The sequence below is a fragment of the Schistosoma haematobium genome, chromosome ZW (assembly GCF_000699445.3).
Source record: "Schistosoma haematobium chromosome ZW, whole genome shotgun sequence".
Taxonomy (NCBI): Eukaryota; Metazoa; Platyhelminthes; class Trematoda; order Strigeidida; family Schistosomatidae; genus Schistosoma; species Schistosoma haematobium.
Genome location: NC_067195.1, coordinates 34,358,920 through 34,566,000, shown reverse-complemented (window position 1 = coordinate 34,566,000; position 207,081 = coordinate 34,358,920). Strand labels below are relative to the sequence as shown.

At 33.8% G+C, this 207,081-nt stretch overlaps 3 protein-coding genes across 6 annotated transcripts; 2 read left to right on the top strand and 1 right to left on the bottom strand.

Annotated features, from left to right (window-relative positions):
- The first annotated feature begins 14,126 nt into the window (after positions 1-14,126).
- TSP66E_3 (Tetraspanin) lies at positions 14,127-40,880 on the top strand. The gene is made up of 10 exons (XM_051211148.1): positions 14,127-17,713; positions 17,757-18,445; positions 22,912-23,068; positions 23,601-23,704; positions 29,640-29,714; positions 32,037-32,153; positions 33,492-33,558; positions 35,212-35,297; positions 37,858-37,941; positions 40,040-40,880. The coding sequence occupies exons 2-10, from the start codon at positions 18,392-18,394 to the stop codon at positions 40,106-40,108; spliced, it is 813 nt and encodes a 270-aa protein (XP_051071185.1). The 5' UTR covers positions 14,127-17,713; positions 17,757-18,391; the 3' UTR covers positions 40,109-40,880.
- Positions 40,881-41,111: 231 nt separating this feature from the next.
- MS3_00003376 (uncharacterized protein) lies at positions 41,112-128,310 on the bottom strand. 3 transcript variants are annotated; one of them, XM_051211145.1, is made up of 29 exons: positions 128,021-128,310; positions 119,706-119,836; positions 116,399-116,528; positions 108,742-108,822; positions 103,283-103,632; positions 97,576-97,662; positions 96,188-96,361; positions 93,254-93,548; positions 85,284-85,564; positions 81,868-83,883; positions 79,619-80,073; positions 77,344-77,521; positions 76,515-76,826; positions 75,234-75,405; positions 74,430-74,578; positions 72,753-72,971; positions 70,675-70,773; positions 69,907-70,087; positions 68,239-68,519; positions 66,266-66,637; positions 64,949-65,237; positions 62,957-63,207; positions 57,759-58,986; positions 55,429-55,707; positions 54,704-55,019; positions 53,058-53,272; positions 52,462-52,735; positions 51,046-51,216; positions 41,112-47,342 (listed from the first exon to the last, which is right to left on the bottom strand). In XM_051211145.1, the coding sequence occupies exons 10-23, from the start codon at positions 81,997-81,999 to the stop codon at positions 58,759-58,761; spliced, it is 3,318 nt and encodes a 1,105-aa protein (XP_051071182.1). In that variant the 5' UTR covers positions 82,000-83,883; positions 85,284-85,564; positions 93,254-93,548; positions 96,188-96,361; positions 97,576-97,662; positions 103,283-103,632; positions 108,742-108,822; positions 116,399-116,528; positions 119,706-119,836; positions 128,021-128,310; the 3' UTR covers positions 41,112-47,342; positions 51,046-51,216; positions 52,462-52,735; positions 53,058-53,272; positions 54,704-55,019; positions 55,429-55,707; positions 57,759-58,758. The 3 variants fall into 3 exon arrangements, with proteins under 3 accessions (XP_051071182.1, XP_051071184.1, XP_051071183.1); XM_051211147.1 differs by lacking the exons at positions 41,112-47,342; positions 51,046-51,216; positions 52,462-52,735; ... (21 more) ...; positions 119,706-119,836; positions 128,021-128,310 and having other exon boundaries at positions 61,872-63,641; positions 64,949-66,977; XM_051211146.1 differs by lacking the exons at positions 41,112-47,342; positions 51,046-51,216; positions 52,462-52,735; ... (21 more) ...; positions 119,706-119,836; positions 128,021-128,310 and having other exon boundaries at positions 79,119-82,045; positions 83,720-90,090.
- Positions 128,311-166,494: 38,184 nt separating this feature from the next.
- Positions 166,495-196,361, top strand: ME1_4 (NADP-dependent malic enzyme). Of its 2 annotated transcripts, XM_035733467.2 has the most exons (14): positions 166,495-166,577; positions 168,891-169,053; positions 169,142-169,327; positions 170,119-170,216; positions 171,352-171,427; positions 173,947-174,120; positions 176,897-176,988; positions 177,116-177,225; positions 178,336-178,433; positions 180,309-180,422; positions 181,850-181,964; positions 191,144-191,286; positions 193,940-194,122; positions 195,689-196,361. In XM_035733467.2, the coding sequence occupies exons 2-14, from the start codon at positions 168,898-168,900 to the stop codon at positions 195,944-195,946; spliced, it is 1,803 nt and encodes a 600-aa protein (XP_035587000.2). In that variant the 5' UTR covers positions 166,495-166,577; positions 168,891-168,897; the 3' UTR covers positions 195,947-196,361. The 2 variants fall into 2 exon arrangements, with proteins under 2 accessions (XP_035587000.2, XP_051071181.1); XM_051211144.1 differs by lacking the exons at positions 191,144-191,286; positions 193,940-194,122; positions 195,689-196,361 and having other exon boundaries at positions 170,119-171,427; positions 173,947-176,988; positions 181,850-186,077.
- The last annotated feature ends 10,720 nt before the right edge of the window (positions 196,362-207,081 follow it).

Below are 207,081 nucleotides of genomic sequence, written 5' to 3'. Positions count from 1 at the left end.
ATATCGGATGTCTATTTTGTACCGGCATTGATATCTCTAATTAAAGTATTTGCTGAAAATTAGTACCATGAAGGGACACAAATAATCAAGTAATCTAACGTTTGGTGGTTGCGGTATGTTAAACAACCTATTGTCTTTCATGTATCTAGCGTAACTATACGAACACAAAGAAAAATTCACCAATCTTATTGTGGGTTTCTTGTCTGATTCTATAGTAGGTCAGATAGCAAGTTTAATGGCTCACTTCTTTTATGTTCACGTGTATAGACAACTCAAAATAACTGTGTTCTATAAATGACGATCTTAAATATCGTGCAAATGTCGACTTTACAATAATCAAGCTATTAATAGACTTTTCAGTGTTAGTTGGGTATTGTTTTAAGCAGATAGTTTCTCAGAATCCTAAAGTAAATCTGTCCAACACAGAAGACCTTGGTCTGAGTTTCACTAGGTCGAAAACCAAAAAACGATTTTCAAAAGAACTAATGTAGCGAATTCAGCGCTTTGTCATTCGTACGAAATTTTTCGCAACAGCCTTTGGCTGATAGATAAAAGGGAGATTATAGCAACTATCTTACAACCAATTTCGATTATGGTTAATTTTGGTTAAGCGTTTTTATTAACTTTCTTAACAATGCTATTTGAATAGTAACAATTCCCACATTCCTCTGTACCGTTATGATCACCAAATTATATGACAGACTCTAGCCAAAATGTCGATTGCTTAAACACCACCCGGTGACTCATCCTCATCCCCATGTATGTGCTCAAATCCTATTATCAGTCCTAGCTTTGTCTTGCTGTGCCTTTATGCGGTTTGGCTATAAATTTGCCTGTGTAGTTGCTCGCATATATTTATTCGCCTCTCCGCTTCAAATTCGCTCAACGTGCTTATAGCTTTGTGATCTATCCGCCACTTCTCACTGCCTTCTGATTTTAGGCACCATTGAGATTTATATTATAACTGTTATCGAGGTGATTGATTAATGAAGCAAAACCACTACAAGGTGTTGTAAATAAAACTGACGTATCAATTCTAGCGATTTATTTGGATGGGTCACTTAATTATGTTCGTTTATCGATCACGGACGGTGATGTTTGAGTTGGCCTAATTAGTCGTCTCCTGCCGTCCAATGGATGGGTTCATGTGGTGAAGATATAATTGGTAGAGTTAAATCGTTCTTATCACTTTGGGTTTCTTCAAAAATGAAATAATACACAAGTTCCAATAATGTTAGCATGCTGATCACTGGATCCATAGCTGGAATTCGTGTGATTTCACTTTTACATGAACCGATGTCTGTCCTCCACACCACCCCAGTAGTACGAGGGTTGTGGCCCATTATAGGCTTGAGTTTCGTCAAGAAAATTTTGTACCATATATTAATACGGAATGAGTACTTAGTGTGAAACAACTACTGAGATCTATTGGTTTTCATGTCAGCTCATTCGCTGGGACAGTTTCAAAATCTTTATGTCTTTGTGGTATTTCAGATAGTGAGTTAAGAATCGACTTGCACGTATAGCAAGACCATAGTTAGAATAACCAGCATAGAATAGGTGCCTAAGCATTGTTTTGCTATCACCCTCTCCTGTAGCAACAGAGATAAAACAAATGATTTGAAAGAGTTCATTTACAGTGGACACACGTAAATGTGCTGCTGACAGTTATACTCCAAACCCTGTGAAACACAGCGAAAAATGCCTAATCAGTGAACAGAACTGAAAACAACAAAACGCCTAGGGTTATTAACAGTATCGATATGAAACGAAAACTGGCAGCATTCAGTCGTTATTTAATTCAATATTCATTTGAATTTACTCTTTGCGTTGCACCTTCAACATTAGTATTATATGTCGTACTAGAACTAAGTAACGACGAGTCTATAATTTATGAAGGAACTAACCAGATATAAGATATTCGGTTTCGAGTTTTGGAGCGGAATTCATTCATTCATTTGGCCAAATAGCGTTTTGGCATTTTAGCTGATATCATTTCATGATGAAAACTTTTAATATTATTCCTAACGCTAACCATTAAGTGTAAGTCATAACCCTTATTTAGTCTTAATCAGTAGGTGGACATGCTCAAGGCCACACCCAGAGGTCGTCCATAAATTGTGGCACCACCAAGTAACTATATAATTCATAACAATTTTACTTTTAACTATATAAGAAGAGTCATAAAATGCTGAAGTGGTTCCATTGTACTTGTGTGGTTGGACAGACTGGCACATCTCTAAATATGATGGTCCAGCCAGTGTGTCTCCTATACAGAAACCGTTTGCCCAAACTACATTTTTCCGTTTAGGTATCCGTACAAGTTCTCAGCGGCAGAATAACTAACAGTACATTTGTCGTGTTCAGAACTCTGAGAAAAACAATATATTTTTATACCATCTATAGAGAGTACGTACTAATTTCTCCAAGCCAAAAAATTTAAGGGCTCGATAACGTCAAACGATTAGTAACTCTATGGTCACCAGTGATTTACAAACGGGAGACAGTTACATGTCTACCGAATCTATTTTTGGCTGCAAACTAAACATATACTAAATGTCGTGCCGTAATACTGACTCACTTAACCTTTTACACTCTTCATTAACTCATCTTTGGAGTTTACGTTTATCCAGATAAATTAACTTAAGTTTTATCTAGCGATTTGCATTAGCCTCATTACGCCTCTAATCTGTTGTGCGTTGTTTAGTACATATCGGTGGATAAATCATTATTACCATTAGTTACAGTTCGGAATCAATATCAGCTTCCTAGTTTCAAACGTACGGGCATACGATGTCCCAGTATTATTGTAGTCTTACTTTGTAGTCTGTTTCCCCAGTTGTCATCACTTAACAAACAACAGTTAAGTAAACAATTGCTTTTAGTCATTTATTACTGTGAAAATGAAAATGAAATAGAAAGAAACGAGGACTTGCATGACACAGTAAAGAAGACATAAACTGATACTGGTAGATGATTATGTAACAATCGTCAAAATCAGGCATTATTGCTGAACTTACGAACGGCTTAGATAATATGATATGCTAATCCGTCATAACTATCCCTTATTAGGGATAAGCTTCCATCTAACCAGGGTATTTACTATAATTTCTAAAGCGGGGTTTTCGATGTAAAAGGCAGTATGCACAGAACGTTACTCGGTTTCGCCATATTCGTAGTGAATGCTCGCTACGTCAGAGATCAAACTCTCACAACCCTAACACCTAGACATCTTTCAAGACACACGCAGCTTCTTAACAAACATTTTAATGTCAATGATCTCAATAGCTAGCATTCATCGTCCTCCATCATCGCTACTGCACTTAAGATCCTTGGTCCTCTTAGGGTTTGAATCATATGGCTGTTTCATTGAATCTACATCTCCCTTTATTCCTTTTCCTTTGTGAATACTGATATAATCTCTTATAATCTTTCATTTAGTGAACTTGTCTGAAAACGATTATCTTTACAATAAACAGGTTTTATGAAATACTTGATTCTTCTGAGACAAATGTCTATTACGTCACCGCGGTGCAATACCATTGATGTTCTAACTGTTGTTGTATCTCGTCATTTGGGTTCAATCCGGATCGACGATACTTGAGGACCTAAGGACAACGATTTAGCTACTCTGATGAGGTCAATTATTTTCCAACTCCGAAGCTTTAATTGACGCACAATACGTTACCACCTGAAAGCTAACACATGGAGAAGACGAGTTGTAGGGAGCTTGATTTTTAAGTTAGGATGGGGAGTACGGAATGAACTGGTACATCCTTGTATGCGTATCAACAGAAAATGACCTTTTAGAATGCAGAAATGTAGCGGGCTAAATCTATAGGAATCAGTCGAAAAATGGTGAAGGTCATGAGAGAAAATGGGTCAGAAGAAATGAGATAGCAGTTGTCATTTCCGGAAGGTTTTCGGTGTTGTTCATAAAATTTGAAAATCATTGTGGTCACCATCTTCCCCTTTACAAGGCCCATTCACGTCTTCTAAATTTGTCGGTCTTCGATGGCTGTTTTTTGATTCTTTGCGGTGGTAATTTTTTTGAGATTTCTTGCGCCACTGTTTCTGTTTCACTCCGTATCTTTCTAGGTATTTCTTCCGAAATTATGCGAACGTTAAGATTTTTTTGAACTACCGTCGTTTCTTACGGCTAGTCTCCTTTTGGTGTTTTGAGTGTCTGGTTTCTGTTTTTCCTCATACAGTCACTTCAAAAATAGCTCCTCCACCTTGACTTATTTATTTGTCATTCGCTCAAGCTTCTTTGCTAGGTCTGTAGTTATGAGAATACGCTAATGACTCGGTCTTGTCTACTCGTTGTCCTTCCTTCTTGGTTTGTTTAATAGCGTCATTTACTGTCCATAGCGTCCGTTTCAGTGGTGCTTCCACCAGGGGCTTTTCTTGAGGGGCTCCGTTGTTAGATATACCATTTCTATTTCGACTTCAAGACAGCTCGCCTAAAAAACACAAATCGTTTAGCCTATCTTCTAAAACTTACATGACGTGGTAGGAGATGGTACTTCAATAAAAAAATCAATGAGTGTGCTAAACGCCAGTTGAGATCCATTATCAGTGATGATAGTCTCTGAAAGTTCATGATATATGAATAAATTCGTTATCACTCCTAACGTTTTCCACGTCGTCTGCAGTACTACTGCATGGATTTCAGGTCGTAGTGAATATGCGTTTACTAATACTAAGTAATAGATTCCCCTCCATGTAACCTGAAAAATCAGGATCTAATGTTGAATACGGATGTTTCGGTCTCGGTCAATTAGCTGATCCAACTGTTGTTGGATTTTGTAACGTACTCTGACGATGTCCACACTTATTTAATATGTCTACTATTTGTGTGCACATCTTGGGTCTATAAGCCTAGCTGCGTGCAAACGACTTCATTCGGGCAATTCCTTGATGTCGAGAATGAAATTGTTTAGGCGTTCTTGTAATTCTTGTGTTGTTACCACACGTTTTGAAAGCACAATTTTTCCTCTATTAATGGTTGAAGATGGCATTTTAATTTTATATCCAAAGAGGATGACTATCTATGTTGAAGACAATGAGTCGTTCGTCGAAGTTTCGAGTCCCTTCTTGTGACAAACCATAATGATAACGGTTCTCGCCGGACCCATGGAATAGTCTTTCGTGTAACTCGTAGTCAGAATCGCAAAAAACGGGTCCTTCGTTAGATGGAGAGTAATCACTAATTAGACAAGACAAAGCGTCTGACTGATTAATATTTTGTTTTGGCCTGCATCGGATGCCATGGTGTTACAGTTCGCCCCTGAAGACGACTTGACGAATGTGCTAATACTCCAGACTTTGAGCTGAAAACTATTGATGTAAGGCTTGTGATAGGTCGGCAATGTGAAGCGTCTGGTGATATTTCATCTTGTGACGTCGGCGTACTGCAAAAACAACAATCGACGGCTCTTTTTAGATCTGACCATAGTCCTGCCAATTATTCGAAAGGTGCTTGGCACTGCTTAGTCTTTTCCAATATATAGTATTCATTTCAAGTAAGTAAATAAGTGGTATTATTCTTTCATCTGTAGGTGGTAAGAATGAGGGGTAATAACTTATAATTCGGAGAAATGAAAGTAGAGTCAGTATATGTTGTGGGGTGATCATTTCTTTGATACGATGGATATTTCTGAAACCTGATCAGTTTTGAGATAAAAACACCTGTAATGACCGAAATGTTAATATTCGGTTTGAACGCAAAACTAGCGAACTAAAATTTACTTGTTTGGAACAGACTACGTTCTTCTATATAGCGTACGAAGCGTACTTGAGTCGCTTGTACTAAAGTATATCAAAACACAAACTCTGTGCTCAATTCAAAGGGTTCTAACTCAAGAAATAGAACAAATTATATCAAAAATACAGAATACTTCAAACGGTACAGCCTTTACTATATAGTCAAGGGTTTCTCTAGCACAAACCAACGTGCTGAACAACAAAAGGAATATTTAATAAACAATTGCTGGATGCTAAACAACAAAATAAACAGTTTATACAAAAGAGCTCAATACCTGAGAATCAATAAAAATATTCCCAACAATATGGGATCAGATATATATTTCTTGGGATTCTAACAACTTTTACAAGCAGATAGTCACATACTGAACCACGCCATAACCTTGAGCTTAGTCAAACACAACCTTATTGCTAATAATCCGGCAACATGCAACTGAAAATTAGGTAACAAAAGGTAGATCTTTTGATCAAAGTCACATAATAAAAGCTCAGATGAGGAAGGCTGAAGAACACAAATTGTGGTTAAAAGAGATCTGAATAAAGGTTAAAATACATGACAGAGAGAAGAAACAAATTAATAACTGTACTGTCCAACAAAATGCTGTGAAATGATTTCCAGCGTTTTCTATCTGTTACAACACTGTAGTGGACCAGACAGATATGAACGCGAAAAGTATCAACCAAGTTACTAAAGACCAATAGTAATAATAATATATACCACTTAACTGTTACAAATACAACAAAAATTTGGGACGTTACTTAGATTAACCAAATGTTGCGTGTTCTGATTGGGTCCGGTATTGTAAATCCGCGATTATAAATGCTTCGTAATTCTGATCGGGTTTACGAACTCTCCAGTGATATTGTGGCGTGGCGTCGAGTTGAGATTAACTATGAACACCGCTACCAAGAAACACGTGCCAAATGACTCCATAAAATCCCCGGAAGCCAAATATCAGAAGGCAGTTAATGGATCAAGTCGAGATACATTTGCTGGCGATCTCGTGGTATCGAAAGGATACCGAGATCGTACCAGGATACAAGCTTGCTTACAGAACGTAACCGAATTCGCGCGAAGTCACAATCAAAGTGCGTGAATAATGGATGCTTTTTAGCACGGTTAAACAAAAGCACATTAAAACAGTCACTGGTACAATTGGTTACAATAATAATTGTTTTCAATAAACCAATCGTGTTCTCGTGATAAAGATGAGTCACTACAATATAATCCAACGTAGGATGTGATATATTCCTATTACAGTCTATAAATGTAGATAGTATTTGATTTAGACTTCAGTTAACTCAATCACAAACGAAGATAGAACGAGGAATGTGTGAGTAGTAGTGTATTTGTTAACCAGCAAGAGTATGTCACGCTATGTCAGTATCACAACGGAAAGTGTGTTCAAGGTCATTTACCAAAACAACTTGTACAGTCATTTTATGATAAATGTACATACAGTGAGAAATTGACAAAGTAAATACAAGTAATATTAAATATTATTTACAAAATAAGCTTGTCAGTCATATCTCCACAATACCCTCAGTTAGGGTGTCTAAGAAAACTAAAATATGCAACACCAATGTTGAATGTGTACAACCTATTGATTTTTGGGGATTGTTTACTACCACAGAGGTAAATGGTATAATTATTGCTATCAATGTAGGAATGAAAACACTCGATACAGCCACAATATTTAAAAACAGTTAATATGTACTCATCGAGGTCGTCTTCTAATTAAGTCTACTTAACTCAAAAGAATCATGGAAGTACACATGTCATTGTGAACCCAATGTACGGGAAATTTTGAGCCAGCGAGTAAATATCTTCGGTAGACACAAGAAGGTGTTGAGCAAATAACATGTGGGTAGTTCGGCATGTCCTCTCGGTTATACATTAAGATTTATGGAAATTACAGTCGCAAGAAATAACCCAGTGATTACAAGTGATGTGTTGTGACTAGCTAAATCCCTTACCGAGGTCTATGAATATATGCATACTTTATGATGTGGTTGGTTTTAAGCATGGGTGACCCCGTCAGAATATCAAAACCTGAAAGAGTTATTGATATCTTTCGATAGTAGTAGAGACAGGGAGAATGTTAAGTGTTTCAGTTTTTTCTCTTGATGTGTTGTAGGGCCAGTGAAATGTCACTGAGCCCTAGCCAAATCATCCGGCAGTTGGATCACTGAATGTCGAACAGATCATCGCTCCCTGCCAAGGTCATGTACAACCAACGCGCATTAGTTAATCATATGCCATGGACTGGCCCATGCGGCAGTGGTCTTACTTTCGCCTGTATCTACCTTAACTAATATATTTCTGTAATAACGTCCTCTGTGTTGTACAGTCTTCAAAGTATCTATGGTACCTTGATACGTCAATGGGGTAGTCCACGTAAGGTGCTGACCACGAGGTGTGACTTCGACGTTAGCTACTTTATCACACCATTCACGTCTAACTCGAGTAGGCCTCCAATCATTTCGACATAGATCATCTACGTTGGTGATCTACACTGGTGAGCAAGACTTCGAATAACGCAGTCTATCACTATGATCTTTATTTTTGCATTCTATACTTATTCTTTTTCATTTTTATCATCGCCTATGTTAATCTGTTACTGTGAACTTTCGTTGCTTCATGTCAATGTTGATTAGTATTTAAACTTAGATACTTAGTTCAATCGACAGAACTAACCAATCAACTACGATTACAATCGGCTATCATGGTTCTTTAACAAGCATTAGCAGCATGTAAATGCTCCTGTGTAATATGTCTTTTAAAATATCAACCACTCGTGAGTATAGCCACAAGACAACACGAACGCATATCTCTTTGTACCTTATCCTCCGGTATAAATAAGACAAGATTAACTATCGACTATAAATTCATCTTTCTGCTTAACCACTATCCACTAGAATGTTCTGCTTTTTTTTACCACTGCCTGCCTAATTTCCAATTGCTGAGTTCCATGGCCAAACAGAGGATACGAATGCTATAAATTTACGGTGAGTTTGAACTATAAATTTCCTGCGATCTTAGATCTCGTTTAGACTGTTCGTCAGTCTACAATGCTGTGTTAATCGAAAAATTTAATCAACAGTACCTCGTACATAATCCAGATTCAAACTACTGCCTACTTCATATCTTCATTACTGAGAGGCAAGAGTAACCCAGGCGAGTTCCATAATTTCATTAGATTATTTCGTACTATATTTATGATGCGTGATAACATTTCGTAGTTGCTTTCACGTAAACTAGTCATATATTCTGTCACTGCCGTCAAGTTTTAGTCGAAATCATGTACATTTATGACTCGTTAGTCGACATACTGTGGTAAAACATATTGCATGTACACGAGCACGCTTAGTCCATATCCCAAGTACACATGTCGTACTTAATATGTCACTTAATGCTAGGTAATAAGCTCTTTGTATCATCCTTTTACGAAATGGCCACGTTACCTGGACCCTCTAAACCTTAGTTACATTGGTGGTTACCATTTTAATTCATGTTTATTATACCCCTTGTATTTGCTAATAATTCACACGGTAAATCATGGCTCGATTTCCTTATTACACAGCAGTCATTTTAATTCTATTTTCGGTTTATTTACATGCGATACGGGTTTGGAAAATATCTAAACGTCCTCGAAAATTCTCCACGAACCCAACCATAGTTTTCGTATATGTTTTTATTCACACATCCAACTGTTACGCTAATCATACCTAAGCGAACGTTCAGTGCAACTGTCAGTATACGTAAGAACGATGTTATTTAGACTTGACATTGTAACACATCTGAACTATTGTAGTTCTACTTCGATGTCGTACTTCATTTTATGAAGTATTGTTTCCTCGTGGCTGTTGTTTAACAGATGATTCCGGTACATCAATCGGCTGTTCAACTACTCGACGATTTACAACCTGTCCAGTTCAATTGGTGGTCTGACGACAATATCATTCGCGCGAATCATCAGTTTATGCAGTCGAGCGAATCTCCTGCAAACTGAAAACGATATTGTCGCCTCTATCCCAACACTGACAGCGTTTTTCACGGGTATCATTGACATGAGTCCAGAGTGACACTCTTGGTTTCTTATGTTCTTTTCGATATTTTTCTGTTCACTAACCGAACAAACACGCAGCATTCACCGTTTATCATCTTTTAGAGACTTCATCGTGCCACCTTTTGCTGTCGATTTGTAGCCTTCAACCCTTACTGACTGTAACAGCAGTCATCGACTTTTCAAACTGTGACTACAAGTTGGTCAATAGCTTCGCACAACGAAATCACGACCACTCTTCACTGTTATACTTCTGTACTTACGGTTAGTCTGTTAGATATAGATATAACTAGAATTTGACACTAATTAATAGCTGTCAACGACACTGTCCGACTTACAACTTTAAACTAATGACAGTACAAATATGGATATCGATTGATAATACACTTATCCTACTATCGCTATAGCATCATTACTCTTGCGGCAGACTTAACGTTTGTCATCGGAGGAACTGAATTACTTTTCAAGGCTATATATTTCAGCGCGACTTGATAGAACAATAAAACGTTTTGTTCTTTTCATTATTTCTATGGTTAATCGCTTTACGTCTAACCAACGTCCTAATAACATATTATGACTCGCTGTTTCGCGACCAGTTTCTGCCGCCTCCTTTCCATTTCTTTTACAGATAAGCAATACCTGGAGGATTTATAATATTCGTCTGGCACTCTCCGGCGCGCGACTGCTCCCAACATGTTTGGTACCGATTCAAACGGCCGCTGAATCTGGTGGGGAGTATTGTAGGGCCAGTGAAATGTCACTGAGCCCTAGCCAAATCATCCGGCAGTTGGATCACTGAATGTCGAACAGATCATCGCTCCCTGCCAAGGTCATGTACAACCAACGCGCATTAGTTAATCATATGCCATGGACTGGCCCATGCGGCAGTGGTCTTACTTTCGCCTGTATCTACCTTAACTAATATATTTCTGTAATAACGTCCTCTGTGTTGTACAGTCTTCAAAGTATCTATGGTACCTTGATACGTCAATGGGGTAGTCCACGTAAGGTGCTGACCACGAGGTGTGACTTCGACGTTAGCTACTTTATCACACCATTCACGTCTAACTCGAGTAGGCCTCCAATCATTTCGACATAGATCATCTACGCTGGTGATTTACAGTGTCATGACGAAGTTTATATGATTATAAATAGCTCTACAGTTGATGAAAATGATTTAGTCCTCGATGAGAAGTAGATTCGGGACGATATGAGTTTCAGATAGACGAAACTAAACTCATTCGAGACAAAGTGCAGCAACAAACGGAATGTATGTTCCCAAATTACACAAATAAAGTTTGGAAATAACACGGCTAGGTGATTAAAGTTTGTGACTGTCTTCCTCTGGACTCTGAACAATAACCGCATTAGTCACCACGAAATGGTAGCTGTCTCGCAGACGAATCGGATATAACCAACACATCTAGGGTTATCAATAGTGCCAGTATCGGATAAATCTGGACAGTGTATTTTGATATGTTGTTCTTAATGTAATTAAAACAGACCACTTCAATACTGGGAGAGTTATTCACTTAGCTACAAGTTTATGGCAGCCACCTTCCGTTCAATTAGCATGATTTGTAGTTAGCACTACTAAACTTTCAGTTGAAATTTACATAATTAAACTGATATCTTGGAATATGGGTTTCTTGAACGTATACTTTGATACTAGAATACATCGTAATTTGAGTGTAGAAAGGATCAGAAATGATCACTATTGATAATCTGACTGAAAATCACTTTTTTGTCAGTCCTTCACACATACCACTTTAGGTGTGCCCTAGTCTGTCTTAAGTTGTTGAGATTGACATTTAAAACTTGTTTTCTCTCGAAATAAGAAAATACCTAGCTCAACGACAAGGAGATCAGCTACGAAACGAAACTAAAATGTAAATCTCTAAAATATCAGAATACCATCATATACTCAAATTCTCTTAGTCTGATACCAATAGGTTAGGGCATTCCCAGGTTACAAAATCGTCTGCATATGACTGAGTTTTGGAGCCGTGATTATTTGGTAAACCATTAGTAAACAAAAAGTCAAAGTTTCACACTCAGTAAACCTTATGGCATTACATGACATCAATAATCTTTTTCGTAACGCTCTCCTTTATTTTTATTCTCTTATTTTCTTCCTTTCCTTCTCTAAACTCAAGTCAATATTCTTCTCAATTACACAGAACCTGATTTATTATTATTCTATTCTCATTACTCTCTTTTTTCAAATATGGCAAATATAATGCTAACATTATTGAAACTTGTGTATTATTGCATTTTTTAAGAAACCCGGAACGGTTTCTTCACAACACTTATGTACCCATAAGATGTTTGTGAATAATGATAATCGATGAGAGGCAGTCAATAATAACAAGCGGTTTTGGTCTTAAGCCTTCAGGAGAACTCCAAGACCCTCAAGTTGCAGGAAAACATGTCGATCCACCTATTAACAGGTATATAATTTGTTTGGGAGCCGTTAGACAGGAATTACTTAGCTACTAAATTAGTAGCCTCACCACAGGATCTATGGGCAATAAAATAGGTTGTGGTTCTGCATTTTCAGTCCATGGTGTCCCTTTTAGTTCATCAATCCATATAAAAGCTTATTATCGTTTCCTAATTATTAAATCAAAAAGTCAGATAGCTTACTATGCTCCAGACGTGAAGAAAGAAATGGTTCGCACACATATGGAGTTGCACTAATGCTGTCCAAAGAAGCATGGAAAGCACTTGATGATGTCACAGGTATTCAGTGTTTGACGACGCTTTTACCAGTAACACCTTCTAATATATTTCGTTCCCACCCAGAGAAATCAAAAGACAGAGTCGAGGAGATCGGAAGAGTGTATTTGGCGATAACCAATATATCGGAATTCTCTGATCTAATCTGGCTAGCGGTTGATGTTGAGCACGGCGTTACCACACGTGATCTGGTGCGGATGCCTGACCGAGCGCCTTCAGCTAGGTGAGTCCACTAAAACATATGGTCAGCATCCAATGTCGATTTATTTACCGCTACACACTTATAGGCTAGGAACCCCATAGATCAAGAATCATCAAAATATTTTTCAAAACAAAGAAGGATAGCATTGCAATGTATGTCATCCAGTGTTATGACCCCTCCCCCGAATGATATCGGTGGAGACGATAAAAACTACTCTCATAAGCGACTGCAGTTGATCGTAGGGAAATGCTCAGGTAAAGATCTTTCAAACATATTAAGAGACCTGAACGTTAAGTTCGGAATGAACAGCATTGGTTACGAAGATATCATGATTCGACATGAACTGGAAAAGACGGATGAGAATGGTTAAAGGCTTGCAAATTTCCTTGCTCTCAACAAAATCATCATATTTGTTATCGTATTCCCCTCACAAACTTATGTGGGTTTCACCGGACCGCACTCCAGAGAACAACATCGATCATATTTGCATCAATGAAAAATTCAGACAATCTGTGGAAGACCAGAGGACAAGGAGAGGAGCTGATCTAGGTTCAGGCTACTGCCCGTTGGTGGCTAATTTGAGGATGAAGTTAAAGAAACACTAGACACCACCAGAGTCAGAATTTTTAGTACAAACTGAAACCTGGAGAATTAATACAACCATTATCAAAAAGGTAAAGGTATTTATAAACAAAGTCTACTCAAGATACTTCGAATCCGTTGACCACAAACAATCAGCAACGACTTCTGTGTCAGAGAAGAAATCGGCTTCCAGTTGTGGAAGAAACTGGGAAAAAACATTGGAGGTTAATAAGACACACATTTTGGAAATCATCAAACTGCATCATAAAGTATGCCATGACTTGGAATCCTTAAGGCAAAAGGGAAAGAGGCCAGGAAACACATTGCATAGGGAATTGGAGGCAGACATCAAAAGGATGAATAACAAATGGCGATATATGGAAGAGTGAGCCCAAGACACAGTAGGTTAGGGCTTAGATGGTGGTTGGAGGTAGTCAACAGGAAACCCTGGACCACCCAGTGATCAATCACTTGTGGTTAGGTTAGGGCTTCCTTATCGGGGACCTATGCTTCACAAGGAATAACAGGCGTAAGTAAAGAAATAGCTATTAGTAATAAATGATTTGTGTAACAACAGTACCTAATAGTAATGCTCATGGCATTCATGATGTTGATGTGATATATATATATATATATATATATATATATATATATATATATATATATATATATATATATATATATATATATATATATATAACGCGAAAACATATTCCCCAATAAACTAAAATAAATGGATTGAAAAATTGCACAATGTTATCGAAAAGAGAGAGTTACTGATGGGAACGAACAGTTGATTTAATATACTGTGTTTCGACGTATGTATGTTATTCGCACACTTTTCATAAATGTTTGTGACAACAAATTCATCTAAATTAAATTTGGTTGAAAATATTTTAAGAAAGTCATCTATCCTGTCACATTTTATCGAATCAAATTTAATAAAGTGTTGTTAATCATTAATCTGTCTTTATAAATGACACTTCAATCCTCGTTGATTATGGAGATGGGCTGGATCTGTCAACTAAACTGAATTTGAAATATTGTCTGAGAAAAATTGGTTTTGCTGTTTTTAACAAACCCATAACAAGTTGATAGAACTTTTATAGAATATAATTTAATTACTAGCGAGAAATCTCAACAATTGACTACGGTAGTCATCTAGAAGTATAAAACAGGCTTCATAGAAAGCCTTATTTATCGAATGAATGATACTAATAGGTAGTGAATACGATATAATGGGACGGGTAGTGCGGATGCATAACTGTTGAGACTATTATGAGCATGTTTACTATTTATGTTATTATATAACTGGTAAATAATTGTCTTGTTGCATTTCTATATCCTCTGATTTCTAAACTTTCATTTTATCCATAAATCATTATCCCAGGTTTATCATTAGTTGACTATTTCCATATCAATCTTGTGTTGTATCACTTATGTCTAAGCTAAGAGATACATTATGATTCCTTAATTGTGTTACTGTGTAGTCAAACATATCCAGTATATTGTTGTGTGAGTTGTCAGTCATGATTTAATTGAGCATAATAAAGAGGTGATTTACTCTTTACATTTATCTTTTGGTTGACCACTGGTTTATGAGTTGGAGGACCAATAAGCAATAAAGTCTTAGTTGTTGCTCATTGGTCTGTATGTCAGTTGGCAAATAGGTCACCTGTTTTACTGGTAATGTATGTGAACGGTTCGATGATCAAACAAGCGAGAGATTAGATAACAGCTTTCTCATTACTAAGACCCGACCACACAAGACCCAATAAAACCCAAAAAAGCAATCTGTTTGTCCCCTACATGACAATATTTTTTAGTTAGTCAGAATGATTTATACGGTGAACGCGTGGATAGGTGGCCTTAGCTGAGTAAATAACTCAGCTGTTTATTATAGACTGGCTAGGCTAACATTCGGTTTACTAAACTATCTTGGAACATCGTGTAACTTGGGAATTCATCCTTCACCTGTTTAGTGTATCAAAGGGATCGGAAAGAATTTAAGTTTAGTATAAGCAACGCTTATGAAACTACGCCTTCCTCATTTTGATAATAAATTTGCTAGATCACAAGGAGTACTATTGGAAAATACTGTCCAATCAAGTGTCTACTTTAAAAGGAATATGAAAGATTTTTCATAGGTGAGTCTACAAGCATTATAAACCTAAAAGACGAAGTTCTGAAAGACGTCGGTTTGAACAACAAACATTACATTAAAATAAAATATGTAAACGACAGGCTGAATACTTTCAGACAGTTTCCTAAAATTAATTATAATCAGTACTGCTACAGGTCATAGAAAATAAAGTTCTTTTATTAATAGATGAAACAAGATAGCAGGAACTGGTCTAAAAATGAGGAAAACAAAAAACCATATTATCAAAAGCTGGAAAGCAATTCATGTTTTGCATGCTGCATGATTAGAATCACAATTGTAATCGTTATTGAATAAAGAAAAACTCAGAAAAATAAATAAGCAGACAAGCTGTAATTATTTAAAAACATAATTTCTATAAGTTTCATAAAAACTGAAATGAGTAAAGTCGTTATTTCAAGTAAGGAAGAGCTACAAAATACAGGCTATGTACCACAGTTAGCGGGTATAACCCTAAATTAGTGACCGTTTCTTCTATGTTGATAAGGCATACTTACCATTCATTCGCAAACATCCTTAAGGAAACTGCTTTAATTCAACAGAAACTTAACATTCAGTCAGTCAGTCAGCTACAACGTAGGACCAGGCACATATATGCATCGGTCCAAGTTGCCATACCTTATTAGCACAGCAAGATGAACATGGAATTCATAGAAGTAGTTAATTCTGAAACTTAACATATATGTGTCTTTTCCCTGGTACAGATACATTTCACTGGACACCAGATTCCCAACGAGTTGTACAAGGTCGTTTGAGACAATTCACGTAACGTATACAACAACCAGTTGTGGGAAAGAACAAACCAGATCCCAACGGAGGAAGAAATTAGGAAGAAGCGCTGGAAGTGGATAGGACACACATTGAGGAGAGCACCCAACTGCGTCACAAGACAAGCCCTCACATGGAATCTTCAAGGCCAAAGGGAAAGAGGACGACCAAAGAACACATTACGCCGAGAAATGGAGATAGACATGAGAAAAATGAACAAGAATTGGATGGAACTAGAAAAGAAGGCCCAGGACAGAGTGGGTTAGGGAATGCTGGTCGGCGGCCTATGCTCCATTAAGAGTAACAGGCGTAATTAAGTAAGTAATGTAAAAAGCAAGTAAATGAAGAGCCTATATGCATAACAGGCACCACTGTCAGTCAATAAACAAAAGCACTCGGCTAAAACTGAGTGGAAAACCTTTCCGCCATCACGTTTTAAAAAAGTTATACAGAAAGCTTAATGAATGATTTGTTAAGATTATTCCAATCTCAGCATACAATCGTAAAACTGAAAGCGTAGTTGTCATTATGAATAAAAGTGCTTCTTTCAGTTATTATTTATACGAAGTTACTACACAAATTGATTATAAATAGCATCTGACGATGATATATTTTGTTAAACTGCACTTGATAGTTTTTGAAGATATTCGCATATAGAATGTGTGACTTAGTTGAATATCACTTAGCTGATTGCCCATAACTACTCAAAATTAGATACAGCCAATCGTATATTCGAATTACTTATCTTAGTAACTATATTCTAAACCCATTTGACAGAATCCAATCAATGGTAGCACTTCATGCATAGAGGCACATTAATCAGATAGGACTCTAAAAGCAAATGATTATTTCGTATTTATTACCGAACCAAAGTCACTGTTAAGCAAACTGTCATTAAAAGCTTGAAATCAGACGTCGAAATATAAAGGTTTGTGAGATACTTTTTCCCAAGTACACTTTAGAAATTAACAAAAATAAACAACAGTTTGGTGTCCAAAGGGTAAAAGGACTGTCTGCAATGTTCTCACAACCAACACACTCGAAGACAAGAAAAACATAAATTGCACAATCCCTAAGAGCTTAACTAAACGTCCAAAGTTACACAAATTAACGCTATTGATTAATATGACAATAGGACCAACCTTGTACACAAGTATGGAATTATGAAAGGATATTTAATTGTATTCTAAAACACCATCAGTGCATTACTAATTTACCCCTTAAAACTAAGTGTAGAATTGGATATCACCGTTAAACTAAGCGCAAAATCAATGGGAAGATGGTGATTGTGGCTGAAAGAAAACCTAGGCCAATATCGTTTCTTTACAAGCTGTCGCCCTAAATTCAAATGACTGAGGGATAGGAACAGATTTCAAGACAAATATAAGCTGCGTATAATTCCCTTTCATCAGAAGACAAATACATAAGGTATGTTTGTCTAGCCAAACTTCGCATATAACCCCCGTGCCAGGAAATCGCCCTTCATACAAAGCGACAAGGATATTTTATTGTAGAAGCATAACGTATGATCTTATTCTCCGGCTGAATGTAGGCCTTCACCCTGAATGGGGCTCCGATTTAGTACATAAACTTCTAAGTGTCCCATTATCTAACTAATCCTACAAAAGGACTAGCGATTTCGAAAGTTACTGTAACTTAATTTCTGGTCTTTTTGTTAATATCATATCTACTATCATGTGCTTATTATCATGTACTAACTTTCGTTCCTAATCTGTTATAAAAGTAATGACAGTAATAATCATTACAGTCACTCATTCCCACTTAATTGTATCATCCGTAAAACAACAGAATGATAAATCCATCACACGAAAGTCTATCACATGCAAATTACGAATCAATATGAATGTAGTTGTCCAATTGGTCAATCATATTTGGCCAATCTGTAAACTGCCCATCTAGATTTTGTGTAGCAAATCATAAGTCTTGTCACCCTTCTTTTTCTGATTGGCTCGAGAAACTGGATTCACGGATGTTGTGTTCATGACGAGAACATAACGGAAATCACTTTTCAAAACACCATTATTTCGTCAGGCTATACAGAAAGTAGCGGTCGGATTTGTTTGAAGTACTTTGTAGTTTGTCAGGATGTGTAAAGTAATCTCGAGTACAATTTTAGTACTGTTCAACATCCCACTTGTGGTATGCTTCCTTTTTTGAACTGTTGATTTACATGTGTTGTTTAATTAATATCTCATTTTATTCTGTCAACGTAAAATTACTGAATAACGTTCATAAGTAACTATAGTTAGTTGAGTTTTCTAATCATCACAATCTGATGAAAAGTTGGTTTAATAGGTCTTAATTGAAACCATTTAATTAATGTTTAAAAGTATAGAGTGGTAACTAACTAGGACTAACTTTTCAACCTGAATTGAAATTACCAGACAAACTGGCTTATCAAATGTTGAGGACTTTGTCCCTATGCTTTAAATTAGAGTTTAATCGTCCAGTCTTCATGAGGTGGACAACGGCTTTCTGTGCTAAGATTATTCCAATATCAGCATACAATCATAAAACGCAAAGCATAGTTGTCAGTATGATCATGATTTTCAAATATTTGCCCCTGTATATGATTAACCTAATGAAGCAAAATTCTAGTTAAGCCTTCAAACACGGCCATCTATTTGATGCTGATAGTATATTTTAACTCTGTATGATTATTGGTAAATCGTGCAAACTGGATTTCAGCATTGTACAATTCCACTATTAAGAACAGTTCAGTACATCATGAACACGATAATTATAAGTAAAATAATTAGCTAGGCCAGAAAATTGCATTCAAGAGAACATTTTTGAAGTAACTATATTTTTCTTGTGATGGATAAACTGATTTAATACACTACTTGTAATCCAGGAGAACATATTCATTTTGTTTTATCGTTAAGCATTACTGAATTCGTCCATTTTCACTTGTTCTTTTCGATTTCTTGATTAATCATATGAATTCAGCCCCTTTATTTATTTATCTGATTGAATTTGTTTTAGTGTGAAGTTCAATAAGACTAGCTGATACATATTTGTACCCGGTCCCACATTCATCATTAGATGACTAAAGCTGATAAGTAGAGCTTCCCTTCTATTTTAATTAATGACTAGAAATGTGCAGCAAGCCGATATTTTTTCTTACCTGTAAGTTCGGCCAAAAGCACCTTAAGTTGTCCAATCATGTAAATGAAAAGGTTTTTCTAAGTTTACAAAGGATGTTACAATGACATTTCTGATTGGATAACAAGAAAAACACCTTTGTACAAATTCAAAACTAACACAAATATCACTACTGATAGTGGACTCCGGTTTTAATACTAAGGCTTTTTGATATCTGATTTGAACTACCAGCAGCTGTGATGTAGCCACATTTGTATTTGGGTTCATTCGAAGCTACGCAACTATACTGTCCGATTATATTTGCATTATTGATTTGTCTGACATTGTAAATCTTAGAATATTTGAGAATTTATTTTCGTTCATCGTAAGTTGTCGTTCTTCCAAGGTATAAAAGCCGAAAGATTCGTTAGCGCATATGTTTTAAACAAACCTAAATACACTTGAATGATATGAGTATTAGGATACTATTAAACTTTAAACAATGTAATATAAAGGCTATTTGGTTCTGTATCATAGTGATTGGTATGAAAGGGTGTCACAATATGTAGGAATTGTGGCTTTCAGTGTAATTTAAGACGACTAATAAAACTGATAAAGTACTTGGGTATTCTCTGAGTTTAAACGAATGACTTGCAGGCTAACAATTAACTCTCTGAGTAATCGAACGATTAAGGCCTATTTTTACTTCATTAAGAGTGGTAAGAAGAGTGAATTGAATGTTTGTTTTTTATTTATCTAGCTTAATACTGAAGGTAAAATTCAGCAATAAAAACTTGTTTTTGATTAGTAATCGAAACTATTTCATTTATTTTTTATTGGAGATCTCTCTAAATACAGAGATAGATTAGGTTGAGAAGTTTTCATCATACTGTTACAAGTACTTAGATTTTTTGCTCATGTGTACATCTTGATTTCAACATAAGCAAAAACAATAATTCTCCAAATATACTACTAACTATAAGTGGAGTGAAAAAGAATTAAATGAGAAGTAGCTAAAAACTTTGACTGTGAGGTTTAACATAGTAGGGTAACTAAGATGCTAAAAAAACTACGAAAACTACCCGTATAACACTTATGTCACCGTTGATTTAGTAATTATATTTTGAAGTCCTTATTAATTTGAGTAGTAGCGAAAGTAATAATTCTTTAACATTTGAGGTAGGCGAGTTCTTATACCTCAAAATCGTCGAAGGGTAAATACACTTGACTTTTTTAAGACTGATGATCCTGAATGGATCTGTCCAGTTTGTATTCATTCGATGAAGTGAACTACATTATCCACTAGTCATGTGGTGTTTATTTGTAACCACTAATCCACAACGATATGTATGATGTACTTGACCATATTACTGTATGAATTATATAATTATTAATTGATCAATCAAATATATCGTTGAAATTAAATTATGAATACAATTTCTTGAGTTCGAGATTCATTTAAGCAACAATTTCCGATATCCGATTGACTCCATCACACTAGTTATAAAATAAGTCAGTAACTAAATATCATGAATCGTAAAAGTTTATACTTCCCCATTATTGATATTCATGGATGAGTTAATTGATCTGTTGTAGCATATAGGGTCCTTGTACAATTTTTTCGTTTGTCGAAATCATATCGATATTATTTTATCCACGGCATGTGATTAATATTCACTAAACAAGTGATCTTTCACTACTCACTGGCATGATAGATAACCGCTTGACGTTTGAAGCAATTTGTTTTAAATTGGAATCTCACTAATAAGACATAACTAACGAGTAGTCAAAAGTGTGACTTATACTCCTGAGATTTAATTGATCTTAGTACTAAGTGGAAGTATCTTAAAAGCAAAGAAGATTTACTTAGGTAACTTCTTCAATTTATGGATAACTTTTATCCAGAACGTATATTCAGTAGGTAGTGATTGGAAACCAGAGGGAACCAGATATATATTTCACGATATTTTGAAAATCTTTATCAGTGCTAATCTACAGTCAAACAAAAAAGATTGTTTTCGAAGTAAGAGATTTGCATTTATTTAAAAATACTTCACTCCTATACCAGACTTTTGTCTTAATATCTGAAGTTCCTCTATACCCACGGTCACTAATAAAGCTTAGAAGTTGAATTGGTTTTATTTTTTTTTAAAAAGATATCCACCTGAAGAAAAAAAACATTTTTGGGATATTTTAAGAGATACCCAGTTCAGTTCCTAATGAAATTCCCATACTTAGTTGAAGCGTAATTATTTAGGAAAATAACTGTGGTATTCTTGCCAAAACATTATTCTATTCCTCTGTACATGAGATAAACAGATCACTAAATATTTTTTTAAAAAAAACAGCAATTTGTTTTCCAATGTGTTACTGTTTACTGGTATATTTTGTTCTGTTTTTTGCTGACATAAAAACAACAAAACATTCCTATCTATTAAACATTTACATAGTTTCCCAGGTGTTTTTCTTTTAGAAAAATGATCATGATTACCTGATTTGAAAAGCAAGTTATACAATTACTGATTGTTGTTTATTAACATAAATAAATATCTAATCTTTTAATTGCAAAACTAAGTCCATCAACTATTGTTTTTACACCACAGTAAGGTAAAGCAAAAACTTGCTAATTATATGTTATTTTAAGGTTCAAGTTAGACAGTCTGCATATTAATATAATTCATAAGATGGCTATCGGAATAAGTTTAGAATAATTAAATTTGAAATGGATTGGATTATCTTGTTGTTAATATTTCTGACTGGCCAAAAACTGATTAACTTTCAGTTAAAAATATCAACAATGAAATAATCCAATCCATTTCAAATTTAATTAATACTCATATTTGTTGCATTAGTGAGTGGTTATGTGAACTCAGTAGCTAAGTGGGCAACGCGATAATGTTTAAAGTGAACGGTCCTGGGTTTGATTCTTGTAGTGAACACTAACCCTAGGATCCAGGCACACTGGCTGACGAGTCCTAAATGAAAGGAAACACGCATCCCGGATTCTACATCTAGCCACATTCCATCTGCTCTATGCCAAAATTTAAAATAGTTTGTATGTTACAAACGGTAGGCTGTTATGTAGTAGAAAACTGCGCTCATGTATTTTATTTATGTACATAAGTGTTGGTGCTTCTCTAAGAATAGTCTTCTTATCGTTTTGTTGAGCTGAACTAAAATGATTTTTTTAGTTAAAAATAAACTTTGACTATGTGATAATGGTATCTTGTTAATGAACTGGAGATTTTGGTTAGAGCTACACTTCTGCTTAAACTACATCGTACTTGAGAGAGACATTACTCATAGGAAATGTATAGATACATACAGTAAAATATTATTAAGGTAAAAATCTATTTATAAGTTTCTAATCTTTACTGCGATGGAGTTATTTTTGTTAATTAGCGTAACGATCAATCTTCCTATAACCAATATTGTCATTCAGTATTCTCTGTTACGTTTTCGAGTTCTAAGTTTAAATTTTACTTCAACTGTTGAGACACTTTCTTATGGATTTTTAATAGATTATTGGTTTAGGACTTGTGGTTTTTGGTGCTTTAATACGATGGAATGAAAAACTTTTGGTTGAACGAATTACTCCTACGATTATCGAAGAGATAGATGATGAGAATGCACGTGAAGCTGCTCAAAAATTAGTAGAAGAAAGAATAACGTTATTTGGTAAGTATTTTCTATTCCAGAAGTTTTATTTTAAAACAGCACGGGTCGAAGTAATACTTCAAATAGCAAATCAGTTACATTTTATTCGAAAAATAATTAATAGTATACATTTCAGACCTCCATTGATATGTGGGTGTGTACAATTTCACAGATATTGAGCTTTAGACCCAGTTAGTAATATCCCCAACCTCTCTCTCTGATCGTATTCAGTGAATACAAAATGATGATTTCTTTATATAAATAAGCGACTTTGGAGCAATTGACTTTTATCACTTCCAAAGCTTTCCAAGGTATGACTGAAGAAAGGATTTACTACAAATCGATATTGATTTCTAAAACATAAGTTTACTGATACTGTAATTCCCACATAGAGTTGGGTTGTTAAACAGATTCTTGCTAATTGTCGGTGATGAATATGACACTTTTTGGTATGTTATATAAGATGAAATGTCAGACATTTTATTGATGCTTAAATATTTAAACACGTTAACGGCTTCTTTTCCTATGTTATTTCCTTAATTATTATAACCAGCTTCTTATGGTTTGGCAATTTTCTTGTTCGGTCTCTTCATTTGCGTATTGTCGCTCTGTGGAATATGTGGAGTATGCTGCAAGAGTAAAATCTTACTTGGATTAGTAAGTTATTAGTAGCAACTACTTTCAAATTGTTCTAAAAGTGGAATACTTTTTGTTTTAAGTTGTATTTGATTAACTATATGGCAATGAACCATGGAAGTTATTTAAATTACAAAGTATTTTCATGAAGTAAACTAAAACACGACATGAGAGTGAAGATGGTGTTCCCGATTAAAATAAATTAAATGACATAACAGTCATCTTATTCCGTTGGTTTGTTTAATATGACTGAGCTAACATGTTTTTAAACTCAACTCACCAAATCAGCTCAATAATCTTGAGGAAGTAAAGTTAATGGGCACATGTAAGTAAATTCGAGCTCATCATAAACGGGATGTAATGTACATACAAACTCTTCCATTAGCCACTATCAAAATGCTTTCTATTATGTTAGAAAAATCTGAAATTGATTCATTTCTGAAACTTAATTTTAGGCCAACATTTATGAATCTGAATACAAGTAATCAGAATGGAGGTTTTGTGGAGATTGTAATAATTTAATATTTGAATTCATGAGTCGATTAAAACTAGACCACCATGGGAAACCTGGAAGCACCACACTGCTTTTTGAATCTAGAATGGGACTACTCAATAGTGCGCATCCACAACCCCTAATATGGGACTCGAACCCAGGATCTTCGGTCTCGCGCACGAATGCGATAATAATCATCATGTGCACACTAGTGACTGGCTTCAAGAGGTATTTCCCGGAGTTCTAGTGAGAAGCCGTGACCAGTGGAGCTCGACCGTGTCTGTTATGAGGCAGTTACTGAAGACAATGATGAACGGTCGTGCAATATAGTGGATTGGTTGAAGTTAGACATTAAGATGGTTGGATGCCGACTCAGTGGTGCAGGTGTTAAGCGTTGGCATGTGAGATAGAAGGTGATGGGTTCGACTGCCACGTGTGCGATCGTGGATGTTCACTGCTGAGGAGTCCCATACTAGAACGGAACGGTCACCCAAAGCTTCCAGCTTTTCAATCTTGGTCTAGCTTAAATCGACTCATTAAGTCAACTATTACCAATTCAAGCGTTTCATAAGAACATTGAATAAACAACTGTTTCATAAAAGATTATGTTGTAACTGTAATTGTAAGCTTTCTTCTAATTCTTTATATCTTATACAAATCCAATGTAGCAGTTGGTTAGGTCCATGTCTATCATTCAGCTCTCTTGATTAACTGTCTTAGTTATGCATTTGTAATTGATTCTCTATTACTGTCGGATAATCATAATGTCCAAACGGCCTTGTCATAAACAGGTGGGTTTTCAAAAATCAAACTGGTTGGAATTCTCTTTCTTGAATAACATTAGTTGGACGTTTGTAAACAGAAACTCGTGATTTATCAACCGTAATTTCGACTAAAATGAAAAAGTGTGTGATAATCACACAACTGATGGTTACATAATAAGAATAATACGTTAGTCAGACGCTCATATCCTCAATTAAGAATCAGATAAACTCGAGCAACTTTACTTCTGTGTAACTTTAGTTTTGATTCAATGTAAGTCTGTCAGCTAAATCACAGTTCAGATCACTTTTTTAACTCATTGGGTGATATTCAGTTACTAATTAAAAAACATCTAGCTTTCACTTACCCACCTTAGCTGATTTGTTCACCCTCCTCTTTCCTTCTTTAAATTATAGTGTATTATTATTTCTTCCTTGTTATTTCATCTGACTTGTTCTATTTTCTGTTTCCTCCCTTTCATGTACCACTTACTTTTCCTTCTAACGTTTTTATTCTACCACAAATTGCGAAGAAATGTAGCAAAAAGAAATCCAGATGTAAAAAGAGCTGAATAAGATACACTGTCTGCAAATATTTAAACACTTTACTATCAAACATTTAATAAATTTGCCATCAAGATTATCACGTAAATCATAAAGCATGAAGAAAATAGATAACCTTTGCAGATTAGAAATAACAATCATGCATCCATCTGTTTCACTTCCTTTTTCTCCTGGTCCACACTGCTAAACTTTATTCTACTTTCTAGACAGTGTTCCGTTTCACTAATGGTTATATGTATAGTATAAATTGATCTTAAATTTTGCTGTGCATCCCATCACAGTTTTTCAAGATATCGAAAATTTCAACATTGATATTCGTTGAGTGTAGTTTAGTTTCGAAAGTGTTGCGTAAACTAAGACCGTTTAGGAATTATCTCCATCAGTAACCCAGGAATATAAGTTGATGATCACCTGTAAACTTATGGCGTGTATTTCTTTGTTACTAACTATTTAATTGAATAAAATAAATGTGACTAAATTCATCAATTTAAAAATTACACATGAAATAAGATGCTGTCCACTTCAACCCATGAAATATAACTATATGAAACTCATAACTGAATAAAATAGCGTTGCTGTGCCAACAGATTATTTATTCTTAAAATTGTCATTAGTTAAAGTTTATTATAATGTTGACTCTAACAGTTTGGTTAAGAATAGAATTACAAGATTTAGACGTCACTCAAAAAGCAGTAATGTAGGGAATTTTTGGCTGATATAAATTTTTCATTTCACTCATAATTGAGTATCGTTATGGTTCGATTGATTTCACTTAATTATTACAAACTACTGATATTGAATTAGTTTGTACACAATATTCTTTATTTTAATAACCTTTATTTTATTTTTTCAGGGTAGATTAATTTTAAAGATAACTTGTTGATTATTAGAACAGAAATACAGACCTATGAAATGATAACCTTTTATCATTACAACATAGAATTGCAGAATAGTTTAATTCAACTAAGATGAACTGACCTTAACCTATAGAGGTGTTAATTAATCAAAAGTAAACATGTTGATAAACAAGCAAAAGTATATTACAATAACAAAATTCAAAGGGCAATTGAACTACATCAACGTAATCAATGACTAACTGATTTCAGTCCGCTTGAACAAATAAATTTAGTAAGAAGTAGCATTACCAAGGTTTGAATTGATAATTTAAAATAAACTGAACATTGGGTAGATTGTTGGCTATAAATTAATGATATATCTGTGATATCACAACGAGTGAAAATTAGGGTTTCTGACTACGAGTTCTATTTTGACTTAAGTAAATATTCCGCCTTATTCCTTTGTACTATTTAAACTTATGTTAATCCAAACTAAGTCGTGAAAAGTCAAAAATTTCATTTTTTTGTTTTTACTCATTGAGGAGTAGCAAATGAATTAATAAATAGTAAAATGAAACTTTCGTCATTAGTATAGCGTTTTTTTAGATCTTTTTAGGCCTTTTGCCTCTATCAGGCCATACACAGTCGACCAAGAATCTCCAACCGACCCTATCTTGTTCTCTTATATCCAATTGCTCTATTCATGATCTTAATATCCACATCCACTTCGCGGTGTTATATGTTTCTTGGCCTACCTCTCCCTTTTGTCTCGAAGATTCCAAATTTGAGTTTACCCCATGGTGCGATTTGATGGTTTTTATAAATTATTTCTTATCCAACTCTTGTCTTTTTAATTTTCTCCTCGACCGGCAGCTGGTCTGCCACAGTAGATTATTGTTGATGGTCTCCGACTGATGAATATAAGCTTTCTTTGGTAGATAGTTGTTTATGAAAACCTGTATTGTTTTGGTCATGTTAGTGGTAGTTCTCTAACTTTCAGCGCCATATATCTGAACTGTTCTAACGTTATTTTTGAAAGGTTTGATTTGGAGTTTAGGGTATTCTTTAATTGCATTAACATTGCTCTTGCTGTGCCAATTCTTGCCTTTACATCTGAATCGGATCCTTAAGTGATACTGTCCAGGTACGTAAAGGCTTTCAGAGCTTGATGTTCGCTAAGTTGTATTTCAGGATCTTTCTTTTTCTTTGTGAATGTTGAGACCTATTACTGCAGAAGCTGCTGCTATACTGGGTGTCTTTGCCTGCATTTGTTACTATGTATGTGATAGAAAGGTTAACTCATCTGCGAAGTTCATGTTGTTCAGCTGTATTCAAGCTGTCAAATCTATTCTGTTTTCCTTGAAATATGGAGGTCTTCAAGACCCAACCATAAGATTAAAGGGCGAAAGTATGCAACTTTGCATGATACCGGTCTTCATGCATGACTTTACAGTGTAGTCCTCAGGTATTCCATAGTGTCGAAAAAGGTCCCATAAGGTTCCCATAATCACGCTGTCAAATGCTTTCTCATAGTCAAGGAAGTTGATGTTAAGTGACGAGATGTATTCAGCCGTTTGTTCAATAATGATTGGCAGTATTACGGATTGCTTGGAAAATATTCTATCTTTTCAAAGTTTTTGGTCTTCAAGTTGAAAGTCTACTTATTCTTTCAATCGGTTCAACGACAATTGAGTACTTTACTGGTACTGACAATGATATATAATTTCTATGGTTCTCGCGCTTACCTCATCGCTTTATATTTTCTATATTTACTTTCAAGTGGTCTGAAACTTATGTAAACTCTTTACATCTATAATTGTCGTACGATCCATTTTATCTGTTTCCGGACTCCATATAATAACTACGTCAACCTCCTATGTCTCCTTAATTCCGTTTCCAAATAACCTCACACCTGTTTATTCACAGACATAGTTATGATTGCTAACTTTTATCATTCTAATTTCCTCCGTCATCAATGTCGATAATGTTGAGGTGATCTAGAAAACTTCTCTCACAAGACAAGAAAGGCTCAGGAAACACTAAGAAGCATTTTGTCCAATCAGCGTTCACTTGAAGTTTAGCCAGAAACATCAAGAAAGCGAAAAGTAACATGTAGAGTTTCTGATTAGCTGATTACTATATTTCTCCTATGTTCAGTAACATTCCAGAATTTTCGGGAAACCCAGGGACGTCTAAAATATATTATAAAAACCCTATATTTTATGTATTAGAACGAACCTTTGGAGTAAAGTGCTTCTCGCATATTTTGCGCCTTTTCTCTCGTGTTCAGGTCACTGTGTAGTTCTAGCTTGGAGGCTACGAGAATAGCTTAGGGACCGAATATAGCGTTCAATTAGCAAGACTTATCAGATAACTTCTTATCATTGCATTTCTCAATGTCACCTTTTGATAGAAATAAAGTTATAAGCAGATAATGAGAAACCACGTAATGTAATGACTTCATATTATTCTACCTAAATTGTCATTCTGGCTTTATCCAAACACATGTGTTGCTATTATCTTACATAGAATATATCAAATATACTAGTTATTCGTCTATCCCTCAACAATAACAGTAGTATAAATCAATTCACTACTCATATACTTTAAATTTTTCTAAATATATTTATTATTATTCCATACAATATAACCTTTTATTTCTTATTACCATATTCGTTATTCTTTCTAGTTCTCTAATAATATTGGTATCGGTAATGTCATTCCCTCAATCTCTGTGTTATTCTAATTTAAAATGAGGCAGCATAACTATACTAAGTCGATCATTCCTTTTTGGTATGTTGTGCAATGTACACACGTTTGGAAATGTTTAATCGGTAGAGATTGAAACCTGTAGCATACTGGGTTTTCTTTTAAATGACTCATTTAGTTCAACAGTTTACAGAAAATAATTAACATTGACGAAAAAGAAAGATGGACCATTTTAAAATTGATAGATAAACTGCTGCTTACAGCTCATGTAATATCTGTTCAAACTGGATGGTTTTTTAATTCTTAATTTTATTTTACATGTTTTTATACTAAATCAGATATCTTCGTCAGTGAATTTTTGAATAGGAGTAACTCTGAAATGATGGTGCTATCCAGCTTGATGCTGGAATGTCTACTGTACAAAGCCTAAAATGAACAAATAACTCAATTTGAACACATATTGATTTATATTGACTTCCTATTCTCATCGCTTAACTAAACCATTTCTGAACCATCAGAAATATTATGGAGATAAACTAACTTGTTTTATATTTCTTTGATACTTCTGTTGTTTCATATAACATTTATTTCAGTATGCAGCATTTCTTCTAGTCATATTTTTGGCGCTGCTTGTGTTCACTATTGTATTTGGAACACGTAAACACTGGGTGGGTTGATTCTTTTTATAATGAATTATACTAAATAAAATAGTAAACTCCTATGATTGCATGCTTTAGTATTATTTGGTTTTGTTAAACTAGTTATTTTTTTTCGAAGACAGGAAAGTCTAATATTTTAATTATGACAATAGACGTATTTGGAAAGAAACACTGAAAAAGCCTAATTCTTAATATGTAATAGTACTTTACTCACCCAATAACCAGCTTCGAGCAATTGCAAGTACCGCGTATTTGTTTAACCTAATATACGGTTACATAAAAATCGTTAAAACTAAAAATCGTTTATATGTATCATTACCAAGGTTTGATTTGATAATTTCGAATAAATTGAGCATTGGGTAGATTGTTTAAATAGTTTAAATAGTACTGTTTAAACTTGGATTTATTCTCGGAAGAAGTGACTTGCACTAAGTCACGAAACGTCAGAAAATCTCATTTTTCTACTCACTGGGATATTACAAATATATTATTTATTTATAACAATCGTTTAGGTTGATTATGTTTTAGTATTCTTTATTTTTAACTTCCAAGCAAATATTACGAAGGAGGAAATTAATCAATAAAGATTATGACTGTATACCATTTATGTCTATTAGATTTCTATGAGTAATTACTCACAACACATTTCATGCATCTACACTGTAAAGATCATTATGAAACAAATTGTCAAGTTTCTTAAATTATTCACTAAGCACATGTAATTGATTAAGTGGTTGTATTAACAGGCATCTTTTTGAAATACAAGAGAAAAACAGTCATTCAGATTTACTCCAGTTGTACCAGTGTACCAGAATTGCCATTAAGAAATTTCGAAGAAAGGAGCTACCACCAAAGGATGCAAGAATGCGAAACACTCAGTCCGTTGTCGTTCATAAGGAATATCTAGACGATAATGATCTATGGTACATGCAATGTTTGCTCATTTTTCAAATGTGATTTTTTGTGAGCTTCTGTCATTGGTCAATGTAAAAAATGAGAACCTCACTGGTACTATAGCTTTTAAATTATTAGACCTGGTAATTTATCAGTTTCAGGCTCAATTTATCCCTATCCCTATAATGCATTTCATTAGTAATACACAAACTGTACCATTGATCACTTCGTCAGAGTTTTCTTGTCGTTTGTTGACAAAGTTAGCGAGTTCATTGTCAAGTCAACAACTTTCTTACTCACTATTGCAAATACTTCGGTTATTTGCCATTTAAAGCTTTCCTTTGTTTCCGTTCTTATGGATTTTAATGGTGTGATCAAAGATGGTCACAATGCTGGAAATAAATCATGGTTTCAAACCTATAAGGTCTATAGACAAACTTAAGAAAGCCACATTGATTTATCTATTCCTTCACACTTAGTTTAATTCCTAATGCATCTAGCATTTCGGTGAAAAAGTTACGTAACTGGTACACAATAAATATCATGGTTTCTGATAATTTAAAGGGCAAATTTCTCTGTATAGAGCAATGTATATAAGATTTGTTATTAATAACGTGTAATAAATCTCATCAACTTAGTAAGTGCAGTTAAACAAAAAGAAGAGGAGTGTTTTTATTTAGAAATTCTGAATTTAATTGTATAATATTATATAAGTAGTACTACACAGAAGTAACTAATTTGGCTTTTAAAACCACAGACAGTACTGAACAATCAGGACTACTTTACAAGAAAATGTGTTTATTGGTTGAAATCACCCCATAATCATATTGAATGACAATACCCGGAATTACATTACTTATTCCTATGTATCCCATCTTCAAGTAAGTAATTGGGAGCATTTGGATCATTGGGAGGTGTGTTCATTCAAGAACCAGCATTATTTGAATAACAATTTCTCAATACTAACTAGCTTTAGGATGAATGTCATTCAGATCTAACAAAATTATGATACTTGAAGTCAGCCTGATCGGAACTGAAACGAAATGGCTCTGACAACATAGGATGATGACAGTTTACCAAAAAACAAAATGAGGACCATTGAGTTTCAACTCAGTAGATGAATAATATGTTCCGAATAACATTTAAAGGTCCTTGGTATGATCTTGTACAGATCGCGAATATGCCCTTATATTAAATCTCACTTTATTGACTATTATTAGTCCTCCAAATATTCCTAAATGTAAAACTCTCAAATTTCGTTTTCATTACGTTAGCCAATCCAAACATCTCATTTACTCATGTTAGACATATTGTTTAAACGTCCATAATAAAATAACCTATGAATAATTCCCATTTATTTCGGTTGTTGTAGTTTATCTCTTGTTTATACATGTCATATTTCATTGAGTTTATTTATATTATGTATTTAAATTCCAGTTCCGTGATGAGCTGGGTATAAGTTATAGAAGATCAATTACTAGTGATTATCATATGGACAATAATTTTCCACCAAACACCGGTTTTACTGTATTTGTTAATGAAATTCAACGAAAGGTAAGATCCATGGCTTTGATTTTAGACATTTATATGCGTTATTTCCACTGCTTATGTGTATGGAAATAAAAAATAAGTATCCTATTTAGATTTACTGTTGACTAAGTTCATTAAACTAACAGCCTTATAAATGTATGTTTGCTTACTGAACAAGAAATAGGAAAATCGCATTTAGAGTTTTCGATCAACTTTCTATGTTATGTTCTACATGCTGAGAAAGCTGGACGATAGATAAAATGTCTCAAAACTTGCACAAATACACTTTTCACTAATTCTTTTGTTCCGATGAATACAAGTCATCTATTAACAGCTAATTTTAATACTAAGACTTAACGTAACGCCACACTAAAATCAAGTTCACCTCATAAAATACAAAATCATGAATACAGAACAATTCACTTTTGACTTAATTATGTCTTATTAATTGAAATAAAGGCTATTGTTTCTAACATAAAGATACGATAAAAATTTAAATGATCGAAAATTACATATTGAATAGTCCATGGAGAATCACTGATGAAAATAAAGGTTATGTATCAATAAGTAAGCTGTTATAACTTAGATTAAAGAAAGGGTACTTGAACATTGAAGTAATTAAAGTTATAAGAAATTATAAGTAAGCGGTATTTGTTTTTACATTTTTTTAAAGGAAAAAGAGATTATAGACTCGGCAATTTATCACCATTTTCTAAAAGTAGGGTGACAGATACATGTAAATAATTATTAAGTGGTAAAACGGTTGACTTATGGTCCTAGTTATATCGATTAAGTAATCAGTAACATTATATATATAATTCATATATAGTGATGCAAATATCAAACCATAAATAGCTGAGTAAAAAGCTTATTACTTTTTACATTTCCTAAATAAGTGATTTTTTATCGAGTAATGTGTGCAAGCTTAACTATAACAGTTGTTTGATGAAATAAATCCTTATTTATGGGATTTTTCTGTATTCACGTACTTTTTCAAGTGTTCACTGAACACTGTCAACTAGGCATACTTGAATCACAGGTGGGAGTAGGTCACATACACTGTTATTTGTTCAGTTGTTCAGCAAAACCACTAATTTTGACAATTTTAAAGAAAACGAGTGTACTTAGTTAAATTGAAATAAAACTTAAGTTTCTAGAAACTCACATAAGTGTTTGTTGGTTACTAAAGCAATGTCAGCTATGAAATTATGACTAGTATGATTGAAGTGTAAGCTTCCACAAGGATATTTTAAAAATCAGCAGATATCCCATAGATGATATTTAGTTAAATTTCAGAAAATATTTTTATCATCATTATTTAGCTGATTAATTAAACACTTATCTATTTTTATTCAAATCAAGCATAAATGCTGTGGTTCTTTTGACTATCGTGACTTCCAAGATAATGAATCATTCAAACGACAAAATTGTAAGTGCGATTCCTTGTTCTAATCATTCAAAGATTTACTGGAAAGTAACGTTTTTATATGTTCATATTTATAGATTATTTGAAATATGACTTATTATTTCCCTTCTTTAATTAAATCATACGAAGACTGTTTTATATTACCGAGAACAGTGTCAGATTGATTTATCTATAAATATTTATATTTCGTTGGATTTTGCTGCGTCATTAATATCCCTTGTAGGACCACATGATACATTCAGTATAAAGTGGAACTAAACAATTGATCCATATTGTCTTCAATCCTGTTCAGAACTGAAAGTATTTTAATGAGTCTTCTCTTGTTATATCTAGATGGTTGTTTCCTTGATATACCGCGTATAACTTGAGGACTAGAACGCCAGAACCCTTCCAAGTCTCAATGAGAAGACAGAAGACTAGTAAAAGAAATATTGTTCCAGACAGTGTCAATTATAGTACAAAATTGTCAGGTATTTATAGTTTTTAGTAAGAACGAAATCATCGTTACAGTCCTCCAATCCATATACAGGAAGTTATTAGCATTGTCCAATCGGGAAGCTACACATAGGGATTCTAGAACATTCTTCCGAAAGGTGATTGGATGGATATCTTCGGCTCCTTCTGAGCCTCTTACAGCTTTCTCGAGTTCACCCGTGGTCCGTCCTCACATCTCTGCAATCTGATACATTTTTGGATCAGAAATTACGTTCATGCTCTTATAATCGTCAATATAAGGTCCTCATCGATAATGTATGTAGGTGGTTTTAAATATAGATCTAACAACTAATTCAAAGAATACTGTTAAAAATGCTCTATCTAATATTAATCTGATTGTAAACCCAAACTGTAGCAAAGCGTAATATGAGTCGGTAGTCTTTCGTCATCTAACGACATTGAATTTTATCTATTTGAATAATTTTAGGGTGTTATACGTGAAGTTTATCACGAAATGTAACTTTAATTAAGGCTGTCTTCACCAAGTGGAGTAATTTGGAATTAATCTCAAGGGTAACTTTAAGAAAGTGATACCACAGAGTTGCCCAGAAAACTGTAATTTATATTTTATGTCATTTTGAAGGTTTTATGTTCTTTGAGTTAAATAGTTGTGAAGCTTTCGTTGTCTTTCTAAACAAAATCATCAACACATATCCTTAAAATAATTGAAATACCTCTAATAACTGAATCAACCTTATACATGGTAAGTTATTAAATATGATGAGGAAACAATCATGTGGTCTGTTTCTTTTTTATGTATTTTCTAACATAGAATCAGTATTCTAAAATACTGTTAAGTTATAAAGAAATAAACTACTTTACAACTAGAAATAGATAAGTTGAAATTAATCTTAACTTAATGAACTTTGAACAGATTCATTCGGATAACTGATGGATTATCAAAATGTACATTTAAGACTATTCGGAATTCGAAGAGTGCTCTGAGTAGTCTAATACTTTACGAATGAATGTATGCTTGAGGAATACAAATGATTGAGTAGCATTAATAAACAGAGATTCAAAAAATTGTTAACACACATATTACTGAGGAGTTTACTAGTCGGTAGTAAAATCAAGTATTAATATCGAACTTTATCAATCAATCAATCAATTAATTAATTAATTAATTAATTTAATTACTTAAACTCTATTTTTTTTTAGATAAGATTCCAGCCTCTTGTTGTAAAGATATAAAAGACAAAGAATGCTGGGAACGTCCAACAACACAGAATAGTTATAAAGACACTGTGAGTTTTAATCTTTACCTTTTCACATAAAAGAAAATTAATAAGCACTAATATTTTTCAAAAAGGCCACTTTTTATCCTAGAACTTCATTGTGTATATAACATGACCACCATAGATACACATATCTTGGCACCAACCCTTAACGTAGCAAGATAAAATAAAAAATAAAAAGTGTTTATTAGATGTTAAGCTAATCGACTTAATATAACAGAAAATTAGCTCCACAGCTGTTGTTGTATATCGGAGATACTGAAAAGAACATTCGAAGGAATCATGTGTTTTCACTAATGAACTGTTTTTTTTACAATGAATATCGTGAAAACCAATATCTATCTAATAATGATATGTTAGTTCATACTTCACGACTATTGGTCTATGAATGTGATAATAAAGAATGATATCTGATAATAAATGAGGGATAAAAATAACTTTGAGACATTTAGTAACTTCCAGAATAACTGCTAAGAACACTAATTGGTTTTGAAAGTGCTAAACGTCAACAATAATACCATATTTACAGCGAGATATAAACATGTTTTCTCTACTTAATTGAACTATCAAACGAAAAAGATCTCATGGGTATAACAGTTGGTAAACTCAAGTATTTGGTTTATATAGATAATGCCTGTTGGTGAATCCTTAACTGATGAAACGAATTTTGTCAACAGCACAGGTCGTTAGATCAAATATTGACCTGAAAAATGCTATTAATGATAAAATGTAAATTTGTTTAGAATACAATTCTTTATATTCATTCAAGCCTATTCCTCATATTATTATCAATGATTATGCTTTATTTTTCAACTAAAGTTAAGGAGTTCGATTATCTATATTCCAGTATGTAACTACCCTGCCATTATTTATTGTCTGAAAAATGTTAGACAAATATCTCGCAGTTCTATTCGATAAAATCAGAACACTGGTTATAGTATCTATTTAAACATTGTTCACTAAGATAGCATCTTAGTTTTCAATAACTAAATATGAGAATTTATAGGCTTTAAATTATATAACGGTTAAGCAGAATACTCCAATAAACATCCGAGAATACGCTTGTTGTAAACTTTTTTACGGATGGTACTTGGCATGTCATGTTCTGTTTCATCCTTCAGTATTACCATTATCCTTGGCTTTAAAACATACCGGATAACTGAAGTGAAGTTTTATTGCCACGCTTAAGTTACGGACTTTACATAAGAAAAGACTACATTCGTTACTTGTAAGTAGAAGAATAGTTTGAAAACCACCGCAAGAGAATGAAATCAATGATTCTACCTATATGGAGGTCCAAAAGTTATGCTAAGTAAGATATGTTAATTTTATCTGTATGGCTATGGTAAATAACAACTATTTTTTACCACTAATTACTGGCCTTCTTTGAGATTTATGTTCCAAGTTGAAACTCGGTGGTAATGAATTCAATCCCAAGGAGGATAAATAAAATGGATCATAGAGAAGTACTAAATCAGGTCAAACTCGACTTTCAGTTCTGTCTGATTTTAAAAGATATTATACTCATCATGAGTCAGCGTTTAAACTTAGCTTCAAGATTACTAGATGCTTTTAAACAAATCACAAACTTTCTACAAAGCCCTGTAGTGTCCTACTAATTTTTGTTATTTTCAAGAGTGGAATTATCCAGGTATACAGAGTAAAGTAATATCAGGAACGGTTTGGATTACACCTGTTTGGTCTAACACTATCAAAATTATGAACAATTGGACTATTTGTATAAGACTTAACTTTTGATAGATCTATAGAACAGTGCTGCAGTTAACGCAACGAATTTAAGTAAAATAGATCCGATTTAATACGAGTTAGGAGCTAAACATTGTAGGAGATATACCTCACCATTGATTAATAGAATCCAAAAGTATCAACGTTTTACGAGAGAAAATCAGAAGTAGTTTGTAAAGTCCAACCCAAATGCCATTAGTCCGGAAGTATAGATTGTTATACTTTACCCTTCTGATTACAAAAAAAACAGAAAGTACAGCTGAAATTACATTTGATTCATACCAATCATTGGTTTAAATTTGAAATGTGGACTGAACATTCGGTCACTAATTTGCTCTTTAAAGATATTGTGTTTGTCACGAAGCCTGGAACCCACGTCCTCTACCCCATGCAGGAGCGCTGGACAGGCTTGACACATGTATCCAGTGTTGTCAAGTCTGTACTGGTTTTTCGGGTTATATCACTTCGTGACAAAAACTATATACAGTCACTGAACATAAGACAGAAGTCGGCAAAGTTGTTATTGTAATGTTTAAGTATATTTTATTCTTAGTCGTCAAAAGGTGCTTATTTCGCCTCATGTCACTCTTCAGTGTCATGTGGTCTAATTATTTTAAGCATTTTATTTTCAGTCACTTGTTTATACATTCAAAAGTTCTTTCATCTATATTGATTTATACACTCAGTTATGATTCACATTTGTTATAAACGGAAATATAGTTCAAGCGAGTGGGCAAAAGAACTTATATTTGGATCATTTTACAATTTAATATAATTTTCTCATTCACTCCTTTCATTTTCTATTTTTGTTCACCCTTTTCAGGGTTGTTTCGAGTTTCTATGGTCAGCGGCACAACCAAGCTATCGAATTATTCTTTATATCTTGATTGGTCTGTTATTACTTACGGTTAGTTAATTAACTTATTTTTTAATTCAGCATCTAATTCATAGGAACTATATACAACATGGTGCCTTCATTAATTTAACCAAGGCCAAAACACTACGAATAATGAAACGAATCCATTCTATTTCAAGGCTTCTAATCAGTTGCAAACAGCTTGAAGTTACAAAGAACAATGTAATTAGAAACAACGGTATGATCCATTTTAGTTGGTCAACTTCATACTGATATCTGAAACGAATCTGCAAGTCACAAAGATCAACATTGAATACAAGATTCAGTACTGCAGTAAATTAAAAGTATCACATAATATACGTCAAAAATAAAATAAACAACTGGGAATGTAAATTGGAGTTAACTACCGATAATTATGATAAAATATTATCAAAGACTAGACAATAATTATAGGTAATTAACTCCAATTTACATTGCCAGTTGTTTATCTTATTTTTGACGTATATTATGTGATACTTTTAATTTACTGCAGTACTGAATCTTGTATTCAATGTTGATCTTTGTGACTTGCAGATTCGATGAAGTTGACCAACTAAAATGGATCATACCGTTGTTTCTAATTACATTGTTCTTTGTAACTTCAAGCTGTTTGCAACTGATTAGAAGCCTTGAAATAGAATGGATTCGTTTCATTATTCGTAGTAATTAGTTGAATAAAAAGTTTAGTATATTGCTTGTTTAACATTATCAAAGTATTCCATAACTGACAGTATCACCGAGTACGTTTTCTGTAATTATGCCAAACAATAAGTCCCACACTCGAATCCAAAATAACCGGAGAAATAAATGTAACTGGACTACTCAAAAGTGAGGAGTGATTAAAATCATGAATCGACCAATGTTAGACCACTATTAAAAACCTGGAAGGCCGTTTCGTCCTAGTATGAGACTCTTCGGTATTGTATATCCACGATCCAACACTCAGAATGGTCACTCAGTACTGTGGATTAATTGACGTTAGACATTGACACCGTTGGATGCGGGATCAGTGGTCTAGAGGTTAAACGTTCGCGCGCGAGGAATCCCATGCTGTGACGAAACGGCCATCCAGTGCTTCCAGGTTTTAAATGGTTGTCTAAAATTGATTGATTCATGAACTCGATAAAAACTCAACAATCTCTACATCCTTATACTGATAAGAAGTGACTGTTAAATTAATTATTCACGTGTTAACTCGTATTTTGAGTCCTTTCAGTTCTAGATGTTATAACGGGGAAAAATAATACGTGACTAACCGTTTGATCTGGTTGTAGCCAGGTGACTTACTGATGCAATGAGCTACTGAAAAGATATTAAGAAACAGAACAGAAAATAAGTTGGTTCATGTGATAAAACTGCGTGCCTGTGTACAAACATTTTTTTACCAAATCAATATGATTAAGATTGATTTAAAAAGTAAATAGCTGCATGATTCCTACTTCATAGGTCATTAATTTATGAAATTAAGCACTGATTAACAGGTTTGCTTAATTGCCACCACAGCATTGTTATGATGAATCAACAGGGAGAATAAGTTGCTACATCCCCGAAGAAATAGTTGAGATTTAAGTCAAGGCAGTAGAGTACAGTCCTGATTACTTTTGGAGCTGTTAATGGAAGTAAAAATGGTCTACAGTAAGATTAAAGGTATTAGTCAATGTTTCCTAGAAATTAATGGTTTGACTAGAAAAAATCATTTTCTAAAATGATGTTGTTCAAGATCTCCAGGATTTTGCTCCAAAGTAGAATGATGACTTCATTTTTTTCACTAGTTTAAAAGACAAGATCAATTTATAGCTACCAAAGCTGTACGTTTATTATTTATTTGTGATGATCTGTTATAAAATATGGTGAACAAATGTCTCTTGACAGAAGTCAGTCAAACTATAATAGGATCATTAGATTTAAGCTTATAGATAGCTATTTTAACTGATAAATTAATGGATGAATTAATTAAAATCGAAACCTATCGAGCAGTCTAACCTACAAAAAGCAACATATGACGAACATAAAACACCACCACACAAATAACTATAAATTCATTTTTCATTTATCAACCGTCTTACTTGATGATTGCTATATTTTCTTTTTGTTTCCTTTCATTCCATAGTTTACATTCGCGGTTATCTCTATCTACCTGCTGACACGATATTCAAGGGAGAAAATGCAATTGTTGTAGAGAAAACAAACAATTTCACCATTTTATTCGCTTTATATCTCTGTCTCACCTAATATCCCAGTTGAATTTATCTTTAGCACATATACCCTATTTATTTAACGTATTATATACAAATACCTAGGATCATCATATAAATTATAAAATGCGAAACTGTCAATTTATAAATATTTGATTGTGGTTACACATTTTTGTCATCAGTGTACTTCGCACTGATCGGTTAAACACACATCCAGAGTTAAATTAGCGCCAAGGAAAAGTTTCGATTTAGGAAAAACAAAAACAAAACAAAAGAAAACTGTAAAAACTGAACAGTTTAGAAAAGGTATCCTGTAAAATTCAATTTCGCTCGTCTTTTCTTCTTATTTAAGACGCTTAACCCATCTTGAAAGTGTTACAAATAAACATTTTAAAAGCGAATAACGTTTAATTTAGAAAAAGTCACTAGAAAAAACCTCTTATCTAACTTCATTTTATTGTTATGCAGACATTTATTATTAGTCACCTGACATGTGTTATTCTACTTGCTTTCTCATTATATACATATCAATATAAACATTAATTCTATATTATTCAAATTATATTAGCGCCTAACCAATAAATACTGCACATGGCTTAATAATATGCAAGTACTATCGTGCATATTTTTTCATATGCTCTATGTACATGTAGTATATATATATATATATATATATATATGCTTATCATTCTGCTAACATATTCACCCATTAAATATACCTCATGTTTATACCCCATCCATGTTCTTATTGATTATTAACCATATTTTTTTAGAATTTTTATTGTTAATATTTATATGCAAATTAGTTAGAAATGAAAGTGAACAACATTTCATATTAAAGTTAATTAATAGTCATTTAAAGTTTATCTAAATTTCTGAAAATTGAACAGATGATTTTCATATTCATATCAGAAGGGTTTTGTTGATATGATAGTAAGTCCAATGGTTGAGATCATGAGTCAATTGAAGCTAGATCACCGTGGAAAACCTGGAAGCACTGGACGGCCATTTCGTCCTATTATGAGACTCCTCAGTAATTAGACATTAACACCGTTGGATGCTAGCTCAGTGGTCTAGTGGTTAAGCGCTCGTGCGCGAGACTGGTAGATTCTGGGTTCGAATCTCGCGGGGGCGGGGTCGTGGATGCGCACTGCTGAGGAGTCCCACAATAGAAAAACGGCCATCCAGTGCTTCCAGGTATTCCATGGTGGTTCAGCTTCAATTGAATCATGATCTCACCCATTGAGATTTTCTTATTCAATCAATTATGATACCTTATCTTTATATTTTGGTTTAAGCTGTTGTTTAATATCGAAAATCTTCATCCGACTGCAAATAATTCATTGTGTAGCTTATCATGAGCGAAATTATACGTGAGCTAATTGAATAGGAAGAAAATCCTTGTGAAGCATTAGAATTCATGACTAGTCTACCAAATAAGGAAACGGATTTCCTTTCATTTTCTTATCTAATCTACAAGTGTCCATAATATGTATTTGTTGACAATTTGATTGACATGTACGTTGTCATAGAACAGTACAAATGATCTAAAATGACGAATCTAAAATTATGGTACTCAGTTTTTAGAATCATACACAGCCTACTAAATCCCTACGTCTTCAAAGTTTACGAGCATACTATTTTAAATTTTTACTTCGAATTTTGTATATTCCTTGTCAAAGACTGTTAAAACATTCCATCTTCTGAAACTATGGACGGTAGTTGCTGATTTATATATTTTTACTACAGTTAGCGTTGATTACTTTCATTGATGTTTCTCTCCTACTTTTCAAACAAACATACACAAAATAGTTCAACTCACAAATAATATTATAAGAACAAACCAGTTTTCCTGTTTTACGACAGTATGAACACTAAATAATTAAGTTCCTTATTTCCATAAAAAAAAATTTCGATCTAATAATTCTTTGGATAGAAGATAGATTCTCCCAGAAAATTTCAAACAGTAGGATTATCCTAAGAAATGAATGTTTTTTGAAAGTTTATGTACTACCAGTTTAAACTGTTGCGCTTTTTGCATTCCAAATGACAAGTCATAGAATTTGATTTTACATTGAACATTGGTGACACTAATCATACCTATACTAAGAAATAAAAACATAAAAGGCGTTCAAACTATGATTCAAGGCTGTATACAGCATCAACTGGTTTAATAGTAAGATAAGTGTGGATATGTTATGACAAATGTCACTACATATATATACTTTTTGGTTGTGCATACGCGTATTTCATTTTGCTTCAAATAAATAAGCATGGTTTTTTTTCAACAAAGAACTCGGTTAATAGTCTATTGTCAGACTGAATATTTTAAGTAGTCGCAAACTTTTGGACTAAAAATAATGCGAATTAAGACGACACGTTATTTAGGGCCATGGGTCATCTAATCACAATTTACCAAAATTTAAAATATAAGACAGGATGCAGAATTTGGTGTTACGGAATGTTATATAGGAATATATCTGAGGAAAGTTGTAACAAGCTGATGACCAGACGAGGTTAGAATTTTCTCAGTCTAATGACTGTTTGTGTAATTTTCATAAGAATTTCACTTCATGTTTAGTAAGGGATAACTAACAATTCAGCTAAATATACCGGGTATGAAAATTGAAGTTAGTAAGATATTGACGAATTACAAGCAAAGATGGTGGCTAGTAGTGGGATCCATCTCATTTGGGACTCGTTAGCTAGGTGTACCCGCGTCCTAGAGTTGATGTCCACTCCGGAACTCGAACCCAGTACTGTCCGCTTCAAGCACCATCATGTTATCCGCTTAGCCACTGAGTTCCGATAGCCACTAGTTTGTGCAGTGGGTTGAAGTTTAAATTGACTTGTCATTGTTTATTTGTATCTCCCCATTGTTGATGCCCATATGCCAATAAGCGACTGATCAGTCTCAGTCCTGAACAACAATGGAAAATACAAGTAAATAATACTAAGTAAATTTAATGACGAATCACGTTTAGATATAAACTTCATTGGCAAAAATGGGGATTGAGACAATGATTTCAGATCTCTAAGAGGTATTAAAATGAACTTTGATTTTATAAAATAGATTTCTGAGAAGTTTTGCATTGAAATACAAGGAAAAGTTGTTTAATGGGTAAGTTAAAAATAGAGCAGCCATACCGACCTAGTAATAAAGACTAATTGAAACAGTATTAGTTTGGTGAGTAGAATCACTAGTCGAAACGAGTTATATGTTAAAATTTTATGTTGACATTAAAGTGTTAGCAAGAGACAATATTTCAAACTCATGGAATCACAAGTTTTTATACAAGACGAATGGATCAGCAAATATATGGGCCCTATAATTACGAAGGTACTGTCAATAAGATTAGCATAAGACATCTAATAAAATCAAAACTCAGATTTCACGAAAAGGATGTTCGGTTTTGTATGTTTATTTTAGAATTGTTAAGTTCTTTGTAACTAGCAAAGCATATTGTTATTTTGACAGGAGTCAGAGTATATATAAACTCCAACCTTTATCACAGATGAAAATTTAGTAGTGAGAAAGTTCTATCCTCTGTCGTTCAAAGGATTAGTGGGTTTAACCGAGGCTAAGCAAAATGGTACATCGAGTTTACTCCTATAAATGCTTACTGCGTCGGTAGGAATACTTTTAATTATGTTTATTGTCCATTAAAGTCTAAATTCTCGGATGGGACGACAGCGTAGACAAAATGTGTGATTAAGTAACAAATGAAGTGTTTGAATCACGGTTTTTTAAGTTTGATGAATGAATGAATTTGAGAAATCATTTTCCTTTATATTAATGTAATACATCAGTGTCACTATGATCTCTAAAAACAGTTCAAGACCGATACTATGATATCGGATGTTTCTGATCAACTGTAACCGTCATCTATTAAATCAAATTGGTGATAGCAGAGGACTAAATACCGTTTCTCAAAAAATTCTCAGCATAAATAGTGTTTATAAGTTTTCGAGATTTATTTATGTTAGTGCGACAGAGAAATGTATTGACCGTTCAATTCTCAATAACAAAGACACACTTTAGTGAAATTCAATGGGAAAAGACACTTCATAAACGGTCGACTCGAACAAAGATGCTTCTGGTTCTTTTATCCAACTGCTTGACAGTCGTAGGATTTATGCTATTTTCTAAAAAGTAGCAAAGATTCATTGTCTATAGTTTTTAGATTATTTCAGATGAATTTGGAAATCCTCCTGTGCTTTGTACTAACCTGGATATTTTTTAAATATAAGTATAAGGAAGAACCAAACATGTATGTTTACGAAGATATCAACAGAATAACATTGTAAACTCATAAGAAAATAACTTTATAGGCATTGCTGGGTGCACAAAGTTAAACCAATCTGTTCAACGTAAAACTTTTGAGGAATAAACTTCACTATAGTATTGTAATTTTAGATTATAGTAGTATTAAATAGTCATTTCGAATTACTTTAATTTCTCCATTTATTAAAGGAATATATTTTTAAAATAGAACTATTTAATTGGTTGGATATATTATGATAAGCTTACATGGTTCCTCAGACAGCACACAGTACTTTGATATCATTAGTAGTTTCTTACTCTCTGATACTGATTTCTTAAGTGATATTTTCAGTACAAAACCTAGTTATTGGTTGACAACTAATGTCATGTTTATATTTTTATTACTGACAGAAATTAACTTCAGTACTCTAGTTTTTAATTTGAGTGGTTGTATTCGATGATTCATGGTTGATTGACAGAATTCAGTTGACAGAGGTTTATAAATAAACAATATCCCACATCTAAATGTGATGCTTTCACGCAATCATTTACCTTAACAGTACTAAGAATCATCGGATCGCACGTTATTATTGAAAATAAGGTTTTCATTTGAATTTGAAAAGAATATATTTCTCGTCATTTTAGGGGTGTTGCAATCGTATGCAACAATAAAGAGAGTATCGAGTGACTGGCCTTTAATTACCATGTATTTATCAAACCATTAAAAACAAAAATGATAAATAATACAAGGAGTTCGACGCAGGCTGTCATTAGGTTACTGATTGTGACACTGAATATTGCGGATCCAAGTCTGATGAAATGTAAGATTTGCTAACTTTACAGATATATTTTGCTGCGAAATTCCATGATGTGAATAGCCTAGACTTAAAAATTATTGTCGATTGGTTGGGAAGATGAAATACTAAACCTCCTCCAACATGATACGGAACCATTTAAATTTGATGATTGAAGATAATCGTCAGGAAATCCTGGACTTTTGTGCTAGTTAGCACGTCAAAGGGGTACTTTCGATGCTCAAGGAAGTGGTGTGCCTCATAGAATTCGCCGGGTCTAGTAATATAAGACGTCACTTTTGAGCTGTAACTGGTCTGTAGGACTAAGATAATTCTCCTCAAGACTACAGATGCATCTTGTTAGTCGGTGCCAACTAATAGAAAACCCTGGTCTAGGGTTTCCTAGTGAGAACCTCGAATCATCTAGCACAACCTAGACTGTTGGTTGTATTGAAACTTAATCTGTAAAATTTGATCAACTCGAAGGAATAAGCAAACAGGACATTACTATTGAAAAGTACTCAGCCAATGTAACCATTTAGCTTGATGACCACATTACAAACGCAGTTGGTAGGATCCATTCTACTCTTCAGTGATCAATAATTATACGGATGCATATCTCAATCAGTCACTCGTCTTCATTTAATCAATGTGCACTGGAACGGATGATAGGACATAGTTGTAGAGCCGGTCTGATTAACAGAATATATATATTTTAACTACCACTAATTCACAGATGGTTGTTTCGTTTATCTAGCTCTAGCCTAAACATTTTTACATCCTCACTTCTATGCCCATATCAGTATCAACCAACCTAATGGATTATTTTGAGAAAAAGCCAAAATGTGAAACAAAATACCTTCAATGTATTTCTTTATTACTGGCGTTAAAAATAATTATTTTTGTAGAATACTTTTTCACTCTACTATGTGTAACATTTATCAAACAGACCAATAAGGAAAAACTTGAGAGACAGAGAAAAAAGAAAGATAGGCAACTTGCCTGGGTGAAGTTAACAGAAACGATAAATGAGATAAACATGTGTGCAATTCAAAGTACACACAAAATACGATATATTTACTGCAAGGATGCTGATAATGATAACAGTAATAATAACAACAAAAATAAAGGCAATCTTATTTATATACCGTAAATGGGATGATATATATATAAATTAATCAACAGAAGTAAATTTCCCAACATTCCTCTTCCCTACCACTAGTAACATGTGTTCACTTTATCTGCTTCATTGAATGACAATAAACATCTTACAATCTCAATGAAAAGGTGTTAGTTTTTCGTTCATTTCATTTTTACTGACTGGTTGTCTTACTCCAGAACCAAAAATTGGAAGAATAACGGAAGATAAGAAGTAACAAAGCATATAGACAATCACACGCATTAAACAGAAGAAAGACTAAACAGAATTCAGCATTGAATATAACTATATCGAGAAATAAAATGATGTACTAGACAGATTATATATTTTATGATGGAATGCTGAGAATGAATGTCACAGGAGACGAGACCTCTGTATTTCACTTACTGAAGAAATTCTGATGATCGAATAAAAAAGTGAAGAAAATTTCAAAAAGGATATTCTAGATTATCTATCTATGTATATAGATGTACGTCATCATACTTCAACAGAGTCATGTGAAACTCTCCTCAAAAGGATAACTGTTACAGAAATATAAAGTAAACCGAATATAACACATTTGTTGATTCTCTCTCAATTAGCGTTTCCCATAAAGTAGAACAACTTCTAAATTTTATGGATATTTTTCACAATAACAAAATGTTTAACATAAGATGAAATTAAACGAGTTTACTAAAAGCAACTTCGTATCATGAAATTAATTCAGAGAATAGGTTTGAAATCAGCAAACGTAAGGATGAAGATAACGATTATTCTAGGCGTCCTTTCTGAGCACTAGTCAGATCCGTTGCAGTAAATTAAAGTTAATGTGTGTATGTGTAAAGAAGCGCGCAAGCAAGAGCATCTAAATAGTCTGTAAATTTATCTTAAATTCGCAGTTTTTATTATTCCACCAGGGCCTGGAAGTTGTGTTTTACCCATTAAATCAAGATCCACTTGACGTGCTGCAAGCCTGCCCTCGTTAATTGCATGTACCACGAGAGATTGCCCACGTCGACAATCTGAAATTTCATAGAAACAATGGGAATGGAAAATTTATTAAAACAGTACATTTGATATTTCTTTTAACGATATAAATTATACAATGAATAATTCCTTATGACAAAATAAAGTGGATATATTCAGTTCATTATGGTGAAAGTGTTTCTCAAAAACTCGGAGGTCAGTTAAAATTCTGAATCGGAACAAAAGTCCAGAGAACTGTCATAAATTTTTACGCTTTACTGGTAAAACAATCCGTCTGAAAGTCAAAGAAACGTCGTATATAGCGCACATGTCTGAGGAGGTTGAAAGTTAGCACAGAATTATTGAGCCATTCAAATGTAAAAGTCTTAAGCATCCCCTTCAGTAATGGTCATTTCCATAAGAATTCATATAAGCTTTGAGGAAAAATACTCGTTAATAACACAATACTTCATTCTTGGAGTTTAGAGCATTACTTGTTCTACTTGTCTTAATTGCATTTTCAGAATGGGGTTTTGTGAAGATTTTAGTAATTTAATAGTTTAATTCATGAGTCATTTAAAGCTAGACCACCATGGAAAACCTGAAAGCACTGAACAGCCGTTTCGTTCTAGTACGGGACGAAGCCCGCGTTCGCTACCGTGGATGCGCACTGCTGATGAGTTCCATGCTGGGGTGAAACGGCTATCCAGTGCTTTCAGGTTTTCCATGGTGGTCTAGTTTTAATCGACTCATGAATTCAACTGTTAAATTATTTGTATTTTATGGAAAATAGTACACTGATGAAATAAATTCCTTAACTATTTTAGTAGTTCAGTCAAGATTGATGGGTCATAAACATCTAGATCAACTATATCACGTACTAGTGAATCAGATTTAATTAAGCTTACTTGAAATTTTGAACCAGTGTCATTCAGCATCCTGAATTATTATCAATTCCAAAATGAATTACATAGCTAATGATTGAACGTATAACTCATTTTATTCAGATTGCAACACCAAAGTAAAAATGACGATAATTTTTCGCTCAAATTCTATTTATTTTGATTTAGATTTAGTAGTTAAGTATTTCGATTTTGTTGTACCTTATCACTTTGTCTCATTTTCTAAACAGAAATTAATTTATTCAGACAAAATTTAGGAGAAAATAATTGAATTCACTAGTCATGTTTTTGTTTTCAATTTAGGTTTATGCTACGCAATGTATGTAAATGAGTGCAAGTATTTGTTTTGTTGATAAAGTTAGTTTTTTTTTATAATAATGTTTTGATTATCATGAACAATATAAACTAGAATATGCTCCGTTATGTTTGTGACAAGTAAACTAAATATAACTGTGTGGTGTGGGTTACTTATATCCACGCAAGTAGTATATAACGGTGGTCAGGCATAGAATGTATGTCAGTAGAGGGTCTATGAGGAAAGAACGGGAACGGAATGCAATTGGTATGAAAATGCATGAACAATGAAATCTGAGACAATAGATTGATGTTTGCAACAGGAACAGTCAAGTTTGAGACGATGGATTGAAATTTTGCAGATTAACGATTTACTATGGTTCTCAGATTTTAGTGAGATGCTCTGTAATTTTGTCTCCACTCGTGTTCTTGTTGATTACAATTGTATTTGTTGACTTTTCGTAAATTTCTAACCACCCGGTAACTGATTCAAAAGTCACTTTACCATAGCACCGTTATCATCAATAGTTTTTATTTATTTTCATAGGCATCTTTAAATCTTAGGCTATAACAATTAAAAAAACTCAATGTGATATTAACTGTTTAACATAATTAGGTTAACGACATCGCAATCGGTAGCGTTTAATGATTTTGGAAGAAACCTAAGTTCGTAAATCGATTTAATTAACTAATAGTAATCTGATTCCCAAAACTGCACGATTAAAAGATAATAAAGCAAATGTAAACCGCAACAATTTCTGACATTTTCATCACCAGTTGCAAAAATCCACTGATATCAGTAGCCAATTTACTTCACGATTATATGCAGTACACTCGAACCAGCTCTAAAGAGTTATTTGGTCGTTTATGCAGATGCACTTATACTACTTATCTAATAAATTGGTTTTTCACTTGCAAAATAATAGGTCTCAAAGTATTTCAAGGAAATCATACTTCCATTTCCTACATCTTCACTGAAACCATGCAATAGCAATGATACCTTCATTTAATAATCCAAGACTGAATACCTTAATCCTCTCCTTTCTGAGTTCATAGGTATCAATGTCAACGTTGGACTTGATAGTTTCACGAAACGCCAGAAATACAACTTTTCTACTCATTGGGATATAACAAAAGATGTATTTATTATCTCTCCTTTCTGTTTGCTATCAAGGTATATGCTAATATGTCATGTGGATACAATAGAACTTAACTAAACTAATCGCTGAATATTCGGATACTGCTTAAATAGAATGATGTTTTGTTTTATTTATTTACTTCGTTCTTTTTGAGTAGTATTTGCAACTTTTCTGTATAATAACAGTATGACAATGGCAGAAATTATCACTCGTTTTTATCTCAAAAAGGGAAACTGCCAAAATAAGAGCAGTTGAGTGTAAAGGGAATGGGTCAATGCAGAAGTAAGTGTTTTTGACTTATTAGTGAATAAACATATATGGGGATTTAGAGGAGTCATATGTTGCTTACCAAAATGATTAATTAGTCGATAAAAGTTCGCGCCCTCAGCTTTTTTTGTACACAACTTAAATCAAGTTCCTTAGACTGTATAACAATAATCTGTTTCATGTTTTATACAAATTCATTGAAATATTCTTCAAATTGCATCATATATCAAACGTTGCTTGGGTTGTGTAACATAACCAACAGTTTGCTTGACTCTCTTGTATTTAAACTCACTTCTCAACCTAGCAGTGCCTTCTGAGCAATCTACGCACCTGGAAGTTATCGTAATGACGCCCAATTTGTAAAGTATCACTTATTTTTTAGTGCAAATCCTTCTTAACCATGCAGGTAAATAAACAGGTGACATCTAAACGAGAATCAAATATTTCCGAAGCCCTTTGAAAAGGTGAATGGTACGAAATATCAGAAGATTTCGTCAAAATGCTTAAATAACTCATTATTTTATCATAACCAGTACAAGTTTCTAAGTAGTAACAGTAGTGGACTGAATGAACTGTCATACTTCATTAATTTAAACCAAGCAATTGAAAACTAGCTACTGAGTATCACTTAATAGTATAAGGGTGAACATAAATAGTTCTTAAACTGAATGTTTATCACCAATGTGTTCATTTTATATTACTGTATTTTTCCTATAAGTTATATTAGTGTAACTTTACTTCGAAAGTGTGTCTAACTGTAAAATTCTAAGGTTGGCACTTCTTTAAACTGTATTGGTACGTGAATACAAGTTCGTAGTTTGTCAATCAGTTCACAAATAAACTTTGAAATGATGAAATGTCTGTTGAAGCTGAAGAATTAAATTAAGTACAAAGTTGAATATTCTGGCTTATCAGGTATGATTTGGATTCTAGAAAAGTGAAGATAATAGATCACGTAAAGGTTATTTTTCTATAGCACAAAATAACTAGAATAGGCTTAGAAATACTGGAACTCTTAAGAAAACGTATTATTTTTAAACTATAAGGATCTTTTGTGATTATAAATGATGTTACTAATAATATATGACTATTAAATTTTAGTTTGAATACAAGTAAAACGTTGGACGTCTGAATGTAATTAAGGAGATCTCACTTACCTCCAGCAGCATAAACCTTAGGAATGCGTGTGGTGTATGGTTTATCGGGTAGAACTTGAATTACTGACTGACTAGTTAAACCTAGTTCAAATTCCTTGATTAATGTAGTTTCAGGTCCCATAAAGCCCATAGCCAGTAAGACCAAATCACATTCGAATGTTTCTTCAGAATCTTATGGAAAAAAAGATTAAAAGAGAGAAGTTACATTTTTCAAAGTCTAGTTCATTGGTTGAGCTGGAATATTTCCATGATAATACTATAACTTGATAGATAAACATACTATTTAAGAACACTATTCATATCAATAAATCAACAACTTGCCATAAATTAGTCTTCGGAATTAAAGATAATATATTGACAAAAATCAAAGTGACCACTGATATTACTGGAGGTATAAACGCATCAGGATTGCCCAGGACAGGGTTGGATGGAGAATGCTGGTGAGCGGCCTATGCTCCTTCACGAGGAGTAACAGGCGTAAGTAAGTAAGTAATAAACGCATCACTGTTCCTCTTTAAAAAAAATACTTCAATGCCTTTTGAAATTTTTAATACATAAATCATGCACTTGACTTTGGTGTTTCAGATCGGTTATTTGTAAAGTGCACTAAGTTCCAAATCTAATTCATCAAACAAGTGTTATCTAACAATTAAAAAAATCTGAACCAGTGAAAATGTCTTTTGGTTAATTCAAAGCTAACATAACAAGTTATTCAACATAGTAATGGATCATTCAAGCAAAGAATGTGTTCTTTGACAAATCTTTATCTTTCATAGTTAAGATCATGAGTCAATTGAAGCTAGACCACCATGGAAAAGCTGAAAGCACTGGACGGCTGTTTCGTCCCACTGTGAGACTTCTCAGCAGTGAGCATCCACGATCCTGCCTCGCGAAATTCGAAACCCAGGACCTGTCAGTCTCGTGCGCGAGACTATATTATTGAAAATTCACATTTTTAAGTGAATTCACTACTTACACTATTATATTTAAGTTCTGAATTATATGAAAAGTTAACTGCTTAATTAAAATATATCATGTTGTACGTAGTGTACTTCATTCAGTTTTACTTAATACGTTCAAGTTCAAATTATTACGTTTTAATCTAGTTTTAGTTGATGCACAATCATGTAGTAATGTAGACGAATTTCGACGAATAGTAAATTTTGAACTGTGAAATTGTTTCTAAAGATGCAAAAATCAATGTGAATTTTCTAAAACATAGTGCAAAATAATCAATTAACCATGAAGATGTATACTAAGATCTAATTTCTCTGTTAGGAAACGTTTCACTGATACCTGAGTATGTACCATTTCTGGGAGATAAAGTACGTATGTTCTTCGAATTAAACAAAATAGATAGTTATGACTTCAATAATTATCTGACAGTGATATTGTAAAACAAACTATGAAATTTACTTGGTACTTCATTCATTAACCACTTCCCGGTACTTGATTTGGTCCATGCAACTTTAGTAGTACGTATCCCGCCTACTGATCCTTTCCCGTTGTCTAGAAATTCTTTAGTTATTGTATTAAATTGTCTTGGGTCCCCGTTTATACGAACAGCAACTTCTGAGTGCCCATAATCTACTCTCCATATGCGAGGCCATTCAGGCCATGGATTTTCATTAATATCACGATTAATTGGTGGTGGTGGGAGAATCTCAAACACACGAATATTTTCAGCTCCCTGGGGAATAAATATTTAACATAAGACTTATAAGAAAATAAGAAATGCATTATTTGGTTAACAAGTTATCGTTCGAGCTAAGAGTGCTTAATACACTTATAATTTCGACTTTAAAACAAATCAATACGGTTATATTCTAAGGATTATCAAAACAGTACATCAGCATCCCATGATGTAAATAATTTGCATTTCGCTGAATTTAAAAAAAAATTAATTTCCAAGTGAAAGTTCATATCATCCAGTACTTTTGTGGATATCTATGCTTATTTTAAAGTTACTGAGTACTAAAATATAACTCTCTTAATATAAAAATTTGACTTACTTGGCGTACAGATGTAGCAATACAATCAACACCTGTGTCACCCCCACCGAGTATAACTACACGTTTACCTTTGGCTAATGCAGCCACAGAATCACAATCAAAATTATTATCATTTTGAAGATCAAAATATGTATGCTTTATCTTATTCTTGTGTTGATAACGTTGCCAGCGTTCAAGGAAACTCATAGCAAAATGAATACCTTGAAGTTGACGACCTTCAAAATAGAAATTGTTTGAAAAATAAAAAAATATTATTGTAAGATCATGATAGTAACATATTCTCAGAAAAAACTTCAGTTTATAACAATATCGGTGAATATCTAATTGTAAAGATCATATGCAATTTGAAAAAAGTTAGTGATTACTCTGAATTCTGATTTTTTCAAACATATTATAACCCCAGTGTCCAAATAAGAGTTCATATCACTAGATTTCCAACCATACTGTTTTAAAAAGTAGACTACTACCTGATTTCCCTCTTCAAAATGGTAATAGGTGTTCGGAACCTGTGACTAAAGTAAATGAATATGTTTAAACAACCAAATTATAACTCTTCGAATAATATTTTGTTAAATGCTCGAAAATCACTTCATTACTTGAAGCAGGTATATTCCACCTTAAACCTACTCTGGTAATATTGGCTTATTATTCAGAGTGATTAGGTTTCAAATTGTGTTCACATTATTATTATCCTTGTCTCCTCTCACCTTCCGTTTCCAGTCTAGTTGACCTTTTATGTTTTATATATAAATGTTCTTAACAAGTATATGTGTGATCAGATTGTTCGAAATGTATTGTGCTAATATATCACATAGCTCTGATAATCTTCGTCTTCTTATTACATTATCGATATTTCTAGTCATTAAATAACTTCTTTATTCTTGAAAATCAGTATTTATACCATTCATGTCAGTAATTTTAATGTTAATACAAACAGCTTATTTAATCGACTGAACTCATTCTTATTAAAGTAATTTCAGAAATAAAATCCGATTTTGATTTATTATAGACTTGATCAAATGTTCCATCGTTTTCACGTTAGATATCCAAGACAGCTATTAAGTTTATGATGGTCGAGGATAAAAAAATATTAGATTCTATCAACTAAATAAACACTTTGTCACCTTTAATAAAGCAGAAATTATAAATCATGTAAAAATAATTCTCCATTGTAACTTAATGGAGATTTGAACAATCACTATAATGTATTTCATCAATGTGATTAGTGATTCAACTCGCATATTCAGATCTCGTAGTGGCCAATTGTTCGACACTGTTCAACTCTACTAAACTGTTGATACTGAGTAACTGTCATTATATTAAATTGATGAAAAAAATTTTTCTACAGATTTTGCTTGATTGATAATGCAATCCAAGACTCGTCATTAAAATAGTTTCCTCTTATTCTTTCAAACTTACCCATATGTCATAGTTGAGTAAGATGGATTTTTCGGAAATAGTTCAAAATTGAAGTTAGATATCGATTATCCTAACTCGTCAGGGAAATATTATTACTGTCGACATTCAATCAAGGATTCTAAAGGTGACTTATGTACCTTTAACAACCTGATTAATTTGTTGTCAGCTTTAAAGAAACTGAATGGTAAAATTATAATCTTATTCACAGTAATTTACAAAATGATTACCTGGAATATTCAAATCCCGAGGCCAAGTGGCACCCAAACATAAAACTATTGCATCAAATTCATCCAGTAGTTTTCTAGCTGACCAAATATTTTCACTATCTGCTGGATCGCGACAAACGGAATTTAAATCTCTGGGTTCTGAAGGTTGGCCATCATTACCGACCCGTGTATTTAGCTCGAACTTAACGCCATTAGCTTTCATTAGATTTAACCGGCGATCTAGAACTTCACGGGAAAGTTTCATAGTTGGAATTCCATATCGTAGCAAACCACCAGGTAAGTTTCTTCGTTCGATTACTAGTACATCGTGTCCAACCTGTAAAAGCAGAAAATTAATTGTTACCATGATGAATAGCCTATTTACTGTGCAGTTGACTATTTTATGCTGTGTTTAAACCTATCATAATAATACAAAACAATTTCATACTGTATATTTCGAATTCGCGCTCTTGATTGTATCTTGAAGAAGTTCTAGACTTATTGGGATTGGTACTACTTCGTTATATTATTTCAAATTGACATCTGGCGTCACGCTTACTTCTATAAATTTGTTGTTACAAAATGTTTACATTTATGAGTTCCGTCTTTAAGTTTCCCCAGTAAATGTGTTTGAGCATTTAACATAAACTATGTTCAGTGGAAAAAGACTCAACGAATACACAGCTTAAAATTAAATCAAACTTTTTTGAACTAGGAAATAATTATTGCTTTTCACATGTATTTACCTTATTTAGTTGATCTGCACAAGCTAAACCGGACGGACCACTACCAATAATTGCAATATGTTTACCAGTTGGCATACGATTCTCATCAGGAATAGGATGTAACCAGCCATTTTCCCAGGCTTTGTCTGCAATGGTACCTTCGATATGCTTTATAGTCACTGGATCAGAGTTTATACCAAGTACACAAGCACCTTCACAAGGTGCTGGGCATACACGACCTGTGAACTCAGGGAAGTTATTGGTTTGTGCTAAAGCAATATGAGCAGCGTGCCAATCACCCTGTATAGAGAAAAATCGTAAGAAGAAACGTTTATTTTAACTCAACTAAATTTATGAAACCAAAAAAATGAAAATCGTTTTTAAAAACATTAATCAAATGAAAGAACAACATGACTTGAAACCAATAAACTGATTAAAACCCTACAAACTAAACTCAGAAATATTTATGTTTTTTAAACTCACACCCCTGTTCGTTTATTAGAGGATTCAACTCTCAACCATATGATTTTAGGTTTGAAATACGCATCTTCCTCCCTTTTAGAAAGTTGGGATTAAAACTAACCAAGATACCTTAGGTGTAGCTCAAAGCCGAATCCATATACCTATAATATTATTAATCACAAGCCTTCTGGATAAGGACTTGTAATAGAATCCTCAAGTACCCAGTTATTGTACGATTCCTAATTTTCACTAGCTTCAATATGCGTTTAAATCCTCATCTTCAGAAAAAACACGAGATATTCATGAATGATGTTTACCGTATGTACCTCTATTGGAAGTTGTGCGACCAGTCACTTTAGACATTTGCGATAAAATGAAGTGTAAGCTGTACACACCAGTGTGGATAATTTCTAAAGCAGCAAACAAAGAAAGTGTTGTGGTGATCCAGAAAACTTTTCACACAAGACAAGAAAGACTCAGGAAACACTAAGAAGCATTTGATCCAATCAGTATTCACTAGAAGTTTAGCCAGAAAATCAAGAAAGTGAAGTCACATGTAGAGTTTCTGATTAGCTTATTACTACACTGCTCTTATGTTTACTAGCATTCCAGAATTTTCGGGAAACCCAAGGACATCTAGAATATTATAAAAACCCTATATTTTCTGTACTAGAACGAACCTTTGGAATAAAGTGCTTCTCGCATACTTTGCACCTTTTCTCTCTTGTTCAGGTCGCTGCGTAATTCTAGATTGGAGGTTACGAGAATACCTTAGGAAACGAATATAGTGTTCAGTTAGCAAGACTTATCAGAAAGTATCTCACAGTTGATCTATACAAATAACTGAAACATATAGAACTGAAGATTTTCAACAAGAGATAAGAAATATGTGCATGAAAAATTTGTTTCGTCAGTGAGATAGGGTCCAGTCTTATTAGAAGTCTACAGTTATATCATTAAGATCAGTTTTTATTTAAGTAACGGAGCTGAAATAATGAAAATTAGGATCAATCAGCTTTGTACAACATAGAACCTGGCATATATAGGCAGCGGTTCTAGTTCCCAGTTCAGGAGACTATATTTTATAAGCGTTTTGACCAAACATGATTATGTCATCTGTGTATTTCAAGTCAGCAAGTAAATCTCCTGGTAGAAGTTCAACCCATAAAAAGTCAGACGATAGTGTTTCTGAAAGGATGTTTTTGGTAAAGTTAAATGAAAATAGAGAAAGTGTACAACCCTGTTGAGGTTGACAACTCCAATGACAGTTCTCCATGAACTTTGACTCGATCATTATTTTTCTGGTAGAAAGCTAGTACAAGGTTGATATCTTTCTTTGGTACGCCTCCTAATAGAAGGGACTGCTACAGAACCTCTTGATCACCCAAGTAAAACGTGACCTTGAGGCCAGGGAATACAATCGCAGTCCAATATTGTAAGGCATGTCTACGTGACAGAACCTGACGAGGGGGGAGAATTCGGTCTAAGCATTCACATCTGGGTCTAAAACCTGTCTGGCTTTCTTGGGTTCGCCCTTCACGAGCCCTAGTTAGGCATTGGATTATTATTGAGAATAATATTTTAGACAATACACTAGTCAAACTGATAGGGTAACTGTTTCCGATGCCGATGAATTTCACTAAAGCGTCACATTGTTGGTGCACTGGTTTACATAAAATGTGAAGTGTTGTAAATTTTACATGAAACATTTTCATTTCTAATGTCAAGCCCTTGTATGGCCTAAAGCTCTTTACATGAAACTAGTATGACTCAAGAACAGGATATTTATGATGTGTTTGTTCAATGATATTAAAGGTAGAGAAATTATCTGAATGATGATTCTATTATCAAGTATAGAGATAAATTTATTTATAGGCTATTTAACAAACCTTAAATACTAAATCATTCCAGTTTGGAATAAGATTGCCAAGAGGACACCCAACATATGATTGACAAAATGGCACGCCACAATCCATACAGCGAGCAGCCTGTTTGACTAAACCTTCGCGTATTTGTTTTAGAGCGTAGACTTCTTCCCAGTCTTTCAGACGTTCTTCAACTGGACGATAATTTTGCTTCTGTCTGGCATATTTGACGAAGCCGCGCACTTTATCCAGTTTCTCTGCTGGCTCATCACCAATTACATCTTCAATATCTTTAGTTTGTTTCTGGTAATTACGACAGAAAATGGAAGAAATTAGTGAGCTAGAGAAAGCAGCACAATTCTCATGTACTTAAGATATACACAAAGTGGATATAAATAACTAGTAATACTGAAATGTAACACATAAATTTACAATTTGTAATAACTTACACAAAATTTCATACACCAGAATTTGATCTAAAGGTGTCAGTTACAAAATCATCAAATTACTTACATTAATTATTAATCAAAAATTTAATAACTGAATCATATTTCGAAAAGAGAACTTACAAATCCTTATTTCTTAACTCAGTCGTTTTGATTGTTCCAGTCATCACCCTTGTTCGACAGGAGAATAAAACAACCAGAACTTGCATTCTCTTAAGAATAATTAATCCAATGTGTGTACAAAATATAAGCTATTTAAGAGTATGATTCAATATATTTATCTTGATTTTATCTCTACAGTAAGACCAACATGACAAATTTAAAACGGGGTCACGGATCTTCAGAAATCTTGAAGTTTATGATTGTTAGTTAGAAACACGTATGACAAAACTTGCTATCATGATGCACTTGTAATTAATTGTTTTTAGATTATTGCATCATAGTAATAAGAAATAATGCATGGAAGCTATTTATATCTAAGACTGAATCTTATATTTATCTAACATTCAATTACTTTTTACAACAACACAAAACTTGAGACACTTAGCGGTTATGATGACTTTTCAAGTTAATATTATCTAAATATGCCAAACTCTACATAGAAAAAAATTATAAGTGAAAGGTGTTTTTACTCCATGACCACTGACTTTGTTACTATCAACAATAGGACTAGTTTTTTGCACCTTGGGATCAGTAACAGTTGTGGAAGTTTTAAGTTTGGCCAATGCATTTCTATAATCACGTGGAAATACAAGTACAAAATGATTGATGGATTTATTCCAGTCTGCCAAAATATCTGCTCCGACCTATAAATGTATAACAAAAAGAACACTAGAACTTCATATACTGCAACAATTGATAACCGATGCTAAGATTCTAAAGTAAACCTTCTGACGCTCTATAGCAAGAAAAGATCAGTAGTGATGCTTATATTCATGTTGGTACTTAATATAATTAGCTTGACGGATTAGTGAAATGAGAAATATGAAAGTGAATTAATGAATTCAAAAATAACTTTACCAAACAGCACTCAGATCTGATGGTTCAAACATCTAATCTGAAACAATTAGCATATAAATAAGAATAAAGCGAAATTTTTAATGCTGAATTATTGGGTATAAATGACACTTTTTAATCATTAGTTTATTGATAACAAAAAGGTATGCCTTATATGTATCATAGCAGATATTTTATCGTTATCTATTTTTACATTCAAAAGATAAGATTGTTATTTATGTAAGTGGAGTTGGAAATGGGAACTGACGGTTCATTAACAAGCACTTTAGGTCCGCTTAAAATTTAAATACATTGGTGTAAAATTCTGTGTTCGAACTCAATTAACACAAGACTTTGGAAAGAAAAATGTCCACATCATATTTTTAGTGTCAGTGAAACCCAATCAAATGTGCCATACTACCTTCTAACATCACTCAAGTTAACCATTATTTCTAGAAATGCTTCTACAAGACTAACAGGAGATATATGTCAGCAACATACGAGGGTAATTCGCAGCGTATTAATAATCGAATTGTAAATAATGAAATTAAGATGAAAATGAATTACAGGTCTACAGTTAACGGTTCTGTTCTTCAGACCGATGTTGTTAAATTCTTAACATATGAAATTTTGATCCGATTTTCCATCCTTTTTCATTATCTTTTTGATCCAACCAAAAGTAATCTAGACAGTAATTTAGCTAACAAATAAGCATAAAGCACAATCCATTTCGTTAACCTCTGAAGATTGATTCATTTTGTCTAGTCACCTACTTTATCTACATAGTATCTCATACTTAACTAAGACATAAAATCTGTGAAAACAAGTTTTGTTATGTATGCTAAATACAAACATTATTGAACAATTAATGGTCCACCATCTGTAATTGAAAATTTCCATATACGATTATTCGTCATTAGGTAGATTGTTTTTTTTAAAGTTTTCTCATTATTATTTAGCAAGTACGCTAGGTTTTAGATCGAATGAATGGAAATTTTAGACATATGATATACTTAGGCGCTTGATGTAAAACTGAAAAGTTTAAATACAGTCGTGACTAGTGAACTTTGAAAATAGCACATTACGAAGTGTTTTATGTTATTTGACTGACAATCGTGTTGATATTCAGTGGATAGTAAAAACATTTATACGAATTTAGAAAGTTATATCACATAAAATACATTCAAAGCAATTTACAAATGAAAATTTAGTTTCTACTGTAATATCACTGAGAAAATTATATGATCATTCAGCATGTAACTGATACCTTTGTCATTCAAATTCATAGGAGATTAAAGCAATCAGAATCGTTCGAAATACAGTAAGTGATAATTGACAATTGTTTTCTGCTGCGTCATGTTTCGTAAAGGAAGGCAGTAATGTCAATTGGGACAGTAATCTTTAAATTAGTCAGTTTGTGGGGGCTGGTACTATATCAAGCCCACATAGGCTATTCTAGCTTCAGGACAGACCAATCTATTCATTCTTCTCAAGTCATATTTTGACCTTGCCACTTATTCGTTTATTAACTCTGTATTTATATGATCTCATGTGAGTTAATTACTCACCTTATTCATTACCTGTCTGTAACTTATTTTTGTCTGAATATCAATATTGAGTCACACTTGATCAAAACGAGTTGACTCACTCGCCATCTCTGCTTCGCGTCGCCTTGTTTAGTTTCGCTTCCTTAACTTCGTTTCTCTAATTGTCTGTTCGGATTAATGAGTGTAGGAAATATACGTATTCAAAATTCATTCTCGTATTAGGCTTATTTTATTCCGTTATTCTTCAACGCGAGTTAAGTCGATAAAAATACACGAGGGTTGGTGGCATGCATATTTCGATAATAATAATAATAATAATAATAATAATAATAATAATAATAATAATAATAATAATAATAATAATAATAATAATAATAATAATAATAATAATAATAATAATAATAATAATAATAATAATAATAATAATAATAATAATAATAATAATAATAATAATAATAATAATAATAATAATAATAATAATAATAATAATAATAATAATAATAATAATAATAATAATAATAATAATAATAATAATAATAATAATAATAATAATAATAATAATAATAATAATAATAATAATAATAATAATAATAATAATAATAATAATAATAATAATAATAATAATAATAATAATAATAATAATAATAATAATAATAATAATAATAATAATAATAATAATAATAATAATAATAATAATAATAATAATAATAATAATAATAATAATAATAATAATAATAATAATAATAATAATAATAATAATAATAATAATAATAATAATAATAATAATAATAATAATAATAATAATAATAATAATAATAATAATAATAATAATAATAATAATAATAATAATAATAATAATAATAATAATAATAATAATAATAATAATAATAATAATAATAATAATAATAATAATAATAATAATAATAATAATAATAATAATAATAATAATAATAATAATAATAATAATAATAATAATAATAATAATAATAATAATAATAATAATAATAATAATAATAATAATAATAATAATAATAATAATAATAATAATAATAATAATAATAATAATAATAATAATAATAATAATAATAATAATAATAATAATAATAATAATAATAATAATAATAATAATAATAATAATAATAATAATAATAATAATAATAATAATAATAATAATAATAATAATAATAATAATAATAATAATAATAATAAGCATACGATTTAACTGGAGTCAGATATAGGGCCAATAAACGTTGTCCCAGTATACTTTTTTTATTATGAGAAAATATGTATTAAGCGTTGAAATTAAAAGCTATTTCGATTAGAGTAAATATTAACTAGTTCAAACCAAGTTATTTGCTACGTAAAGAAACACGTGCTTTCCATTTCTGAAACATAACCGATTATAAAAACTAATAAATTTTTGGAAATATACACGGAACTTAACTGCATCCAAGATATATATATATATATATATACCTAGGCAGGAGACGTGTTTGTCAAACGATGAACAAACATATATTTGCCTCTTTTTCAATTATTTCACTCTAGTTAATGGACAGAAATTCACGTGAATCTAATATCTTGTGCCTAATCTCTAGAGTTATCATATCATTCATTTTTGTCGAGTCCAAGTAACTTATCAATGACAATAAGTGTTTCAAACGTTTGGAGCTTCAATGTGTTTTCAAACAAAATGAAACAATTAATCTATCTTGTTCACTTCATGGACAATATCACCTTGACTTAGCTGTTAAAATATCATGATGACTGTCACAGGTGGATTTAAGCATCTCTGATCATTTAAGAGCCTTTTTAAACATATTAAATCGTTCCTACGAATCAAAGTTTATTTTTCTAGTTATGTTTCATGTAAATGATAATATTAGTACAGTCCTTACTTTCCTATAAGAAGTCAACAAAGGTGTACTATTGGTACTTTATTCTTTAGAATATTAAAAATTCTCGTCATAAATCTTTCTTGAGTCATGAATTAAATATGTTGAAGTTCTGAAGTAAGTACCAAAAGATATAAACATGTCAGTATACGAGGTAATTCACGAAAAAATGAGGGGCTGTGTGTCATTTCATATCATTGTATTATCTATTCTAAACATTCTAAGTTATCAACTTAATTATCTTTTGTGTGGTACCTAAAAAAACAGCAATTAGACATAAACAGTTCACATTATACGTGCAGTAATCTTGTTTAAAAAAATACATGTAGAAGTTTTACTTGTGAATCGGTTTCTTTTACAAATTCAACCAGTATTTCTTTAAGCCAACCACTGTATGTATTCTGTGAATTCATCAACTCCAAATCGATTAGTTCCATATTGCACTTTTTTACAAAATCTCCGTTCAACCCAAGTGGGTCATAAACAAAGGCTAGACCACCTGACATACCAGCAGCAAAATTACGTCCAGTACGTCCAAGTATAACAGCACGGCCTCCAGTCATATATTCACAACCATGATCACCAACACCTGCACGACCAAAAATGTTTTTAGCAAGTTAATGTTAATCAAATGACTAATTACATAATAATAATACTTGCCTCTATTGAATACCAATTCTAAATTGTTAGAATATATCGCTAACGCACAAGCTGTTTATAGGAATTCTTCATCTAAATATATGTAGTCTAAACAGTAAGCAGGTCAGTAAGTGACAAATGGTGGATGGATAATTACCAGTGTAAAAATGCGTTTCTCTTAGGGCTACTTTAAAAGTTTGGATGATACCACTGGCGGAGTCCCAAGCAGTGAAGAATCCCTTTTTCTCCAGCAATAGAAATAAAACCTCTTGACAGGCACCAGTAACTGCATATCCAATAGTAAATTGATTGTGAAAGAAACTTCAGTGAGATGAGGTCATTAGGAGTAACAAATTTCTCAATATAACAAAAAAATTTTCACACCTAGGATAGAAGTTGATAAAATTTGTCCAATTTAGAAGAGAACCAAGTTAAAAGATCTTCACTTTGTTAGATTTGAAGTACATTAACTTTACGCCCATCAAAATACTTCTCATCTTTTGTCAAAGGACAAAACTCATCTTAGTTTTCATTGTCTGACACACACGTGGAAGTTTTCAGAGATCAGGCATCTCAGTAGCCTTGTAGTTCTATGGTTTACCGTTTATTCGTTGTCCCACTTTAGCTACATCATGATCACTTTTAATTTTGAAAGCGAAACGGCGAAAGACACAAGGTAAAGTGACTATGGAGGGTAATCTAGAGAGGTAACAACATTACAGGCTAGAAACCCGTAGAGTCACTGCTGAATATGAAGGGATACAATTAGTTATTATGCAGTCATTTATAGTATCAAAGATATGGTCACACATGACAAACCACTAAGATTAAAGAGATGTAAGTTCAAGTGTAAGTCAAATGTTCACAAAAGGATATTATCTACTGATGTATGGCTAGTAAACGTAAGACGTGATTGATCACTGGAGCATGGGAAGACAGACTGTCTACTTAATATGTAATTTTCCACTTGTAACTGTATTGGACAAAGTATTGTCCAATTTATATGCTGGTCCCTTATTTTTGGTAGTGAATCGTGTGCCTGATGTAATATGATCCAGTTTGTGTATAGCGTATAGATCGACTACCTAGCCTAGTGGTAGTAAAATTTCGATAGCCAGTAGTATCGTCGTATTATATTAGTATATCGTGGCAGACAGAAAATAATTTTATTTTACCGTTATATCAGTTTTCTATGTGCGTACCAATATCCAGTGGCAACAACTTCCCATGATCTTCAAGTATTTTAAAGTGGATTGAGTAGACATCCTATACTGTTTTACCATCTGCCATACTCTGTGGCTATGTTCCCGCTCTTAATTTTCGAATTATATACGCTTTAGCTACCTGTATAAAAATTATGAAATACGTCAGCATATTGTAAAAACAGCTGAAATGTACTTGAATCAATGGAAAATGACTGAAACTTGTGTTTTCGAGAAAGTTAGAAAGGTTTTTTAAAAAATATAATGTTAGGAATTGACGTGAGTAAAACTCCAAATAAAAGTTAGGAGCTAGTATTTTCAAATTACATTTCGTTTTAGTTTACTTGGGAATCTTTGGTGTTTTAATTTACACTGAAACTCAGAGCTCTAAGAGTTAGAAATCATAAACAGAACTATCAGCAAAAATTAACATCTTGGAAACCTCTTTTAAAATCAGTTCTTGAATGATTAAATAATTGGTGAACCTACCCTCAACAACAACAGTAGCTCCGGAATTGCGTACGCAGAATCGTTCAGCTGCTTGTCCCCTTATAAAGAGACATCCTTCTATGGCACCATATAAGCAAACATTACCGACAATTAAATTATCTTCTGATTTAAATCCTTCTTTTAATAACTCTTTGGGTGGAACGATTGTAATCTTTCCACCTGATAAACCTTTCCCGACATAATCATTTCCATCGCCTTCCAGGCGAATATGAACGCCGTGAGCAAGGAAAGCTCCTAAACTCTGACCTGCACTGCCACTAACATTTACCTAGATTCATTTGGATGATGCGATGAAAAGACAAAGGTTATTAGAATTATCGCGTTATCCAAATTCGTCAAACGGGCTAACTGTTTTAAATTTCTAGATTCATTTGTTGAAAAAAATATGACGTCACTTAAATATTGTGAAATCCAATTTAGTGAAAACTTAGCAATTGGGTATAATTAGCACTACTTTCAAATTATACAGCGTCTGCAACATTCCATATTAACATATATACAAGATGGGAATATATTCACTCATAAGCACAAGTCCCGTGAGATTGGTGAAGGAGCTTGACCAGTAGTTTTTCGAGATACTTTCCACTAAAATGGTGGACATTTGGTTCAGTACCCAAATGATCAAACATGACTAATTTTATGAGTGATAGTTCGTATTTTCTATCGTGGACTTTTTCAAGGGTTTTGACTTTGCTGTCGATCGCTCATTCATTTATTTGATATCGTTTAAACTTTATTTATCAGATATCCTCATCGCCAATTTTTCTTTACCATACGCCATGTGATATACTCATAAATCTGAATACCAGTACATTTTTTTATAATTAGCATCAATTGTTGGTTATAAACAACCAGATATTTCTTACTAATATGCTCAAACTGTTGATCTACCAAGAGAATGGAGATTGATATGATGTGTACCAAAAGGTGAAAGTAATAATATTATAGTCAACCTCGTAGTAAGCACGGATTAGGAGGCGTGTATGAAACATAATTGTGTAAAATTCTGAATAAACGTTGGTATGGTCTTCCACTATAACTTTAAAATGTAACTAAGTTAATACTTGACTGTGCTTGTGCTTTTTTACAATAGATTATTTTCTGAAAATGTAAATAACTTATTCTGTAACTGTGTGTTGATACAGAAAGGCTGATAAATTGGTAAAGTTTCTTTTGGTAGATATCCTTAACACAGATGTTCCACCAGTTACATTGACACAACCTTCACTTTTATCCAAAACAATTATATAATAAATTCAATTTATATTAATGATTTATACCATTACAACGACTTACTATAATCCGTCTATTACGCGGTAATCCTTTTTCAGCAAAACTGGTTGAAATGGCATAACTTAGTGTAGTGCCAACTGTGCGATCCGAATTACTAATTGATTCGGTCACATATACTACTGATTCAGAAGGACTGAGTTCCACATTTTCTGGAGTATCTATTAATTTATGAGCAGTGCGTAATATTATTATATCTAAACGACGATCAGCTGGCAAGAGATCGGCAAATGACAATGTTGTTGGATTTTCACGGAAATCTTTCACTGAATCACTTTGTCTTAATGAACCATAATGCACTTCATCTGGTTCCGTTTTAATCATTAAACGACTCAGGTCAAGCAGCTGAGATTTTGCAGTTAAACAAGGCTTTCTATGCTGTATTCAGAAATAGAGAACAAAAGTTTGGGTTTAATCGGTTGAAAAATGAAAGTATTCTTGTTGAAATAAGCATCAAGTTGTCCTACCAGTCAGTTATCGTGCATATAGCCAAATTGGTGTACAAATTTAGAATTTATTCAACTTAAGATTCTCTATAAACGAGTTTATTTTTAAAACGGTACATAATTTTGTGGCTGCGTAATGTCTATACAGATCCTTCAATTTCTTATCATTGTTTAGTATTATAAAAAGGCTTATTGACTTCGAATTCTTGATTATAGATTATAGTACAAGAACGTCGTTTCAACTTCTAGATCAATTATTCTAACCTTTTAACTAATAACTTCCATATATATATATATATATATATATATATATATATATATATATATATATATATATATATATATATATATATATATATATATATATCCGTTTAAAGATCCCCATCACATTAACCATTTTATTCTATTTTGTTTGACAATCCTAAATTCACACGCCATAAACGATGCACTTTACCCTTAACCTGGCCATTTTTCCGATTATTAATTTGGATATATAATTGTAGAACCCGAATAGAATTTATCGAAAAGAATATTCTTCGTTCAAATATACATATTCATTCATTCCGGATAGACATAGTTGCAAATTTCCCCACCAGAAAGCTCTGGAGGACAAGCTAAAATATCTACCAATATTTCGATATATTCAAGTCCTCGATTTTTAGGGTGAATGTTGCTTCAGAAAGCATTTATTACAGCATCAAGATTTTGAACTGATCTAAGGCTCTAACCCTGATGATAGAAACTATAGTTTTTAGTTGTTTTTTTCAATTAGTCAACTAAAGCCTGTCTTCCTAAAGCTAATTTGAAATAAATATATTATTGTTGTGTAAAATAGTGACTATCAACTAGGTAGAATTGTGGAGACTGTAGTTACACGTTCTTATCAATTGAAAAATCTTCGACTCTGACAATCATTGATTTTGTTTTATTTACAGCTGGAATAGATTATAACTCATTTACTTCTATCTCTTTTACTACTTGTGTATTTAGTGACTACACATCCTGGTTTCAGCCAGTTTACTAAGGTTACCAAGGTCTTGCTTTTAGTAGTTATTGGTTATGAATGTTTGGCGATGTTGTAAATTCGTTACTTAAAATATGTTGATTTAATGTTTAAAGTGATTTGGAAGTTTATCATTGTCGTTAACTGCATTTTTACAAAAATCACTTTTGTAGTTTAAGGCGTGATATTTGATATCATTTGTTTGGTTATGGTGAAACACGAATAACTCACTGCGTGGCTTTTAATTCCAGAATCTATATTTTAAAACCTACCAGTTAGACACTATAATGCAACTATGGCTTTAAGTGGCTTTAAACTAGGATAATGGTTACTTTAAAATATATACAGTTTATCATATAAATAGCGTTTGTTCTGAGCTTCTCATTATTCTTCGAAGGAACAACCATTTTGAACAGTGAAATAGAGTTACCCAACATAATGGCAACGCTCAGCATTCACATAATATGTCAGGGCGATTCTAATTCTTGAAAACATTCAAAAGAATATTAAAACACATATGGTTAATTTACCTTTAGATATTCTGTACGTCCAACAATTTCTTTCAATGAAGATACACCTAAACGACTTAAGTATTGTCTAACCTCTTCAGCCAAAAGAAATAGGTAGTTGATGACATGTTCTGGGCTACCAGCGAATTTTTTTCGTAGAACTGGGTCTTGTGTGGCTATTCCCACTGGACAAGTATTCAAATGACATTTACGCATCATTGTACAACCTAATACAATAAGTGGTGCAGTTGACATTGCGAATTCATCAGCTCCCAGAATGCATGCTATGACCACATCTCGTCCTAGGGTGAAATATCGAACAAGGGATACAAATAATAATATTCATCTCATAACACAATTTATCAAGTAAGTAGTGAATGAAAATCAAAACTGATATATTAGGTCGCAGATAGAGTTAAATCAATGATTTGTTGATGCCAAATCTGATTTCTTTAACTAATTGGTCTGCAAAAATATATTAGCTAACCAATTTTTGATTTAATGATATTGTTTCTTGTCTGTAATTAGTATAAAAACTGTTTACGACCCTGGTACGGCCGAGGATGAGGAGAGTTAGCTCTCCCTCTCAAAATGTCCTCACATGATCCCGCGTATACAACCACTGTCAGGAAGACCTACTCACTTCCTTCTCGTGGCAGAAGTGTTGTTTACGGAATTGAAAGGACAAAAAGCGAATGACCCACTCTTTAACCGGGTTGGTGGAAACGGAAGATCCACCTATGGGAGTTGGAAAACACTGATTCAAAACCAATGGTCATATGGGCTCCAGTATCCTGAGGGAACAGATGGCGTATGAACCAATCATTGGTCACCGGCTACCATGGGACTGCATCTCTTGACGTTGCTCCAATGCCTTGTGGATCAGACCTTTAGATCAAAGGCTCGGGTTGTGGCCCCCTAATAAAACCACCTGCTTTGGTCTGGGCACCCGGGCAGTATCACAGTCCACACACAAACCAAATGACTTATGTGGCGCATATGTATTCAGTGTCCCTTTGTACCAATATTTATGTGTTTAAATAAATAAATAAACACTAGTATCTGGAAGGATAATATCTAGACGATTAATAAGTAAGCTATTTGAAGTTGTATTTTAAGGGAAAATATGTGATATTGCAGGTCAATTTTTCAAATCCAATTTTGGATTAGACTACTTTAGATGATGGTGGCAACTATTTACTTGTAAAATATTTGGATGTAGGGAGATCTATAATGTTAAAATAATCCAGTTGTCTGGTAAGTTTTAATGTTTGTCCTAAATGTAATTAATTTGAATCATTGAAATAAAAACAAAGCAATAAGCAGTTTAATTTAGTGGTGAAACTTTATGGTTGATTAAATTCAGCTACCCATGACACTGTCAGATCATTTACGTAAACCACTTAACCTAAGTATTTAATCATTGGTGTTTAATCATTATCAATACGCTTGACCAATTTGATTTTATTAAGTCAACCTGAATAGGTTAAATAAATGTTCTGTCCAATAATATTGGATTACCTTATTCAAAAACTAACAGAAATCAGATTACCCATAAACTGCTTAAGTAATCAATGAAGCTACAGGCAAACTTGTTGAAAACTAATTGTGTTAGAAATTTGTGAACAGTATACGCCTCGTTATATTAAAACATCATGCCAGTTATAAAAGATTGTTCGTTATTCCTACCTGTGCGTATTTGTCCATCAACCTGTAGTTTCACTCGTGAACGCGCCTGTTGACTGGTTAGGGATTGATGAGTCTCTGCAATACCCAATTCCCATGGAAGTCCAGCATGTTTGATTCCTGTCCAACTACTAGCACCAGTACCACCATCATGACCAGAAATTGTTATATGTGCTGCGCGAGCCTAAAAAGTAATTTAAAGTGAAATATGTGCCAATAACAAAAAAGTTAATTTTTCCTAAGTTTTTGAAAGTGGTATTATTACCTGAACATGTTTTTTAGCAATATGGTGATAAAAAAAAACAAAAAGGTAGTCCGTCAGGTGTAACGAAGTCAATGGATCACGTATGGTCTTGTCGTAAGTTTTCAGTTTTCTCCATAACTGTGAATAGAAATAGCTTAATGGTGTAAACTATAAGCTGTCTATTATATTAACATTCTTTTAGAATATTGTTAATCCACTCGACCAATAAATAAAAGTATTTTCGTTAAATTTTGGCTTATCGGTCAACCTCGTCTTTTTTCATATACTTCAAATCAATAAAAGTAATAATTAAAATGTTATTCAACAAGAAGTAAGTCTGGCCAGTTTGTTTGAAACTCTGTCATAGTTTGGATGAAGGCTGGAAAGTAATTGTGTTGTAAGCAAAACAGATAATATAATATTATTATTATAAACCATCCATTACAATACCTGTCACTAACAATGAGAATGGATGGTAGTTAATTCCTTTTATTTTTAGGAATAATAATAAAAAGCTAATTGCTTACCTTTGCCACACCAGCAGCAACGATACCGACTCCAATTTCAGATACCAGTTTAACACTAACCACAGCAAATGGATTGGCTGCTTTCAAGTCATAAATGAGCTGGATTCGACCAGTGTTTTGAAAATAAGTGGTGTAAAAATTCAATATTCAAGTACAGAAAAATAAATATTATCTTAGTATTGGTTAAAGTTTATCCAACGTAATTTAAAGTATATCGTGTGTACAACATCTTATTTTATTATTGAATATTCAGTCGCCTTTCCATTCCACAGTGAAAACAGAACTCTTTTTAATTCTTGTTACAGATTTCGTCATCGAAGCAATGGGTTAGATTACCTTCTAACACCTATAGATTTTGCTATATGGTGTGATCTTTGTTCAGATCCGTTGAAAAATATGTAGGCTTATTCTGTCAAAGTGACTCAGTGTGCATGTCAAAGATCTCCATCATTTTTCAATATTTAAGTATAGTATACCATAGAAATTAAATCTCCACTACTGACTAAAAATCATGATACATTTTCAAATCCATAAATTGGTTCCAAACCATGAAATCTTCAGCTTAACTGAACCACAATGCTGTTCGAAGAATAACCCTTCACTTTAATAGTTAGTAAAAGTGGCCTTATTTTTATCAACATTAAACATTACCAGACACTGTACAAGTGTATTCAATGATCTAGGTTATGATTGAAATAAATTGCAACAGCCATTTATTAATCATTTTGATAAAAGTCTACTTTCAAAAATTATAGATGGAAACCTCCTTATTGTTTGTGCAAGAATACTTCTCAGTATATTTTGAGTAATTTAATCAATTTTCTACTTTACAAGAATTTGGGTAAAATGTATCATTTGTATTAAAGCAAAGGTATGTTTTTTGTTCAAAGTTCTTATTCGTCGCTTTCTACATTCATTCTTTACAGCTGGAGTTAATAAGTAAAGAATATTTATGACTAATTAAAACAAAGAAACAGAATGAAACGTATATTGTAAACAGGGAAATATTCTCTGACATTAATGTCAAGAGACAGTGTGAATTGAAGAATTCTAAGAATATTATTTGGTAATTCTCTCATAATGAAACCCTACTAATTCGTTTCCGAACACTTAATCAGTAAATAATAGTGATAATGTGTCTTTATAAACTGTTAATTTACATAAAATGAAAGATCTTGCTATTTTTTATTGAGATTGGGACCTTCATAAGTCCTGAAACCGGTCCATCATATAGCTTTTTTGTAATGAGAAAATAATTTGGATTCCTGATTCATTTAAAAAATCGACTATTTTAGTATCAAACATGAATAAAACAAGTGTGTAACTTCACAAGTAGTTCATATGTTGAAGTTACCTTTAGTGTGTTGCCTGATCATTAAAATGGAGTACAGGAAAACCTGTTTATATATGTAAATGTTTACATATTTTCACTTTGACTGAATATAGGAATCATGTATCTTAAAATTTACCCTGTAAAACTTTGGTCATTCTTGTAACATATTTTGCAAAGATGTAACTACATTATTTCAAGTTTACTTAAAGTAGGACATATTAAGTGTTATCTATTCCAAATGGATTCAAAATTAAATAAACAAGCAAACTATGAAGCTAAAACTAATATAAATAGTATATACAAGTGGATAAGTTCAGGGTGAAATGGTGACTCTATTACTTTTCAAAGCTCATTGTCAATCATTCTGGCCTTTTGTAAACGCCTACTCAACAACTAGTCTGCAAAATAGGATATTTCTTTTATAGACATTTTGGGACTACTTGATCATTATTTTTCTCCGTTCTGTAACAGAATGAAGCCGCTCAGGAATTCTACTGAACATTTAGTAATCTTTAGTTAAATTCTTTAGGTAATTGATTGTATTTTGGGCTCAAAAATGTTGCGTAATACGTAGGTGTCATATTTTTCACTACTTTATAGTCATCGACTATTTCATTGCTCAATAATTTATGCTTGTTACTAACTATCGACAAGTAATATGATCATTCTGAATTAACATCTTCAGATTTCTCAACAAATATGTGTTAAATGTACTTCAAACGGATAACTACATACGGAAAATTACCTGAGCTAAATCTTCTATTGAATAAATGTCATGATGTGGTGGTGGACTGATCAAACCCACACCAGGGACTGAATAACGTGTATTAGCGATTTCCTCGGTAACTTTATAGCCTGGTAATTCACCACCTTCACCAGGTTTAGCACCTTGAGCCATCTTTATTTGCAGCATTTCAGCATGGGCTAGGTATGAACTATTCACACCGAAACGTCCTGAAGCAACCTGTGATTAAGTAGGACGATGGAAGAAATTAAATTATAAATAGAAATGTTAAAATAGTAAATCTGCACATATTTTCATTATCATCAGTGCTTATAAGTGGTTTTATGTCAAACCAACTCGGTATATCATGATAAATACACCTAAATGCCATCACTTGTTCATTTTGGGATTGGAAATTTAATACTGTAAGCCATGACTTTATTCCGCTGATTCTCCTAAAGGGTGATTTGACCATCAGCTTAACAACAGATGGTTTTCTTTTAATCAACAAAATACTTTTTTATTTGTTTATTTAGTTTTAGGGACAGTTTCTAGTCTGATACTACACGTTAACCGCAGAAAATCTATACCTTGTCTCACAATGCATTCAGAATCTGGCCTACCATGCCTGTAGGGATACATGGATAAAAATTCTTTTAAAAATCTATTTCCTTTAAGATTATGATCAAAAAGGGTTTTCGAGTAACAAGATTAGTCTACACATTATTAATGTAGGTAGATGCCCAATGTTATCTACGGACGTAGACTAACTTCAAACTTGTCACATAATCGACACTATCGTTTAGCAGTAGTATTGCATAAATATCAATATTACCTGTTCCAAGTATGAGGTATTTAGAACTAACTACATGTACTTTTAATTCCGTTCAGATAGAAATGGTTTGAATTCTATTAGACCTCACTAATTAAATAACTGTAGTGGTAGGTAGTCAAAGCATTATATCGCTGCGAATTATGTTATATTCAATACGATAGTAAAACATTACAAGATTATTTTGTGACGCAAAACGCTAGAAAAACATTTTTTCGTAATTATATGTAAATGGCTTGTCAGTATTTATTAGTTCATTTAAATAATATTTCTTTTTTAGTTCAGAATACGATTTAAACCAGAAAAAAATAATACATTATAGCATAAATTATTTATTCCTCCTTAGTATACTCTTAGTGTTCGTGTTGTATTTGTTATTGATCTGAAAATAACTATGACAACCACAGCCAAAATGGTTGGTTGACTGAGAGAATAAACTAGACGCTGACTTATGTCTTTTTGTACGTGTCGCATTTGTCTAAAGTTTATTCTCCGAAATAATTTAAAAGAAGTGTCCAATCAGTTGTAATTTACATATTTCACTAATTTTCGTTGAGACATTTGATGTACTGAAGTAATCATGACTGCTTTTACTATACTGTTAGTTGCTATAGCTTAATCAAGCAGCGACAAGGGAATATAGAATTATTAAACTTGATTCTGAACTTAGTTACCTGTAAGAATTGTTTACCAAGTAGTACTTAGTATCTTATCCAAGTCTGTAGTGATTATTGAAATGCTGAGATCAAGTTATATTAGTAACGGAGTACATTGTTACGTTCAATGATGTCAGTGATATATTAAAACTGTATATGAAGTGAAGTCAGTATGTAATAGGAATGAACCTTTCATTGTTCGAAATTTACCTGTTTTATAGCAGAACATATTTCAGGATTCTTATAACGTTCTGGTAGCTCACCTCCTTCACCAGTGTTCGAACGTCCACCAAGTTTATTCATAGCCCTAGCTAAAGCAGTATGAGCTTCTGAAGAAATACTTCCCAAACTCATTGCACCTGTAAAAGATAATTAAAATTTAGTGTGTATGTTGATTTCGTATTAGTTTTGAATGGATGGCAAGCAGTCGATCGTATTTAAACTGAAGACGTGATTATTTAAAAAGTAATCTTGAAGCTCAGTTGGTTAAAGATTAGGACTAAGGCTTATATAGTATTCGTTCTATCCTGCTGCTATTTATTTAGAATTTAATTATTACTGATGTATAGTATTGAAGCCTATGTAGAAAGGGAGATTGTATTGTTTCTCATAATAGAAATAATATTTAAGGTACTTTTCTACTAAATACATGATTCAAAAATATTTCTATTAACAATGAAATAACGGCAAAATAAGTCACAGAAAGACACCACTAAACACAGCGAACTTTGAAAGCATTCTATTAAACTGGAAATACACTAAGACGGTTCAGGGGAAAAATCTCTTTCAACGACGTTATTTACTAGATGTTTACGATCGTATTTTTAGTTGTTTTACTTCCAATAATCTGTTATAAAGTAGAAATGCCGCGTTATTAACAAGGTTATGAATAATGTTCTGAAAATCTCGAGTATTTCAAGTGTTTTACTTCAATGATGTAGCTAGTGAGGTATTCCAACTTACTTTTGTACACAAACATCATCAGTCTCTATCTGAAATTTTTAAAATACTAACCTGTAGAGAAACGTTTTACTATTTCTGCAGCCGATTCCACTAATTCCAACGATAAAGGCTTTTCCGAATAATTAAAATCTAGCTGTCCACGTAGAGTGCAGTGACGCGAACATTCATCGGCGACTTGGACAAACATTTTGTAAGCCTCATGGCTATTATTACGAGATGCAGCCTGAAGTTAAATATAATAATATAGATTTTAGTTGATATAATCACTCTCTGATAAAAATAACTGTGGCTCCTTATTTCTGTAAAGTTGTGCTGAAAACAGTAAATAAAGTACCGTTAACACCGACAGGTAACTCGAGCTAATACCATAAGGTTAAGATTTACACTGTAATCAGAAACATTGTGTTTATCGTCACTGGTTCAATATCAAGTAGTTTTTCTTCACGTTAGTGCAGAAAGTAGCAATAATTAGTTAGTGATAATCTGGTTAGTCGTTTTGTATCCCTCGATGTAATAACCCAGAAATTTTGTATCAACCACATCTTAGCATAGTAAACAAACAACTAATCAGTATTCTACCCGCCTACCGTTATAAATTTAATAAATAATAAACGTTACAGTTCATAAATGAACAGTTGTGAATGAAAAATGGTAGCCTATAACAATAGAGCCAGTCTTAAAGGTGTTATCGAAGTCCCGCAGTTTTAAACAACTGGCAAGATAGGACTTCAAAAAATATGTAAATATTAATAAAGTAAACGGATAGAAAGGTTGAAATTATTTCAACGCTTAAGATTCGAAGCAAGGTAGACAACACAAACTAATAAAGTGCATTTATCATAATTGGTGTCAAATCCATTACCTAACTCACAATAAAAACCTTCACTGTATATCAGGTTATGGTATTCCGTATGCGTATCACAACAAAAAGCAGACTAAACTTCAGGTTAAGTAAAACTCTATCAAGTGGGTATTTCTTAACCAGTTGACATAACAGACATAAAATAATCTAACTGATAATAAGTCATAACGTCTATTTACTACTCAAATTTCCACATTGACAAAAGTTTAACCACTCTTTTGGACCAGAAAATATATTTATATTGAACATTTGTGAAAATTAATCGTACTCTTTTACTGAGTAAATAGTTTCTCAAAACACTAAAGTAGACTTTGCACGTCAACTAGTCAATACGCTACCTATCGTTTGCATGTAGTTTTCTCTGACTGAAATGAGCTATTTGGTTACTGTTTTGTGAGTCAAATACATATCATCAATAGATTCAAAGAGTACGTAACCGTGATTATTAAAATTTTCTATATTTAACTTACCTGAAGTTTCGCTATTGCCTCTGGGCTGTTCATATGATTTTCTCCACCAAATCTCCAGTGATAAAATCCAGGATTATTCCCAAACTGACCAAGATTTTCAAGTACTTTAGTGCAAAGTGTTTGACATTCTGGATAGGCTAGTTGGTGACGTGCGGTAACTTCTCTTGCTAATATTTCGAAATCTGCTCCGCCTACACGACTTACGGCGCCACAGAAACACATATCAATCACAGATTGTGCTAAGCCAACAGCTTCAAAGATCTGAGCACTCTTGTAGCTATGCAATGTTGAGATTCCCATTTTAGCCATAACCTACATAGAGATGAATGAAATTATTACCACATCATAACTATTAAGGTCAATAATCAACCAGGTTACCGCTATTATGAAAATTACTATGGTATGTGACATTCAGTGGACAAAACGAGGTGGCTTGAATGGTTTATCCCAAACCCATAACTTAGGCGATACAACGAGCAGGATGAAAAGAGAGTGAATGAATAGTTGTATTAACTGTATGGGAATACACACAAACTATTAGAAGATAAAATAATGTTTGATCTGTCACACAAGTTAATCTGAAAAGGCTTGACAAATTCGACGCTTCCAAGCCTATTTGCATTTGAAGCTTCTATAAATTCTCATTTGATCCTTTTGGTTTTAGTTACATTTATTTGAATTCTCTAATCACAGTGAGCCCGCACCTAATTATCAAAAGTTCAAACATGTACCATAGTTTAACAAGTGATTCTTTATATAGTGTGGTATAAAAATAGCAAAACGTAGTCAGATAAGAAAAGTCACGATACGGAACTTTTTTTATACTTACTTTAAGTATACCGCGTTCAACAGATGTTATGAAACTTGAATATAATTCTTCTTCATTCACAACTGTAGCTGATGTTAGAAGACCTTCATAGTTTAAACGTGAGACAGATTCGAAAATCAAGTAAGGACATATTGCATCTGCACCAAAACCAATAAGTGTACAAAAATGATGAACTTCTCTGAAATAGAATAAATAATAATTGAAAATTATTATTAATTTTTTATCAGAAGGGGCTTCGTGAAGATTTTAGAAATTTCACTGGTTGAAATCATGAGTCAATTGAAGCTAGACCACCATGGAAAACCTGGAAGCACTGGACGACCGTTTCGTCCTAGTATGGGACTCCTCAGCAGTGCCCATCCACGATCCCGCACCCCGCGAGACTCGAACCCAGGACCTATCAGTCTTGCGCCAAGCGCTTAACCAACTAGACCACTGAGCCGGAATCTAACGGTGTTAATGTCTAACTTCAACCAATCCACGAAGTTGGGCCACCGTACACCACTGTCTTGAGTTGATATCTCACAACAGACTTGGTTTTTTTTGTCGATCTCTGGTCTTAGTAATAGTTTCACTATCTGTTTGATTAAATCTGAAAGCTAATACTTATATTTTACACACGATGTTTTTTTTTCTCATAGATGAAGAATAAGATTAATCTAGATAATTCATAAATATTTAATCAAATATCTTTGGTATGATTACACTATAATGAAGTGTTTATTAGACAGATGGTAAAAATCAGACATTTTAACTAATAATATGTAATTGCACTAATATTTCTCTCACCCTATCTGACCCATATTTATTCTGATCATGGATCCCCAAATTTTCACTTAACATATAAGCTGATTCAAGTTAGCATTCTATATGAATCATATCAACACTAACAATTTGATTATATTTTGTTTGACAATCCTGAATTCACACGCCATAAACGATGCACTTTACCCTTAACCTGGCCATTTTTCCGATTATTAATTTGGATATATAATTGTAGAACCTGAATAGAATTTATCGAAAAGAATATTCTTCGTTCAAACACTAGTGTTGTAATAAGATGATTAAAATGATTAAAATGTTTTTGTTACAATAATTAAAGGTCACCAAAGGTCATAGAGGTGTAAAAATAAATAAGGTGACACCCTTGTAGGACCAAACTGGGACATGTTCCCGTATCCGAGTTGAAAGCGAGTTGAGCTCAAACCAGAACTATGCGTACAAAAAAGTACGTCTTATCGTTATCGTTACCTTGGCCTTAATTATTATTATTATTAATTATTACTGAATTTCCCTTTACTTATGTCTTCTATTCTCATAATCTTACTCATAAATGCTCATCATTTCACCTTATTTATTTTTACACCTCTATGACCTTTAATATTATGTGTATCATGCTCAACTTTTTTCTTTGTTGATGGAAGATAACTGATAAAATAATATAATTTTTAAGAGAATAATAAAATTAAAAATTATTATTATCAGAATGGGTTTTGTGGAGATTTTCAGAAATTTCACTGGTTGAAATCGTGAGTCAATTGAAGCTAGACCACCATGGAAAACCTGGAAGCACTGGACGGCCGTTTCGTCCTGGTATGGGACTCCTCAGCAGTGCGCATCCACGACCCCGCACCTCGCGGGAGGAGTCCCATACCAAGACGAAACGGCCGTCCAGTGCTTCCAGGTTTTCCATGGTGGTCTAGCTTCAAATGACTCATGATTTCAAACTTGTGAAAATTAAAAATGTTGTTAATAGTTATTTAGTTTAATGTACACAACAGTAATGCAATGACTAATTCATGAACTAGTAAGTTTTGATTAATACTAAAGGTTATCTTGGCGGCTGAGCTAACTTAAAAGGTGGAAGTGTTATTGTTACACAATGAGTAGTAAATTCAGTTATTTCGAATCAGGTAACTGAATGATTGTTTTGCTAAAGATTTGGGTTCTCCTAAAAACTACAGTTCGTTTGAATGGCTGATAAAGTAAGTCCTTTTAAAACTGATCTTATTCGAGTTATAGTAATATCAATATATACATCACAGTGAAGTTTGGTCGATTTGTTTGTATGTCATGTAAAATTATCAAAGACGTGATTAGCAGTACTTCTAGATATACATTTGCACACGACAATTCGGTGGCCTCAGTCACTTAAATATATTCTTTATCCTGTATATTTGTGCTGATTAAAAGTGTAGTATAAATTACGAAAATAATAATCGCAAATCAGTTCAATTTTATCCATGAACGGAATTTTTGGAAGGATTAAACTTACTTTGATTCCCCCGTTTCCGCAATTATACCAACCCTCATACGAAGCTCACGACGAACTAGACGTTGATGTACCGCCCCGACAGCTAACAGTATTGGAACAGGAAGCCGATCTCGACTACTTGCCCTGTCAGAAATTATTAACAAATCCACACTATCATGTAAAACTGCGTTCTCGGCCTTATCACAGAGATCTTGTAGAAAGTGGAACAGTTTTGATCCCAATGAAACTTTTTCAGAACCTTCATGTACAGATAATGTAGCATCCAAAATAACACTACGCCATGAGAGAACAGTACTTGTTATTTTCACTTCCTCAGGTTGTGATGGAGGATTGCCCCCTAGTGAACGTAATAAAGCCATATCCTTCAATGATAAAATCGGATTCGCAAGCCATAAACGATGAGTTTGTGCTCTGGATGGAATCAAGATATTTTTCTGTGGTCCGATAGGACACATCTAGAAATTAGTGGAAAAGAGATGGATAAAATTAAACTGTACCTAAATAATCATAAATATGCTGAACTAAAAATTACTTTAAAGTATTCACTAGTAATTTGTTTAACTTCTCGCCTTACAAGAAAGAAGTCTTTTATACATAATTAAACTAAATGAAAATATTAGAAATCCGAAAGTTTTTTGTAAACCACAACATTAAATAAGTTAGTAATCTTATGATACTTGAAGGCACCACTAAATATACGTAGCCTAAAAGACAGTTACTGTCCCATAAGAAATGGGGTATATACCTTGTCTATTTTCTCTCTTACACCAAAATCTGTTATCTAATTTGTAGTTTCCGTTACGGAGACCCAGAAAATTCCTCGGGAAAAAGCCCGGAAAAAAGGCCCTGAAAAAGTTGAGAAACATCTTACCCAATCAGCATTCAATAGAAGTTTGCCAGAAACATATAGAAAGTGAAAGGCCACATGTCACATTTCTGATTGAATGATTACCTATACTGCTACGATGTTTTGTAACGTTCCAGAAATTTCCGAAAGCCCGAAGCCATCCGAAATACTATAAATACCCTAGGTTTTTTGGACATAAACAAACCTTGGATTAAGGCGTTTTTCCATATTTCGCGCTTTTCCTCTCGTGTTCAACTAGCCATGTAGATTTAGACAGGGGATTACTAGAAGAACTTCGGAAACGGGATCTAGAATTCATTTAGAAGATTTATCAATTTCCTCTCAAGACCTTAATCCTCATCAATTTACTAACTCGTATTAACTCAACTCTCATTAGCTTTATTTCTCGCCCTATTAATTTAAATTCATAATCTACTCTGTTACTGTATTTAGCAGAGGTACTAATGGATTGATTGAATAGCTTTAACCAGTATCTTTTATATGACGGGAAGAAAAGTCAAAATTACATTGATTTACTCATTGTGATCTTTTGTTCAACATTACTTCCTCTTTACTTCAATGTGATAATTACTTTGTGTAGTATTTATTTCGTTTTCCAGTATGATATTTTATTCTGTATGACATACGATATTCTTGTATTCAATTGACATAAACTATGCACAGCATGACATGTAGCATGTGATTTAGTTATAACTGCGAGTATTTTTCATATATATGATTTCATCCTAATCATTAATCAAAATGGATGTACAAATCAATATATAAATGAGTGTATTTTCGAGTAGGGTCGTCGTGTTTCAGGGTTACTAAATCTTCACTTGTATCAGTCTTAGTTTCACGTCGTGTGAATTGCAGTGCCTCCTCGTTTTCGAATGATAAGCGATTCCGACATAATAATCAGCGAAGACCAGATATAGCAATTAGCGTTCCATTAGAAGACTTATTAATCTTCCACTCAAATCCCGCCTTCTGTATAAATTCACTTATTAAATCCTTTTACACTTTTTTACTGAAAACTTCCAGTTATTCTCCCACTTATAGTTTTATTGAAATGTAATATGCTTGTATGTATGTATGTTTATCAGCAGCATACATGTAAGTAGCTGCAGAAAAGAACAGAATGTAAGTACATATTATTATAGTTGATTTCACTGTATGACTGGAGTTTGGTTATATATGTAGTGTTTTCAGAATCTGAATCAAGTTGACCTCGATTCCGATTTGTGTGATAAAAGCACATTCCCATTGAGTTCCGGTTGGCCTTTTTTGGAAGACTGTCGATTTTGAGTTATTTAATTGCACAGGAATTCGTTTTTTTCAAAATATTATACACTGAGAAGACATCTGAACGATTTAATATTCTATTTAAAAGAATACTTACCAATGTCATTACAATGCGTTCACGAAACGGATCGATAGGAGGATTCGTGACCTGAGCAAATAACTGCTGAAAATAGTCAAATACATGGGGATTTTGTTCAGATAAACAAGCCAGTGGAGCATCATTCCCCATAGATCCTAGAGCTTCTTTGCTGAAACAGAGTAACCATGTTTATATGCTTGAATAAATAAAATGGTTCGGAGTTATTAGTTTCAGGAACGATACGATATTTTATAATTGAAGTTATTAATTTCATGGTTTATGAAATTCCAGTTACATAGTTTTATAAGTTAGTTGATACTAATATTATAAATATGTCTTTGTCTTTTGTCAGGTTTTGTCTACAACCAAAGGATTATATGCTTTAAATCAATAATAGTGATGTCGTACTCTCATATTTAAGGTTATTTTTGTCGATTGTCACAAAGCGAAAACCAAACAATGAGGTAAACTTATTATCTAAGATTTTATTTACAAGTAAACATTTGTCAGACCAGAATCATAAAGCAAATTCAAAATGCTTTTCGTTCCGTTTATGAATTATCACGAATTACTAGCCTCCCCCCACACATGTTTTCAAGATCTAGATTTATTCGACATTTCATCTTGTGTTTACAAACTCTGGGAGCAACAGTGTATTGTTTGGTAGATGCATAAAACAAAACGCAAAACAGAATTAAAGTTATCACTTAAAGCTAAAAAAAAGGTCACATTTTCCGCTTTGCTGTTCTATGTTTCATATACTTAAAATCAAATTTGAAAGAATAATGATGCCCATATGCTTCCGGTAAATCATTAAAAAACTGACCCATCAGTGGATATTAGTAACAAAAGCAAGTTTAAAAAACTGTTCATAATTTGTTTATTTGCTAAGTAAATAAAAAGCAGGATTGTAAATTTCGTTAAATCATTCTGAATTTTCGATTTTCATAAGTTATAATAGACAAAATGCTATGAAGTGTGTTGATTGCCGTTGATCGCTTGAATTACTAATGTGGCGGGGTGATAGCTTCTCGCAAACCCTGTTTATTAAAGCGAAAAGCTCCCACTGAAGAGATGTCAGGGGACAGAATAGCTTGTCAGTAAATATGTCGGTTTATGAAGCAAAACAGTGTTCTCCATAATCACAAGCGGTCACTCTCGGTGCGTTCGAAGTAGAAACCAATAAGAGGAAAGGATATCATGCATTTAACAGTTGGTAAGCTGTATACCTGTTTGCTCAGTAACAAATCACACCCACTTTCACTACTATACACGAAAACTCTAGTATGTGTCTTTGTGCAAATTAGGCTGAAACTGTTCAGCCTTTAGCATCATAGTCAATTTAGCTCATAAATGTAAAAAAAAAACAAAGAAAGCGAACGAGTAAATTCTTAACATTCCATGATCATTAATCATGGATCAAGTTAGAAACGGAAAACCCTAAGAAATATTCGAATGAAGTTGATACATACATTGACAAACTTTTCTACGTCAGTACATTTCATTATTTTCCTGATAATGCTATATTAAGAGTCGGAGATGGGAATGGAATAGGATTTATTTGAGAAGAAAAGATGCATGAACATCGCTTTTTATAACAGCTTTGTTTTCCTCTACGGAAAAGTAACCAATTGAGTTTTTGATATCTATTTTCACGTATATCACATAATGTAAATGAAACAAACATCACTAATAAAGAATAAGACTGAGGAAAACAATTTAACAGCCATCGATATTACATAGCTAACAAAGATGAATAAATAACCCCTAACTCTTCTGAATCATGTTTAATTCTATGAATAAAAGCTATGTGTATAAGCTATGTATATTTTTTTAAATACATAAATGAAAACAACTTGAATAAACTCACCCAGTCTTCAACATGGGCAAAATTAGAAGATTGATATTTTCTGGATTATACCCAAATAGTGGGAGGCGACGATCGTCAATGATTGAGGGCTCGAGTGTTGAGATTCTCTTATAGTGTTCAGGGGAATTCGCAAAGGCCCTATGCATCTCAGGCAAATCAAGAGCCTATCATCAAAAAACAAACATCAAGTGAAAAAACTTCATAATAATTCTTATAAATGATTTATGGTGAGTTTTGTTTGAGTTGTAAACATAAGTTTGAATGCAAGGTCTTTTGATAGAAGCCAGTATTGGCCAAACAACCAACAGTTGACAGAATAGGAATTAAAAAGTTCTTATAGACTACTAAATTTAATGTATCAATCAAATGCAAACTCATTTACTAAGTATCATGACCACATTAATTATATGAGGACTAGGAATTAAACTTGAAAAAGATTCCGACGACAATAGACTAGTTGGAATTTCTTTTATTATCCATCTGCCACATCTTTGTACCTTATGAATGATAGGTTAATCAAATCATCCCTAATACCCGTAAGGGTGAACTACAAATAAAATATCTCATGAACGAAATCCCAAGTCCCCTCACTGACGAGACAGTTTACATAATTCATGCAAACATTTGTGATGTGACCTTAACCGAATTTCTGATGAAGGCCTTCCGTGAAAGAGTATATTTGGATTTATGAGTGTCATAAAAGCTTTTCAAAAGCTCCAGGTTGTAATGACATCTTTTTTAATATATTGAGATGAAACACGCTTTAGCACAATGAATTATTCTATTAGCATTACCAGACACAACTTAATATATCACTTTGAACATACATCATGTCTGAAATACCAATAAATGAAAAAATAAAACCCGTAAAGTGCGTTACTACCGTAGTGAACACGAACACCGGCGAGGAACAATCGAATGTATTTAACACAAAATTACAGGACTTGTTAATAAAATCTAACAATCATAAAGTAAATGCTTAATTTGCAAAATGTTCCCCAGTTGTCTTAAAATGACCCAGACTTTATTGTTATTGCATTTTCATACAAATTGCATCCTGCTCCATTCTTAGCTATTCGATCCTCTTGTCTCTCTGCTGCCAGACGTTCTGTTCACGACTAACATCATATACTACTTATGTCAATATAAGTAGCACACACCACACTACTATTGTTAACGAAAAGTTTGAAATTAATGTCCAAAAAGCCTACTGTCTGTCATGTAAAAAGCATACACCACGTTGGTCAAATTTACTTCTGTTTTTCACTCAAATTCAAAACCTTCCAACTGGCTTGATATGTTATGTTTTAATATTAAAGGTTATCTGGTTCTGTAAATTAATTGGATCAGTAGTATGGGTGTTTAAACACATAACTTTAAAACAAAATTGAATTTGGAATCACTAGAATTCAAACAAGTTGTGGTTCAAAGCGAGGTAGGTGAAATGTCCTGTTTATAAGTATACCACACAATTATTAACCTTAAATCGAATCAGTCAATGAACAAACACTCTAAAATATAAGTTCTAAAAAACGGTGTTTTATCATAAATGAACACTGCTTACTCCTTCTTTAAGCCAAACATCATAAGGGTGTTTGGTAGCAATTTTGGATTTTAGTGATTCATCATCTAATAGCTGTCCACTTTCTGTATCGACAATCAATAAACGTCCAGCTTTTAGGCGACCTTTTTGTATGATTTTCACATCAGGTTGTATATCGACTACACCAACTTCACTCGACATATACACCATATCATCACTGGTTGCATAAAAACGAGCTGGGCGAAGACCATTACGATCAAGTATTGCACCAATATAACGTCCATCAGAAAATACAATTAGAGCTGGAAAAAAAATGTACTAGGATAAATGTTGACTTCATTGCGTATTACATAACCTAAACATTGAAATTCAATGGAGATGAACAATTTTGTTTGTACATAATTCATGAAGACATGGATAGTTTGTTGGACTGTTAAAACGGTTCTATTTTTGACAAGAATGAAACTGTGAAAGTCAAAAGACAATAGATAATTTTAAGTAAAAGAAACGATATAAACCAATCAGTAAAATGCAAATAAACACACATTTCATCAAGTTACTACAGAATAGAAACGGTTCTGTAATATCCCAGAGTTTTACTATACGACCTGATGGAAGTCTGTCATCAAATGTGTGGAAGGCTTAAATCATAAATTGATATCCCTTCAAGTTTGATGGAACTCATATTTAGGATGCGGAACTAAAACTTTTAGCACAATTTTTAAAGTCATACAAGTGGTGAACATCGACCTGAAGTAATGTAGTTAACGCGAACACAGGTGGGGGCAATAGAATGCATTTGAACACACACTTACTGAACATATTAAAATCTAAGAACTATACACTAAATACTTCATTCGCAAAATGTCAATCAATCGTCTCACACTTTATTGTTCTTTCGTTTCCACACCAATCATTCTTTGTCCTCGTTCTCTTTTCTTTGAACTTCTCAACCTTCTGCTTCCAGGCACTTCGCTTTCGAATGATGATACATACTACTTATATCTGTCGACATCAGTAGCACATATCTCAGTACTAAGAGAATAAACCACATGTGAAATTATTAGTTTCATCATAGTCTTCAGAGGTCATCAAGGTCGTTACGTATTTCAATGACAATACCTTTAATTGAACTAACTGATGTAGATAGTTTAAATTTCAACCAGAATTCAAGTTTTCGTTCAATTGTTTGAATCACGTTCAGAAAGCCTCAAACCTTAAACACCATATATGTATTCACTTGACTACTTAGTGAATTATTCAGTAGTACTAGTTAAATTGAAAAATTATCAAAAACAATTAAATCTTTTTGTTAAACCTTGGTTAAATATATGTGTTATTTGCTTAATTAAAATCTCTTGATCAAATGTCCATGTATACACACGTATGCACATGCCAGTATATAAATTCCATGTTAGAACCTTTAAACATATTACTTCCTAGAGAACGGAAATATGTCTGAGCAAACAACAAGAGTTATGAGTATCGAACTTCAATCAATGTCATTGACATTCAAAATTCCGCATGGATTTTTAGATAACGATATAAAGGTCTTTTATAGGTTGATAAAACAAAACATGAATATAGCCACTCATGACTGCAAGTACAATTACCAAATCTACAATCATAGTTAGGGAAATGATATTGATAAGCTTTAAAATAGAGCCTAATTAATAGTACGTGCAGATCTAAACGACTAAATCACAGTGGAATCTAAAATGAGAGGTTATTTGTGTTATCGCCGTAACTTTTAACTTCCTAGAGGTTTCAAAACTTATCATAAAATCCTCCAAAGTAGAAATACTAGCCATAATTTTCGGATCCTCTTTGAAATAAAGATTATATGTAAAATATTCAATGAAGCCAATTAATTTAGTAATAAAACCATTCAATTATGCATGATAGGGAAGTACTTCATCTCTGTAGTTGTAACTAGTTAAATATGTCACCAAAGCATTTTGAAAGGCATAACACTCAATTAAAATAGAGTGACGACATATATTGAAACAGAAAACTAATGGAATACATGCCTAACAGACAATACTCTCAAACTAGTGGAGCTATAGGGCAAAGTGATATATCGATATTTCAGTGGTAAAACATATCATTTTAAAAGAGTTGATTATATACTGGCTCAAGAAAACTTTAACTGTAAGATATAATTATCATAAGTTATATCAGATACTGATTGGAAAATCAGTATCTGCTTGATAACTATGTAAACAGACCTTAGCAGATATAAAAGCCGTAAGTGTTTGGAACCCGATGTGAATTGTTTGAAAAGAATAGGTGGTAGGCAGAGTTTCGTTAGTGCGATTTATTGTTTCTAAACACAGTTGCTGAGCTGTTACGATTAAAGTCCAGAATACTGACTGACTTCTACCACCATCATTCAGAATAATAGAAATCGAAAGCAAGTACAGATGAATGACAGTTGTTATGAATTAGAATAGTCTATGATCTACGATATCTGTATATGGCAATACCGCGAATAGATCCCTCAAAAATCACTAAAAAATCTATCGTTTTTGTGACTTGAGGTTTGGTGTTAATTGCACACATGTTCAGTCAAATTAGAAGGAAAATTAGTTTTTGTGGATTCACTTCTGAAGATAAAAAAGGCAAGCAACTAATACAAAATCATTAAAATGAAGATTCATATGGGACCTTATGAGATTGTGGGTTTTGCTGTAAATGTTTTGTAGATTCAGAAATGATCTATTATGCTAAATTTTAGTAAATAACTCATATTTTGAGTAGTTCTTAGTTTTAATAGCTATATTTCCGAACATTTTGGTTTTGAACAACATAGACGATGACTATTTTAAACTAAATGTTAGCACTCCTGTTTGGAAACACCATCGCTTCGTTGCCAAACAATACAATCCTCATTGGCTTTTCCTATTTACTGGCATTTAAAAACCGAAGTCCAGTCATTTGATAAATCGAATAAGTGGTAAGTTAATGTGCGGAATCCTGGAAACAGAAAAAGGTAATTGTGTAATCACTTATTTTATAGTTTCCCAACTTCAATTGGTTTGAAGAAAGGTTATATCACATATCACACGAGTAAAATTATAAAATCACATTCAAATGAATTTAATCCTTTTGCTCAAATGAAGCTAAGCTGTTCAGTGCCTCAAGGTTTTAAGTAGCTCTTCACAATATATACTTTACAAAAATGGTTTTGAATAACTTCTAATCATCAGTTCTACTTGACTGTTAAACTGTGAATTTGATTGCTGATCAATATAATCATACTAAATTAGTTTTCTTCAGATCTATCTTATAGTGAGGTTTATTAACCTAGAGTTATATATTAATTGTTTATTTGATTCTATAAACAAACAATGTACGTATACATCTTCACTAACATCCAGTCTCAATTAGTGTATGCTTTGTAAAGCGACTATCTCCTCGAAACTATTGAATTTACCAAATCATGCTATTGTACCACTATACTCCATGAAAATATGCCTATTGTTCCTAGGGTAACATTTTCTTGGTGTTGGATTGTAGTATACCTAAATATCATCTCACAGCGCAGAACCGCTTATTTTCCAATATAATATAGTCTTAAGATCTAATACTTTCTATTAGACCCTTCCAGCTACGGTTTGTCAAGATAATTGTTACTATTCAATTTATTGGTCATTACAAATTGGATTAACATATATTTGTTCCGAGCTCTAATTAGTTCATATTTGCCTGTTAGTAGGTACTAAGGTAGAATATACATTATCGTATACTTCTTGTTACATTTTAAATACCAGTACCGTAATGGTAACTTAATAAGATTTTACAATTTTCTGAACTTTTGTTGATGGTCATTTAAGTTAAAGTCCAATAATACAGTTTTCTACTAAATCCTTTATTATACATAAAGTATTTTCTAACCAAGAGAGTTGCTCAAGAAAATATGAACTACTATTTGCTAGCTTTTATTTCAGAGATGGATTTGCTTAATTAGGCATAACTCCGCTAACGCGATTTCCTCACGCCTCTAATCATTTAGATAACGAACAGGCTAGGCTGCAGCGAATTCAATACTAGAAACACATCCTCTTGGAATTACACATAATTACCAACATACTTATTAGTCGAGTCAAACACAGTAGGTAGCATCATTCCTATCGCCCTTAGATGAAAGGAAATTACAATCTGCCAATCAGATAGGCGCACAATGATTTATGCAACCTAGTAACTAATCAATAATATGTTAAAAATTTTAAATGTCCATAATTCTTAAAATAAAAACAACCGCAATATATGAACAATAAACATCCGACATAAAAGGATAAGTAAATGCATAATAAATGAATGTGCCCATACACACACATACAACATAGATTGTAGTAAACAAACGAGTGACAGAAGCTCATGAAAATAAAAGCAGGAAACTACAGATAATCTGAAAAAGGTTTTTTTTCTCTCCTCAAAGTTTGCAAGTAAATTCTTCATTAAGCCCGTCTAATCCCTCCTCTCCTCTGGAAGACAAGAGAATACATACGCGCACGCTCATTTGTCTACACGTGCATATACTCATAACAAAGATGTATAGATTTCCTAGACAGCAAATAAATGAAACATTTAATAGTGATAGTAGTAGTGATTCGTTCAGGTTCATATACAGTAAAAGGTAGGCAATTCAAATTATTTTGATTATTTCATTACCTAAGCCTAAAGAATAATCAATAAGATTAACAGGAACTACACAAAGCGACCATAGACAACTGAAAATAGCTATCGATTTTAAGTGGGGGCATTATAAATACTCTTAACTATTAATAGGATTAACAAGAAATAAAGCAAAAGCAAATCCGTAAACAACCAAAATATATATATATATATATATATATATATATATATATATATTGGGAGAGAGGTTGTAACCAGTGAGAAATAATTTATTCAATTTCTATGAAATAATGAAAGAGACTACTAATGAAATGTGTGTAAAAATAATAGAAAATCCATGGAAGAAACCTTATTTCCTTGAAATTCCAACCGTTAATGAATTTTATTGTTTCCTGAAATCAGTTTTTAGGAGTTATAATGCTAAAAACTGATGTTTTACCATCACTACAACAAGTACTACACATGGAAAAATAAAGAGTCCTATCATTCTTAAAAAGGTGATATAAAGAGGTATGAATAAGGTTGACTGGACTATAAGGTCCTACACATCTGAGGAGAAGCGTGGAATGGACAGCTTGGATGCAACTAGACGATTTGGACTTCTCAGATGACCTAGCTCTTCTTCCCCTTTACACACAAACAAATGCAGGTCAAGACAGTCGGTGCAACAGAACCCTCTGCATCAGTAGGCCTCAACATACACAAGGGAAGAACAAAAATCCTCAAATACAACACACAGAATACCAACTCAATCACACTTGATGAAGAAACTTTGGAAGAGGTGGAAGCTTTCACGTATCTGGTCAGCATCACCTAGGAATAAGGAGAATCGCATGCGGACGTAACGGCACGGTTAGACAAAGTAAGGGCAGCATCCCTACAGTTGAAGAACATATGGAACTCAAAACAACTGTCAACCAATACCAAAGTCAGAATCTTTTATACGAACGTTAAGACAGTTCTGCTGTACAGATCTGAAACTTGAAGAACTACCACAAGCATTATCAAAAAAATGTACAAGTATTCACAAACAGTTTTCTACGCAAGATACTCAATATCCGTTGACCGGATACCATCAACAACAGCCTACTGTGAGAGAAAACAAACCAGCTTTCAACTGAGGAGATTGGGAAAAAGATGTTGGAGGTGGATATGACATACATTACAGAAATCATCGAACTGGATCACGTGGCAAGCTATGACTTGGAATTCTGAAGGGAAACATAAAAGAGGTAGGCCAAAGAACAAATTGCGTTGAGAATTGGATACGGACATGAAAACGATTAACAGCGACTGGAAAGGATTGCTCACGACAGAGTTGGGTGAGGAATGCTGGTAGGAAGCCTATGCTCCTCCACGAGGGGTAACAAGCGTACGTAAGTAAAAGGAGTTCGGTCGTCATAAGTAAACTGATGTTCTTTGTTGCCGAATAAACCATGTGGTGTTTTTTCTCCCTCCTATTATGACTACAAAACATGACTGTTAGGAAAGAGATGTATGTGTAAGTTTAAGTTATTCAGTCACAGATATTTTTAAAGCACTTTGAAATTTTACAGAAGTTCAAAACAAAGTCGCAGAGGAACAGTGTAATTTGGCTGACGAAGTTGGAAAACTGGACCGATTGAAACAGTTGTCTTTCGTGTTACATATCCTAAAATGGCGTCTACTTTGGTTTATGGAGCTAGATAAGGTTGAGCTACGTTGCAGAAAAACAAATATTTAGGTAACAAAGACTTGCCACAAGTTGGTAGAATCACTTGTTTTAGAACTGCGTCAAGCTGATAGGTGTAGTCTCTTATAATTGCTAAAAACCAGATGTTAGTGTCCCTAGGAAATGTTTGTTAAAACTGATCATTCTAGTTTTATTTGCATTCATTTTCATCTACTCTTAAACCTTGAACATTCGATTTGTTTTACCTACCCAGAAAATCTTTCACTGATGAAACTGTCAACGTATCCTTAGCAAGGATAATGAAAGAAAGAAATCATGGAGTGTAATTAATATTTAAAATTTGTATTATGTTAGTTCATACTTTTCCTCATAAAACTAATCTAAGAACGGATTTGTTTGACTAATACATTAATTTTTTCTTCATCGACAAAGCTGGTCATTATTTGTGTCAAAGATTACGAAATTATAAAGAATAAACTATCGGACAAAAGTTTAGAACTTATAAGTTCTACATATTTAGAAATGTCTGGTCAAAAATTACTGATAATTTGCCTTCAGATAACCAAGACAATGAGCAACTTCAAATGGTGGATTCTAACCTATATACTATCAATTCGGCTAAGTAAGCAATTGTTTAATTATTGATAATAATTTAGTTTTAAATATTACTATCTATTAGGAATAAAAGTTCAGATGTTAGATAGACCGGTAATAGGTCAATGGAAATTAATTGCTAAACGAGAGGGCAGCAATTCGACATAGAATCCTAATACAACTATAGAAGATTCCGTCGCCAACTAAATGGATACTATGAACATTCGAATTAATTAAAACTAGTTTAAAGCTTAAGTCAGACAATTTAGAAAGAACTTATTATTGCTAACTTTTGATTGAAGTCAGTCCTTGAAATCCTTTCCAAATTCAAAATCAGAGGCTAATGATATAAAAAACTAACGCACCATCATAAGCATCATATTATCACAAACAGGTAAACGTATTCATTGTAAAGAATTAAGACTTTTGGTGAAGAAAATTTTCTTTTGACTAGATCGTTGTCTTCGGCTGTAAAATTGTATTCAAAGGTAAAATAATGTAGTGTCATAATATTAAGCAAAATGACCAAAGATAGTCGTCACACATTTCCAAGCATAAAGGCAAAAGAAAATTTTTTTCTTTCACACTTATTGAAGAAAATATAAATATATACATCAAACTACTGCAATTCTATAATGATAATACCTCATTAACGTACCAATGAGTAGAATACTTAATCTCTGTCGAGACTTTATACAACGTGCTAATTATTTTAACACTTCATTAGATTGAGCTTAAGATAAGGCTTGAATGTATTACGAATAAAGTTATTGATTTCTACGGAAAAAAAATAATTAAACACCTTTCACACTCATTTATGGTTTGAAATGGAAATGAACAAACAGTGTACACTCAGGATCAAAACAACAATGCTGAAATGAATATGAACGAGGAATTGATTTTTATGAGAAAACTATTCATTACTTTGACTTGGCAACAAAACTCTAATTTATTTATTTTTTTATGGATTCATTAACATTAAATACGAAAACCAATCAAGGATATACTCAATAATCAAAATGAATAGATCAATTTAATCAATAAGTTTTAAAAATCTACAGGTTTATAAAAATAGATATTGATTTACCTGGTCCATCCCAAGGTTCAAAACTATTGGCAGCCCATTTGAAATAATTCCATTTCTCTCTAGATATTTCACCTTTTTCTGGATCTAGATTATGCCACGCTTCAGGAATCATCATCATTACAGCTTCTGGAAGACTGTAGTCACCAGCTTGACACAAGAATTCCATCATGTTGTCAAATGATCCTGAATCAGACATACCTTGTTCAATGATAGGAAATAATTTTGATATTTGTGCCTTTGTATAAAAACGACTGAACATTAAACTTTGACGCGCTCGACAGTAATTTACGTTGCCCTGAGTTTATATTAAATAAAAAGAAATTATTTGATGACTAAAAAAGTAATTTAGTGTGGATATAAACTTTAGTATCATTTAAATGGGTAATCAGCTATCTGTTTATAGAGGGCAGTGACAAGTCTGATTTTAGCCAAGAGCTCATATTTCTACCCGTGACTAATTTTCACTTATAATTTGATCATAAAAAATACCGGTATAAACAATAAATTCAACTATTTTGAACAAATAACTAGCAATGGTCTATACATTCAAGTTACCTGTTGGTTCGGAGCTATTCTCATCAGTTTGAGTAATCAAACTTTTTAAGTACACAGTCATCGAACAAATCAGCCAAATATTTTAGTTTCACTGAAGCCTGCCTCAATAGTTCGTGTATTTTTGTTTTATTGAATGTAATGAGATTGGTGGTTTAACTCAACACCTAACCTGTAAGCTTGTCTAATGAAATCTAGACCTTAAGCGCCATTTCACTAATAGATTTTGGATAATCTCGGAATATCTAGCGAATCAATTAATGCTGACGGTTACTGAGTAATGGTCCCGATAAATTCCTCCTGTTACGAGATAAAAATGCTTCCCATCTAATTGCAGAACTGTTGGAAAATGAGAAATTCTTCAAGTTACCGAAATAGACTAGTGATGAGATAAGGTTACTTCATTAACAGTCATGAAACAATCACCTTCGGTTCACAGTTGTTACGTTCATGCTATTTATCAGTACCACTATTAAGAGGTCGAGTTAACTATCACGTCACTGAAGATATTTGAATCCACATTTATAAACCCAAACTTTGAATTCAAAAGGAGTTCGTGCAATGCTTTTCTAACTTGACTATTGATATAAGCAATACCAGAGCAGGTTTAACTTGTATTTTCATCTTTTTTCAAAATCTTTCTCACGCTTGTGTTCGTATATAGTTTCTATAGCTTTATATACATATCGTTATTCTTAAGCAACCATTCTTACGAAACTGAGCTTTTGTGACTAGTAATTACAACCTTGCTTATCTTTCAGTGCAATAATAATTATTATTGATATTATTAGAGTCATTATAGAGCATTCGGGTGAATATCGGACATAAATCTTTGCTAGAAAGTACCTACGGTAATATACAGGTTGTGAAAAATTGTGGTTTTCAAAACCCTACACAAACTCCTAAATGAGGATAATTTTCCTTACAAATTAGTTAAAACAATCAATCAAATTCCTCTGGATAAGCTTTTCAGCATAGTTTCAAGTCTTTTTACGGGCACAAACCTAATTATTGTTAAGTAACAGTATTGAAATTGAATGATCATAACTTTTCAACAATATTCGTTCAATTTAATGCAGTTTTTCTTTGTTCACTAGTGAACAACCATCATTTTCGAATTTAGTAATACCCAAACAACAGTTTACCAGTAAGAATACTAGAACTTCATTGTTTGAAAGTATATTGAAAGTAAAATGATTGGTTATTCATGAGTCTTAGTTATCATTACTCTCTAGTTTGAAGTTTTCAACTTCTTAACAATAGTAATTTACAAGAGATATACAGAAGTTAGACTCATAGTATACAGCACTGAATTCGTAAATCTCAATACCTCAACAAAAGTAGCTTGATATATACAGCACAGAGATAAAATTACAACTAGAGAGAAAAAACTAAAGTTTAAGATATTGAAAAAACCGTTTCAGATAGAGATTTTTGAACCTTGACAACAGGATAAGGCTTGAAAGTATTACGAATAAAGAATTATTGATTTCTATGGAAAAAAAATAACGTTTCACACTCATTTATGGTTTGAGATGGAAATGAACAAACAAAATCGATTTCCTCACGCTGAAGACAATACAAAGTAATTGAAATTGTATTAGTTTAGTCGATTGATAAGAACCAAGCTAACAGCTAACTTATAACTGGAGAACAATTTATAGCCAAATTAATAACCACTAACTTAACTATCCTGAAGACTGTATGGGTGACAATGAAAAAAATTGTGTGAGTATAGCTATAGTTCATCAATCATTATAATTGGTTACGTGAGGCAGTGTATATTCAGTTGTGTAGTATAAATCCTTTAAGTTCAAATCATTATTTATGATAATAGTAGAAAATTTATTTATCATATCTTTTTTGGTTTGCTTGTTTAGAACCATCTGATCAAACAAACTATTTCCTCTTTTTAAGTAAGAACTCATTTTTATATTCGAAGGTGTTTTTAATCAAGAAGGGATAGTGGAAAGATTATCTGAAAATTGGTGTGGTGATAGAGATGTGAACTGTTTTGTTTAGTTTGTTCTTGATACTATCTGTCATAATTCTTTTCATCATATAATCACTAGATTAAACTTTTGTGGGAGAATGTTTCATATTTAATCAACCCAGAATGTTATCGAACTGATCATCCTGTAAAGTGAAATCTATTCTACGAAAATTCACTAGTTGAACATAACTTATGCTAGGAATACAAGGAGATAAAATATCTACTAGATAATTGCCCTGTAGTCTCTAATTAAAACCATTCTGATGTAAGTATAACAGAAAATATAGTCATATTAAATAACAGTGTAAACATCCGTTAGAACAATGAATTGAAACCATAACTATTAAAAGAATAATCGTTCTGTTTCACAAGAAATAACCGTAACTTACGCGTAGTGTGTTGATTTCTCCATTATGAGCCATCATACGTTGTGGATGAGCACGACACCATGATGGAAAAGTGTTTGTAGAAAAGCGATTATGAACTATTGCAAAGTGAGTCAGAAAATTAGGGTTGGATAGATCTGCGTAGTAATTCCACAGTTGTTTTGTGGTGAATAAACCCTTTTTGATAAAGAAATAATCAAAAAGATATTTAACTAGAATCAAAATGACAAATTCCACATATTAATATTTGTTAAATTAGATAGCTATGGATTTCAACCTACTATATTAGATAGTAATTAGTGATACCAAATTTTTCAGTCATATAGTGGTCGTCATCTTTGAAGTTGATCTGCCAAGAATTCAGTTAAGTCTATATTTTAGTAACACGTGTTGAAAGTTAAGCAGTAAATTGTAACAGTTCAATTCTCCTCCTTATAATCGATCAGAGTTCATCACTTATTTACGACTAAAATACATACTATTTGATATTCCTATGGGAGACGATTGCTCCTACTAGTTTAGCCACAGATATTAGTACATAAGTTTCCTAAAAGCACTTAGGTGTCCAATTACTTAAGAGGAATGGTTCCAGTTGGTTAGAAAGATTTTTAATACTTGATATCTTTAACGTGAGATTTTCATTTAATTAAAACAAAATATAATGGCTCCTCCTCTGCTTCCTACACGTCCATTTGGTCGGTAATCAAAACTATAAAGATTACTTAAGTCTCAAAATGGGAAGCCTATTATCAATATACCACTGACAGAATTTCATTAATAGTCCTACCACAAAAGACAAAAACATACAAGTTATTGTTACTATCTGAATATACAACATCCAGAAGGCATATTGAAGCCTACATTTATGACAGATTTTTGAAGTTGAACATTGATTATAAAATATTCGTAACCTGATATCATCTTACATAAAGAAAACTAACAGAAACTACAAGGTATATAAAAATTACTTCCAGTAGTAGTTTTTACTGTGTTGTGTGCCACTTATAAGTAATCTTCGTTCACTAAATCGATAAAAGGGTACCCGTCACCCTTGCATACCGCAGAACTTAATCGTAATCAGTCAGCAAGTGCTTATAATTTAAACAGAATAGATTAATTAGTAACGGGTTCACAAATGTTGAATGCTTAATGGGCATTGTGTTTCACATCTAGTCAACCAATAACGCAAACGTCGTTTAAAAGCATGAATCCTTTGGTTTCATTATTATTATTATATCTTTTCATCGCATCAGTGAACGAAAGTAGCCATTTCGAAGAATAATAAAAGTAATATGAAGAAGTTATTACCCAGTAAAACGCAGATTTCAATGATCGTTTGATCAAGATAAACTTGTTCAAAATCCACATTGAGATTTATAATGATGACTTACTTTATAAACAATTCTTTCAGAACATAGACTGCATATATAACAGCTCTTTGATAATTCATTACTTGCATATTTACGAAGCAAAAATACCTTAAAGATGAACAGAATAAAGTGGACAGAAAAAAATAAACAATAAATTAATTTACGTAACAAAATAGTTTATACAAGCTCAAATTAATTAAATTAAAGATTAATTAGATGAGTGAATGGTTATTATACAATAACTCCATAAGTAGATAAACTAGACAGATATCGAATGAGTCTATGCTTATCTCAAAATTAATACGTCAAAGATTAGTGTAACAACTCAAGAGGAAAAAAAGAAACAAATTTGCACATATACCCTAATCTACAGTAATTTAAGGGAGACATATTATTATTGCGTAAATGGTTGATAATCCTTTGTATTATTTTACAAAAAGTTAGCCGTTATAAGAAAATAAAAGTGGGAATCAAATTTCTAAAAATGCAGATGAGTTAGTGTCATATTTAATTGTGGGGGGGGTGAGTTAAAGACCGTTAGTTGATCATATGAATAAAATATTCCAGAAACTATAAGCCAGTGTAGCTCAACAGAATGGCAATTACTAAATTTATAGTGTAAAATAACAACCAACTGAGTATTTCACTGGTTAGTGGTCAAAGAAAACACCTTATCAACCAAAAACTCATCACCAATGCTTGTATAACATTAAATATGACTTGAAAAGTAAAATTATAAACATTAAGTTATTATTGATTTCGATATTCACTGGCCAAGCATTTTCCTAGAAATCATATCATTACTTATATAAGCTTTTATGAGAATGTAATGCTTCTCGCAGGACAACAGAGGATGAACGCATCAGCCAAAAATCATTGCTTAATAAACAATAAAGAATCCACATTGTAGTGAGAGAAAAAAAACAATTTTTGAAGTGATAGACACTGGATGTATATCCTGACAAAAACATTGACACAGAATCAAACACAAGTTCAAAATAGGGTGACACACCATTCCTGAAATATATAAATTTGTAATGTGAACATTCTTTTAACAATTTATTGTTTCTGAAATAAGCAGAGAATATATGTTATTTTATTAAGCTATGCAAATGTACTGAGACCTTCAGACGTTGATGTTTTGTTTAGCGTATGTTAAAACATGTGAAGCCCTTAATTGCAATCAAGTTAAATCTCTGAAATAATTTATATTAGCAAAAAATGAGAACTGATGACTAGTTGAAGATTGTGGAATTGTTTACGTATATAGTTTAAAAGAGAAGAAAGAATTCATCAGAAGTAATGAAACTGTGTACAAGATAACACACACCTAATCAACAGACAACCTGAAACGGCTTAAGTTACCATCCATGAACACTTAGGATAATGTAGAAAGGATACGATAATGCTAAAGCAAAGATTTAAATACATAAACTTCCTTCAGTTTCAAGTTAAATTTATTTTCAACTGCATAAAAGATGAATGTAGGATAGAAAACATTTAGATCTGTTTCTCAGGTAACAGTTTCATACTGTTATCACCTGTTCACATGCACATAAACATAAATAAATTAATAATGACTTGTATGCATACATGCATTTAAATTGACCAAACACAATTATTCCAACACTTAATAGTGATCAGTAAGTCGAGGCGAAAATGTATATCACTTAATAAACACGGAACATATGCCAGTATTAAGATTAAATGGAAATAAGCATTTCACTGAAGTATTAAAATAATTGAATGCTAATAATGGACACTACTGCACTCAAATTAAATGTTCGTGAAGGGGAAAGCAGACAAACGGTGCTCATTTACTTGAAGCTAAATGTTCCACTGGTCTTTACTTCTGAGAAACTAGGATAAAAAAGTGAATATAAAAAAACTTATCTCAACATAAACAATAACTGTAGAAAGCGTTTCCTATTTCAATCGCAAAGGCATATTACTCAGAGTTCTGTAATGAAATATATTAGGTATGTTAAACTGAAATGTGTCTTATATTACGTGAATTCCTTGATAGCCCCGATAACTATTTTACATAATAAATAAACACAAATAATAAATAGGAGGCTTTTAATTGAAGTAAGGTTTTGTAATTCACTATGAACGTCAGTATAGTTGTATATCTTAATAATACACTACAATACAGTTCATTCAAGTACATTTTACTAGTTCTAAAACTTCTGTAACGAAACGTAAAAAATAGAGTAAAAGATTAGTGCCAATTAAAATTCAAGATGAGTAGAGAGATAATATGATGCGAATCAACGGCATATATTCAATATACACTTGTACACTGAATGACGAAAAGTTAGACGATGTATCTAATTTATTAGAATTAGCTCAGTAAATGCAAGTGACACTAGTGATATTTTGGGACCTTACTGTGGAACTAAGTACTGCAAAGCACAGAAAAATCAATAGGATCTGTTGAATTACGCATCAGTAAAAAAAATAATCATGAGAAACGTATTGAACCTACAGTAATACAATACTAGGGTAAAAAATTCTTAATATTCCGGGAGTAATAGAGCGTAAATTAAACTGGATAGGCTTCAGAAATTAAACGTCAGGCCTACAAATAACAAATTTAGTGTAAAGGTGGAGTTTAATCAAAGTAAACCTTTTTTCCCTAGTCCATCTAGTAAAGTTAAAAGAAAACTAGGATCCAAGTATGAGTATCCAGTGCTAGGTGAGGACCTAGGGTTTCTACTACAAAGGCCTCAATTTTCACTAGTCTCTCAAGAACAATACACACTGATGAAACAAAGAATTAATGAATGTAGTTAAGATCTTTGGAATGAACAAATATCCAGTATAAAGAAGTTAACAGGTAAGGTAAAAGTTTCTGAGAACATAGATTACAATATATCACTTCATTACATAGCCTTCAGCACACCACAAAGTACTTTAACCCAGATGAATGACGAATAACCCAGAATAAGATATTTGGATTATAACTTATTAAGCGCTAAGATAGTCCGTGCCCCTTCCCGAAAAAAATAATAAAGGTCAAAAGAAATTGAATACATTGAGCTTTTCTCTAACCATGAAGCCCATTAGAAACCAAGTAAACTATGGATGATAACACAGAGTCGTCTTTCATGATAGTGAAACCGTTTTGAAAGTTTGAAAAGGGTAGGAGATAACCTTCAGTGAAATCTCTCAACATAAAACTGCTTTGATAAAAATGTAAGAGGAAAAGAGTTTGTTATTGCTTAAAGTATCTCCACTCTACACACGCTCAAGTATGTACTTGTCCAAACTTATAATTTGTATAACTACACTACACTTATTCACATATTCCATCCACAGTGTTATTTTTCTACCACTTGACAACTTCAAAATTGGTTATGCAGAGAGAATTTATTTGAATTAATTGTCATATCGATGTTCTAGTTAGAAAATCCTGTTTGGGATTGTTTTGGTAAAGTTATTGGAGACAAACGTCAATGAAAACATATTTGCTTGTAGAAGTGAAAATACTAGCCTAGAAATAGAAAGTTAATTCACTATATAATGGATAGTAGTAAGTTAAGTGGAATTATTTTGTCATATGAAGTATCACTGTGAGTAGATTATACTTCCGAGTGAAATTTGAAACTGTGGCGAGAATTAGAGTAAAAGCATCGTATAAGGACGAGTTAGTCAGAATCAAATATCACGTATAACGAGTAGTAGTAATGTCTTTCTATAGTGCTGAAAACCTTTAGAATGATAACAAAATTTTATTTTATGTCACTGTATGTGAGAATTAGTGGTGTGAAACTTATCAAATACCCAGTTTTTTCTTTGAAGATTAACTTAACGGATAAACTGACACTTTATAAACCCTAACCCCAGATCCTATAATCCCGAAACAAACTTTGACCTATTGACATTTTTGTTTACAAAATAATTAACATAGAGCCACTTGAACTTTTGCTTGAACATCACAAGACCTTTAAGGCATTTTAGCATTATGGCTGATGTCAGTTTGTGATGAAAACCCTAACCCTACATTCCTAATCAAGAAAACTGTTATGACCCCTAGAAATCTACTTAGGTCCTTTTAGGGGTTCGAGGAAATTGATAGTCTATATCCATTTGGGTTAATTTATATGTTGTTTTCTCAATATACAGATAGGGTAACCTGTAAAGGAGTCTAATGGGTTCATTATTTGCATAAAATCTGTTTATACTTGGTAGTTTTATTGTTTTCTTTTACATCAACTATCCATTTACAAAGGCCGCTTTTGAATTGACGGTTGCTTCAAGTTTGTCTATCAAACGCAGGGAGTGTTAATCACCAACTTCTCTCATGGTCAACATAAGATTTAATATTGAAAATCCTCCTTTAATATAACACGTTTCCCTTCGTTAAATTATTATTTGTATATTCCTGATTTTGTTCACCATGATTTCCGTTAAGTTTTTGTGAAGTATTCTTAATAACTTCAGTTTTACATGATGAGAAAAAACACATTTATTTTCATTTGAATTATAGCCTATTGCTCGTTCATTAGTTTGGTATTCTCCCTCTTGTAAATGTTTTAACACCCACCACAATCGTTTTTCTATCACAATTAAGGAAATTAACTATTAATATATTTCATAACTACTTACAAATATGTAGCCTTATGACGAATTCGCTTCAAAATAGGATTTAATTAGGTTTTAAGTAGGAATTATAAAATAGAGAACATCTTGTCAGGTGATATTTAATGTTACTACCAGTTAGTTTGTTCAACTTGATTATTGTAAATCGAAGTTAATTTCCAATTTCTTATTTAAACATCAATAACACTATAATGAAAATCAAATATTCATACATTTGTGTGCAAGTTTTTTTCAACTTATCCTGAAAAGTACCTAGATACTAATTCAGATTTCTATAAATTCGAAATTTCGAATCTGGCAGTAAACCGTTGAGTAAGTTTTAATCATGTTGTTGATTTAAAATATGATCCCCTACAATTGAAATACCATTAACAAAGATTTTTTTATATTTCCCCATCAATTTTATGCATAAATTTAACAGAACTGTGCAGTTTTACGTCAGAGATCCTTTAATATATTTATTAATGCGAGTACGGTGTTCGGAAAACGGAATATAATTAAGGCTGTGGACTACATTGTGTAACGGCGATTGCTAGTGAAAAGTCAGCATAATCAATTAAAAACAGACCTTTGGATACCTAGCAAGTTGCTAAGTTATTGAAATAAAATGAGTTTTACTTAAATTACAACTTGAGTACTCTTATCTCAACCATTCTGTCACATGATCTACAGAGCTTAAACTTCATATGTTCATTGAATAAGTAATACTAGTTGATATGATAATAAAGTTTCGAAGTATACATCTGTAATCAAAATATTCTGAATGGATATTCCTGTCATATAACCACTCACTAACTACCAATAAACTCCATTCAGCTTAATCAATCAAATACATTACGATCAGAGTATAATCAAATTTTAATGTGCCTGAAATGCCCTGAAGAAATAAATCAATTTCACTCTCTTAGAAAGATAATTGTTCAGTAAAACTGATCTGTACCGTTCCACTGTAGACAAAACATTCTTATTTATATTCAATTTAATGGAAAATAAATGAAGAAAATAAAGGATCGAATGCGCACAATGTAATAATAAACAAAAAATTATATGTTAGATTTTCATTTACAAAAGAAAACTGATGTTATTATAAGTTATTCAATTTACTGGTAAAACGTTTTCTTACAAATTTTCATATGCTCTCTTAGACACACATTTAAATCGTTGTTGTTGATAGTGGTTGTGTTGGTGATGGTAACAGGGTTGCTCTTGTTGGTGTCGTTGTTTGCCGCTGCTGTTGGTTTCATTACAGCAGACCAAAATGGTACAATAGTAGTGGTCATCCATAGACATACAACAAAAATTCTCACTCATCAGAGAGATCTCTACACAATAATTTAACCAATACAGTCATTCATTCCTCTTTGAATCTGTAAGAGGCGATTTCACAAATATACACTAAGAATTACTCACTTGACTACGAAATCCAGTATCCTGGTAGGATTCTTCACTTTCTGATTTTTGAACGACAAATACCTGTAAATGAAAAAAACGGCACAAAAACTTAAGAACATGATTTTCCTTGGTTCAAGAAGTATTAAAAGATACTATATTCACTATACATTAAAATGAATATCTAAGCTATCCTTGAAATTGTCACACATATCACTTAATATGCCAGTTAGATTCAGCTGAATCCAATAAAACTGAGGATTGAACTTTAAAGGTATCCGTTCATTGTTACTAACACCACAATTTCAAAACATGTTTTCTAAATAGATAGGAAATTGGATTGTAGTGATTGGTGTAGTGAAGAAGTATGTTTCAATCTGGATCTACAACTTTCTGATAATGATGGAAGACAAATTCAAAGTGAATGACTGAAGTGAACTTTTTCGTACAGACTATCAGATGTATTATAAACAATAAAACTAGTCTTTGTTATAAGTTCAATATACAGGAACTCATACCACTTGATAATAATGGATTATTTATGGAGAGCCAACCGAAACTCAATGAGAAATCTGTGACTGGAAGAAGCTGACTTATGATAAGAAATATAGTTTGTATTCATTCAATAACCTTGGTGTTTAGTGAGCTACAAACCCATTCCAAAGATTAGCCTTCAAACTGTCACAAAATCGGATTCTGTTAATAGCTGCGAAGCATAAATATCACAGCAACTTCATTTATCACTGTGATGTGAAGTGTATATGATATTATCTTGTCGTATTATCTCTATCAGATCCACATTCAATCTCGAAATTTATTTTTAATTGAATAAAAATTATGCTCGTTCGACTTATGTTTTGTAAATTATTTTTACTTGCCTTCAGGCTCACTCCAACTATGGACGTGAAAACTTGAAGTCAGACTACTCTACGGTTTATGTTTTAGTTCACTATATCCGCAGCAATAATTTTGTATCGCTACACCATTATATCTGCAATCACCAGGAAAAACAGGAAAAATATTGTGCTTTGGACTAATATCTATCATTGCCTAGGTATAAAATCCCTATTCTTTTCTAAGTCCAAAATACCTGCTGAATTAATGCGAATTATCACTGATCTGATGAAAAATCCAACATTCTGAAAAAATGACGAACTTTCATAAACTAGCATGATAATGTTATTGATTGATGTAGTTGAATCTGCACACTCGTTCTAGACCGAATTCTTAATATCGAATTGAAACAAGCTTATTAGTCTAGTTAAACTAGTGTATAATTAGCACCGTGTACGGATCAAATTATTTTCGGTTTGTGAGCTTATATCTATGAATGCATGCTTATAAATTAAAAACGTGTATCCTATGAGTAATTAAACTGCATAATACATTCTGCACATAATTATTGTATTAACAAACAAACATTTGTAATTGTATACAGTAAAATGTTCCTGAAGCATTAAACTCCCACACCCTATATATTCTCACACTGTTCAGTATACAAATATAAAGGAAACTACTGAGTCAAATCTTGGTAGTGATTTTTTATTGACCCAGGGTCATTATTCATAAATTTACAGTTTACTTACATTCCTATTTATCAAAACAAGATACAAAATAAATGAGATTAATAGGGTATTAAGATTGAAGATTTTTGCTTTTATCATATTAATTTTGTGGTGGATTCCAACATTTTAATAACGAATTTCAATTTCATTTTTCAAAACAAAATGTAATTAAATGCGAAATTAGTAACTAAGTACAAATTCACTATTTTCTTTTTCAATCAATCAATCCAAATTGCACTTTGTTAACTTGACATTTATTGATCATTGTTTATACGGATCTCAGTTATTTATTCAATTCTTTTATATAAATAACGTAATACGGAAACATCAATGTAAAACAGGACAAGTTCACTGACTAAAATACTCATAACTAAGATAGTACCATATTTGAAAAACGAAAACTGAACTACGACTGTCAGTCAGGCGAATCCGAATCTCAAATATAGAGATATTTTATCGATTATATTTTCTGAACTAAAGCGAGAAGAACGAGATTCACAGAATAACATGAATTCATTATATTTCAAGGCTTCTCCTGAGGTTTGGCAAATTCATGCTCCGTAAGTTGTGCCCGAAAGGAAGTAAATTATTCACAAGTGGGATCACTAAACATTTGATGAATAGTAAACACAACGTGTTTGTGTCGAAAACGTTTAAAATGATTAACAGGCAGACAACACCACTTTTACTCCACTTTGGAGAAGCTACTCACATCAAGTGCTTTCGATTTGACCTTTGAAAACAGTAAGAAAGTGTTCTGAACCTCTTATTACGATTGTAAGATAGCTATACTATTTGAAAGTTTGTAAGTTACATTAGGTTTTATTACTCAAAGTAAAAAAATCCTACTAACATCCATTCACGACGTTATCTTGAATACTATGTTAAACAGGTGCCATGATTTTCACTCATTCTGTAACAACTCATATTTATTCATTGTCTCTGTGTCATCATTTATAACTTCATTCCCTTCTTCCTTTTTTATGATTTCATCTTCAGCATATAACTGCTAATCAATTTTAACTATTACGTTAAATATGTTGTTTACTCTTGTGTTATTATATCGTTTTGAATTAAACTTTATTGATTATGGTACGTAATGAAAAAAAATTTGTAATATTGCTACCGTAAATTTGGGCCGTTTGCAGCTGATGAGTAACTTTGAAATATGACGAATTCATATTATTCTGCAAATCCTCTTCTCCTCACTTTATTTAAATTTATCAAGGGATCAGGATGTACGAAATTATGTTTTAGCTCAACAACTGTAGGAAATTACGCGATAAATAAAATCAACATACTTTATTCTGTGGTAGGTGTTATATCCAGACGAAGGATAGTGAGTCGTGACTGTTAGGATCTATGTATGGACTGTTACTATATATATTCTTAGTGTATAACCATTAAGCAACTATATTATATGTATATTCATATTCCTTGTATTATAAGTTTCTATTTGCCCTATTGGCTATTATACGATTTACTATTCCTGAGTTGTACTCAGTATATTAGCTACAATCTCACACACCCACAGTTACTTTTTGGTCTGATTTTGTATAATTATTATTTTCGGTTTTATGGTATGATGTGGTCTGGTTTGTTTGTATATAAACGCAGTATGTCTGAAATATATGATCCATATGACGGAGGCTGATATTTGCGCTCTGGACTGAACCGGCTGGGTTGTGCAAGAAGCTACTAGTCCAAAGAACAAATAAGAAGTCCAGGTCTTCCGTACAGGTTTAGGCTTCATTGGTCTGGTTGTATAAGTCAGTATCCCTAGTTGGCGATATCATCTCGTGATATAACCAACTGGGAAAAATCCATAACAGTAGGTCGTAGACTAACTTGGTGATAAATGTAGATATCAGTGTTAAGAATAATATTTAATGCTCCACAAAATTCGGGCAGAGCTTGTTCTGAATAAGATGTACAACTATGATCAAAGTGATTGACGAAGGAAATATGAATTACAATCTGTAAATTTGTATCATATTTCTTTATAATATTTTCGATAAAAATAAATTATCAATATAGGTTTGAGGAGATTGTTGAATTTCAATTGAGATTATGAACCGGTCAATGTTAGACCACCATTGAAAAATCATGGAGTAGTTAAAGTTAGAGATTAACACCGATGGGAGACGGCTCATTGGTCTAGAGGTTGAGCGTTCGCACGCGAGGCCGAAGGCCCCGAGTTCGAACTTCATGTGTGGGATCTTGAATTCGTACTCATGAGGAGTGCCATACTAAGACGAAACGGATGTTCAGCGCTTCCAGGTTTTCAGTGGTGGTCTCATGTTGATCAGACTATGATTTTACTTAGAAAAAACTTAGTCTGACCAGTATATTTAATTAGGAGTCCGTCTAGGGATATCATCATGTTTCATAGTTCAATAAATCGAGCACAAGATATAACGTCTCAAACTTCAATTATTGCAATGTCAAAAGCAAGCAAGCTGTATGTTAGACTTTTGATGACCCAATTCCGCCATTGTTGTATACAATGTACTCTAGTTTATGGCCTAGTCTTTTTTAGCTAGTTCGCTTCAGTTCTGTCAAACGGGCTTTTAGTGCATTACGCTGCAAGTTCATGCTATTCTATAAAGAACCGTCTATTAAAAACGAGCTCCGGAATTAAATCAGTTCAACTATTTACATATTCAGTAGAAATTGTATATTTTGTTAGGTATCACCACTGAAAGAACATTTAAAGAATTCAGCTTATTATTCTCATGGTCTCGGGAATAAACTAAACACTTTCAAATACTGAAAAATTAATTTACGTGTATCAATAGTTTAGCATAATCGCATTTATTCAAATTTATACTGGACCGTTAACTGTGAGAAATTTAAATCAAATCGACCAAACATAGTGAGAATTGTCCCCTCTTAAATCAGTGAGTGTTAGTGTTACTCAAGGTGATCTAAAAATAACCTCACAAGTTAACATGAAGATGTTTACTAACTATATATGTAATTCAGTCACAAAACTACCAAACTTGAATCCTAACTCAACAAATTCTGACTCATTACAAGACTTTTAGGTTCACAGTTCTTACTTGCATCACAGGCAATCATGGTTTGTTTCAATGTTAAACTGTCTATTATGACGTACTATACCGGTAGCTTTAATCTTTCCTTGAGATTCACAGCAAATTCATTAATATTTTTCAATCTTTAAGAATGAACATCAGATAGAAATAACTAAAGCATACGCCGGGATTTACGGGAAATTGAAGATCGCGCCTATTTTAATAAATTTACGAAAATAATTACCAACCATTATGTTTACTTTTATTAAACACTAGATGAGAATAAACAAATTTAATTTGTTTGGGAAACTAAAGCAACTAACTAACATTGACAGTTTTACTGTAAAAGGAATCTATGTATTTTGGAGGATTTATGTCAAATCATAATGAATTTCATCAGCGTAAAAATAGTGAACATGTCCGATATCTGTGACAAACAACAAATATTCAGCAAAAAGGTTGAGCTAATAAGAGAGGTGAATATACGAATAATAATAAGAAGAACGAACGTTTATAAAATAAATGAATAAATGGTAATCAATGATCATTATGTAAAATAATTATACTCATTATTTTAAAATATTCTGTCTTACTTGAACTATAATTGGTTCCTCGGAATGCGCTACTATACCAATACAGTTTTTGTTCACATTCACCATACGCCAGAATAAAAGCTTTAGAGTAAAGAACATAAAATTAGAAGGTAGTTGAAAGGATAAAATGTTAAAAATAGATTGACTCTAGCTTAGTTTAAGTGAAAACCAATGCATATATATATTCCTGGATAGTACATTAGTATTTTATTTCGCAGAAATATTTATCTACCCAAATTCACAGAACTATCCAACCACAATCACGATTCGGTCTAGTCTTAGAACTCAGAATATCTTTTGAAGCTATACAAAATAATAAAAAAACTGAAGTGTAAAAAACATTCAATTTTTCCCACTGTGTAATTCAAGTATGTGTTTACTCTTGTGAACATTGGAGACTTATAATGAATTGAATTCAAATATGTAATGGTGGTGATTTTTACTGAGAATTTGGTACGTGATATTTTGTTCCTAATTTCTTAATAAAGAATAAGTAAACGGTAACTTAATAAGACGTTATCCTTTCAAAAGCTAAACTATTTTTATTTGCTTTGATAGACAGAAATTTAGAACGGCCGGATAGTGAGTCCGGAGGGACTAATAAAGGTTATCACTGGGATTTATCAGATCAACTGAAAGTAATAATAACGGTGGTGAATTTCTTAATAATGGGGACGTTCTCCAGGGAATTTAAGACTGAATGTGAGAAGAAAATTGAAAAACATTAGCTAGCTTTTGAAATTTATAAACAAAGTGTTCAAAGCCAAAAGAATCTACGTTCTGTAGTTATTTTGGTTAAATGGTACATTACTAGCATACTTAGGATGTGTTCGAAATATACGTTCTGGATTTTTGTGCCTTCATATGATTGAAGGATCGAGGTAATAAGATCACGAACATTGCTTCTTAATTGAATTATGTAGATCTGAGAAATGATGGACGTTTCCAAACAGTATGTCCATATTAAGGTAACATAATAAGAAATCGCAGTAATTTACAGATAACTAATTTACTGCATCTATCACTGTTGATATAAAATAAGTAAAGCAGACCAATAAATGATGAATGGTTCAGGTGGTAATCAATCTTCAAAGAATGAGGAAACAAAAGATGGATCGTTTATAGATTACCATTGTATGCCTAAAGTAAATTAATTAATGTCATTAGATGTAGATTAATGATAGCCAACAACCAGGTAGATTGATGCACCCTATATAAATCACAGTTATGTATATGCATCGAAAAAAAAGACGTATAAAATAACAGTGAAAGTTATCTTATAACTTATTCGGTCAACAATTTGCCTTCACAATAAAATCAGAGGCTGTTATTGTATATCAAGGTTATTTGAGGCACAGTATTAGACTTTCTTCACATTTTTAATAGAGACTGTAGATGTTCTCTTTACTACATACAAAAATCAACTTATGAGTTTTAATATAGTTATTTAAGTTACCTAGGTAAAGAACTTTTGTGAATACGATAAATAAATCCTGGGAGTAACATCGAACGAGGGACATTTGTTATTAGTTTATTCATCAACTCTTTTCAACTCTGACTTTTCGTTCCCTTCAAAATAGTAGTTGTAGAGTCAACTATGACGTTCCTTGTAATATTCTAGGAGTAACTTACCTGTCATCTAGCAATAAATTTCTTTTTATATATTGGTATTTCACACTGGTCAAGAGTGATTCAACATCATGTGCCATATATAAAAATTAATATCAGAATCAGAATCACTATTCATCTCTGATAAACTGTTGTTTATTATTATGCCTACAAGAGTTCTTTCAAGAAATTCAATATATTATGATACCATTCTCAATTCTAAACATAGATTGCGTATATGGTTACGAAATAAAAAACGGTTCGGCGAGCTGATTGATAAATTTATCATAAGATATATGGTCGCACTTCAATAACTTAAACTACGACATCTTATAGAAGTATAAAGAGAATTAACACGAATAAGAGAACTTGCAAAAGCAGTTAACAAAATGCTATTAACATCAATACAGTAGAAGAATGTGAAACGCAGGTAAGATAAGTCAAATAATGAATGAATTTTTACTGTCAAAAACAGTCATAACACCAATAAAACTGAATTTAGTAGTTAGTGTCTTTATTTGTTATTGTTGTGTTGGTTTGGTCCAATTAGCACTTCTGATGTAGTCAAACTTTTACCTGCGATTTGCAGTGCCTGAAAAAAAGACCTAAGTTCAGAAAGGTTTAATTATTTTTTGGCTTTAATGAGTCCCATCATTTATGGGGTGCGACATTTATTCTCAAGCCATTTGAGGTTCATGAAGACAATATAACTTGTTAGTTCTATAAAAAATCGTCAGCCTATGAGTATTGAAATTTTTTGGTTCAATAACGCTTATAAAGTAAAGAGACTTTTCTGTTTTGTTCCATCTTCTTATCCGCATCTGCCCCTCCCTTTTGAATATAATTACGCCGAATAAGCTATTCACTCGTTCACTCATCTCCCTACACAGTAATTTATTTCAATGCTTTATTGAATACTGAGGACTTGGGTTTACCTCATAGTTCTAGTTTCATTGTTTTATTTCCTTTTAATGATTTATATCCGCTTAGATCCAAATTTATTCATAATTTGGAAGTTTATATGTATGTGGAAGGGACAAAAACAACCAATCAAGAGAGAACTTAGAATAAACTACATATCACATTGTTTAAATGAAATTATTTAACAGCATTTTCAAATGCGGACGGAAAGTTGACCTTTTATTTCAGAATAAATATAACAATTAAAAATCTTTCAACTTTGCTGTGTTACTTTGTTCTATTATTCAAATCAATTATTATACCCAAGGACAAATCTTTCATACCTATTCTATAATAAATAAATGATAAACATCCCTGTTAACTTGAATTTATTCATATTTCAGCCTTTTTAAATTTGGAAGTGATGTGGACGAAGAACTACTTAGTTGACAATATAAATAGATTGTTTATTACATGAAAATCAGTAGATTAATGTTATTTTCTGAATAGAAAAAGTTGAAAAGCTGCCTGACATAATATTGGTGTTACTGATTAGCCTTACAAATTCTAAATTTAGTGACACAACGATAAAATAATATGTTGCCCAATGTGATCACCAATTTCTTCGTTGTGTACAGTATAGAATATTGCTAAAATAAAACCATCTCGAAAACTTTTTCCCGCATAGAACAATGACAGAAGCTACAGTGAATAAAAATTTACTAAAAGGTTCTTATATCTGCATAAATAATTTTTATACTCCTTTTGTAATGAACGAAGACACAAATGGGGACAACACAAAACTACAGAACATCTTAGTAAAATTTGAGAACCATACAGTAAATACTTAATTGGCAAAATGTCAATCAATTGTCCCAGACTTCATTGTTCTTCCATTTCCACAGCAATGATTCTCTGTTCTCGTTCTCTTTTCTTCTATCTTCTTAGCCTTCTGCTGCCAGGTATTCCACTTTCGAATGATGATACATACTACATATATCTGTCGACATCAGTAGCACACACCACACTTTTACCGACCTTCAATTTAATAATGCTTCACCAAAGCTCGTTTACATCAAATTATTGTTTGAAATAAACAGTTTATTTTCCTTCGTCTTTCTCTTCTGATATATTGTGTTTCAAATAATCGAATAAACTGATGGGTTTTAATCTGATATACAAAAAAAGGATATGAAGCCCATAATCAAAACTTCAAGAAAGAACTCAGTATGATTACTGTTACTGCCACTTCTATTATATGTAGTTATTTGTGGAACGTAAAATATACTATATGAGACACCCCGATGACTACAAATCAGTACCATACATATGTCCAGAATAAATAACACTTTAGCAACTTCATTGAAAAACCTCATCAAAAACGTTAATAATTATTATAACTATGCCATTCTAATCTACTTAAATGCTGACCGTGGGTTTTATTGGAATTTTATACCTTTAAAATAACGGTAGCTATGTCCACTCAACATATCCAGTTAATTCAAAACAATTAGCCCCTTTGATAAAGTTCGATAATGCAATGAGAAGACGAAGGTTATCAGAATTATGTGATGTATTTGCGCAATACATTTCGAACAATCTGATCACACATATGTTTGTTAAGACATTTTTGTATTGGAAAGACAAGGTCTATTTTTCACCAAAGACCTCAACAGAACGTAAGGGTTGTGCCACATCCCATTGCGTCTATCAATTTGCATATAAGTGCGGGAACACGTACATAGGGAGGAGCAATCGTGATCTGCAATTAAGGGTGGTGGAACACATACTTAAATGGCTGCAGAGACAAATGAATCCCAATGGTCAAGTGAGATCACAGACATCTTCCTTCATTGAGAAATATTTGGCTGAGACTGGTCATAAGGTTTATATCAAGTCAGCCTTTGTAGTTTTGTACAAAAGCCTTCAAGAACGTATACTAAGGTTTAATCGAAGCCTTGGCTACACAGAAACTGAAACTCCATTTATGTGTTCAGAAACAATTTGTTCTTACCCTTAATCTACCCTGTTAATACTGATTTATTATCCAGAGTGGTTATCATATTGTGTTTGTGCACTTGAGTTTTCTTTGTTACAGCTCACCTTTAATCTGTCTAGTTGACCTTTTAATTTTCATATAAAAATGTCTTAACAAGTATATGTGTGATCAGTTTCTTCAGAATGTATTACGCAAATATATCACATAATTCAGATAACTTTCATCTTCTCACTGCATTATTGAAATTAATCAGATTACTAAAATGTTTGTAAGAAGACAGCATTAGTTGGCGAGTGTTAAAGGTCTTCTCATTGCATTATCGAAATATTCAGTTAAATATAATATTGCAATTTTAACACATGATGCAGTTAAAAAAACATGTGAAAGGGATTAGTGTAAAAGCGGGTTTATTTCATTATGGTCACAAACAAGCTTTTGATTATTGTTGCTCAATGTAGATTCTAAACTATAAGAAATAATAATGAAGCATGTGACATAAAGTTAAGGATTCTTGTATTTTATCTATAATTACTTTGAGTTATAAGGTTAAGTTTTACATTTTCGTGGCTTATTACATTTTATGATGAAAGGTGTTTTTTTTTAATTACTCGGTCAGTCAATTGATATTCACAGGCTAACAGATAACAGTATAAATCGGAATACATGGAGTATTTAGTAATGAAGCATAATTTTCTTTTTGAAGTTGGACTTAAACTCATTAACCATAAAGACAACATAACATCAACATCATCTTTATTGAGGCTCCGAAAAAAGACGTTCTTCTCTTATAGTCCGTTAGTATCTATTGTACCAAAGAAACCTGATTGATTCAAGTAGTCGAAAATTTCTGTGAATCCATTTCTTTTGGTCAAGTGAATGATTCTTACGGAGTTTGTTAGTTTCAAGAACTTCACTTTTACTCACTATATTTATGGAAACATTTCAATAGTTGAATTCACGAGTCAATTGAAGCTAGACCGCCATGGAAAACCTGAAAGCACTGGACGACCGTTTCAACTTATCCCAATACTGGTAAAAATATTATTTGAGGCCAAAATAGAGAAGCAAATTTAAAGTTTATAAAAAAGTAAACGTAGACCAATATGAACATATTGGCCTATTTAGTTTTTTTAACTAGTAATTGTTGTGAGAAGGAAACCTTTATGTCAGAGGTTTGTCAAGTCCACCGTTGATCGGAGTACATTTAGGATTAGAATGTACAGTGTTTTTTTTTCAAATTTACCGTGTTCTTTGAGTAAGTTCATTTTATTCATTCACTTACACAGTGCAATTTGTCAAGTTGAACTATGACATGGGAAATGTCATTATTAGGAGTTACTGTGAGATTTTGGAAGGACCGCTTAAGCAATGAGGGACGTCGTGTTAAACAAAACATTTGAATAGTTAAGTTGGTATAGCGAGGGATTTATATTCCAGACCATAGGTTTTCTGCTACAAATATTTTAACAGCATCATTTCTTTTGAAAACTAACTGAATAGGATAAACAAGTGTGTCTAACACATTTAAATTGCAGGAGCATATTAATCTGAATATTATAAAAGATAAAGGGTAAAATCAGAAACCTAATCATTAACGAAGGTTATGGAAGATTCACTTCTGAATACGTTACTAGTATCATAAATAAATGAAAAGGTCTTAGAGAGTTTCAAAAATTATAAAAATATGGAGAGCATTGAACTCAACTTAGAATAGGGTAATAATTTCGCAAAAGAATGGTTTCTATTAAATTCTCTAATAAACTGCATATATATATATAATGTACAACTGGTGTTGTTAGTTAGGCTTATCACCCCGTACAGTTTTCTTTACAAACTGACATAAGTTATAATTTATACTGATGAAGGGTAGGTATTGGGAGCTGAACTGGATTTTCGGGTCAGGTTTATAAATTACCCAATCTCCCTATTTTGGAGCAATCCCTAATATTTCTCCAAAATTGGGGGATTGGTTAGGATCGGGGTTTTCAGCATGAGCTGATCTGCCGTAATTCGATGCTTGGCCACCGTTCTGTCTACAAAATTGAGAAACTTAGGGTTGAGATATAGAGTAAAAGTAAGAAAGGAAGAGTATTATCTATTTTTACTGGACACTCTTGATCAAGCAATCAACCACAGCAAGTAGTTTAACGCACAACCCAATCTTCCTATTTTGGGGAATTTCCCCAGATCTGGGGGAATCTTATGCCATTTACCCAAAAATTTTTATAACGGCTTCCCCAAAATAGAGTTTGGGAATCTAACTTGAGAGCACGTGATTTTTGTAGTTTAGCTTAAATATCATCTAAAATTCACCTTTTGGTTGCATAATACATATTTTTATTGGTTTCAAGCATTTTGAGAACCAAATATTCCTAATTTTTACTTCGTTAATAATAACACATATCATCTATCACTTCGTTTTAAATTTCGCGCAAAATACATGAAGCACTGTCCCAGTTCTGATTGGTCGGTTCAAGGACGCCAGTATGCTATACGTCTACGCATAAATGAAACTAGATCCAAATGGTAAAATGTCTACCCAGCGATTAGAAAGATTTTTTTTATCAGATTACGAATAAATGTAACGAAAATATTTCAGTTAATAGGATGTTTCTTATCACACTACTAGGTTCATGACAGTGTTCTATTTCGATTGCATTTTCTACACAGATAGTCGTTAAAATATTGACTCCCGACATAGATGCAAATGGTTATATTATGGAGAATGTTTGAAATACTAAAACTTAAAAGTCTGTGATAGTTTGTGATAATCTACGTGATTAATATATACAGTGATAACAAAGATCAAATTACAGTACACTGAAACAAGCTTTTAAAAATATACAACGAATTAACAGCAAAGACGTCAATGAGAATTTTGTGGGTTATTTTGGTGGATTAAAAACATGGAAAGTTACAAGACAGGAATGATTTAATTTCTTACTCACTTTCTCCATTATGTTAGTCACACTTTTTGATAGTAGTCTATTTCAACATATAATTGATTTACTGTTTATTTTTAAATTTCACGAATTGCAATTAGGCGTGTCAATACGGAAATAATCATTTGTACAACTTTAGAATTCCAGTACGATTTAAGTTGGTTTTATTAAAAAATCTTATCCTAACTAAAGATTCAAAAGAACTTACTTTTAAGTCACACTCCTCCGTTATTTTTGAAAGCTGTTGCATAAGATCAGGAATTGTAGTAGTGCGATCGTGTATAAAGATGATACCAGTTGCGAAACGACCCAGTGGTGGTAAAACAACATTTGCCTCACTAGAAATAGACAACAGTTTACAATAGTCTCATTTTGATTGATGAGAAGTAAAACAAATACAAATGTAAACTACAAAACTATAACATTGAAGTAAAGACGTTTCGCAACAGAACGCTAATCACAAAAGCACAATGAATAAAAATAAATGTCGATGGGTTATAATGCTAGAAAGTGGGACAAATTTATTGTATGTTTGTAAAAATGTTAGCATATGAAAACAAAGAACAATTTTCTTTATTAAGAGCAATCGGAAACTGTAGTGGAAGTTAAAACTCATAGCTCATATAGTAGCGTTTTGTATCAACAGCATGATGTTGAATTTGATTCAGGTTCAATAAAATCAATTATCAAGAAACTATTTTCAACACAGCATTTCTTGTGTTGAGATTTAAGCTTCCTGTTTTTCCATCCTTGCGAAAACCATGTTAAAATGAACCAGTAACTTTTTGTACAAATCCCCATAGAAGAAAAAAATGCAAACGCTACTTTCATGTTAAGTTGAGATTCAATAAAACCAAAAGTGTTTCAGGCATACATTTTTTTCTGACGGAACATCGACATCTATTCCAGGACTTTTTGAAATAGAAAGATCATTTGTGATCATGAACACAACTAACTATACAATGAAGCTCCAGTCGTATTGTAATTTTTTCGATTGCTCGAAGTGCAAGTGGCGAGAAATCTTTAAGTCTATCAAGAAGTGTCGTTGATGTTAAGTCCCTAAACACTGTAGGACAAGCGATTTCGATAAGATAACAAAATTTGTGTTTGTCTCACTTTTATATTCTTTGCACCACTTCGATTTAGATGTGTAATTCAAAATGAACGTCAACTAACCGTTCTATTTCCTCAGTCACTGGTAAATCATGTATCATATAAATTTAAAATATTTTATTTGTTGGTCAGTATCTCCTAGATAATGTCCATAGGGTTTATATGTGTGGATTTTGATGATTCATTTTCTTCTGACCTATATTTATTTTTTCTGTATATTTTAACAATAACCAACTGTCATTTACATAAGATAATGAAAGATTTACTGCAAATGACAAAAACAATTTAACTGAAATTATTTGATAAATATCTCATTTGTTTGTGTTCTATCTGGCTCCCGTTATAAAATATAAAGGGTGATTGTTTTTTATTACTGGAAGAATTTTTTTAAAGAAAAATAAACTTCAAGGTACAGAAACTTCCTTTCAACTTCATATAGTACAGTAAGTTAAATGTAAAGCCTGTTGGCAGTTGTCACTTTCAAATGCTTGTCTGTAACTTCTAATTATTTTTATTTGGATTATTGTTGATCGTATAAACAATAAAGGGTTTACCATTTTCTCGACTTTATTTATGTTGATAAGTATCTATTCTAGAAGTGATGAGTGTTGAAAATACAGCAACTGAAGATATATTTTAAGAATTCGGGATTCACAAGATCTTCAGCAGATTACAATAGAAACATTCTCTTTTGTATACAAATTACCCGTTATCTAAAATGATTGGCTTTTTACTCATTAATGTACCACCTTACATAGTGTCAGTTGGTACTGTTTCTAATATCTAAACAAGTCCCATATTTATTTAATTATTCGGGATTAGAAGATCAAAATATAATCCTTGCCCCTATGATTTAATAGAAGTTTACAACTTACAAAGAGTAGCTACACTAATTAGTGCTTCCCTACGTGATTTCTGTCCGGTTATGTCCTGTCTTACCCTATATATGCATATAGACATAAGTATTCGGCCGACAAGTCTATGGAGCTCTAAAGGGAAAGATGTGAAAAATTCCTCATTAATGCACTGACGGATGTGAATAATAAATTTAAACCGTAGTTGATTGAACGTTATTCTCAGTTTTCTATCTGATTTGAAATTACAAGAAAGCATTTTTGTAGGACATTTGATCCTTCGAAGTACAACTCTAGTTTTAGGAATAATATTTATATTTGGCTATGACCAGTGAGGGAATTTCGTTTTACGTGACTGTCCATGTACCTACCCAAAACCATCTTTAGACCTAGTTCCCACTCCATATAATGCATATTTTTCACTGTTTTTCTGATTAATGTTAATTTTAAAATATTTTCAAGATGAGCAGTGTTTTGAATGCTCATTTTCTATCGGTAAAATGAGTAGTTAAATTCATGAATCCTTTAGCAATACTTCTACTTATACTTTAGATGTCTTCAGAATCTTATGATTTGTAAATTCCCAGTGATTGAAGCCGAAGGCTTCGATTAACGTAGGCAACAAGACAATGATAGATTGATTATTGTCAAGCTGTTATAATTTTTTCAACAGATTCTGTTTCCAGATAAAAATTTAAAAACACTCAAATGATAGGTAATATTATCCATGTACAAGAAGTATTCAATTTATTTGTTTATTCAGGTAAATAATTTTAAAAAAACGGTCATGAAATTCTTTTCCCCCTAGTATTTACTTTTTAAACCTTTTTATATAAATGAAATCAGTTCCTGTCCCATAAAGTTCCCTTAAAAAATAAAAAAAAACTTTCAATAGGCATTTTAATGATTGATGTTTTATTTAGGATTAGAAAATTATTTTAATCAATCATTGGGTGTTTGCTTCAGGAAAGTAAGTAGAGACAAATGAAAACTAATTGTTTGAACAAATATAGAACTAATTAGAAAACAACTAACGACTTGAGAAACAGTTGTTTGATGCCGTAACTGTTCGGCAATATTTTTTGTTCTACTGTGTTGATGACAGAATCTAGGAATTTTTATCTTTGGAATGCTCTGATAGTTTATCTGGAAACTAAATATAACTAGGATACAGGATCTTAAGCTAAAGTCAATCACTTGAATAAAGTGATTTATTTTTCTTCTTCATATGGTTAACTGAAATTAAAAAGCAGCTCTAAACAACTATTTCTTCAGGTAATCACGTTAACTGAGAAGAGTCATCTCAATATGGTGTCTCAGTGTTATTTTTTTTGGAGCAGTAGTTTCGTATCAGTTAATAGTTTAAAAATACTTTGAAGGCGTTTTTCTAAGGATATTTACTGAATATCTACTCAATAACCCTTTGGTTCCAAGTAACTAATCATATTTGTCTGATTATTTAGTTAGTAAGCTTAAAACAACATTCCCATATTCTGGCTGAGTATCATAATTAACGATACACATTGTACAAAGAATGAAAGGACTTACCGCGCGTACTCTAAATATATTTCATATGGTATAGACGTCATTACACCCGACCCATCCCCAGTATCCTCATCACATGCACAAGCTCCTCGATGATCCATACGTTCAAGCATGACTTTGGCATCCTTCAATACCTAATATTGGGTCAGAAGGAAAATGAAACAAAGAATTTGGATTTAACCAAATAGTATCATCCGACTGTTTGATTACTTTACTATTCTATATGGCTGGGGTGATCAGTGATTAGCTTTAGATCTGATGTTTGTATTTATTGAATCTAGTGATCAAGAAGTTACTGCTTGAAAAGATATATGTTAATAGCAAGACTCACGAGTACTAAAACTATGAATATAGTTCCTGCTAATAATCTTTTAATGATAAAACACTAGTTATATTCCTATGAAATGATAATTTACTCATTTTAATTTCTAACTTTGATCGACAATCATAACATCAAATATACCTTCATTAATAATCGACCAAGTAAACTAACAAAAAATTGTTTTATCACATAAAAGAGTAATTCAGTTGACTGATAGGAATGATCTTAACGTTTCTGAAATGCAAGGCGTCAAATAAGATACAAAATATTACTGTTGCTATTCGTGACTATTGTAAAAAGTCTCTTCCTGTTTTTATTTGATTTAGTCATAGATAAGTATTAAGAATTGACATTTTGTTCATCAAGTTTCAGGAGTCGATCTCTTGTCTGGCAACACGCTCATCATTTCGGATTAGGCGCACAAAATATTTTTAGTCAGAAGCAGTTAAAAAGATTCAATAAACATTAGTCAGTGCTTACTTTGCTCTTCGTTTATTCTAACTTTAAAATGTTGTTTTAGGACTAATCTGCGTGAAACCAAGTCAAATCGCACAATGTGAAGTAATTTAGTACACTGATTAGTTTAGTCATACTGGAACATTTATCATTTCTGCCAGGTTGACAGTTGATAAAATCTCTGAATTGGCGGAAAACTTTGCATGGATTTTCTCAATTTACTCCACCTATAACGTATGCAACGGATCCGTTCACCAATACAGATGTCAGTATAGTTAATAACAGTTTCCCCTCTAAAAGTTTATTTTAGTAGACAAACGACATACGTGAGGTCCTAACAAGTATATTCAAGGCATTGGTTAGTTGTGGAGGAGCTACGAAATAAGTAATGGTTATATTGATTTACGAAAAAAATCAGAAGATTGGTTGATGACTGTGAAATATATTTTGTATGTTCAGTTTTCACTACAACTATACGAATATTAAGACTTGTTTCATGTCCATCTTCTTATTTTTTTCTTTAAGTAGAATATAGCAACTTGAGCTGATACATAATCATAGTGAGTTCGACTTGATATATGACTTGTGTGTTAAGTACAACTTTAATAACAGTTCATTCATCTTTTGATTAAGCATATTCCAAAATGAAATACTGAGGTTTTACAGTTTACTAGTAGGTACAATACTTTTGACTCTATTAACACCTAGTCGCAATCACTGTCTTATGGAGGAAACATTACTACTAATAATTTATATCATAAAATTGTGTGAAAAACGATATTTTTGATGGCAATAGTCCATTGAAAGGACTGAACTTAGAACGCTTGGAACCATAATTATTTTCAACAACAACAAAAAAAAAAAGAAAACACCGGGCTCAATAAAAGGTTTTACTTGATTAAATTAGATTTAATCAAGTGATTATCATTCAAAAACCATTATTTATAAATACGCAGTTCTGAACATTATTATCTTCATTTTCGATACTGCATAATACAGACTTATTGAGTGTAGTATGAAGATTTGAATTTCAGATAAATCTGTGAACTTGAATAATCTATTTTATAGCTCAATAGTTGGTCAAAGACAATCTGTTTAATCAAATGACTTTTAGTGTTGATTTTTGTACTTGGTATGATGAAGTGTTTAAAAATTCCAGCTGCTTTCAAAGTCTTTCAAAATAAGCTATGATTACGGGAATGAATGAATCAACATGTTTACGCATTTCCTTTATCTATCCTTTGAGTATTCTCAATTAATAAATGGATGTTTATTATTGCCAAAGGGTTAATACAAAACATTATTAATCATTCTGATTATTGAGCACGTAATTTGGGCAGTAGGACTTTAGGTATAAAAACGACATTCCGAACAGCCTAGAGATTACCAATGATGTCAATAATCTTGTGCAACATAGTACTAAAGGAACTTTTCTTATTTGATTGAGTTCATGAATCTCACTCCTATCACAAAGCACCCAATTGGTCAAATTAAATATTGAGAGAACTAACTGAGTATTTCATAACAAAATATCTCGATTTGTTCCACATTTCATGGATAACAAATTCACTTCTGTAGGAACGCTTACATTCAAACATTCCTACCAATCCAATAACTGGTAACCTGAATAAAGATAAATAAAACATCATTATTCATTTGACAAAATATGTCCAAAGTGTCTTACGTCCAAAAACCGATTAGGTTATCAGATTTTAATAACTAAAGTTATATAATTGTAATCGTTAGGGCGGAAATACGATCATTTCAGTCAAAAAATAGTTGAAATCACGAGTCAATTGAAGCTAGACCACCATGGAAAACCTGGAAGCACTGGACGGCCGTTTCGTCCTAGTGTGGGACGACTCAGCAGTGCTCATCCACGATCCCGCCCTACGCGAGATTCAAACCCAGGACCTGTCAGTCTCAAGCACCAGCGCTTAACCATTAGACCACTGAGAAGGCATCCAACGATGTTAATGTCTAATTTCAACCAATCCACGAAGTTGCGCCACCGTACACCATTGTCTTCAGTGAGTTGATATCTCACAACAGACCTGGGTGAACTCCACTGATAACGTCTTCTCACTAGAATTCCAGGAGTATCTCTTGAAGTCAGTCACTAGTGAGCAGATGATTATTATCAGAAGGGGATTTGTCGAGATTTTTTCTAGTAAGACACCTATCTCAAGATAGTTCTACATATATAGCTTCATAAGCATAACTTAACAAAATAAATACAAAAAGTCAGTTCAATAAGTTACAATGAAAACTATAGACATTTAGAAGAACAGAGAGAGAGGGAGAGATTATTTTGTGCAAGTTCATAGTGCTATCTGATATTATAAACAGTGAATATATTCACACAATACTATTCAGACGTGCCATGAACTTGCATCAAAAATATAGGTCACAGTGATAATAAAGCAAACAACAAAAAAACACAAGAGAAAGAACGTCATAATAATCATCATATTAGCGGAAATTCGATCAATAAGCACGCACATATTATGTTCATTATTGTTATAGTATGACCCTTACAAAATTCCATAACAATCTAACAGCGCATAGAAATTTTTTTTTCACTAAACGTATTTAATACAATGAAGGCAGTAGACTTATGTATTTATTTTTAATGTTAACAAAAATTGAATATTTATGCAAAGGCTTCAATCCATAATCGACCAAATATAATAAAAGTACATATTGTTTTCACTATATTAAAATCATGGCGGCAAAATAGATGGTATGAAAGCCTTATAATTAATAACCATACAATAACCTTAATTGTAGTTTACAGCTTTCTATAAATTAGAACCTTAAGATGCAAGCTTACAGTTATTGAATAAATTTTTTATCTCACTATTTACTGTACACGTTATATCATATATTCGTTCAATGATGCCCCTGAATATAAAATTAGTTAATGAATCCATTCATGAATTCATTTAACAATTTTTGAACCTTTCTCCGGAAAAGTAATTCCTCACTAAACTATATTATTTACGTTATCGTATACTTCTGAGTAGAATTTTCTTAAATTTTAATGTCAACTAAGCGAAGATGATCTAGTCCTACGTTCAAACAACCATAGAACTGCTTCGATGCTTCTGTCAGATTCCACACGAAATGAGTGTCTTCGAAACGTTTTTCTAATGGCAACTGAGATTTCTAGCAAATAAAACGGAAAATTGCAACGGAAAAATGGTCATCTAATAGCGTTTATAATAAAGATCTTACGTTAAAAATTGAACATATGGTATCACCTACCGTGCCAAAGAACAATATGTCTTTGAACGCCCTTTTAAAAACATAACTTTAGCTAAAAAGTATAGTAGTTGATTATGGGCTATAATCTCACTGAGGTACACTGCTCCAATTCTAATTATGTGCATAAAACTCAAAACAGACTAATAAAGTTTAACCTAAGCACGTAATCTCGTTTATTTCTATCCACCTGTGTTTACTCATTTGCATATAGTTACAGTATTACATACATCAGAAAACCTGGAAGTGTTATCTAAATCAACCTCTGAACTTACGTTAAAACAGTATCCTAGGCTATTTACAAGTGCCATATGTAAATGCATTGTCAATGCAAATCATTATGTGAATCGAAAAAGATTGTGCTCAATGATGAATAAACATAAAACGAGCAATCATTTTATCTTACTGAGACAGCAATGTAAACTAAAGTTATCATTCATCTGGTACGGTCCTAGTGATTAAGAGTTAACCTGTGATACTCTTCGATATTCTGTCCTTTTTATCTTATCTATCTTATGAACGTCCACCATTATCACCAACAAGATCTTAATTAATTCATTATTAAATTCCACATTCAGTTTACTTGTGATTTAGGACCCACGTTAGTGATATTATTATTGACTATACTCTATATAACTATTTCAAAATGTTACTTAGTCATTCAGGTTTTAACTCTTCATAAGAATTTTCTATCGATATAAATACTATTTATCGAAACTGCTGTCAAAAATAGGTTACTACAATTTTGTATAATCGTTGGTCGAATTTTTTTAGTTGACCTCCCTTATTTGTAACGATGACCATATATTCTCTCTAATTACGTCATAAATTGCCAAACTTATTCCATCTAGGTTAGTTTGCTTTGTATCTTCGTGAAGGGTATTTGCTAATTCAGGTGGTTTCGTGAGAAAAAAAAGAAACTTAAGGGCTTCACGTCATTGTTTCGAGGAGATTATAACTATGAAAGGAAACCTGTTTTCATATTTTCCGACTGGTGAGAATCTACATTCAGAAATCTTAATGATATTTTACATTTATCTCTCAAAAACTACATTTTATTTATAAAGTCATTGCGTTTCTGGAAGATTTAAAACACATTACACAAACTGCTTTATTAATTATTCATACTGCTTGAAATCTGCATAGACATCTTTTACTTTCTCTTTAATGTGCCAGATCTAACTTGTATGATAAATACTACATTCCGAGGTAACTAAACTTTGGGATTCTGGTAATTAAAACAAAATACATTTCCAGGATCTACTTCTCTTTCTAATGATAACTACCAGTTGGTTTTCATAATAAACCTATCAATATAATCCATGAAGATCAGATATGAACTTAAAATCAATCATAATAAATATCATCTTTGAAAATTGTGATAAGTTTAGGAGACACCGTTAACAACTAGGTAAAGTTACTGAATGGAGATGAGAAAATCTTAAAAATTTCTTTTACCAGTTAATCGGTACTTTCAGTCAACTCTACTGACTATATTGATTATGAGTTATATTATTGAAGACACTTTATTTACATATTATCATCAACCAGAAAATCTCTCATAATAAAAAAATACTGTACTCCGAGATCTCGCGCAACAATCTACTTCAAAATAAATACATGAACCTCTCAATGACGTCAATTTCTTAATCAGTCAATTACACATGTTATTATAAACATTTCGAACTTCAGTTTCATGTTTTTTTTATCTCAGACGAACAAGGTTATTTTATCGACATGACGTCGTTTCACAGATGATATCTATGTAAACCAAGGCATCAGTTTACTTAAACAGTGATTGTTTTCTGAACTATTCCGTCATTTGTTTAAATTTTCTTCAGTGTTCACAAATTACAATTCTGAGATAATATAGGCACATTGTTTAGTTAAAAAATGAAGTTTATTTTGTTCACCAGCTTTCGTGGATTACGATCATCCTAATAAAGAAACACCTAAGATACACGTAACCACGATTTCTATATCGTGTTTTTCTGTTAAATTGTTCATTATTCGTAAAAGAAAATCGGAATTTAGAAATTCAAATAGATTATATTCGTATTTTGCCCACATAACGTCCCAGATAACTAGTACAACTAATAACCCTTATAAGCTATGACAAGCCAGAAGGATTATTTTCACAAAATGGTAATCATTCATTTTCAAAAGTAGATCGACAACATTGATAAATTAGAAAGGTTACCGAAGAAACACAGAGGTGTAGATATGTCAATAATTTTATTGATGCGATATCAATTACCTAAATAAAAGTGGACTATATAGTTTACTGTACCGCAAGTGAGTGATATTGTTCTCTAGGTCTTCAGTCAGCAGTGTGCAATTTCTTGATGGTTTCATCGTCTCTCGAAAAGTACCAAAAAGTTGAATCACTATACTGTTATAATCCATCATTCTAGGTTACATTTGTGTTGTCACAATTTGCAAGTCAAAACACTAGGAATTGGCATCTCTGTTGCTATTACATAACAACGATATAGTTCTTATCTTAACAGCCATCTGTGTTATAACAGTGGAAGTATGTCACGAGTGATTTAGAAGTAATGATCAGAGAAAAACTGAAACTTTACCGTCAACTACATGAGAAGACTGAAATCTTTATGGAAGGCGACGTTACATCTAAACTTGTAAATGTTACAGAATACATAATATAAATAAAATATTATAACTGATGAATGTGACCGTTTTCCTAAAAAGAAAAACAATTAGCTAGAACATATTACTCTCCCAAATAGGAAATACTTATTCTCAAACCGTCGTTTTTTTTTCATAACCCAAAGAATAACTGGATTTATTATAAGTACATGTTAGTGAATGACGAAAAATTTCAACTGAGTACCATCTTTACAAACCATCTTACAAAATGGTGTAGAAAAAAGTTGAAATAATCTAACATATTACTCAAACCACAAAAATTAATATTATTTTTTTTAAAAAATAAACATCAGAAATTGAACCAAATGTTTGTATAAAATACCGCTGTTTTACGTATTAATTTTGGATACCAATTGAAATAAGTTACTACACCAATGAACTTCATGCATAAACCTTCATATAACCACGTGCATATATTTGCACTGTGTTGAAAATCAGTAGGCTATCAAGTTCATTATATTAGCGTTTGGAACACAACTACACGTAATTAGATTTTAAAGATTGTGTTTATTTGTGTGTATGCATGTATGAGTATGTGCATTCAAATATTTCTTTAATTCGATGAGACCGAGAAAGTCCAAACATGTTTTCATAGTAGTCGTGACAACCAACAATATTTTAATATGATGTTTTTGACAGTTTAATTTTCCTACAATGACTAGGTTTATAATACGTTTTAAGTGAGTGATAACTATGGGTTGAGTATGTTGAATTTAGATTTCATTTTATTTGTTCAATATGTAATGAAATATTCATTCTTAAAAACAAAGACTTTAATTAGACAAAATGAATAATCACTATTTAAAATAAGATAAATTGTGAGTATCAATCTGAAGAAGCGATACTGTCAAATTTAACTACTATCCTACCTAATTTATATAACACAATGATAACTTTTGTTGTATCATTGCTGTCCTTTACCCCAATGTCGTTGGCAATAGGTTTATTAATATTATAATAGTGATATCTAGTGCAACGAATTATCTAAATAAGCACTGGTAGCTCTTAATTCAGCTAAGCAGAACTATATATTGGATAAATTGACTTTTATCTTGTAATTTACATATAAAGCCAGATAGTGAATTGGCTTTTCAAGTACACTAAGAGTACTTTGGATTACATACGCGCCGAGTTAAGCAGTCTTTATATACAATAAGGTGTTTTTAGATATGTAAATAGCAGTCAAATATGGCTTTAAAGTAACATTCTAAATATTGTATTTAGATAAGTTTACACCAAACTGCCTAATCCCTAAGAATCATAATAAGCTATTATTGTTATCTAGCGTGATTTGAATAGATACCTTTGACGTTGAACTGATTTTTAACGGATGATTCATTTGCTGATATACAGCATAAACTAATAATAAGCATAGGATATATATACTATAATTTGTCAGTAAGCAATGAACGATGATCTTTATTACAAATAGTTTTGTTCGACACATATCTAATGATCAAGCTCAGATGAAAAAACTCGACAAATATCACATATTCTTCAAAAAGTAGATAGAGATTTCTGCTGGATATTAACAATTCAACAAACCCTTGCAGTATTTTAAACATTTTTGTAATAGAATAACAATAACAAACCAAAAACTACATACCTTATTTGAGCGTACACCTTTAGTATTAACTACGAAGCCCACACCGCAAGCGTCATGCTCCTCTTTCGGATCAAAAAGCATCTCCTTAGACTTCTTTTCATCCATCGTCAGTTTCACAGTCGTCAAGATTCCGTAATGCTTGTTTAATTATCTGAATGAAAATAAAAATCAAACTACTATCAAATAATTGGCCAATATAATGTGACCAATCAAGTGACGGGTTTCTAGGTCAATGAACATCACAGTTCTGCCACGTGATAACCATTGGTCTATCTTGTACAATATGGCTTGGCAGACATACAATGGGATTATTATAACTGTGATCACTTTTATGCCATCAAGTTATAGGATTATTTCGGTCCTTAGTGTTAGTAAGAGCCTTAGAATGAGTATACTATAGAAAACAGTAAATATTATATCCCTTTCCTTGATAGGCTTATGAATTTTTGATAAATAAATCTTTGGAAATTACTTGTTTACGTCTTGAATTTACGAACAGCTAAAGACAATGAACTAACGAATATCTGAAAATCTAAGACATTATTTATATGCGAAATATTCATTCACGATGATACGACTGAATTACCGGATTAAAGAAATATAATAATGATCTTAAAATAATCAATATATGTTATTTTTGGCTTAACACAGTTTAATGGATTTAAAGGTCTTCTAGATACTACTCTGATCAGATATACTTCATTACCTATAAATGAGTTGGGTTGGTGTACTAGGTATTACTTGAATCCATACTTTAAAATCTTCTTCGAAACGTGTAACTGATTATGTAAGTGAGAATAATGTCACATGATGTAGAGTCATAAAAACAGAATCCTAAATTAATTATAAAGCCTATAAAGCCAAAAGGTTGTTACCATATATTAATCTTATTTCACTAACATCAGAAACTCAATGAAAGTAAATAAAATATACATATATTAAAGTTGAAGTACGTTCACTATCATTAAAAATATTTTCAGTTTAACATAAGAACAAAACATAATTAAACTCAACACTGAAATACAGCTAAAGTAACATTTGTTTTTTTCTTATGTTGTAGGTGTTATTATCACGTATATGTAACTTATCGTCTACTTTTATCAACATTGATACGAACAATAATCATAACTAAAGGTCAGACGGATAACTTCACATATCAGTGTCTCTTAAATATATTAGTAACAAGATACATTTTTTACTGATCGATCATAGTCTCATTTGTTCTGTCTCCTTTTACGCCAAGCGCAACGTTTACAACAGAAATTTTTACATATAATTTTTACACTGTTTTACCTTTACCTAATAATAATCAGTAAAAGTATTCACTGTAAAAACCAAGCTGTCTTATCAACTTCCATACCAGTTTGTTGTCTAAAAGATAGTTAAACAAGACGGCAAAATATTTTTTTCAACTTTAAGTGTATAGATCTGACCATTCTTTGATCCATCAGCACTCAGAGCATGAGATACCTTTCAGGTGCTTGGCATAATGTATCTATATTATCCAGTTTTAAATAGTTATATACGATTCAAATGATTTATCAGTCACTGAAGTACTGAGTTATTTGGATCCCCTAAATCTTCAGGTATCTCTTCCACGTGAACTCTAACATATGTAAATCAGAGTGGCGAGATTTCCTGTTGTATTGTTCTGCATCCTAAAGATTTAGTCTCAGAGCTTTATAATGCCTGCTGTTAATTAACCAACAGATTCCAAATAAAGTCTAAACTAGGAGCCCATTTTGAACAACTTTAAAGTGATATTTCATATCCATAAGATCTGTATGGTAATTTTCCTTAAATTTTTTCAAATAATCCCCTTCCCCTGTGAACCAAGTGATTGGATTTTATTACAATCTTCTTGTTGTTTTTCTGTACACAGAGGAAGTAACTAATAAGGTGTTCTTCTAGCCCTTTAGAATTGTTTATTACTTGTATGTTGAAATCCAATAAATAGTATGTCACCTGCTTCACTGCAATATTGTATACATTCTTGCAGTGTACAATATCTGTCCTTTTTACAAGTGTAGGTAACTTTCAGGGTACAAAAAATATTCAAACGTTATGACTTGGCAGATTTCCAACTCTAAGCAAGCACACTTTGGGTGGTAGATTTTAAATTGATCTGAGAAAAACAGGATAGACATTTTTTTCAAGGGTTACATTTTTATGATATCGACCAAAGATCAGAAATATTTACCGTCTCGGTCTACTTGGCCAGTCAGTACTCCCTTTAGATGACAGTAGCTAGAGCAAGCCATATTGGGTTACATAAATACTCTTCCAGCTAGGGGTTTGGAAATTAATTAATGGATTTTTTGTCTGTATGCGTTCCTTTTATGAGTGGGTGTGCATTCTGATTGTTTTTCATCGTCCTATTGGTTGCCTATTTCAGCCTGACAAAATACATGAAGCATAATCTAAAAAATAAAGCATTATTGTCTACCAATCTAAGCAGTAGTTAAACTATATCACCTAAAATCAATACATAGCATAATCAGTCTACCCTTACTTTATGGATTTTTCAGCCTCGTGATTGAGTATAAAAAACATATCGCCATACCTTGCAGTTATATCAAAGCGATTATGTCGAAAATTTAGTCTAGGGAGGAAACAGTTTTCGTAAAATAGTCTGGTCATATTTCCATTTTTTTCTCAAGTAAAGATTGCTGTAAATAAAACTACTTGTGATAATAAGCTCTCGTTGACAGAATATCTAAATTAGATTGGGTCTCTTTAAACTAAGCTTTAGTCAAACCACACGTATTCATTGTAGGTGTAATAACCGTGTAAGATGAAAGGCAGTTACTCACCGAAGTCAATGAAAGATGGTCATGCAATATTGTGGATTGATTAAAGTTAGACCTTGACACCACTGTGTGCCGGCTCAATGGTCCAGAGTCTATCTTTTCGCTCCCAAGACCGAAGGTCCGATTCCCGCGTTCAGGGTCGCGGATGCACACTGCTTAAGAGTTTCATGTTATGACGAAACGCTCATACAGTTTTTCCAGGTTTCCAGCGGCGATCTAATATCGATCGTTTCGTGATTTCAATGATAATATATATATATATATATCAGAATTACTCATATTCAAAAATGGTATCATTTCGAAAACTATCTGTATGTCGTAACAGTATATCTAGGTAGTCAAAAGATGCCGTAATTACTATCACACCATATATCTGAAAAAAACCGATGTTCCAAAATAATAGTTTCGTCTTTAGTTGTTGGATACACATGAATAAAATACTAGATGAAGCTTGATTCTCACAACCGGTGAAAGTTATACGAACCCAATGAAAATATTATTATTTAGGCGAAAGATTCTGAACTAAATAGGCATATTTTATGTTAACAAAAATCTCAATCACACAAAGATCTCTTCAAGTCTGAAATAGGGTCGTAGTTAAATGGCGTCTAGGTTTAAAAATTGTCTACACGAATGATGAGTAAATATGTGTGTGGAATTTTTGGTTTTGTAAACGGATACACCTTCTTTTAAGCCAATCTAATTTTCAGATATAACACAAAGTTTGCAAATTTTTATAATTTATCTGAAAAAGGACGAATATGCGAATATTGTCGTACTTATTGAGTCTTGATAGGGACAGGGAATCATAATCATAGAAGACAACATATTGAAATTCTGATTCATACCCCGACAAAATCCGGCATCTAGTGGATTCACTTTGAACGTATAGTTGTTGATATATGTAATAAGGTACCGTTGTTGCACGGATAACACAGACCATTATTTAAAACAAAATAGAGAAAAGTACAAAAATTTAAACTAATGACAAATAAAAGGCAGCTCCATATAAATGTAAGCGACATTGCTGAAAAATCAGCTTCTTGATATAATAGGGTAGTGGAGAGTTAAAAAGAATATTCCTACTGCGCTTTCAATAGAAATAAATATTTTCAAACCCATTAATTGACATGTTCAAATTATATTCTCTCAATGACTGGCTTTGTGAATTGTAATGTGGCATTAACTTGTGTTTTGGAGATTCAACCAAGTTTACTTTCATTTTGTTGTTCATTAGCGCCTATTCATACAACTTTGATTCTTAACAAACAGTTAAGATAAAAGTCATTTTGTTTGACAAATTATTTTAGTTATATAAACGAGTTAGTATAATGATGCATTTCCTGCTTTCCCTACTATTTGATGAATTGAAGTGTTGTGGGGGACATCATTGGTGTTTAACAGATAGTTTGTTACTTATAATGTTCCGTCATCATTTTAATTTATCCGTTTTACAGTAAATTTTCTCGAGTAACAACTAACATACCGTCCTGCGAATAGTTAAAATTCGGTTTAGTCGTTTAATTAAAAAGTAATTCACTAACAACAGTAAAAAACAATCTTCATACCTGAATTGCTCAAGATCTCGATCTCAAAAGGACTATTTGAGGAGATTAACCATTTGGAATTATTTCAAAAATATTATATTCGCCCAAAGACGTCGATAGGCTGTATGCAAAGCGTCGTTCATAAACCTACCTTCTGAATTATAGAAAACAGTAACCTGCCAGTATAATTCCAAAGTATTTACATGATTATTTTACTCCTTGGATCAGAAGTTGTATTATAACTGCATTCTTTGGAGAAATATCTAACAACCTGTGAACTTGGTCTTCATATCTGTAATGTAAGAAGGAGGGCGATACATACCTTGATAAATATTTGTGGCTGTATTCCGTCTAAATATCAAATGTTACGTGTCAAAAAATATTTTATCCAGTTGTCTGATGTAAATAAAATGCATATACTACTAAAAGGATTACTGTCAATTTAGAAACGTTAGTTAATTAATTGACAGAATAACAATGTATTCAGTAGCTGTGATAGAATTATGCTTCACAGCACCACTATACTTCGTATTAGAAGTTCGAATAGTTGACGAACGACTCTTTTGTCGCCCATAATAATACTAGTCTCATTTTCTGTTTAGATGATACTTTTATACAAAATATCAGATAGAGAAAGCTATACATAAATTCAACATCAAGTTAAACTGTATATCAGGATGATGAACTCTATTTATTCTTCATCACTAATTTACGTTACTATGATTATCTTTAAGGAAATTTTATTAGCACTTAAACAGAGTTAGTCCGATCTCTCTCTATGATATGATAAACAGTGGAGTTGAGAAGTAAAACCATCATTCAAAAAGTGTAGATAGTTTAACTGTTTTCCTAACGTTAACATTAATATTCGATGTCTAGAACTATGGAAGACAATCTAAATAGATTTTGGGATTTTAAATGAAAATATTATTAAGTAAACACCAGTAAATATCATTACATAACCACTATTGAGAAATTACTGAAATTAAAATATGTTGCGTCATTAACTAAGTTACCACATCTTTAGCAAAGCTTCTTTCTAATCCGTCATAAACCACGATGTGCAAAATAATTGTACACAACCACAAATAAATATCTCTTGAATAAACACTGAAGCGCAATGACTGAATAGACAATAGTAACCATACTTAAGCGAAAACAATCATAAAACACTGTTTAAATAAATTTCAAAGACAGAATGGCTGATTACTAAAGTATCTTTGAATAAATAAACACTTCCTTGAATATAAAATGTACTACTCATGTCTGAAAACTTTAGAAAACATATAAAGCTGTAATGATAATTATCAGGCTTAATCACTGAGCTTATCATCAAAATACTACATGAAGAAGCATTTTAATGCTGTAAACTGTATCATTTTTGTAGATGATAGAATATACGTCATCAGAAATAATCATTCAGTATGACTACAAGGTTTATGTTAGGTATGGCATCCAAAACAGCTCGAAATCACTCACAAGGCTTTATCAAGTTCTCATATCCTGTATGGCATGTATAAGACAACCCAACAATCTTCATTACTATATTTATCAGAGATATTTGTTATTTTTTTACTGATTAATCCCACAACACGACAGCTTAACAGTACATTACTTATACCTAGTTGTCATCTTGCAGAACATGGAATGTCTAGAAAATATCGGGGATCTAGAGGCCATTCAAATAGCCTTACAAAAGAGAACACACAATCTGGTTCTGTCTGGAATATGTGAAACCGTCTAGTGACGAGCTTCACATAAAATTCAAATTTCAGGAGAGATGTTATATTCAAGTGATGTAGGAGAAAATGCATTCCACACACAAAGAGATCCTCTAATTTTGTCCAAATGGGTAAGAAAAGGGCTCAGAGGACAACAAACTCAGATTCAGAATGATCATATCTTACAAAAAACTAAGGAGAAGACCACACTGGATGTATTTGGTACTACTCACCAAGAAATGATAGCGAAAAAGACGATAAAAACTAGTATCATGAGAGGCTGGAGTCTATCGTAGAGAAATGCTCAGGACCACACAGCACAGAGTCAGACTGGTCATACTGGCATCAATAAAAAAATCAGAAGGTCAATGGAAGACGTGCAAACAAAAACAGGAGTTGACGCAGATTCAAATCACCACCTGCTGATGGTCAGGATGAAACTGGAGTTAATTAAGCATCAGACGATTGAGCGAGCAACACCATCAAAGTTCCAAACCTTACGAGATCTACCGAAAGAAGAGGAAACTGACGTGGAGAACGACTGGAGAGGAATTAAACAACAGACAACTTCAACAATCCAGGTGCCAGACTGCAAGAAGCACCAGGATCAAGAATAAATCCCCATAGATATCATGAGCAAGATTCGAGGAAGATAAAACGAGAAAATCACATTCAACAACATCCGAACAAAAGTAGGGGGAATCAAGCTACAAACTGAATGTACAGAAGCAAACAAGCGGAAATGTGTCGAAAACCTGGCAACTACGGCAGAGAAATTTGAGAGGTGGATGTATGGAAGAATTGTATGATGGTGGAACACAGCAACTAGTCAGGAACAGAGGAGGAAAACTAATAGCTGTGGTTCAAAATCAAGGGAGCAGGTGGGTAGAACACTTTGAAAGGCCTTTGGATAGACTAACACAGACGAACCTTAAATACTATGGAGAAGCTAAAAAGACCATCGCCATCACATGGAACTCCCAAGAGGGACTTCAATTCACAGTCATACGTACAGAATAACTCAAAGACGTATTGCGAACGGAAGAGAGTGTCAGGTAAGATTACTTAAGCCCATCTTTCCTTTTTGTAATGGTTTCTGGTCCGATTGTGATGACTTCTACATCTTATTAAAAACTCGGTGTACAGTAGATATCTTTGACGTAACTTGGCGCTCTAGATCTACGTATAAATTAACAACTCTATCGCATATATAGTAACAAAATTAGATAAATACTGCCAACGTAGCAGCAGTTTTCTCAGAAGCAAATCATATCATTTACAAGGAAAAAGACACGATCTTGAAATACAACACAGCAAGCATCAGCTAAATCATATTTGATTAAAAAGCCCTGGGAGAGTTGAAAGACTTTGTGCACCTAGAAAGCACTAAACAGAAAAGCAAGAGCAACAGTCCTGAAGTTCAAAAATATCCAGAGCTCAAAAGAACTATTAATCAAGGGCAAAATCAGAAATTTTGATATCATCATCAAAATCGTTTTATTGTATGTGGTAGAAATCATGGAACTACCAGGAATATCACCAAAACAAGTACAGGTGTTCATAAATAGCTGTCTACATAAAATATGTCAGGTACATTGACCAGAAAGCATCAGTAATAATTGAATATGGCAGAGAACAGAACAGCTGCCACTTGAGGAAGAAATCAACAAAAAACACTGGAAGTGGATAGAACACAATATATGAAAACCATCAAACTGAACCACAGAGTAAGCCCGGATTTAAAATCTTCAAGAGAAAAGGAAAAGAGGCTGATTAAAGAACATAAGTTGCTGGTAATTGGAGAGAGACATTCAGATTATGAATACCATTTCTTAGTGACTGAAAAGAAGAGCCCTGAGCCAAGTTACTTGGAGATCCCTGATGTATGGCTCATGTCTCAAGAGTAATAATAAGCTTCAATAGGTAAACAACTAAAGAAAACTATGTCGGCAATAAATAACTTGACTAACATAATTGATATATTGTTGATATCCAAAACTGAATTGTCAAACGCCAGGTACTCATATTTCCAGTCACTTGGATATCACAAATATATCATTATTTTATTATGACCACTGTCAACAAGTCATTCACAAGTCTACTGCTTGTAATAAATTTTCAGTGTTCTTTGTTCCAACATTGAAGAATTTTTCATATTGATTCGTGATTTCCCCTACATAGAATTCTTAATACCATCACACGACAACTATTTGATAAACTTATTCAAAATCCAACCCATCAAAAAGTGTAAGCAAGCAGTATATCATAAAATATAAAAAAATATAAAAGGTAAATAAATCAATTTCTTAGAATGATGGGGGAGTTTTTGACTTAAGTGTATTCCTTTTTGTGTTATGTTCTCTGACCTCAGAAATGAATGACTGTAGACGACTATCAAGAAACAATGACACTAAGCTTAGTGTTTTGCTGAACTACATTAAATGGCCATATATGCATACCACTGAACATGAATTATCAACAGATCTTACTGTAACAATTCACCAATGAAAACTAGAAATTCGGAAAAAAAAGAGATTAGACAAAAATAATTTAAATAGTTGAAATCATGAATCAATTTCCTGGAGTTCTAATGAGAAGACGTTACCAGTGGAGTTTAACCAGGTCTGTTGTGAGATATCAACTCACTGAAGACAATGGTGTACGGTGGCGCAACTTCGTGGATTGGTTGAAGTTAGACATTAACATCGTTGGATGCCTTCTCAGTGGTCTAATGGTTAAGCGCTGGTGCTTGAGACTGACAGGTCCTGGGTTTGAATCTCGCGTAGGGCGGGATCGTGGATGAGCACTGCTGAGTCGTCCCACACTAGGACGAAACGGCCGTCCAGTGCTTCCAGGTTTTCCATGGTAGTCTAGCTTCAATTGACTCATGATTGCAACTATAGGAATTCCTAAAGATCTCCACAAAACCCCTTCTGGTAAAAATAATTTACCTTGTTAACTAGAGCATACTTGTTTGTCAGTATTTAAACAAATAAAAATTTAAATATTTATCATTTAATTTAAATTCTGAACGTCTCTGTAGGATTTAAGTTGGAAACTAAATTGGGACCACTTATTTTAAATTAAATTTGTCATATTCACCCATTTAAACATCATTTATTATTTAGTTTAATTATGATATGCCTCACTGGTTAATAATTTTTGTGAATCCAAAAAATATAGAGTAAATAAACAATACAAAACTGATATTAACTACAAAGTTAAGAGCACTAAATAATCGTTTTTGTGTATATACCCTTTGCAGAATATTAATAAACAAAATACAAGTCTGTAACATACATAAATTTGAAAATAATCCAGTCATTCATGCTAGTTGATGATAATTTATACATGCACACTCAAACACTTATTAAGACGGTATTGTTAAATGAAAAAAAGAAACTTGGCACATTTTGAGGATAATTTCATTGATAAACTGATATTATGAGAAATATTAATTGAAAACCAGGAAGTATTGAGTAGTCATTTCATCTTAATTTTGAATCATCTAACAATCTCCAGTCATAAATTACACAGCTTATGTCTTTATCGGCCAGCAAATCTGAATCAAGGGTTGAAACAGTTTTTTTTTCTTATTTCAAGTAACTGGTTACACTTTTAATATACTAAGAAAAGTAATGAGTAAAATAATAATACAATTCTTGATAAATCTTTATTTTTAGCATTGGTATATACAATGCAAGAATTTATTAAATGGGAATTAAATAGTAATGCTATGAGACATATACTGTTGATCAAATCAACAATCTGACGATGAAACCCACTTATCACTAGTTTTCCTTATCCAAGTAGAGTTAATATAAAGCAATGAAAATGAGTCAAATGGGATTTGGTTATCATTTTCTCTCCCAACCAATCAAATTAGGGGAAATACAGGAGGATTTTGGGAGCGAACCATGATTGAATTTTGAGGAGATCAAGGAGATGGGGAAGTATTAAGTCATAATTTCCTTTCTCTCTTAGGGGCAATTTCACAAGGTTTCCTTTTCCTTCCCCAAACTTCTGTTATCTATCCCCAAGGGTAGTCTCTTGCATCTTCCACTCTTCTGCCATAAAAACCAAGAATATTTCAGTCAGCTAAAAGTTCTTCTTTGTCTCTTTTTTTAAAATAAATAAGTGGAATATATTGGATAAGGTTTTCTTAGTTCAAAGTGTAAAATTAAAACCTTTTTATGAATATACGAATTACACTAGAAGAGACGTTTGGATGGCATTCATGCCTTTTAATGTAACTGAAGAAGATTTTGAGTCTAGTTAGAAAGAATCTCACATATTATGGAAACTTAGTCTTTATATCACAGAATAATTGACAAATATTTTGTGACAATCTACTGATATTCATGTAAATATTTGGGTGATACTGTAGTAAGTCGACTGGATGATTTGGTTTCGAGCGGTCACCAGTGTTCCATTCCTGTCTAGAGAGCTGACCGACGTCTGTTTATCAAATAACTCCAGAAACATGATATCATAGTAAACGTTTATTCTAAAATGAATGAAATAAGTCAATAAGAAATTTTTATATGTTTTCGTACCATTCAACAAAACGTATCACTGCCTTTTCCACAATGAAAGCGCTTAACATAATTGTTTTCGGAATTTCCTGTTGACGAAAGCATGATTGTTTAAAAACATTTTTTAAAATCAAAATTGATTATCAGGAGTAAGTGCAAACTGATACTTTTGACGTAGGGTACTAGTATTACTGTTTGAATTATGGTTATTTTATATGACCCAAAGATCCACATCCAGCACACAATTATGGTTATAAATTCGTCAATACCTTTACGCTGGGAGTTTACTGATATTTAAAAGTGATGTGTACAGTTTTACTTTGAGAAAATATGGTTAATCAAAGAAACACAAGTATTTTTGTTTCTGAAATTGCGATCATTTTCTGCGCACCACAGGAGAAAAGAGGTTAGAATATCTAGTGAGGTGCAAAAGCACAGTAGTGGCTTAAAACCAGAAGTAGTATAATTTTCCATAATCATTGGAACGGTCAAAGGCCTCTCAAGTTTACCGTTTAATGGTAACGTACTTAATGCACAAATCATTTGTTAGATAGCCTTGCTATCTTCTACTGCTCTCCTATCCCTTCGTTTGTGATATTCCTGGTGATTCTACGTTCTTTAAGCTAGATGATTTAATAACTGGGCCTCCACTGTACTTTTATAGGTTATCATCATCATAAACTTCGAGAACAAATCAAGTTTTGAACTTTCCATTTAATTGGTTACTGTTTATCAATGAAAATGCATAATTGTTTTACAGAAAGTAATAACAAAAGCCTCCCAAATGAATCATCTAACTTTAATAAACCAGTTTTATAGGAACCTGAGCTACAAATTCACCTCGCTGTCCCAAGACTGTTGTACGTAAAGATGTAAACGCCGTGATACATTTTTTTACATCAAATTAATTAATGTAAGAAAAAACATTAGAGGAAAAGTGATTAATTATCAGTGAGTTAAGAGAGATATCGTTTTGCACCATTTGACAAATTAAATAACAAAAAAAATGATAGAGTCATGAAGTCATATGCATAGCACTTTTTCGCAACTTACTGTGTGAATCTATAGTTACATATCAGTGTTAACGTTTGCCTTTTATTCATCTCACCATAAAAAACATTGTGTAGCTTAAGATCTTGATAACTGATTTTATTTCCCAGTTGCGCCGATTACTTTTATTTTCTAACGAACAGAATGCTGCCTTAACAACAACATAAATAAAGATATCTCAATCTTTGTATTGTATGTTGAATAGATGATTGAGATTTTCAGAATGTTTTATTAAGGTCACTTGTATTACAGTCAGCCTGTGGTTGTAAGAAATCGTTGTCATGATCTCCATAAAATCGTTTATGTGTAACAGAAAATGTTGTATATCTTTTTAGCACCAGGTAATGTACAAAATATTTCGTTTATGACAGGTTTAGGGCACCCAAATTTCCGAGATAGAATGTGTGATTTATTATTAATATGCTAAATGAAGAATTATATATTGAAAGAATTTCGTTGGAAAGTTAATTATCTATTACAGAAACAGTCTAGTAATCTTGTACCGCCAATTGGTCACCGTTAGAATTTAGACCATGTGAAAGTATATCTCGATCAAACCTCTCATGAACACTTAGTAAATCGTTGGTTATAATATTTGAAACAATCTTGATGGCTGAACTGACTTCTACATAAACAGGTGAAGTTAAAAAAAGATAGGAAGTTGAAAGTAAATGTTACTAGGGATTGAATTATAACTTGTGGCCTATAACTTAAACATCTCAGTGATTCGCTTCTCAATTCACATACTAGTTAAACACTTCTGATCAATATTTGTCATAAATGAATGAATACATTTTATGTTGTTAGAATAATTTACCATTCAGTAGTTATGTTTATTTAATTCTGTAATTCAGTGCTAAATGTTATTAGGCAGCTAACAATTATTACTTTTTATTATAGAATCAGTTTTCACTATATTTATATTGTTTGAGTTATCATGTTTTGTTTTGATGATATTCACCTTTTGACCTGTAATATCTATCATTTCATTGTTGGATAGTAACAACACCGTCGTATCTGTGCTCATACACTTCGTATCGTTAAAGTGCACATTGATGAATTCATTCAATTTTTGGTTTAGTTAGATGAAAGTAAATCATTATAATCAGCTATTGCCTTCTCTATTCATTTGGTGTAACATTTTTTGTCGATAACATCAGCTACCATTTGTAAAATATCGGTCAGAAACAAATTGGATTATAAATTTTGATAGAATCTTGGTCGTAGTATTAAATACTGAAGTAAAATGTATGTTGAAGCAACAGAGTGCATTTTGTGATCACTAAGTTGCTCTTGTTTAACAAATACTAACTAACAATCAGAATGTTAGTTTACCAGATATTCATTTTTATTGTGTAGAATTGACCTTGTGTGTTATTTCAAATTGTTCATTACAGATAGAATGTTAAACTAGTTGAATAACGTGAAGTCGTTTCACTTTCTATCTAACCCTAACAAAGTCATGGAAATGTGCTATAAGCTATGGTTAAATTCATTAAGTCAAATAGCATAGAGGTCAAAGTTAGTATGAAGCATCATCAGCAAATCTTTTACATTGAGGTTTTATGATGAGAAGTTTCCCATGATGTCTAGCTTAGTGAATTACAAAAAACAAAAATGAAAATATCTGGCTACAAATTTTCAAAACATCTTCCATGTTACTGAATAAGCATTTATAAACCACTCGCATTAGTCAAAACATTCAGAGTAATTCAGAGTAATATAAATACAGAAATCATATTCTAATTTTTAAAGACCAAACTAACTTGTGAACGACAAGAGCAAAATATGTTTGTAAAATGGTTATAAAACATTTGATGTTAATGTAAACGAGGGGTTGAATGATAGTTTCCTTACTCTATTGATGTGATATATCCATTTATGTATTGTAGTTGGTCAGAAAACACACACAAACATGAAACTACAATGCTTGTAAATTGGATATATTTTTATAATTTTTCATAAGCCCAGTTAGAATTTTTTGGGAAAAAAATGATGAAACGAATGTCCACAAATTTTATTTTAATTGTCATAACCTACACCAAGTTCTAACCCATAATTTACTGACCAGATTGGAATTTATGCCACCTATTTTTAAATCAACTTTTATCAGTAAAGCATTCTGGAATAATTAGATCCCACATTTTTTATAGTGATTTAATGAGTTTCTTTACAGAACTAAACTGTAGGTAAAAACCATGTATCTTATTCATAGGAGTTAAATTTACTGGGTCTAGAAAATTGAAAAAAAAATTTCCATAAAACTTATAGTTAAGAAAAATTAAGTTGGTAGCATTTTGACTACTTGACCTAGTTAATCTACATGTACAACAGGTTTCTTAGAGCAGAGATACAAATCTCAGCGTTTCATTAAGAAGTAGTCGAGGATTCTGATAAGATAAATGAATATATTATTACTGGACTTCATTGATTTTTATGGTTAAAGTGTTTTAACATGCATTCTTCCCAATCTGAAATCGTCTTAAAAAGTAAAAAACAAACAATCTATCATTCGATTCTACTTAAAAACTTTTCTCCAGTTGTCCAAAAGTGTTTCATCCAACATACGATGAACACGTTGTCGATCCCCTGATTTATTTCATCCTTCAATGATACTGGCAAATATATTTCCTTGTTCAGAATCTCTCATGTTCCAAATATATTGAATTTAAAGTTGACGAACTATTAGATTGTTTATGAATAAAATAATCTGAATGATTATTATTGTTTATAGAGTTAATGAATAATAATAATCACAATAAACAATTGTTCATATTACAATTTTCATTTCTGTCTTGTAAATTTTCAATTCGTTCATATTCATTTAACTGGACTGTTTGTTCCTATTTGATTTTTTTCACTGTTGTTTGTTTATTTATATTGATACTTGAACTGAAAGGTTCATAAATTATGATGACAAATAGTGAGTGAGAGAGAGAGAGAGAAAGAATGAATGGTATGAATGTTATTTATAATTAGTTGATGAAGTTTTGGTAGACATCATGAATCGATTGATGTTAGACCACCATGGAAGACCTTGAAGCACTGAATGGCCGTTTCGTTCCAGTATAGGGATCCTCATAGTTGCTCATCCACGATCCCGCACGCGAGACTCGAACCCAGGACCTTCGGTTTTACGCGCGTACGCTTAACTTCTAGACCATTGAGCCGGCTTCGAACGGTGTTAATGTCAAACTTCAACCAATCCACGAAACTGAGCGACCATCTTGATTGTGCTTTGCTAGATACCTGTTTCTATATGACTTGGATCAGCTCAACTGGTCACGGTTTCTCGCTAGAACTCCGGGAATTCACTCACAGAACTAGTCACTAGTGATCACTGCTGAGGAGTGCCATAATAGAACGAAACATGTTTCATCCAACATAAAATCTATGGCTAGCATTATTTACGATGAATACATTGTCGATTCCCTTATTTATTTCATCCCTCAATGACACTGGCAAATATATTTGCTTATTCAGAATTTCACATGTTCCAAATTTATTTTATTTTTACGTGGAAGTAGGAAATGATTAAAAGGTGTTTTTTGTCAAGTAATATAATGAGAAATATTTTTTATCAGAACAACAAAGAAACTGTGTTTTATGCATATGATCTGCTTTGAATTTCGTTTGTATACAACTGAAAAGAAATCAATCAAACATAATACATGCATTAATCACTCAGAGCTTATTGTCTTTGCTTTGCCTTGATGAAATACACTATAACACTGAGGGATTTAATATTATTCAAAAACCAATTGAAGTTATATTGTGCAGAAATTTCATAATTTAAAAGCAACATTCGGTGACACTGATTTCAAATAATTGATTATAATTAAATCAATGAAAGTTGGCCAAAAGCCAATAAACAAGGGATAGTGATTAAGATATTATGTTGAAATACTTCAGTCAAGGCTTAAAAAAGGTTTTAGAAAAATTAAATACAAAGGCGAACACAAATAGTGGTGGGACTATAATTTATAGACTAACTTTAAACGAAGCTAAAGTGACCATGAAGCAATTCATCTACTTAGCAGGGTCAAAAGAGGGTTATGAATTAATATGAGGAATTAGAATTAGGATTCAGAGTTAAAATTTAAATTTGTAAATTAAAGTTAAGGTTTTCATCACGAACTGATATCAGCTATAATCCCAAAATGCACTTTAACTATGTGGATGAATGAATTTCGCGCTCAAATTCAAGACTTGCTATCCTTGATTTCATTGGTTCGTCTAGAAATTATAGTCGTGCCCAAATACTTCTACATAAACCACCTCCAATTGATCATGCTCTGTCTCTCCCCTGGGGGTTTTGATATAAACCAACTATTTAAATTTTTATACCTTAAGTGATAGGTTAGTTAGTGAAATCCCTACACTTTTGATATAATTTAAGCAAACCAGAATGAATTATCCAAATGCATGGTGTAATTCCATCACAAGATAAGTCAAGTGTAAGAGTGAGAGAGCTTCTATGATTACCTGGACTATCTATCTACCCATGTGTATGTTATTTGCTGACAACTAATACTCAAAAGCTTTAAGTAACATTATTTGCTAAGCACAGTCTCGTACATATATTGTTTATACTGGCTTGTCGAGTGTTAATTATGGATGTTATTACCCCAGTCATGCAACAAATCACAAAAAGGTTTAAACATCGTAGGTAAAACTCAACTTGTTTACGCTTTTTATGATCAAACAAACGCAAAATGTATTCGTATTCAGTTTTCAAGGGAATTCCAACGTGGATCTTCTTAAACTTTGATTACTAGCGTAACTATAGCCTTTTTTCGTGGTTTACTATCTTTCAGGATCTAAAGTGAGACCAGAATTCGGTGAAATGCTTCTTCAAAATATCTTTTAATTTTAAGTTAGTCACATCCTTGAATAGATATGAAATAGTTCTACTACTATGTCATTATCTATAGTTTCATTTGACTAATCCAAGATTTACTTTAATTTCAGTTTTCAGGAAGTTTCATGCTTTTTCCACAAAGTATATGTTAAAAGCCTAGAAAAGTGGAGCTATTTCACAGCCGATAAAAGGATAGTGTTTGTATGAACTATTGTTTTATTAATCTCCCACCCATCACCTACTTATTAGTTTTTTAAAAAAATTACTATTACCACGTATAATTTCAAAAATAAAGTCCAATGAAAATACTTGACTAGATTTCTCAGTCTACTAATTTATTATAATCTATGAAATGTGCAGAAACAATGTCTAAAACTAATATTCGGTAGTAGCGGTGGTCGAGAAAATAAATACGAAAAGATAAATTAGCAATATTAAATGACAGGCTTGAAGGTTGCACAATCATGTTCAACATAAATGATGACATTTAAAAAAATTTATTTCAAAATTTCAAATTATAATGGGAGCCGACTAGGTTTATGATTAAATTAACCCGAAATCTACAGTTTACAGGGTCATGAGGACAAATCGTCATCCACTACTTCTAAATCAATAAAATAGTCAATTGTGACCGAAAGCCTAGAAACCTTTTTTCTTCCAGTAATGTGCTTTCATGAAACCGCAAATCTATAGCTTTTTACAGGAAAGTCCTCCTCACTTAATTCGCATATTTGGGATATTTCTGTAAGACTGAGCAAATGAAAGTGGCCGTTCAGTATTTAAACACGGTTGGTAGATATGAAGGGTCTGTCTTGTGGGCTAAAAATTCTTGGTTCCAACTTAAAATGGATTCGGGATCCTTTGGGAGCTAATAAGTTATAAACCCACTCTAGTCATCCATTATCATTAAATCCCATTACCTTGTGAATCAAACGTTTAGACCAAAGGCTCAGAGAATGATTCACAGAGGAAGTCGACTGATTTGTTATCCTGTGGCATTTAATTTTCTTGGCACTATTAATGGAAGTTAATTATAAAAAGTGGAGATGTTTAGATATTCTCTTTTCGCACGCTTATTCTCGCAAACTGCAAGTCCATTTTCAGCTTAGCGAAAATAAACTTGTTTTAAATTACCTGAATTCTATGCTTCGTCATGTTTTAATGTGGTTTATTCCTTTTCTTACACTAAATTTAATCTTTAACTCGGTGCCTCTTCTCCATAGAAAACTCTGTCCTGTACAAATATTTGCTGAATGCTGTCGTTAAATGTGATATTTCATACGGCTATTCTGGAACCACGTATTCCATTTAATCATTCCTGCCTTAGCGTTTTCACCTCAATGCAGATCAGAAGTTAGTAGATTTGGTTATAACTTATTGTGGATGATATTTGTTACGTCTCAAGGTTCTAGTAAAATATCGTAAATTCACTCTCTAACTATCAATTCGAAAGAACTATGTCACGGGCATTTATTCAGAGACTGTGTCACATCGGTATCAAACTTTTGCTACTATCAGTATAGTACTAAGTGTTCGAGCGTTTTCATCGCCACAAACTGGACAAAACAAATGGGATATATTATTTCCCCTTATATTCACAGAGTTTTTATGAGACTGTTAGGGATGTTAGATCCCCAGAACTCACTTGATAAATACCTTATTTTTGTAATTTTATTTTAAAGATTTAACTTTCTTGTTTTCGCGCCAAAAGCGCTCATTTTCACGTTTATGTCGTATTTTCCGCTTGGGAGAATCTTAAACTCTATTGGTTCGTTGTATCTTTTAGTATGCGATTTTGTAACGCTTCCCAAAGACAATTTTATGCTGTATATATATACGTTTGATTTGTGCCTATTGTTATTGCTCGTGCTTCTGGCTGCTTGTGGAATATATTTCCCCATTTCGAAAGTGGACTTCTCTCTCTAGTTAGAGGGTCTAGGACGTGCCAGAGTATCTAGATTATTGGTCTTTGGTCACAGAGTCTTTGTTCCGTTCTCAAACTAGATGAACTCGCAGTCGCTTCAAACATAACAGAGACAGAAATGATGAATTATTTATCGACTCGGGGGAGGATTGTGGAAAAGTAATCAATTGGTGACATACCGTCGTAGAACAGAAATGTAACTACATAGAATTGGAATCCGTTGGTCTATTATCATGCCCTAGTAGGGTTCTCAGAAAACATGTTTTTCAGTAACTCGAGAAGTTTTAAGATTTGGTTCAGAACGAAGGTCAGTGGCAATCCTTTCTCCTATCTTTACAAAATTAAGACATGTTTTAAATGAACGACGTCCACCTTGATTATTTTCGCAGTTAGACCTTATCTTTTAGTAATATCAGCTTTGTTTGTTTATTGGTTAGTTATATAATCATTTTCTCTTCACTATTTTACCATTTCACTTTGTATGGTGTTTTTCTGTGGCCACAGTGTGCCAAAGCTCTTATCTTGCATAGAAAAATAAGCCAAAACATTCTCAGACAAAAATGTGGGAGTCATATGTAGATCATAAAAATTTCTTCATACGGAGATTCATTCTGTTGAATTTCAGTGACTAAATGGATTACTTAAAAGATATGTACAATTGACCTGAAGTACAAATCCTGACATATTTATTAGCTTTCTAGAACTGCTGAAAAATGACTATTTTTTCAATTTTCTATAAGAGGGATGAAGTCTACAAAGTTTTGTAATGAATTTACCATGTCACTAATTTAACTAAGCATACAGTCTATAAAGCATAAAATTCCTACCAATGAATCACTATAACCAAGTTAATGGAAAACAACGACCAATGTGACAGAAAATCAATGGATGTCCTATGAAAGCTTTACAAACGTAGACAAACAAACAGTTAACTTCCCATGAAGGTCAGAAGTTCAACCTTCCGGTCTTTTCTAGTAAATCATTAACTTTCCGTATGTCCAAGGCTTTAATTAACCTTAGTATACGCCCTTTCACACTCGTATACAACACTACAGAAGCCATGTTACGATCAATTTATGACCTATTATCATTTTCTTTATTATCTTTGTTTCCTCTTACCCTCCGTTTGTCTAGTTGATCTTTTATTTTTATATATAAATGTTTTTGACAATTATGTACGCAGTCAGATTGTTCGAAATATATTGCGCTAATATATCACGTAGTTCTGATAATCTTCATCTCATTACACTATTCAGATTTTTCAAAGGGACTAATTGTTTTAAATCATTGACTGATTAGTGAATGACCTTTGTTTTTATCATTGATTAACATAACATTACAAAACGTCATAACTAGTCATCTTTTCCGATTACTGTTTTGAGTATACGTTTTATGGACAGCTGTTCAAGTTTCTTGACTGTCTTGTCATCTTGTTGATATGGGATTTTTCATTATCTGAGTATGATGGATATTTTGAAAGTTTAGTCTGACTGTCAATTACATCTTGGTTACATCAGATTGTGATATAGAACGATCAGTATCCAAGCAATCTCTAAATTGGTGAAAGTTGTGCTCATAACAAAACTGTTTTAAGACTGAATTTCGTCAATCGTGAAATGAGAGTGAGAATAAGTTGATAGTGCTAAAAACCGGTATAAGATCATGGAAAAAGTGGTAAAGAAGGACTCTTTCTTTCATCTAAAACAATTATAGTGAGCTCAAACGTTTATCGGTCTTTTAGCGAACACTTTCCCCGGAATTTGTCTGTGAATTATAAGTTTACTTACTTACTTACTTACTTACTTACTTACTTACTTACTTACTTACTTACTTACTTACTTACTTACTTACTTACTTACTTACTTACTTACTTACTTACTTACTTACTTACTTACTTACTTACTTACTTACTTACTTACTTACTTACTTACTTACTTACTTACTTACTTACTTACTTACTTACTTACTTACTTACTTACTTACTTACTTACTTACTTACTTACTTACTTACTTACGCCTGTTACTCGTGAAGAAGCATAGGCCGCTCACCAGCATTCGCCATCCAACCCTGTCCTGGCCAATCCTTTCCAGCTCCTTCCAGTTGCTATTTATCCTTTCTATTTCTGCTTTTATTTCCCGACGTAATGTGTTCTTTGGCCTTCCTCTTTTCCGTTTCCCTTCAGGATTCCAAGTTAGGGCTTGCCTCGTGATGCAGTTTGACGATTTGCGTAATGTATGTCCTATCCATTTCCATCGTCTTTTCCTAATTTCTTCTTCAGCTGGAAGTTGGTTTGCTCTCTCCTACAGAAGGCTATTACTGATGGTATCCGGCCAATGGATGTTGAGTATCTTGCGTAGACAGCTATTTATAAATACTTGTACTTTCTTGATTGTGGTTGTTGTAGTTCTCCAAGTTTCAGCTCCATACAGTAGAACTGCCTTGACGTTCGTATTGAAGATTCTCACTTTGATATTGGTTGAAAGTTGTTTTGAGTTCCATATGTTCTTCAATTGTGGGAATGCGGCCCTTGCTTTACAAATCCTCGCCGTTACGTCTGCATCTGAACCTCCTTGTTCATCGATGATGCTTCCCAGGTATGTGAAGGATTCTACATCTTCCAGAGTTTCGCCATCAAGAGTGATTGGATTGCTGTTCTCCGTGTTGTATTTGAGGACCTTGATTTTTCCCTTGTGTATGTTGAGGCCTACTGATGCAGAGACTGCTTCTACACTGGCTGTCTTTATCTGCATTTGTTCATGTGTATGAGATAGGAGGGCTAGGTCATCTGCGAAGTCTAAACCGTCTAATTGGTTCTGAGCTGTCCATTGTATTCCGTGTTTTCCCTCAGATGTCGAGGTCTTCATAATCCAGTCGACCACCAGAAGAAAGAGAAAGGGAGAGAATAGACAGTCTTGTCTGACTCAGGTCCTTACTTGAAATGCGTCTATCAGCTGTCCTCCATGCACGACCTTGTACTGTAGTCCGTCGTATGGGTTCCGGGCAATGTTGACAATCTTCTCAGGAACTCCGTAGTGTCGGAGACGTTTCCATAATGTCCTCCTATCTACGCTGTCAAATGCTTTTTCATAATCAATGAAGTTGATGTACAGTGACGAGTTCCACTCAACTGATTGTTCGACGATGATCCGTAGTGTCGTGATTTGGTCTGTGCACGACCGATCCTTACGGAATCCAGCTTGTTGATCTCGAAGTTGGGCGTCCACTGCGTCTTTCATCCGGTTCAGCGACACTCTGTTGAAGACTTTTCCTGGTATTGACAGTAGTGTAATGCCTCTGTTTTTTTTTACATTTGCTCAGATCTCCTTTCTTCAGAATCTTGATGAGGTGTCCTTCTTTCCAGTCCATCGACACTTGTTCCTCCTCCCAAATCTTTTTTTTGAATAGAAGGTGAAGCATGTTTGTATTTACTTTGATATCTGACTTCAGTGTTTCAGCTAGTATGTTGTAGGGTCCCGCTGCTTTCCCGTTCTTGATTCGTCTGACGACCATTCTGATTTCCCCGATTGAAGCTGCTACCTTGACGCGGTGGTCGGGCTTGCCTATCGTGATGACCTAACCGAGCTATATTGGCTGGAACATATGTTCCTGCAGGTTCTACCATGCCAGGCAGGTCGATTGGTGAACGGTAAGACTAAAAGCAGCAACTCAAGGTCTGAGGGCGAAGTCGTACTGCTGACTGTAGAGGGGTGTGACAGCAGTAAGGTGTTTCCCTCGGACAACCAGCATGACAGCGATGCTGCCTTCCCACAAGGAGGGGTGGGGTTAGAAAAGGTCGACCCTAAAAATGTCACACCTCACCTTACCTCACGGATTTCCGTCTCCGGCGGTAAGGCCCTTTGAAGAACGGAGCTAACACGTCAAAAACCTTCCACAAAAAGGCCGTGCGCGACCGGCCTCAAGCAGTTGTCCCTTGGGCTCTGTGGTCACGCTCCCAGGTCGTCAAGACCAACACTAATCCAATTTCCTTTTCAGGTTCCTCAAGAAATACCCTTCCATGGTGTGGGCAGCCGGGAAGTGATATCAGCCCTCATACCCGTAACAGCACAAGAGACCAAGGTGGTCACATTCAAATCCTTCCTATACCTTCTAATACCTCTCTTATCTCCCCGACTAACCCTCCTCACGTCTCTTTATCACCTCGCACCACTAGGGCAAACGATTCGAGTACGTGGAACGCCATTCCTGGTCTCCTGAAACCACGCTCTAAACTACACGTAGGAGCTTTTAACGTACGAACACTTTGCCAAATAGGACAGCAGGCTTCCTTAGCTAAAACTTTAGAATCTCGCGCCATCGATGTGTGCTGTGTCTCCGAAACGCGCATACAGGATCCAAGTAGCGTCATTCATTTGACCTCACCATGCCAAAATAAAGAACCGACTCGATTTACGCTTCGTGTATCTGGAAGCGCTGATTCTGCTTCCCGTGGCCTCGCCAGCGTAGGTATAGCATTGAGTCCTAGGGCAGAACTAGCTCTCTTAGAGTGGATCCCAGTAGACAGTCGTTTGTGCGCTGTCCGACTGAACGGAACAGTAAGAATCCGGAAAGATAGGGACACTCGTCGTTGCCTCTTCGTCGTCTCTGCCTATTCTCCCACTGACTGCAGCTCAGATGATGTAAAAGATGAGTTCTACAGAAAGCTTTCGGACCTTCTCCGAAAACCTAAGCGCTCGGATGTAGTAATAGTGGCCGGTGACTTTAATGCTCAAGTAGGTAAACTAAGCGATAGGGAAAGACACCTAGGTGGATCTTATGGTGTCGTGGCTCAAAGAACAGATAATGGCGACCGTCTGTTGCAGCTATGCTCAGATAACCGCCTGTTCCTTGCAAATACTAATTTTAAGCATAAGGAAAAACATCTTTTAACATGGAGACTCCTAATTCGTCCCAACGTTGGACCCAAATAGATCACATCGCTATCAGCCACCGATGGAGGGGCTCGATAGAAGACTGTCGCTCATTCTGGAGCACATGCCTAGATTCAGATCATGCTCTAGTGCGAGCGCGTATTTGCTTGCGTCTTACTGGACGTAGGAAAGACGCTGCAAGGAAACCTCTTAGGGGCCTACTTAATGATAGTCAAGCTAAGAGTATATTTCAGGAACAACTAGTAAAACAGTTAGCCAGCCATGAATGTGATGCCCACCCCGAGGCAGCATGCAATGATATCCGAAAAGCTGTGGAAACAGCAGTGATATCTGCTAGTAAGGTAAACCAGAAGGTTAGGGAGCAACACTGGATCTCAGCAGCATCTATCTCACTGATAGATGCTCGGAAACTCATTCCACCTGGCTCTGAACATAATGAAGAGCGGAGTCAGCTTAAGCGCAAGCTGACAAGAAGTCTACGCAATGATCGCGAACAGTGGTGGGTAGCGAAAGCAAGAGAGATGGAAAAGGCAGCGACAATAGGTAATAGCAGACAATTGTTCAGACTCGTTAAGGAAACCGGAACTAGGAACCCGACCGTTAGCGAAACAATCTCGGAGAAAGATGGACATATTATTCATTCTCAATCCAGGAGATTGGATCGATGGGCAGAACACTTTAGGGATCAGTTCAACTGGCCTTCAGCCACACTTCGGTTTCCCACGATCTCTAGTCAACCTGAATGGCAAGTTAATGTAGGTCCTCCGTCCCTTTACGAAGTTGAAAAAGCCATAGGAAATCTGAAACGAGGGAGAGCAGCAGGCCCTGACAGGTTTACTCCTGAGATTTTTAAGGATGGTGGTCCAGTATTAGCAATGAGATTAACCGAGGTCTTAGGTAGGATTTGGGAACTGGACGTAATCCCATCTGACTGGTCTCAATCACTGATTGTGCCAGTCTATAAGAAAGGACAAAAGTCCTCTTGTGACAATCACAGAGGAATCAGTTTGACTAATATAGTGTCTAAAATATTAGCCTCAATAATACTTCGACGCTTAATCAAAGCTCGTGAAGAGCAGATTAGAGAAAACCAAGCCGGTTTTCGACCTGGACGTGGTTGTATAGATCAGGTATTCACACTACGCCAGGTTCTAGAACACAGACACACATTCAGACGCTCCACAATAATAGTATTTCTCGACCTTAAGGCGGCATTCGACTCTGTTGATCGTGAGGTTCTATGGCAGTGTTTGTCACCGAAAGGAGTACCAAAGAAGTACATTAACCTTATACAGGCTCTCTACTCGAACACAACTGGTCGAGTGAGAGCTTATGGCGAACTGTCATCAGAATTGATTACCTCAAGTGGTGTTCGTCAGGGCTGTCCACTCTCCCCATTCTTGTTCAACTTTGTGGTCGACGTACTTTTATAGATAACACTCTCCTCATCTAAATTTCCAGGGGTTGAACTTCTACCGGGAGGTTCACTTGTTGACTTAGAATATGCAGATGACATAGTTTTATTTGGTGAAGACGCTGACAAAATCCAGAGTCTTTTGACCACTATAAGCAACAATGCAAGCATGTTCGGGATGCGGTTCTCCCACTCGAAATGCAAAATGTTGCTTCAGGATTGGGTTGCATCGACACCCGAACTAATGATAGGGAGTGAAGTAGTTGAGTGTGTCGACCGCTTCACTTATCTTGGAAGTCTCATCAGCCCTTGTGGTTTAGTGTGTGACGAAATCTCAGCACGGATACAGAAGGCTCGACTAGCTTTTGCCAACTTGCGTCATTTATGGCGTAGGCGAGATATCCGTCTACTAACCAAAGGATGGGTTTACTGCGCAGCAGTTCGTTCCGTCCTACTTTATGACAGTGAAACATGGCCGGTAAGAGTAGAGGATATCCGTAGGTTACTAGTATTTGATCATAGTTGTCTTCGAAGCATTGCTCGTATATCCTGGGACCATCGAGTAAGTAACACAGTTGTTAGGAAACGGGTACTAGGTAATGATGGCAAATCGATTGATGAAGTAGTGAAAATTCATCAATTGAAATGGCTGGGACATGTGCTACGTATGTCCAATCACTGGCTGCCTCGACGAGTGATGTTTTATGGTGTAGGAGTAGGTTGGAAGAAAACTAGGGGCAGCCAGACCAAAACATGGCACAAATCCATGAAGTCACTGACAAGTGGACTGAGCCATGTTGGTAGGTGTAGACTACCTGGTTGGGGACCGCGAGATGATAGCAACAGATGGTTAGAGACCCTGAATGATATGGCTCAAAATCGTTTGCAATGGCGCAGGTGCATCCACTCTCTGTGTTCTCCCAAATTCTAATCTTCTGAATTCTTCATGTCCCTATTCTTCTATTTCCAAATTTATTTCACTGGATTATACTCTTTAAATAACATCTCCAAACCCTAATCTTCCCGATTACTGCTTATACTCTTATTACCTCTACCACTACGAGATTTGAATCGACAACTGTATCTCTGTGCTAATGTGGTGTGGCAACTCGAACTGATGTACGTACGTACGAAGTTCTACGTTGTTACTGAGTGACTGACATTCTGATTTCTTCCGTCGTTGGTGGGTTGACGTCTATGGGAAGATCTGTGTGTGCTGCTTCGATGTCCGGTGGAGCCGGCCTATTCAGGAGTTCCTCGAAGTATTCTACCCATCTGTTCCGCTGTTGTTGAATTTCAGTGATTGGCCTGCCTTCTTTGTCCTTGACCGGTCTCTCTGGTTTACTATATTTCCCTGCTAGTTTCTTCGTTGTATCGTAAAGTTGTTTCATATTTCCTTCTCTTGCATCTTTTTCCGCCGTCATTGCTAGTTCTTCCACGTTTTTCTTCTTGTCGGCTCTAATGCTCTTCTTTACTTGCTTGTTTGCTTCTATGTATTCAGCTTGTGCCTGGAATTTCTCTGCTCCTGTTCGGCTGTTGTTAATTGCTGTCTTCTTGTTCTTCCTTTCTTTGATCCTATCCAGTGTTCTGTAGAGATCCATTCGTTATGATGATGCTTCTTTAGGCCCAGAACCTCTTGACACGTTGAATTTAATGCTTCTTTGATACCTTTCCAGTTGTCCTCTATAGTAGTTTCTTATTCCTTCAGTATATCCTGTAAGGCTTGGAACCTGTTGTTGAGAGCTATCTTGAATTCATTGAGTTTGTCAGTATCTCGAAGGAAGGCTGTAGTGAACCTTTGTAGTGATGTTTGTCCAGTTGTCCAGTTCTTCTTTAGCTTCAGTTTTAAATTGGCCACAGCTAGGTGGTGATCCGAAGCAATGTCAGCTCCTCTCCTGGTTCTCACATCTTCAGTTGTCCTTCGGAATTTTTTAATGATGAAAATATGATCTATCTGGTTCTCTGTGATGTGGTCAGGTGAGATCTATATAGCTTTGTGTATACGTTTGTGTTTCAATGGAATGCAAGACAACCATATTAGTTCGTTCGAAACTCGTCACAGTGATATATGTGTCTCATTAATGCTATATACTCCATCAACATCATTTGTCTCATGTGCATGGGCTTAATTCACCAAATCATTAAGATAATCATTTCATGTTCATCGAGTAGTATTCTTTATCAAAGCTCATACTTTATATTTAATTTTTTTCACGACTATACTGAACAATCTTTTTCGGCCATCTAGGCTCTATGTACTGATCCCTCTTTATTCGATGTGGTCTTATTAAGATTGTCTTTGGTAGTCGCTAAAAGTGGGAAAAATGAGGAACGTTCCGCTTTCAATAGGCATGGAGAAGAAATTATATTCAGTAGTCAGGCGTTCATACGACGTACCTATACCCTGATGAAGACTAATCAGTCAAGTCCTGTGAATAGATTACGATAAATACAAACTGATAGTAGACAATCGAAACTATATTTTTTTAGATTGATAGTCAGGTTTGTGCCTTTCTTGGAAGTCATATTTGTTTTCAATGTATAGATTAACACAACTATGATATTTTGACTGTTGTAACACAAAAATGATAATTTTAGATTTATAGCAGTAGAGCCTGACGAAAAAGTTATGGAAAATGATTGTTCGCTCTAATACTTCGATTTTTTATATTTGCGATGTCATTATCTATTCTAATTGTCTCCATCAATGGGTAAACATTACTGATAACTTTTACAGATGTCTGTCAATTTTTAAAGGATTATAGACAACTTACACATTTTATCTCTAAAAAAAATCATGCTTCGTTAGTCAATTAGTATTCACACACAGTAAACAATTGATATTGGTTATTAATGAAATAGACAAATTATCGCCTATTGTTTATTCATTTGATGATTAACTTTACTAACCTCCTCATCGACGTTGAATAATTTGAATAATATCCTAATACGAAAAAGTTGGCACATAATTCCATCTTTTTTTCTTAAATTTGTCACCATCACTACCCTGACTTTAACAAAGGGCTTTGTATTACGTTGAAATGTGTGAAAAAGTTTTAAGCCACAAGTTGTCCTACTTTTAATTCATGATAAAATTATTTACATTTATACACATGATGTTAAATGTGGTAAGCGTATCGGCTTAGTGTTATTTCGTAAGCATATAGATATTTTTCATTAGTTTTGAAAATAATGAACACTAATTAATGATCTACTCTTTAATAGTTCTTTATGAAAACTGATTTCATATTAGTCAGTTCTTCAGGAATAGTAGTTATTACTAGCTCCTTCGTTACACATATAAACAACAAACTTGACATTTATTATATTCAGATTGTGTGGGATACAGGACACACATTTCGTTTGTTTTTAGACCCATTAGTTGGATAAATCTTGGTTCCAGTGCTGGTTTCGACAGTGTGGCAAACTCAGTATCTTTCACTTCATGTTAATGCATTTTCCTCTGATTTACTGAATTCAGATAGCCACTGACTCGTTCATTGAATGTAGACATCAACACTAGGATCCAGAACTAAACGCCGTTTCCGTATTCCATTATTGCCTACAATTCGAATATAATAGAACTTGTAACTAAGAGACAATGTCGGTGCAATTCACTGAGGAAGATGAGCGGAAAGTAGACACTAAAAATAACTATATATTTATGGTTAAGCCCTGTTGTTCTCAACAAACTTACTTCACTTACTGTAAGAGAAATACAGATATGAATATAAGTTGAAGTGATTCTTATAAGGGTTGTGCGTAATGTGTTTAGTAGCTATGTATTACATAGATTGAACATTGCTACGTGAATCGGCCTACTCAATTACAGAATAATGAGCACGTTTGTACTCTCTTAGTTCTTATTCACTGATGAATCAGTCATTTCCTTTCCAGTTATTATATAAAGAAGATCATGTAAGAGAAGTTTATGTACTGAGTGAAAGTGTAATTTGGCCAAGAATTGATTTAAAAATATAATCAGGATATTGTAGTTCTAAGGGAGTCTAAAAGAAAATAATTCATTGTTACATAATTGTTCAGATTGTTCAAAGGTTATGTTCTTTAGGAAATGTCATAATATGATAAAACCATGAATTTCTCCAGTAAAATCTAGTCTCTGTATATTAAAAATGAGAATTAATTACGGTCATCTGCTCATTGGTTTCATAGAATGTTCTTAAGTTTGTTATTAGGTTTTGATTAAATGCTGTTATTCTTAATTTTAGATAGCATAGATTAGGCAGACGATCCTAATAATTGTATGATATTCCTCGAAGCGCAGTCCATTAAAATTATTACCGATAGAAGGATATGATAAATTCAAGAAATGTTATGTAGTGTGATTGATAGCAGACTTCATTCAAATACTTTTACCATTGTTCATATGACTTATCAAAGGATTTCTATGACCCTAATTCAAGCAGTGTTCATCCAATAATGAAACTCCACAACTAATCCTTTTAATTTACAGTTGCAAAAATGGAGAGAATACAAAATACTTTACAGTATTTCTCTTTCTATCGTCTAAAGTACATTAATAATTCATTCTCTGCTACTAAACATATCATGGAGAACATTTTATATTCTTATTTAAATTTAATTACGTTAGCTAATCGGTAATCCATTCTTCATTTATTTATTTATTACCAATTTAAAGTTACTAAGTAACTAAAACTTGATGATTGAATATATCGAAAGTGCCTTGTTGTTTAATTAACTTTCACTTCATTCAACCAAATAGTCTGTTACACTTGAACACATCAAATCAACATTAATAGTTGTGAACAAATAATAACGAGAAGTTTAAATCTATGTATATTATAAACCTAAATATTTACATGATTTTTTTTTACTGTCACTACACATTAAGTAATAGGATGAATAATAATGATGTAAATGGTTATTTTATGTTATCATAGTTAAATGTATATTTTAATATCAGCGGATAAATTTAAAGTCAATAGAGAGTGTATACGTTAAACAACTAATATACAAACATAATCTAAAATTCAAATAAATTAATTCATGGATAAACAAAAATTGGATTGATGCTGACAGTTGCCATTCAAGACAAATTAGTTTCATGTGGTATATTTTGATTGTCAAATATATATTAAACAAAAACCATTTCATAATATTATGACAACACGAGGACACATTATAATTGAACTATTTAAATACTGTAGTGTTTAAATTTATAAGTGTGAAGCTGAGTGACATGGGATCGAATCCATAAGGGAGCACCAGTTCCCTCAAGATTACAGGTACACCTTGCTGACGAGTGCCAAGTAGTACGAAACCCGGGTTCAGGGTTCCCTGTCGACTACCTCCAACCAGCATCTGGTGAATATAATGAATATACCACTGGGTTTTACTTCCACAAATGTTTTAAATTATTTGTATTTATACATAGTTTTGAATGATCTTACGATTTTATTAATTAATATCACGATACCTATTCTTGTTTTTTTGTTTCTTTTTTGTGATTAAGAATATATTCTAGAGTGAGGAAATTCACAGACTCCTTAAGGTCTTTATACACAGTCGATTTGTTTTCAGTACTATGGTAGCTAACAACCTAAAAAGTCATATTCGACAGTCAAATCACCGAAACTAAAATAGTATATTTGAATTTGTGTTATGATAGATGGATAGAAGTAAGTTATCACTTAACGTTTTATGACATTAAATTTTATCCTCGATTGTTAGTTTCTTAACTGACAGTTTGTACTCATACTACTTAGATCAGATACTATCATGGACGAAGAGGACATTCTTACGTGGGGGAGCAAAGTAGCTCATTTTCTGTATTAACCGAAACCAACCACTATCTATCTAAATCGGACGAACTGGACAATATTCAAACGTTACAACAAATAACAGCCTTGCAAGAACTTATTTGACCTATGGGATGACTAGTATATTTACACTGGTAGGGATTTTACCCGAGGATTAATCGTCTCTAAGTAATTCTAAATGAATTTACAATAAAATCTACAAAGTGATGCTTCGTGACCTCAACAAACAGTGAACATATTCTTGCGTAGAAAACCATTCCATCTTATCTATTCGGACCATATTCTCAACATTCAATCTTTCCAGACACAATTGCTGCCTTAATACTTCGACTCCTTTGCAGCTGATCATATCGATTTTCTGCCAGCGTGGCATTATGGCATGGAGGCTTGGGTTAACACAAATAGATCGCAGACCGAAATTCGATCATGAATAACTTGTTTATGTATTATTACATTCAACACATGCCTGTGACTAATTTTCTGGTCAAGTTTTCGTGATTATTATACGCGAAGTTTGACTTGGCGATAGTTTACCCAACACAATAAACTGTAAATTAAAATTTACTCGTCATAATTTCATTAAAAGTGCATTCAGTGTTAAATTAACTTTTTAATCAATGGTTGGATAGTTAGATTCCAAGAACTGGTTCAACGTGAACATAAGAAAGTGAATTTATGAATCTTTACACCTACAGACTCGTACATTTTACTCTTGGTATCACGGATTAAGTGTCATGAAGACAATTTAGTAGGTAGAGATCAACCAGAAAGGCGATTCTGAGATATATCTAATGATACATGTCTAGTAGTAGAAAAGCAACTGATCTTACTTCAAGGACTCGTGGGTCACTGTGTACTATCCCACTAATCGTAACAAAGTGTACCTGCTCCTCAATTGAATGAACTAATTCAGGCTGAGGCCAGTAATCGAATTAGAACACGATATTTAGTCTGGCTCCAAGTGTATCTGTTTAACAACAACTGGATAAAATATGCGTGAATAACGTTGCATCAAAAATGTTAGACGACTAAAATTTCTAAACTTTATTTCCTAACACTCTTCACGACAGTCTTCATCAATCCTTGGAAAGCAAAATGTTCTTCGAGAACGGGAATCTGCTGTTTTACGAACTAAATCAAATACAACCAAACATTCAAAATCATTAGTAATATCAGTGGAGCTTAAACTTCTAGATCCGCCACCAAAACTCCACTCAAAGTAAATTGTTCTTTATTGACACGCAGAGATCCATTGAAAGCTGTGGCACTGACTGTAAAAGTAGGACCTGGAACACAGTAAAACAACGGAGGCAGAGATATGTAGTGGTACTAGGTCATAACAGCATGATCATTGAAGGTGAGCGTATAATTACTGAGAAAATTTACATTCAACACTTAATACTTAGAGAAGGTCAAAAATTGTCAATTCGGGAACGAGGAATCAAAATGGCATGGCTTGGTCATTCAAGAGCGGTTACTCTGTATCACCTATTGGTTATTGTGCCAAGTATATTACTCTCTTCCCAGAACAAATGTGTTCATCAGACGTGATGGACATCATATTGCTAATTGTCAAAATATGGTGAGTCAATGTAGAGAATGGTGTAACTCCTATATAAGATCTTACAGATTAGGTAGACACACCATGACAAATCTATGATTTCGGGATTAATTCTATTATTTTTAGTAAAAAATAAAAATGTACTAATACCGAATTAGACCATAATTCTACAGACATACCGCAAACAGACAACAGACACGTACATTTGTGGGACAAGTAGGAAATACACCAGTAACCCAACCTGCTCACTTATGTCATGGATGCAACTGAGTGTATCTCGAATGCTTGACTCTGTAGCATAGCTTATTATTGCGATTTTACTTTCCAAACCACGGTCAACCGAAAACAGAGACTGTCCACCTAAATGAGTACCACCTCTGATGCTACCGGAACTATCCTGTATATGTTGTACCTAAGGCACTTACTTCGTCTCTAGCTCTCCTAGAGTTAATGCCGGTCCCAAGCCCAGGTAAAAAAAGAGGGTTAGGGATCGTGTCGGCAACCCCATCCAGAAGAAGAAATCTCGGTAAAAAAACGCCAACCATATTAAATAAATTAAACAGTTTAAGCTCTGCCCTGGGAATTCAAGGAAGAATTATGACGTCTCATGATGAAAACCGAAATTCTTCGAAAGTCACGAGGCCGATACCCCTTCTAATAACCAGAGAAACATTTTTATAGTTACATGTAGGAGACCGGGAGGACCACTCAAATAGCTGTGGAAATGAGTAGATACAACTTGGTCGTGCTCAGAATCATTGAAACCTCTTAGACTCAAGCTGGACAGAAAAGGATAAATTTGGGAGAGATGCTGCTAAACTCGTGTCACGAAGAACAAAATGCCCCACATACCGAAGGAGTTGCTCTGATGCTGTCCGAAGGAGCACTAAATGCGCTTATTGGATGGGAATCTCATGGAGCCAGGATCATCAAAGCACCCTTCAAAACAAAGAAGAAGGTAATCACGATGAATGTTATCCAATGTTATGCACCCACCAATGATAGCAACGACGTCAATAAACATCAGTTCTATGAGAGGCTGCAATCAATCATAGCGAAGTGCCCAAGAAAGAATCTTACCATCCTGATGGGAGATCTAAACGCCAATGTGAGAATGGACAACACTGGGTTTGAGGATATCATGGGACAAAATGGACTGAATAGAAGAAAGGAACGACAATGGTTACAGATTTGGAAATTCATGTGCATCCAACAGAATGGTTATAGACGATAGTTTATTCCCACACAAAAGCATACACAAAGCCACATGGGTCCCACCGGATCATATCACAGAAAACCAGAGGGGAGCTGACATTGCTTTCGATCACCATGTGGATGCAGCCAAGATCAAACTAAAGCTAACGAAACACTGGACGGCTGAAGAAACGGAATTACAACGGTTTATTACAGACTTCCTTTGAAATACTGACAAACTCAACGAACTCAAGATAGCTTTCAGCAACAGATTCCAAACCTTACAAGACCTATTGAAAGAAAATGAAACTACTATGATGAACAACTGAAAAGAAGAACCAAAGAAACATTAACTTGAACGTGTCCGGAAGTGTTGGACTGTAACAACCATCATTATAAGAAATAGAAACCCTGGACAAGATTCAAAAAATCAAGAACAAGAAGACAGCAGTTAACAACAGCTGAACAAGAACAGAGAAATTTAAGGCACAAGCTGAAAACACGGAAATAAACGAGTAAGTGAAAAACAACATTGGGGTTAACAAACAGAAATATGTGGAAGAGCTAGCAACGACGGCGGAAAAGCTTCAAGAGAAGGAAATATGAGATAGCTATATGACACGACGAAAAAACTAGCGGTGAAATATAGTAAACCAGAGAGACCGACCAAGGACAAAGAAGGCAAGACAATCACCGGGATTCATGAACAACGGAACAGTTGGATTGAATACTTTGGGGAACTCTTGAATAGACCAGCTCCATTGAATCCATTGAAGCAACACACACAGACCTTCCTATAAACGTAACTCCACCAACGACGGAAGCAATCAAGATTTTCAGCAGACAAAGCAATGGCGGGAAAGCAGCAGAACCGGGCAATATACCAGCTGAAGCTCTTTTAAGTCGGACATAGAAGCAACTGCGGACATGCTCCATGTTCTACAACCATCATCAAAAGGTACAAGCATTTGTAAGTAGTTTTCTACGCAAGATACTCAATGTCCGCCGACCGGATACCATCAGCAACAACCTACTGTGAGAGGGGGCGAACTAACTTCCAGCTAATGAGGAAAGCAGGAAAAGACATTGGAGGTGGATAGGACATACATTGCGGAAATCACAAAACTACATCACGAGGTAAGCTCTAACCTGGAATCCTGAAGGGAAGAGGAAAAGAGGAAGGCCGAAGAACACGCTACGTCGGAAAATGGAAGCAGATATGAAAAGGATGAGTAGCAACTAGAAAGAACTGGAAAGGACTGCCCAGGACAGAGTTGGATGGAGAGTGCTGGTGGGTGGCCTATGTTCCTCGACGAGGTGTAACACGCGTAAGTAAGCAAGTGTGTAATGGTTTTACTGTTACGGGTGAACTGGAGAGTTTTGGCTGATTAAAAACTTTTATACTGAATATTAATAATTTCACTGTTTTTGCATTCCTTTGTTCTGAACTTATTTGTTTACATCTTTGTCTGTAGACATTTTTGGTTTCTCTTTGTCTTTGGTTTGGTTTGTGGAATGTTTTCTCCGGGGACCTTAAAACTGAAGGTTTGTTTTGTAATTGTTATAAATATTATTAGAACAACATTTGGGTCGATTATTTGTAACTTGCGAATGAACTTTAGTGTCTGAATTAGAGTTTGGTTCCATTGTTATTTTTGGTTTTCAAGTTACAAGTAGATCGACATACCGTGCTTCAGTAACGGGAGGTGGCAAAAATTTGAATGTAACACATGCATTTCTCTTTTTTCTAAACAACAGCAACAGGAGCGGTTTGGAAGACTCTCCCAGTCTCCCGCATTGCACGAGCATTCCATGTACCTAAATAAATGGTTGCTCTGGTTGTCAGAAGAGGCATCGGCCCCGTGACTTCCGAAAGAACTCGGCTTTCATCATGAGGCGTCATAACTTCTAAATGAAGACCTCCTGACTCCCAGGGCAGGGTTTAAATGGTTCGAATAATTTTTTTCTGGTCAGCGTTTTTTGGCGGGTTAGTTTTCTACAGTATGGGGTCGCTAACCCCGTGCTCAACCCTCCCCCATTATCCGGGCTTGGAACCGGCAGTAGCCTCCGGAGGGCTACATCTTTCGGATGCTGGCACAGTTTCAACATTCACTGATCCTTCTCATACCAGCCCCTCATTTGTGAACACCGGTTGGTTTTAGCTTTGTTTTATCTTCATAATTCTATATTTCCACACCACTCATTTTCTTTTCCATGACTTTTTAACCTTTGTTTACTATCAACTTTGCAACGACTGCATTACGAACAGAATATCTCCCAGGGGTTCTTAGGCCTCCACCTAATCAAACCAATCCTGCGCAGTACGATCACGGTATACAACTGGAAACACGAGTTAAATGAATAAATGCTAGATAGCAATTACAGATGTGCAATTAGAAAACAACGATTATTTATTCCATTAAACACGAGTATAGCCGGGATTTCGGTCCTCCTGGTTAGTTTCTGAATTCGTAAGGCAACTCAGATAAGATTCTCCTTAGATCCAACGTTTCCCAAACACCCCTGGACACTCTCTAGAAGGCTTGCTTACGCTCAGTTCCAGTACGAACTTAAGGGAGAACACCAAAGTAGATATACGAGACAGGAAACGGAATTTTTTGCACACCTATTAAAGCTTTGGAATTCACTACCAACTGACATGGTTCATTCAAATTCCCAAGAGTCTCTGAATAGGGTACTTCAAATATTCTCAAAAACTCGAAATAGTGTCTCATAATAATTTATTTAAAATTTTCTACTTGTCTCATATACATAGACATCAGTCAACCATTGCTAGAAGAAATAAAAGCTCATTAAATATGATCTTCTGTTTCTTCACTCAGTATATGAAGTATCGGTGCATATGGAAGACAATCATGATTATCATTAAAATAAACATAAAATTGTGCTCTTCACTATATTGAAATATCAGCCTCTTCGATTCACTATTAACCCTCATATTATTTGCCCATATCTACTGGACATTCCTAAAAGAATACAATTACACCTCATGTTAAGCCACTTCACACTGTCCACGCATCAGTTTTCCTGAAGATTACGGACAGAAAAGGGAAATAAAGTTGAACTTTCGGGATGATATCTGAGAAACGTCCATGTGAATTTAAGTGACGATGTATCCAACTATCGCGTTTTTTCTAAGCCTGAGGTAAACAGTCGTATTTGTCCCAAAATTTCCTAGTGAATGAAAATATCTTTAGTGCAGCACTTTTATTTTCCACAAAATGCCTACTATCCATTAAAATTAACATCCATCGTTCTACGTTTCCTGAAAGCTAACAAAAATTCGTTTACTTTTCCCAGGAATTTAAATTGACTTGTCTAGGTTTCTCCATTCTTAACAATTGAAGTATTTAATTTTTAGCAAAACGTAACGTACCAGTATACTGTATATTTCGGAAGTTAGCCTTTAGTTCTCCAAACCAAGTAAATTATATGCTCTTTCGACCATAAATAACATAATGGTTTAAGTGAGAACTATGTATTACCAGTGTTTACACATACAGTTGTCAGTGCCATCTATATAGAGGAAAAGGCCAGGCGTTCTCGTTGCGAATGAGTACAAGTTGTCTTCAACTGTAATCTTTAGTAAAATAGTGAGAGGCTTACTAAAATAAATGAAGAAAGCTTCGTTCAAACGAGGTATTCATGGATATCATCGTTTACCCGCTACATCTAGTTGCTATCAACGTACTCCAAACCAGTGAGAAGTTTAGTGGTGGTTTTAGCAAAAAATATTTACACTAAGGGTAATTTTCAAAATAATAGGGTTTTCGGTGTTAAGTAGAGTTTTCATTAATGGAGTTGTCAAACAACAGCAATGAACGATTATGGATTTTTTGTAACATAACTAATAAAAATTTGTAATCCAATATTCTGAAACCTGAAGTGATATAGCAGAGTAGGTGACGATATCTAAAAACGAGAAGCAAGTGTTCACAGACAGAATCGTACTTACGTCTTTTCTTCAATATGTCAGATAGTCCCCTGACAAATCGTTTAACACGATAATCTGTTATACATATTTCCAACAGTACCCTTATTTGTTTCGTACTCGCATACAACTCTACAGACTCCGCTGACAATTTTTTATGTTTATATTTATCCTTGATAATCTACGGGACCTGATGAAAGTTCAAATGAAACTTATCAGAAATAGCGTTGTTACTGGGTATTGAAACTTACTGACGGCAGAGACTCTATTTCCGTTGAACCTATTCATGAACAGTTATATAGATAACAGGCTGAACTGAGAACTGGGGGAAGTTGAAGTTTCTAATCGCCTAAATTTAGGATATCCCACCGGGCTGTACTCAGCTTGCATTTCTGTTCACAGATTCGTACAAATAATCTGGCTGTCGTTTAATTACTTCCCTACAGAAAGTCAGGAGCGATAACCATTTTTTTCCTGATCTTTCTTTCTTACTAATAAGCCAATTGGTGGTTACAACGACGACCTTTCTGCTGGTAAAGGTATTAATAATTGAGGACTTTTCAGTTATAGGCTAAGACAAATTTATAAAGAAGTCGTCGATATTTTAATACGAAAAGTCTATGAATGCGATCGTTGCTTTCAAAAAATGCATGTAGCAAGGGGACCATGGCATCATGAGTAATGATGTCTACAGCCATACACTAATGGTTATCCACATTTACACATGGCTAACTACTGAACACATGAGCATACTTTTACCACTGGAAGGGAGTAGTTTCTTAAAAAGATAGGCGGCGGCAACGTAGGGAAGAAATTTAATTTTACCGTTTTCGCCTATCGCTGTATTAAGCCTAGGTTTCGCTGTGAGTGTAAAAACTTCACAGTTGATAATCTGAAGGACATCTCTTTTATGGCTGGAACAACTCAGCAAAATGTTGTATTGTGTTTGGGAGAATATAGCCAAATATTTAGACGCAAAGGCACTTGCAGCAAATTCAAGAACTTAAAAACCAAAATATTATTTTTATCCAATGTAGTGGAGAATGCTGGTCAGTGGCCTGTGCTCCTCCACGAAGGATGACAAGTAAGTAGTGGATACATTTGATTTCACACGCTGAATTCATAAATATTTTCGTCTCAATAAGATCTGGGGACACGGAATAACTGAGGAGGAAAGGTTCAATTGACAAACATGGAAAATATATAGTAATAACTGAGGCGCTCCTTATGTCTTAAGCGCTGGATTTAAGTCTCGGGTGTGTATCTCGGGTGTGTTAGTAGATGTTAGTGATTCTAGGTAATCATGCAAAGCTCTTTTGATAGTGTTGCATTCATTTTTGTAACCTTTTATTTACTTTTGGCTTCATTGTGTTTGAACTTCAAAACTATACACAAAAGCATAAAAGCGTAATGTATGCGAAATCATTACTAAACAGGTTATTTTCGGTAATAAGTACTAACCTTTACATGGTCTGGTTATGTTTTCGACAATAAGTCAAGTATTTTCGAGTTTGGCTAGTGAATTCACTCTATGAATAGACCTCGTTTCTAAGTTTCAAATGTAGTCTTTATTAGCTAACGTTTTTTGTTACTTAGTTCACCGTAATATCCTGTTGTAATTTCTCATATCGCTACTAAGAATAAGTTTGTGTGTTGCGTTCCTTACCGCACTATAGGGTTACTAGTGCCCCTTAAATGCCTGGTTCGAGTTAGTTGGAACGTCGAAAACATCGAACTAAGCCACCACTCCACTAGACAAAACCTATCATATATTTTCCCGTGTATTCAGCTTTTAAAGCCAGAACAAAACCATATATTTTTGCAAGTTCAGCCTACAGAGATTTTTGAACCTCCGGCTGACTTAATTTTGTCATATTTAGGTCCCATCAAACTGTTGGCTTCTCTTAGTGTCCAGGTAAATGTTATGGGCAGTACATTTATATCCGATGGTGTCAGTGGACAAAACTTCGTGTCAAGGTGTAAGGTATAAGCTTTTGAAGCGGCTAGTTACAAAAGTTTTGTCCTATTTCATTTTACCGTTGAGTGGAAGGTAACTTACAAAGTCATCTGTTCTAAAAGATTAGTAGACTCACCAAACCTACTTCGATTTATATATCCAGGCAATGTGTGGAGTAGTAGCTAGAGCTTTTGGCTTCCACTTGCGAAGTCCCAGATTCAACCCCTCGGTTTTGGTAATCGTGTAGTATCACTAACCTCCACAACTCCAGTTTGATTCATACCCACACACCTAGTAAATAAAGCAACTCCATCTTCGTAATGTCATTAGTCTTAATGATCCAAACTAAAGTACATTCATCTCCACTTGGTAATTAAGTCACAATATTGTACTAGAAAGTTCGTGAGTTGTTATACCTGTACATTTCGCTGCATGATGAATATACTTGACAAGTTACAATAGTATATTTCTACGCAACCTTATATACGTGAATTTTTATTTTTATTTTGTCATGTTCCAAATAAATAAAGGATTCTGACAAAATGACAGTAACTAGCCGGCTTCCGGGATTTCATTATCGATCAACAGCCATACTTATTACCAGGTTAGATGTTACTTTACTGACGGTTCTCTGGTTTTCCACACATAGCACTTCTATATGGACCATCCCAATCCTTGTCTATGTATGTTAATAATAGCACGAAGTACTGAAATGCTAGCTAAAATAGCCCTCAGATTTTCCCATTAGTTTCCTAGCTGTGTGGCTTTAGTTGATCATTGACTTGCTTTCTAACGATTTTTTCTACACCCAATGTTTTCTTCAGACTACTTCCTTCGGGTTTAACAAGTTAATCCCCACTATTCGTTGATATTCTATTTTCAAATTCCTTCGCCACTAACTTATTGTAACTGTGAACCCATAGATTTGTATAAAGCGTGTTAATTGGGTGGTATAGATTTTAATAGGTTAATTTGTATTGTTTTCTTAAATGAAAAGCTCAGATCTCTAATAAATGCTGATTTTCGGGCCAACATTTAACTCCCATTACGTTGTCAGTCAGTCAGTAACAACGTAGACCTTTGTACGTACGTACATCAGCTCAAGTTGCCATACCGCATTAGCACAGAGATGCAGTTGTCGTTTCAAATCCCGTAGTGGTAGAGGTAATAAGAGTATAAGCAGTAATCGGGAAGATTAGGGTTTGGAGATGTTATTTAAAGAGTATAATCCAGTGAAATAAATTTGGAAATAGAAGAATAGGGACATGAAGAATTCAGAAGATTAGAATTTGGGAGAACACAGAGAGTGGATGCACCTGCGCCATTGCAAACGATTTTGAGCCATATCATTCAGGGTCTCTAACCATCTGTTGCTATCATCTCGCGGTCCCCAACCAGGTAGTCTACACCTACCAACATGACTCAGTTCACTTGTCAGTGACTTCATGGACTTGTGCCATGTTTTGGTCTGGCCGCCCCATTGCGTGGACACAGGAATATTTCACCTTTGAATTCCAATAATAGATAAATTATTTCCACCATAGCAACTAACTTTGTGATGAACGCAATGATTGATGTAAATCAATTTTCTGTATTCATATCAACCTTATCAAGCATTCTGCTTTCTGAAACCTGCAAATTTTTTTATTTTAGGCGTTATATGAAGTATTTCACCATGAGGAAGCTTTTGCAGCTTTTCTCCTTCCAACGAAACCAAATCTTTTATAAGCATGCAAACTATTCGGTACGTGGACAAGATTCAAATTTTATTCGGCTTCACGGTATCGATGTGGTCCGGGATCCGAGAACAAATCGAGTGAGTGTTCCTTGAATATATTGAATTCTTCGTCGATAACTTTTTGGCAGTACTAGTAAAAAGTACACTATTAATGACTTTGTTTCAGGGAACTGCATTCACTCTTAATGAGCGACAATTACTCGGTATACATGGGCTACTCCCACCTTCTGTATTAACTCTGGACCAACAGGTCTCAAAAATGATGGCCAATCTAAAGAATATGAACGACAATTTGCAGCGCTACGTTTATCTTACTTCATTACAAGACCGAAACGAGGCTTTATTTTATAAGGTACGTTTAAGTTCCCATTTCTAGAGTTGTTACCTTAATTTATTGTCAATTAAATTTTTGTAGTATATTCAAAAAATGGTGTGCTCTTATGATGGGTAGGTACGGCTGATGGTTTGTCAATCTAGGTTTCGACATATCACATCCAAGAGTAACTTACGTTAACTGAATTCAAGGAAAGTGGATTCATACTAAAAGCGCAACGTGTAACTATTATTACTCCAATTGATAATCATAAACCACTTACCTTTCTTATAATTACGTCAGTTGTACTGTCAGAAATCAACTTTGTTCCCCAGTCAGACGTCTCTAATTGGACGCAATATCTGCTTTGAATACCAGATCCTAATGGTGGTTGCTTAGGAGCATGTGACAACTTTATATCGTCATTAATCTTCTTTTGTTTTTTTGACAACACTAACGAGCAGCATAGCCTCATTCGTCAATCCGCATGTTTAGGCAGCATTATTGACAAGTTCATAGCCAACCTTTCTGTAAATACCTTTTGTTACCAATCCGTGTGTGATTTATGAAATGTACTAGTATCATTTGCATCCATTATGTTCCGTTCAATTGTTTACTGAGAACCGATAGTCCAGTCTTTGACACTTATCTTTAGCAATCCAAGATACCATTTTCCGATCGAATCAATGGTGAATTATGGGCACAGAGCTAAATGATTGCTTATTAAGGAAACATACCACTATGAGGTCGTGCATTGTGTGTACCACTGCATTCTTCTATCTCTGGCTACAAATTTAATATATTTTTTCCAATCGCTGTTCCTATTTCAGCTTGTTATTGAGCATGTGGAATATTGTATGCCGTTGATATATACACCAACTGTCGGTTTGGCTTGTCAACGCTATGGTGTAGTATTTCGACGACCTCGGTAAGAACTCTAATTTAATTCGTATCTTTCTACATATTAGCAGTTAAGCCAGTTTTTTGAATCACTTTCTATCCAACTTGATTTAGCCTTGATGTGTTCAAATCCACTCACAATCCTAACGTAGCCAAAGTATAATTTAATATCATTTGTTCAAAGTTTTATGATTACATGAAGGCCAGTTCTAAATTTAGGGAAACTAATTAGTATGAAAGCTTAAAGTAATTTCAACCAGGAGGAAAATTTACCAACAGTTGTGCCAGGGTATAACAGGAGTTATTTAATTTTCATGAATAACAGACATTCTTGTTAATACTCTTGCTGAAAAGAGGAAATAAAGACTTAGCATCTAAAAAATGACACATCTCTGTTTCTTTGTGAACAATAAACTTTTATGCTTCTAATGAAATCATATTTAACTGGTGCCTTTTCAGATAGTCGTAGTTTTAAGTGTTCAATTTATCAGTACTAGATACCGTTTCCTCAAAATTCCTCACACGTTAATCGTAAGTAAACAAATCAAAATCATCATCTGTATTTTGTAGTTATAGTAAATAGGTTGGGATTACATTTATCGTAATGTATTCTACGAATCGTTTATACATCGTTTCGTGACTACGTATGCCAACTGAAAATCTTAAGATAGAAGGCAGCGTGTTAACGTTTTAGTGGACTGGTATATGTGTTCGTATTTTGATTGTGATTCATACTGAGTGCTCAAATTATTTATTTTATTTAGAAGCATCCTTATAAACGTTCATTTATTTGTAGATTGAGATAGTAATTCATAGTTGTGTGAAGCGATTGCGACTTTTGATCTTTTTAAATCAATGCATACTATATAGATAATTATATTGTGAATTCCTCTGAGCTCTCAACATCCAGTAATTTTTTTAATTTTTAGTATTGAATTTGCAGTACAGTACCACATCCAATGGGAAAATTATAATTCAGGTCTTATATTCCTCAGCGAAAGAGGATTTTCCATTGTTTTTAGTTTTAAATCATGATGTAGTTCGTGGGGTTTTTTCAAACTTGTTTATACGTTATTCAAAATTGTGCTTTACGACTTACCTAATTATTGTATCTTTTGTCAAATTCCCCTTCATTGATCAGTTACCTTCTTATTCCCCGTTAGAGGTCTATACATAACAGTACACGATCGACATCATATACCCGCGATTCTAAATAACTGGCCTGAACCGATCGTAAAGGTAAGGTATTTACGTATTCTTTGGTAAATTCTATTTATTTTCATAACATTTGGTGACATTTCAAACAATATTCAGGAAGATTTGTCCATAGTATCCCGTTCCGTCTAAGTCACAATTGGTTGATAAAATTAAAAGCTTTTGCTCTTTTGCAGTTCTGATGAGACAGTCTGTTTGACAACAGGTATTGAAAACTTATGTTGACAGACGAACAACGAGTTTCAGCCAGGCGGTTCAGCAATCACGTGTTCATTGTCAAATTTTAAAGTCTTAAGTGGTAGACTTCTCCATTATGTTCAGGCTCCCAGTATTTATCCAATTTATTTGGCTTTGTAACGTAAAATAATAAAATTCAAGACCATAAATTTGCCCATGAGGTTATTTAAATAGCAGAATAAATAGTCTTTTTAACATACCTATATAATCCACCGACGATACTTTGAAATTTAGCTTAACGTTGGCGAATGGTGACACACTGATCATTTATATTTTTTGTCGATAATAGATCAAAATCTGGAACTAAAACCCATGTCCAAAAAGCACTCGATCAAATAGTGGATGATGTCCTTCAGTTTTACCGAATTGATTGCGCTAATGTCACCTGACTATTCCAAAAAGGCCTTTGACAAAGTATGTGACGAACATTACAATATAAATCTTTTACTAGTTACATTCAAAATATCGGCTCCCGACACTACACAGAATTCGCTGACAATTAATCTAATAGGTCTCATTCATTCAGTGTTGAACTGACCACATTTTCCTTCTCTACCTGATCTTCGATCACTGTCACACGTATTCCAAACCAAACACATTTCCAGTCCTCTCTTTGATTTTCTTGTTGTTTACTAGAGATTGTATATCTACCTCACTTCAATGTTTCAGCCAGTATAAGATTCATTAAACAGGGTTACCTAATCTCATCATTTCTCCTCAACTTGGTCACCTATAAAATTCTGGATACCTAAAACTATATTGGGGTTAAGAATAGAAATCTGTCTTATGGGATGTGGACAAAATAGTTCCATTTCGCTTTGATAAAAACATAAATTGAACCTTATCACTTGAGGACAAGCGTTCGCATGTTTATTTTGTGCTCTGCATCAGTAAATTTTATGAGATTTTTTACAAAAATGATATAAATCTGCTTGCACTCACCTTTCTAGTTAATAATTTCTATTGACTGTGAATTAAAAGCATTTGAATAGTTCCAAAATGCGAAATCAATCTTCCTATGTCTAAAACATAACAATGTAGTTTTAGCTGGGTCACTCATTAGTCTGACTGGAAAGTTTGGAGAAAACTCTGACGAAACTAGTTTATTGCACGGTTGTAAAGTCTAATGTTTATGTACTAATAGATCCCTGATTTCAGTTAGGATTACTCGCACTTGTCGATATCAGGTAAGTTATCCTAGTGAAATATTGACTTCACTGGATTGGATATCGTTTATCTGCCAATTCTTAGTGATTTCTGTACCGAGCACTGTTCGCTGATAGAACCGGTTCAAAAAAGTAAAGGTGCGACGCGTTTGTGACATGGCGCAGTGAAATAAGAGACAACCAGATTGAGTCATTGTGTTAGGTCATCATTACACCGCTTACAAAACCATATATTAGTATCGAAGGTACTCTATTCGAATCAAATCTTGTGTCGAGTTTCTGTAGAAAATATATCCCATCTTCAAATCCAATAACATATTTAAAACCCCATATCATATGAAAACGCAGAAAATATACGATTTAAACTGTTACACATGATCGGTATGAAGTTTTTTATGATGGTTAACTCTCAGTAAAATAATCTGGTAAATGTAAAACGAAGTATTGAAAATTAGTTGCCAGATAGTTATTCTTTTATCACCATTAGCGATCGTTATGCGCCACTAAATATGTGGCCCGATTGTTTATTTACTAGATTTTAAGTTTGAATCACTGTACATCCGGTGTTGTTAAAACAGCTGGATGTTGCCATTGACAGAAAAAGTATTATTATTATTATTATTATTACTACCACCAAAAAATCTGATTATCAGATTATTTGGAACAGTAGAGCACTAAGAAACGCATTATATACCATTTGTAGATTGATTAAACTGAATTGATTGTTCACTGTACTTGATTTTCAATGCTTTGTTGATGAGGATTAGGAGATAATCCGAAATCACTGAATTTAAGTTTCACGTAAAATCTTCTCGTCTATTTGCAGTTTATACATCCTCACCGATAATCCCAAACCTTGTTTTCTATAAGTTATCACTGCTAAAATATTCAGTTTGTCATCTATTTTTTGCTCAAAGTTAGTCTAAAAATGTCTCCATCCAAGGCTCGTAATGATCAGAACCCGATTCTAGAGCCTCCTTGTGAATTTTTTTCATGTTTATAGTATGGTAGACATTTGTTATCTCGTACTTTTAAAGTTTTAGTTATTGATCTGGTACCTTATAATAGTTATTATAATCGATACTAAATGTTATGATGTGCATTTAAATGTACTTTTTTACTGAAATTCACTTTTCCAAGGCTATCGTATTTACTGATGGTGAGCGTATTCTTGGTTTGGGTGATTTGGGAGCATATGGTATGGGAATACCCATTGGAAAACTGTCGTTATACACAGCACTGGCTGGTGTCCATCCGAAGCATTGTTTACCAATCCTTTTAGATGTCGGAACAGATAATCAAGAATTACTGAATGTAAGTTTAGGTTGCTAATTGGGACAACTAATTTTTTGTTCGTCAGCTGATAGACTGATAACTCGATGATGATGTTTTCCAGTGCAAATTAGTCTTACTTCAACAGGCAGAGTAGGATCAAAATTACGACTAACAAGATGTTTGACGTGTGGATTTCTTGAACAGCTTGATCTTGAGTCGACAAAGTCGTAATTCATTTGTGTCTAAATAGCGAATTGAGGTGTCTATATAAATGATGTCTTCTCATATGGGTATTTTGTTACAATAGTCCAAATTTAGAGAAGAATAAGCGCCTATAGTCGAATAACCACTCTAATACTATTGATTAGTAATATAATTGTCACTACGTGCTAAACATGTGACACACATGCCTTCATCTTGAAAAAATATGTGGATGATTTTCAATCAGTGAATTGTTAGGCAGAAAAGTCGTCACTTTTGCTTTCACCTAGTTAGTGTGTTTATGAATGACACTTCAAAATGTAGCAGTAACTGATCAATTTCCAGTTAACTGTTGCGAAATAATCTTCATATAGAATAGAATTGTTAGGTTGTTGGAGTCAGTCAACCTACCTTTCGTACCAGTCCCCTCTTTTCAGTAAAGGTAAACTGCAATCTCATGGAATTTGAACTCCATCACTATTGAAGAACTTACTACTAGTTTATTTTATAGGACTGACTTGTTAACATGAGTTGGTTATTATGCTGCTTGAATTCTATTGATCAGTTTATAATATGGTTATTATATTGTGACTCTACATTATGAAGCATTTCATTGGTTGTCATTTGGTTAAATGACCACGTCTTTTCGTCGTTCACTTTTAATCACCTAACATCAAACAAAGCTCATCGTAATACTAAGAAATGCAGCCTAATGGCCGCATTTCTGTCGGTATCAAGAAATAGACAACACTACCTAGGGTACTGTTATTTAATCAGTTAATGAAAACCGTATTATTTGTATCATAAACCATATATAGTTATTACTAGTGGTTGTGTTTTCGTATATATCTGTATTTGTCAATCTCGTGAGTATCTTGGAGGTCTCTCACAATGTATTAGGTTACTATTGTTCTTTATTTAGCTATTTACCGAAATTATTAATTTTCACTAAATCGTTTTTTACTGTGTTTATTGTTTTTCATCTCTATGCAATTAGTAGGTCAAACTCAATAGTTTTACGGTAATAACGGTCAAGTACTATTTTTTGCAAAATAGATTAATATGGTGAATCAGTTATAAAATCAATTGTGCATTATTTATATAATTTTTTTGATATATGCTAATTAATTTTAGATTCTACTGTCAATCAGATAAATTATAGGGAAAAAGTTAACTATCATCCTTTGATCATTAATACTGAACAATATATATCCAGCCATCATTATTTATTTATTTAAACACATAAAAATGGGTACAAGGAGGCAGCAAACAGATATGCACCACATAAATCACTCGATTTATGTGAGGGCTGAGGTACTGCCCGGGTGCCCAAACCGAAGCAGATGGTTTTCTTAAGGGGACCACCCCCCGAGCCTTTGACCAAAAAGTCTAATCCACAAGGCGGTGAAGCAACGTTAGGAGATGCAGTCCCATGGTAGTCGGTGACCAACAATATGCTCATACGCCATTTGTTCCCTCAGGATCCTGGAGCCCATGTGTACCATTGGTTTGGAATCAGGATTTTCCAATTCCCCTAGGTGGAGCCTTCGTGTCCACCAACCCGGTTAAAATGTCGGACATTCGCTTTTTGTCCTCTTAACTTCGTAAACAACACACCCACTGCGATAAGACAATAGCTATATACACGTGACCACTTAAGAGCATTTCGAGAGGGAGAGCTGACTCTTCCTACCCTCGGCCGTGCCAGGGCATTTGGGGGCCCACCATACCAATAGATGAATAACAGTTTTGTTACCTGGATGGTTTGAAGAGATTAGACTGATTTAAAAGTTATTTTCATGTGATAGCATCAGCTGAAAAACTATTGCAAATTAAAGAACATTGGTCAGTTATTCTGGTTTGTTTTCTGTCTCCTTCAGCAGTATGCACTCATAACCCGTAAGATGAATGGAACCTAGAACAGTCAATTCTTGCGAACGCGTAATCGTTAAGTCATTGAACATCTGGGCTACCTGTTCCTGTCATTTAGATATTTCAACAAGTTATCTATTTTTTGTTTTAATGCATCATTATATCTATTAATCGCATAACCTATTCAGGTGCGTTTCTGAAAAGTGTACAACCTTTCGTTGTACAAGTTACAAAAGGCCCAATCAAAGGTATCGTGGTTGCTAGCAATATGCGGCGAAATGAATGTACATTATTTCGATATCGATTTACTGGGCTGCTGTAATTCAACTGGCGATCACTCAATATTTATCGTTGGTATCAACCAAGAAGTGAGAAACGGAAACTTGTTGAAATACTTTGTGCTGAGAATTCTATATCATACCAAAAATATAATAATGAATAAAGCTAATAATAATTATTATTATTGTTATCCAGTTGTCCACTGTTATTATGAAGACTATTCAGATTTCCAAAAATATTGTGATATGTGTGTAGGAGGCATATTAATGACATTTGATTTTCGTTACATTCTTTTTTCTCCAATACTTTTCTACATATTTCTTGATCAATAAATCTGTTTTATGTCAAGTAACAATACCACTAAATTGATAAAATTACATAATCTACCTACCATTATCACTGAAATCTGTTTGCATTACTGTTGTTAGTTACATATCACCTTCAATTACTTCTTCTTCTGTAGGATCCTGTATATACGGGTATCAGACATAAGCGTATACGCGATGAACGCTATGATGAGTTAATCGAAAATTTCATGCAAGCTGTTACAGAACGGTGAGGTTCATAAAAAATATTGTAATAATGTCATATCCATTGTGGTTCTACAGTTTTTTGAGTTGTAGATATATTTTATATTAAATGCATTGCCTCAATAATTGCCTACTATTTCATGTATTATCAGCTATGGGAACGATTGTTTAGTTCAATTCGAAGATTTTGGAAATCATAATGCATTTCGTTTACTTGAACGATATCAAGATTCGTACTGCACTTTTAATGATGATATACAAGGTAAGTTAGTAAATTTTCTTTGAAAAATTGATGTTCTTTAGTAAGAAATCTTGTCTTCATACTGTCTAAAAATTATTATACATATATATCAATGTGAATGCCCTGGTACAACTGAGGGTAGAAAGAGTCAGCTCTCCCTCTCGAAATGCTCTTAAGTGGTCACGTGTATATAGCTATTGTCTTATCGCGGTGGGTGTGTTGTTTACGAAGTTAAGAGGACAAAAAGCGAATGTCCGACATTTTAACCGGGTTGGTGGACACGAAGGCTCCACCTAGGGGAATTGGAAAATCCTGATTCCAAACCAATGGTACACATGGGCTCCAGGATCCTGAGGGAACAAATGGCGTATGAGCATATTGTTGGTCACCGACTACCATGGGACTGCATCTCCTAACGTTGCTTCACCGCCTTGTGGATTAGACTTTTTGGTCAAAGGCTCGGGGGGTGGTCCCCTTAAGAAAACCATCTGCTTCGGTTTGGGCACCCGGGCAGTACCTCAGCCCTCACATAAATCGAGTGATTTATGTGGTGCATATCTGTTTGCTGCCTCTTTGTGCCTATTTTTGTGTTCAGATGAATAAAAGTGAACAAAACTACTTGCAGCCAAAACTAGGTAGGACCTGCTTTATACTTTGTTCATATTTTCTAGTGATTATATTTTATTGGTATATTTAGTATGTTTGATCAAATTAAACCAGTGTTATTTTGTGAGCTTTAGAAACCATGTTCGCTGCTATAGACTCCCACTCGGTATTTTTCGAGTTTTCATAACCTCGGTGCTCACTTTTAACATATATTGAGTGTTCTTTCTTTTTACTCAAATATCCAATTTACAAATTTAATCCTGATTAACTTTTTGTTTAGTTTCTCAACTTTGAGCGTTTCTATATACTGACATCATAAAACCACTGGGATTATTATTTTTTCAACATATGCATACAGAAATGATCTGAAAATTAAACTTTCTGTATATCAGTGTAAGATAAATTAGTATTCTAATTATACTTTCGAAATATATTAGTCCTTTAAGTATTTCAGTGATATTCGAATAACAGTCATCAAAATATGCTTAAATTTTGCATATTTTTCATGTTGTTTGCGACGTTCAGGTACGGCAGCTGTAGCGGTAGCCGGCTTACTGGCTGCCGGTCGTATTACAAAGCGTAAGCTTACAGATAATATATATCTTTTCGTCGGCGCTGGTGAAGTAAGTATGAATCTTTTTTATCTTTCCCATGTGTTGAGTAATCACAATAGTATATCAACTACCGTCTGTTGGATATATACATATATGTTATATATATATATATATATATATATATATATATATATATATATATATATATTCAATGTTTTAAAATTTCGATATTTGGTTACCAAGATAGGTTATTTGTTTTACAAGTATTATTTCTCAATATAAGCCGTTATTACGTAGTCTCTTTTCCGTATCATTATTGTCTTGTGCTTTTCCTCCCGTCGATTGTGTAAACAAAATGATAGGCAAGTCAGATTATCGTCTTTTTTTAAGCATTAAGTATCTCACCATCAGTGTACACCAATTAGTATTTCAATGAATTTTCCACTTTTAATTTTAGATCACGGAATTTACTCATTTAAATAACTAATGACAACCAGTGAAACTACCAGTTTGATTCTCAGTTTTCAGTCATTGTCTAAATAAAGTCAGTTCGTGATATAAAACTACAAGATTCACCAATCTTCACAACGTCCTGTGCTAATAGGATTTTATGCTATCCTTACAAACTGACATCCTGTCAAAATTAGCCTAATGATAAAACAGCTTGGTTTTTTTCTATAGATTGAATTTCAAGCCTTTTATATATTCATAGCATGGTAAACCCGTATATCATATTGTTTTTAAAAACATTGACTTCATTATAGGTATCTTAAAGTTCAACTTATGTACATGATAAAGATACTAACTAATAAAACATACGATGTATCATATCCTGTTAAAATTAAGTATGATTTTGCAAATATCTATTTTAATATTAATGAATGACTTTTTAAGTGTGATAATTTCATTGTCAGGTTATGTTAGTTTTAAACTCACCAATTATGGTAGTATTTTCACTCAAATACTAAAACTTTGGAAAAACATGTGTATATAGATTACAGCGTAGCTTCTTAGCTTATATACTTGCTAAATGGATAATCAAAATACTGAAATATTCATAAAAATTGACTGTCGTGAAATGCACACAGTGGAAATTTTAACAAGTAAATGGTCCATTACATGAATCTTTAAGGATACCAGGGTTCTGTCCATTTATTCTGCTGTATTGACTTGATAGTTAATTCAGTTGATCTTCAACCACTGAACTATAAGTTCAATCCTTGTCCCACCTAATTCTGATCAGGCAACAATTTTCTTGTCACCAGTAGTAGGATATGTTGTCGTTCGTGAGACACACGACATGGGAGTTTATGATTTCTGAAGAATTTGCTAGTATTATTCGAGTGAAATATACAAACAAACAAGTTTATAGTCTATGTCATTTAATTATCCATATAACATTCTTTTCCATTAGCTTCTAGTTAATGAAACATAAATTGTTATATTGATTAATGTTTTCTCTATCTACAACGCTTAGTAAATATGTGCACACATTTCTATGACCTCATGTAAATATTCAAAAACAAAGAACATATGAGCGAACAATGGTTCCCAATAACTTAGTCATTAAGCTCTATAGTTATTAATCCGTAATTATTGTATTAAAATGAACAAAATAAGGCGTACATAAATAGTATATAGCATTATCTAGTCCATTTCTTCATGTTTTCTTTGACTTGTCCATTGTAACACAATAGTTACGGATTTGTAACCATAGAGCCTGATGACCAAGTTATTGGAAACAATTATTCGCTTAAATATTCCTGTGAATATGTTTCACAGAATATATTATAGGTAATTCATCTTCTTTAGGTCATTTTATTACGAGATGTAATTTCTCGATCGATTTCGGTTACAAAACAGACCCCTTATCGTTGTTTAAACAGTTTCATGTAAAATAATCTGTTATGTACCTCTCAATCTATCTATTTTCTTATCAAATAGGCAGCAACCGGTATTGCTCAGTTACTGGCAACATCATTACAACTAAACGGATTGGATGAGAAAGAGGCCCTGAGTAAAATGTATATGTTCGATAAAGACGGATTATTAACACACGTAAATCTCCTTGTTTCTGTTATTGCTACTGTTGTTAAAGGTTTCGCCCTTTTTATTTTGGTTATTTTATCATATTGGTTTATTCAAGTCCACATTACGGATATTTGTTCATCAATTCAACTTCTTTATTCGAGTATGTGTAAAAATAAATACAGTAAGAAAGTCAGATTCCTATCACAGTTTCGTACCACAAACGCCCTAGTTATGCACATATTGAGTTATTATTATTTGTTATGGTCTTGTACTTGATGTATATAATCACATCAGTCTTTTAAATCTGAATAAAACATGACAACGCGTGATACTTGTCTAGGTATCCTGGTTTTCTGACCAGGGCTTGGGTGTGAATGAGACTGTTACGCCAGCTATCGGTCGTTTTAGCGCATACAGTGACTGTTTGTGGGGGTAGGCGAAAGTCATAAGGGCCACAGAAACATCTATAACAAGAGCTCTCTTCTTAAGTCACATTGCCATCATTGCTTTCGTATCATAATCTACAAATATTTTGCAGTAACCATAATAGAGATTGTCTCATGTTAAAATATCATCTTAAATAATTCGAACAATAATTTGCCTTTGCGTGATAATGAATTTTCAATTATCACTACTGTTTAATCACTAATGTGATTATGAACTTTATTCTAGACTAGGGAGAAATTGCTACTGAACCTGTTGAGTCACTCTCTGATATCCTATATATTTCATTTAATACTTGGGTCAATTATCACACTAAAAAAGAAACAACTCTTTCAGTTTCTCCTAATTAGCGCTGTCCCAAGTAAGTAAATCTCCGTGTTCACGTCTATTATTCGTCAGATAAAGAATACGTACCTTGTCTCCCGTAGTCTTTTGCATTACTCATCACTGTTATATAGTGTACGAAATCTTTTTTCATTGTGTAATCTTACACTTCTCACGTACGATTCCTGTAGTTTGTATTAAACAGCTTAATAAAATTTCATGCTCTTTTTACTTTTCGATCCTAAATGAAGTTAGGATTTAAAAAGTTCAACTCTTATCTATTTATCAACAGAAATTTTTCTATTATAGTCTTTTTGAATAGTGAATATATCCCTCACTATAATTACTTGTATGCTAACTCGAGTTAATCCATATTTGTTCCAGGTTATGCGTTTATCACGACTGACCAACTGATTTTTATTTTGGTTATAATCTTCTCTATGTAATATTTACACATATTCGTCAGTTTTTATTAAGAACACTAAGTTCCAAGGACTTACAATAAGAAAATAAGTCTTCTGTGACTTGGATTTAAAAGTCACTAATCAGTTACCACATCTGAAAGAATAGGAAAAAAGGCGCTTAATTATTCCCTACAAATAAAAAAATCTTTTTTTCCTTAACATTACAATTTTTGAACCTCGTAGATAATAATTTTTTGTTGCTTTGACTTTCATAATATCCAGTCACGCCAAGAAGGTTCACTGACAGATCATAATAAAGTTTTTGCGCGTGACGACACAGAAAATATATGTAAACTGGAAGATGCAGTGAAATTACTAAAGCCAACAGTTATTATTGGTATGTTATTTCTGCTGATTTATTGTCTTTAATGAATTTCTTATGTTCCTATATATATATCGACTAAAGCTATTTTAATATTTTAATCTGATTCTCCTGAGTACCTCACAGACACCTGTTTGTGTATGTCTGGGACTCAGTTGTTATGATTTTCGGTCTCTAGATTGCTCCTACTCGGGACTCTGTTTCACCGACCTTCAAACTCAATGTGTAGCCCGCTATATCACTTACACATTGTGATAACCAAGTAATTATTGTTGACTTTAGTTTCATCGTTAACTTTTCTTTGGATTCGTCTAATCGATAAAGTAAACAAACTGGTGGAATGATGAAACTTAACACGCGTTTTCTGAATATTCTCAGTCCTAAATTCCTAACTGTATATAAATCCACCACTTTATGTGCTCTGTCCATTAGACCATTGTTTCATTTGTTTATTTTTGTATTTGTAGTGTACTGTTTACATTTAAATTAATAAATATTACATTAACCATATTATAAGGTAAACTATATGATGAAATTATAACAGTGATATAAAACCCAGCTAAACATAGTTTTGTATGCCAAGTTGTATACTGTATGCTTAACACACTTTCTTATGGGTAACAAACTGTTCAGAATATCGACACTACACTTGTAAAATGCTTACATGGAATTGTCAACGTAAGCTATTTATACGTTATCATGATATAAATGGGCCTCAAAAGTTTCTCGCCATTGGCATATTTATTTAACAAGGCAGGCTTGATAGTCATTATTTAGTGGTTTCCATAGCCTAATGAAAAGTGTTAAGTATGGAGGTTCAGGTGGTTGTCATTTGTTTTCATTTAGTAGAATTATTATTGGGAATTGTTTGCGTGTGTTAGTTTCTTTTAATGAATAATTAATTTGCACACCCTCATGTTAATTATAGTTTTGAAGGAAATATACAATTCGGATGGGTTTTGTGGATATTATAGTAATTTCAATGGTTAAGATCATGAGTCAGTTGAAGCTAGACCACCATGGAAAACCTGGAAGCACTGGACGGCCGTCTCGTCCTATTTTGGGACTCCTCAACAGTGCACATCCACGACCTCGCCCCCTGCGAGACTCGAACCCCCGACCTACTGGTTTCGCGCGCGAGCACTTAACCACTAGACCACTGAGCCGGCATCCAACGGTGTTAATGTCTAACTTCAACTACAATTGATCAATTAAAATACTTTTTGTGACATTAAAAGAATCTAGATATCATTATCAAGGTTTGGGTTTATAATTTTAAATAAATAAAGCATCAGGTAGATTGTTAGTTGTGAAAATAATGGCATTTCTAATATTTAAATGAGTATAAAATAAAATTCCTGATTTTCCGTGACTCAGTGTAAGCCACTTTTCAGAGAATAAATTAATTTATTCATTAGCCTGAGTCTAAATAATACGAAGGAACAAAGCGGAAATATCTAGTACAACCAATTAAAAACAGCGGACCAAGCTATTGTCATGTCACTCCGGTCAGGGTGATTTCCGTGTGACATGTTTGTGTATTTCTGTATGTTAATGAAGATCACTTACTAAGATCTCGTTTCTTCGATATCTTGATAAGGTATTCTTCTTTTCAGTCTGTTGGTACTTGTTCTTCCTCTGCAATCCTCCTGAAGAGAATGTGGAACAACTTTGCAGTTTTCTTGATATCTGACTTCAGTGCTTCAGCTGATATGTTTTCTGGTCCAGCTGCTTTCTCACTCTTGATTTGTCTGGTGAATATCCTGATTTCTTCGATTGCTGGTGGTGTAATATCTATAAGGAGGTCTGTGTGTATTGCTTCGATGTTTTGTGAGTTCAGTGGAACTGACCTATTGGAGGGCTTTTCAAAGTGTTCTACCCACTTGCTCCCCTGATTTTGAACCACAGCTATTGGTTTTCCTTCTCTGTTCCTGGCTAGTTGCTGTGTTCCACCATATTACCCTACAAGCTTCTTGTTTGTATTATACAATTCTTTCATACATCCACCTCTCAAATTTCTCTGCCGTAGTTGCCAGGTTTTCGACACATTTCCGCTTGTTTGCTTCTGTACATTCAGTTTGTAGCTTGATTCCCCCTACTTTTGTTCGGATGTTGTTGAATGTGATTTTCTCGTTTTATCTTCCTCGAATCTTGCTCATGATATCTATGGGGATTTATTCTTGATCCTGGTGCTTGTTGAAGTCCAGCACCTGGATTGTTGAAGTTGTCTGTTGTTTAATTCCTTTCCAGTTGTTCTCCGTGTTGGTTTCCTCTTCTTTCGGTAGATCTCGTAAGGCTTTGAATTTTTATGGTGTTGCTCGCTCAATCGTCCGATGCTTTATTAACTCCAGTTTCATCCTGACCATCAGCAGGTGGTGATCTGAATCTGCGTCAGCTCGTCTTTGTTTGCATGTCTACCATTGACCTTCTGAATTTTTTATTGATGCCAGTGTGATCAGTCTGATTCTGTGCAGTGTGGTCCGGTTAAACTCATGTAGCTTTGTGTATGGGTTCGTGTGGCAATATAGTCTAGAATTTACCAAAAGTTTTTTTCAGTTTTCTTAAATATTTTTCAGATAATCATGTTTTATCAACTCGATATGGTTGAGTAAAGTTTCTCCTGTATAGTGCGACAATAAATTAATTGATAATTTGTTTGATGTCTACAAGCTAATTTGTAAGTTTTTTTAACGCTGGAGGTTTTTGTTTCTATCCAGTACTAGTCACCAAAACTTAGGTATGCGAATTTTAGTTTTAGAAATCCTTTATTCGTACCGTCTATCACTTCTTGTGATTTTTAAATCATTCAGTCAGCAAAAACGTAGAACTTCGTACTTACGTACATCAGCTCAAGTTGCCATACCGAATTGGCACAGAGATGCAATTGTCGATTCTAACCCCATAATGGTAGAGGTAGTAAAATTATAAGCAATAATCTGAAAGATTAGGGTTCGAAGATGTTATCAAGGAGTATATATAGTATATATAGGAGTATATACAGTGAAGTAAATCTGGAAAGAGAAAAAAAAACATGAAGAATTCAGAAGATTAGAATTTGGGAGAACACAAAGAGTGGACTCACCTGCGCCATTGCAAACGATTTTGAGCCATATCATTCAAGGTCTCTAACCATCGGTTGCTATCATCTCGCGAATCGCAACCAGGTAGTCTACACCTACCAACATGGCTCAGTCCACATGTCAGTGACTTCATGGATTTGTGCCATGTTTTGGTCTGGCTGCCCCTAGTTTTCTTCCAACCTACTCCTACACCATAAAACATCACTCGTCGAGGCAGCCAGTGATTGGACATACGTAGCACATGTCCCAGCCATTTCAATTGATGAATTTTCACTACTTCATCAATCGATTTGCCATCATTACCTAGTACCCGTTTCCTAACAACTGTGTTACTTACTCGATGGTCCCAGGATATACGAGCAATGCTTCGAAGACAACTATGATCAAATACTAGTAACCTACGGATATCCTCTACTCTTACCGGCCATGTTTCACTGTCATAAAGTAGGACGGAACGAACTGCTGCGCAGTAAACCCATCCTTTGGTTAGTAGACGGATATCTCGCCTACGCCATAAATGACGCAAGTTGGCAAAAGCTAGTCGAGCCTTCTGTATCCGTGCTGAGATTTCGTCACACACTAAACCACAAGGGCTGATGAGACTTCCAAGATAAGTGAAGCGGTCGACACACTCAACTACTTCACTCCCTATCATTAGTTCGGGTGTCGATGCAACCCAATCCTGAAGCAACATTTTGCATTTCGAGTGGGAGAACCGCATCCCGAACATGCTTGCATTGTTGCTTATAGTGGTCAGAAGACTCTGGATTTTGTCAGCGTCTTCACCAAATAGAACTGTCATCTGCATATTCTAAGTCAAAAAGTCAGTCAGTCAGTCAGCTACAACGTAGGGCCAGGCACATATGTGCATCGGTCCAGGTCGCCATACCGCATCAGCACAACAAGATTAACACCGGATTCATAGCAGTGGTTAGGTCAAAGGTGGTAATATATAAGAGAAAGATTGCATATAGAGATATAGTACAATAAGAAAAAATTGGTTCGTAGAAAGAAAGATATGAAGCGATTTTAATCTCTTAGTTTAAGGGAAGACAGGGAGTGTATACACCGACGCCATTGTGATCGATTCTGAGCCATGTCACCAAGAGTCTCCAACCATTGGTTACGATAGTCACGCGGACCCCAACTAAGTAGTCTGCATCTACCAACATGGCTCAGACTAGAAGTTAGTGACTTCAAGCACTGATGCCACGTTTTGGTTTGGCCGCCCCTAACTTTCTTCCAACAATCTCCAATACCGGATAGCATTGCATGTCGTGGTAATCGGTATTCAGGCATACGTAACACGTGGCCCAACCATCTCAGTCGATGAAGATTCATAACCTCATCAACTGATTTACCATCATTTTCTAATACCATGCGTCTAACCTCACTATTACTTACCCGGTGATCCCAGCAGACGCCAGCAATATTTCTAAGGCATCTGTGGTCAAAAACTAATAGCTTACGAGTGTCTTCTACTCTTAATGGCCATGTTTCGCTGCCGTAAATTAAAACAGAACGGACTGCCGCGCAGTATACTCGTCCTTTTATTGATAGACGGATATCTCGCCTTCGCCACAGGTGACGTAATTTGGCAAAAGCCAAACGAGCTTTTCGAATCCGTGCTGAGATTTCGTCCGACACCAACCCATTAGGGCTGATCAGACTTCCAAGATAAGTGAAGTTGTCAACGCGTTCGACTACTTCACTCCCTATCCTTAGTTCAGGTGTTAACGCAGACCAGTCCTGAAGCAACAACTTGCATTTAGAGGGAGAGAAGCGCATTCCGAACATTCTGGCATTGTTGCTCAGTGCTACCAGAAGACTTTGCATTTTATCAGCGTCTTCACCAAACAGGACTATGTCATCTGCGTATTCTAAGTCGATAAGTGGACCTCCTGGATGGAGATCAATACCCGAGAACTCAGTCGACGAGAAAGTTATTTCCTTCAGTAGATCTATGATGAAGTTAAACAAAAATGGGGAAAGTGGACAGTCTTGACGGACACCACTTGAGGTTACAAAAGTAGATGACAGTTCGCCATAAGCTCTGACTCGACTAGTAGTGTTCGAGTAAAGAGCCTTTACAAGGTTTATGTACTTCTGGGGTACGCCTTTCAATGACAGACACTGCCACAGAATCTCGCGGTCTACAGAGTCAAATGCTGCCTTTAAGTCGAGAAAGACCACCATTGTCGGACGCCGATAAGTATGTCTGTGTTCTAGAACCTGACGAATGGCGAATATGTGGTTGATGCAGCCACGACCAGGTCTGAAGCCAGCTTGGTTCTCTCGTGTTTGCAGTTCACGAGTCTTAGTTAGGCGTCTGATAATTATCGAGGCTAGTATTTTAAATATTATATTAGTTGAACTAATCCCTCTGTGGTTGTCACAGGATGATTTTGACCCTTTCTTATATATTGGGACGATAAGTGATTGCGGCCAGTCAGATGGGATTACGTCTGACTCCCAGATCCTAGCTAAAATATTAGTCAACCTAATCGCTAAAATTAGACCACCATCCTTAAAGACTTCTGGAGCCAATCCATCTGGACCAGCTGCCCTTCCTTGTTTCAGGTTAACTATAGCCTTTTGGACTTCAGCAAGAGTTGGGGGACCTACTTCAATGTTCCATTCACACTGTCTGGGAATGGAGGGTAGTTGTAGAGTAGCTGAAGGCCAGCTGAACTGTTCTCTGAAATGTTCCGCCCATCGTTCTAAACGTCTGGACTGGGAGCAGATGAGGGTGTCGTCTTTTTCCGAAATAATCTCACTTACACTTGACTTACTAATTCCAGTTTTTATTAGTCTGTAAAGCTGTCTTGTGTTCCCTATAGTCGCCGCCTTTTCCATCTCTTTTGCTTTCATTGCCCACCACTGCTCACGGTCGTTTCTTTGACTTTTTCTTAACCTAGATCTGATTTGTTGTCGCTCTTCATCATGTTCGGAACCTGATGGGACGAGTTTGCGAGAATCCATCAGTGTGATAGACTTTGAAGAAATCCACTGGTTCTTTGTAACTCTGTGGTTTAAGTCACTAATAGATGTCACTGCTGTTTCCACAGCTGCTTGTATGTCTTTCCAAGCAACATCTGGGTCAGCCTCGTCTTCAGAACTACCTAATTGTGAACTCAGTTGTTCTTGGAACCTATTTTTGGTTTTCTCGTTACTCAACTCAGTTCTAATGGGTCTTTTTATCGTGGCTTTTTTGCGTCCAGTGAGGCGCAAGCAGATGCGTGCCCGTATTAGGGCGTGGTCGGAGTCCAAGCAGGTACTCCAGAATGAGCGACAATCTTCTACCGACCCTCTCCAACGATGACTGATGGCAATATGGTCTATTTGAGTCCATCGTTGGTTTTGGTGTAGGGGGTCGCCATGTTAGACGATGTCTCTTTTTATGCTTAAAATTTGTGTTTGCTAAAAATAAACGATTGTCTGAGCACAGTTGCAGCAGACGGTCACCATTATCTGTTCGCTGTGCCGGAATACTAAAATATCCACCTAAATGCCTTTCTGTTTGGTTTAAGCTACCTATCTGAGCATTAAAGTCACCCCCTATGAGTACTATGTCTGAGCGTTTAGCTTTCTGAAGAAGTTCAGAAAGCTTTCTGTAAAATTCATCTTTCACTTCATCTGAGCTGCAGTCAGTGGGAGCGTAGGCAGAAACGACAAAAAGGCGACGACGTGTGTCCCTATCCTTCCGAGTTCTTACGGAGCCGTTTAGCCGAACAGCACATAGACGACTGTTGACGGGGATCCGCTCTAGCAGTGCTTGTTCCGCCCTCATGCTTAGTGCTATGCCTACACCTGCCAGTCCACGAGAACTGGCCATCGGGTCACCAGATACACGTAGGGTGTATCTCGTTGGCTCTCCGTTTTGCCGAGGTGAGGTCAAGTGAATGACCACACTGGGATCCTGTATGCGTGTTTCGGAGACACAGCATACATCAATGGAAAGAGACTCTAGGGTTTTAGCCAAGGAAGCCTGCTGACCGATTTGACATAGGGTGCGTACGTTGAAGGCTCCAATGTGTAGTTTGGAGCGAGGTTTCAGTAGACCTGGGACAGAGTTTTGAGCACTAGAATCGTTGGCTATGGTGACACTTGAGGAGGAAGCCGAAGGAGGAAGTTTAGAGTTGAAAGTCGATGTAGAAGGAATAATAGGAATTGAAGAGGAAGGTTGATTATGAATACAGTGGTCTTGAGTGCTGTTAGAGGTATGGGGGCGGTTATCACTTCCCGGTTGCCCACACCGTGGAAGGGTTCTTCTGGAGGTACCTGAAAAGGAAATTGGATTAGAGGCGGTCTCAGTGACCTGAGAGCGTGACCGCGGTGCCCAAGGGACAACTGCTTGAGGCCGGTCGCGCTCGGCCTTTTCGTGGGAAGTTTTTGACGTGTTAGCTCCGTTCTTCAAAGGGCCTTACCGCCGGAGACGGAAATCCGTGAGGTAAGGTGAGGTGTGCATTTTTAGGGTCGACCTTTTCTAACCCCACCCCTCCTTGTGGGAAGGCAGCATCGCTGTCATGCTGGTTGTCTGAAGGAAACACCTTACTGCTGTCACACCTCTGTACAGTCAGCAGTACGACTTCGCCTTCGGACCTTGGGTTTGTTGCTTTTAGTCTTACCTCTCTTCAACCGACCTGTCTGACATAGTAGGACCTTGAGGAACGGTTGTTCCAGCCAGTATAGCTCGGTTGCTTCATCACGATAGGCAAGCCCGACCACCAAGTCAAGGTAGCAACAACGGTCGGGTAGTCAAAAAGTGAACCTCCTGGTAAAAGTTCAACTCCTGTAAATGTAGATGAGAAAAGTGTTATCTCTAAAAGTACATCAACGACAAAGTTAAACAAGAATGGAGAGAGTAAACAGCCCTAACGAACACCACTTGAGGTAATCAATTCTGATGACAGTTCGCCATTAGCTCTCACTCGACCAGTTGTGTTCGAGTAGAGAGCCTTTACAGGGTTAATATACTTCTTTGGTACTCCTTTCAGTGACAAACACTGCCATAGAACCTTACGATCGACAGAGTCGAATGCCACCTTAAGGTCGAGAAATACTACTATTGTGGGACATCTGAATGTGTGTCTATGTTCTGGGACCTGACGTAGTGTGAATATCTGATCTATACAGCCACGTCCTGGTCGAAAACGAGCCTGGTTTTCTCTAATCCGCTCTTCACGAGCTTTATTTAGGCGTCGAAGTATTATTGAAGCTAATATTTTAAACACTATATTAGTCAACCTGATTCCTCCATGATTGTCACAAGAGGACTTTTGTCCTTTCTTATAGACTGGCACAATCAGTGATTGAGACCAGTCAGATGGGATTACGTCCATTTCCCAGATTCTACCTAGGACCTCAGTCAATCTCGCTACTAATACTGGACCACCATCCTTAAAAATCTCAGGGGTAAACCTGTGAGAACCTGCTTCTCTCCCTTGCTTCAGATTTCTTATAGCTTTTCCAACTTCGTAAGGAGTTGAAGGACTTACATTAACTTGCCATTCAGGTCGACTGGGGATCGTGGGAAACCGAAGTGCGACTAAAGGCCAGTTGAACTGATCCCTAATGTGTTCTACCCATCGATCCAATCTCCTGTATTGAGAGTGAATAATATGTCCATCTTTTCCCGAGATAGTTTCGCTAACAGTCGGTTTCCTTAACAAGTCTGAACAATTGTCTGCTATCACCTATTGCCGCTGCCTTTTCCATCTCTCTTGCTTTCGCTACCCACCACTGTTCGCGATCATTGCGTAGGCTTCTTGTCAGCCTGCACATAAGCTGACTCCGCTCTTCGTCATATTCGGAGCCAGATGGGATGAGTTTTCGAGCATCTATCAATGCGGTAGACGCTGCTGAGATCCAGCATTTATTCCTCACCTTCTGGTTTACCTTACTAGCAGATATCACTGCTGTTTTCACAGCTTTTCGGATATCATTCCACGCTACCTCGGCGTGGATATCATTTACATGGCTGCCTGTTTTTCTAGTATGATTTTTAAATACACATATGTAAGAAATATAGTCATTGATTTTCACAACGGGACTTTTTCATTTAAAGCTATACAAACTATTTATTACTTTCATTTACTGGGTACCATGTAACAGGTGCATCCGGGCAAGGTGGAATTTTTACAGATGCTATCCTTCAACAAATGATTAAAAATTCTGAACGGCCAATTATATTTTCACTGAGCAATCCAACTTCGAAATCTGAATGCACCGCTGAAAGAGCATATAGAATTACAGAGGTAAGATTGCTACCCCAAATGTGTGTATTATATTTTCATAAACGTGAAAAAAACATCGTTTTCTTGTATCTAGTATCACATAACATTTGACAGAAGTGATAGGAGTCTAGGAATTGTTATTATTCTGAGCTAGTGATTAAATTTGTAAGCCTTTAGCGTTTACTAAAAGTTTTACTGCGCCTTTCAATCTCTGTCCCTTAAGTTCGAAGGAAATAGAAATTTTACACCAATAATGATTCTCTTGGCTTATTGATCCAGTTTTGCTCCATTATCAAAAATTAAGAATTAGTTACACCACTTTCTTTTCGACTAATAAGGTACTGTTGTTATCTCTTACAATTGTCTTTTGTCAAGACATGGCTCAGAATCGTTCACAATAGTTCAGACGCGTTAATTCTTTATCTCCCTCTCGATCTCGAATTCTAGTATTCTTCCACACATACCTTTCCATTCTGTCTTCTCAAACTACATTCTCAGGGTATGGTCTTTCTTTTTATTATTGCTACTACTTTATTTAACTCCGCCTGTAGATCTAGGGTTAGTGCCGGTCACAAGCCCGGGTAAAGGAGAAGGGTTAAGCATGGTGTCAGCAACCCCATCACGTAGAAAATAACTGTTGGGGGGATCCGGAAAATTCCTCGAAAAAAAGCCAGAAAGGGCTCTGAAAAGACTAAGAAACATCTCATCCAATCAATAGAAGTTTTGCCAGCAACACATAAAAAGTGAAAGGTCGCATGTCGCGCTCCTGATCCGATAACTACCTATACTGCTACTGTGTTTAGTAGCGTTCCAGAATTTTCCGGAAACCCAAGGTCATCTAAAATGCTATAAAAACCCTAGATTTCCTGTACATAAACGGAACTTTGAAGTAAAGAGTTTCTTCTATATTTTGCGCCTTTTCTCTCGTGTTCAGGTCGCTGTATTAATTTAGCCTGAGGGCTACTAGAAGAGCTTAGGAACCGAATCTAAGGGAATCACATTGAATATTGTGCACCAACCAATGATAGACTGGATGCAACTAGACGATCTGGACTTCTCAGATGACCTAGCTCTTCTTCCCCTTTACACACGAACAAATGCAGGTCAAGACAGCTGGTGCAGCAGAAGCCTCTGCACCAGTAGGCCTCAACATACACAAGGGAAGAACAAAAATCCTCAAATACAACACACAGAATACCAACTCAATCACACTTGATGAAGAAACTTTGGAAGAGGTGGAAGCTTTCACGTATCTGGTCAGCATCATCGATGAACAAGGAGGATCTGATGTTGACGTAACGGCATGGTTTGGTAAAGGGCAGCATTCCCACAGTTGAAGAACATATGGAACTCAAAACAACTGTCAGCCAATATCAAAGTCAGAATCTTTAATACGAACGTCAAGAAAGTTCTGTTGTACAGATCTGAAACTTGAAGAACTACCACAACATCATCGAAAATGTACAAGTATTTACAAACAGTTTTCTACGCAAGATACTCAATGTTCGTTGGCCGAATCTCATCAGCAACAACCTACTTTGGGAGGCAACAAACCAGCTTCCAATGGAAGAGGAAATTATGAAAAGACGCTGGAAGTGAATAGGAAACACATTGAGAAAATCATCGAACTGCATCACGAAGCAAGCATTAACTTGGAATTCTGAAGGGAAACGGGAAAGTGGAAGGTCAAAGAACACACTGTGCCGAGACTCGGAAGCAGACATGGATAAGATGAATGGCAACTGGAAAGGATTTCCAGGAAAGGGTTGGATTGAGAATGCTGGTGGGCGACCTATGCTCCTACACGAAGGGTAACGGGCGTGAGTATCTGATTCTGATGATCTAGTGCACCAACATGGGTCAACGTACATCTGTGCTTTATTTTGATAGTGTCTCTTTTTCGTGTTTATTACCTAAACTTTGGTATGTGATGCTTATTTCAACCATCTGAAAGCCGAGTGTTTAAACTTACTGAGTTTTTTGTTGATTAACTGCCACTCGAAAGATAATTAACTGAAGATGTTTTCTGTAACTTATAGGCATTTGTAGTTTATTAACATCAAATTGTTAGTTATATCCGTTTCATATAGTTAGATAACCTATACACCCATATTATTACTTTATCAGAAGTTCATCGATTGTTTAGCACTTTATTTAATTCGTAATAAAAATTTATGAAGTTAGATGCTTATGTTCTCATTGTTGCTATTAGTTTAGATAAACTTAGTAGCTTTTTGACTTAAGCTCTTCAACTTTATAGCATGATTTTAACTCATCACCAATTGTTTGATCCAAACATTATTCAGTATGTATAAAAACATCTCTAAATTCCATTCCACTCTAATAAATCCAAGAGTGATGAAGTGGAGATGGAACTCTTCCTCAGAAGTAGTACTATTAATATTTATGCCTCAAGAAATTGTGTCGTCGAGCCAATGTGTTTAACCTCAAAGTAAACTGGATTTATGAATAATCGCTATAAAATCAAGTTTTCTTATTTTTCATGTTGTTTATTAGTGATGTGTAATCTCACTGAATCCCCACCTTGCAATAGATATACAAATCCCTGTAACAGATAGTTTCAATCTCATTGTTAACGACTTATTTTTTTAACCGTAAACATTTTCTGTATCTGGGTGACGTGTATTTAACTTGAATTTGTTTGGTTTTCAAGGGTCGATGCGTATTTGCTGGCGGTTCACCCTTCAATGATGTTTTACTTAACGTTTCTGGCAAAGAAGTGCATTTCCAACCCGGTCAATGTAATAATTCTTACATTTTTCCCGGTGTGGGACTGGCCATTACACTGTGTCAAATCCGTCCAGTTTTACAAGAACTTTTCGTAATCGCTGCTGAAGTAAGCATCTTGTTTTACTGACTTGTTCTAATAGCCTTGGATGTGACTAACTGTGTCGTCACACACATTTTTACCTACTTACTGACGCCCGTTACCCTTCGTGTAGGAGCATAGGTTGCCCACCAGCATTCTCCATCCAACCCTGTCCTGGAAATCCTTTCCAGTTGCCATTCATCCTATCCTTGTCTTTTCTCAATTATCGACACAGTGTATTCTTCCTCTTTTCCGTCTCCCTTCAGGATTCTAAGTTAGAGCTATCTAGTTTAGATATTTCTCTAAGCAAATTAATGTGCCTCTCGGAGTTGAACATCAACTTTGAAATGCAGGCACATCCAGCTGACGAGTCCCAAAGAGGACGAGACGCGCATCCTGGGTTCCACTGCTAGCCTCAATCCATCTTTGCTTGTAATGCTTGTGAATTATGGCAGTATCAAAGCAATACGCACAGTATGAACGTATGCCAATAAGTAAACAATACTAAGTGAATTTAGATCTCTACATTTCTATTCAAATTCGTATTCATAGGTGTCAGCTTTTGCTTAGAGAAAGTAGCTATTATTTTGGCATGTTTCATTTTCCGTGTATTTTAATTGATATCATGAACCACTTAATGTCAGACTATCAGTGAACACCTGGAAGCACTGGACGGCCGTTTTGTTCTAGTACGATACTCCTCAGCAGCGCTAATTCTATGGTCCTACATACAGAACTCGATGGTCTAACACTGGTCGGTTCACGATCTCAATAAAAACTCAACAATCACCACAACCCTATACTAATAATTATCACATGCTCTCTAGTGTTTAGCCCCGAGAACTGATTCTTAGAGTTCTATTGAGAAGCCATAATCAATGGAGTTCAAACGTGTCTGGTGTCAGGCAGTTACTCACTGAAGACAATGGAGGGCGGTCGCGCAATATCGTGGACTAGTTGAAGTTAGACATTAACACCGTTGGATGCCAGCTCGGTGGTTTAGAGGTTAGGCGTGCGCGTGCAAGACCACAAGTCCCGGGTTCGAGTCCCGCGCGCGAGATCGTGGATGCGCACTGTTGATGAGTCCCATTCTGGGGAGAATCAGCCATCCAGTGCTTCCAGGTTCTCTGTGGTAGCTTAACATTCATCGGTTCATAATTTCAATTTAAACTCAGCAATCTTCACATCCTTTATACTGATAACTCTCCTGTATTTTTGGGAGTTATGTTATATCTATTTCTCTGTCTTTTATTCCTGGCTCCGCATAATTGACAATGAAGAGATGTTTTTGATTCGTCGTATTGCACACATTTTCCAAGTAGCTTCAGTAGCTCATTTATGATGTTCAAGTAAATGGCATTATGAAAAATATCCTGTTTTTTACATCTGTGTACTCAAAGAACATTCAAATCATAAAATGAAGATAGTCCCTAGTGAAAAAAGAAACAGTAGAAAGAACACCGATGAATTGGATGAACTTCGTGATTAAAGGCAAAAATAATATATATCAACTTAGTGAAATAATGAGAAAAATAGCTTGAAATTCGATCGTGCCCTTTTTATTGTTCATTTCTTCGTTTCTAAAAATTTTAGTGCTTAGCAGATCAAGTCGACGAAAAAGATCTAGATGTTGGTCGTGTATTCCCACCGTTAAGAGATATACGCAATGTTTCGTTGGCTATAGCAGTACATGTTGCAAAATATGCTTACTCGAAAGGTATTTGCCATTATGAACCACAACCTAAGGATATTGAATTGTATTTGTCTCAAAAGATGTATGATCCAAATTATTTACCAGTTATGCCTGATGTATACGATTGGCCACTTGGTGTCACTGATGCGGTCTCATGAGGATTAGAATTTTCAAGAACGAAATAACCTCATCATTTCAGTGCAGCGTACCAGAGGTTCAAATACTACATTTCCCACCTTTCTATCACTACTAAATTTTCTCCAACTTTTTTTCATTATACGGTTACTTGATTGTATATCTTTTTCTTTTTCATAGTAGCGTAGCTTTATTTTGGAGTAATTTAGCCAACATACTATTCATTAATTCGATTTCATTTTATGATGTGTTTCTTTCCTTTTATCAAAACGATTTACGATTTCACTCCTGTAAGATTACTAAGGATACTACTGCGATCTTATTTGCAACATTTCGACCATAGTGTTTTAATTGTTCTTTTTTGTCTGCTAATGTTTCCAGTTTATCTTGTTCAAGTTTTTGTCTCACTTTTATAATAACCTCAGTTTCAATGATGTCAAATTCAGCCCTTTTATCGAAAAACGAATTGTTGTTGTCCCTAATAGTTAAGATTAGCCAGCAGTCGAGAGAAACTTTATATTGGTCTCCATCCCCGTTATCAATCATTAACAACGTGTCTGCCGTTCACATATTTCCCTTTAATGTAACGGACTAAACAAAAATTTTGCAAATAGATGAATATTCTACAACAGTGATAGCAACAGAAGACCAAAGAGCCAGAGATAAGTGGTTAATTCATGAGCAAACTCTAATGATAAATGAAAATAGAACGAGTAAAACTCAGTTAGGTAAAATAAAATCTTTGCTTTAGAAGGGAGTCGAAAAAAGACGTAGTGATGTAATCAATAGAGAAAAATAAGAGTTAAATAAGAATTTATGATGTAACAAAAAAAAGTCTATGTGATTAGAGAAAAGATTGTTGATTCGTCTAAGTATTCATTTTTAATACGTTACTATCGTTGTCGCATTGGTTCATGCACCTGTCTCTAAAGTGTGTAACAAAATCGATATTAATGGAGCATGTGTAATGTGTTGATAAGCATAGATCAAGCTTAACTCATCATTATGAGGTTTCTTTTAATGTAGCTAGTTATTTGTGTACTTAACTGATCAGTTTCAGTGCTAGGCTTGTTAAGCTTGATGGTTCTTGAAGATTAGTTAAATTTTCTGGACTAGTGGTATCGTGTTCTATATGAAATCTGAAGTTACTTGACTACGTCTCTCAGGTACTCACTATCAGATATTCAAAACAGCTGTCTATGGCTTTTTGGTTTCTTTTCGACCGTTCTAGTTTTATTTCTATACAAAAATTTCATTTTGAATATCCATATAAAAATATGCATAGTTCGACTACAGTTAATTTATTTAATTGCCATTTCACGACTGACTGATAGTGCTCATCAATAGGCTGTCTATCGAGATGTGCTCTTGAATCCTGTGAACTTAGCAAATGTTTCTTATTGGATCTGATATTTGTGTTACATTTGTTTGCATCCTGTTGCATATATATATTGTGAAGAAAATATAAGCGTTCATTAGAATAGCACGCTTAACAAGCTTTACATCGTAATGTGTGTAAGTGTTATCATCTCTTCATTAAGAAAATTTCCCAAAGTATTATCGAGTAGTAGGTGACAGCATGTAAACTATTGAAGAATCCTTCGTTTTATGTGATGCCACTCAAAATTTATAAATTTTAATTAAGTAAACAAAACAAAAGAGTTTGTTTGGATTTAAAATATCTAAAGAGAATTAGTTGGGTTTTGTCCAAGCGTTCATATGTGAATTTATGGCATGGATAGGTACCACGCTGACAATAAATAATCCACAAAGCTGATTGTGTAAGACAATAAATAGGTAAATACAGCTCCGAACTAAAAAAAATCAGTTTTGTAATGCACTGAACAAACCAGTTCTATAATTCATCAGCCTCCCAAACTAAACAAATTTAACCAATCAGTTTTTAAATCCAAGCTACATTAATACGAGAAATAAGATAAATTTGAAAAAAACTGATTTAAGTTACAGCCTTCAAATAGGTTTGTTCTCTGATGATAGGATAAGAAATCAGAAAGTTATTGGAATACCCTAGTGTCCTGTTCAATTTTTAATCTGAAGAAATCAACTTGTTCAGAATTCACTCTAATGCAACTTTTGGTGGTTGGAGACACTCGGTAGGAGCTCTAGACTTGCAATTCACCCGATAACTCTTGTTTTCGTATTACTATCCATTACTTCATAAAATGTCCGGCTATATATGAGCGTCATTGGATTTATCCCTTGTATTGTCAAGTTGCGAAATTTATGGATTGGATTCATGTCTCATATTGAATAAAAAGAGCATTCATGTTCACAGAATGATCTACTTGATTACTTTACATTTTATTCAATAGTGCTATCAATAAAATATGGAAAATCAATTAGTTAAGCGTAATCAATAATATGACAATTTTATTTTGAAGTCACTATATTAATATCTGTGGATTAGTTACAAACACGCTTCGCTAAGAACTAATTAGTTCGAGTCGTTTCAGGGTTTTAAATCAATAATTGATTCATGTAATATAATTACGTGGTAGTTTTCTATCCTTTTAGACTCCGATAAGGACTTCTTACTAACCTTAGAGTGACGATGGGGTTTTATAAAATATGGTTTGTTGACTGAAAAATCATTATCTTCATTGAGTAGCTGGAAGGAGGCTATATTATCTGATGGGCATTTGTGTTGGTATCTACTCGATATGATTCCAAGTTCACTGTAAAGGGCTCCGCCAATAGTTTTAGTTTGGCCATTAAATGCCACTTTCTCACCGTACCCCTTTGACCGAATTGGCTGAAGTATCTGTCATCGTTAGAGAAGAACTTAAGTTCAAGGCAGAGTAGAAAGAATGTATTATTTGGAAATTAAATATCTCCTTGAAATTTTACTTTAACATTTATACTACTTTTAAGCAGTATATATATGTATACTTATATGTACTAGACTTAGTCACATCACTCATAGCATTAGTCTATCGACTAGTATCTTGTTTATTTTGTTCACGTCGTTTATGCTGAATTGCGTCAAACGCTTTTAATAGAAATTGAATTCAGACCTTGTCTAAGCTACGAAGAAAGTATGGAAAGGATTTTATTTGATCATCTGTTCTCAGAAAAACCTTATCTATTATTAGCTAGTATTATGAACACTTTGTATTCAAGCTACTGTTAATCGATGTTTAAAGGACATACGTGATTTTTGACTAAAAATAGTTGAGAGAAGAAAATTAATGAAACCAACGATATAGATGTAGTATGAGTTTAGAACTTTACAAACTCCTAGTAAGCGGACTGTTGGATAGTCAGAAAATTAGTAATTATTCTTTGGTATACTAGATATTTGAGCCGTCAACACATGTACTGACTTGTTAAGAAGCATATTGATTACTTACATCTTATTACAAGTTAGATGATCCCTTGTTCCCAGTGCTTATTAAGTATATTTCAGAACAATGATCTTTGTTGAATGGAAATGTTCATTTCGAAGACGCTTAAGATTTTCGACACTTCATATGTTTTTTTCATCGAGTTATATTTCCTTATGACGCGAACAGTTTGTGTTAGCCTATACCCGAAGGAATAACTATGCGAGTGTATGAAACTCAATGGAAAATTCCGACTGAAAACCGCAATAACAGGAGCCAGTAATTATAAGCAGAGACTGATGGTGACCAGAAATGGAGTCTAGGACACACGTAATGTTAAGAAAGCCAAAAGGATTTCAATAAATGTAAAGTGTAACCAGCGGACATAAATAATTAGGTAGTATTTGGAAAATTCGACGGGTTGGTTTCATCAAACAGAGCCTGTATAACCACTATTAATCCTCTAAATCAGAATTACTATCATCCGATTAATGAATTACCTGCACGTGAATGGAGGAAGATAAAGTGTCTCAGTAAAATTTTGATGTCGGTTCGCGGTAATTTCTATAATTCTACGATGTTCTATTTGATACTAATCACAATATTTTGAATAATAATTATTTTATTATTAGCTAATTTTTATATAGAGAAACTCTATCATTAATCTGAAATACCCAAGCGTATGATAATTAAAACATCGATGTATTTCAGAGATTCTGAATCAGTCATGGGTATTTCATTATTCATAACTGTTACATTCAATTAAATACTTAAGAAATGGTTCGCAATATATTTATATAGAAATTATCTGAATCTTATAATGTAATGTTGCAGAAATAGAATATGAACTGCACTGTTTTCAAACTCACCTCTTTATCATTACACTACTAGCTACAAAATCAGTAGTTAACCGGGAATCTTCAGATGTATTCTAACATAAAATGGATTAAAACTCGTTTTACAACGGTCAGCTATGAGAGGTGTTGCACTTCCAGTGGTTAATAAGATACAAAACTTTTCACATTTTGACTTCCAATCAGATTCTGCTCTAGATTTTCAATAGAATCTCCAAGTATTCTCTTATGAATTATATTAATCGACAAACGGTTTTCTGTATGAATTAAAACTACAGTAATTTAGGGTATCGACCCCTATTCTCTTCAAAGAACTCTTGATTTGGAGCGAAACACGTCCTATCTCTGTTTCTACTTTGCTAGGTATCCCTAAAAGACTCCAGAAGTTAGATTTTTCAGTTATCCTGCCATTTTACGCATTACCAAAATTGTGTACATAACTTTATGAACTGTGTCTGTTGTGAACGGTCGGCTGAAATGGCTGTAGTTAATGCATCCGAGTGACGACTTCTCACAGATCTGGATTACTGATTTAAAATATTCCCGATAAGCGGATATCAAAAGACAGAATAACTTTTCAGGGAAATCATGGGCCGTTTAATATAATAAGATTACCCACTTATATACAAAATGTTTTGCATTAAGTGAACATGATCAAAACTGATTTAAAAAGTAAATCATTATCCTAAACTTATGAAATCAAGACATGATCATCAGGCTTACATATTGCTCCCTATATCATACATAAATTTTTCCCAAAGTTAGCTCATTAGTAATCATACGAACAATGATTTGGCGATTGGAAGTTATGAAAGACCACAAACGTCCGGTGGTTTCCCTGGCCTTTCACAATGCTTTCAGTATTTACGGCCTCGAAAAAAAGGTTGACGCACTTGAAAAGAACTAATCTTGCAATTCATTATCTCTATACATAGCTCTAAATATTTTATGAATTTCTGATCGTTTTTATTAATTTTTTCTGAGATTCTAAGTAGCTCTATTTACATCTCGATAAGTATACTCTTAGCTACCGTATTGTTGGATGTAAAGGACTCATAGACTGTATGATAGTAAAGTATATATTGAAACGTAATATGAACTTCTCAAAGTACCTATACTTTTGCATAAAGTTTCAGACAACTATTTTTTAAAATGTTTTCCTGTCAACTTACTGAACAGATTATGTAATTCAATACAAATTTACTCACGAGTGGTTTATTAAGATTTTACAAATCTATCTTATATCCAGGGTTTGTTAGAATAAATTTTACATGCCATCTGTTGTCTGTTTCAAGCAATTTTCATTGATTAATGGTATTATTGATAAGATTCGGTTATATCAAAAGAAAATAGCCACACTTCCAATGAATAAAGTCATAGGGATTCTCTAATCGCGAAACGGATTACTTCATATCGTTCATTGTATCCAAATTTATGTGTAACTAGATGTAATAAGTCACTAGGCTTCAATTCAGTGTGTATATTACCACCGCTCGATTCAGGAAATTTAACTTTTTATAATTGATGGTGCGTGAAATTCCAAGTCTTTCCTACTTAATATTTCTAAAAGTTACTGAATGTTAAACGACTTATGAGTATCTTCACCATTATGTTATTACTTTGCGGCGAGATTATAATTTATAGACGAACTAGTCAGGTATAGGATAACAGGTCTCGGATTTTGGCGCGGAATTCACTCATCCATTTGGCCAAATAGAGTTTTGGCATTATAGCTTATGTCAGTTCGTGATGAAAGCCTTAAATCTAATTCCTAACCTTGACCGTCAATTGTAAATCATAATTCGAGTTCCTCACACAGGTTTATAACCCTCATTTGGTCCCAGTTATTAGGTGGACACTCTCAAGATCAGTCTAGCGTCGCTCAAAGGTCGTCCATAAATTATAGTCTCACCCACTTTTCTTACCACCCAAGTTATCTTTATGAGTAGTGATATTCCCCTTGTTTCTGATTATCAATCAGAAGTCTATACTTTTTCAGTAAAATAATTCTTTATGTCAAATTTTCCTATGGTGAATTCGCATAACTATGATGGTTCATTAACGATTAACAACCAATCTCACCACACAACTTATTTAGTCCAGTATGTCATCAGTAAATCATAATTTCAAAAAATAACTGTATCACTGTAACTACGTTACGACACCAAAATAGAAATATTGAATATCGTCTTCGGGTTCCTCGATTTTAACGTCCTATCTCTGCCTCTAGTTCCTTGACAATAAGAAAGCATTCGAAGTTAGACAATTATTTTGAAGGTCGGTATGTGGTGTATGCTACTTATGTTGACAGATATAAGTAGTATGTATCACCAGTCGGAAGTGGAGTGAATGCCAGCACAAGACTCAATTAAAGAGAACAGAAAGCGAAACAGAAATAAGTTGTAATAAAGACATAACTGAAGGAATCATGAAGCACATAAAGGACAACTGATGGGAGATGTGCAAATTATGTAATTTTGCATTAGAAAATAAATTGATCTTCCCCACTTAAGTGTTCGTTCACTACAAGTGAACTAAGGAGGTGATTACATTTATTTTGACAGTCGGCGTATTTAAACAGATATGGTTAGGACTAGTGTCTAACTTTTCCTTTATTCTTTCTTTTGAATTCCGTCTATTGCACATTTTCTACACATAAATAATCATACTCAAGCATACAGACTAATCAATTAACTGGAAATTCGTATATTGCTGATATCTCAACAGTACATATTTAGGTGCAAAGTTTAACTTTATTGAGATGCGAATCAAAATCATCATGACTCAGCAATAATTAGTTCACAGTAATTCATATCGCAACATTATAATATCCCTTCCTTTACAGTATTTTCATTTTTACACTGTCCACTGACCAATAAGATTCATGCACTAAAATACATGTTCAGTCAAACACATCTACTTTTATTTCAACCGAATATATTCATTATTAAAACGTTGTAGACAGATGTTTTATTTTAGGATCCTTCTTTAAAACAAATCTACAATTGCTCAGTTCTCCCACACAACAATGTACCATTGTATAGTCATTTTGAAGTAAATATCATAGAATGATGTGTGAAGTGAATGCCTTTTCTCTTTGGAACACATACATGTATGTACATAACGAAGCATTTTACAAATCCTCTGACATGTCATTACTGGCGTCAAAAAAATGCAATTTACTTATTTTATCCATTTGTTTTTTTGAGCTGATCGACTGAGACTCTTCTCATTTCGGTACATGTATATACGATTGTAATGGGAGCTTTATCAAGATAATTTTTTGACAAGATGTATCTAAAGTATTTATGGAAGATAAGACCTAAAGGTCCTGGATTCGATCCTTGACAGTATCATGGATACACACTGCTGAGGAGTCCCATATTAGGGTGGAACAGCTATTTAGTGTTTCCTGATCCTCAATGATTATAGAATTGGGGTAATATCGATCAAATTCAACAGTCTTCACAAACGTCTATAAGGATATTCATAAATAGACGATTAAATCACTGGGTAAAATTGTAAGAAATCATTACATCAAGAGGAATATAAAAGTTTGACTACATATCCTCATATCAATCATTGAAAAGTCCGACTAATAACAAGTCAAATACACTATTATAAATCACAAACTTATCACCTAAATAGTAAATGACAAGTAAACAAATATGTAACAGACTGTTTCCTATTGTTATAAATGTTATGTTTGTGTCGTTACTGCCTCCATTACCATCACCATCAACAACACTATCTGATTTCTATCTAACGAGTGAATAATGTATGGTAGACAACGGTTGACTCGTTGATAAATAATACACCCTCCGGACAAATTTTCATTTCTTTTCTCACTCACAAAGAGAATAAAATAAATAGAAAGGTATAAATCCATGCAAAACCCAGAAATGAAAAAGTAATACAAACTATTTTTTCACCGGAAAACTATTTAATTTTTTTTCTTTTTGTTTATAATTTCACCCGAGCCAATACAAAAAGGGATAAAAGTGAACAGGGTGAATAAGAGTTTTAACAATGACAACAATCAACATAATTATGAAAGACTCATCATAATGAAATAAAACATTAGTAATCAAGCAAATTATCTCAATCGAAAACAACAATAATGTGAATTAGTTTAAATTTTATGTATTTCTTTCTTATTCCCACTTTGAATACAGACGATGGAATAATCACCTTTTCCTTTTGCCATGTCTGCATAGTTTGTTCAGTTTCATTTTTTATAAATATGATCTTTGTTGCATAATAACAATGGTAATGACATTGAAAACAATAGGTAACCACCTGGTATCTTAAATAGTTATTTAGAAAATAAATGATACAAGGACTGAGTTTTTGCCTCTTTTCACTATTGTAATGCTTAAACAAAGGAGTTCAAATCTTTAATATGTAATATTTCTATTGCCTACCGTTTAAATTTAAAGTCAGCTGGCTATCTGTAGGTGAAAAATTATACCAGAAGTTGTAAAACTACCGGTTTTCTAATATTTTCAGAGACTTTTTAAAACCAGTTAATTTTAACAAGATACGTGAAATATATTTCAAACTTGTCAAGTGCTGTCTAGAAAATTCTAGTGGAAGCTGGACTTAAAGCAGATATACTGTGCGTATTATTGAACCTTTTACGAATAACAGTTCACTGAAAGAATTTTGAGTCTTTACTACAAAAAAAGGAGAAAATTCTTGAAGAAAATTGATCATTCTTAATTGAACATATTTCTTAAAATCTAAATATTTATTCCTTCTTAACTGATCTATTCCTGAGAACTGATTACTATTATTAAGTTTCAATCCCCAGTCCTTACAATAGTAGTTTACGATATATCTAGCAATCGCCAATTTAACAATCTGTCTACCCCATTATATTCACTTGTAGAAATGTTTTGTTATTAGTGGATATTGTCTAGTGTCCCCATAACTCGGATGAACAATTAACATTATTCCACAACTTCCAACATTTTAAATTATATGTTTATTTTCAATTGTAGTGAGAGAATAAACAAAACAACATTGTATTTACGAATGATAATTGTTATATCTGACAAATATTATGACTGAGGAAATCCTTAGCTAATTTGTAAGTGGTAAAGAAAACCAAAAACTGCTGATATGTATTTATTCGACCCCCGAAAGAAATCAAAATGATATATATATATATATATATATATATATATATATATATATATATGCATACATTAGCTTTTTAAATTATTTTTTTACAGTAAGATTAACAATCCGACTTGTATAGTTTGATTGAGTAGTATTTGATATCAATTAAACAATAATTTACTATGTGAACATACTTGCAATATCATACTCTCGACTTTCACGCTGACTTAATCTTGCTCTTTTGATCGTGTTATATTAATAACTATTATCAAATTCTCAGGAACTTGTTACCTGAAAAAGTCGATTGAAATTAAAAACCAATTCGGAAATAGCAGTCCCTCTACAGCAGATCAATATAAAGTAAAATACCCATCAAAGCAGAAATTTATGATAAATATTCTCTGAAATCAACTAATCACTTTGAGAATAATGTAATATTATAGTGCATTCCGTTTTATTACCGAGAATGGTGAACGATGAATCATTATAGTAAATGGTAGTATTTTATTCAATTAAGCACAATCACCGATGGATCCCGTTATCGGCATTATTTAATTGCAAGTTACCATTGGATGCACTCACAGTCCTTTCTTTTTCTTCTAAGCATTAACATAAAGTTGTTTCACGATATATTTGTTTTGATTTTGATTTTTTATTCCTTATGGGTTTTTTTACTCCCTTAAATCGATCTGTAAAAATGTTAGACTATCTGAAAAGTATTAGATTCGCGTGTGTCTACATACACAAATGCACTAGAATTATGTATGTAGTCAATATTATTCAAGAGGCAAATTTCATTGAGAGGTGTGAGAATTCCAACCTGCCTTGCCCACATGTTTTTGTCTACTTATATTTTTCTCTGTTTTGTTCATTCTTTATGTGTAACATTTGTTTTACTTATATATATTTATATACATAAGAAAGTGTACTGTTAATCTATCCACCACTGTCTTTTCATTTCCGTCAACCATCTCTTCTCCATCATCATATCTTGATATTCACAAAGTAATAGCAACAGTAGTAGAAGTAGTAGTAAGAGTACAGAAACGAAAATACGAATAACGATATCAACACCATGCCCCCCCCAACTCATTTAAGCGTAATAAAATCATAATCACATCAAAATGCGAATTATATGTGAATATACTTGCCTCACTTTTCTTTTTTTACACTTATACTCACTTCTCCTTTTCTCTTAATAATCTTTCTTTTTTTCACTGCTTTATGCTTTATAGAGCATTTAACATAGATAATAAAGGGAAAGAAAGTGTGGAAGAGAAACCCGCAGAATTTTGTTTGTCGAATCAACTATCTGCCTAATTTAACAGTTACTTCTATCTATTTATCTGTCCGAGAATATCTTTCTCTTACACTCTCACATATAAAAATATGCATACAAACAGTCTGCAATTAACAATTTCAGATATTTTGTCTTTTTCAAAGAGATTTATGATGTAAAATCAAAAACTGAACGTGTTGATCATTGGAAAACTGTTTTTGTCACCCGCATACTTCATGCATAACTAATCTAAGATTAGTTGTTTATATGTGTGCATGTGTGTTTATATTTCTATTATAAAATGCGGGTTTATCATAGCTTATTATATCATTAGTTTATTAAAGCAAAGGTGTTGTTTAAAATACTGTATTTATTGAGAAAATTCACCAGTTGAAATGATTAAAGTAAATTTGTTATAAATCACTCAATTTATTGTTGAGTGTACATTATTTAATGTACTTACTGTGACAGACTACCACAGTTTAATGTAAGGCTTGATGATCTTATTATTCACTAGCACGATACCCTGTTAATAAACAGAATGTGACCTTCAGTGA

Bases quoted from the DNA above. Each gene is read 5' to 3' on its own strand.
- TSP66E_3 (XM_051211148.1), top strand. From the start codon at position 18,392: ATGTGTAAAGTAATCTCGAGTACAATTTTAGTACTGTTCAACATCCCA. The intron at 33,559-35,211 runs GTAAGTGCGATT...ATTTTTTTTTAG, and splicing joins ATCATTCAAACGACAAAATT to ATAAGATTCCAGCCTCTTGT. The intron at 35,298-37,857 runs GTGAGTTTTAAT...CACCCTTTTCAG, and splicing joins AGAATAGTTATAAAGACACT to GGTTGTTTCGAGTTTCTATG.
- MS3_00003376 (XM_051211145.1), bottom strand. From the start codon at position 81,999: ATGGGGAATGATGCTCCACTGGCTTGTTTATCTGAACAAAATCCCCAT. The intron at 77,522-79,618 runs GTAAGTTTAATC...ATTCTATTTCAG, and splicing joins GCGGAAACGGGGGAATCAAA to AGAAGTTCATCATTTTTGTA. The intron at 75,406-76,514 runs GTAAGTTAAATA...ATTTAACTTCAG, and splicing joins AGGCAATAGCGAAACTTCAG to GCTGCATCTCGTAATAATAG.
- ME1_4 (XM_035733467.2), top strand. From the start codon at position 168,898: ATGAAGTATTTCACCATGAGGAAGCTTTTGCAGCTTTTCTCCTTCCAA. The intron at 169,328-170,118 runs GTACGTTTAAGT...TTCCTATTTCAG, and splicing joins ACGAGGCTTTATTTTATAAG to CTTGTTATTGAGCATGTGGA. The intron at 180,423-181,849 runs GTAAATCTCCTT...CATAATATCCAG, and splicing joins AAGACGGATTATTAACACAC to TCACGCCAAGAAGGTTCACT.